Raw genomic sequence first — 274,558 nt, 5'->3', positions numbered from 1 at the left:
TCTGAAACAACTGATTTTGATTAGTCGAAATTTGAAACATAAACCCTATCATTTTATAATGAAAGTATCCGTCGAGAAAATATTTTTGGGCGTAAATATAATGTTTGAGTTTTTGTGAATTTTAAAATGAATATAAAGGTAAGTTTTCTTTGTTTATTACGTTCGAATAACGCGAAAAATTAATAACGTAAACGTGTTAATTCATTTGTACATAAGAGTACGTGTGGTAGGCCTTTGCCGTCAGGTATGTGTCTCATCAGATATTCTACCGACAAACAACAATATGCGTGTTTCTTGCCGTTTCATCTTGCTATTTAGGCTGCTTTCTGTAACGCGGCGATAGTGTTGAAATATAGACCACATTAAAATGCTTTATTGTAAAATTTTACTGAAATGCAATACATTTCACTTTAATAAATCAAATGACATTTATTGTATTCTATTTGTTTTAGTCTCAGTGCAACAAAACCATGAGGTAAAATCTGAAATTAAATTTCTGTATCATTAAGCTTAACTTGGTACAGGATAAAAAAACGTATTTAAAATAGTATTCACATGTGTTTATTAAATGATTTATTCTTCATATAATATGTGTATAATGTGTGCTGTTCGATGTAATCTTCGTTCTTCACGTGTGTGTATTTTTAATTGCAATTATTAACGTGACGTTAATCTTATACCATAATTACACAACGTTAATACATATATGATCCATAAAACATTGAATTTACTTGAGTCAAGTATAATATTGTTGTTGTTTGTTAAGTTTTCATTAAAAAATCATTTGAAGTAGTAATTTTAATAGTTCTCTTAAATTTTACCTTTATTAAGATTTATTAGCTATCGAAGTCCTAAAGCATTGTGATTTTGGTATTTAGTAAAACTGTAAATATACCTAAAAAGAGTAAGTTACCTGTGTTTTCTAAAAATATCAAAATTAATCAAATATACCACCTTGTTAAAGTAATGTAAACTTAATGTAACATATAAAGTTCACTTATATTGAATTTAAATTGTAATATGTTAACCAGGAAATTTATTAAGAGTGTGTATCCCACGCCTACGGTACACAAGTTTATAATCACAGTCTAAATCTAAATGATATCATACCTGATCCGGGTCGCCTTGATTACTCGCCATTGTTTTCGTGTCGCTTTTAATTATGATGAAAATTTGGCTCTTTAAAGAATAATTACTACTTATATTCTAGTACTTGAAGCTGCGGTTTTACATATGCTAAATTTATAAAAATTACTTACTCTGAACAAATCGTCAATACATTTTACCTACACGAAAAGTTTGATAAAAAAGGCTGGCAAATGTGCTTCCCCGAGACTCAAACCTTACCAATCTAAACGGTTCAGCGATTTGAACGTCAAAACGGTAACATACAGAGTAACCTTTGTAGTTATAATATTCATAGAGATATAAATATATTGTACACGTGTTTATTACATCTCTATACTAATTGGAGTGATTGCTTAGGAAATATGTAATATCATTTATATAAGACATCATTTTGATGCGATGTGGTAGACATATACCCATATCCAAGTTAGGTACACAGGACATTCCGTCTGACGGAATGTAGTTTTTATAATTTGTTACATAGGTATGTTTTAATCGTATATTTCAAATGAAAATGTGACATATCCTTAGGAATCATAATATTATTTTACCTACATCAGTCAAAAGACATTTTTGACGCTAAAAATATGAGAATCCGTGTTAAAGAATCTGTTCATGACACTTCTAGTTCCAGTTTAAAGAAATCGATAATCAATTCATATTTTTATTCAAAATAGATGTTTGGATATGTTTATGTATCGAGAAGTCAGATTTTGGATTAGTTGTAGGAGGGGCTTATAAAATCTTAATTTGAAATTGTCGACCTCGTTTTTCTGTATGTAAAAAAGTTTGAATTTTTTTTTTGCGATAACTGGACTGCGTCGTGATAAAAGAATTATACTTAATGCTTGTGCTCTATGTTCCTTCACTTATGCTTTAAATTTTAGGTCCTATTTATTTTTAACCTAACGTTGATGGGTATTGTGATATCAATTTTGCTCTTTCGTTAATGAAGCGCATTCAGCATGTTACCTACATAATGTCTCGAGTTAGATCGCCGTAGTAAAAAAAAAAACATTCTTCCGCCATCTTCTGTTTTTTGTTAATAATGACCGGACTTTTTGAAAGTTACAAACATGCAATTCGATGTTTATGGTTCTACTTATCAGCTTGAGTAGATGAAAGTAGTAGTGGTGGTAGTTAAATACTATTTATAATATTAAGCATATTATTTTAGTCAAAGAGTAATACTTAATTACATCTACAAGAATTGAACACAATAACAAGTTATTTTTGATAATGTATAATGATAATTTGTTAACTAAATTACCAGACGGAATAATAATGCAAGCTACCAGTTTGACAATTGTTATACAGATTGCACGGGACTATGCAAAGTAGCAAGTGACTAATAACACAGCAATCTATAACCATATAGAGTGAATAGCGAACGTATAACTATACATACATAATATAACATAGATGTAGTGTATATATTGTATCGGCTTTTGTATTTACAGAGGAAAATTTATTTTAAGTGAATAGGAAATCGTTAAGGCTCTTAAATGCTTATTAAAATAAATCATATATATAGCACATAATAAATCATACATATCTTTGTTTCAAAAATAAATTATTTATGTACCTAATACTACTAACTTAAGGGGCACCTCCTTGTAAGAAAAAGGTATTCAACCACGCTGTTCCATGTGGGTTGATTGGTACAAATGATGTTATGTTATCTAATGTATGAAATTTTGCTAACGATGATTTCCTTGATCGGCGAGTGTCAAATGAAAAAACTAATTAGGTATATGGGAAATATGCGGCGTTGGCCACAATCTTCAGTTCAGATTAACGATCTAGTTGTTGCTTTCGACTTCTTTCGTTTTAGCAGTTGGTCGTCAGATGTTAAGCCGTCGTTGGCCTTCCTTAAAGTTCAAACTTGCTTCATAACAAATTTCATTAAATTCGGTTCAGTGATTTAGCCCTGAGACAACAGACAGACAGAATGACTTTGGCATTTATAATATTAATATAGATAAAGTACTTTAAACCGATATAATTGCATTAAGTAATATTAAACGTTTATTCAAACATGTGTGCATACATTACAGTTTAATTCTCATGTAAAATTGTCTTTCTATTTAACATATTCTCGCTAATATGGTTACTATTTAAAAATACACGAGAACGTTATACATGAGTTTTCCATCAGCGGTACATTTACAGCGATGTCGTGGGAAAAATTTACAACTATTGTTTTCTCTGACCTGCAAACAGACGTTTTTGTGCATAATGTTATACCGTAGTTTTGAAGCTTTGAGTTATACCGTTTTGAATTTTCAGCCATATTTAATTTTTTTTACATTCATAATGTTAATTAATTAATAATATTATTTTTATTACATTAATAATAGAATTATATTGTTATGAAATGGCATACAAGATAACAAAATTAAATAGGATTTTTATACCTTAGGGTATAAAGAGTGCATCAGTGGGTGCTCGCATTCATTTGTATTTTAACAGTTCAATTTCAAATTTTGAGAGTTACAGCACGCAGTCTCAAAATTTATAATTAATAACATTGTATCAGTGAGAGAGAATAGCGGTGAATTACAGTGTACAACCTTGCAAATTTCGGCGATTTTGAAATAAGTTGTGACACCAATATCTATAGTTTCTTTTTTGCTCTTTTTACTTAAATAACGTAATTGAATTAACATTATCACGGTCAATCAAACGGTAATTAGACCAATTGTAAACAAAATTGACTCGATTGTAGTTAAAAGCTCAAAATCGAATCTTGGATAATTATAATACATGCGAATGCTCATCTGTCAGTCAGGAGGTCTAGGTCTTTATTACTGATAAAGACCTAGACCTCCTAGCTGGATATAAGGCTGCAGTACATGAAGTCCTAGGTACAAGCCCAAAGCCTCGGGAATAACTTAAGGCTTGTTGGTCCTGCGTTTGAAGTGTTTTTGGTCGTGTTGGATTTGCCTTCGCAACGGATTATAAAAGTTAGGAAATAGATGATGCACTTGTTTACTATAGTACCTATGGTGTACCTGAACTTCTTTGAGTCGTTCACTGTGTCATATTATACACACTGTCAGGCTATACACATAATCTAATCACAGATGGTTTTATTGGGTAATAAAACTTGTCTATATATGACTTATTCTTATAATGATGTAACATTTTGCCTCATAACCTATATTTTATATAAAGTATAAACGTATATGGTATTTGCTATTATTCTATTTTGGGATACTTATTTCTAATTAAAGCTGAAGCCGATTTTATATAGACGAAACGTTTGACGTTGACGTTCATTGAAATTTTGATATTCAAACCTTTTGATCACGGCTTTTGGAATAAAACGCTGTGGCTGATGAATTTTTGAAATTTACTATCAGATTCGGAAAGTAGATTATATCGAGAAAGAACCGGCAAGAAACTCAGCATTCACTCCTTCCTACCATTTTATTACAATTTACTAAAATACGATTTAATTAAAAAACCGACTGCTTTGTTTCGTTTCATTTCAAATTAAAACATTAGCAAAGGGAGGTTTCTACGATTCAATTTACACCTCCTCACCTCTTGATTACAGCGGCGAGAGTCCTTCACAATGGTATACAGTTTCACGATGGGAACGAGGCAGAAGTTCCACTCGAACGAGCGCTATGATGCCTATCGACAAGTGTCATATCACCGTTATAATTACATGTACTTACGTAGCGCCCGCATCCGATTGCTATCGAGACTGTGTGAACGTTTGTTTATAAACGAGGCATTAAAAATTTAAATATCATATTGGGAATATGATCGATAAATTATCTGTATGTCTGTTGCTTATCATGATGTTTAATTCTGGATATATATTCTTATTTAAAATAAATAACCTCTACAATTATTACCATCATTATCATTACATAGTATAAAACAAAGTCGCTTACTTCTGCCTGCTCCTATGTATGTTTAGATCTCTAAAATTATCCAACGGATTTTAATGCGGTTTTTTTTAATATACAGAATGATTTTCTAGGTAGGTTTTTGTATATATTACATGGACATTATACTAAAGAAACAATGATAATTTTAAATGTTTCTAATGTGATGTTGTAAGTAAACAAATTCTGTAGTATGTTGAGTATCACTATTGATCCCGTGCGAAGAGTCGGATTTAAAGGTCTGGAGGCCCCCGGGCCACAAAGCAGTGGGGGCCCTAGACAGACAGAAGCGTGAACAACCTAATAATTATATTATTATGAATTAATTACTTTTTTGTTTCTATTAGTAAGCAATGATATATTTACTTGTATCGGTAACTTTTAAAATATTAAATAATAACGTGATTATAATTTGACTATATATCGGTATTTGTTAACTCGCTGAAAACTGTGGCCCCCACTAATGTGGAGGCCCCAGGGCAGTTGCCCCGGTTGCCCTCCCCTAAATACGGCCCTGCGTGCGAAGCCGGGCGGGTCGCTAGTTATATATAAAATATTAATTTCACACAGGCGAATAAACGTGTAAAACTTAGTTATTGTAGGTTATAACGGCTATTCGCCACGACTTAATTCGCATTAAATTATTTTTTTCCGTAGGACCTGTGTCTCTCCGCAAATCCCGTAATTTATATGCGAATTGCATTACGAACGGTTCAGTGGTTTAGTCGTGTTGGTAACAAACAGACAAGAATTAATTTCGCATGTATAATATTCAGAAGTTATTTTAAGAAATTTGAATTGTCTTTTTATAACAACAACTTATAATACTCGTAACTGTTGATAGATTATGAAAATAATGGCGTGTTTATAAATTCATTCTCAATACTTTATTTCTAACGTAAAAATAAATTCACATTTTCGATTCGAACAGGTATGACCTTGGTTATGCTTCAAGCTTATTTAATGCTGATTTATAGCTTCACGCGGAATTGATTTGAAACAGATTTAAACAACAGCTTGAACATATAGCTGGAAATGAGTATTTTTCTTTCGATCTACAGTTATTTTATCCTATTAAATAAAAATCTATAGGAGTCTACGCGTTCTTCAACCATTTATCTGATTGTGATTTACTTTAGTATGTAGTTCTGATTACGCCTGTCAAGGTGGCCTAAAAAAAGCGAGATTTTTCTGTCTATATTTGTACTATACAAATGTCGTTTGAAGATACTTATTTTATCTCAAACATGGGATAATAGCATGTAATGGATAACAACCAAGAAATCTCTTTATATATATATTTATATAAATTCGTTACAAAGTACATCATATTTAAATAACAGCCAATGTCATATGATATAACTAAATTTTTTCTGACTACAAAAATTTTTTCATCTTCAAAGTCCTGTTAAATATAATTAAATTTTCCAGCCCTAAGGAGCATTGAAATACCAACGCAATTAAGGACCCTTGAAACAATTTACTTCTAATTGTTCTTGTTCATTTTGCCCGCAGACTGTCTGCGATTTCCCTTTGATGTGACGGAAAAAAAAGGAAATTTTACTCCAATTAAAAATCATTTAATATGCATAACAACTTTCCCAAAATTATAAACCGTAGTTGACTTTGTTAGATGTTCTTGTTAAATTGTATACAACGTTTGAAAGATAAACAAAGTAATACAATAAATAGACAATTTATATGTTAAGTCGTTTTGAATGGATCACTGTTTTATAAGTTTTTTGTCTACTAAACTACACCTATATTACATTTATTGATGACTAAAGCCCGTATTCCAAACCAAAGTTATGAGGATTCACTGTGCGTCCGAACGCTTATGGCTCGCAATTTCAATTCATAAAGGGTACTTGAGTGATGGGCAATACTGTGTGTCATTTGAAGGGACGCTTGGATAAAGTTACTCGACAGTTATAAATATTACGCAACGCAAAGTGTCGATCGGTGGTAGGGAAGTTGTCGAGTTGCCGTTTTGTTTTACACTTCAGATTATTTTATACAATAAAACTTGTTCGCAGATATCTGCAAAGATGATAATTGATATTACATAATGAGAATGTTGATGATATTTCATAATAAATCAAATACAGATTACAATGATTTTGACGACCTCCATAGTCGAGTGGTGTGTACTCCGGTTTTCATGGGTACACCTCTGCGGTCCCGGGTTCGATTCCCGGACGAGTCGATGTAGATTACCATTAGTTTTCTATGTTGTCTTGGGTCTGGGTGTTTGTGGTACCTTCGTTACTTCTGATTTCCATAACACAAGTGCTCTAGCCACTTACATTGGAATCAGAGTAATGTATGTGATGTTGTCTCATATTTATAAAATAAATAAATAATAATAATTCGATACTTTTACACTCCTTGTAAAGATCCTTTTTTACTTCAAAGTTTGAGGATCGTAATAAAATATAAAAATTAATATTCTTTTTAGATTAATATTTATTATAATTCAAACAAATAATCTCTATATGTAGTTAATATATAGTTAGTACCCATAGATATGCAAAATCTGATATTGTTGTAGCTGGCTCGTGAGCTTAGTGGCTAGTTTAAGCCTGCAGATCCTGAAGCCTAACCAGAGCGGGCAGGGCATACTTTAGTGACGTACATTCTGATATATTGCTTAATTGTATTATAATTTCATAGGACGTTTATTATGTAATCCCAATCAAAGAATCCGATCTATTACTTACATTAATGTGATCACATCGAAATGACTTAAACTCTTTTTAATTGGTAGTATCACTTGTAATACACTACACCTTGTTAGGTGTGGTGTAGCCCCAAGCAACCCTCATCCAACCCTAGACCCAAGCTCTACCAAAAAGAGCAATACTACTTTTTAGTTAGCCGTGATGACTAATTACTACATTATGATTATTATATTATGAATGAATTTCATTAAACTGTTTCAATAACACTAATATTATCCTTATTAGTGACGCATTTGTCATTGTTTGTAGTTATCATTATTGCGATACACGTTGCGGTCTCAATACGTGTATCGTAATGAACGTATTATAGAACTAGCTACATGCCCGACATTGTTTGGAGTATTTATTTTATACATGTCTGTTTTTTATCTTTAATATAATAAATAAAAAAAAACATTTGCTTGCTTGTACTCAACTAATAAATTGATGGATAAGATGATTAAAGTAAAAGTAGCCCGGGCTTAGGATATAGGAATATATATATACATTTTCAGGATATTATGTAGACTGTAACGTAGTTGCAATACAGTTGCAAATACAGACAGCTTTATGACTTAATACTATAAAAAATATGTGTCACTCCAAATAGGTTTTAATTAACTCATGCTTCTTTGTCTAGTTAAATAATCAATAGTGTTAATAAAAACTGCCTATCGCTCTCAATACACTGAGCTCAATTAATATACCGTTATTCCTTTTTTCTTACGAACTTGTGATGAATTGACAATATTTATAAAGTAGAGTAACAGCTTGTAAATTTCCCACTGCTAGGCTAAGGCTTCCTTCTCCCTTGAGGAAGTTTGGAGCTTATTTCACCACGCTGCGTTTCTTCGCGATGTTTCCATTCACCGCCGATCACGAGATGATTAAAAATAGCGTACACAAAATAGTCACAAGAAAATTCAGTAACGCTTACCTGGCTTTGAATCCACAATCAACAGTTAAGATGCACGCGTGCTAACCACTGGGCCATCTCGGCTCTTTATAAAAATCTGTTGCAAATATTTTACGACACGTTTGCGATGATAGAGTTTAAGGTCTATTCACAAATTAACAAAGTTCAATTATATACAAGCACAACAAACAAACTTTCTGCTTATAATATTAGGATTATATATTACCTATTGTGCGTAGGTAAAACGAATTATTTGTTCAATATGTCTCATGATTTACGTATCATTATCATTATATACTTGCAAATGATGCAATGTATTCATATAGTTTTACCCGATTTTGTATGTAACTAATGAATCTGTTTTTCAATCGAATAGGAAAATGAGAAAATACGATTTGCAAATGCGATTGTAACAATCTAATTGTCGCCTAACCGATTTCTTATTACGAGAAGGTTTTTATTCTATTTATGAATTAATCAAATTGAAGACATTATTCGGATAAAGTCAATGATGTTCTGGTAAACAGATATGTCATTAACACCCAAAAAGTGAAGACTAGAAAACGTCCTAATTGGGACGTTTGCCTTTAGTCGTTTTCATCATAATTATGCCAGTAATACGTTATATAACATCATAATTATGTAGTAATACGTTTTGCGTAATTAAAACATCTAGTTATCCCTTTTACTTATTGTTTTTATCAAGCTATCCTATTTACTTGTAACAAAATGTTAAATAAACGGTCCCCAGCGCGGCACACTTTTTTCTGTTGTTTAGTATGGGTATAACATATCTGTTTATTAGAATATCATTGGACACAGTGTTTTTGCGTATTATCTCCTATTAATAATTTCGAGCAGGACCGGAAAACCGAGGAAACCGATCCTCTATTATAGATAAAAAAAATATTTTCAATCGATACCGTATATCTGCAAAATTCGTATAATCGAAATATTTCGATATAAAATCCATGAAATTCTATAACATGATGGCTCCACGAGCCGCTGTTTGACGTTTAAGGTTGCGTTCAGAATTCTATGTAAAGAATGATTATTGTTCGTTTTCACTATTCATCACTATATAATAATCGTAATATATGATAATCGTAATGAATACCGTAAAAGTAAATGATAAACCGTATTTCTTTAGTGTTATTTATTTCAGCCAAGCGAAGCCTGGTTTTCATCTAGTATAGAATAACATTGTTTGTATATTTTGTCTAATTTAATAAACCAATTGTGGTTTTATATTTATTAAACAATTCCAATATTTCAGTTAGCTATTCATAATGACTTCACAACATTTTGTTATTTATAGCGTGTATTCCGTTTTAAAACAATGTTATTTTTCTTAAATTAAAAATGACTAAGAAAAAATAGGTAACAGTTTTATTCACTTAATTGGTTTGAGTGGTATTCATGTCATAATATATGTCTTTAACAATTTAGTAATTATGGAAGCAGGTAATATGACATTTTAGTATATTTTAGCATCTTTCAACGAATTCTAATAAAGTTTGTACAATCTTAGTATAATAGGTACATATACTATTTAAGATTATAAAGGTTGGGTTAGTATACCTAGATAAAAGTTTATTATCCACCAAACCAAAGTCATCCAATAAAATGGAATTCAAATAGAATTTTAAATCTTAATCTCAAAGTTTTAGTTTGGGGAAGTAGTTAAAAACTCAATTGGCTTGTGGAAGGATAAGAGAGGAAATTAAATCGTCTAATTAAAAGTCTTCGCAAGCATCGAACATCTTAATTACCAAAATAGCTTTCATAGCTGATGACGTGTAAGTGAATCTAGGCCGGACGAAGTTTCTGGACCAGAAAGGACATTACCCAGCCATTGTTCTACCACTTGAGTTGCATGAGGCGACGTTACGTAAATAACAAACCATTCCGCCTTTGTAGTTTATGCGTCTTTTAATGCTTATTTAATGTATCTGTAGCAACAAACATGGCAATAGTTGTTTGTTTTCAAAAGTTTCGTTTTACTAATTGACAATTTTTGAAATTATTTCATTATTCTTTTGTTTTGTCTACTCACATGTCGTTGTGAAAGAATACGACTTAGAAGTTATTATTTTCGATATCTGATTTCGATATTATAGCATAAACGATTATATCTATAAATAACGCTGGAGAAAAACAAACAAAATTAATAAGTTCGATCCTTTAATTTGTAATCCAATTGCGTTTTATGTTCTTTGAATCTTTTGCGTCTCTAACTTCAGCGATAACAACTGTGATCAAATCTTGGAAGTTAGATTGCTGTTCCATAATCCATTACACATTCTTACGAAAGAGGACAAATCTATATTATACATTTACTTATTTTATTAATCTTTTGTATGACTTGCAATCTTATAAAGGCTTTTACAATATTATACTAAATTATGGTAAGTTATTCAATTTGTTATTCTTCTATAAAAGTAGGTGAACTAGCCAAATTGGCAACCATCATCCGAAGATGTATAAAGTCGATACGATCAACTTTATACATCTTGCATTTAAGCTTGCAATTTCTCTGGCTAACTTCCCCTTCAATGCGGAATATTGCAATTAAAAGTATACCTCTCTGACAGAATGATAATAGGTGTGTGAGTGATACCTAGCCAGAGAGGTCTACATCGGTAAAATATATTCAATATATGAAAATTCTTTGTTAAATGAAAATAGCAATTTTTATTAAGGTGTCAGTTTCTTTATGGATAATATGGTTTAAACTTTCTGTGGAATAATATCACGTTGTCTTACCTACATGTGTGTATGAGTCAAACCGACCTCAATGGGATTCTCATCAGAATATTAATGAACTATGACTAATACGGTAGCACCGACAGTTTTTCAGTTGAAAATCTTCATTAATAAACTTACAATACACTTGCTTATTAATTTAAATCCAAAGTTTATTGAAATAATGACATACCTAATATTTAAACACATTTTTTGTGCCTAAAAGTTTTTAAAATAACCAAATGTATTACGTTTAATTATTCACACCAGGGTGAATAAATAAATAGGAAATAAAAAATATATACAATTATTTTTTATTATAATCATTATCAATGCTTTTACAGGTTAAACCGAAATGTTAAACAGCTTAACTCATTAATTTAAATAAAATAATTATATTTAAATTAATAATAAAAACTCTTTTTTATGTATAATTAAATCGGTTACTTAACGCAATTACGAAATAAGACTTCTTTACAATATTAAAACAAAAGAAGTTTTAGTGATGCCATCTTTATTTCGATTACTTTAACTTTAAACGACATAGAGTAGTACTAATCAATTAATACGACTCTACAAACTCAAAGCTGAAACACTTGCATCTAGTTCAGATGTTTTTCCCGAGATGGCGCTGTAACACAAAAATAATAGATGCAACTACGAGCAATGGAACTTTTAGAAAGCTTTACAGAACTTTTGAACATGTTTTGCCGTCATCTTAGTGTCTATATGAAGGTCAAAATCAAACTGATTCCTACTCAGCAGGTACATGTTAGTAAAAATTTGCATAAGTAAATATTGTATTGATTACCATAAGTGATTATGATTTTTGTTTAGGTTAACCTCGATATGTGAGCCCCGAGCTAAGTTGTGAACGCGGGAGCACGGTGGGTTCGCAGCCGCCGGGCCCGCCGGCCGGCAGTGCATACTTGTTCGCCGCGGTGACAGGTGGCACGACGCCCCTCGCACAAGTTACTTGCGTTCGCGTATCTCATTCTTTTGTTTATAACACTTGTTGTGCACCTTACTTTATAACTCTTAAGGAAGCTACTTGAAGATAATTACACATAAAAAAACTTAATAAAATGTTAACTTAAAAGTGTTGTGAAAGTGTACTGAGAATACCGGCTTCACTGTCCGCAAGTACAATTTGAATGCGAAATTGTCATAAACTATGTTCACTATTCTCACATGGATAGAAGTGTGAAACGGAGCTGAGTTTTTGTTCTCAGATTTAGTAAGTACCTAGTTATCATATATCATCTTAAGTTTTTGTAGGCCTGTCATTATGTGTAATCTTTCCGTTCAGCGAAGCGCATAACATAAACAGGGTACTGAGGATTGTTGTGTTGTATACAGTAGTGGCTTTGGCAGCGATCGTGGTCAACTATGGCTGAGTTGAACGCCCGCCACCGTGGCCGATGTCACCGCTCATCCGATCGCGACCACTGTGTTACCTCACCTTAGCAGTAATGATTCTATTAGACTCGATTTATCCACAACTGCACGCACTGTTTATTCTACATATCAAAGATGAAGTCGTAATCATACTCGTCTTTGTGGTTCCGTGAAAGAGCGTTTGTTCTTAGTGTTTTGTTTAAATATTTTTAATTCAACGCGGTCTTGGTGGCCGACAACCTTTATTCAAGAACCCATTTCGAATAACTAAGTAGCTCACCGTCTACTTATTCAAGTGTCATTCAAATTTCGTGATCCTAATTCTAAGACTTCTACGAATTTTAATTGAATAAAAACAAATTTCAATAACTTATGGATTTATTTTGGTTTTTGAAATTATTTAAAGTTGGATATATAGCTTAAACAAATAAACACAACGATTAAAAAACTTAGTACAATAAATCTTCTATATTAATATGATAATGTTACTACAATTCTTAAAAAGCATTGAATATTATTTGACTATATATATCTAAATAATTATTAAGAATTAATTTACTGAAAGTCGAAATTTTCGGTAATGGCTTGTTATTTGTCCTATATTCACAGACGAGTATTTTGTGTATGAACTCTTACACGAAGGCACGATATACACGGAGATTGCCCTTTTATTCTGATGAAGTATCTAAAATTTACTGAAATAAAACATCTTAATACTTTTTTTTACATAAGTATTCATGAAAATTATAATTATTAACAGAACCAGGATATCTTTATAAAAGAATCATTGCACTTAAAATTCAACTACGCAAGGCAATACCATTGCTTTTGTTTTACGACTTAATCTGTTTTTATTACGTTAAAGGAAACATAATTACCCTTTAATCAAATCGTGAACGCCAATAAAAATGTAATTGAATCGTAAATGCGAAATTTAATCGAATAGATACAATTTTTAAATCACACTAAAAATTATGTATTATCTAGTGGCACCCGCCTGACTTCGCACGGGTGCAATGATATGACATCACATTGGTAACTTCTAAAATTATCAGTCTTTGTTAGTAAGCTGTCCAGGTATTATATATAAAAACCTTCTTCGTGACTGATTCGCACTCTATCTATTAAAAAAACAGCATCAAAATCCGTTGCGTAGTTTTAAATATTTAAGCATACACAGGGATATACGGACAGAGAAAGCGACTTTGTTTTATACTATGTAGTGATTAATAAAGTGAATTAGATTTAAAAAAAAACTAATCATAGAACTTGAAAACCACTTAAATTGATCAACATTCGTGTTTTATATGTGACCTCAAAAATTTGAAATTTTTTTGGCAACGTTTATTATTCTGCTATATTTTGTAAGACTTTTGTTGGGATCAAGTGTCTCTTCGCCCGTGACGAGGACAAGAAAATCTCGATCCACTCATCGAAACCCTACACTTGAATATTTCTCGATTCTTTTATCCATATAAATATATATTGAGAGATATCGAGGCAGGCGATTAACGATTCTGTTAGTGAAATTCCGAGTTGATTTCAAAATTTGCATATTTGTTTATTCTTTGCTGTTTCGTTTGCATTGACGTAGATAATAAAATATACAGTTTATTGATTACCGCTCACATTTTACATATTATTTATGCTAGAGAATGTTTGTTATTAAATATCTATTTCTATCTATGGATTTTCTAATTTCATATATTTTGTTTAAAAGATTACACTGCCCCATTACATGGAATTACTGATATTTCTACTTACCCCTCATTTTCAGCTTAAAACTTGTGTTAGGTATGGGGTCCACAATAGTCCAAGGTAGCAGGATCGATCTTGCGAATTTTTACATTGGTAGGCAGCTTTTAAACCATTGACGCTTTTGACGCTTAGTTAAACTAAGCGTCTTAATCAATTCTACGACAATTTTTAAAATAAATTTATACATATAACTTAACATATAATTTAATAAAATCTATTTAGCAAATCCTTATTTTTGAGTTTGATATAGGGATTAAATTGAGAAAACGAGCTTCTCGAGGTAGTCTTTGCTTTTAAACATTTTAATTTAAATGAATTTAAACCACTTTTTACATCGACAATGAACGACTCACAAGCGAATCTATATAATTACAAGTTTAGTGGTTTATAAAATTCTGTCTGAATGAGTGGGTAGTAATGTCACACTTAAATAAACTCATACAAAGGCTTACTTTCAATATATATTAATAAAATAGTTATCACATACACGAGTCTGTGTGGTCTGTATGAACACTGTCTCCAACGATAAAGTATTTCTTTATAAATATTTATAATATACATTTATGTAATTATCCATAAGTACTGGTTTATTTTGAATTGTAAAGACTAAACACATGTATTCCATATTTTATAGAGCATAAAGTAATTAACGCACATAGCGCACAAGTAGATTATGTTCAATGTCAAATAACAGCAGTACAACAGTATCACGAAATAAGTATGACATTTAATACGATTTATGTAGTCGGAGAGCGTTCTCAAAGACAATATTGGACTTACTCAAACATTGATGTTCAATAAGGATTATATTGTTCGATAGAAAACCTTTTTAAAACAACATTGTATTAACTTTACTTTTTATGAGTATTCACATTATATTTATATTCACATATAATCTTGCAGTTGTACTGATTTGCCAGTACATACATATAATTTGAATGATAATATAATAATTTGGTGCATTTAACTGTCAATGGACAAAGCCGGAAGATGAATAACTCTTCTATATGTCTGCTTTAGTAAATTCCTCGTGTTTGAAGTGGTTTCCTTTAGTTTGGCTAATACATATTACACTTGCAAAGCCTGAATTTAATATATTAAAATTTTGTGTAACCTTTCAACTAACTTTCCCAACCAACTTAGTTGACATCTCATCGCATCGAAAAGTGAGATAATAATCACATGAATTAAGAGAAATGTATAAGAATCCCCTGAAACACTTTCATATAAAAGTGTTAATTAGTTCCACGATAACTACGAACAGATCGTACTGTGAGAAGTATATGAGTGAATGATTCGAATATGGACATGAATATTCGCGTCCATTCGGTAGCGCGGGTGCGGTGGGGACGCCGCCGTCGCGGACAATAGAGCCTTTGTTGCACAATGCCCATTTCCGATTACCAGATTGAATCGTGGCCGTCAAAGCGCTCCTGTTCCAATAATCGCAGTATAATATAGAATCTGTGAAATATTTCTGTAGAATTATTATAAGAAAGCGAACAGAATAAAAGAATCATGTAGAAAAATTGATACTTATTTTTTAACAATTATATTAATATATAAGACTTAGAACTATCCGTGAAACGTAGAGTCGATATTGCTGTCGGTGTATTGAAAATTATCGTCGGAAGCTATACAAATCTTGACAAACTTGCACGCAACAGTGGACCCCTGAGTCATTATTTCGTTCCTAGTCGAGAGCCCGTCACGAACAGTTTGCGGTCAGAAACTTCCAATAGGAATCGAACTAATATCACTTCATTCGCTTCACGCTACGCTTCTCAAGTCTTCGTAAATTCTCAAAGTTTAGATGTTATTTAATAGAATCTAATACGGTCGGGCGCATCATTCGTACTCGGTGTAACGATACCCACTGCTTCTGCTCATTGTTGCGAAACTTTAGACGAATTTGCGACGATCGCGTTTCATTAAGAGATGTTTTGGTGTGAAAGGAACGCTTTTATTTCACAAAGGAGTGAATATGGAGCAAAGTTTTAGCGAGTTCTTCGTTAGTTGCTCGTTCACAGGTGAAGCCCTGCGCCATAATATTTTAGCGATTAATTTTATAGCTGAATATTATTTTACGAACTTTCATTTAACTTCAGGCGTATGTGTGGGTCAAATTTATATAACGAATTTTAAACATGTTGTAGGTACTCCATTGAACTCAAGTTTTAGACATATAATACGATAGAGCCCATTATAATTTCAACAGTTTCAAACTAACGTATCAAATTGTATTTAAAAATATTGTTAATTTATAACACCTTTTTATGGAATAAGTTGGCGGACGAGCATTTGGGCTACCTGATGGTAAGTGTAAGAAATATTAAACATTACTTACATCGTCACTGCGCCACCAACCATGGAAACGAAGATGTTATGTCCCTTGTGCCTGTAGTTACACTGGCTCACTCACCCTTCAAACCAAAATACAAAAATACTAAATAATGTTGTTTGGCGGTAGAAAAACTGATAAGTAGGTGGTACCTACCTAGACGGGCTTGCACAAAGTGGTAGGGCCACGTATGAGAAATTTAATATCACTGATAAATTAAACTAGATTTATTTAATTTATTGAACACTTCCTTGAAAAGCATACAATATGTATTTCACAATTGGGCTTATGCATACAGAACGAGGAACTTAATTATAGCAAAGTTGTTATCTAGTAGTTGAGTTACAGATTACAAGAGCTCTAACTTTAAATCAATAACCCTCGTCTGTGTAACATGAAAACCCATTCATAGTTAATAGAAACAATTAATCTTGTACACGGGATTTAAGGGGGCGCTTTAGGTCTCACACTCATGCATCGTTCATATCCTAATGCGCTGTGGGCAAAGCGGTCGTTATTAAAATTCCATTTTGAACTGTCGGCCGTTTTACACGAACTCAACTGAGAATCCTAATTTAATAACTGCAACTTTTTAATTAACGCTCATATTAAAACTAACGAAAAGGCTAAGTACTAAGTATTTTCTCAGTCTCAGAGTTTCTATGTTTTATGCGAAATGTGTCGCATTATGAAATGTAAATGGATTCAGAATATGATTATCCGGAGTCAATGTTTCATAAGGTTTCTTCATCAAATAATAAGGTTTCTAAAGTTTTTAATATTAATTCACCCATCTGAATATTTATAAATACGAAAATATATATTACATAATTATATTTAATAAAATGGCAGAAAGTCCAACAGCTTGAATTTCTGTAATTATTTGTAATGTAAAACCTTCATAATATTTAATTAAATTTAATATTAAAACATACATGAGATTTTTTAAGTATGGAATAACTTCACTGCTCTATAATAAATACGGCAACGGAATAGTGAATTCCCAGACGAGTTGAATTTTTTTAAATAGTGGGCGTGGTACCTACGGAAAAGGTAAGCCTTCACATGGACCGCTCATCTGAGTTCCTCTGATTGTTATGAGAGCGATATCGCCGCGAGCTACCTGAGGTAATTTTAGACTCGAGAAATTACTCTTAATAATAAATGTACCTACTAATTTTAGGGGAACCAAAATGCTTAACCTCTTTGTTGAAACCGTCAGGATCATGTAGTCAGAATACATTATTTCTGACTCATTCGACTGGGTTTCTCTCCGATTTAATGTTCCCAAGTGTCTTTCCATTCCCTTTTTAAAATTCTTTGGCACTTTTCGTAGTTTAACATTGTACGACGTATGTCGCCAACGTTATATCATTTGCAAGCAATTCGCAAGCTCTGCTTTTTGGCTCTCATCCAAGTAAGCACTTGAATCCAAGTCATCTGTTAAGTTTGTTTCAAGGTCTATATTGGTTACTTTTATTACATATCCAATAAATTTTTAACAATTCAGATATGCTTAGAGATTTAAACAGTATTATATTAAATAAACTGTCTAAAAAAAGCTGGCTTTAGTAAAATAAAGGAGAATATGGAAAAAAGATGATTTTAAAAATAACACTGTCGTTTTTTGGACTGGATGTAAAAACGCGCGTCCGGTAACTTACGGCCTCTCGGAACAATTTGTTTTTACCGTTTCAACCTGCATCCCACACTTCGTTTATCTCTGGAACTACACGTGGAAATTCAATAATAACGACTAGCTTTAAAACTCTATGAAGACGCAGACCGTAGAGTTTTAATAAAAGTAATTAATTGTCACAGTTCCGACGAACTACGGAACTAATTAAACGCATATACATTTATTTATTAAGCTCGAAGTCTTGCTCGAGATTACGCTGTGTATATGTGTGTGTATATATACACCTTTTTAACAATGTATATGAAACTCACGAAGTTGCGTGCGACTTATTGCCGTATAAAATTTGAGCTGGGTCATTTGACTTAATAGGAACGTACTTATGGCGCAGTCAGTTCAATTTCGTAATTCAAGACAATAACGGCCCCGAAATTTGGTTTCCTTATCACTTTTGCGTTAAATAAATTATTCATTTTCAGCAATTGTTCTTATTAAATTGCTCAATTTTGACTTACTTCTGAGATGCTCATTGAGATCCAGCTTCGCCTCGAAAGCTGTGTAGATATTAACTCCGTCTTTTGTTCTGCGTGGGGACTTATCTTACGCTTCCGCAAATTATATAACTCTGAAACATCTGCTAAATAATTATATCGAATACACGGACGTAGTTTAAAATAACAGTCAGTAAATGTCCCACTACCGGGCGTGGTTTATATTATTGCTATTCTACCACACTGTTCTAAACCGTGTTGGTGAACGCATGTAGAATTGTGTTTTATAACGAATACACTATTGTACGAGTGTATTTTTTTTTATTGTTCTTTGGCCTTTTGTTAGAACGCTTCGAACTTAAGTTGATAAATTGCCGTAATTAATTGGGTTGCTAAAACGTTCTTAACGGTTTAGGCAAAGTTTTTAAAAATGTTTACGTTCAACGTTATTTATTTAATATACAGTTTTATTTTCTTTTATGTTACAAGTTTATTATTGTTACAATATTAAAACCTTAACAAATGTTCTTACCAAATGATTTAATCATTGTTATTTATTTCTTATATAATTACATTTGAATATTTGTGCCGTACATGATATAGGTACCTACATATTTAATACTATAAAGAGGCAAGATTTATTCATAATCGACAAAATCATAAATGATCCCCAATCTTAATACAGGCACAAGGGACATAACATCTTAGTTCCCAAGGTTGGTGGCACACTGACGATGTAAGGAATAGTTAATATTTCTTACAGCGTCGTTGTCAATGAGTGATGGTGAATACTTACCATCAGGTGTCCCAAATGCTCGTCCGCCAACCTATACTATATATAAATAAAAAAATGTATATATACTAAATTGCAGTAATAATAATATACCAGTTTGAAATAATGGTAACTGTAAAACAAGCAAGAGGAAAAAGCGCTTCCGAGTTTTACACGCTAGCGCTATTATTAGAAAATAATAATACCCAAAACATAAAATGACATGGTGATAAATTTAGAAGAACCCAACACAGAGAATGCAATGCTGGCGTAGTCGCGTTTTTAACTAGTTGTATATACTGTATTCGTTTATTATGGCTTATTCTTACTAGTGTTGTGACGTCAGGATGCGTTGACATTCGTGAACGTATTATCTAGTCATCGTAACGGGTTTTGATTGACAGCCTATATAATCTACATTTAAAGTCTTTGTTATGATTAATTGAACTTTAAGTTATTTGAAATATTATTACTCGTTGTACAGTTTTCTCGTTATTTTCTCTAACTTCATACATATAATTTTAATAATAAGTAATCCTTTCAATATGAAATTAAAATATATTTCAAATGCGTTGTTCTTGATAAAATAACAAAAGAATGCAATAAAAGAGAAATAATCTCGATGGTCCAGTGGTGTGTACACCGGTTTTCAAGGGTACGCCACTCTTGAGGTCCCGGGTTCGATTCCTGGCCTAGTCGATGTAGATTACCGTTAGTTTTCTATGTTGTCTCGGGTCTGGGTGTTTGTGGTACCGTCGTTACTTCTGATTACCATAACACAAGTGCCTCAGCTACTTACATTGGGATCAGAGTAATGTATGTGATGTTGTCTCATATTTATTATTATTTATTATTATTAATTACACGAGCAACGAGACCGCTAGTTAAATTAGCATATGCACTGAACTATCACTCTTGTACAGTGAATGTGAATGTAATGTGAATGTTCACAAGTTTACAATTGTGAGTTTTTGTCGTCTGATATAGAATTGTACATTAGTATGCGAGGTAAGGAGCACGTGACGGCATGCAAAGGCGTCCGCTCGCACCTTCGCCTATACTTAAATATGACTATAAATAACAGCCATACAAAATTGGATAACGCATCAACGTAATTCGTAGGCTGGACAATGTATTAATGTTATTAAATTGATTTGACTTACAACACATATTATAGCTAAATAAGGTGTAACAAAATATTCAAATAATACATGTGATTTCTAGTTAATGATAAAGTTTATTTATTTCAACAGTCCGTAAGCTTCCCACTGCCTCCACTTTTGAAGAGAAGCTTAGGAGAATATGCTATTTCACACTGCTCCAATGAGGATCGGTGGACACACATGTGGCTGAATTTCGTTGAAATTAGACCCATCTATGGTTCCCGATACCTACAAATTAATCACACGAAATATGCTGGGTTTGAACCCGCAATTATGCGTTAAGATGTACGCGTTCTAGCCACTAGGCCATCTCGGCTCTATTTATTAATTATTATACATATTAATAGTGTTGACCTGAAATTGAAAAATGTTAATGATATTTTTTAGGCTAAATGATTTTCAAAATGAAAATGAAGGAGATACTAATGTAGCTTACGTCAGTCAGTTCTCTATGGAACTCATCTGTAGAGCAGACTTATTTACGTACTATCTTTGCACCAACAGCGATATATGCTAAGGGTTTCTGCATGCTGTGAGTGTAATATAATCAATTTAAACTTTTATTACAGATACTCTGTACTGTAGGGCGTCATGGGGTTTGCGCTGTCTAATGATCTGTAGAATAAAATAATAAGTCATTCGCACCAACTGTGTTCTTCAGCTGTTTATGTCTCGTTACATTAAATGGGTTAGTTTAAAGCAGTTCTATCAATCTGTTTAAAATTACGCATAATAATGTACAGATGTTCAATTTGGCGTTGATTCCTATAAACAATTGGGAGATGTATTTGTAAAAACCTATTTAAATAAATTGGAGCTTCTTTTTCTCTTTTGATTATTTTATTTTTCGATAATTGGCAGCTGTTTTATTTTCTCAAGTCGAATAATTGCGAAAGCGGTGTGAGAAAACTATTATTTAAAAACCATTAAGTGCTGTGTTACACCATTAGTTTATATTTTTTCAATTTTAAGGTAAAATTTAAAAGTAATTCCGTTTGTGGTTAAACTATTAAATTATTATATTTAAAACACTGTTCTATATGTATATTTATAATCATGTCTGCATGACATATATCTATAAATGTATAAAAATGTATCGGTTTATATTTAAAAATAGTCTCAATTAAATAAGATATGGTTATACTCATTGCATTTATATGTTTTATAACGTTTTTCTAGTGATTTTTTTTCAAACACCTAATAATATATTATTCAAAAATTGATCGTACAATGGTTTGTTATTTTTAGAAGTTACTTAACGTTTAGTTTAGGTAAAATATTTACAAAAATCAAAGCATTCGCCGTTGTTTCCTTTTTACATCGCGCATGTTCTATTAACAAAGATAAATGTCAAATTATAATGTAATTTCGTAATTATAATACTTTACGTACAGAATAAAATAGATTAAGTCTTACTTGTTCTTAGTATAACTTTTTTTGTCGCATCTATTTATTCTTCTGTCTATTATATGAAAGCATTGGTAAGAAATATTTTTTTTAGTGTAGATTTTAAATTAATATCCGTATCGTAAAAAAAAAAAATAGGCTTAGCGTGTTATTTCAAATTAGCTGAACTCGTGATTCATTCATCCGTGTTAAATTTAGATTATACATGCCTATTCTGTACACATGATGAGGACTTGACTAGAATTTTATTTATGCTTTGTTCGTGTAATGGCTAGCCTACCGAAGCTAGGCCATGAAGACTTAGATTTAAATTCCGAGTGGGCCAATAATAAGTTATTAAATTTTTCCGATAGTTTGATAGTGTTCATACTCTCGTACCGTAAAAAGTACGAAATGCCGATATTGATAATTGATAAAAAAAAGCTGATCTGTATCTTGTTTACATCTTAAAATATTCCAAAGATCTACATACTAAGTGCAATACATGCAATTTAAACTCGTACCATTATATAAACATTAAATAACAAATTTTGTAAACAAACAATCAATTAATACACGCTACACAATAAATGTATTGAGTTATTTATATTGTTACTGTGTAGTTTTTTCAAAACATAATTAGTCTAACAGAACATAAATATGCAATCTTTATTGCTTTCGTTTCACTTAAAAAATAGACAGCACCAGTTCACGTAGAATTAAACTTCAAAAACTTTAGAACGTTATTTTTGGATACTTTATTTTCACAGTAATTAACTTTATTGTACATAAAGCAAATATAGTTTTAACTATTCAGCAGATGTTTTCGATATTTGTGTATTCAAAAATAAATTTTGTCTACAATACTTGTTTAAAGACATTACAATCTTTAAATTTCCCACTGCTGGACTAAGGCCTCCTCTCCCCTTGAGGTGAAGGTTTGGAACATATTCCACCACGATGTTCCAAAGAGGGTTAGCGAATACACATTTGGCAGAATTTTTATAAAATTAGACACATGCCGGTTACTTCATGATATTTTTCTACGCCGCCGCCAAGCACGACTCGAATTATAAACGAAAACTAAGCAGATGAGTATTCAGTGGTGCTTGCCTGCCTGCCAATTATCGATTAAGATGCACGCGTTCTAACCACTGAGCCATCTCGGCGCAATATATAGAAAATAGTGAAACGGAAAAAAATTATGCAATCAGAAAAGTGAAGTGAAGTGAAGCTTAAAATAAATCAGCACGAAAAATCTTACCTTTTAACGATATCGAAAAATTAATTCATCATAAGATTTTTTTATTATCAAACTGAATATATGGAAACGTAAATGTAAATGGATATTTTTACAATAAACAATTCGAAAATAAAGTTATGAAACTGTGTACATAATTTTATCACTCAGATAATACAGTTTGTTTATTCAGGAAACATATTAAAACAGAGCTCGTTTCACCGATACACATTATTTCCCATGAGTATGTACGTGGGAACGTAATGATAATTGTTAAACTGTATTAATGCGATAGTCACAGTTTTTGATGCATTGTTCCGACAGCATAGACTTCTCGCATACATCACTCAAACAAAGGAGTAAAACAATTTTTGCACTATCGCGTCTTTATTTATCTCATTTTCTTTAGGTTTCCACGTCTTTGCGCAACTGATAAAACAATTATATCGATAAAAAAATATTTTCTATTTTCGCTTATTTCTATATGTACAAAGCGTTATGATTATGTATTATTTTTCGTTGCCATGTTGTGGTTTGTAAGCTCTTTGTCACAGAGCCAGTTCGTTAGTTACGAGTATGTATGGGATTTAGAGCCACCTACTCGTACAACCCACTGTGTGATTAAATAGTGATCTCCACTCCGCTGTAGCCACGTTCGGCGCAAAGCTACGTTGTCAATCGCAAATCTTCTTTTTATTTTCCGATCAGACAATGGCGGGAAAATGTTTTCTACGTGTGGGGGTACCGGGGGTCAATAGAGGGAGCACTAATCTCCGTCGGGGTCGTTTGGATTAATTGTTCGTATTGCCGTCTTTGTTTGTTTCGAAGTTTTACTTGTTAGAAGTTTGACCATGCACTAAATTCTTTTTACGGAGATACCGAATGGCTTTCGGCTTCGTCCATTTATCAGACTATCAATTACATTACATTTCTTGTGGAGCTACGAATCACATTAATAGACTTAATCGAGGTTTCATCGAGATCTTAGAACGAGCGTATTCTTGACGCAATATTAAAATTAAAAGTGAAAATATTAAAATGTTGCAGCAGTAAGCATTCATTTAAAAAAATAAGTTTAACTTTGAAAAAGGCAGTTCATGACAATGGACGTCCGTCACTACGGCGCAACATCATAATAGTACACGCGGCAAAAAAATCCGTCAAATCAAATACGCCTATTAGAGAGGGCGCGTAACTAATTAAAATAAAATTGTTAAAACAGTGAACGTAGCGCGTTCGCCCCGGACTAACTTTTAACGAGGATATATTTGGTTTCGACTAACCCTTTGGTGATTTTACTATTGAGTCTCGTTGCAAATAACTCAGTAATTGCCTCCAAACAACTTCTAGCTTTGTGGGGAGAATAGCGATGTTGCGTCTATGATTGAAGTACCAGCTTAATTCCAGTAAAATTTAACCAAAGATTGAGGTTAGGTAGAGTTAATTATTTCTGAAATTCATATTATTATGTAAATAATCAAAGACGGAAACTGACAGTACACAAATATATAAGAGCATCACTATCAACACTAGCTCAAAATAAAATCCTTAGGCGTCAAATAATTGTTTATAAACCCTTTTATGTCTGTCAAGTGCACTTGTTAAATTGTATTTGTTTACAGCGGGTGCTGACAAGCCGACAAGATGATGAAATGCCTCTGTCCCGCGCCGCGCACGCTTGCCTGTCGCGTGGTGCTCCTCGACGAAAGAGAACTGTTGCATGAGATGCAGGTAACCTCATTAATTGCTACAAATTACATTACGTTTCACGGTTTACATGACGCAGATTTTTGATGGGAAGTAAAAATGGATTATATTTATTCATATCCTGCCTCGAACTTTTATTAAAGGGAAAAGTTGAAAGCGAGCTGTAAACAAAAGCTGAGTTTGGTCAAACACCTTTCCTATAAATTCTTTAATACATTTCTATATCAGAAAATGGAAAGCTTATTTCAAAGCCGAGCTTGCTTCGACGGACGTCCCGACGGACGCTGTCGGTATTTTCAATTTCGCCGTATGATGAAACAACGCGTGGATATTTTTTTTCCGTTTCTTTTCCCGCACTTTTGAAGTGCAGCTATTCCGAGACGAATTATTTGAAGTACACCCAGGGGCTCAAGGAAGGTCTTTTATATGCGGGACTCGGGTCCAAGGTGCGGGCGATGAATTCACTGAATCGCACGTCGACTCTATGAATATTAAATTCTATTTGGTTGGCATTGTCGCCGCGTGGTGAATGTGAGAGTGGTTCGCGAACGCCGTACCCCGCGTGTTACTCGAGCTTTCCTCGACGCCATCTGTCCTTACATATATTTCAAATAAGGTTTCTGAAATCATAAAAAAGAAAATATTCTGTCTTTAAAATTATGAGTGAAATAATATTTAATATCTATGATATATAACAGCTACTACCTACAGGAATATTACTTATGAATTCAACATAACATCTTAATCTTTTCGTAACATCTCATGGCTTCAAACTTAGTAATGTTGCCTCAAACTTATATAAAGCCGAAAGTCATATAACTGAAAACAAGGTTAAACTTGGCGAAATACTTTTATTTGCCTTGAAATATTAAGGAAACTTGTTCTTGAAGCGTTCGTAGATATGTCGGGTTGAAATCGTTCAATTCGGCTAAAGTGGATGCGACGACAGTTCGACATTTCTGCTAAATTGTATGGTTATTTTAGATAAATCGGCGTCTTTCCTTCCAGTTTCCCCGTCTACAAAGGGACATTTGTCTCGAGCGGATTCGGTGACAACTTTTCTCCCTCCACATTACCAAATATATAAAGATTTATTTGTTCTAACTAGTGCCATTCCACGCCGGAGCGGGAGAGTGATTACACTCGATAACAAATTGCGTGATTAAACGAACCTTATCAATGTTTGCGAGCCAATTTATTTGAGTGTCCCATCATTGGAGAGATTTTTATATGTTTTCATCGCGTATCGAGGATTAAAAGTGTGCCACATTATCTAACATGCCATCAAATATCGTAGAATGATTAATTAATTATTTTTATTGCCACAGCTATATTGTATTTAATTATTAATACTTACAAATGAATAAGATTTTAGTCGTATATAAATAATTAAAGACCATAACGGAATACGAGATATTAATATTCAAAAGAAGTCGTTTAACGCGTTCAAGATAGAAATGATTAAACACGTGGGTTTGCATATTAATTTACTAATCGTTCATAAAAAAAAACTGTTAGATATGTTCGTTTCTCAGATCGGATAACAAAAACGATGAATACAAGATATAATATTTTTACATACTTGTTAGGTTGCATAAACACTTGAATCGTCGTTGATTTGAAATGTAGATTCCAGAGAGAAAAATCAGCGAGAAACTCAGTATGTACTCTTTTCCATCAATTAAATTACATGGAATATATGTTAATTAAATGCAAATGAATCATTATTTTCCCGCATGGAAATCAACGAATATTAACTCTACGATTTTTAATCATCTGTTAGTCAAGTAATAACCCTATTTTATCAATGTATTTTAATATAATATTTAAAATTGATATACCAAGTTTAAACTAGTGTCCATCCTTTTGTCTGACCCATTTTAAAATGAAATAAAAAATAAAAGAATTGCTCAGCAATTTACGATTGGAGAGTGAGTATTTGTAAAGAGTATTGTCGCAGCAGCAAATTGACTCGACAGCATTTCACGGTCTACTGCGTAGATGCACCTCGTCCTCGTACCTCGTCTCTGCTTTATTGATGTCTTTGTTGCCTGTTGCTCGCGTTGATATTATAGCTGAGAACAATCGTCTACAAAGGTTGCTCGTTTGAACAATACTTCATTAAAGCTTTTTTTTTTACAATGACATAAATAAGTTATGGACCTTATGCTTCCTTAAACGAGTTCTAACATTTAGCCAAACCTCTTCAGGGTTATAAGATAGTACTCACTTTGTAAATAACATTACATTTAAAATAAGACGCCGGTTAAATTTTAGTACAATATAGTTATTCTAAAGTAAACTAAGATTTGTTATAAAAACACAATATATTTTGTTGTAGTCGAATGCACGTAGCTGTACACTAAAATTAATGAACTCTCGCCGTGGGGCTTAATTAACGTGCAATAAGGCACAAAAAGATTGAAAATTAAATACTGCCATCGGTGAACTGTTTGTCGTTCCATACAGGCTGAGAGGCTGGCCCGCGGCTACTATTGCGTGCATGCGTAGGTACCTACTGCTATCGCCGCCAGATTTTCAAATCGTTTGTTGTTTTTTGATCTGAACATGCTCTGTTGGAAGCAAACTGACTCTGTTATTAAATCATTTATTATTCAACTCGACGAACGTTTCACATTTTCCCACAAACCGGCATAGTCTATAATGTTTGTGTTATTGAAACCGTGTCCAGGGCTCGCCTGTGAATGATTATAAATTAACAATAAATAGTTGCGTTGACGATATATCATATTTAACACACGAATGACCGCATAATTGCAATTAGTTTTGTCAAATTGTTATGATTGCAATGAAATGAATATTGAACGAAATTTCAATATATTAACATTATCTGCTTTGGTCCTTTATTAAATAACTGACGCGTTAGAATTTCTGCTTCCTTTTTTTCTATTTTTTAAATATATCGGTAAAGAAATTTACGTGTGTCTTTTCGTATAAAAATAAGAAGATTTCTTTTACCCTCTATTAGTAAATTTTATAGACATTCACTGAAGCAGTTTTTACACTACATTGCGTCTTTATGAACGAAATATTTTAGTTTCTCGACAGATCGTGGTTAAGCGCTAAAAGAAAGTGATTGATGACATTTTATTGCTTGTGTACATTATTAAAAATGCACATTTATTTCATTGTTATATCATTAATTTGTTCATCAAATTCCACAGATACATGATTACGATTACAATCATTTATTATTATTTTTTATTATTTTAGCCCTTATATTTGATTAAGAGATCTTATAACGAAAACGCTCGATATGCATTTAAAATGCACATTGCAATGAAATCGTGTTACATATTTAAAAAAGACAAAAATACACGGATGGTTTTATGGTATTAGGAAATAATAAGAAAAAACGTAATAGGATAATTTTTAAACATCACTTTATTGGCATATTGATAACCGCGAGCACGCATATCCCTCGAATGCGTGAGAGTTCGGATGCGTTCCCCGTCATTATGCTGCCAGCATCATCATTGACTACTGGTCTTACAAGTTGCGTGGAAATAAGCTTAATTGTGGAAAGCCGCCAAGAAATGCTAATTGGAGATAGTTATGTTTGTATCGTGGGAGATCGATTTATATTTCGATGACTTTCTAACTTTGAAACTCTTTCGATATTCTCATTGATTATATTATTGTTTACCGTTACATAATTATCTGCATAAAAATATAGGTCATAGTTAAAAGTGTTGTTTTAAAGGTAATTACTTGATAGAAATTATAATTTGTATGCAAATGATATTTATTACACACACACGTAAAAATAAATTAGTTAACTTCCATTCATACACAAATTTTAAAAATTACATTATGTAATATTTATTATTTTATATTTTACTAAAGTAGTTATTCCGAATTTAAATGCGATATTGTATAAAATAATTCAACGTTATGTGTACTTTTAATCTTGTTAATTTTAATTAGTTAGCAGTTCCGAAATTAACATAAGTTTCTTGTTCGCAGGATAACAGTACGGGCCAAGCTTTGCTAGACGTTGTATTCAGGCACCTAGATCTTCTAGAGACGGCTTACTTTGGTCTGCGCTACGTGGATCAAGATAACCAGACGGTAAGTGCGCGTCTGATTTATTACGAGAGTGAATATTCTTGTTTCGTTCGTGTAAATTAGGCTTGGAGGAAGGCACGATTTGTGTTACTTAGAATTCCTCTTCATAGCAAAGCATATAAAAAAATATAACTTATAAATAAACTAACTGTGTCCGACATTGTACGCCTTGGGATATAAAAACAAAATTGTAACCTAAGTTACTCCCTATCATATCAGTAATCTGCCAGTGAAAGTCCCTTCAAAATCGGTCCAGCCGTTTCAGAGATTAGCCGGAACAAACAGACAGACAGACCGACATAAATTATAAAAAATGTTATTTTGAAATTAATACATATGTATTGAGTAAAAAAGTGCTATTTTAATATTACAAACAGACACTCCAATTTTATTATATGTATAGTATAAATTTTTGGAAGTATTACATTGTAATACTTCCAAAAATTTACATAATCGTCTAAGTATATTTCACCAGCTCATCTATACTCATTTCTTTTCCAATAGTTAGATATTAAATAAATATTTTGAATAATGAACGCGTCGATCATAGCGTATCCTATAATTGTATAGCGTTTTCAAAAGTAAAGGCTTTCATATCCTTCCTAGTTCTCTGGAGGTATATTATTAGGGAGTGTTTATTTTACATTATTTTACAGTATGATTATCTTATTATGGGATGTGTAATTAATTTTTTTAACTTTTTTTTATTAGCACTGGCTCGATGCTGGAAAACGATTACGAAGGCAACTCCGCGGCTCCGATACACACACATTCTACTTCGGTGTTAAGTTTTACGCATCAGACCCGTGCAAATTACTGGAAGAAATAACCAGGTATCTATAAGTACTTACATAATAATAACTTTTATTTTTCTAATCATCACATATTTACAGTGTGGTTTAATTTCAAGCTTAGGTACGTTTTGTCTGTGAACAAATTTATTTTTTAAAATTATGAAAATTCATTAATACATAAATTTCAATTAATTGTCTAAATCTTTCAGAGGCAAAATTCTTGTGAGGCTAATGACAAAATACGAGAGATTCTTTTTCGACATTATAAAAACAAATGCTCACAGATTCATAAAATAAATAAGAATAAAGGGATTATAAATAACCCCCAAAAATTATTAAACACAAAAACGCTTTTATTCGTTCGTTCCTTTCGTTCCTTTTCATTCGCATTTATTTCGAATTGAAATGATTAAGGTCTTTAAAGCATTTGAGATTTACGAATAAATTAAAAAGTAGTTTTGGCGTAAAACAGTTAATTTTAGGATTTACCCGGATTAACCGTGAAACGGGTTACAAAGACTGCTTTCAAAAAAAATCTCAAATACACTTAAATATTCTGGACTTCAGGCCTGGCACAACGTTCTCGTTACTAGTAATTTTCATTCAATTCATGTAAATTAACCATTCAGTCATTCAGAACTTAATTAAATGTATGATAAGAGTGAGACAAAATATATTTAATATTTGTTTAAAAAGCACATTTAATAAAAAATATTTCTATGATATATGAGCGATAAGGCTTTTAATATTTACAGAACAGTTATATACTGCGCTGTTATATCTACAATGCCGTTATCTACCTAAACTCGATTATTACCTTTGAGCAAAACACGGTTAAAATGTAAAATGTATATGATAATAAACACCATAAAATTACTTCCAAAACTAATCAATATATGAAAACATGGCATATGTGTGACGATAAACTTTTTTTTTAATGGAAATCGAACAAATGTCAGTTAATGGCATTTTAGATATACCACGGCAGTATCTATACTGCCATTTTATTGCTATCTAGATCTATCTCTATTAAAAAGCATAACATAAATATAAAAAGGATGTTATTATTTTTTTGTATTAAATACACAAATAAATCTCAGTATAGTAGAGTAGACTTAGTAAGTTGGTTACGATCAGAGTACTTAGCTCACTTCCCTCTTAGCTTTCATAACAGTTACTTATATGCTTTACAATGTTCACAGACTAAAAAAAATTCCTAGGTATTTGGTTAATCGATTTAAACATGCTGAATTCTGTCATCTGTAAAACACCAGTGTAATGATATATAACGAATATTTTAATGAACTAAACGTTTCATTTAAAGCAGTACACATTTAGTAATAAAATATAATGTTATTGCCGTATACAACTGAGATATGGTAATGCAGCGCATTTACCGTTCCATATATGAAATGTGTATATAATATTGAGGTTTTAGTCAAAGAACATGTTTCGAGAATATTCTGTGGACATATTACGAATTTAGTAGAAACATCAAAATTGAAATTATTATTAATACTATATTAAGTTTTCTAAAATACTGGAAAACTAATTTCGAATAAATACATTTTAATTATATGTAATTATTAGCAACATTTAAATAATTGAGTTTATTATATTGGGAGAATAAAATGTCGTATAAGACAATACTAGAATTGTATTACGGACGCTGAGTAATGTGAGAATGTAAGATAATAATAAAAAACATCTGCGCCACAAGCCCGTACATATTCGCATGTCGTGTCATCACCAAGCTGTCCCTAAACTGTTTTCATTTCACTATCCACTCACATTGTCATACTTCAACGCAATATTGAAAAATCTACAATCGCTGCAAATGAAATAAACGTTCTAAATGCAGTCGAATCGTCTTTTTATATGAATAAATTTGATTTAATTACATCAATTGGGAGTTAAAAGCTAATAAAGTGCCGTAGAATAATAATGTTAGATAAGATTATATACCCTCGAGACTCAGACTTCTTTAGTGGAGGAAATGTCTCACAAAACTTGGACACAATCCTGTTCTATCACAAAGGATTTTCCCCTTTTGACGGCATCAAGCCAATTTTTTAAGTTACAGATCCTTATTAAAGTCACAGACTTCATTGTTAAAGTAGGTACACAATTGTACGTCTTTATTCCTTTACATTTATTGAGTAGGGAAATATATTGAGATAGCAGGTGGACAAAGTTTTACTTTAATTAAACGCTGCTTAATACTCTCAACGAGCTATACATGTCTGGTATAGTCGTATTATACTACAAGTATTACGTATGTCTAACGAAAAATTCTAGTTCTGAGCTTAAGCACTGGAATGGAAAATTAATAATATGAATTTTTCCGTTTAAATTATAGTATAACCTATTGTGCTCAATTTTATTTGCAAGAGTCGAGATGGCCCAGTGATTAGAACGCGTGCATCTTAACCGATGATTGCGGGTTCAAATCCAGGCAAGCATCGCTGATTCATGTGCTTAATTTGTCTTTATAATTCATCTCGTGCTCTGCGGTGAAGGAAAACATCGTGAGGAAACCTGCATGTGACAAATTTCATAGAAATTCTGCCACATGTGCATTCCACCAACCCGCATTGGAACAGCGTGGTGGAATATGTTCCAAACCTTCTCCTCAAAGGGAGAGGAGGCCTTTAGCCCAGCAGTGGGAATTTATAGGCTGTTGTTGTTGTTGTTATTTGCAAACCTAAAGATACACATAAGACCTCACCTTATCACAATAAGTCTAAAATGTTATTAAATTGTTCAAATTTGATGTCCTTAAAAGTAAATTTAAGAGTGGGTGAACAAAGAAGGTGTAGTACACTCGCAGTTAACCTGACGAGGCTGTAAACAGGCCTAGCTATGGTGTGAATGAATGCACCACGGCAATAGCATTACAGTACTTAAAGTATAGCTTTGTGTGAAGAAAAAGAGTCGCAGTTGCTTTCATTAAAAATAATTAGATGCACTTTCGTCTTACTACATAAATTAGGTAGCAACTCGATCTTAAAAATGTTTTAAGACTAAGATTACTTTGTATAATATCGTGTTATTTGACAAGGATATTTTGTTCGAGATTAAAACAACGGTGATAATTGAAATTGTTCAAGGAGAATGTTTAAGAAGTTCCCTTACCTTACGACATCATAGCTAGTAAAAGAAATACCAGAATATTTTATTAAATTTCGTTATTACGATGTTGACACGACCCCCCACGTAGCTCGCTGTTTCTTACATCGAACGGTCCTCCCTTTAGGTAAAGCGCCACATTTTAATATTCGTTATATCTTTTAAAATCTTTGTTATGATGCTCTTTTAATATTTAATTTCCTTTTAAGGGCTATGCTCCCCTAACGCTTTTACTGATCCTACAGTATTTTATCGTTTTAGTAAAAATAAAAAATAAAATCGCCGGGAATTGTAAATTATTCAGCAAGCTTTCACGATAGGAAATATGGAAAGAATTCATCGTAGTGATTTATTATTAAATTAAAGCTGTAATTCACATGGTTTTTATTCTGTCTAGGTACCAGTTATTCCTACAGTTAAAACAAGACGTCTTGCGTGGCCGGCTACCGGTTAACTTTGACCTTGCTGCCGAGCTTGCCGCCTACGTGTTACAATGTAAGTTATACTATTACTTTAACTCTTTTAAATACTTTACTGATGAGTTCCTGATAAATACTATTTTCATCTTTTATATTTTTTGCTTATAAGAAATATTAATATTCATAAATACGAAATTGTCTGTCGAAGTCTACATTTAGAGCCGTAAGTAATTCTTAATTTGTTTTTGTCTTGTAACATGACGATTCGATGCCATCTATATAATAATGTTATGAATTTTTGTTTGTTATTCTTAAGAAACATTACGTATGTATAAAGACTTGTTATGCCCGTGACGTACACGTTTGAATTGAAGAAAAAAAAATTGTAGCCTAAGTTACTCCTTATTAAATCAGTTATTTGCCAGTGAACGTCGGAAAGTCAAAATCGGTCCAGCCGTTCCAGAGATTAGCCGGAACAAACAAACAGACAAAAATTTTAAAAATGTTATTTTGGTATATGTACCGTGTATACATACATATACAATGAGTAAAAAAGGGCTTTTTTTAATACTACAAACAGACACTCCAATTTTATTATATGTATAGATTATTTATGTCTTATTATATAGAATTTTAAGAGCGTGTGAGAACATGAATTTAAAGTACAACATCTTCAATTTGCCAGCGCTTTAGTGAGCTTGCACTTGTACGAATTGGAGCGACATCTCCTAAGACTCCTTAGTCCGTGAGATTCGTACAAATTATAAATATGAGTACATTTCCAAGTTTGTTAACACTATCATAAACACAGTTACAATGCTATCTTCATTATTTTTTACTTAATTTTTATCGTAACACTTAATAAATTAAACAAACTTTTATCACGCACCACATATTTAAAAAATTACGCTTAAAATTTTTTTAGCCGTTATAATCATAAATTTTAAAAATGTGTTAATGTTATCTCATTAAAACTAATAGTATATATTAAAGGAGATAATATATTAATGTTAAATAAAACGTGTGAGCGGGTTTTAAAAACAGTTTTAATCATACAAAGCTTTTACCTAAATTAAATTTTTTTTATAAATAATATAGTAAAATCTTGTATTTTTTTATAGAATTAATGAACTAGGTTTAGGTTTGGATTCACATAAAAGTAATCGTTATGTTTGAGATACGATAAACAGTTAGGGCTCTATTGTTATAACCAGATAAGCTCCGAATGGCGTTAGGTTATTAGGCAATTTGGTCATGGCTATCATGCCTACACCGACTAGCGCAGCGATGCGTTTTAGCTAATACATCGGACAATCGCTTTCATCGCTAAGTATGCACTCATATTAATGCAACAGACATACCAATGAAATTGTTAACATTTTTACCTGGAAATATATTAGTAAAGTTACATTTATCGGGTATCGAGTTTGTTTCGGTAGTTTATAAACTTGGAATGTTTTTCCTGTTTGGGTGTTTGTAGAACCAAACGGAAAAGCGGTTTGGTCCGCCGCACCGTGCTTGATTCCACAACTTTAATTTTGTGGTTCTTCAGTTCGGGACCGCCATAAAATGTTCTTACTTTGTGACTTTGAACTAGTTTGAAATATTTATTCGACGCAGTTATCGTTGTACAGAAGTCTTCAGAATTTATGTGTATCATTTTTTAAATATCAGGTGAATATGTGCTATGAACATACACATATAAATATATCATATATACATATATGAACACTTTTGTGTTGTTTGTATATGTTATTTGTTCTATACTTTCTTATAAATAATATTTATTTTACAACCGATTGTAACGATATTTGGGTTTTATTTTATATCTTTATTTTATGTGTTTTGTGCGAATGATATTTGAAATTATCTTATACATATTACCTTAATATACTTTACTGAAATTATATCATTATACATATAATTTTAATTTTACAACCTAAGCAATAAAAACTTAATATACTCGTAACATTACATTATCTTTACCCAAATAAATAATTGTAACAGACAACGTTACAATTGATGATGATGATTGAGTGATGTCATATTTTAATATTATATTATTTTTGTGATAATTTAATTTCCCTGATTCTTCACACATAGAATCTTACTGGCTTAACCTTTCCGAGCGAGGTAATGGTTACAACAATGAGAATTAAAATAAATGGTGATGGACATTAAGTTCTCCACAGAGAAAAATTTCGTTGCTAAGTTCTCTGTATCTTACAAATAAAAACAAAATAGTGTAACAATCTGTTCAACATTCCGTGTCATAATTGTGCCGTGCACGCAACGGAATAACGAATGAAATTGTGGTGCCTCCGGCCGAGTGCGAGGACGTTGACTCATCGCCAGAGGCACTGCTTCCAAATGACCAGTTACCCTGATATTAAAATGTCCAACCTATCTAACAAGCGTATAAAAGAAAATAGATCATATTATTAAAGCGAAACGGTTTGTTTGTTTGTGTGTCTGTAAATTTAATAATAACCTTTTAATAATTGTTTGTAAGAGCATGTTTACACTCTCGTCACGTCAATAGACTAAATGTAAAGCAGATAACGCTGCGTAGCACAGCGATATAACATTACTAAAATCTTATTCGAAACTCGCATTATCTTCCGGTAATAGTTTTTTCATAATGGCTCAGAAGTTTGTACAATACGTCATTTAAAATAAATCAAGTCTTCTAATTTAATAGATCAATTTAGATACTACTATAATTGATTAAATATCACATAATGTAATAAAGAAAGAAACCTTAGAAGTAATTTTAATTTGTTAAACACAAGGGTGATATTCAATTATTGTTCCTATTGCTATTAATTAGCCAACTGACCAAGATACTTCAAATTTGAGAACTGATTCAAACGAGCTAGTTAGATATTTGCAGATAACATACGAAGACCTACAAAATAATTGTAACATAAAATCAGTATGAAATATTAATCACTTTTACATAGTTTTTAATATAGCAATTGTATATACGTTTAGCGAAGTATTGGTATTATTGTTATTTATAGAAACTGCTTTAAAGGAGTATATTATTTATTTATACGATTACCACTGCTTAAATTATTGCATATAATATCAGTTGCAGTTTAAATTGTCTAACTTTTGTATGAAAATATATATGTGTCTAATTTGTGTCTAATTACCAGTGGAAACTTAGCTGATATATATAATTTTGTATATTCATATCCCATAAGTTTATGTTATTGTTTGTCTCCCTAAAATAAAATAAATTAAAATAAAATGACAAATAAATGCTATTGAGATCAGTTCCGTGGAACATGTAAGAGACACAAATATATTACACAAAGTGTTTGTGTAGCTGTTATTGCAAACGGCACGTTCACTTGTAAACCTCCCGGGCTGAAAAACTTCACTCCAACTATTATTATAAAATAAGCTATATCTCAAGAAATATTCAAGTTACAAACGTACAATATAGGCTGCGAACCTTTAAATACTGACATAATATCAAAGTTTCATTTAAATCAGATTGTTCGTAAATCTTTTTATAAATTTAGGAAAATGTTAAGTATCGTAGTATACATATCCATTCTTTTACTTGTCTGGAAATATGTCATAAGTTAAATTACGTAATGGCATTATCATTACATAGTATAAAACAAAGTCGCTTTTTCTGTCCCTATATCCCTATGTATATTCAAATCTTTAAAATATTTTTAATAGATTCACGAAAAAGGTTTTTATATATAATACATGGACAATTTCGTAAAGAAACACTAATAATTTTAGAAGTTTCTACTGTGATATCATATCATTGCACCCGTGCGAAGCCGGGCCGGGTCGCTAGTTTATTATACAAGAAAATAAATTTAATTAATGAACAGCGACGAAATGTCTATGAAATTATGTATGATAATATTTGTATGATATTGTGGCAGAGCCGGTTTCATTATTCAATTATGAAGACAATCGAGGAAACTATGACATTAAGGGGAATACACTATCAGATTTCAAAGTCAAGACCGGCCTTAAATTTAATAAACTCGGAAACACGTAAAATTACTTTCGCAGTAATAAAATTACCAACATTTGCCACATACAGTGATCGTGTAGACTGTGAGTATGTATTTAGAAATCAATACTGTAGTATGTCTTTTTTCAATTCATTCAATTGGCTGTATTATCCAATGGACTATAGAGTCTGGTTCAATTCCGCCAGAGCCAACCGCGGCAGCTATTGTTAAGCTATTTACTCGGGCTGATAACTGCAAAAAATGCGGGACTGTTTAAATTTGAAACCTATTCAGTACAAACATGTTACTATGTTTTTAATAAAAAAAAAACAATCATCCGAACCCTATATGAACTACAATATTTCGATAAAGTATTATAATATCCAAAATTTGTTCGTTTTAAGTACCATGTCTAATTAAATTGTTTTATGATGGTATGTTTTCAAAATTGTATATTTAATTTTGTTATATCTTGTGCCATGTTTGTCTATTTCTGTTTTTTGCTCGTAGAGGAAATTAACGTCTTCCTTACCTTTGAAGATCCACGTCGTCAGTTAATTACCACTCCAATCTACTTCTTGCATCAATATTTATATATTAATTATGTGTCTTTCTGTATAATTAATTAGTCTAAGTAATAACGTCGGACGAAAAGAAAATTTATCTTTGTTGTTCGTATAATTTTAAACAAGTTCGTGTTTACACTGATACACGAAACTAATTTTAAAAATAACGGCATTCCAATGAATGTCATATATAATGTTTTGTTACTTTTTATTTCAATAGGTTGTATATAATTTCTATTCGGTAACAAATTTTAGTAAGTGAATAAGACCCGAGAACTATTTGTTAAATATACTTAATATTGTAAGGTACAGAAGCGTGTCCTATTTGGGTGAATTTTACAAAACCCAGAGATATGAGGGTGAGGTATAATATCAATGCGTTATTCAAGAGGTAAATGAGCCATCAGCGGCAAAGCATCGTTTGCATCTAATCTCGTCTACATCGGCCCCTGAGGCCCGGGGGACACATATCAACGGCGAAACGAGTAGACCTGCCGTACGAAATTACCACACACACTGTCACACAAATGAAACTCATAAGGATAGTCAATACCCTTCGTAAATATTTCATTATTAAGGAAAACTATGACTGGAAAATAATGTTGTAAGTAGAACAATATCATGTCTTTGTTCGTTGTGATTTCCGTTCGCGATACTTGTAATAATACGTTCCTGTCTTAACATAGGCGAGATGTATGACGTAAAATATTTTGGTCCTAAAACAATTTAAGTCTGGGATTATTTTTACTGAATTTTGAGACCAAGACAAACACTTGACAAAATTTGTAACTTGATATAGATATTCAAATAAAAAAAAAGAAAAACAAAATCTAAACATTCTAAATATAATTTAAAAAAAAAGTAAATTCATCGCTTGACTGAAACTGAAAAATGCTTTATCTTAAAAAACTTTAGGTCGAAAAAAGTTGTTCGAAAGAGTGAACAACGATATACTATTTGTCACTGCTTGAGGCTATCTATTTTAGACGGCTCTCGGTAAAGTCGTTTTCTGTTTGGAAGTATCGTGAATGTAGACAATGGTCCGTCGTTGGCAACAAGTTAGTTGGCCTGAGGAACTCCTTACATTAATCAACAGGATGGGCTATCGTCCGGGCGCTTAGTTGAATAAGACTATATATTTGCAAAGTAAGAATGCTCTTCAGACACAATTTTATTCTGTATACATGAACAAATTCACCTAATAAATGTAGATACAAGAAGGCATTCCTTAAGGATGCTTAGTGCCATTTTGTCGCTAACGTTATTCGTTTATTTTTATATAGAAATATTTTATCAAATCTACTAATTTGATAAACCCGATCACGTTAATAAGAATTTGAAATGATTTATAGCTAATTACTTTTTAGTTGTTTCTTTGTAGGTGTAAAATTTAATGCATGTTTATTTTAAAAGACTGCTCTGAATGAGTGTAGCTGCGCGATACGATCGATTTTTATGTTAAACCTCAACACCATAAAGCGCCATATTTTTATTACGACAAAATCATCAGTTTCAGCTTTTTTAGTTTAATTTTTCGTTTTGAATTTCCTCTTCGTAATCGAAATAAACGGCTTCAAAGTGGTATCTTGAATATAAATAAATAATAAGATCTAACGTACATAAACACAATATTTGTTAGCTAGTTTACCGTATGTCAACATCTCGTAGAGTGCTCGATTCACGCTTCCATGCATCATGATCTGTGAGCCTGTCCACACATCGTTTACACTCAAATAGTGACGCAAAGCAGAATTCAAATTACTCACCGTATAATGGAAATGATGAAAACCATACACTTTGATATTCTAAATTTTAATGCCTTCATATATTCATTATTCGACTTTAAAAAAATTGTTACGTAAATGGAACGCTTATGCCGAATGTAAGGTGAATTCATATTGTTATTCGAATCCCGTTTCGTATTGTTCTGTTTTAAAGTGCCCGTAACAGTACAAGTGTCTAAATATAGTCGTTTTAAATTTATCGTTGTCCAACACAACGAACACTAAAGTACAATTACAAGTGATAATATCTTTACAAAATATTAATACATATCTAATATAATGGATATTACTTACATTTGCTTATTAAAATATTCTCACATCACTAACACTCTCACGTGACGTATTTATTATAGCGAATAATAAATAAATATTAATGTGAGTTCTCTCGTATTATATCTATGTTTTCTACGAGTTTACCAGATGTTGCCATTTCCGAGGACAAAAAAAAGACATACGACGGGAAATGAGTGTCAGCTTCGTTCACTACACTTAGTTTTTTCTGTTCCAAACATGGTAGTATATTTTCTTTTCTCTTTGCTAAGTTTCCTTCGATAATTAGCCCAGTGTTCCATTTACCCTGATATAGTAATGAAATCTAACAATCATACTGAATAAACTTAAATATGTTTATGTACGATGACGGGTTTTCTTTAGCCATTAACTTCCTTATTACTACTTGTGTTTACACATCATTCTGCGTATTTATTTAGGACACGTTTCACCCGCTTTAACTAAATTAATTACGATTTGTCAAAAACGAGGTCGGCATTACAATTGGTTTGCTAAATATGATATATGTTTCACCTTCCAAGAAACAATAGTTGTTTTGAATTTGCTCTTTGAATTAAATTTGTATAATGTATTTTATTAAATCACGAATGTTATGTAATAAGTATATAGATATCAATTTAATTGTTTTGTTTATTATGTATTATAGTTTTCATATAACATGTAAAATGAAATTAAAAAGCCGACTAAATATAAAATACATGTTGATATAAATTTTTGTATAACACTGTGATTAAAAGTTTTGAATCTTTGCAACAGCGGAGTTAGGCGACTATGATCATCGGAGACACTTGCCGGGCTACGTATCGGAGTTCAGACTTCTAGCTCATCAATCACCAGAGTTAGAAGCAAGAGCCGCGGAAATTCACCGAACACTTACGTAAGTCTAATTCAAGTATAAGTAAAATGTCTTCATGGAAATTTCTATCGAATCTATAATATCGAAATAAATCACGAAATATCTACAACAAATGAGCAATCCTAAATTAGGAAACTAAAATGAATTTTGTTGTGTTTTAAAAAATTGAAAAGCAGTAACATAAAACAACCAACTGCCACGGAAATGTAACTTTTTCGCGTAATTGAATGAATTTTTAACTATGCAAAGATGCAGTCTGCGGTCCTCGCCGTTGGCACGTCACAAAGCCTCAATTACATGCAAATTATGTGTACCTCCCTTCTTAACTGGAAGTGAGCCGTTGCCTGGGCCGGGCGAGATTATTCACAGTTAGCCTTCTATGATAATTACCAGAATATTAAATAAAGAAAAACAATTAACGTAATAAACGTTGAAAGATTTCTTTGTGTCTTAAGTATTTTATAAATGTTACAGAGGTATATCACCAGCTCAAGCGGAACTCAGTTATTTAGATAAAGTCAAATGGCTCGACATGTACGGTGTCGATCTACATCCTGTTTTGGTAAATTAATTTTTTTGCTAACTTTTGTTTTGTTAACACTCTTTTACTTGGTAAATAACAGCGCCAATTTGTTTAATTCAGGGCGAAGACAGCGTAGAATATTTCTTGGGACTAGCGCCAAGTGGCCTGTTGCTTTTACGTGGAAAACATACTGTCGCTACCTATTATTGGCCGCGTGTCTCAAAGCTATATTATAAGGGACGATATTTTATGATTCGCGTAGCTGATAAAAATGTAAGTATTTATTTTATAAAATATATTTCATACAATATATTTGTAAGCAATGGCAAAAATACGAGTAAGACAAAACGTATGACCCCATTCTCGAAACAGATTGGTTTCAAATGATAAGAGCAACTTTGAATAGTACGGAATGGAGTCCATCTTACGTTGCTTTCTTAAAAGACATTCGCAGGCAGGCAATTTTAGATAAGTCGAGTTGAACTGAGCGCAGTATTTACCGCGCTCTGGACGAATGCTGATAACACGTGCTAACCGCTCGCAGACCCGGAGATACCGACTTACTTCTGCGCCTTTGAAGTGTCTTAAAAAATAGGGAGGGTTTCGAAATTGCCTTAAAATACGTTCTCCTTGCAAAATGAACGTTGATCAAAGGAAACTCCGGAAAATTGCTTTTCTTATTACGTACACGCGAAAAGTTGGTGGAGACAAAAAGTTATTTTCAATATCACGTTTACAATTTCATTCGCTTTTTAAAGTTAATTAAAATAAATATACGTTTTATGAATATATCAAAAAATGATTCAATAATATTTTATTAATACACACACTTTAGCAGACCTTAATACTTCAAAGGGCTTAAGTAATTTCCCACGATTGGATTTAAATGAACAACGAAATGTAACTTTAATTAGTGAAAGCCTTACAAGACGGTAAGTTCGAAACTTAGAATAAAGTTGAGGAGCCAGGGAGTTTCAGTTTTGTGGTTAAATCCCTGATATTTGTTTCAGAACGACACATCTACTTACGGTTTTGAGTCGCCGACCAGGTCTGCGTGCCGTCATTTATGGCGATGCTGTTCTGATCATCACACATTTTTTAGATTACAACAAACATCACCTGCATCTGCAGACATTTTTGCTATAGGTTCAAGACTTAGAAATAGGTACTATCCTGTTTTTACTTGTACACGTGTAAAGTGAAGATATTTCTAAAAATAGCTATTTAAAATAATACATTTTTTTTCAACAGTGGCCGAGGTTCGAGGCCGCGCCCTCCGCCCACGTTTACCCGAACACCCTCGAGACGTATTGCTCGACCACAAAATTCATATTCCTCGCTACACGATGGTACTTTGTCATATATAATCTAACTTAATTGATACACCATGACATACATGATAATTTAAGTGAGAGATTTAGTGATTTGCAATTTTTCATTAACGTTTCAAATATCTATTAATACGTTTTTTTATCAAATATTATATGCATTTATCATAAATGAAAGCGAATAAATACTTTATTTTAACACGTGAAAGAATAATTAAATCATATTTTCATCTGCTTAGACGAATAATCTATGAAAGGCATTGTCTCTGTCACAGATAATAAAGAATTGCTAAAGTATTTAAAAATAAAACTACGGTTTACATTTTTAATAATCATAGCACGACCTTTTTTAAAACATGCTCTTACACTGTTCTTTTATTACAGTACCAAAGTTAGAAGACTTGAGAATAAAAGACTGTCCTGAAATGAAACAACCTACCTCAGTTCACCGGCCTAATTCGTAAGTATGCTTTTATTTTTCGTAATGCTTGTATTTCTTTGCTCCCTCGGGGATTATTCCGTGGTTTCTCGTTTTTATTAAGTAAGATCACAGAAACTTTTTGAACGAAGTTGATTTTAGCAGAATGTTTTATTGATATACATACAAAATTAGCTCTTCAACTTCCCTTTTAAAATTGAAAGTTAGAAAAATCCTTACTTAGAAAGCGACGTCTACGTCCCGAAAGGAGTAAATATATTAAATTCGGAAATCAGAATCGCATTTAATTATATACAATGATTTAGTTATAGACACTAAAAGTTACAACGTATTATAATATATTTAAAATTCTTTTATATTCGCAAATATTAACACGACGATTTAAACGTAAGCTGAGATGCACCATTGAGCAAGTAAGAGCATATGAATCTTAAGCGAAGGATGCGGGTTTGATTCCGAGCAAGTACCATTCAATCTTCATGTGCTTAATTCTGCCGTGTGTATTCGATCTATATTATCATATATGGGCTGCACTTCTATGGCTATCGCCATAGAAGTGTAGCCCTTCTTTTTATTTAAAAAAAAAATTAAGAGCTGTGATGGCCCAGTGGTAGGAACGCGCGCATCTTAACCGATGATTGCGGGTTCAAACCCAGGCAAGCACCACTATATATATATATATATATATATATGTGCTTAATTTTTGTTTATAATTCATCTCGTGCTCGGCGGTGAAGGAAAACATCGTGACGAAACCTGCATGTGTCTAATTTCATCGAAATTCTGCCACATGTGCATTCCACCAACCCGCGTTGGAACAGCGTGGTGGAATTTGTTCCAAAGCCTCTCCTTAATGGAAGAGGAGGCCTTATCCCAGCAGGAAATTTACAGGCTGTTCATTTTATTTGCAGATTGATAATTATTATTTTTGATCATAGGTCATTCATTTATCCTAATAATGAACACTTGGTCTTAGTGGAAGAGCATTATATTTATAGAAAAATATACAGTTCTCTTTATAATTTTCATGTTAGGTTAAGTGGTGAAGTCGCTCCTATCGTGGCCCCTAGCGGTCCTGGAGGATCGCCGCGGTCAACGCGGTCAGCCCCTACTAGGCGCGGGCTCTACTCTGCATCACCAACAGCAAACAGGCCTCCGCCCGTCCCCCGACATCGGTCGGCATCCGTAGACTCCCAGAGCTCAAACGATTCACGGTCGAATCGAAAGTAAGCAAATATAATAAACATAATCATTTAATTCGTGCACTTTAAATGAAAACTAATCAGACAAACCATTTTATTGTTTTGTGAACTACAATCATACATTACTATATGTTAAAAACTAAAATATGCTGAGGCTTCATTAAAATGCATAACAATTGAGCTTATTAGTTATGTTTTTTACAAACAACGTGTTACGTCAGACACAGGCACCGGTCTCGCCGACAACAGTCTGATGCCGAAAGCGAGCTGTCCCGCGGTTCAGGTCGCTCTGGGCGACGACACCGGCGACACCGATCAAGACACAAGCATGAGTCCGGCTCAGAGAGAGACGACTCCCAACCTGACAATAAGTCAGTTTTTATTTATTTTAATAATTATACAGACATTTCATATAAAATTCATTAAAATTCCCTGTAACGTTATCATCACATGTGTTTCATATAAAAACTATAATGTAATTCCAAATGCTATTAGGAAAGGACCTTGTAAAATTGCATAACTCGGAGAGAATGTGTAGTGTCAAAGAGACAATATTTATGTATTATTATATACAAAGATAAGTATATAAAAATAAATACTTTATAGTTTTTTTTAACGAAGCACACAGTCTGAAAATATATTCCTACCAGTTTACTCTACTTAATATTTTCAACACATACGTCTTCAGTACTCATTTTAGTGAAACAAATTTAACATCATAATACAGAAATAAATAATTTTAATATTTTACTAACGGTACCTACAAGTGACATCACGTTTTTTACTATTCTAAATAACCCTTCCTAATAGCATTAGAAAGGTAGATAGAATACACTTCGTGATAACCTAAGTTTTCAAATAACTGTAGACATTACACAGTTCGATTATGTGGTCCATATTTTATAAGATATTCCATATACAAACTTAACGCAGTAGGAGAAAGATTCCGAGCATTTTCGTAGCAAACTCTGGCAAAACTACAACAGATACAATAAAACTTTGTATGAGGAAATCGCAGACTTCAAAATTTTATATCGAAAAGTTCGCCATCACAGTCGTATTTTATGGATAAGCCTGATGAAACTGTTTCTTTACAAAGTCACCTTGGCTTATCCATTATAATAATGAGAAAATAAAAATTACACAAAATGATTTTTAAAATAATTGCATGAAGCATGTGGTACGATCCATTATCCTGTATGTGATGACTGGATAGATGATTGATGGATTATTACGATAGAGTAAAACACATGAAAACATATAGGTACATATATTTGAAAAAAATATTTCGAGCAAATTATTTTCGAAAAAATATTTTACAACTCACGAATCGAAATTATAGTATACTAGTTGTTGCCCGCGGCTCCGCTCGCGTTTTAGGATTTCGTATTATTAAAAATAGCCTATGTCTTTTCTCGGAGTTCAAGTTTGCTTCATACCAAATTTCATCAAATTCGGTTCAGTGGTTTGTTAGTAAAAGAGCGATAGACAGACAGACAGAGTTACTTATACGTTTATAATATTAATATATAAGAAACACTTAATTGAAAAATTATTAGTTGAATTCCTCCTCAAAGTTCTCCTAATAATGGTTACAATATTTCAGGGAATATGAGCTGGTCGATTCTGAGTCCCAATGGAAGGAGGTATTAAGACAAACAACGGCAGGCGGTAGCGTTCAAGTGAGTGGCTCCATCGAGAAAAATAAATACAATGTTTAAATAGAAGTGCACTTTACTCTTTGCCGTTAACTTTATTTTACTTTCTTAACACATATATTTTTAAATACAGGTAGCTAATGTTCGTCGGTCCCAAATGGAACCAGAGACTGGTACGCATCGATCGTCTCATAGACCGCGAAGACATAAGAAGCATAGGTAAATTAAATAATACTTAAAACGTACATTATAGCGTTCATTTTAACGTCCTAATTATGATGTAGGTACTTATGTCATTATGTTTTTATAAGCAAATTTTTCTAGTATGTCTGCTTGTTTATATATTAAATAGAAGTTATGCAATCGATGCAAAACGAATTCCCTGTTCACTAAAGACGAAACTTTAAACGGAGCTCAGATCTGGATGACAATGAAATTAATTACTCGCTTTTTTTATTTGTTTACTTTTTTGATTGTTTGTCGGTTCGGCACAAATATTGCAATCAATTTCAATTAAAATTTGTATTATTCGTATTATTTTTTTTATTTTTATATTGTTGTTGTTTTTAATTAAAACATTTTCACTAGATCACGGTCTCGTTCACCGAACGAAAAGAAGTGGCTACCTAATGAACTGAAGCAACACCTCGAATTCTCTCTAGTCGATACTACAGGAATGACTGAGGCACAACTCAAAGAAATACCGTACACCGTCGTACAAACAAGCCACGCACGGCACACTAAACTACGAACGACATCGAAACACAAACAGTAAGAATTTCGTTATTTATAATAAAATAATTCGACGTTTGATTAAACATTTTTAATTTTTCAAATTAACAGCTTGTTTTCAGCGAGAAATAAATAGAATATTTATTTTTTATTCTATAAAATTGACGACTTGCGCCATGATGTAAAAATCTTATTCAAATCTTATTAAAACGTAGGACTGAACACGGATCACTTGCGAGACGAGAGAAGAGCTCTTCGTCTCACAAAAGTGACCATGACAACCACAATCAAGGATCTCTCAGATCGAGCTCGAGCACTCTCAGTACACACAGAACGAGCAATGAGAAACATGGGAGGTATGATGAGGATAATTAAAATTTTGCTTATTAAAATATTATGTGTATAATTTATGCGCAGTGCTCACATTTAAGTTCATTTGCAATTTTATTAATTACCAGAGTTAGAAGTACGTTTGTGTTACATTATCTAATAGAAAATAATACGAATCATATAAACTCACTTTACGTTTCTTTATTATTTAAACAAAGATATTAAGTTTACTTAGGTTATATTTTTAAAAATATTGATTGAAGCGTAGTTTGTATTATTATTAATATTGAAACGTCTTTTAGGCGTGTTTACCCGACATTCGACGAACCCGTCGGACGATCTGGGGATGATTTCTTAACGAATAACGGGTATAAAGGCAATGTTACGCCAGTTTCACACAACAACAACCCGTACAGTCCAGTTACCAATAGCAATAGCAATAGTTCAAGTGGTGAATTAATATCAGGAAGTGCAAGAGTGTCGCATGAACACACTGATTCTGGATTAGGTGCTGATCAGGACTATGCTTATTCTTCCGAGAGGTAATTAAAACATTGATTAGTAATGTTGAAATAATTTTAAGATTTTTTATTTGTTATTATTATTACATTGCTTGCAATCATCGGTCATTTCAAATGTTATGTCAAATCGACTTAATAAAAATTTAGTTAATATGTGAATTCTGTTTTTATTTAATAATCATTCAATTTCTAAAACTTGGTCTTGAATGTGTATTTTTAAAATTAGTAATGCATTAAACGTTAACGTCTCAAATAGTGTTACTAGGTCTATATTTTATATTAGGATGTATCAAAGCTTAAAAACTATCGCAATCAAAACGTGGGTAATAAATAACCTCAAAAAGATTTGACAACTTTGACTACACGTAGCGGCTGTTTCTTCAATTAACACTGCCGAAAATTAACCTAATTCATGTAATTACTAAACTAAAAAATAATTTCAATTAATCTAGATTATTGTCAGATACTTATACTTTTACTTGTTCTTTATACAAGTTATTTTTTAAGTTCACTATTTGTATGAGCGTTAAATCTTGCAACTGAATTTTACAAAAGATTAACCTAGCCGATTAAACAAAAATGTTGTATTATATTTTGGTCTTGTCTGATTTTTAATGATAAAACTTAAGAAAGAATATAATGCTACAGAAATCGGAATGTAAAAGTAGTTTTGTCACCAGGTCGAGCGACAGCGCGAAGTGTGGCGCGGGCGGGTCTCAAGCGCCTGTGAGTAGGCAGTGGCGGGCGGGCGGCGGCGGGGGCGGGGTCGCGGGGGCCGTGGCGGGGCTGACGCGGCGGCCGCCGGCGGCACCTGGCCGAGCCCGGCTCACCGCGTCAGGCTCGCAGCGCTCGCTACTCTCGGTCGCGAGCGATAGCGCCACAGCCCGGCGCCCGCGCGACCTCGTGCCCCGCTGTTATCCGAGTCCCGCGGATGGTGGCTTTTCACTTTTCGTGAGTGGGCGCTTTGCTTCCTAACATACTTCTGCAATTCGGCTGCCCTCGAAATCCATTCTATGAATAGAAGTAATGAAATTGATCCGGCAAAAAATCTTACTTTTTTAGACTAGATAAGTCATTCTATTCACTTCAATAAACACTGGCGTAAATTCATCATAATGCTAACCTATCGAATCGTTAAATTAAATATTGATACAATTGAGAATGGTAGGTAACTTAATAATTAATTTCTACAGCGAATGGATTTACAGGGACTACTGACATTATTCGCAGCTCCAATTTCTGGGTCGCTAAAGATTTAAAATGTAAATGGCATATTTTAATTTTAAGCGTTATCACACAATTTTCATAATCCAGTATAGTATGAACAACAACAATATAATTCCTATATTTTTTTCTGTGAAAGTAGTATTTTTAGTAGATTAGATATTCTAATTCACTGACGGCATCATTTCTTGTAATCTGTTTAATTCCCCATAAAAATATATTATGGAGAATTTTGCTTTGAATGAAAGTAATAATAACAAAGTTCTACTTCAAAGATATAATGAATAACTTAGCACCTACTTAATACGTAATACGATGGACGCAGATAAATCTAAATTTAAATTACTGAAAATGATGTCTGCGTTCACTCTACTAAACAAGGAGTTAGCAACGCTTATAAACTATGCCGTATTTTTATGGGAGTTAAATATTTTATGTATAAAATGTACAAATATAAATTACAGTATTTTGGTTGATTGAACAGTAAGGTTTGCATCGGTAGCTTGATAAGTGTATATGTAATTGGGATACGCAGAGACATGCTAGCAACAACAACATAATGGTGGGAGAGAGCGGATCGCTGGCACGGCGGTATATGCGGCCATCAAGAGAATCGCGTGACTACAACGCAAACTTGGCGAGGACGCACACGAGACTCGCGCACCACGCGCATCACGCGCACCATGCGCACCACGCGCACCATGCGCACATGCGACACGACAACACTCTCGACATTATCTTAAAACCTCTCATAGAAAGCACGCAGTAAGTAAAGCTCGCACGGAGGTTTCAGCAATTTGTGTCGCAACACGTAGCGGAATGAAGTAGCTGCACGTACATTGGTTTGTCCCCCCCTCCCGGTTGCTCGCGGAGGCATCATTGTTTGTATTTTGTTTGTGCATGTTGTTTTGTTGGGATAGTGGGTTAGAGGGTAACGACTAACATACGTTGACTAACCATTATGTATGTATTATATTCATTTGTTTGTTAATTATTTGTGTGCAATGTTTTGTGAATAATTTTGTGTTGACACGATTGAAATACTTCATTTTTGGAATTTATTAATCAAATACGTAATATTTACATTAATAGTGTTACTTTATGTGTTATTTTTATCAATGCAGGTTACAGAGCAACTGAATACCACGAAACCATCCAGTAACTCGGACATTATGTTTCACAAACCCGGGAATGTAGGAAAGCCTCCAGGGGGGGCCGAGATGAGTACCGAACTATGACCGGAGCATTCAAACTTTAATAATATTATTATGCGTTACTATTGGAAACGTTGGTAATTTTAATGATTGCAACTGTTCGCTATGTTTTTGGAAGTCACCAACAATTATAAAACATCGTTACAATTTGTTGACAACTTTAAGGAAATAAACTTTTCATAAATAATTATATGAGTATTCTGTTTGTGCAATATTATAAAAAAGCACATGTGCAGTGATGTAATACAAACAAGCAGACAAATACCCCAGACAGTGCTTGTAAATAAATGTAAATAGTATTTGTGTTATTGGTAATGTTTCATGTATTATTTTATGAAAATGAAATGAAAAGCGGCATAAAATACGTTTTGCGCCAAAGAAGATCGCTAGGTAGAAAACAGAATCATTGAAATCTAAAAATGATGATAATTAGGCTAAGAAATAAATTATCGTTAAAACTATTTGGTCCCCAGTAAAAATGTTTTTTTCATACTTTCTTTAATTTAATTTAAAAGTTCTCCTTTGCAGCTTGTTATGTATATATTTTAAATATTGCGATTAAACCATGTGCTTAACATCTAATAAACTTTACAATGCAAAGGATGTGCATTTCACTTAATAAAAAAAATTCAGAAAAATGAGAAAATCGCTGAAAATCATATAATAATATATAATCTTTAAAGTATTTGTAATAAATATTATTCCTGCCCAGTACGCACAAAATACATATACATATATTGTTTTAATTTGTAAGCTATATACGTTAGTTAAATGAAAAGTGGGTTGTGTTTCATAAAATTGTACATAAAATGACATTAAACTTGTGCTTTGGATAGAATTCATCATAAATTTAAAGAAACTTCGTAAAAAAATTGCTCTCGCATAAAAATGTAAATTTGCATAAAATTTACTTAATTTCAAAGACGGGTATAATTGTATTTTATCTTTAAGCGACATAAGTTAAGATGTAAATTTGTTATGTAGCTTAGGATAAATAAAATAATACTCAATTTTTTATAATAAGAAAAATGTAATCCAATAGCATTCTTGTTTGTATGATACAAGTAATTTAGGATTCCGACTATTATTTTGTAATCTGATATTTATGATGTTTTTTAATATATTGTATACAATATTTTTAGCATTTTTATCATAAGACAGAGTCGTGTGCTAATAAATAAAATTGTCGGTCAATTTATATTTCAGAAAGACTGATGAATACACTTTTCATGTTCTACAATAACCCGATAATTTGGAACTGTTTGCAACATAATATTTTATTTTTTCAGAACTATTTCCCTTGTTCGTAATAAAGAAAATAATCGAAATATTTCTAAATTTGCTTACTCACCCTTTTCGTCCCATAACAATAGATAATATCTGAGAATAATATTTTCTGATACTTGAAAGTTGTATGATATTATTAAAGTTATACAATTTATTTATAATAACATCATCCCATTTTTGCAAAACAATGATATAGTTGCGACGTACTGTCATGAATAGAACGCGTCTCCGTTATGTAACTGCAAAAATTAAAAACTTAAAGCGCGCTTTTTTTATTTTGACAGTTTTTTAAAAATAGAATACTCAGGTTTTTTTGAAAAAATAATAATAATCAGAATTTTATTTACATTATTTTACAAAATATGCAGTGATGTAGTCACTATCTACAGGTATCGATATCTTATTAATATTATAAGTACGCAACTTTTGGATCGATAGATTTTTATATCTGTTACTCGATCACTACAGAGTAAATATATTATAATAATAACAGCCTGTAAATTTCCCACTGCTGGGCTAAGACCTCCTCTCTCTTTTTAGGAGAAGGTTAAAAGCATATTCCATCACGCTCTATTTTCTTGCGTTTTGCTCCCAGTTACCTTGGATTTTAGATATAGATTAAAATTGTCCGATAGTCTTAAGTATTCGAAAGAATACTTTAGAAGATATAAAAAATTCTAAATTATATTCAATAAAAAAAATGGGTACTTTATCAAATTAATGACTTAAAATTAGTCAAATTATATATAAGCCGTAGACATATTTAAATCTATTTTCGTATTAAAATTATAACTCCAGTGTACACACTTACATATATAAATTAGTAAATAAATATACCTAGTTAACATTTTGTTGTTAAGCAAACTAATATTCTTTATTAATAAATTTCACCCTTGCGAAGCCGGGCGGGGCGCTTTTTTAATAGAAAATATTTTAAAAAACTCCTTGAATATAATCAAAATTGAATCTTTAAATCTTAATATTATTGGAAATAGTCATAGTAATATAAACACAAGGAATGTAAAACATAATTAATTATAATTTATCTTACAACAATTAAAATAGATAACGATAAATATAAAGGATTATAATTTGAGATAAGAATACACTGAATTCATTTCTGGGAGTAAATAATAATATCTGGTGCGATTTACGTCGTTTGAAGAAAGGGAGTTGAAACGCCGGCATTAATTAAGATATTCTGTCTCGAATAACGAATTTGAGCGACCGCTATTATCACTAATGATGTTGGATTGGGATCGGTCCCGAGCCGTCACAAACAAATCTTTTTACCTATAAATATTTTCTGATCGATTACTTTGACTCGGCTACTGTTGAAGCATATCTAAAGCGTTTGTTCAGAGATTCGAAATATTATAATTTTAACAAGTGTGTTTTGTACAGTAGTTTGACTTAACGAAACAAAAAATCTGTCAACAAGTATTTACCTAATTGTAGGCGATATATAAATTTGACAATGACCGATACTGACACATAAATAAAAACAACTTAAAAAATCATTTATAAAGATGAATTGTGAAATTTAATCAACACTTAAAAATCATATACTTTTACCCTAAATGAAAAAGTCGAAGTGAGCCTGATTCATTTCAACAGCACATAAAATGATATCATAAAATTCCATTTCGATCATATTCTCGTATCTAAATAATATCGCAAATTTCACTAGTAGACGTGTTTTTGCACGAACGCTACCCATTAGCAACATGCAAATTGCATGCATGTTACATGCATAATGATAGCGAATAAAACCACTTTTTCAGTATAAACGTCGTTCGAGCCCAGTTTGGCGGCGCCGGCAAAACGACGAAAATGGTGCGGGGTCTGAAACACCGATGTCCACTATTCGACGAAGGGTGAAAACTCATTACCAGTGTTCAATGAAAGGGTCCCCGGCCGTGTATGATTACTCGTTAATTGAAAGGCGTAAAATCAGAGAGCAACGAGACAAAGCTGCCCAGCAAATGGGAAACTGAAATAACATTGATTCATAGCACATATTTTGATATACATTTTGTTGTAACGTGTTTAGGTGAACATATAACCACGATATAAATGTACGCCTCACGACAAATTACACATTTAAAATAAATATATCTGTTCTTCTTTATTAGATAATTCATGTAACAATATTCGTTCCAAATCAAATAACAAATTGAAATTATTTTTTAAATTAAATTGCCTAAAATTATGAACCTATTAAAAACTTTTTTCAAAATCGATGTCATAACAATACCTTAATTTATTTCTCCCTTAAAATAAAAGGTATTTAAAGTATTGTTATAGCCCATATGGCGCAACGGATAAAGTCATATTTCGACCTTAATATGATTTGTGGTCATGATATACGGCAGATAGTGATTAGTAGGACATAGATGTCGAGATAAATAGATACCTTCCACCGTAATCACGCTGAGTGCCTGTCGCCATATATTAAGTTAAGCGGAGCTTAGCCGGCGTAGATATTTAGTATTGTTAGAATTTCTAAATCATACCCTAATGATATTGCTTTTTTTTGAAACAATGCAAACACAATAATGTTAGAAAGTGTGTAATAAAAACTTTAAAACGTAACAAGTAAGTAATGTAAAAAGATAAATGTTTAATTAAATATCGTTTAATGACTTACGTACTTAGTATTATGTACATAAGTACAAATTGTGATGAGTTTCTTGCAATTTACATCATTCAAATAGGATATATTCATAGTGGAGCAATTAGCCTTTGATACAGCTCGTGTCTAAATCATATTTGCTACGTTTCCTCTCATGGAAGCAATTTAGTGAAGCAATAACGAAAAGGAAATGAAGCTCTCTTTGTAAGACTTTTCAATATACTTTATTAAGGATTATTTTTTATTAACTTCTGAACGTGTTACATTCCATAGAAATAAATCTAAAACAACGACTTTACAAGTAAATAAAATACACTTAACACTTTAAAAAATATTTTCATCGCTATCTATCTTTTTAACGGTGCAAATATGTACACGGGGAAATTTTAACAAGTGTTTGAAGTGCAATTTTCCTTAAGTGAAAAGGTAAAACATTTCCCTAAACAAGAAATAAATATACACTGCAAATGATACTAAGCGAAGTATTGCGAGCAAAGGTAAGAGTTGAAAGAATTTAAAGTAATGTAAACACGAAAAGTTTGCTTTCGAGTTGAAGAAACTCAAGCCGGAAGCACATTCGAAGTCAACTGCGTGGAAAAATTAATTCGAAGCTGCCGCAGAGACGAGAGCGACCCTCGCCGAGCCGCGCCTGCCTTACCTTTTCACGATCACTCTTATTCACTCTGAGTGAACGAAATTATCGCACGTTTAAGATATCCCACTGAGACCTTATCTCACTGTAATCAGCTTACCCCCGAAACAAAGCCTTTATTAATCGTAATAAATATAAGTATCACAGATAAACAAAATAATATTATAAATTCGGTAAAAATAATTAAATTTATTAATACCATCATTGTTTCCATTATATTTGCAGTGCACTAATTTGAAATGTAAGTTTTGTTTGAAAGCATGGAGTTCATTAAATTAAGTACATTTATAAATGCAAATGCATGAGGTATAGCGCTTGGGGCGTGCAGTCGCAATTAGCACCCTGACAATGACATTCAAAACATGTGCAAATAAAGCAGGCGAGAATACCTGCCTCCCACACGATCCTCCCGTATCGACAGCTCGATTTACCGTCGCACAGTTTCGGGGAAAATTTTACACTATATTTTACAAAACAGTAAATTCGATTATAAAAGTCCTGGTTTCTCCTAAGCCAAACAAGAAGGTTTTTTTTCACTCAGCCTAATTATTCGGTACGTACTTTGTACGATAATTAATAGATAAACTGTATCTCGTTTTCGCTGAAATTGTTACTGATAATTATGTAGATAAAGAGTTTTATCCAAATAAAAAAATTATATTTATCCGTACCCTGGCCTGTTTCATAAACCTTTAATGTAGCGTTCAGTTCAGCGTTACGACATAAAATGTTTCAATTTTTTCCCCTTATTTTCAAGGTTGTAAGAAGTAATTCAAAAATCAATATAGGCAGCCACAACGAGTGCTAAAATTTTAATCCAATTACCGCGAGCCTTTGCTCCCCTCATAAAATATTTTACTGTCAAAATTAATTCAACAATAAATAATTTCGTTGCCTCAGCTTTATCAATTAAGATTGTTTTCGTCAAGTCTTTTATTATTTTTCACCAAAAAAATTGGGACAGAATTTACTGTGTATTTATTATGAAAATATTTAATTCTTTGCTGAAACTTTTCAAAATATTAATTTTATATATATTTGACATATTGTTATTAACATGATAAACATAACTGCTAGTAAACTTACTTTCAATATTATTAACAATAGCAACAGAATCAATTCTCAGTAATATCAATAATAACATAAATTCGTTTCCTATTATGTATTAAATATGAAAGAATAGATGTATTTTAGTTTCAGAACAAGCGGTCCCTGCCTCTCTAATATCCGTTTTGTTATTAATGTCTTTATACGGATCTCTAATTATCTCGACAGAGGACACCTCGCCCCTGTTTCAATACGAGACAATAAACGCCATTTGTGCTCTGCCACCACGCGCTCTTCAACATACTTGATAAATAACATTGTTGTGTTAAGCTGTTATTAGAATTTACTTTTTGAAATATAAATTATATTCGTATTTTTAAAATACCTAATGGTAAATGTAAAAAAATACTTGTTGAATAAAAATACATATACAGTAATTATCAGTCCTGCCTTCATAAAGGTATATCAAACTCAAACTTGATAAGTAAAAGTAAAAGTAAAGTAACAGCCTGTAAATTACCCACTGCTGGGCTTAGGCCTCCTTTACCATTAAGGAGAGGGTTTGGAACATATTCCACCATGCTGTTCCAATGCGGGTTGGTGGAATGCACAATGCAGAATTTCGATGAAATTAGACATATGCAGGTTTCCTCACGATGTTTTCCTTCACCGCACGAGATGAATTATAAACACAAATTAAGCACATATATATATATATATATATATATATATATATATATATATATATATATATATATATATATATATATATATATATATATATATATAGTGGTGCTTGCCTGGGTTTGAACCCGAAATCATCAGTTAAGATGCACGCGTTCTAACCACTGAGCCACCTCGGCTCGTCAAACTTGATAAAAAGTCAATTAAAATTAAAAATTATATAATTCCTTTATTAGTGAGTGTCTAAATCGCGCAAATTATTCAATTATTATAAAGTTAATTTGGCCTATAGTTTCGGAAATCTCCTGATGAGTAGGTCAGTGGTATTTCGTTATATACTTATATATAGAGAAATGATGTATGATTAATTTTACTATACAACATAAAACTATGAAAACGAATAGAATAAACCTCAATAAACAGACATATCATGTAAATGGTATCGCTATTTATTAACATAATATTTCGTTTATCTAAAGTACTCAAATAGCGCTGTTTCCCTTGATGTAGCATATACATAATTGATACCAAATTGTTTTATACAGAAATATAACATAGATTCAACTGTTATGAGTTTCGGAAGATTGTTTATGTTTATTCGTGATGGTAATCAGTGCCATAGAATCGCATTGTGGTCACTTGAAGCTTAATTAATTGCAAATTGCGATAATTGACTATCTTGTCTGACATAGCATCGTCGTGATTAGCACACTAGCAACACCATATTGTGGTTTCGTTATTTCATTACTTTATAACGAGTTTAACGTTACGAATGGTTACTACGAATGTTATGAACATCTTTACGGTGTCGGACTATATTTACGTACAAATCTTGTATCGTCTCTATACTTTCAGAATGATTCAACGTAAAACGTTAACAGTTTCTAAATTATTTTACTTGGTGGTAGGGCTTTGTGCAAGCCCGTTTGGGTAGGTTGGTACCTACCCACTCATCAGTTATTCTACCGACAAATAACAGTAATCAGTATTGTTGTGTTCCGGTTTGAAGGATGAGTGAGCCAGTGTACTACAGGCACAAGGGACACAACATCTTAGTTCCCAAGGTTGGTGGCGGAGTGACGATGTAAGGAATAGTTAATATTTATTACAGAGAATTGTCTAAAGGCGATGGTGACCATTTTCCACCAGGTGGCCCATATGCTCGTCCGCTAACCTAAAAAAAATCCAACATCTACTATAGCTTATAAAAATTAAACCTGGAGGTGTTAAGGTCTGACGGTAAGTAGAGGACTTCTAAGAGGGTAAAAAAGATTCTAAAAAATAAGATGTAGTAAACATAAGTTTATGTTCATGAACAAATTAATTTAATGACGAAAGCAGTATTGATGTTTTCTTTAATTCCCAGTGTAACACGGCACAAGGGACATGATGTCCCTTGTGCCGTATTACACTGGCTCACTCACCCTTCAAACCGGAACACAACAATACTGCGTACTGTCGTTTCGCTATAAGATAACTGATGAGTGGGTGGTACCTACCCAGACGGGCTTGCACAAAGCCCTACCACCAAGTAAAAATTAATATATGTTATGTTTTCATACGTATTTCATATCTTTTTTCAGTTCATCTATTGCTGTTTGAAGTCCGAAAATACTATTATCGTTAAGATAGTGCTTTAATTATATTGTTTATAAGCTGTTAATCTCTTTAATTAGTTTATTACCACATATCTGATCAAGAGGCTATTATGTAAAAGTTCTTATATTTCTGTCTCAAGAAAAGCATTTAGCTGACGTTTGTTACGTAATTAAGATAACGTCTTATAGTAATAATCATATATTATTGGATGCTTAAAAAGCTAGTAACACTTTTACTCTATTTGATATTGATTGAGATAAATGTTGTGGCAAAAAAAATGTAATCATGTTTGATACGTAGGTAACTTTAAAATAACATGTTGATGAAACTAATTACTCGTTATTGAAAATATAGGCATATCCAATAATTGTTAAATATCGAATGAAATTCTGTTACATACAACAACAACAGCCTGTAAATTCCCACTGCAGGGCTAAAGGCCTCCTCTCCCTTTAAGGAGAAGGTTTGGAAAATATTCACCACGCTGTTCCAATCGGGTTGGTGGAATACACAAGTGGGAGAATTTCTATGAAATTTGTCACATGCAGGTTTCCTCACGATGTTTTTCTACACCGCTGAGCACGAGTGACATTCTGTTACATGATTTACACCGAACCGCATTGGAGTAGGGTGGTGACTCCAAACCCTCTCAAGAGCAATAAGTTCTCAGTTAGGACATGTTCTGGTTGATATTATAAAAAAAGGACAATCTTTTGATACGATTGCACTGTAATTGAAAGTTGAAGCGCTACCCGCTGTCATAGCATACAATAACAAATAGGACAAGCCTCATTAATTGATTAATAAAAATATATGTCAATTTGAGTAACACAATAAAAGTATCGATAACCGATACAATGATACTTACTCAGTCGTATCGATAGAATAAGGTGAAGGAGAATAAGCACAGATAATACAATAAAATTGTACATAGCGAAATATTTGACATACATTCCAATTACATTAGAACTGGAAATATTAGGATTAAGCTTATATGCTATTTGAAACAACGAAGAGACAGAGAGACCTTTGACGACACTAGCCTCAGTCCGCAACAGCTATTAAAATATTATATTCTGTGAATGTGCAATTATTCAGTCTAATGACTGACTGGCAAATTGTAAATAAAAACCGACCAAGTGCGAGTATGAGTCACGCACTAAGAGTTCCGTACCATTATATATAAAAACGGCAGAAAAACATCTATGTTACATGCCCCTTAAATATTTATTTTATTCCGTTTCCTAGTCTGTTGTTTTATGCGGCAACAGATATTCAACGACTGTGAAATCTTCTAGTATCTAGCTATAACGGTTCATGAGACCTACAGCCTTTTTACAGACGGACGGACAGTGGAGCTTTATAAATGGGGCCCTGTACCCTTTGGGTACGGAACCCCAAAATAAGAGACTCATGAGCTAAGCATTTCTATTTATTAAGAGTGATATAAAATATACAGTTAAATTCATCAAGAGATTATCGTCGAAATTGACGAAGTGCAAACACTCCATGCGAGTAGAAGTATAATACAAGTAAAAATATAAGGAATATAACATTTATTTTTGATTCACAGTAAGTGCGAAGCTTCAACGGCTATTGATTTTTATATATCGTGGATTTTAAAGTGAATTTTGTACTGTAATGGAAAGGTATGACGTTGCAGACAACTTTGAACTATACTCGTAACACGAGTTCGTCCTCCCTTTGAGACTCTTTCACGCAACACTGTGTTTGAATAATTCATACGTTTCAATAGATATCTCTAATATCGAATAAGAAAGTATGATATTTAAAAAAGGTTTACATATATAAAATCGCTATGGACCGGTGGCTAGATCGATTTCATCTTAACCGATGATTACGGGTTTAATCCCAGGCAAGAACCACCGAATACACATATGCTTAAATTATGTTTACAATTCACCTCGTGCTCGTTGGTGAAGAAAAATATCTTGAGGACATCTTCATGTGTCTAATTTCATAGAAATTCTGCCACATGCGTATTCCACCAACCCGCATTGGAATAGCGTGGTGGAAAATTTACAAGTTTTTATTATTGTTGTTAAATACATCGAGAGAAAGATAAATTACAAATATTTTGTAGACATATATTCCGTTATAAGGACTGAAAATCGTTTCTTGGTAGATTAATACTTGATTTCTTGGAAAGGCTTCAGCAATACATACCGTTTATAATATAATATTAAACCCTCATTAAAGCTACACACAGCCATTTCCCTGCGGTTGGAAACAATTTCAAATGTTTACAGAAGGAGGTCACCGATAGGTTTATCGTAAAATATTGATAAAAGGTAACCTTAATATAACTAAAAGAATCCCGTGCGAAGCGAAAATGGCCTGATGGCCCGAGGGAAATAATACGAGGGAATATCAGTGATTCTATTATTCTGTTGTACCTGTGCCTTGTATTATGAAAACGAGATCAATATAACCGTGTGATGATAACGTACGCAAACAATGAAACGTAAGATAAATGTGTAACGTATTGCTCATCTGTTTGTGTAACTTAAGAATACTGCCGTATTCACTAAGCTTTACCAATTCCTTTATCGAAACTTTGTCTCTTCCCTCCATAACATTATTTTTGTTTGTAACTGTTTTTATTTTTGCTCTTTTGGTCAATAAAGCATAGGTCTTTGTGGATACCCGCTTGAGTCGGTACCTCGCTCATTATAAGCGTTGTGTGTGTCGTTTATATACATATTTAAAACAATAAGTGATTAACGATTTTGATAATATGGCTTTAAAGATTTAAATGAGGGATTTGGACCAATTAAGTTATAAAAAGAGACAATTAATATTTTCATTTTTTTATTCATTATCTGTAAATATATAGAATAACTAGTAGTCGCCCGTGGCTTCGCTCGCGTTTTAGTTTGTTGGTTGTCATGTTTCACGTAAAAAAAGTAGTCTATGTCCTTTATTGGAATTCAAGTTTGCTTCAGACCAAATATCACCAAATTCCTTTCACATTTATAATATTTATATAGTGTTACGAGAGTAACCTTCAATACGGTGTTATGACATTTGATCAAATATCATAATTTATATCTCATTATTTTTGCTTATTATTAATATAGCAGGAGCTATAGAATTTACTCAATAATTTGTAAAACTGCAATTAATATTATATTGTATATGGATTTAATACTGGCACGTAACACTATTTCTCATTTTAAATATGATTAAGCTGTCATTAGAAAACAATTGGACGATAGCGGGGCATTCTAACAAAAGATAGAGAGATTGGAGCATCATTGTAAAACGATAATATTATTTTGGCCATCCCGAACTACTGAAATTACAAAAGATTGCATTTAACTTACAAAAAAAAGAGTTACTCGCGTATATGAATTATATTTAATCATTTGTGTCTAAAACGTGACTGTAATCGCAGTATAAAGGGGAAGCAAATTAAATGCGTAGCAACTGATAGTACTGGAGCCGGTGAACTGTGGCCTCAAGTGCTGTTCATTTAATGCTATGGCGAAAGCGTCACCGTTCTCCATTTCACATTAAAAATGTAAAGAGTAAAGTAAAATGAATATTGAAATTTTATACGGCCATAATAAAGTAGTGAGCTTTTATGTCGCGACACTATTAATTTGATTATGACGTTATATCAATTACTTTGTAGTGTGTTAATAAATAATGGCTTCATTGATTTTCACTGCAACGTTGGTTTAGTTGCTATTATGTGAGTACTAAGCCCGAGATTCTGGCGTTAAATCCCCGGTCAAACAAATAAAAAAAAATACGAAAATTTGAAGTAGGGTCGAAATTTTTTTTAGCTAATAATGTAAATTCCAATATTGTAATAAACAATATTAATAACTAAAAATGTCTCTAATAGAAAATGATATTACTTTCGTAAATGATATTTTATAATATTATAATTTCGTAATTTAGTATAGTGGCCTTTGAATATGCTTGAAATTATGCTTGAGGGATTCTAATTCTTTTGATTTTCCTTTATATTTAACTAGTTACTCGCGGCTTCGCTGTGGTTTTAGGGTATTGGTTGTCATGTGTTATTCAAAAAAGTGGCCTAACTCCTTTTTTGGAGTTCAATTTTGCTTCATAACAAATTTCTTCAAATTCAGTTGAGTAGTTTGGTCGTAAAAGAGCGACAGACAGCCAGACTAAGATACTTTCACATTCATAATATTAATAAAAATTACATAATATTGGAATAAAACACTTATTTGAGTTAATACAATTAAGAAAGAAAAGAACCAAGCAAAGAAATCCGTCACTTCATTTTCATTTCGACACGCTCAGTGCGTTATAAATACACACATGAACATATCAAAAGCGAGTAACTCCTGTTGTAATAACACATACATAATAAGGCAATGTCAAAAGGGAGAAGCGGAACGAAGTTACAAACGTCTTCGTGTATACCCCAGCGGCAGGCAGTTAAACAACAATCTCACAAAGGACACGTATACAAGCAACATTCTGAAACTGCGCTGAGAAGGCAACCAGCCACGTGAGATTCGAGCTACGAGACGTGCTTCGCATGCTTTCATCTTACTGACCTGCACGCTTTTATGGGATACTCGTATTAGCGAGCTTTCGTTTCCTCTCTTACGCGATATTTAGTTCTATTTTTAAGATACTTTATAATTAATTGACGATCATACACTACACACTAATATGTTCATTTATTTATTTATATACTCTTTATTGCACACCAATATAGACAAATATAATAGGAGTAAAACAAAAACAAAGAAAAGAAAAATGTACAATAGGCGGCCTTATCGCTAAAACAGCGATCTCTTCCAGGCAACCTTTGATAGAGGAGAGAGATAGGATGTTAGGGGTGTACAAATTATTTAATACATAAAAAATAGATACAATATATATATGTATATATACGATACATAAATAAATATTCCATAAATATATAATAATATAATATACATACACATTATAAATATATACATTTACATACTATAGATACTTAAATAATAAATAAAATATTATATTATACTAATATGATATATGATTATACAAATAAAAGCAAATAAGTTAGTGGTTTACCGCGGTTATGCGATAATCATCATCACAATCTATATGTACTCGTATTAAATTCAAATCCATTGCTATCAACTTATCACGTCGATATTTTTCATTACTCTCCCTAAACATATTACCGAATATAAAATGCATGATTCTTTAAATTTTTACTTTAAATATTTAAATGATTGTGATTATGACATTTCTCTTATTAAAACATTTTTTTAACTTTTATTGCAATAATTAATTTAGAATTCAATATACGCAATTTATTATTTTATTTTGCAACTTTATTTTATATATCTAAAAGCGACATTAATATTTCAATCTTATTATTGTTATTTTAATTAAGTTGTAAATTTTTGTGTACATGTTAGAACTGTTTTTTACAAGTAATTTTTTTTAATTTCAAATTACAGTAACTAAAAGACACGCCTACTAAAATAGAATAATAGCATAAGTAATTTATGTGCTTTAGTAATACCTACATACATTTTATAAATACATATTTAAACGTTTTTCAAAATAGTATTAGTCGTTTAAATTTAATGAGAATTTAAAAATCGTAGCTTACTGCTTTTATGCAAATAAAAAATATGTAACATAACTAATAATATCTACGACTTTGCCAAAGCTGGATTTAGTAAACAAATGACCGCAATTATTGCGGTGGGCTTGTGACAACGGCGTAGAGTGCCGAAACCCGCCACGTTGACGAGGCGGCCAGAGCGTGCCGCCAGACAGAGGCAGGCAATTACCACAATTTGCAATTAATTACTTCACAAGTGACCACAGCATACTCCTACAAATAATTTGATTTATATACAAATAAACTGCATATGTTTAAAACTATGCTTGTTTTAATTTTATTAGCTCTTTTCCATAGCTTTGTTAGTATATGTAAAATATACCTATTTTTCTATTCGAACAATCATAGTCTTTTATGTTAGAGGATTATATTTAAAATATGTTTTAAGTTAAATAATAATTGAAACGTATTTGTGTTTATTTAGAAATAGACAAACAAAATAAATCATAATAAAGAAAATAATAATATCACATATTTATTATCTATATTTATAATACAATTTTTTTTTTAATATGCAACATCCTTTGTACTTCTCGTTTAAAATGCAGTAGAGCAAACACCCATAAAATACGGAAGGCATGATTTTTAAATTAAAAGAAAATCATGCAATACCTTTTGAAAACATGTTAATAATATTAATAAAATTAAAAAGAAGTTAGAATAACGTATAACGAGTAAGCGTGGACGTGGATAGGTATAAGGCAACAAGAAATTTTGAATAAAATATCACTATTGTAGAGCCATCTCTATTTGCAAAATAATTATAACTGAGAATGTTTCTGGTAGAGATGAATTATATTACACATCGATTTCGGTGTACATGATATAGGTAAGAATGTAATTAATTAATATAAAATTGCTTGTGAGTTACTCGTATGAAATAAATCATTCTAAACCAATGGTAATTATAAAATCATTTTATTTTATAAAATAACAGTTTTAAAATTTTTATAAGAGTATATTCAAATAAAGTATAATTCTGATTATTTATTTCGACTATAAAAGGAAGCGATGCCTTTTGGGTTCCGTAATTTTAGGAAAAAAGGAAATAATTAAGATCAGATCGTTGTCTGTCTGCCTTCAAGACTCTTCACCTCAGGAATTGATATAAAGTTGAATTAATACATTTAGAGTAATGACAAATAAGTTTACGCAACAAACAAGTAAGGAAAGATATAGCCGCCTATCACATTACATTTATCTTACATTCGCAAAGTGAATCAAAACCTATACATCCCGTTGGCCTTGAATGAAATCTTAGCAAGAATCGATATCTTGTGCAAGTATAGCAAAACAATCCGAAAAACGTTAATCTTTTTGATGTATCAGTGTCTATTTATCTATCTGTCTGACAGTACAGAACGCTCGATGGGCAAACCCGACTCGCACTTTCACCGTTTTCTATTTACATGAACTCGCGTTACTTTACAATACATTAATAGGGAACTTTAAGTTGTGAAAATAAATTATAAAATTTGATAAAAATTTAAATATATAAAGAAAGTTACTTAAATATTCTAATTTTGAGTCATAAAAGCAATTTACAGCATTATTATATTAAAATTAAAAGCCGTAATTTAGTGAGCTATATACCCTTGATCAACTCGAGCCGCCATGGTGTGACGTAATTTAGGCGAAAACTATAAGTTCAAAGTAGGTTCATATCTATCAACTTTCACAGCAATTATCGTTTCAGGTTATGTTACCATCAACTTTATTTATACGTATACAGGAAAAAGGTCAAAATGTTATTAGATTTTAATAAGGGGTTTTTACTAACATTTAAATAATCCTCACATAAATACAATAAACTTTTAGCTGATAAGAATCTCGCTTCGAGAGTTCTAGCGTGATATTCCACATTCCGATATTATCTGGAACTTTAATAAACAACTTTTCTGGAATTTGAAAGCTAGTAGTTGTACAACACAAGACAAACACACCAATGATAGTGCTTGTAGTTCATTTTCCTAAAAAACACCAAATATTTAAAACTGATAACGTAGAATGACTGCCGGTCGTATATACACGACTATTGTTTCCATCAATATGACGTCACCAAAATGACTGACAGCCTTTTGTAGAAATAAAAAAGGTTTAAAATTTAATTTAATGTCATGGCATTAAAGTGTCTATTTTGCCGAAATATATTTTTGTGGCTGTGTATTAGGAAAATCAACATTGTATAAAAAAAATTGTGCACAAATATTAACTTTCTTAACATTGACACGTGTTATGATATATTTATTACAAATATAAAATAATTCTGCGAACAAATTATGTGTGCTGAGTGTATGTACCGAGATAGCCTAGTAATTGGAAGCACGTGAATCTTATCCGATGAAGGCAGTATCAAACGGCCATGCAGCGCCATGTGCTTTGTAATAAAACATCTCGTAATCCACGGTGAAGAAAAACGTCGTCAGGAAACCAGTGTCTGATGTCAAATCACATGTGTGTACCCATATTGGAACAGCGTAATGGAATACCTTCTCCTCAACGGACGAAACTGCATTAGCCTTTCAATTGGGCATTTACAACAGACATGTACTTTTCTTAAGTGTATGGAAGTATATTAATAAAGACAAACACGTCCAATAATCACAAATAAGTTTAAATAAGAACGACATATTATATCTGTGTTGAGACAGTAGTTTCCGTGAAAAGTCGTTCATTACCGCCAACAATAGACAATTCTAAAAACTTGTAGCGCGGAACAATGGTTCGTTCGTTGCGACAAAGCTCTGATCCCGCAATTGTTACTCTTAACATTTCCTAACTATAACGTTAGGATGTGACCCAACTCATAAACTTAGAATGCAGTCGTTAATAATTATTTTATTTATAATATTCCTGAAAATATATTTTAAAGAATATAAAGCAACTGCAGTACGTATCAGCCAAAGGCAAGCCTAATTTAATTAGATACAAAAATGATCATGAATTGCAAATATTATGTTTTTATTTTTTATATACAATACAGATTCCCTTCTAATAACGCGGTTCAAATAAGATGGCGCTATTTAGACAAACAGTTTTTTTTTTAATATTAAGGAACAGTATTCAAATTATAATTCAATAGAATGAGTATCATTCAAGTCAAGTTCCCAATAGGCACAGATAGTTTTTAATACACAAACTACTTAATTGTTATTGAGACCACCTCACTCGCGATATATTTATTCGAATAAGACAATAATTGTCAACACACAAAAAAATAAGAGTTCATTGATATTGTCCTTCTTCTTAAAGTTAGTTTATAACTTATAAATAACGAAACAGTAAAACATATCCATCAGACATTTTTTCCATAAAAACCAGCGACGCACCTGCAAAAACCTGTATTATAGATTTCCACGGACGTGATATTTACATTCTGTCAGACGAAACTCCTACCCGATTACATAAAAAAACTGCACTATCTTCAATGGGGTTCTGGAATAAGCTCCAAAACTTTTTACATACAAAGTCTGCTGTTGTTTTACTTTTATTGAATCTAATACATTTGCATTTTTAATAAATAATTGAGTCATCAAGATCAGAAATTCTGTTCTGTGTAATAAACAAAATGATAAAATCAAAATATACTTAATATAATATACAAATTTTAAAATTAATGTAACGTAATTTATAAAGACTAAAAATGTGGAATAACATCGTGGAATTTTTAATAAAAGCATTTTCTATCGTTAGTAAAATTAAAAGAGAGGGGAACACATTTCAAATCACTCTGAAGTTTAATATTTCGCAAACGAAGCAAAAATTAATCAAATGACAGTTGAGGATAGTGTGCCCGAAATTTATCGATCACCTTCACTTTAAAATATGTAATTTAAAACCAATCACTATTTTAATATTGTTTTATACGGTTTTTTACCTTTAATCGTTACTTAAATGTAAAAACTTGTTTATGTAAAACAAAACGTTACAAATATTTATCTAATTAATTAGCGGGTTACTAAAATTATCTTATTGTTACAAAAAGTATGTAAATAACTGCGGTGACGAGATCGTTACATTTTCAACATCTAATTAGAGATAGATAATTATGTATTAGTATTTAAATTTTATTTCAGAGTTCAATATAAGACTACACTATACAACCTACGTAGGTATAAATATTATTAATGACGTTGTCTTAAATTTTCGCGATTATTACACATTTAAATAAAACTAGGTTAGACTGACGGTTAGACTGACCAGTCTACCCGTGACCACGAACACTGCAAAGTGCTCGAAACGTCGGGATGTTTAAAAATAATTAATATACGCGATTCATCCGTTATAATTAGTTTTATTTAAATATTATTAATGACGTATAAAAAAAACCCTTACATATTCACACGTTATCATAATCACTGTTTATATTTCGTTTCCATTCCTTTATTTTGCAAGTTTTTTATATAATTATATTTAAACACAATCACAATCATTTCCACTAATTTAATTAAAGTATTTAATTTTAAAATCGATAGTGAAACTTTAGTATAAATAACAAACCAATACAATAATATAAAGTAGAGGACATACCGATAATTGACATTGCTTCTTAGCGAGACAACCCCTCAGCCGAAGCCTGGCTACAGGCTTTACAACGACCGACCGTGTCTGATTTCGACACTGCAGGGGTATTTCCTTTGTGACACTAGCGACTCAAAGGCTTTATTGGAAATCTAATTCTTTGCCAAGCACGTATTAAGAAAGATTAAGTATTTCACGCTCCGAGAAATTACAAATTTACATAGTATTTCAAAGTTAATGTAATAAAATGAATTAAAACAGGTAAAACGGGACGCGAGTCTAAGTATGCCTCTTACATTGTCACTGTGTGAGTTAATAGTAAAAACGTATTCGTACGCATAAAGTCGAGTTCATGAATTTTATTTGACGTTGTACGAGTAATAAGCATTTTTCATTCAACAAATAATCCAATTCTGCGGTACATTAAGTAATATCGACATATCGAAGGCAATTTCTTATTTCCGGTAAGCTTATTTTAGACTTTCCGTACGCAAATATTTTCCATATGAAAATAGATTCGATTTGCATTTTAACGTACGTTACGCAAAAGGATTTTCTCGTTTCAACGATATTACTAGGCTATCCAGAGAGATATTTTATAACTGGATTTTATTAGACATTTATCTATTGTAAAAGTATGTTCGACTTATACAGTGTTATACGTCCCCTATTTTTTGGGGTAGACATAAATATTAATAAAATAAAATCCTTTAAGACAAAATAATTTGCCTAAAACAATAAGTAAGGCTTTACTGTAGATTACTGGTATACGATTTACGCGGTGGTGGGGTAAATAAACTCGGAATCCAATCAGCAGACCCTGCGAAATTGAATGTTATAGCAAGAATTATAAGTACTATAGACTGGCTGTGGCGATGAGTATCTACCAAAGAAAGAAAAGCCTGAGGTTTTACCTTCTTGTCACACGGTGGAACGGACCCTGGCTAATGTTTCTCATTACCGACCGTGGCGATAAATACGCTGGTATGAGATAGAAATTGTCTCTTTCTGCGGAATAAGGATGTGGAGTGGGAGCGTGACAAGAAAACCTCTCCTGACCCGCTCCGCCAAAGGAATCATTTTTACTGTTAGTATGTTGGATATTTTTTTTGCTAGTTTTAAAACATTATATTTTCATAGATTTTGTAATTCTCGTTGGTGCATAAAATCTTGTAAAATATTAGTAATAAAATATTTTTAAATGAATATAACTTTCTTCTTGGATAGGTAGGCTAAGAGCTTATTTCATCATGCTTCCCCAAAGCGAGTCAGTAAAATTTATCAGAATCATCATATTTGTCTTCACAAACGAGCACGAGATGAAATAGAAACGCAATTTAAGTACTTACATGAAATCGCAATCACTAACTGGCGGACTGGCTTTATGCATAATATATCAAGGATTTATAATGAATCGATGAACAATAAAAAATACTTCATTTATTTATTTTAATATACGTTAGTGTAAAATAATAAAATTACCATTTTCAAATTAATACGTTTCCTATAATAGAAAATGATTAAACATCGTTTTTGAATTTATTAGAGCAATATGTCACTATAAAAACTGAAATATATGATACTGTGTAATTTACGAGCGTCACCGAGTCGCAGACTAGGGGTGACATCCATCAACCCTGTACATTCGTCACGTAAGCGAACCGTAAATCGTTACTGATGTCAAGGGCACTCGTATTGGTATAAAGATATTGATAGTATTTTTTATGTTTTATTATTATACCATCAATTCGCGCTTGTCACCTCAGTGTTCTAAATTTAAAGCTTAAAGCGCTTGAAACTGCTAAGCGCAGGTATTTATTTAATAATATGATATTCTAAAGCCTTCTCTGGAATACAGTTTATTATATGGTATACGGTTCAAATATATTTCATAGTTTTTTTTTTTAATATGGAAAGAACCTCTGCTCATTTATTGACACATATAAAGATGATAACGTGTATAAGATTTTTACTACATTTTTGATTTTGGAGTTGCAATTTATATCTCAAATATTATTTAATTTAATTTAACAATTATTCATGTCATGAACATATGTAAAACCATCAAACATATCCAATATTCATATTAAAATATTCTAACCTCTGAGTCAAATATCGTATACACCATCGCGTAATTAAAACAACGACGTATTTTACAAGACAGAATTTCAGTTCCGAGTTACTCAAGTAATTCTCAGAAAAGCAATTCAAACTCCTCATTGTCTGTATATTCGTACCTTATAAACAAAGTTTTTACTTTTTCTTATGCACAAACGTCGAACGGATATGTTATATGGAAAATATTGAAAAAGTTTAAGGCAGTATTTTGCTACGTAGATAGCTAATAAGCTCCGTGTTGACGTAGACAAAAGGCAGGGGTTTCGCATCTCGATTATAACATTATGGTATATGTTTCGATGATAATGAGCTTTGTATCGATGTTAATAATACTAGGTATTGTATATTTCTGTTCAATAATAATAATGTTCGTTGCTTTCAATAACAAGTAACCTAACTATTAATATATTACATAATAGGTGATAAGTAGGTATAGCATTTGAATATTAATTTTTGAAATTAGAATACCAGTTTATTATTTTATTTAGAAATAAGAATCAGTTAAGACAGAAAAAGGTTTTAATAAAAACTCTTACAATAGTAACTGTCAGCATCCAGCTTCGCCACTTTTTAGTGTCCATGAAGTGTCATAGATAAGATGGAACTTTTGTTTAAATAACGTCTTGTAACTTCGTCTGACTTATTCTGAGACACCTTAAAATATATGTATTTTATATAATTAAATACATTCGAAGTTTATCACATTTTTTTTGTAATAAATTAACTTATTTGTTAACCATTATTCGTTTCGAACAACAATTATATTTTGAAACAAATAACGTTTGGTAATACCCAAATGTTGCGCCTCAATCGCCTGGAAGATTGTTGCAGCAAATAGTCGGCTAGGTTGGATAGGTAAGCGATGCTCGCAGAGTGCACTCATATTACGTGTCCTAGTGGAGTAGTAATAATAACTGCAAATAACTGCAATTGACAAGTTAAAGTGCTTCCGGAGATACTGTAAATATATAGACTTGAGTATAAATTGTAATAGCTTCCGTGTTAAGAATACATAAAATCTTTTGAAAGACCTTAAATTTTCTATGTCTAAATTTCGTTTTCTTCGATTAGTTTCTATTAGTATATATTTAAATATTGTCTATATTTTGGACAACCAGATTATTTATGAGTAGTATCTATACCTATGCATTACGTTATAGTAATTGCGTATTGTCACAAGGAGGATAACAAAAACCTTTTGCTTAACCAAGTCTACTTCATTACCATAAAAGTTAAATAAAAAAACAATTAAATATTCAAATATTGTAATCAACAAAAATCATAGGGTGGGCCGTTGGTGGTCGTATTCTTCACTTAAGTCTACCGATCAATATTAAATTGTTTTGTAATTTAAATTTTAAATTATAAAAAAGCACTCCCCGTGAACTAAACAACTTGTTACCTATCTTACGTAAACACTAAGAATGTCTCAAAAGGGTCCTAGATACAGGCACAAGCAAAAATATCTTATTAAAACTGAACTAAAATTTGACGTTCATAATGCAAAAATATTTGGAATTATTGCTTAATTAGCAAAAAATACTATGTTTATTTTAACGAAAACAGGCCGTTAAAACATTCAAGTCACATTAGGATTCGACTTAAGCCATATCGTACATGGACTAAGTCTATGTTCAGATTTTAAGTAAAATATTAATAAAATAAATGCAATTGTAGAAAATATAACTCATCAACTCACATTTTGAGTGTTTAATAAATCAAAATTGGGTAACACTTACCAGATATTGCACGGAGCCCGTCTTGTTTAAAGACTGGAAACTGGAAACTCTCAAAAATGGAAAATACAAGTGGATGGCGTAGAATATATGTATTGTATGTACATATTTTGTATGTAATATGAAACGAATGTAAAAACCAATTTACAAACAATATATTAAAAGCCAATAATTTGAAAATAAATATACTCACGAATATATAATATAATTATTTTATTTTTTAAATTGTTTAGTGTCGGTAGGTGACCGGACCTACACAACGATAAAATGAACGACAACGCCAGTGCGACCAACAACGAAACTAACAGATAATAAATTTTTAGACAATAACGATACTCGAATAATCGAAATTTTTGTTAATGTACCGATAAATTTATGTAAAGCTAAAAACAATAGTTTAATTAAATTTAATAAATTGGAATAATTAAAGGTTGCAGTATAAAGCGTAATTAGTAAATAAACAAGACAAATAATTTGATAATTATAATAATATATAACTGAATATAAAGCTATGCATTATATTTCTCTCATGTAAGTCTCTACGCTGTTGTCAGTAAGAAATCGCTATTAAATGACGAGGATGTCTCGTTATAAGCACTTTTGTGATTATTTATTCGTTTCGTATACCAGGAAAGAGTTACTCCTTCTCTGCATTAATTTAATTGATACTTTTTGTTAGTATGCCGTTAGTGACAGTTGACATGCAACTGCTAATCAAACTAAGTGTCATTAGTATTTTTAAATGATTTTAAAAAACCATTAACTTGTAGCAAGTTATACTCATATAAAAAAGCATACCTTTGTGAATGATAAAAATAATAATACGTTACACCTTTATCTGTAATTAATTAAACTATTACAGCATAATTAAAAAACAAATATCAGTGTTCGTGTTTTATATTCAGCCCTGACTTCGCAGAGGTAGAGTATTTATAGTGTCATTGACTTTACTTAAATGGTAGTTACGTTTTCATTAGATCCTTACATAACTTTCATTTAATTTTATCGATAAACGCAATTTCACAATCATGAAAGCCCTAAAGATACACGCTTTTATTGACAAATAATAAACGGCATTAAACTATTTAAATAAAATATTAATATGCTATAAAATAACTTTTTCCCTTAATCAACCTTTATAACTCTATAATTAAGTATTTATTTGTTCATATTTACTCGTATATAACTCCAGAAGAGTTATATACAAACAGACATTCATACATACAACATACTCACTTAAATTTGTAGAGCACTTTAATTTGCTATAATTATGGATGGATTTAATTGTGATTTATTTTCTTCGTCTTAAACTTGTCTGATATCTACCAGAATTCAGTCGTTGAATCGCAACTCCGATCCTGTTCCCTAAAAATGAACCAACCCTTCTGTCACCAGTGGCGGCAATAAGTCAAGGTATTTTCTTTTAATAAAGAATTGGCACTATTTTTTTTATTGTAAGTAAAGTAGTATAGTAAGTAACAGCCTGTAAATTTTCCACTGCTTGGATAAGGCCTCCTCTTCCATTAAGGAGAGGGCTTGGAATATATTCCACCACGCTGTTCCAATACGGGTTGGTGGAATGCACACGTGGCAGACAACAACAACAACAACGACAGCCTGTAAATTTCCACTGCTGGGCTAAAGGCCTCCTCTCCCTTGGAGAAGGTTTGGAACATATTCCACCACGCTGTTCCAATGCGGGTTAGTGGAATACACATGTGGCAGAATTTCTATGAAATTTGTCACATACAGGTTTCGTCACGATTTTTTCCTTCATCGCCGAGCACGATATGAATTATAAATACAAATTAAGAACATATACAGCGGTGCTTTTCTGGGTTTGAACCCGCAATAATCGGTTAGGATGCACGCATTCTAACCACTGAGCCGTCTCAGCTCATTTTCTTAAGTCTCATTTTCTATGTATAATAAAGAAATATAAATTCTTATTTTTACCTGTATGAATATCTACCAACCTACCTTCATCTACTCATTCAAATATCATCACGAAATTAATTTACATTTAAATTCAACAACGTAGTCATTGAAATTATATAAAAAAAATATACAATTAAAACTTTTCGACGTTGCAAAATTTTAAGATTAATCCTTGGAAAAGAACCCTCTGTTTCTATCAAGGAAACTTTCCACGTAATAACTTCTAATGATGTCTGAAGTTTAGAAGGATGACAACCTGCATGCAAATAATGGCTTCTCATTTCTGTGTAACCGAATACCTACAGTATTTGACAAATTTTAACAATTTGCAAATAACATAATACTAAAGATTTATCGCAAAGGCCTGTTATAAATTTAACTACAGTACATATTTTATAAGCGTAGTATTTATTTAAGCAATGAAATAAAACTGTAATATTTTTATTTAATCATGAAAATCTACACTATTATATTTGTATACTATATGAAATCAAAAACGAATATTTTATCTAGTCCTTTATTGTTCACGTTGAATATCGCTGCTACAAAATATATTTTCTTTTTATATGCCCAAAAAACTTGCTTTCGATACATCAATAAATAATGACCAAGCCTCTCGTGTTCCCGATCGAAATGTTTCCAAGTTTTTTATAATTTATCTTTACATGTTTATGCTCTTTAGAGGCAACAAAATATATTATATATGAAAGTCTAATACAAATGGCACGACACAATGATATTTTATTCAATAGTAGGTACTCTTTAAGGGAGCATCCACATTTCTTCGTCTGAGTCCTTAGTTTCTCCCAGGAGTTTTGAAACTGGATATCCTAATAAATAAGTATTGACTGTAGTATACTAAACTAGGTACTTGTTTTAAATTATATGTGTTGTATTAGTCAGTATGGATATATAAATTTGTCATGCAACTGGATTTAAAAATTACATATATAGTAGTAAATTACAGCTAAGTTTACTAACTTCTTAGCGATAATTTATCTTCAATATAATCAACAAAAAAGATTGTTTGTTTAATATAATATACTAGCAAACCCTGGCACATTTTAGACAGTCACGCAGTATGTCTATATGTACATGTACTACTTGTTATGTCGATCGATTGAACAGTAAAAAGATGAAATACTGAAGCGCCACTAATGGCAAACAAACTGCAAATAAAATATAAAATCAACAAACGACGTCAAAGTCTATTCATCTTAAAAAGAAAATAAAATCCATTTATTAACATGAGATTGCCTTGAATTCTAGTAATTTCAAAACAGGTAAATTCAATACAGCATATTATATGACTTACAATACCAAAAGGGAAACATTAGTTATTTTCAAGAAGACAAAATAAAAACCCATTATTTCATGTTATAAACATATGTAACTAAATAATATAATGTAATGAAAATAAATTTTCCGTTTATATAAATATGCACTAATAATTATAATAAGATATAAAGCAAATGGCGCCAGATTTAAGAAGCGTTTTAGTTAGAAATTACTCTTTAAACTACATAATTTGGCTTCAGATATTTTTGACTCATTACAAATAAATTTAACGCGTTTTATGGCATGTAGCTATACTTTAAGTTACAACTTTAAAAATAAACTTTTAGCGTAAGACTTATTTGTAATGCTAAACACGTTTATAAGTTTATTTCTATCTTGTTGTCCAAAGTAGCTTACTATGAACGAGTTGAATAAACAAAGCTAAATAGTCAGATATTTATTTATCACTGATATTTTTACATCAGTACATTTCTGTAAATTGAAATTTCAAAAGTCTACTCAATAAAGTATATTTTGGTTTTGATAGACAGCAAAACTTGAAACTTAAAAAAATTCTGCTTTTATTTTTAAAATGCTATATCACAAGTACGTATCCTTGCCCTCAGTGAAGAGTCACCCCCATACAGTGAAAATCATTTAAACGAAGAATAGTCCATTGTGTGAGGCATATCTCTACCCGAGGGTAGATAACTTTCTGTAATAAAAACACAAAACTCGTAACCGGCTTTTTGTGTCACTTCATATGAAAAAGGGCGAGGTAATTACGTTTTTTCCAACTCTAAGCATACGAGTACATTACAATAAAGGGTATATGTGTGTGCGTGTTTGTTCATGTATGTAACACTAAAAGATATTATTTCAAACCTTTTAAAATATTTCAATGGATACGTAACTAGTGTTACCCACCTACACGTAGTCTCCAACACGGTGCTTTTATAGAATAGCATAATTAATCATATCACATTATTATAAGCGAAACTAAAAAATATTGCTTAATTAAATGTATAATCATTTGCTAAGCTTTAAGTATATTATTCTACGTGGCAGAATAGTTATGACTGGCAGGATAACGATACCTTTATTATTAAAAAAAAAGCTTGTTCTGTCACGAGATTTAATTAGATGATTGCAAGGTATCGAGAAATATTCTTGTTTTTTAGATTTATTACCAAGCTTGAATTTACTTTGTCATCCTGATCTTCTGTATTTACACTGACCGCCAGTCCCAGCTTTGCACAGATGGATTAAAAGTCTACATAAAACGTATATATATTATAATAAATACTTCTATTTCTCGTCATATTTTATTTTTAACAATTTGCACAAAACCGTAATGAATTTTATAAAACTAGACCGTCCTCATTAATCACTCCGTACATGAGTGAAAACTGGTCTAAAATCCGTTTGGTAGTTTTGAGTTCTCAAACGTGGCAGGTGGACACTTTCTTTATTGTATGTAGTGATATAAATAGATTTTTAATGTATTATATTGCCACAATAATTAAAACACTTATATGAAGATCATAATACTAACTTCTAAATTTCGTCTCATAATAATTAGTAAGGAAAGTAATTTAAAATATATGAACAATTATGTAATAGATTAACATTTCTTTCTATAATATTTTTAAAAAGGTTACCTCGTCTCATTCAGCATCATTGTCGTCAAATCAAATCAAATATATTACTAATCTCTTGAAGATACATTAAAACAATGTGCCAAAGAAAAGGCCTACGGATTCGTTCGTAGCATCTTTTGAGTGTCACTCTTAACTAGTATATGTTATATTAATTTGCAGTTAAAACAAAATCCATATTTCGAATCTACATTTTGATTTTTGATTCATAATAAATTTTATGTTCCATAATTATAGACAAATAAAACTAAAATAAATATACATATAAAATATTCTTGCTAAGCGCTATTTTTATTTTCTTTAATAATAAAATGTACTCTTGCGAAGCTGGGCGAGTTAACTTATTAATAAATTAGATATGAAAATATAAAATCTTTTTTTTAACTGTAATATTTGTTAGATTACAAAAGAGTTCATTTAATTTCACGGTAATTGAAAGCATAACCTTCAAATCCCTGATAAAGGGCAAAAATTAGAAGAATGTTTTTTTCAGAACTCCAAATTTCATTCCATCCTTTGCCCAAGCGTGACATTTTAATGAATGCTTCAATTTTGATATAATGTCAGCTTGATACATATGTACCCCCATACCTAAATGGAAAAAGAGGTTATTTTTATTTGGAAGCGTATTGCTGTTGTGTTGTTTACAAATCCGGAATATACCCGGAAAATAACACAAACAGGTTAGTAGTGAGCATAATATGTAAAGTATTTTAATTAAAAAAACGATCGAGTTAAATTTTACATTCCAGTGCACGGTATTTGATTACGATTTAACTTATTTCAAATAATAATAATACTAATTAATATTATAAATATAATGGCGAATAGCGTTATGGATTGCGATACCTTTACAAGAAATTTAGAAAATACCCGAAAATATCTTTTGCTCAATTTAAGGAATTTTCTTAATAATATTCGTCATTATGAAAATCATCAAATTAGGGAAAACACAAGCGGCAAATGGTTTTTTTTATATCAATCATTGCTTCTTAGTATTGGGCAAAGAAAATTGCACTCAGCCTAATATTTATTTCAGTGATAATAAATTCATTTTATATTTTCGTCATTTGGGTATAAAATGAAACAAGAAATATTTTTTGTTACAAAAGTTGATGCAGTTGTTACTTTTCCCATGTGAATAATTTATATTTCCACGCCGAATTACATATTCCACTTTTGTTTGTGCTACGCTTGAATAAACTTTAAAAAATACGAACAGTATACGAAGTTTTATGTGAAAATATGCACAGGCATTAAGAGTCTGGAAAAAAATAACAAAAAAATCGTAAAATAATTATATCTTCAAAATTATTCCTAAAATTTAAAAACATGGAAAACACGGAAGACAAAAGATATTCACTCAAGAACCTATATAGCAATTTAATTCTGGCAACTCTGAAATAAAGAAAAAAAAAACTAGTTTTGTTTCTGGTTTTATTTCTCGAACAACCTTCCTTTAATAATTCTACACGTTTGAAGTGCGAAGAATTTAGTACCCAATATATATCAATAATATCGAGTTTGTAAATTTATGACGTAGTTTAATAATCGACATTTTACTGACAAAAATAAATAGAATAATTTTTCAAATAATCATTTGAAAAGAGCGTTCCCAGTTATTGCACTCAGATTATTATCGTTCAAAATTCCGCACACGCTATTGTAAGATCTATTAATATATTTGATCAGAAAATGTTCCTCTTTATGTAATAATTTAAAGTCCCATATATTTTATTTTTATTACGTTTGCCTTTTAAGTCACAGACTGAAAAATAAAAGTCTAAGTTTGGATTAATAAATGAAAAATGTGTAGATCCTGTAGATTGTCTGCTAGTCTATTGGATACGGTTTCGTGTTATCAGAATATTTGTGATCGCCTGCGGCAATGTCCGTCGCAATTTCGGAGTCTACGTTACGAATAGAAAAAAATCCTCGTCCAAATATGAACTACGAACCCTTACATTCTATTTTCATATAACCTACAATGTTAGTCTTACGTTTATGAAATTTGCTCTGTATGGACCAAAAGACCTTTTTTATATTAAGTAAAGACAATATTCAAAATATATTGGAATGGGTAAAGAAATTCCATTCCAACATGTGTATTAAAAATAAAAGGTTTCGAAACCTATTGTCCTAATAGATTAAAAGAACTATAAAATTTTAATAAACAATTGCAAATGTGCTCAAACAAATAACTTTAAAAAGCTACGAGTGTGCCAAGTTGTTCTTCGAATGCGGTGCAATCTTGAAAGTAGGTTATCGTTTTTATATATGGAACATTTATGTGTATTATTGTTTATTAGTTTTTAATATTTAACAGGAACTTAGTTAAACACCAATAAAAAATGATTTTCCTCTTATATGCATTATAATTACGTTCAGTCTCCACCCGGTCAAATTAAGGTGAATCTTGATAAAATTTTATAAGCAGCATCGAGTTAAGTGCTTTTTTTCCTTCACTTTATTATAATAAAACATAATATGGGTAATAATATTGCCTTCATGACAAATTTTAATAACGGCCGCTGCTTCCAAAGTCATGCCTTTCGCACAGGAGACTTCTTTATAGTGCAGCAAAACTGCGCGTATAGACAGACTATCTAAGCTCTCATTTTCAGAGTCCAAAGGCGGTTACCCAAATAAAAGAGAAGAGTCTCAGCTAAAGAGATCAATCGACACCACTGCTTTGGGCACTTTCAAAGGCACAGGCGTGTAGCACGGCCAACTTCCTGATTCTTAAATGACACTAAAAATTCCTTGACAGAAAAAAGACTTGATTACTTTTAATTACCGACCCGGATTTTAACCTGGCGTCTCTGAAACTGCAGCCATATAAACTAGCCGCTAGACTGTCAGATTCGTTTATCGAATTATATGCAATTAAACATTATTTTACTATTTTTATTTTGAAATAATATCATAAAATTCTAAAGTGGCCTTTATTGAATTTCACATTTGTTCACGTTACAAATTTTACATTTGAAAAGTTGGGAGCGGTGCCGCTTCACTCACCGTGTTGATTTGAATAAGAGTTACGTGCTTTGAATGTGGATTCCAGTCATTGTGCAAAGTGACAGATTGCAGCCCCGTAACATATACATTACGGAGGCGCGATACCGACGACGACGCGACGGTTTGAATTTTATACCTAACTAGCGGAACCCTGCAGACGTTACTATTATTAAAGTTACTTTTCCATATATATTTTAGTCGTACTTTAGCAATTCGTAAGTCAGTCGTAATAAATACATAGTTCAAACTTTTTAGGAGTTTACTTGGTGCAAGCCCGTCTGGGTAGGTACCACCCGCTCATCAGTTATTCTACCGCGAAATAACAGTACTCAGTATTGTTGTGTTCCGGTTTGAAGAGTGAGTGAGCCAGTGTAACTACAGGCACAAGGGACATAACTTCTTAGTTCTCAAGGTTGGTGGCACATTGATGATGTAAGGAATAGTCAATATTTCTTACAGCTTCATTGTCTATGGGTAATAGTGACCACTTACTATCAGGTGGGCCATACGCTCGTCCGCCAACCTATACCATAAATAACTAAAAAATCAATAATAAATAAATAGAAGTATTATGAAGATCTACGTCTGTTCACGCTGTTTCAAGAGCTTGACGAGAAGTGCACGTATAACATTGAATTATGAGACATTAGTTCAGATCACTAAAATCACATACAATCAAAAGTTTTTGTTTGACGTAATATGATTTATATTACGTCACACAAAAACCTTTATTTATAGGGAGCATTCATATATCTCCGGCAACTTTCGACTTAAGTTGCAAAATTGGCCTCTTCGTCAGAAAGGTTTGTTCGTTATTGGTTAAAGATTTATAACGTAATTTCGTATATTACCTCCTACGTCCAAACTCACAAACAAACTTCATCTCTTTTTAGTGTACATTTTGTATATTGCATATGTATATGCAAAATTTTCATAACACTTTTTATAGCAATCGTGAAAATATTCATCTCAAGTTTCAGGTACAGAATTGTATAATATTTGCATAACTTATTGAATCCCCTCGAAAACAACTTAAAAATAAACTAGCATAACTTTAAAATTGTAAATTTTAAAAAGCCAGCGATATTTATTTTTGAGTAAATACTATTTTATTAATATTTTTACCTCGCAAAAGAATTTTAAACTTATCAGCTGAAATTTTACACAAACTTTTAATTATTGTGAAAATACAACCTAGTATGTTAAATTGTGTTAGTTTTAGTACACGAATATCAAATAACCTTGTTTTATTTTTTAAACAAATTTTCGCTTCGACTATGCAATATTGCAGTTATATTTTATAGCTAAATATTTTTTTCATAACTACATTACAAATAAATATTATAAACTGAGTAATGGATCATTCGTTCAAATACAGTGAGCATATTAATTTTGATAATGAACGATTATCTGGTTAACGAGTTTGATACCAAAATATGTGCTTTTACTTTTATATAATTTTAAATACATATTTCGTTTTTCATAGCTTATAATTATATGATAAATATATTTTTATTAATGTGGTCGCAAAAAGTCTAAGTCAACTTTAAATATATATTTTAAACAAAGTATTTATGTGTGTACTGTATGTATATCTGTTAATTTGCCAGCATTTGAGAAAAAAACTGACGATTATTAATAAGATTTTCTATAAATACAATTATTTAGTATATATACATTTTAGTAATGTCTCCGAAATACAAAAACATATTCGTCGTTACGCTTTATTAAACTTATCTATTCTGTAACAATAAACTAACATAACATTAAGGTTCCATTACAATCGAAGTACGAAGTAGCTTTAACCAACTTACTTTCTTCTTTTTTTATCTCGCTGGAAACCCACTCTAATGCATTTCCTCCACTTGAAGCGGGGCGTTATTTGGGAGACACCGGTATCTGAAACGCATTGTACGTCCTTGCACACCAGAGTCCCTACTAAGCCAGCGGACTTGGGGGAGAATATCTTGCGCATGTTACCGTGCGACCGCAACGGTTGTCCTCATCATAGCGAAACTCTAGCCTCCTACTTATTCTTGCTAGAGATCTAGACTCTAGTGAGTAGGAAGCTAGAGGGGATGCTGGGTAGGAACCAACCTTCTCCTGCTGAAACTAACAGTCTACTCCGCCTGGGCGTGTCAACTAAGGCGTTGTTCATCTCCAACTTCCTTCCAGCTTCCTGCGCCATGTCACAATTGCTGCTGCATCAATGCTTTTATTGGCGCGTCCGATTTGGCGCCACATTTACAGTTATCGGAATATCACCTCTCGTCTCCGAAGCAACTTCCTGCATCCAGCCTAAATTTGAGTGTACTTACGGAGGTCCGGCAAATCTATTACTGACTATAATTTCGCAAATTTATACATATTTAATCATTCGATTTCCTGAAAATTTAATTAAATGTCAAAAGTATTTACGGGTCATATTCCTACTATGATTGGAATTGACTAAAAAATACATTAATATTTTAAACAGTAATTATCAAGCTTGGTGGCATAATTTATTTATTTCAACGCGTAAATGACATTTTTATATGTGGATTTGTAATAAAGTTAAAAGGGTAGAGGTAAGAACAGAAACAAACAAACAATACAAAGGCTGCTGACTCAGGAAGACCATCAATCTTAATAAGGGATGACACAAGGGTACACTTTGGAAACTCTTTTCAACAAACTTTTGTAACAATCGCTTGATAAATTGTCTGTGGGTTTAAATGATAATATTATTAATTGTGAAATGTAATTTAGTTACATTTGTTACGAATATTTACTCGCAAAGGTACAAAAATAATGTCACAACATCCAACACATTTTACTAACTAAAAGTCATTCATAGAAGTTATTAGTTTCGCAGTCGTCATTGTATATGATACATACAAGAAATCAAATATTCCATTTATACGAATAGTAGGCCACGTGGTTTCAGCAGAATAGCATTAGATAGGATAGCCTAGATTTTCAACATAAAATTGAAGGTTTCAATTCATTATGTTTGTTTCCTCCACTGCATAAAACATTTGATGATTAAGTGGTGCTCGTCCGGTTTTAAGCCTACAATATTCCTTTTAAATTGACGTATTCTAACCAACGGTCAGAATGAAAAATAGAATAAATGATTTATATTCTATAATTATAACCTTAGATATGTCCCTTTTACCTTTTCTGAAGTTGTGACTGATTGGTAATTCGGCCCTTATTATGCTATTGATGTGACTGTGGCTGCTTTACATATACAGTGGCAGCAGTTGTATTATCCACATCCACCACCCATATCACATCGATTTATTAATAGATTCATTGGCCTAGTGGATAGCTTATAAAGCTACAGATCTAGTAGTCCTGGGTTCAATCCTTGACTTAGATAGAATTTAGGTTTGGGTCAAAAATTCTGTATAGCAGGCCAAAAAGTTACTAGTGTTTGCATTCCCCTGGCTAGAAATGCACTTTAAGTCAGTTGTCCTGCACCTAAGAATGAATACTGATGTTGTGAATTATTATCCGTTCCATCAAAATTTGAGAATTTGCTTGTTTGTGTACGATTTGGCTAGTTTCTCTTGAGAACAGTTAGCGGCCAGCGGTGTGGCCAAAATTGGTCGGACTATTTTTAACGATAGATATAAATTGCTTCTTCATCCAGAATTTAACCAAAAATCAAAGATGGTCCAGTTCTGATTTGATTTTTTTTTTACTATTTCTTCATTTAAACCTGCAATGATCTTTGCCACTGAAATTCCATGTAATTATCATCATCGATCATCTCGCATGCTTTTCTGTTAATAAAATACTTTGCAAGAAACCTTTTAGGACATCTAGTACTATATAGATATGCCGAAAAATATGTTTTGACAAAATAATAATTCCAATTCAAAAAGATTTTATCTTCAATTCAGGTATGAGAATCTGAATTTAAACTGTAAGTATTACATTTTGTGTAAGGTACTTTGCTTGTACTCGAAGTGACTTCAATATAATATCTTCATATCACATAACATTACAAGAGCATGAAACTTATCTTCGACAAAAAGCTTTCTATCTTCAGCTAAAAGTTTTATGTATACTAGTAAAGTAATTTTATAAGTTGGGTATTACAAAAGAACTTTAGTCTTTTTAGTAGAAATAATTACTTACCTTACGTACCTTACTTTACTAATAATAAACATATGTAATTACATATAATTATAATTATTTACGAGAATGTTGTTTTTATTCAACGATTTAATTAATTTCAAATGAATTACAATGCTGTTTCCTGTTTCGAAGCGTATGCTCCCCCAATAAACTTTTTGTAGGCGCGAAGTTTTGTCAAAGAATGTTTTATTTATGTTTTTCTATTCATTTCAACCAATTTAAATAGGAATAGGCTCCATTAACTTTCGTATTCCATTTCTCGTCTTATCCGATGCATAAACCAATTCTCTGATCCGCTTACAGTCGTCACGAGCTTAGCTAATGGCCTGCCACCGACTTGTAAATAAAAATAATAACAAGAAAAATACACAAAATCATATGACATTTTATGCTTGTTATTCGCCTTCAATTTATAGAATACTTTTATAGCTAGTAGTACAAAATGATGTAGCACGCTGTCACACTTCATTTAGTATCATGAAAGTAGGTATAAAAAATATAAATATAAAAAATTATGCATTCTGTAATGAATTTGACTCCGTCTCTTCTACTGAAGTTTATAATAAATAAGGATAAAATTATTAAATACCAGTGACCAGTCCGGCTTCGCGCGGGTACTTAATATGTATCGTTACATTATGACCAATTTACATAAAATCAATATAAATTGTATCTGTGTTATTGTATTATTCTGTATAATGTGTTAATCTGATGTACAATCTTTATAACTGTAAAATTTTATCTAAATCCGAAATTAGTATTTTTTTCGTGAAAGAGTAACAAACATACATATATCCATCCTCATGAACTTTCGCATTTATAATATTAATAGGAATCAATTCGGATTTAAGTACTAGCTATAATTATATATCTATTAATAACCGACAAGAAAAATAATTGGTAAATTTATATACGTAACGTAATAACTTCCAGCCAGTGTTTATCATATAACCTTTTTTTTTTTACGCTGGAAAAACGCTTTACGCGCTTCCCCCACGTGATGGAAAGGGGGGGGGGGGGTGTGGGACTCCCCGGTTTCCTGAATGCCTAGTGCGCCCAGGTCCACCGGGTTTACCCACTAAAAAACCAGCGGTACCCTCTCCGTCTTTGGGCGCCACGGGATCGCTTACGCATGCCACCGTGACGCCCTGACGGTCGGCCCGCCTATGGTGCCCTCCAATACCTAGAGGGGGTTCACAGGGTACTGAGACCCCCCTGGTCCCTGCGGCGCCTATTGAAGCGGGAGGAGAAGGTGCGCGTAGCGCCTTTTCCTCCTCCCCGGTCTTCTACGGCGGAGCGGGTCTGCAGCGGCGTCCTCTTCCCGCTCCCGCTCCGCAGCTTCCTTCTGCGACATCACGCTTTCGCAGAAGGAGCGCATCTCCGACCAACACGTCTCGCTGCCGAGCATTTCGTTGACGATGCTCGACAGCGAGAGACATAGACGCCGCCAAGGAGTGCCTCTGGGGCCCCCACGCGGCACACTCACTCAGGGTGTGGTGCGCCGTATCTACTGGCGCACCACACTCGTGGCAGGAGGGTGACACCTCCCGCCGCGCTATTCCGTGCAGGTACTTACCGAAGCATCCGTGCCCGGTAAATACCTGCGTCATCCTGAAGGTGAGCGTGCCCTTCTTCCTCGCGACCCAACGACTCAAGTGGGGACGGATCGCCTCCACTGTCGCCAGGCCCGCCGTGGGTGACCCCAGGTCCTCCTGCCATCGGGCGATCAGGGCTGCTGGGCTAGAGCCCTGATCCGCCCGATCTCCGCCGACCCTGGACGGTCGCCGCGGTTTCTCGCCTCAACCCGGAACCGGTACACCTCCGCGAGCACCTCTGCCTGGAGCTCCCAGGGCGGATCGCCCGCGAGAAGTGTCGCCGCAGTCCACGACACCGTACGGTACCCTCTGATGCCTCTCACCGCTATGACCCTCTGCGGCTTCCGCAGAAGGGCCCGATTGTCAGCGGTGAGGGCGTCGATCCAGGTCGGGGCACCGTACAGCGCCATCGACCTCACTACACCGGAGTACAGACGCCGGCATAGCGATCCCGGCCCCCCCACATTCGGAAGGAGGCGGCCGAGAGCGGCGGCGGCGTTGATGAGCCTTTGGCCGAGATGCACAAAGTGCTGCCCAAAGCTCCATCGACCGTCCAGGATGAGGCCCAGATACTTCATCTGGGCCTGCACCTTGATCACCGTCCCCCGGACGGTGATGCTCGCCCCTCGTGGGGGTCCCTTCCGAGGACCGTGGAATAGGAGGGCCTCCGTTTTAGATATGGAGACCCTCAGGCCCAGCATTCCCATGCGGTCCACGGTGAGGGCCGTTCCGACCTCCGCAAGGCGAGTCGCCTCCCGAAAGTCCCGCCCAGTCGCCGTGACGAGGGTGTCGTCGGCGTAGCACAACACCCCCATCCCGGGTAGGACGGGAGCTCGTAGGAGCCAGTCGAAACCGACGATCCACAGAATTGGCCCGAGAACCGACCCCTGTGGAACGCCGCAGCCTATCGATGCCAGACCAACCTCCCGTCGACCCCCACCCAGAGGACCTCCCTGTCCTGGAGGTACGACTCCAGCAGCCTCCTCAGATAGGTCGGCACCCCATGGTATCGGAGTGCCTCCCGTATCGTCTCGAAAGGGAGACTGTTGAAGGCGTTCGCCACGTCAAGCGAAACCGCCAGGACGACCTGCCCCCGGGCCACCGCTTCCATCGTCCGAGTCTTCAGAGCATCCAGGGCGTCGACCGTCGACCGGCCCGCCCTGAACCCGAACTGAGCCTCTGAAAGATCCGGACCGAGGATCCTCGAGGTGCTGAACGAGACGGGCTGCGAGGATCTTCTCGAAAAGTTTTCCCGTCTCGTTCAGCAGTACTATTGGCCTGTATGCCGAAGGAGAATCTAACGGCCGACCTTCCTTCGGCAACAGGACCAATTTCCCTTCTTTCCAAGGCTTCGGAAACTGCCCGCTGCACAGACACTCGTCGAACAGCTCCCGAAGCCTTGCACCTAGGAATTCCAGGGCGTCGCACAGAACACGCCCTGGAACCCCGTCCGGACCCGGCGCCGTGTTCTTGGCCCTCAGACGACTGAGAGCCATCTCCATCTCCCGCTCCGTGATCAGTGGTGGAGCCACTGCGTCTTCGATCACGGAGCGGGGAGCCATCTGCGGAGGGACATGCTCGCCTGGATGGGGAAAGAGTTCCCCAACCAGGCGTAGGAGGAGTTCCGGTGACATCGTCTCGGTGACGGGGGCGCCTTGATTGCGGAATTTCCCACGTACACCGCGGTACGGGCGCCCCCACGGATCTCGATTGAGACCCGCTAGAAGCTCCTCCCTGGCCTTTTCCTTGGCCTTGCTTATCGCCAGCTGCAGATCTTTTTTCAACTGACGATAAACGTCCAGCATCCGTCCCTCCAGTTCCATGTCGAGACCGTTGCGCCTTCGACATCGGACGTAGGCCCTTCGCGCCCGGCAGCACGTCGCCCGCAGGTCGGCGATTTCGGGCGACCACCAATAGACGTGCCGGCGCGGAACCCTGCGCCGGGTCCGAGGCATGGCCGCATCGCTGGCGCCCTCACTCCTCCCCGCGGAACCCCATCGTTGCACAATGGCGGCCTCCTTGACCAGCTCTCGATTGACCTGGCCGAGAGACCACCTCGGCAGCGTGGTCGGTACCCTCTGGGGTTCCGCCGGCCTGCGAGAGGTGGAGATCTCGAATCGGATGTATCGGTGATCCGATAGGGTCTCCACCTCCTCCTCCACTCTCCAATCGACCACTCTGCGTGCTATTGCAGGGGTGGCGAACGAGACGTCCACCACGGAACCCCCCTGATGGCGCACGCAGGTCTGAACCCCTGTTGAGAAGGGACAGGTCGGAGAGCAGGGCCCACACCTGGACGGCGCTCCCTCGCGGATTCGTGACGGGGTTGCCCCAGGCACGCGACTTCACGTTGAGGTCTCCGAGAACCACTATCGGTTTCGGCGACTGCCTGGCCACTGCAGCTCTGACTAAGCCGAGATATGTCTCGAACTCAACCAGGTTGCGGTTAGGGGAGAAGTACGTAGCGACGACGACGTATGCCCTGTTCCGCTTCTCGTGAGGACCACCACGGTGTCGTCCGAGTCCCCAAGCCAATGAGGCAGGGGAGGGACGAAGTAGGGCTCACAGGCCACCGCCAGGTCTACCTGCCACTCCGCCATCGACTGCAGCAGCAGGTCCTGCGCTCCGGCGGCGTGGTTTACATTCGCTTGGAGGAAACTCAGTTGTCCGTGCATTTTTTGATTCGTTGAGCTTCCTCCGATGCCTGACGGCTACATTCGCTTGCGGCGGTCCTGGTTCCTTGGACCGCCTTGCCTTTCGTGTGGGGAGGGTTGCAATCCTTTCCACCCATCGAATGCCCTGAGGGCCTTCCAGCCTCTGCACAAACTGCGCAATGAGCTGCTGCAAAGCACGTCGGTGCCAGGTGTCCTGCACCTCCACACCTGTAGAACAGCGAACTCCTGTCGACTTTTGACGGGCAGAGGGCTCTCGTGTGCCCGAGACCAAAGCACCGAAAACAGCGAAGAGGTTGCTGCTCCAGTACCCTGACCCTAGCAGAGCTCCATCCCACTAGGAGCCTTCCGTTGGTGGCCAGGGTCTTAGCCGCCACCGTTGGGCACTTCACAGTAGCCATGCCCACTCCCGCAGGACCAATGCCGACAGTCCCGACCCTGACAGAGTCAACGGGGCAATTACCAACCCTGGCTATGGCTGCGGCCAGCTTGGTCTTTGTGACGGAGTCGTCCAGCCCCGTGATCCTCAACTCAGTCAACCTCACTGGTAGAACAACGTTGGCCACTCCATCCAAGGCGACGCGGAGCTTATCGGCCAGACGCCCAGCCTGCTGGTTTTGCGACTTGGGCAGCTCCAGGACCCTAGCGCCGGTGGCAGCGCGGCGAATTTTTATGCCCTCCCCAATGCCTAGATGCGCCAGGTCAACGCTTTGCTCGGCCTTTTCCAGCACCTGAGCGTACGTCACTCCCTTCACCTTTGCCTCAGGCTGCAGCGAGATGATTACGGCCGCGGTGCGGGGCATGGATATTTTGCCCTTCTTCGGAGCTACCGTCGGAGTGGTTGTGGGTTTGCTTGCGACTGGTGGGGAAGGTTTCTTCTTTTTCCCTTTTCGGACAACAGTGGCCCAACTTTCTTCCTGTCCCGTACCAGCCTGGGCTGAAGGGGCGGGCGTTCTAGCTGGTGGTGGTACCGTTGCAGCTGAAGTTGTCCTGCTACTTTTGGCCTGCTTCTGCTTTTTAGGAGCAGAAGCCGTGGGTGGCGACGAGGGCCTCGGTGCGTCCAGCTCTTCAGTTGCAGCTGGTGGGCTGCTTACTCTAGGGGGAGGGAGTCTGGCGTCCAGCATCGCACCGATCGAGATCGTGATGAACTCTCTCAGTTCATCAATAATTTCAACGCTGGATGGCGTGGCCGTAGAAGGCCCACTCAAAGCCGTCATGGTCGTCCTCATGTCGGCGAACTCCCTCCTGTGAGCCTTCAGTTCCTCTTTGAGGTTTTCGACCTCCCGGCGAAGGCGACTATTGTCCGCCTGCAGACGCCGTGTCTCTTCTGCCTCGGTGCGAGAAGAGAGGACCTCGACTATCGCCTGTATAGCCGAACTTGAGGTTGCCCGACTTTTTAGCAACTGTGAGGATAGCGGCTACGTTGCACGCCGCCTCCGCCTGCAATTCAACCGCTCCGAGCGTCGCCGGGTCCGCCATGTTGTTTGTCACCGACGATGACGGCACTACTGCGTCCTTCCCTTCCGTTGGTGCCTTTTTAAAGGCACAGCTACGGAGGGCCCTCTCGAAGGCAACTTCCCGTTCCTCCTCCTCCTTTCGCTTTAATTCGGCCCGAGCCCGGGTGAGGCCGTTATCTTTATTTTTGCCACGGCGGTGGGCAACGGGTCTTGCCGTCTTACCTTCTTCGCTTCCGGTGTCGGAGTCGTCGGTCTCCAGCGGTCGATGTTTTTCGACAGAGGCCTCTGATGCGGTCTCCATCTCCGAATCCATCCAAATCTACCAAATCTGGTCAGACAAGATTATCCCACACGACAGGTACGATCCATAGGTTCTGATAATGTTATGTCATCTTTGTGTGAGATTCATCCGCGTGAGAAGAGAATGACTCTATTAAAAAATCAAAGTTAGCCTAATGTGCAACCGAAACGAACGTTAAATTTGGGAAAATTGGAACAAAATTTTATAAATCTCTGTACAAGGTCATCTGAATTGATATACCAAATGACAACTGGGAGGGTGTGGGGGGCTTTTTTTCCGATTTCCCGAGTGGAAATCGAGAAAACGAGTACGGGGCGATGATCTGGGGGTGGATCCGAGTAGTATTCACGAAAAAAAGCGGTCAAAATGGAACAAAATTTTTATATGAAAATATTTAATACTACGTAACGGGTAGGACTTAGCGAAATTATTATAGAAAATTTTAAAAGTAAAAAAGTGAAAAAAATATTAAATTAAACGATGAAATTAGTTAATATAAACAAAAATAAGACGAAAATGTGTAGTGAGAAAATGCGATATCTCTAATATTTTAGAAAATAGCAAGCCTGTCGTTTATCATATAACCTAACCTAACTGATATACCTGTTAGGTATTTTATTTTTATACATTTAATGAAAATATTACATTTACATATTAAATAATTACCGCGTAGACACAATCCGATACTAAGGTATTGATTTTGAATAGTATCGTGTGTACAAAGCTAAATTAAAAGCGCTATTCATAGCTCCGAAACCGATGAACCGAATATTTAGACGCGCTGTTCGTCATTTATTGAAGTGCAAAGCACTGAGCGCCACTGTTCTACTTTCAGATACAAAATATTGAACTCAAATGAGTGTTGAACGCTCACGCTCTGGTGACAAAATATAATATGTCTATGTTATATTGAATATATACCTTATAATGTGATCATTGCACGACTTGGAACATACCTATGAAGTTTATGAGCGACAAAATGTGCATGGCATTTACAAAGATAAAAAACAATGAAACATTTCAATCGAACATATAAATTCGAGTTCAGTAAAATTAAGTTTCGAAAAAGTAGTAAAGTAAAGTAACAGCCTGTAAATTACCCACTGCTAGGCTAAGGCCTCCTCTTCCATTAAGAAGAGGGTTTGGAACATATTCCACCACGCTGTTCCAATGCGGGTTGGTGGAATGCACATGTGGCAGAATTTCGATGAAATTAGACACATACATGATTCCTCACGATGTTTTCCTTCACCGCCGAGCACGAGATGAATTATAAACACAAATTAAGCACATATGTATATAGTGGTGCTTGCCTGGGTTTGAACCCGAAATCATCGATTAAGATGCACGCGTTCTAACCACTGGGCCATCTCATTTAAAAATTTCGACGGCTACGCCAAATCGACAACATCGCGCTATTAAAACATATGAGCGGATATTTGATGGAACCAAAAAAAAGACTGTAAAAAGACTATAAAACTATATAAATTTATACTTGGATTGTTTGACATTTAACATACTTCAACCACCTGCATGTATAAAGTATGCATGCATAAAGTAAATATCAGGTGTTTTTCTTAAATAAATCTACATTTTTTTCTTGATGGTAGGGTTTTGTACAAGCCTACCTGAGTAGGTAGCACCCACTCATCAGATATTCTAAAGCCAAGCATCAAAACTCAGTATTCTTGATTCCGGTTTGAAGGGTGAGTGAGCCAGCGCAACTACAGGCACAAGGGACATAATATCTTAGTTCCCAAGGTTTATGGCACATTACGATATAATTAATTAATATTTTTTACAGTGCCATCGTCAATGGGCGGAGGTGATCATTTCCCATCAAGTGGCATATTTGCTCGTCTGCCAATGTTTGCCATAAAAATAAAAAGGTGCACTATTATGTCTACATATTACAAAAATAGCAGTTGCTTTCGATAAGTATTCCTTCACAGACAGCCAGACTCACGCATTTTCTTTTATGCACTGCACTAATGGGAACAATTCTACAATCATTTTCTACAAGGAAACCGAAATCCTAAAACTCAACATGAGTTTTATTACATGGCTATTAGCAATTATTACTTTAAGTTAACTTTTTTAAAAGTAAATAAAATGTTGGGACGTGTTTTTAATAACTGTTATATTAGGTACTTCGTGGGACAATAACAATTGCATACTATTACTATATGAACAGCAGTCCAAAGTGTTAAAATATGTGTAAGTTTTATATACCAACCGTAAAAATCCCAGGTAATAAATAGGCTATTCTTATTTAAAAACTTTTTCGATAATATTTGCTCTTCGTCGTTAAAATGAAACAATAAAAAAATGGAACTCATATAAAAGTAAAATAAAACTTCAATGGCTAGGGCATATGATACTGTCCTCCAAAGCTTTAAATATGTGCAAGTTTCTCAAGAGTTCACTTACATAAAGTAACGCTAAACAAATTATACTGACGTATTGTAGTCATCTTACAGATTAAATAAAAATAATTTATTTAAATAATATTAAATTAATATTGATAATTATTAATTTCAGATTTTTTAATTTATAGTTGGAGGTCGATAGGAGGCGTTTGCATGCGGTGCTGCTTAATCGAATAGACAAAAAGAGAAACCGGTGACCTAATTAATGACTTAATTATTGATTGGGACTACATAGTTACATATTAATTTAATATAATATAAATTTAGTCAAAACATTTTCAAAAACCCTATTAGATGAATATTGAAAATCTATAATATAATTTACACACACTCGACAGTAAGAAAACTTAAGAGCTATTCGTAACATAGTAAAAGATTTTTTTTATGCTTCAGTTAGTTATTATACAGGAGTGTTCAATTGAAGAAATTAAGGAAAAATACGATGTCGTAATTGTAAGTCGTATTAGGTCTAAGAATCAACATGTCTATATGTTCGTACAATAAAAAAAAATCCACAACAGTGAAAGTTATGACAGTGTTTTTTTTTTTATGTATAACTGAGTCACAGGAATTACTTCTAAAACATTTTCAATGACAAATATAAACTATATATGCGATATAAAATATAAATGCGATAATAACTATCATCTATACTAACTATCAACACCACAAAATATATTACGATAAACGTAGTCTAAGCATCGGGCTTGTTATTAATAAATGGAAAATAAATATGCTGGAATAACGTTATGTAATACTTAAAACTCGCAAACATAAAATAAATTCGCAAGCTTAAGTATATTTTAAGGTTTTGTATATTTTAGATAGCGGCGAATTGAATGTTGTCCGTTTGGAGGCTTATCCTAGACTATCGGATAGTCGGCTATTTTATGAGAATTTCTTTGGAACGGAGCCTGCATTTTCTTCGAGATTTATTTTGAGACTTAGTTTATTTTTATGTAATGATATAATATGTTGTAAAAATGTTGGTCGATTTTATTATTTTTAGTCACACAAATACTTTCGTACTCTTAAATCCGGGGTAAACTCTTCTACTCGAATAAAAGAAAAGATTTGGATTCCATTGATGAACTAGTATATGGCGGAATATTGTATATCAAATGCTCTATATTATACTATGCAGACGCAAGCATCCTCCCGATAATATCGTTTTCCACCGAGAATAAAGTAATTTATAACAAATTAAACACAAGAAAACTTGCAAATTTGATATATATTTTCATTAAAGCGAAGCTATTGTATTACAAGATATTTTTATTCGTTGTAAGCTTATGCTAATAAATTAGTATTGCGTTAATACTGGGATAAAAGTTCACGAAGGCGGAAAAAACAGTGTTGTGTTTTTTTCTCTTTTATATTAAGACGCATACGATATACGTGACATTGCAAAAACTGCTTCCATTCATGATATATTTACCAGATATGTAAAATTAGAATAATATGTATACTGTATAGATAGTATAAATACATATATGAAGTCCCCCATATAGGTAATACTTTTTTTTGTAAGCTAACTTTCAAAACTTTTATCTTTATTCACATCAGAGTATTAAGTAGCTATTTAGTAGTTATTAGTTTACTTGGTGGTAGGGCTTTGTGCAAGCCCGTCTGGGTAGGTACCACCCACTCACCAGTTATTCTACCGCCAAATAACAGTTCTCAGTATTGTTGTGTTCCGGTTGAAGGGTTAGTGAACCAGTGTAACTACAGGCACAAGGGACATAACATCTTAGTTCCCAAGGCTGGTGGCACATTGACAATGTAAGGCATAGTTAATATTTCTTACAACGTCATTGTCTATGGGTGATGGTGACCACTTCCCATCAGGTGGCCCATATGCTCGTCCGCCAACCTAAACCAAAACTGCCAAAAAAAAAACAATACCAAGGGAGCCTTCGGGTTATTTTTGAAGAACTTCTTTTATTGATTTTTATCACTTTTATATGTAGATGATACGCGCTAATTGCTATAAAACCCCTCTGTAGCCTAATAAATCATTGCAGAACGAGACGTTGTATGAAACGGACCTTTGAAACTTTTCTCTGCAGTTACGGGGTGTGAGGCACATTCACGGATAAAGTCCAGACGAACAAGATCCACGACGTATATCCACCACTTAATGTTAAAAAGACAAGTATAAATAAATAACCTATTTGTGAAGAATCATTTGCAATCATTGGCACTGGCTCTACTAAAAATAAATGTCAATGCTAAATAAATACCGTTGACCATTAAATCTAACGTGATGTATCCCTTATGATATGATGGCACTGGCTCACAAAACTTTAAACTGAAACCCTTAAAAATATATTTATGGTTACAAAAATCCAGAGGCGCAATTACAAAGGTTTACGAGTTAGTGACATTACGATTGGAGATTATTATTTATGTATATTCAAAAGTGTACATTGTATTCGTAAGGTAAATATACTCGTTGCAAATAAAAATTTATTAACCTTATTATTAAAATAAATATAACAATAACTATAACTACGTTATATAATCGTAAATCGACTTTTAAGTAGTCTAATATTTTTCATTTCATTTAACTTAGGAGGACTCTACAAAATATGTTGAATACGCAATTATTTTTATTACTTTTTAGTGCATATTCATTTGTTTTAAAATAGTGTTTTGTTTGAAGTCGGTTTTTCTTTTTGTTAAAATTTTTATTTATTCTCTCCCTTTTCTAAATTCAAAGTTAATGTATATACTATCTACATTTAACAGTACATACCTAATACAGTACATTCTTTATCGTTATTATTTTTAAATGTTACTTATACTAGAACTACCGACGATGATTAAAATATCAGCTTCATAATTATGTCCAAAGATAATTACATCAATTTTAATGAAAATGGATGGAACCAAATAATTTTACTTAAATACGATTACATATTTTAAGCAAAAATAATAAACAGTAGCTTATTAAAAGTTAATAAACTTATAAGTACGTACAATAAACTAAGTTAAACAGAACACTTCTTTAGACGATGTTATTTGATTTACAAAGTTTCTATGTAAAACTTTTAATTTGGTTTTTCATTTAATATGATATCGAAAAAAAATATATTTATTAATAATAGACCTGTTTTACATATTTTTTTATGATTTTACATACTAATGAAGCCAAGCATTGTTTTAATAACATAATTATATTTTTTTTTATGTTAATTATATAAAACCTTATTTATAAGTACCGCTTTATAAGATATTCTACCGCGAAACAGCAGTACTTAGTATAGTTGAGAGTGAGTAAGCTACCTGATGATAAATGACTCGACACTCATAGACATTGACCTTATAAGAGATATTGACCATGCCTTACATTGCCAATGCGCCATCAACTGTGGGAAGTTAAGATATGACATCTCTACATCAATTACTTTTCAGTCCGGAACAGTAACAGTAACAGCCTGTAAATATCCTACAGCTGGAATAAGGCCTCCTCATCCATTAAGGAGAGGGTTCAGATCATATTCTACTACGCTATTCCAATGCGGATTGATGGAATGCACATGTGGCAGAATTTCGTTGAAATAAGATACATGCAGGTTTCCTTAGAAAGTTTTCCTTCACCATCGGTTGAGATGCACGCGTTCTAACCACTGGTCCATCTCAGCTCCAATCCGGAACACAACAACAACACTAAGCAATGTTTGGCAATGAAATTGGTGGTACCAAGCCGGATTGCCGGTGGAGTCCTACTACCTAGTAGAATAAACAATACATCGTGAACAACTTCGTAATCGAGACGCGATAACATTAATATAAGTTACTCATATTCACATAAGTTATTCAACTTCCAGAAGTTTCCAGGTAGTCATTCATCACGGAGTTTTAAAATGCAATTATCCTTCAAGCGTAACATATAATTTTAGAAAATAAATAGAAAACTTCGTTACATTATTAAGTTCTCTGTTCATTAATAAGCATACAAGTTGGTAAGTCGCGGCGTTTTCGAAGTAGTATTCCCTAAGAAAAACTCTTTAACTTCAGACGCTCTTTCAACTTTCCTCGATATTTAGAGCAAAAACTCTGGTTCACTTTATAAGCTATTTTATTAGTTTGAAAACACGCTAATGTCACCATATTAAGAGTATGCTCGTGGTATGAATAATATTATTACTTTGGACATTTCTTTTTTGTGCATGTTAATAATATTTTCATCACAGTAGAAATAATAACAACGGTTTTGTTTATTAAATAAACAAAACCGTTGTTATTATTTCTACTGTTTAGTCCTTGTACATGTGTATTACATTTTTAGTAGTTTTTTTTTAAATATTTATGTTGTAATTCAAATCAGCTGTCGAATCTATTTCTTTCTCAGGCTCCTAGGTTAAGGCACATTTCTCTCCTATTCAGAAGACAGTTTGAATGTTATTGAAATGCACTCTGACAGGTTTTACATTTCAATTTTTTATTCTTCATATGTAGGTTTCCTTACGACCCCTGAGCACGAAATAAATAATTAATATAAATTATGCATGCAACAATTAACTGGTGCTTGCTTGGATTTGAACCCGAAGTCTACACCGAAGTTACCCGATTGAACCCGAAGATTAAGCTATACATGTTAAATCATCGGGTAATCTGGACTATTTGAGATCTCCATATGTAATTATATCGATAGTATCGTGAAATTCAAAAGATTTAACTAAATTTTGTCAATTTTACTGCAAGGAATCGAGACTCTGGCTGAATACAAAGGACTGGAATGCAAACTCAAGATCTTTAACAACCGCTGACTACACCAAATTTGCAAGAATATTCTGCATGGAGACAATTACCTGCTTGAATCTGTGGCATTTACATCAAAAATACCCAATTAACCTCCAGATCCGATGTGGAAAATGAACGAAAATACCTCGAAATATATTCCGTTATCTCAGTATGTATAATTATGTGTGCTGTGTCTTTGTATTTGTGTGAATAGGCAAGTGGGAGTGTGTGAATTTAGAGTCGAGATGCCCCAGTGGTTAGAACGCGTGCATCTTAACCGATGATTGCGGGTGCAAACCCAGGCAAGCACCGCTGATTAATGTGCTTAATTTGTCTTTATAATTCATCTCGTGCTCAGCGGTGTAGGAAAACATCGTGAGGAAACCTGCATGTGACAAATTTAATAGAAATTCTGTCACATGTGTATTCCACCAACCCGCATTGGAACAGCGTGGTGGAATATGTTCCAAACCTTTTCCTCAAAGGGAGAGGAGGCCTTTAGCCCAGTATTGGGAATTTACAGGCTGTTATTGAGTGTGTGAATTTACCGGCTTACTAAACCTGCTACTATGTCAAAATAACCTCAAATTTATTTCCGAAACTAATAAAAATCGTTTGAGAATATCGTGAACAAAAAGAACAGTTAGTCAGCGTGATATGTAATAAATGGAAATTATATGTATAGAAAGCGTTGCTAATGTTTTCGAATGAAGTCGTCTGTGAAGTTGTTAGATGTTACAGAACAAAGGTTGCAAAGATGTCGAGTAAACAAGTTGTAATAAGTTTCAGCGAAGACTGATGTCTGTTGCACTTTTGTACCTCTAGTTCGTTAAATGCCATTATCCCGGCAACTTGCCGCCATTGTGCCATTAACTTAAATAATATACTTATCCTCCTAAAAGTTACAGTCAGTATAATTATGCAAGTACTGTTTCAAATAATTTAGAATTATTTATTAGTTAAATTAGTATAACATAGTATAAAAAAGTCAATGTCAATGCAGACTGTCCCTATGTATGCTTATATCTTTAAAATTATGCAAAAGATTTTGAAACGGTTGTTTTTAATAGGTAGAGTGATTCGAGAGGCAGGTTTTTGTATAATAATAATATGTTGACAACATAGTAAGGAAACAAGAAAAAAATGTAGTATGTTTATTTGTAACATTGCACACGTGCGAAACTGTGTCGGGATTTACAAGAGACCCAGAAAGTTATAAGATATTTAATTGAAATTAAATTAATTAATTTATAGGTAGGAAGACCCGTGTCGTATTAATTTGTCTATTTTGAGCATAAAGCAATATAATGAGTTTATGTGTCATAAGGACGAATTAAATTTGATTTCAACTGAGCCACTTAATCACCCTCTACCTTTTGGTAAACTGAACCCGACGTGCGCGTCACGAATACGTAATAAGCAATCCTCACACACGAGTAAGTTCGTACACAGGCTCACCACATCGTGAGACTGTATATACATTTTAATTTAGAATCATTCTTACATAAAAGATTATTAATATCAATATTTATAAATTTGACGCATGTTTTAAGTAGACCTTCTTCAATAATAAATACCACAATTACACTTATTGTCACGGCTTCACTCGCTGTGCAAATATGGTTTTATTCGAATTATGTCACGTGGACGCATTGATTACATGATCGTAGTTCGCATAGCCTTTAGTAATCTTTTATCACATTCGCAAGTGTCATTGAACTTTACAAAGTTTCAAATTAACTGAATGAACGATGCGTGAACGCATAGAATGCGAACAAACACAAGCACTAACTTGTATGTATAAAATAGCGTTGGTGATACTCGGCATGCGTTGCAATGACTGTTTCATATATATTTTTAATATTTCGATACGACTCTCGCTCCACCTATTGTGCGTAGATGTCAGAAACCTCTGTACACGTATCAACATAATTGTACAAACTTTCAACCCAATCGGATGAATAATACACGAGCTACTAGTATACGAACAAAAATAGCAATAATTTTAACTCACTCTGTACCACGATTTTAAGTATGTTTATTTTTATCTTACATGCAATTAACAAAAGTTCCAAACCTAACAGTAGCATGTTTTTTTATCTCCAATATCTATCGGGATGAATGTTTAATACATTTAATTACGTTACAATTATTATCGTATCATCATCATCATCATTTCTTATTGTAACCCATGTTAAAGATTAAACCACAAAAAGCAACAGTCATAGTCATAGTCACAGACAAAAATAAAAAATAACTATCTTTTTAGGTTTTGGTAATTTTCGAATAAGGGTCGTATGATTTCCTTCAAAAATGCATTTATTTTACCTATTTAATAATAATGTACAGATACTGGTATTTTATTTATTTGTATAAATATACAGATAATAAGAAATGGAATATAAAGCTCTTTATAAAGTTTTATACTTCATATGTATATTTTAGGAATTTACGATATAAGTACAGTTGTGGCGTGAGGTTGGAATAGCAAATTATAATATTGATAGAAGCGCTATTCTAGCAAACAGGGTGCCTGGCGCCGAACTCATCTCAGTCGAGTATCAAATATTTTCCAAATAGGATCGCTTCGGTTATGATAATGCCTTATTACGATGCATGAATTTAAGAATATTTTATTCTTGAGAATATTTTCTTGCAATGGGTTAGACGACTTATTTTAATATTTACTTCAGATAAGAACTTTTGTTAAAGTTCTTAGAATTTATATTCTTAAAGATTTAAAACAATTTAACAAATGCATTAAAAATTATACAATATTTGTATGAATGTTATGTAATTGCCTAAAATAATTTATTTGCTAAAACAAGATATCACGAATTTTGGTACAAGGCTCGAATTCATAATAAGCTTCTTCGTTATTTATCGGCAATTTATTATTCAATGAACAACTTAGATTGGGCGCCTTGTTAGTTAATTGACCCGTTAATAATCAGTATTACGAACTATATGTTGTCTAGTTAAGAATGTATGTAGGTACACATTTATATGGTAATAAAAATATTTGGAACAGTTATATTCATGTAAACCTGCTGAGTAAACTAGGTCTTTGTATCTCACGAGTGAAATGATGAATATTTAATGAAAATCGCGAAGGTGGTTTGGCTCCGACTTCAAACAGTTTTTAGTACGTATAAAACATTTTAACTAAAAGTCCAATTGAGTTACGTAGATCTTTTAAACAGTTTCTGGTATTTTTTTTAAATCAGTTTTTAATATTCGGTTTTTGTGTAGTCATAGAAGTGATTAATACCCACAGTAAGTCAAGATAGTTTTGACCCATAATATGACCAAAGTATTTATAAAAGCTATTTTAGTAGATTCGGTAAGATTATCGTTTCTTTATGTTCTCACATAGAAAATTTTATATTTTAATGTATATAAAATAGTAGTAAATCCTGATGTTTCTACGAATTGCAAAGTCTAAATGATGAGTTATTAAATACATATATATAGTTATTAATAGATATAACCAGTTTTCACGTTTAGTGTGATAATAATAAAAGTAATGGTAGTGGTCTTCACTAAGACATACACATAAAATCCCAATTAACTCACACAATCATGACTAACACAAATATGACTTAATTATAAAAAAATATATATTGTATACAAAATGCAATAATAGATTACATTGACCACAATCTAATAAAACTGTTTCACTCCATTTTCTATAATAAATATATGGATCCAACTGGGAACGTAAATTAATACAATGACGTTCACATCATCTTAATACATCTAGCCGATTTTAAGCAATTGAATGATAGAAATTATATAACATATGTTTTAAACGAACTTAAATATAATTTAATATATAAAAGTATATACTATAATGCATTAATGTTTTAAATGGTAGAATTAATTCTTAAGACATTGGAACAGAGTGGTGGAATATGCTCCTAAACTTCTCCTCAAAGGGAGAGGAGAAGTTTAGGAGTTAAGTTTACATTTTATTTCATTATTCATAAATTTTATTTAATTTATCTTTACGTTTTTCGTATTTTCGGCTATCCTATTTAAGGTTTGTTTTGCAGGCACGATAGTTCGAACAGTTGAATATATAATTTCGAGGGAAAACGAGAACAACGTCAACAATGTTTCCAAAGTTTATTGGAATCCTTGAGCCGAAACAATTTTCACTCGAATGTCTAGTGTTACTTTGTATACAAAAAAATCTTTATTAAATGTTTACAATAAATAATGGACAATAATAATATTGATTTCGTTAAGATTCGGCCATTTTGAATGTCAAATTAAGAAGGTGTATTCCAGTTGTTTTAGAATGAATATTGTGGTATTTTACTTGTAACTTTGCATATTCAGAAAGCACAATGGGTAAGAGGTTTCTAGCTTAAATCTAATAATATGTATAATTTTTTACATGCAATACTTTTTACTATTTTAGTTTTCATTTAACTTGCTAGCTGTTAATTTGTTTAGATCAAATGTTGCAAACTGAATTAGAAACATTCCCTCTAATCTATGGAGTTAAAACTTTACATTTTGTATTTAAATAAAAATGCATTTTCATGCTTCATAGACCTCAAACGAAGAAACTGCACATCAATCAACAACAACAGTAATAGTTTGTTTTGAAATATATTTTAAGTATTAATTTATTTAATAACAAAAATAATACATGAATAAATTCACGCAGAATAGTTTTCAAAATTCAAAATTATTTATGCTCGAGGTCAGGTCATATGAGGACGTGTGATGCTCCTAGTTTCAACACCGTTGTTACCAGAACATTTCTCGTAAAGTTACTTGGTTGGAAAATTTATTAGCAATTCAAATACGTAACCAACGCATTACCTAGGGGGATTCGCGTTTACATAGCTGCTTTTCTAAATTGTCTATTGTTGTTGACCAACTTCTCTTAAATTTTGTTGTCTATTAATAGGTGGGTCTTTATACTTTGTTAATATTCATAACTTTCAGACTTTTGTTAAATTATTTATTAATAGTTAGATTATTTTGTGTTTAGGTAAAGAGATAAGATACCTCATTAGGATCATATATACCTCATTACAGTTGATTTTTCTATATATTGAACAATATATTGGATAACATCAAATTAACTACTTTGATCCCAATGTAAGTAGCTAAAGCAAAATGTTATGGAGAATCAGAAGTAACAACGCTACCAGAAATACCCAGACCCAAGATAACATAGAAAACTAATGAACTTTTTCTACATCCACTAACACGTGAACACGGGACTTCGGAGTGGGGTACCCATGAATCATTTCTCGAACAAGGAGGTTGTCAAATGGATGCACACTGCATATTTTCATAAAAAAAACAACGAGAAAGATCTAAATTCCTCATGTCAACACTGTCTGTCAATGTGTCTGTCTAAACGCGATAAACTCAAGCATGGATTTTCATACGATTTTCAACAATAGACGGAACGACTCATGGGGAAGGTTTATGTGTATCAAGCTTTCGTGATTATTGGCTGAAATATGAACATGATTGTTGAAGATGTCGGAAAAAACAGACCAGCTAGAATCTTTCTTGATGTGCGTTACGTTTAGTCAATAGTTATATGTTTTACGATACATAAATATCGTTATTTTATTAAAGAATAAAAGCAATGCCCCAAATTAATTAATTAGGCTTTTAAGCTGATCACTTGTCTTAGGAGTGGGGATGACATTAGCTCAAGGAGTTAAGATCGATCCTGAGACTTTTTACATCGTTAAGCGGCCCGTAAATTCTCTATAGAACATCTTCTACCCGAACTGGTATTATATTTTTACCGACTCTAAATAGTTCAATGCTTTAATAAAACAAAAATATTTTAAGTATTAAATCACAAAATTATTTCCAACAAATATTTAAGTATTTCAATTGACTGTTTCCGTTTAGATAAATAATATGAGTTTTGTTTTGACTCGAAATTGACTTATATTAAAAGTCGGATAAGCCATTCGTTTACTAGATACTGAGCATGAATGGTGTGCTGGCAACTACGCAATTATTACACAAAATTACTTTGTCCTTAATTATAAATCAAAACCTAACGTTCTTGGAGTATATCCAAATAAAAAATTCTGTTATGTCGTGTGATTAAGCTAATAAGAGAAGGACGTAACAATATATTGAATTTTATAACTACTCTCGTTAACAAAAGTCTATAGCTCTATAGTCAAATAAACGGTATAATTATGACATTATTACATGTTACCTGGTGTACGAACATAGTTATAATTGTATAAGCATATAAACAGCAACGTTTAAAATGTCGCATTATATTATTAAGATGCAAAGAAAAGCGTTCGCCCTCTTCACGGTAGTGTTACTACGTTAGCGAAACAAATTACAGTCTACGTAGCTAAATGACAAAACAGCTGGTGTTTCCTATTTCCCGTCTTATATTTCTCTTTTATAAGCACACGTATTATGCTTAAATAACAAAAAAATAAAAAAGGGATTATCCTAATGGATTTTTCCTTGACGACTCGGGCTTATGCTATTGTAGACGGTATCATGACTGTACTGGTATAAGAAATTGATAGAATCGTGGATGATTTTTACGGGTAGTCGTTCTACTTGGTAGGATTAGGCTCGAACTGTCTCTATTCGATCTGCAATGGCATAGGATATCGATGATATTATAGCAAATAGACTAAGAGAAACTCACAGCTGGTAAAGGCTTAGATATGTTTCAAATTACAAACTCATTTAGATATAAAGGGAAATAAGAAAATACAATTCTATAGCCACACAGTACACACTGAACAGAAGTAAACATAAATGACAGTTTAAATTTCACGTATAATATTGAGTTCACGTATAATGAGTATTCATATATCAACATATATTATGTATAAATTTTGTGTATGTGTTTATGTAACTGAACGGCTGTAACTTTAGGTATGTTGACAGTTTAGATTGGACCAAGTAGGTAGTACAAGATTTTATTTTATGATATAGGTAAGGGATCAGCTAATTGATGGTAATAGGTCATCACCGCCAATAGACAAGAAATATTAACCAACACCCAACTTTGGAAAAAAGATGTTATGTCTTTTAGGCCTGTTATAAATATCTGGTTTCATCCAGTTTCATCATATAAACAAATGCATATATACCGGTAGTCATGCATTAGGTATAACCGTAATAGATATTTACGTTCCCAGTAAATGATATATATAAAGATTCAACACAAATTATTCGCTTCAAAACTTTCCATGATTTTAACAGGATATTTAGAGTTAATAAGAGGGATAAGCGAGTGACTTAAAAACATATGGCACTCGCTCCAATTCCGAAGTTCTTATAACTTAACGCGTCTTCCACATGTGTAGATATATATGTTTATATTTTGATAAGACGCCACGTTCCCCTCGCAACTTTGGTTTTCACAGAAGTTTTCCATGAAAATATACATATTTTTTTCTATATTAAATATTCGATCATTATAAAGTTACAATATAATGATCGAATATAAAATATGATAAGATTTTTATATTACATATGATACAAAAATAACTAACAGAATATCGAGTAATCTCAAAGAATAGATAATGTACAAAGTTGTTCACAAGTGTGTACGAAAGTGTAGACGCTCTATCATTTATGGGACGAAAAAATCCAATAACGCCTGAAAATATCAGGCATTCAAATAGAGAAATTATTTGCAGTCTATTTGCCAAACCTCAATTCGAAACAGGATCCTCTAGATTTGCAGCCATACTATCTAGCCATTGAACCAATTTGATAGTGCAACAAAAGCCATTCCTTAGGTATAATACATATAAATTATACTTTCGTGGAGTAATGTGATGTAAATATTTTTGTTATTGCTGAAATAAGTAAAATATTGTACTCAAAGATAATTGGGTATTACATAAACGTACCCGAAGCGATCTTTCAATTATATTTGTTACAGACGCCAACGATCGTCCTACGGATATAACGTCGAGGAAAAATTACAATCCCTATAAGATACAGGTGACTTCCTCAATTATGTCTCACAAAATATTCTAAATGAAAATATTTCACAGCAGCGTCTTGTTAAAAAAAATTGATATTCGTATTATTCGACAAAATAAATTCAACCGCAATCCGCAATGAAAATTGCTAAGTAGTGGGATTTTCTAAATGTGAATTGTAGTAATAAAGTAGACACTACAATAACCAGAACGATCCTATTTGAGAAGCTCGGTATAGGAATAAGTTCGCCGCCAGGCAGGCGTCCCGGCTCCTCGGGACCGTTTGAGATATCAACTATATCCTATCATTGAGGTTTGAATCGGCCTATTTGAACGTGATCCTGCATAATATACTATTCGTATAAATGTTTCTGCCTATTTTATTTTCTCATCCTGTTAAGATACAAAGTTAAATTTATATAAAATAATTCACCGCAATTTCAGAGGCACGGGTATGTGTCATATAAAATATGACGTCATACATAATTCATATTCAATTGTAATTTTACAAGAAGATGAAATTTACGCTTGTCACGTCTGCGCGATGCATCTTCTTGTATAAATTTTATGTATATTCTTAGTTTCATTCGGGCATTACATAAAAGTCACGTCATTAATAAAGATTTAGAAATCGTATCAACGTTATTCTAGTGTTGCTTGATACGGGTAAATTTCGAGCTAAAAATCAACATTTTCGTTTTCTATATTTATCGGAATAGAGCAAACCATTAAAAATACCGAGTTCTAGTTTTGAAATTCCTATCCACGAAGATATATTTATTTACATGGTTTGCAGATATAGGAAACGAAAATTTAATAGTGTTTTTATAGTCTGATATCTTTGTAGATATTTTCAAGAGTTCTTGCAATGTTATATAGTATTTTAAGAAGGTATTAAATAATGCTAATTTATCATTATTTTACATAATAATACTCTCATAGTATGTATATGGACTGTCTTTATTTATTCACGATGCAGAATAATTAAATCGTAGTGTCGCGGGGACAAAAAAAAACTTTTGTTGGTTAAGCAAATTTAATTGAGAAAAAAAAAAATATTTTATAAAATAATCTGATAAACAAAATGATTTTAATTTACATAAAAAATAATCATCAGGGGGTGAGGTCGTTGACGGTATCTGGTCATGAACATCAACAATTTAAAACTAATATTAATGAGTTGGCATCTTTGAATTAAGAACGGATAAAGCAAGCTCAAACCCACGAATGGAATGCATCAATAAAAGCCGTGCAACCAAAATAGCGGCAGCAGCAGAAGCAGCAGCAGCAGCACTGGACATGCAGCAATTCCTCCGACGAAGCAGATGCTCGAACTCAGCAACAATTCTCAGCTGAGTCCGTCCAGCAACACCGTAGTACTTCAGAATATACTTTATTTAAAATTATATATGTATTTAAATACATATAAAAAAAAAACACTCCCTCAGGAGTGTTTAAATAAATAAATATTCGGCAACGCCTGTCAAATAATGCACGTGGCCGGTATTATACGACGAGGTTTAGTAGCCTAAACCTCTTAAATATATATAATATAATAGCTTGACGACGTAGGTAACCCTCCGTTTACGTAAGTATATAATTCGTGTATAATGAGAAAAAATGATTATATCGTTTTAAAACACACAAGTGTCGGTATGCGACCGGCGCCTGCACAACGATAGAATGACGACGCAGAAAACGCAGTGTTGCCGTTCCACGAAATTGACAGATAATAAAGACAACGACGGTTACGGTTCAAAAAACGAAGTTTTGTTATAAAACCGATAAATGTTTATAAAAATAAATACTATAATTTTAGTAGAAATAAATTATAGAAATAAAAAATTTTTTTAGGGTTACAGTACCCCCTTCCCCTATTAAAGAATTCACGCAGGGAATTCGTCGGATGCCCTCATCCGCTTCATCACCACAGAGTAAACTGAAAAAAGAGGAATAAAACTCAACATCTTCGAACATCAACATGGAATTGATAATTCCACAAAATCTTCAAACATCAACATGGAATTAATAATTCCACAACATCAACCAACTGAAACAAGTATAAATTCGAACTTTGCTATGGACTGCGTAACAAAATGAATTCAACTTAGCCTAAGCACGAGAATAAGCATAAGACCTGAAAACAACAATCATGTTTGCAGTCTTAAGCAAAACACCAATGATGTCACTTTGAAACTGTGAACAAGTCTATACATGTAAACAGTTCAAAAGCAAAACTTACACTACAGACAGATACAACCTAAATTAAAAAAAAAACAAATTAGAATATGCTAGTCTTCTATACTACAGCAATTTACTTATAAATCTAACAGTTCTACTGATGGTTCCATAACTCACTGCTAGTGAACCATAATCACTTAATTCAGAATTACCTAATTAAACAAAGAAAAACTTACTGCACTATATTCAAAGTAACAAAACCTAAACACAATTCAAACCATTCCAAAGAAACCATTCATCAGGGCAAATCTTACACACTAAAATAATCTTTACAACCCGGATTTATTTTATAGTAACTAATCCTAAAGACAATTCAAACCATTCCAAGGAACCAATCGTCAGGGCAGATGTTACACACCTAAATAAAACTCAGCGGCCCGGACTAATTTACACTAACGAAACCTAAAGACATTTCAAACCATTCGTAAGAAACCAATCGTCAGGGCAGATGTTACACACCATATTAAACTCTGCGGCCCAGACTATTTTACACTAACGAAACCTAATGACAATTCAAACCATTCTTAAGACACCAATCGTCAGGGCAGATGTTACACTCTGAATAAAACTCTGCGGCCCGGACTATTTTATACTAACGAAACCTAAAGACAATTCAAACCATTCTAAAGAAACCAAACGTCAGGGCAGATGTTACACACCATATTAAACTCTGCGGCCCGGACTATTCTATAGATCAATTACTTAAAATAATAAAAAAACGAAACAACTATTCAACTACATCAGCACACTTAAAATCTTTTATATGCCACTTTCCAAGGTATTTTCCCTTATCATCTTCTAGCTCATACACTAAAGGAGATAATTTACGAATAACTTTACATCGTTCATACTTAGGAGCTAGCTTAGCGGAAAAATATTTCGGAGCTGAACTTTGTTTGTATGTTCGTTTCCAAACAAAGTCACCAACCTTAAAACTAATATCCCTACGACGCTTATTATAATATTTAACGTTTTTATCATGAGCTTTCTTCAACTCATTTTTAACATTAGCAAAAACATCTTTCAAACTACACAACTTATCAACATAATCGTTACGCGAACCAAACGTCAAACTGTCTAGTTCAGAAAAATCTGAATAAACTTGACCATCAACAATAGCTTCACGACCGTGAACTAACATAAATGGAGTAAACGAAGTAACATCGTTCACTGAAGTATTAATCGAAAATTGAATTTTCGGTATATTGACATCCCATGTACGATGATCAGAACCCACCAAAGAAGAAACAGCAGTCATAACTGTACGGTTATAACGCTCAACAGTATTGTACTGTGGACAATACACAGGACCTAAATGAATTTGCGGAATATTATATTTATTAAGTAACGATTGTAATTCATTACCAACAAACTGCGAACCATTATCAGCAATAACTGTTTGGGGAATACCATGAACCAGGAAAACATGATCTTCAAGCCTTTGTGCTATAACTTTGCCCGAAGCTCGCCTCAAGGGGAAAAGTAAACAATATTTAGTAAAACAACAGACCACAACAAACAGAAAAGTATTTTGTTGTCGAGACATAGGCAGTGGACCAACTAAATCCATGCTGATACACTGAAAAGGACGACAACAAACCTTAGGGCTACCAAGCAAACCCGGAGTAGCTTGATTGGAATATTTATAAGCTTTACAAATACTACAACGTGACACATAATCAGACACGTCCTGATACATACCAGGCCAATAAAAACGAAGTTTAACTTTTTTATAAGTTTTTTCTATGCCAGGATGAGCAGCTAAAGTGGAATCATGGTTAGAACGAATGACATCTTCTCTTAATTCTTTCGGTACTACCTCCTTCCAATTAAAATCACCACTAAGAGAAGTTTTACCTTTAGTGTAACGATAAAGTTTGTTACTATTAATTTGAAAATTTGGACAAGTCTGAGGACGCTCCTTGCAACGAATAAAAATATTATTATACCAAGAATCATTCGTGGAAACAGAAATAACACTAGAAACAGGAACAGAACGTGATAAAGCATCTGGTACAATATTTTCAGAACCACGACGGTGCTCAATTGAAAAATTATATGGAGATAAACGACATCCCCAACGCTCCAAACGACCAGTAGGATTCTTCAAATTTAAAAACCATTTTAAACTAGCATGATCTGTAATAATTTTAAAAGGTTTACTGCCTTCCAAATAAGGTCTAAAATGTTCCACAACATGAACGACTGCCAAAGCTTCACGTTCAGTAGCTGAATAATTTCGCTCTTGACTATTCAAAGACCGACTACAATATGCAATTGGATGTTCTTCGCCGTCAATATTTTGAGTTAACATGCCACCTATACCAAATTCAGAAGCATCCGTATGAACGATAAAAGGTTGAGAAAAATTAGGACAAGCTAAAACAGGTGCAGTTGTTAAAGCATTTTTTAACGCATTAAACGACTCTTCAGCTTTAGGCGACCAAGAAAAAGGTAATGCATCCTTACGAGTGGATGGTAAAGCATAAAGTGGACCTGCAATATTGCTAAAATTTCTTATAAACCGTCTATAATACGAAGCTGTTCCCAGAAATCTCTTAACATCTTTACGACAAGTAGGAGTTGGAAAATCTATAATTGACTTAATCTTGTCGGGATCAGTTCTTAAACCTTGATCGTCAACAACATAACCTAAATACTTTAATTTCTTACGAAAGAAACAACACTTGTTTAAATTTATGGTTAAATTACCAGATTTTAAACGATCAAAAACCTTTTTTAAAAGACTGATGTGTTCCTCAAACGTCCGACTAATAACAATAATATCATCTAAATAAATGAAAAGTTTACCATGAAATTCTGGACCAAACAAACGATCCATTAATCTTTGCTGAGTAGCAGGAGCAGAAGTTAAACCAAAACACATAACTTTAAATTGAAACAATCCACGATTCGGGACAGTAAAAGCCGTTTTTTCTTTTGAGGCTAAATCTAGAGGAATCTGCCAGAAACTCGATTTTAAATCAATAGACGAAAGATAACGAGAATCGCGTAAATTATCTAAAATATATGTTATATAAGGAAGAGGATATGCATCATGCTTAGAAACTGCGTTCAACTTTCTACTGTCTAAACAAAAGCGTAATGTTCCATCAGATTTAGGAGCCATTGTAATTGGATTATTACAAGGACTGTTACTCCTTTCTACCACAACCATAGCTAGCATTTCATCTAATTGACGATTCAACTCGGCAAGCTTCTCCTGTGACATCATATAATATCGTTGCTTGATGGGCGCAGCGTCTCCTGTATCAATCTTATGAGTTATAAGATGTGTTCTACCTAAACCCTTCTTCTCCGACGAAATATCTTCAAACATTTTATAAACCATATTGGCGTCATGCTTCTGTTCTTCAGACAAGGACTCAAACGGGTGTAAACAATTAACTGCAGACACAGCAAAATCCTTTGCAGCACAAAAAGAAACAAGACAGTCCTTCTCCAACAAAGCTAATACATCCGGTGCTATATTAAATACTTTCCAAAAATTAATTCCAAATATTAAAGAAGATGATACTTCGGGTATCACATAAAATTTAACAATACGTGTCACATTGTTAACGGTAACGGGCAAAAACATATAACCGGCAACATCTGAATTGGAACCATTTGCCGTAACAATACTCTGCAAATCATCTGAAGGATGTAAAGTACCTAAACTAGAAAAATAATCAACCGCACTGCCTCCTATTATAGAAATTTCAGAACCTGAATCCAACAAACCAGAAACAGATAAGTCATAAATTTTAACTTTAAGATAAGGTCTAACGCTAGAATCATTGGGTAATGCATTAAGGACTGCCGACACTTTAGTTCGATAAGAATTGAAAAATAATTTTACTACACTACACCAATCTTTCCAATCCCTTTCATCGAAATTAGGACGACAGCCCTTCCTTACAAGTTTTTTGAATTGTTAGAATTACATTTGGGACATGTCTTAATCGTCTTCCCGTTCTCTCCGCAACGAAAACAAACAACCTTAGGTTGAGATTTACAATTGTTTTTGACAATTTCTAATTTTTCTACTTCAGTGAGCGGCTTTCTTAATCGTGAAAAATAATTTTGGATTATACTAAGGTATACAACAATCCCCTCATCAATTCCCTGAGTCCTAGAACGAATCTCATCCAACACTTTTCTATCAAAATCAGGTGGTAAAAAATCCTCCAGTAGCAAGTCTTTCAACTCTGACCACGAAGTAACAGTGCCACAAATTCCTCTAAACCAAGACAAACCACTATCTTCAAACAAATCAACAGCTGAATTAAAAAGTTGATCAAAAGATATACCACGAGCCTTACATAACTCCTCCACGCGTTGTATAAAAGCAACAACACACGACTTACCATTAAATTTTAAATTGAGTGAATTAACATTTACGGAACGACTACAAGAAAGATTTACTTGAGGTGTAATCGTATTTTCGGTATGACCAGCTACATTTTCAGAATCAAAATATTTTGCATGGTCTTCTTCAGATGGAAAATACTTATTTTCTACTTCTTGACTACTTTTGAAAATGGTGTATAATTTGTCAAATTTAAGTGTTATATTTTTTAACATAGAACTACATTCAATTTTAGCCAACTCATCCTTCCCATTAACTGGAGTTAATCTACCTAACCGATGATAAATATGATTACCCAAAGCGTTAATTCTATTCAAGGTCTTAAGTTGTAAAGGCGACTTTGAAGTGGTAAGACTAAACAATTCTTTTAATTTTAAAGAAATGATTTGTAACTCCGAAGAGACATCACCGTCATAATCAATAATTTCGTCAGTTAGAACTTCCTTAGAAAGCTTGCGAATTTGTGAACGCAATTCATCTACAGTATCAGCTGGAGTACCACCACGTATTTCAATCTCATAAACTAATTCGTCCTTGTGTAATAAATTAAAATTAATGGGGCGATCTTCCATGGTAAAGCAGTATTATATAAATGCAATGTATAATGCAATAAGCCAAAAGCAAGATTAAATGTAAAATAATAAATGTTTAAATTAAATTATTATGACCAGAAACCGCAACACTTATGAACAATGTTCAGTTAGACTTAAAATAAACTTATAAGCTTATCTTAAAATTAACTTAAATTAACATAGATACAAAAATAAATAAATATCTTATATTATAACAAAAGCAATATTATTCAAGAAAGAATGTAAAGAATAAGATTGTTGTATGCAATTAAGTTATAAAAGCCAACTCAAATAAGTTTAGAAAAAAAATTCAAAATAAATTTCTAAGTTCATGTGTGTGTTCAGGAGTGTTTAAATAAATAAATATTCGGCAACGCCTGTCAAATAATGCACGTGGCCGGTATTATACGACGAGGTTTAGTAGCCTAAACCTCTTAAATATATATAATATAATAGCTTGACGACGTAGGTAACCCTCCGTTTACGTAAGTATATAATTCGTGTATAATGAGAAAAAATGATTATATCGTTTTAAAACACACAAGTGTCGGTATGCGACCGGCGCCTGCACAACGATAGAATGACGACGCAGAAAACGCAGTGTTGCCGTTCCACGAAATTGACAGATAATAAAGACAACGACGGTTACGGTTCAAAAAACGAAGTTTTGTTATAAAACCGATAAATGTTTATAAAAATAAATACTATAATTTTAGTAGAAATAAATTATAGAAATAAAAAAAAATTTTAGGGTTACAGTAGGTATTATTATAGGTGATATTTCATTCGATATTGAAGCATTACCTATGTACTTATATATTGTAAAATAAAAAACTACTAGTATCTACTACAAGGACAAGGAAATATGAATATAATAAAGATGTTATTTTGAAATGTCCACTATGCGTTCTTGCTCTATCTTCATCTCGCGCATGTGATGAAGCCCAAAATACAAGATCTTGTGTCATTGTATGCTTGTCCTTCAATATAAATGATTTATGTAGAATTTCATTCTACTAATTCGAAGCCGGGACGAGTTGATAATTATAAAAAACATCATATTTTGTTTATGTTTAACGTACCTAACAGTTGAAATACCAAATTATTCTAAATTTCTTCTATATAGATACGTAAACTCCTAAATAGATATATAAACAAGGTACTACGGCCGTAAGTAGAAGCTTGACACTCGAGACGAGTCTCTTTCATAAGTCCGAAGATCTCACTAACACGTCTAGGTTCTTGAATAGAACTTGAATTACACGTTAATACTAAGTTCAAAACCTAAGACTAAAATCAAAGACTTCCCTTCCCTAATAAGACTCCGACTTTGGAACTAAGAGCTATATTCATCACGAATTCTTAAAAACAACTCTTGTATTTTTACAATAGTTTAAATAAACCTTAATAAACAATAATAATATCACATGAATTGAAAAACCAAGATTTATTCCTTAAATATTAATATTTTTAAATCTCAGTTCAAACGAAAATTCTCATTGACATATTTCTCATTGATATATTATTGATTGATTGAATTATCGCCAAACTCTCAATTACGCAGAAAATCATTGCAAGATATGCGAAATGGAATTTAAATATAAAGTATTCATCATTGGCGACAAATAAGTCGCCTTGTATATGTATTTATGTAGTATATATAAATAATATACGTAGTATATGTATTTTGTGTATTGTATTTTTATGTATGTTTATGTATTATATTTTTATTTATGTAAGTATTTATATTTTCATATTTCTCTATATATTTTCTATACTGAAGTCTGCACTATTTTGCCCGCTACATCACTCTGTCACTCACCTCCATGGGTTAACTGGAAGAAATCTCTTTTAGAGATAAGTCCACCTGTACATATATTACTGTACCATAATTATAACATATTTTAGTGCAATAAAGAATATAATAAATAAGATCGACGAATGAAGAAATGACAACCCTACACAAAGCCCTACCAACGAAGTAAATGCCCTGGCATTAACAATTCAGATCGTCTCGAGTCACGATTGGCGTCGTAAGTCAAAAAGATATTATAAGCCCAGTTATTATATTCAAAAAACATTACTGATAGTAGAATTGTCTTACCACCTTTTGTATATTTGGAACATAATTATCTATCATCTGCGTGTATGTACTTACTTTCCGTTATTCGAAACGATAATATAATCAGGTCTATACCTAAGGCACTCGTCGTCGTCGTCCACACTCATGGATTTTTCAATAAATATTTATATACTTGGCAATTGATCTAGTAATATTGAGAAGGTTTTATTTGTTAAATCAGGACATTTTGCACCTTTTTTTTTGCTTTGGATAAAACTTTCAACCGTTCATTATAAATTAATTAGTATCATATGATAAAATAGTTGTTTTGCATGTTATAATTTTATGAATGTGTTACCAAAAAGTTCTTATAATTAGAACAATAAACAATTCATGCTTTTGCAACAATTTATTATATTTGAATATCGACTCCCGTAGAATTACAGTTATTAAATATATTTTTATACCTAAATATATATACTGAAACAGAATGAATATTGTGTCTGTATTTTTATAATAATCTCATATATTATTGACATCGTGTATTACAATTACAAACTAAATTCTGTATTGTTTCATGTTAACATCTATATATTTTGTTAACAAATTATTTGTTAATTAATGTCGGTGCTTTTTTATAGAGAAAATAGATAGAGTTACCAAATGATGGTAATCAAACTTTTGTGAAGTTTTATATCAAAGAGGAAAGTTACGACGGCTTGGTTACACGATTTCAAAAGCATATTATATTTAAAACTCCAAAAAAAATAAATCTGAATTTGGATATCTAAGCTAAATTTACGCAATCAATTCGCTTACAAATAATTAAATAACTTTTTCCGGTAACTGGATCTGTAAGCGAGCAGACACAAAAGGCTATCCAAACTGGAGCGTTCATTAAAAAGTTCTGCTTCGCTAAAAGTATATAATACAACACACGAATCAATTTTCAAATATTTCGTATCCTTTATTACAGATCCTTTTTCGTAATAATTAATTTCAATTAAAGATTATTTTTATGTAGACATGTTATATGGTTTAATAATTAATTCTTACATTAAAAAAACATGAATCGAAGTTTCTTTTGCTGGTTTGAGTTACCAACGACAATCGTGTTGATACAAGATACAAGAGTAAAGCATATCTATTAAATATTTTAACTTTGAGCTTGATGAACGTTGTTACTAACTTTTTAAATATATATATAAATAGAGCTTTAAACAATTTTTGAAGAGATACCTACTTATGGAAGGGAAAAGCGCTTCGTTACGTAACGCGTTATGACGCCACTCTGTCTGTCCCTTTCTCTTATGCCTACGACATATCTCTCTCACTCTAACCCACAGATAGCCGAATTTTGGACAGACTTTTTTTTAGTTTTCTATTCTATCCCTTTTATAGGACGTACCGGGACGTATAAGATTTGTTTGTTTTAGTTACATGACTAGTTGGATCGCATGATAATTGGGAACTTTTTATTTGTTTGTTTTATTATTTATCTGTTTGTCGAAACGAAGTAGTTATTATAAAACAAAAGACAAACATATGTTCCAATGTGAAGCTTTATTCCCATATAACAAGGGCTGTTATTGAGATTACAGTGGTTTCATTCATTACTCGTATAATCGGGCTTCAATTAGACAAAGTCAATATTTAGCGAAGCCAAGCGGACTTTATGCATTTGACTAAGTGAACAGTCTACAAATATTTGCTTGGTTATGATGAAAATCTTAGTGTAGTTATCACTTTGCGATTAAAATAAAATGAATTAATGCAGAATTAAAAACTTAATTTTTAAAAAATAATCTTATAGAACTAAACTGTTGCTACAGAAAAATTAAATATACTTTCCATGGTAAATAATAATAAGCTTTAGGCATGTGTATACTCATTTTGATATTTCATTTGATTAATTGGAATTCCACGTTGGTACTACAGGGAAACAAAAAGATTACTTACTGCTTACGTTACATGAATTATACCATAAAAATATCAATAAATTCAAATTTATGATCTTATATATGTATATAAAATACATAACGTTGGAATACAGTTCCAAAAATACATTTCGTAAAACATTTTGGTATTTAAGAGATAAGTTGTCGAAAGGTGCGGAAGATGTCAGGCAACTCTAGAATTCGTATTTCGAGGCAGAACTTACAGCAATTTGTTTACCCGTCTTTGCACGCTTTGTTCTGTAACTTCACAGACGGCTGCGGACACTAGGTGCGCCTGTATAAATATAATTTGCATTCGTTACTCGAACGCTAAAAGTTGATTAAACTACCTAGCGTGCTAGACTGTAGTACTTCAACAGAATACTAATAATATCAAACTATTATATATTTATGATAAAACTTCGAGAAACATTGTGTTCAGCATAATTTGAAAAAATAATTAGATATTGAATTTTCAATTTATATCTATCTACTTTCATAAATCGAATAAGTTTTTTAAATATTTTTTTTTTGAGTTAGTCATAATTTTTGTTACTCTCATCATCATCAGCCTGTATTTGTAGACTTCTGGAATTCCATGGATAGGGTACGCCCCAGAGCCCAATTTTTAATTGCCTATTGCCTTAAGCTATTTTTCATATAATTCGTAGAAAATATAAATAAAAATATTTTTTCTAATAATACCGACCTGTCTATAACTTAAATAGATTGCACGGAACATTTCGACACTCAAGAACCTAGGTGCCTTACTTTCAGGGTTCTCTCAATCAAGTACACCCCGAGGCCGCCCCATTACCTTAACATATTGCTTCTGGGCCGAACACTCGCCCGACCTCTTCAGCTCCACTACGTAGACAGTTTTATACGACTTTTCAGCGACATTTTCGGAATAGGATACCTACTTCATATAGTACCTCTACGATCTGCATGAGAACTTTTAAGGTTTATATTTTCGTATAGATGAAATATTGCTATCCATATATTAAAGATTTCTTGCTTAGAATCTTAAACGACGATAAATAACGAAATAAATAAGATTTTCTCGTCTTGTTTGCACGTAAATGGACACTATTTATTGCAAGAAGATAAGCCTCAAAATAGTCCACATTCAATTCGCCGATACCATCTCTGGCATGTGTAAAAGATTACGTTAAGCCTGAGATATTGTGTGTATGTATGTGTATCACGTATCTGAAAAGAATCACATTTACGGAGCCTGTAAGATTCGGTTGAATTCTTATTATTTCCTCTTTACTGTGTTTGTAACATTCTCTCCGTATTGTTACAATTAAAATACGTCTGTCTTATGGCATGTCCTAATGGGTGCTTACTTCAGCTGCAGTGACTTCCAGTGCTAATGAATACATAGCTTTTCTAGTGCACTTAACTTTTGATATTTTTGTTTAGAAAATAAATGATAATTTTTATTATTTCCTGAAAGAAAATTATCATAATATCTTATGACTTTAAAGACTTCGGGTAGAATATTAAATGTGCTATACATCAAAACTTGTTTTTATTTTGTTATGAAAGTTGAAACAAAAAAAAACACTAGCTCCAACACACAAAGTAACTGCAGAAAATGTAATTAAAAGTTATTTATATTACAAGCCTTTGTAAAGTATATGTCATGCCACGGCGCGATTAATATTTCTTACAGCGATGTCTATAGGCGACGGAACAATCAACATCAGGTGGCCCGTTTACTATTTCAAATCTATAATAAAACTAATCATCTTTCCTTTTCTTCCTTTTCTTTCCTTAAAATAAATTTACTCAAAGAAAAATACAGAATTAAGTCAGAACTATGTAACTCATCAACAACAACAACAACAGCCTGTAAATTCCCACTGCTGGGCTAAAGGCCTCCTCTCCCTTTGAGGAGAAGGTTTTGGAACATATTTAACCACGCTGTTCCAATGCGGGTTGGTGTAATGTACATGCAGGTTTCCTTCACCGCTGAGCACGAGATTAATTATTAAGACAAATTAAGCACATGAAACAGCGGTCCTTGCCTGGGTTTGAACCCGCAATCATCGGTTAAGATGCACGCGTTCTAACCACTGCGCCATCTCGACTCATGTTACTCATTGAACGTAAAACTTACACATACTTCATTACATTCATTACAAAGAATCTCTTCTTTACATAGATCAAACGGCGTTCTTGTCTCTGTGTGACAGTTTTTTTTTTTCTTTTATGAAGATATAGGTTTTGACCATCCCGTGGGAGTTGTCCGGTGTAAAAAGTGTCCTACATGGTAAGCACCTATCATCCTCTTTCGTTTCTTTAAAATACGTTCAATTGTTCCATCATATTACTACGCCAATTCATCTAAAATTATTTTAGTCATACATATAGTTAATCTTAGAAATAAAAAATGCGAAACAAGTAAAATAAAGTATATTTTTTATCCAATACAGAAGAATTACACTTATTCATTATCAAATCAAACACTACCACCGACTTGATAAAAAACACCTAAGAGCCGGCAAAAGAAAATCAACTGGTTCAATAATTTTACAACAAAATGAAATAATCTGATAGTGTTAGTATATGTCTAGTTATATCCTATTTATGTAACAGAAAGATACACCAAAATGACTTTACGCACATTATTATTATTTCGTAAACATAAATACTTAGAAACACAGGCAATTGTGGTAACGTTAGGTCGAAACTCATCTTAATCCTGTAAGATAAAAAATGTATTAATGTGAGTGAAAATATGAATATATGAGAATCAAAGAAATTCTCTCACGTGATTTCCCACGAGCCATCAAGCCATCTCAGCGCTTGGCTTCTTTGCGTGTAATATTGCGAGATAAAAGATTCAGTACCTCACACGATTCTGAATTTATTATCTGCCTTTCAATAAACTTTATAAATTGGAAAATTAATAATAACTAATGAAGACATTTTCGACATTACGTGAAATTTACATAAATATGTTTATAATGAGAAGGTACCAAGTCTACTTAAAAGCAAAATAATAAGATTTCCTGATGTTCTCAGAGTTTGAAGTAAAAATCTTTTATAAAATACTCTCCATTTAACGAAGTAAATTTATTGGTAAATATTTAATAAAATAGCACTCGAATGATTAGAAAATCCGAGTAAGAATATTGAATGTAAGTCGAGCGGAGACGATCGCGAGCAAGCCACGCGTTGCTCACATTGAAAGTTATTTCAAAGCGTTCTATGGCGACCTCACGCCGCAAAAGGCTTCATGTTATTTATAAGTTCCCTCTTAAAAGTTTCTACGTATTAGTCGTGCCGGTGGATTTTAGTTTATTTTTTAATTTTGCTATAAATTTCAATTAGTTCAAAACAGCGAATTCTGGCATACCTAATTTTTCAGAACTGCCTTTAAAATATACTTAAAATATGTATTTATAGTTTAAAACAGGATTTATGAGTAAAGCAGCTTTCTTTATTTATCATAAATCGTTTATCACTTTTAGTATTTCCAACCATTTCTACTTTGTTAATAGACTGCTTATAAGAAACGAATGCCCTTGTTGTAGAATGAACACACGTTTTCTCAATAAATCCTTGTTCGTACTCTGTATGCCGCAGACTGAACTCAACCGAATTACAAACAAAGTACTTAGAATGGTTATACTTGCTTTGGAAATACTTATATAAGAAATAGTGATACTCATTTCAAATGAAAAAAATAACTATGATCTAATTATTTTATTTTTATAATTTAGAATGTTTCAAAAAGACCTTTTTATTCTACAACTTGTATCAAAATCAAATTGCTTTTGATTTATGGATACTAAAATTTGTAACATATTATCAGAGTTTGGGGTTATCAAACTATATGCTCTATCACTAGATATGTACGTCTTCTGTGTGAAAAATACTGGCAAGTACCACGCACCCAGTTATATTATTGTTGAATAACAATTATGGTCCTTCGTCTGTAATAATACAGCACAATTAAAAATATGTATATTGATGTCTTGTTCCACAACACGTATAATGAAAAAATATGATTGATTTCAATAATTTCGTCCCCAGAGCTAAAGTAACAGTACGGATAGAAGTGCAATCGATAACCCTGTGTAATATTATATCTACAATGAGAACCTTATCTTGGTTTTGTTGAAGTGGATAGCCTTAGCCTTATTTTATTAAGAAGATAGCATCAATCTTGCAGTAAAAACGGAATTGGATGTGGAATAGTAACACATTAGTGCTACTTTGCACAAATTGTTTGTTTGTTGTTTTTTTGTACTACTGGAAGTGGAATGACAAATAGCCTACCCGATGGTAAGGGAATCACTAAGCACCCATATCCTACTAACTTTAAGATAAGATATTATCTTCCTTGTGTCTGTAGTAACAATGTTACACTTACCCTTAAAACCGGGACAAAACAACACAAGTATAGTGGTATGGTACGTGTAATGTTACTTTTGTTACCAACTTCAAATGAAACGTGCTACACAGACATAATTTGCAACGTGTTATAACAACAGCCTTTAAATTTCCCATGTTGGGCTAAGACCTACTCTCAAGGAAAAGGTTTGGAACTTATTCCACCACGTTGTTCCAATGCTGGTTGGTGGAATAAACATGTGGCAGAATTTCTATGAAATTAGTCACGTGCAGGTTTCCTCACCATGTGATGTGTTATAAATAAACGTATATCAAATTACGTAAGAAAATTTAATATATGTATTTTATGACATATACATATATTTATTAACCCGGAATAAAATAGCGTAGCGGAATGACCTTAGATCGTTTTTAACAGATGTGAGGTAATTACTAGCTAGTAGCATAAAAAGTATAACAAGGTTCACACTATTTATCTAACAATGCGGTGGCTATCTGGAAGAGCTTTAACGTCCGAGGCTCTACTTGACTTTTATTAAGATTGATGGTTTGAGCCGACACACTGATGTTCTCCTATGTTCTACGTTACAAATACTTTTGTACGAACAATTCTTCACTTTTGAATACTTTGTAAGTTATCTTCAATATTACCTTACGACTTAAATCCATGAGAAATAAAGAAGAAAAATATTAGTTATATTTTTCCAAATTTTTTTTTAATTTTGTGAGTATGTGTTTTGTCCAATTTATCATTCAATATAAATAGATTCTCAGCTGTCAAAAAGATGTCGAACTTTATCTATAATTCATTTATAATAATGGTCAGATAGGTAATTCCATATTAATTATGTCAAATTATTACATATTCTAATCTCATATTAATATATCTTATTGTACTGTATTATATATCTCCTATATCTAAGTACGCTTTGTGGTTATCACTTTGTAGTTCGCAGAGATTAGACGTTGCAGTTGAGAAGATCTATTGATTTAGTAAATTAGAAGCAGCAACAGTTACGCGGTAAAAGCTGACTGGTGGCAGGCCATTAGTGTTCTCGCTAATTAAGACTAAACAGGCAAAATCCTAGCTACGTCGCTATTTGCTCGCCAAAATCGAGCCCTTCTACTAACAATATCGTTAGTAATTTACTTTACGTTCAGTAATTGTGGAATAGCCAGATTTTGTTAAACAACTGTACTAACTTACTAATTATTATTTAACTTATTCCAATTGATACAATTTTCCTTTTAATCATTCAACATCTAAATATAATAATAATGTTCATCCTATTATTTACTTAATAATTGATTTTTGTTTATTTAAAATGGAACAAGGAAAGATATTGGTATTAAAAAAATCTCTATAAATATAAAAAAATAACTTTGTCTTTATTTCTGTCTGTTTGACTGTAACGCTTTCACAGATAAACAACTAAACCGATCTTGTTAAAATTTTGTATAAGCTACATACCAAATTTCAACAATCTTAACTTGCAGCCCAAAGAAAGAATATATACGCTACGGCGGATGATGAAATCTATTAATGTGAGGGCTACTCTCTTATAAAGTAACAATGCCACCACGTATTTTATTATTGTATCAATAATAATAATATGATACCCGTCTTATTTACTTTTTATCACTTTCAGTTACATGAAATCATCTTGTACCCACTGTAACTAAATTACTGCAAATTAGATTCTCTACATTATGAAACGTTCCAAATATTAGTAACAATCTATCGATCATATTGATTCACTTTTTACACCGGCTACCCAAAAAAGGAGTGTATTTTTTTCAGAGTTCATGTATGTATATGTTCATATGTGAGGTTCAGTGGAATAGCCATCATAACTTTTAAACGCCTGAACGATACCCCTCGTTAGAATCCATACATAATCCTGAGTGTCACTGGCTAATTAATTTATTCAGGACGGCCGTGTTTTTTAATTGTAAAAAAAGTTTATTTTAAATCCAGCTTCCTCATTGCTTTCAGTTATAAAAAATATCATATTAAACTTAAACTTACTTTGTAATTTTTTGAAACCAGAGTTATTTAAAAATTCGTCTTCACTTTGTCACGTTCTTCGTATCTTGATGTTCGATTTCATAGCTATCTGTAGAACTGTATGAATAATTCAAACAAAGTGTTGCGTGAAAGAGTCTCAAAGGGAAGACGGGCTCCTATTAGAGTTTAAAATTGCCAGCTCGGGGTTCTTGTTCCACGGCGACGTGCGATTCACTTTAAAATGATATTTGAGGTAAGTAAATATTCTAAATATCTTATAAAATATTTTCTTGCGTGTGCTTTATATTTATTTTCTATATGCTTATTTAATTTTCTGTAGTCGTTAGTATTTAAAAAGCAAATAGATGAAGAGAAAAATTGAAAATAGCCGTTTACACGATGGAATATTCCATCAATATACTATACTGCTTATAAAAAATACACCAACTATGCCTGTGGACCAAATTCCATATCTTTAATTTAAAAAAATACAAATGTACAACCGACCGACCATATAAGTTGTACAAACTTTCCTACCCCTTAGGATAAGCATAATTGCTGATATGGCTGTCTTTATCTCACCAATAAATACCAAAAGATCAATTTGTGAACTTCTGTGGAAAATTTTGATCCCTATCTAGTGACTCATAAATAGAACCAAAAAAGATTTAAACTTCTATAAAAACTTCAAGTACCAATTTCATCATCTTGGGTGAGAAGATGAAAATAAAATGCATTATATCTGTGATTACCTCGAAAACACAAGCGTCATTCAAGCCATTAGTATTTTCAAAAATCGGTTCCTTTCGACAAGATTTTCAAATGCAAAATTTATAGATCCAAACGCATATAGTGTGCGTTGTCTGTCATTCAGAAATTTCAAAAATTACATTAGGTCGATTTACTATAAAAACATTATTAATAAATGTGAGTTTCGTTCACTTTTTTTTAGATTAAATGTATCTTTACATTAATTTAAAAATGTTCAATACGTTAATGATATTTATTACTTCTTCAAATTGTTATGCGGAATTTTAAATCATGCTTTCTTAATAAAATGACAATAATTTACGTTCAGATTAAAAAATATTACTTCATAAATCATAACCTCATTTCCACGCGATCCATTGGATATAAATACAGTAATTTCATCACCTATATATCTTTATTTAATATTCAATTCTGTATTAGTTTTTGAATACATTCAGATACATATCACCTGTTAAACCTTACCAAAGTTTATTATAATAAGTATTTCTAGTAAAATCCGAATTATTCAAATGGAATTAATGTGTCAAAAATATTTACGACATCAACTATGACCCGCATTTTGCAATTAAAAACACACATAAACTAGTATTATAAATAAATATCTTAACAAAATATAATTTCATTAATAATATTTTAGTATAGTTATTTGTCGCTAATCCATACATTTAATAACATTGAAATGTCTTTTCACTAAAATAACCTTAGTCGAATTCCGGATGTCTATACCGGTCTAGATGGTATTCGTCCAGTCTTTTCATGATAGGATAATCTTTAATATAGAACCTTAATAATCGCCGTTTTTGTCCTATTCAACATTTTCCCCGCCGCTTCACTTTTGTCTGTGTAATATACAAAGTTCTTCCTGAGACGCTTCTGTTCATAGTTCATTTTATCTCCAAATTACCCAATCTCGAATATTATACCAACAATATGGTCATCGTCACTACGACGAAAACTAATTGAATTATGTAAAAAGTATGCTCTATTATGGTTTCCCACAGGGCATTACGGAAAAGGACAGCTAAATAATAATGCTCTACCGACCCACTAACAAATTACTGGGAAAACCATTTGCGTACCTGTAGGCGTATGTGACTGTTAAATTAATCAAGCCGCCGCATTTGTTACGTTTCCAGATTGTAACACTATTATGTAAAGTGAATTGCTTTTATAATTACTTGATTTCGACTTAATTACTGTTTTCAACATACATTATACAATAAAAGACACATTTATTACCGTTTGGGTGTAACACTCTAATATTAAATTTTCTCGTAATTTAGACTTCATTATTATAAGAACAAGAAAAACAGACTTGTGCAAACTCAAATGCTTATATAACAATATCATACATAGTATAAAACACAGTCGCTTACCGCTTTCTGCCCCTATGTATACATAGATCTTTAAAATTACGCAACGAATTTTGATGCGTTTTTTTAAATAGATAGAATTATTTGAGATTAAGATTTTTTATAGTACATGGAATATAGTAAAAAAAAAAAAGAAAATTTTTGAAGAATATTTAGTAGGTATATGCGAAGCCGGGGCGGGTCGCTAATTATATACGTTTTCATAAATGCACTGTAATTTCCGATATAAGTCTTACGTATATTTGTTCGGATATTCTGATATCCGAACAGAATAAGTTTTAGCAAAAACACGTCTCCTCATATATTAGTACAGTTTAAAATTAGATATTGTGAATTTGAATGTAAGTCAAAATATATTTGGTTAATTTTAAGTACGTTAAAGAAAATTAAGTATTCCGTTTGATGGTCACTTAAGCCGCAGTGAGCGCATTAATGGGCCAGACAATATGACAACGCTATCGCTCCTTACATCTCGTTAGTTTTGCGCAGCTGCTACGTATAATCCTGAACAAACTACGAAACTCGAATATCTTTTATTTATCTTTCTGTTTCACCGATATTGCGCTCTGTTTTATTTGCAATATTCTGGATTTAATGTCAATATTGAAGTTAAAACTGAAAAAGCTATATTTAATAATTTAATATTCTACATATCGTATTTATTTCAGTAAAATTTTCAGACTATCAATAAATCATGCATATGCGTATTAACAAAGTATATCGAAAATAATTACAATTCGTGGAAAAGATTGAAGTAAATATAATAATCTGAAAGAAAAATCATGTAATTATTATTAAAAGACGATATGGCTCACTGTTTAAAATATGCATCTTGACCGACTATTGCGGGCTTAAATCACTCAATTTTGGTATACTCGTGCGCGATAAATGTGTCACATGTGTCACCAACCCATATTGAAGCAGTGTGGTGGAATAAACTCCAATAATTGTCCTCCAAAAGAGATGATGCTTTAACTTTAGAAAAAAATTGCTTTACTTTTATTCAATAATACCTACATATTCCATTTCTCGAAATACAAAACACTATATAATATATTTTCATTATTTAAGCAAAATCAATGCATTTCGTGAGTTTGACTCTAGATATAATTTCGATAAACCTTCCTTTCATGATTGCGTACTAAATAATTTACTGCTTGAATTAAAAGGCTTTGCATATCATATTTAATACCAAATACAGCATTAACAGGGATGAAAGTTTAAATTAAACTCGTAAAATTTAATTATAATACTCGCTTGAATTAAATATGGCTTACCTTTAGATACGAGCTTCAGAAAGAATCTTCTGATTTTTAGACAAGATTTGTATATTGCCCAGGGTGGTCCTGTACCCTAGGGCTACCGTTTGAAGTACTTTGTGCAGGACCACCCAGGAAAATACCACTTTAATCCACCTTGTAACATCTATACTTAAAATTGAGGTATTCCAGTTTGAAGACCTAATGAATCATCGTAATTATGTACATTTTAGAACAGATGGTGTGATGTCACAAGTCATTTATACTTTATCTGTGCCTGTGTATGGCCACTTTTATATTTGCCTTCTTAACATGATTTAAAAAAAGAATGAGAAACCTTGTAATATCCTTTACATGAACTTAACAAAGTCGTTATGTAAACGTAATCTGGGAAGTCGATTTTTACGGCGACACTTTTAAAAAATTGTAGACAATTCAACTATTCGTTACAATTCATAACCTAAACTGGGTATAAATAAATATAACTGTCATTATTTTTATTTAATAGAAATATCTTAAAGTAAAACAGTAGATACGTATTTCTTGCGAAGCATAATTTTTCTATTACTTATGTAATAATTTACCATTAACAAACACATAAGACGTAAAATTTACTAAGTCGAGTGTTGTAGGAAGCCAATTTAAGTTTCAACTGTAATAAATGTAAATTTCATTTTCGCAAGACGTACTTAGTGTCCGCAGACTGTGAAGTTACTCAGAACAAAGGCGAAGACGTCGAGTAAGCAAGTTGTGACGTCTAGTTGCGGTGCTTGACGTGTGTTGCGTCTTTTACAGCTAGATCGTTAGATGTTGTCCCTTTATATAATACTAGTAGTCGTTCGCTGCTTCACTCAAAAAAAAGGAAAAAGTAACCTATGCTTTCCTTTTCCTTTCTTGGATTTTAAATTTGCTTCATACCAAATTTCATCTATTTGCGACAGATATTAATATAGACTAGCGACCCGCTCCAGCTTCGCACATCTCACAACTTTTACAGTTTTTCAGTCGTCGGACAATACAAGTCACTATGACCCTGCATGTATTAAACATATAAATCTTCCTCATGACTCGCTTTCTATTAAAAAAAACCGCATCAAAATCCGTTAAGTAATTTTATAGATCTAAGCATACATAGGGACAGACAACGTTAAGCGACTTTGTTTTATACTATGTAATGATGATAATGATATCATGATTTATGTTAATCTTATCTATTGCCATCGTTCAAAGTTTCAGTGCTTGGTGTGAGCATTGAGCTTAAGAGAAAGAATATAAAATTAAAAGAAGAATATTTTATTTTGAAAACATTTTTTAAAAATCGGATGTTCCATTATTAGTATAATCAAATACAATTTTATCGGTCTATCTTGGGTACAATAAATTAATTTAAAAGCGGTTTTTCAAACATATCAATATAGTGTTGAATTAAGAAGGTGTAAAGAACTATTAGTAGGCTTAGCAAGTATTTATGTCATTTTGATAATGAATTCAATAATCATTCAGTATCGCGCCCTTAGAAGCATATGTGCCAGAAATTTTACAACCCCGCCTTATTAAAACAAATCTGCTTGTGAAGTCCTTATTGAAACTTTAGCTTGCGAATCGATGTATAGAGTTGGACCAGAAATCCCAAAGTTTCTTTTTTAACTCAAAGGAAGCAGAATGAGGTTTTATTGAAATTATATAATTGTCATTTTAATTAGACGTTATCTGTAAAAAAAAAAAACAATTTTAAAAAGGAAATTCCCAAATATTTAACGAATAAATTTAAATTCTCAGAATATAAAATTCAATTAATTTTAAATTAAATTAAAATCAAGATGCCATCCAATTATTTGTCGTGTCGGATCCAAGTTTAGTGTCTGGCACTGCAATTGAATTCTTACTCTGTAGAAGGTTAAAAATCTTTCGCATAACCTTTGATAAAACATTCCTTCCCTTATATAATATTACAATTCAAAGCAGTCTCACTTCAGTTCTCTAATAGCACGAAGGCTTGTTTATTTGTACAAGCAACAATGCGGCCGAGATCAAAGAACTTCTACGGAATTAATTCGCGAAGGCTCCCTTTACCCCACGCTGTTTAACGGCTCCTGGACCTTAAGAGATTTTCTAAATATTTCCTTCATCTTACAACGTTTTAATAACGTTGATGTCAAGTAACGATAAATACAGGTACGTTATTGCTCGAGCATCATTATAGTAAATAAATAAATATTAATATTTAATTTACGGACGGTAAAGTAAACGAGAGAAACATATTTACATAATTTAACTTCATATTAATTGGAATGGTGGTAAACGATAAATATTTCATAACGGAATAAGTAAGGCTAAGTACATTTTCATTTTTAAAAATAAACACTCTAGCTTATATATTGAAATGTTAGTAAGTATTCAGTTGAAAATGTTTTTATGTAAATGTAAGTTAATATGAAATCTAAATGAAATTGTTTCCAAACCAATTTGAAAGAATTGGCCCTTTTTTGTATAAATCCGAGTGGATTGAACTAAACCAAAAACATAACTGTAACGCTAGCAATCTCTTAGCTAGTAGATCAATATTAGGTTTCAGAACAAAAAACAAGTACGTAAATAGTTTATTGTATCTTCATTTATACAAAGGCAATTTTTTCGTGTACGCTTTCTGAATATATATTATACTAGTTGTCGCCCGTGAATTATCTCGTTTTAGGGATCGATCGTCACATGTTTTAGATCTAACCTATGATGATCCTTGAGGTTCAAGCTGGCTTGTCAAATTTCATCAGAGTTAATTTAGCGTTTACAATATTGATATATATAAATTCAGTTTTATATAATTTGGTTTTACTTTGTGCAAATTAAGAGAAAATAATGTAATTTATAAAACTCAATCAAAACGACGTAACTAACAAAGAACACACCCAACACGGCTTAACGGACTTTATATAATATTAACTGCCTGCACGACTTCGCACCCTTGTAATTATGGCTTAAAATTATAATGGCACAAATATCGCGTCAAGCTTTCTCTCTTTTATTCTGTAAGTCTCAGTCTCTCCCACACTATAGTATTACAATACAAATAATAATACATAAGATTTCTCTAAAAATAATAGGCAAAATTACAAAGTGTAAAATGTTGTGATAGACTGTGTAAAAATATATTTAGATTAAGAACAAATAGGTCATACGTATTTTAATTATTACATTATTAAAAAAATCTGTATTTGTTAGAAGGTTAATTAAGTATATTTGAATATATGTATATATCTGAAATAGGATCTGTACATAGTATATAAACGACTATACTACGCTTGTTGTCGCTTAAGGTAATAAGAAAAAACAAATAATTTCCGAACGGAGGATGATCAATCACTTGTATATTATTTGAAATAATTGCTAGTTCGCCAGCAGCAACTCAAATAGAATAATTCTATTAACACCATTTCAAGTCAACGTGAAATAGTGGTATTGTAACATGCACATTTAACATTATTATTAGCAGCGTTCTCGAGAAGTCGCTGTATTCACAGCTGACCGATTGAAGTCGATTAAGATCCCCTTTTGCTTTAATGCGATTAATTTAGTTTTATAGCTTGCAATAAATTTACCCTTCAGTCACAAGCTGTATAGGCACTTACTCGTATATGTTTGTATTTCTTAAATAGAGCAATGGTACCGCTTTATTCGCTACTTCACAAAAGTCTTTATGGAGTTGGGTGAAACGAATTACGAAAATTGCAAACGTCACAAATCGTTCAGTGGCATGAAAATAGTTTTTCCTTCATCTTTCTCATGATATACCTAGCAAATAAGCAAATTTTACTACTTGGCGTATTAAGGTTCTAGGTTATTGTTATGAAGTTCGGCGATCCATAGGATAGCTTGGATTTTTGATGCCATGAATTTGAATACGAAAAAGGCAATCTTACATATGTTTTTCAGCCAAACTTTCTCCTTAGGTCTATCGCTCACTATCTTGGATGATGATAATGATGATGGTGACGGGAAAAAAAATAATTAAAATAACTACGAAATTAATATTAATCGGATAAACCTTTTTTTGTAATGAATAGGCTCAAAAGCTACTGGACCGATTTTAAAAAATATTTCACTATTTTAAACCTATATTATTCACGAGTAGAAGAATCTATTTTGGAAAAAATAGGCTTTCATAAGATATTAGAGATTTTCGGACAAAAGTTGTGAGAAGAAGAATAAGAAAGAAGAAGATGATTCTGGTTGATTACCAGAATCATCTTCTTACTTACTTTATTTATTTAATTTTTTTTTAATTTTGTATTGTATTTGATTCGACCCTGTCACTTATCCAAAATCTATGCGGACGAAGTCGCGGGCAGAATTTTAGATATTGTATCAAGGTAGTCAGAAAAATCAATACAATACCGGTAATTCATACGTGATATCTTAGTCTGAGTGATTCATAAATTTCTAAAACGGATAAGAAATCACCGCCGAAGCATACATCGCCGAAGATTACATATAATCGATCAAAAACTGATTTATAGTTACTTATCAATTTTAGGAAAGGCCTTTTTTAATTTGGCCTTTTTTCATAAATGTTAAAACATGCTTAAGAAATTCATAAGGAAAATGTTGAAGAAGATATGTTAGCACAGGACAGGCCGATAGATGTATCTTTGCTCGATACTGACTGTAATAATATTTTTCTACATAAAAAATGGTTTAATGGGGTAAATAATAATATTACCCGTACCATGTTTGTTGCTTTTATAAATAATAATAATAATAATAATTTATATTCTCTGCTTTCCGTCAAACAACAGAATATTATTTGAACCAAAATATTCAAAGTATTATTTATTAAATTAAAAGTCCTTATAGGAATGTTGTGTAGTGTAAGTTATAATTCAGAAACGAATTTTCTGAAAACATTAATACAAGTATATATTACTAATTTACAGGCTGTTGTGCTATGAATACTCTACTGTAATTTCTTAAGTATATTTTTATACATTTTATATTTTTTATTAATAACGCCGACACTTGTTCGCTCAACATTTTCATAATGTAAATCTAGCGCATCACTCTGCCCCAGTAAACCGGAACACGCGTTCATTCCCTGAGGCGTTTTATTCATAACTAGCTTCTCCTACGTTTTGTTTACACTACAAGTTCAAACTTCATTTGAATACATTGATCAATTCAGTCGCCAACTTGTTAGCGCATTTTTGCTGGATAAATTAAAAAAAAGTTTACTTGGGCATTTTAGTCTATCTATGTTTTTTAGTCCACAGATAATATAAAAAATATATATTATCGGTGGACTAAAAAACAAAATTAAATGGACCCGATGATTAGCGATCATCGCCACCCCTAAAACCATTAGCACTAAAAAAATATTTTAATATTTCTCATATCGTCAATGCGCCACAAAACTTGGGGACGAAGATGTTATACACTTTGTGCCTACAGTTACATTAACTCTGTCACACTTCAAACTAGATAAAAAGAATACTACGTATTTCTGTTTATCAGTAGAATGTTTGTTGGTCAGCCAGCCAGACTTACTTGTACGAAACTCTACCACCAAATAAGTAAAAACGAAACATAAGTAAATTATACATCATCATCCTCCTGCCCTTATCCCAATCTTATATGGGATCGGCGCAGCATGTCTTCTCCTTCTAAACTTCTCTGTCAGACGTCATCTCACAAATAAATTCTTACTAGCCGTATCTTCTTTCACACAATCCATCCATCGTTTCTTGAGTCGTCCTCTACCTTTATATCCATCCACATCCATGCTCAAGGCCTTCCTCACAATATGTTCCTCATTCCTCCGCATTACATGCCCATACCATGATCGCCGCTTTCCACGTAAGTTCTCGGCTATCGGTGTCACTTTCGAACTTCCTCTTATGTACTCACTCCTTACTCTATCCATTCGCGTAGCACCACACATTCCTCTCAGCATTCTCATCTCCGCAACATGCAATTGTTTTTCAGTCATTCCTTTTGTAGCCCAACACTCTGATCCATATAGAACAGCAGGTCTGATCATGGTTTTATAGATCTTCCCCAAAGTTTAAGGGGAATACGGGGATCACAGATTGCTATTCCTAATTCCTAGCCTGCCGCCGTTTCATCCACGCTGTGTTAATCCTTTGTGTCATTGAAATTATACATTATTTGAAATAAACTTTACTAATAACTTTTACTTTTATTATATACTGTAACTACCCCACCACTAGGCAAATGCGTTCTCTCCTTCTCAAAATATCGTTTGTAAATTTTCCTGTTCTCTAGTAAGGAGTAATAAACGTACGTGTAACATAAAATCTTACGACACACATAAGTTTCCGCATGAGTTCACCGCAGAATTCGATTTGAAAGACAAATTAAGCATATGAAAAATTAAAGATGGTTCCGGTTTGAGCCCACGACCTTCGCTTAAAATCCTATTCTATGTACTAGGGCATCTGGACTCTTAATAAATATTTATTTATACAATTGTTGATTATATTAATGGAATCGTTATGATTTTAGTTTAATTTAATATATTTTAAATACAGTTGTTCAAAGGTTTTCGCTTATAAATATTATTATTGAAAACTGAATTTCAATTCAGATTTATATTCATAGTTGATTTCATACAACAACAATTTAAATAATTTAATTAGTGGCTTACGTTTCGTTCATATTATAGACCAAAAACATTTATACATATACAGTAATCATCAAAATACTAAATAAATTTTAAATACAAAATGTTAATCTCAGGATCTACTAATCCGATTCAAGAAATTATGTATGCATTAGACATTTCAATTATTGAGAAAGATGATTAACTGTACATCCTCACTATACGATACTGAGAATGAGATGGCCCAGTGGTTTGAACGCGTGCATCTTAACCGATGATTGCGGGTTCAAACCCAGGCAAGCACCACTATATGTGCTTAATTTGTGTTTATAATTAATCTCGTGCTCGGTGGTGAACGAAAACGTCGTGAGGAAACCTGCATGTGTCTAATTTCATCGAAATTCTGCCACATGTGCATTCCACCAACCCGCATTGGAACAGCATGGTGGAATATGTTCCAAAACCCTCTCCTTCATGGAAGAGGAGGCCTTATCCCAGCTGTGGGAAATTTACAGGCTGTTACTTTACTTTATTACTTTATACGATACTTATAAGGCGGGCAGAACCGTACAAAGCAGTTTATTTAAGGTAAAATGAAACAGTTTTGCTAGTTTTTAATATCAATAACTAACAAACATTTTTTTACAGTTATTGATCTCTTATATAAAAAAAAGTTATATATACACAATTATCTACTATTTGTGAATTGAATAATTTAAAAGCATAGGTTATATTCGTTGGATAAGCTGACTTGAGTCGGGTAACAAGCTTGGCCTGACAAAGGGCACACGCTGATTATGAACCACGCTGGGTCTGACGTTTGATTTACTTTGTAAAATTGAAGTTCAAAACAAATGCTTGGCGAAGGTAAGTCATTTCAATTCGTATGGTTTTTTCTCAATTCAATGTCTTATCGGTTTCTTCCAAAAACCTCAAATGAACATAATGGCTTCCAAGTTGTTAGCAGTAGACAGGTAAGAAAACGTAATCGGCCTAATGCAGCTCGTGGTCTCGAGTCACTTTTTCAATTTCCCCTAGAAATCCAGACGGTTTTTTTAATTTACCATGGTGATTTTTATATACAGTACAACATTTGTAACGAATGATTTCTAAACGCACGCAAATTGGTAAGTCATTCAGTATAATTTTTTGTTTCGATTTAAAGACATAAATATGAATTTACTAGCTGTAACTTGCATGAAAGTAATAAATAATAGTTATTTATTTATTGTACTATAAGTCAGTGGCTAAGAGATGTATTGTTACAACTATCGCAAGGTGATTAATTGCAGATTGCGGTTGTGTTTGCGTCTGGCGGCGCACCTTTACTATTCTAGCGTCATGGAATTATTGATATAATTTCTGTAAATTGTATCACAGTAATAACAGGTAAATAAAACAAATAGTAAAGTAAATAACTTTAAAAATGATGATATTTCTTTATGTTTGTAGTCTAAATTAAAATTCCTTTCGTTTTCCCACAATCGAAATATGTATATAATATACAATAGGTATATATTTTTTTCAAAGAACATAACGAAATATTCCATATAGTAAGTCGAAATTATATGATTACGGTTACTTATTGGTTAGAAGAATGTACATAAGAATGTACATTCATTAATTAATTTACATAGAATCCAACTATAGTACAAATATTTGGTGTAATTATCTGTTGCAGTTTTGCGAACGATCATTGGAAAACACCTAGATCGACTAAATTTTCCCGAACACAGACAACACTACTTTTTTCCTTAAATCCAGAAAAACAAATCACCTTCACATAATAAGTACATAAAAGAATAACATAGGATAACTTAATTACAAAACTAGTCAAAATAATTCATCAATTAACACACGGTGGAAAAAGTTGATACTAATTTAAATTTATTACCCTATTGCAGTCTCGATTCAATTAGACAGAGTCAACAGCACTCGTATAGAGTTTATGGATTTGATTAAATTACGCTTCACAAATATTAGCTACCATTGAAAATGTATGTTCTCTTATAATCAACATATGTTAAATAAACTATCAGCCCGTAAATGTCCTAGTACTGGACACAGTGTATCTATTATTTATACGGTTTTGTGGATACGTATTGCAGAATTTCCTACAAGTTGCGAGTCACACTGGTTTTCTCAGGATATTTTCCACCAATCTTGTAGCAAGAGATTTATTATAAACACATATTAAGCGCAGAAAATTGAAATTTGATTCATTGAATTGAAACGAAAAAAGTAGGTTACGTTTGACTTATAGATATTTAAATTCAGGTAGGCAAGGGATATCGTTTAAAGATAAATTCGATATTAATAATAGCTTGTATATTACTTCTGAAATAATCCTGTAGACCTAAAATAAAAAAAATCTTGATCTTAATGTGTGATCAAATTATCGGTTAAAAAAAATGATAATTGAAGGATTTTTAAAGTAAAAAGGTTCTAATCAGTAATTTTAACGGTAGAAAACTTTTGCTGTTACGCTAGTCTTGATAGAGCTGGCATGCTGACTCATTATACTCGACAGTCGGAGTTATGATCCGATGAAATATAATGAACAACTTCTGCTTTTAAAGCTTCATACTAAAACGTGGATTTTTCTACAAGATTATAATTAGATACGATAAAAATGTAGTTTTAACGATTTTTATCAAATATACTTATTGCAAAGTTGTGCAAAGTATAATCGACACTCATAAAGAACATAGAAAATCAATAAGTATCGTAGCATCGTCTCTAAAATTCCTCAATATCATTACTTTAATATAATAATAACTTCCTCAAATCACATATTTCAAATTTTATTCCAGCCATTATAAAAATCGATTTATTTTAATATAAATGGAGCGTCATGGCGTTTTAAATACCTATTCGCAAAGCAATGATTGGCGTCGGCTATGCCTTTGATGTAACACGTATAAACCACGAACATATCAGCTTTATTGTAAAGGCATTCGTAATACGAGGCAACTCCGTACGAGTGACCACCCCCGCATGAATGTTTTAATCGTATATTTATATTGACGTAGAACATAATCATTTTTTGTTATTGAAAGTGTAAGAACCATTATATTATTATTTGTATTATTAAGTTGTAATTATCATGACACTTATTAGTAAATAATAATAATATTTGTTGTTTCTTTGTTGTAATTTGAGTAACTAATACATATTACGTTGTATTGTTGTGTTTCGGCTTTAAACATGAGTTAGTAGCCAGTAACGGATACAATACCAGAACATCTTAAATACGAATTAAGATTTTTAATTGTGGTTCATTAATAATGTTTTTCTAAGTTGCGTTATTTTAACAGCTTGTGTACATAAAATAACCATTTAGTAACGTTAGTATTAATTTATCTAATTTGAAAAAAGAAAAAAGTATAATAATTGCAGCGATACTGTTTAATTAATTTTCTTGTCTTAATTATTTTCATTTAACAAGAAAATTCATAAAATTAAATTTCTACTAAATACACAAGTATTCAATTGTATATAACCTACTTACCTATAATATGAAACTAATTTGTATACATATTTAGAATCAAAAATATTACTAATGAAATATTTGTTCATCAAAGAAAGTTCAAATCGTTTCGTACGCCCCGACTTCGTTTCAAATTAAAGTTTTATGCGATTGTTCCACGATATGATATCAATTTGAATGTAACTTTAAACTCGTATGTGTATAATTGCTTTCATGATTGAGATTTTAAGAGAAAGACAATGAAATTGTCTGAAAATGAAATTTGGAATCCAATTTGATTTAGGAACATTGGATAGCGAAATACATTTTAGAATGGAGCCCATTCCATGGCTGTTGTTGGTGTAGCGTAAAATTAAATCGTAACCTATACCTCACTGATTATTTGGGCAAGGATTTGACGGCCCTTCGCGTTTGATACAAATGGAATAATTAAGTAATCTGCATTCATAATTTCAAACATTCTGGCGCAGATTTTTTTAATTAACGTTTTAATTTAAATTAATTGCAATGTATTTGGTTTTGTAACAATATTTATGTATTCTAAATGTAATAAAATTTCAAATAATAAATTTATAATTAATATAATTGCCGCCGACAAATTAGTAAAGTTAGGCATATCTTGTATAAATTTGTTATGCCAATGTAATTACAGGCGCAAATAAGACAAATTGCTTATTTTTCTCGAGTATATCTCTGTAGAGTCACACTTGACTTCTGGTCACACATGCTATTAAATCATGGAATTTGGGACCCTTTTCAATTTTTGTGGCACAGTTAACGGCAAATGCATAATTTGTTGGTAAGTGGTCACCATAGACAGTGGTGCTGTAAGAAATACATCTACTCCTTGCATCGCCAATACGCCAGTTACCCTGGCATACCCTAAAATATCCGATGAGAGGGTGATACTTGCCAGACAGGCTAGCACAAAACCAACCGCTAATTTAAAAAAAAATTATCATAATATAAATACACTTTTATATGTATATTTTTTTAATATGAAAAAATATATATTAATATTACATCTTGTTATGCAAAGTAAAAACGTGCCACAGTATCCTGTTATTAAAATAAATAATAAAAAAGTGGTACAGTGCATAGAAGTATATCCGTAATGAAGAAATATTGGTTTCATTAAGCAGTGCTTCCTTTTAATAGAAGTACCAGCTTTTAACTTTTAATTTCATCTTTCGTAAGATATCTTTTGAGAACAATTTTTTTATAAAGTATATGAAATTTAAAGTATATAAATTATAAAGTATATGAAACTGAACCGACAATTTGAACTTTCGTTATTTTAATGGCCAGTCCAATAAAAACATCAAGTAAGTGTTTTAAAACAATATATATATATGAACTGTTTCAAAGACAAAGAAAATCAGAACATCAGGAAAACGTGCGAATTGAGTACACGAATTGTTATAATAAAGATAAGAATTAATTTTGTCCAATATCTTTTTTTTAAATAATATATATATATATAATATAGGACGAAATAAATAAAAAAAAACAAGAATTAAATATACAACATATCTTTTGAAATAAATTGTTCACAACCTCTTAAGGTTATTTACTACATTACCATCAACTTACAAATGACATTTCCTAACTTCTTTCCAGAAATAATTTCACTGTATTCTTGTAGTCTTACAATTAAAACACCTGTTTAGCATAAAACATGAATAAAAAATAAAAATAAAATATGGAAACATTGAAATATAATTGAAACGATATGCTCGTAAATGAACGTGATCTTGAATGTCTATCACAGCCGCAGCCAATGTATGCTAATTAACATATTTTATTAAACAATTATTATTGGTTATTGTGCGCTCCCGTGCATCAGCAAACAATTTATGCAGTGTGGAAAATGGAAATATCATTACAGTATTAATTTTGATTTTCGTAAAATTGATTTCGAAATTTAAAAGTGTATCTTATTCTGTTTGAGCTGTCTTGCTAACTTGACAGTGTCAATACCGTCTTCAATATTAGAGGTCGATATATTCGCTCATACTGTTCTTTTTAAGTGCAGTAGTTATTATTTTTTATAGCGGTACGGCGCACCTAAGGTAAGGGACGAAAATAAATTTTAAGACTTATTTACTCTTTAAGAAAACGTAAAAAAATATTATACACGAATCCTACTTATACCTACCGGACTTATGGTCAATTTTCAACCAGGACCCAATATTCTAGTGACTCACACAACACTGGCAGGTTGGCAACACTAGAGAATCCACTAGCTGTCTTTCGTGCAGTTAAATTGGACTGATAAAATTGATTAGACCAGTCTGTGAGACGACTAAAACGTCATCATTTCCTAGAACTAGAACATCCGGCAGTAGCTCTAAACGGATGAGTGATACTTCCCATGGACAGCATGTGACAGTATCACACGTGCACGATTATAGATTTAGGGCAGATAGAAAATAAATGTCAAAATATTTAATACTATTCTGTTAGATGTTCTTTGAAACAATTACCGTATAGATTTTTCGGGGCAAACGCAAATACATAATTTTATAACTTTGCTAGACCATGCTTTGACTGTGCCAATTTGTATAAAAAAAAATTTTAATAAGTTTTATACACCATCCATTTAAACACTGTGGAATTCGATTATTGTTTCATAATAACATATATCTCATGAAACACATAATGTATTCAATTAACCCAACATGGTCGTAAATGAAATAAAAAGTTATACATCAAGTACTTTCACGTCAAACCGGAAAAAACAGCGATGAAATAACAAACGAACAACTCTCTATCAGTGTGATTGCTGTTAGATCGTAATAGTTCTTTTGGACATTTCTATGTACAATATTTATCATAATGTTCTTATTATCGCAAAATTTATTTAATTTCAACAATGAAAAATATAATATAACATTTTAATAAAGCTACATAATCTGTTCTAATATTATAAATTCGAAAGTAACTCTGTCTATCGGATGCTATTTTATGGTCGAACCTCCGAAACAAAACCTCCGTCCACGGAAGGTGATAGGCTAAGCCTTTTTTTATTTCTAATATTTGACTCTCAACCACTAAAAGACGAACGAAATTGCTAGCAACAATTAGTAATCAATAAATGAATTTGAATGATTACAAAAAAGAAAATCAATTGCGTATTTTGTATTATAAATGTAAAAGTAGCTGCGTTTTTGCTGTCTGTTCAGTCCACGGGTAAAGCGCTGAACTGATTCTGATAAACTAAACTTTGTACAGAACTATGAACTGCATTACGGACATGTAAGTGTTTTTATTGTTTTTTTTTTTTTCGTTATTAAGTTGTACGAAAGCAAAGCTGTAGGTTAATCTAGTATTTTATAAAATTTCACAAATAATGTACGTATTATTACCAAAACAATTTTCAGTATTCATTCTGCATCAATAGATACACGTTACGTGTAAAAATAAAAGCCCATTTTGGCGTTTTCCTGGTATAAAGTTCAGTTCGTTAAAGTTTATGGTTCAATGATTCAATATCAGACACGAGGTTTAATTTACTTTACATCAACATATCTTTCACAATTACCATATTCGAATAATTCATTGGTCATGTTTTAAAAAGGAAAATTCAACAGAAGTGTCATGACTCTTTTTATATTGCAGTAATCGTCATAAAGATCAATTAACTCCGTTAAAGGTCCTAAAGTCTTCTTTTCAAGTTTGCTTTTAAAACAGTGGCGTAGCTATGGTAGGGTCAGGAGGTGCAGTGCAGCAGGGCCCCGGAGCTCAGGGGGCCCCCTGAGCCCTTAAGGTTATGTACCTAGAAAATCATGACCCTGCGCACAATATTTCTTATTTGATATCTATAATTTTAAAGGGTAATTATTAGTTAAAGAGGGATGGGAAAGAGGGGGTGAGGGCCCGATTCTTTTTCTATGCACCGACGGCCCCCCTAACCCAGCTACGCACTGTTTTGAAACATCATATAAGGATTGATTTACTAACATTATTACGTCAAATCTTTAAACCATTTCTCAATTAATCTAACTTATATTAGCTTAGTTCGACAGTTTCGGGAAACTTTGTAGTACTGATTGAATTTGAAATGATATATTTGGTTTGATAATTAATATTGAGTAGAAGTGTAGATCGTACGTGAAGCTTTAAAAAATTGACTTGGTTATCTAATTCTAATCAAGTAATATAAAATGTATATTTGTAAAAATACGGACTAAATTTATTACCTTATAAACTGTGAAAATCACCTGATAGTATTCATGTCCACAGTCATTTTGATTTTCTTCACTAAAGTATTCTTACACATTTTATTACGTAAGAAGCATGTACGGATTGCCTAGCAGTTGTAATAACAATCGATATCGGCATGGTATAATGAGGTCTGACGATGAGACTAGACTCGCAATGAGCCGCACACCAAGAACTTAATATTTGTTCAGCTATAAATATTGTTAAGAGGATTATCGTCACTAATTTATTTATCAAAATTGTCAGCTTCAATAAACGTATTATCCTAACAACTCATGAATAAGCTTTAACTTAATTATCTGCTATAGGTTCCTCATATTCTGAAGCGGTAACTATACCGACATATAATTATGTACTAGGATTGGATGCATTTTTTTTCTTCCGATAGTTTTCTTTCGCCTCTAAGTGTAACAACAACAACAGTTTGTTATTTCCCACAGCTGGACTAAGGCCTCATCTCCCTCTGAAGAAAAGGTTTGGAACATATTTCACCATGCTGTTGCAATACAGATTGGTTGAATACACATGTCGCAGAATTTCTATGAAATTTGACCTGCACGAGATGAACTATAAATACAAATTAATCACAGTAATATTCAGAGGTGCTTGCCTGGGTTTGAACCCGTAATCATGGATTAAGATGCACGCGTTCTAACCACTGGGCCATCTCAGCTCTCAGCATAATATAGATTGTAAACACGAACATATTATCTGAGATAAAATCAACAGTAACCTATAAGATCAATAAATGGACATTCGCGCCTTTATAATTCACGTTCAAAATTAAAAAATGGAGGCAATCAAAGGCTTCTATATAAAGAAATCAGTGCAACCCAAGCCCGGAACGCCGCGGAAAGTTTTTATAAAAGCGAAATCCATAACCTTCAATGATACAACACCAATAACGATGTAACGAAGTTATTTCATTTTCGAAATGCGCTCGGAAAAAGAACTCGGAAATAGAAGTGTTTGAATACAACAAATTGGCGGATTTGAAAGTAAAAATATTTAATTTGGGGCCTAATGACATCTTTCTTAGTCGGACTTTCTTGTCCGTAGAAATATTGAAGTGCATTTTAGAATGAAACCTGGATTTTTACTTGAGATCTATAGAACATGATGTTCGGATATTCATATTACTTTCAGATCAGATATTATAACGAAGGATTATGACTTATTCATTGTCTACGAACTGATGCAGTAAGCTGGCGATTCTTAAGCCATTAGTCTTCGAATAATAAATAAAACGATAACGAAGGTTCTATAAGATGCAGATATATTTGTATTGTAATAAATATTTCGTTTCATTTTTAGGCAATATTTTTTTCTTTTGATCTATAAAGAAACTAAACAGACTTTAGAGTAGGTATGTTTGTATGTAATACACGTGGACTTGAGATAGGGTAGTGAAGAAAATTGACCGCAGCAGCCTTCGAAACATATAAGCATATACGATATAAGATATAGAGGGAAGCCAACCCTATGAGAGTCAGCAATTTAACATTTTTGAAGTAAAAGGTGTGTCTGTCAGACACACCTTTCGATAATATGAAACGTTCGTATATATTTGTATAAAATTGTAAATACCATTCAATTATAATCTTGAGAGTTTGTAAGCTATCGAAAAATCGTGAACGGTTATGTTTATTTATAATAAAATGTATTAAATGTCAATGGTATAGATTTATATGTATACCATTTTATATTTTTATATCTTTCGATTAGGTTCAATTAACTTAACGGTTACATTAACTAAACTAATTGAGAGATTCTAAATTATATTCGAAATGCATTCATCCAAATTCATGATGCTGATGATGATGACGATTTAATGACGATATTACTTTCGAAACTATTTTTAAAACTTGAATTTTCAAACAAGAAGTAGATTAAATAGTTATCTTCCAAAGGCCGATTTAAAAAGTAACACAAAGTCATAAATGTTACTTAATTAAACAATACCGTGTTCTCTTCTTTAATAAGTTGAACCAATGATGACAAAAACAAATAAATCGAAAAAATGGACCTCATTGACTTTACCGAAAAGTATGCCAAAAAAAGCTGACTATGTGCCCTGTACTTGGGGTATAAATCTGTCTAGCAAAAGGTCTTGTATCTTCTCTCTTCTTGCGCTTTTAATGTAAAAAATTCTCATCTCGATGTGTACGTATCAATTACGTAAACAATTTTGAAAAAATATTTAAAAGCATGTTCGTGATGATAGGAAATATAAATAAAAAATCTCGGGAAAGATAGCTTAGGAAAAAAATGCTGATAATAACAAATTCAGGAACTTTGTATATTTATTTATATTACTTGTGATTATTTTTAATTATTAAAATAAAAAATGTTAATAAATGTAATATAAGTATTACGGAGAAAAGGGAATCAACGTTATATAAATTAAGTTATTTCACCTATGTCCGATCGACATTTTTAGCTAAATCCACTAAACAATCTTTACAGATACGATTATATTCGATTAAAAATCTTTCCCATGGTGTCCACATACTCCCAATATGCGTCTCTTTATTCGCAAGTCACTGCATCCTATAACAATCTTTCGCACATACATGGGATTTTGCCCTCTCATGGAGTTATATAGAGACGAAATTTCAATTATTTTTTTATGTTAGATGGCATACAGCTAGATAATTTAATAATCTGTTTGTTTTTTTTAATAATTATGCAGATCAGTCAAAATAAAATATGTTGGAACAACATTTTTTAAAATAATTCTGAGATAATAGGTAAGCTTTGCAAAATTGATTTCTTACTTTAAATATCTACACGTATCACGTAGTTCCAGGGAAGAAAGGGAGCTTACAGCATGTATTTTTATTGTTTGTACTAGAGACATTACGTATTTTTCGGCCTATGATATGACAACGTGAAATACTTTACCGTATCCAGACACGAAACTCGCATTCAAGTCGTCATAGATGCTTCCCGGGCATGGCTCCAACGTAAGTACCTTACCTGTATCAGGGAGCAAGACGGGTGGCATCAACCCTACCCTACCGGAAGTATGCCGCTTGTTGTTCTCGGTACCCTGAAACACTCTCAAGGCGTGGCGTCCCGCTATAACAGAGAAGGATCCTGGATATAGTATGGCAGTCAACCAATACATACCTATGTTTATTGACAAAACTACTTTATTACTGTAAATTCAGATTACACTCCTTTAAATTTATTTAAAGAGTCATCTAAAAAAGGGTATTTTTCTTTTATTCCTTTTAAGAATTTTACCCCCTACAAACTCAAACACTAAAATTTATTACTTAGCTTGATTATTGTATTGATTGACTATAGTAAAAACATTTTTTTTATATGCAAAAAATACGAAAAAATCTCAAAAACCGTAATAAATAAAAATCATCCATTATCATTTCTATTTAATATATATATATTTAAGAAATCTAAACTTAAATTAAGAATAACGTTATAAAGTTATAAAACAAAGTTTATAAATAGACAATTCAAACGCCGTACAAGTAATTTCTTGCTTGTAAAACATTTTAATTAGCAATAGGAATGTATATTTGCCAGATATTGCTTGGCAATTCCTTTCCATATACATCTAAGCTTGTTTTCATCAAAGGCGCACAAAGCTGAAATTAATTATACATTTTTTCTTATATCTTACTATAGTATATTATAAATGACAACGAATTATATAATTAAGTTTACTTTTCCATGAAATCCCATTGCCCAGCAGCCAATGTTAATACCTAAGTTCACATTAGTGGCACAGTGATTGATTATGATGTCCGTATTTACCTGAAATGAGGAAACGGAAAGTATTTTAATTTCAGAAAATATCTAAGACATTTCTCAATTTTAATGTAATGTACGATTTAGATGTATTAGGTTTATACAAATAGTAATTTCTTTCTTTACACGAACCTTATTATGTATTCTAAAGCGACGTATACACATGCTAATTTTATTAGGTTGATTTAGTATAAAACAATATTATAAATTCTTACCAAGACCTTTTTCAAAATCTGATTGGTAAGAAAAGAGCTACCTACATTTTTATCGTTATTATGAAATGGTTTCATAACATAGTAATTAATAATGCAAGGTTGTGCTTTATTCTATATTATTATTCCTATATTATCTGTAATCTCACTTGCACTGGTTTCCCCTCTTGCTCAAATCTAGTAATATTTGGTCCCTGAATAGGCAGGATGCGCCATCTTGTATTAGATACCGGATGTTTGCTAAGGTATAGTGGAAACATTCCGCTGAGGCCAGGTATTGGGTTTGGATCATATCTTACATAAAGGGGCTGTAACAATGTATTTAACATGTATATTTATTTTAAAACATATATGTATACGAAAATCATTTAAAAACAAACTAATTGATTAGTAACCAAACCTACTTATAAACAATTTTTTTTAATTTGCAATGAACTAAAAATTACTCACTTTTAGTGGAGTTTTATGTCAATTCGTTTCTAAAATGGCAAAATAACACAACCAAATCTCAGAGTACTGATAGCGCCATCTAGTATTAAGTTATGATAATACCCTAACAAATTTTAATTAATTCCTTAAATCTATTATACTTTACCTTATTCCTTGCAACGGAAGACGAAACGGTTAGAAGAAATTCCTGATTATATTTAAGAGTTTCTTCTTCACGGTTGCAATAATCAGCGCTGGTTATAATGAAAGTGCTTCTTTCTGCGGGTTGAATATTTGTTAGGCCTACTAAAGTACATCCATCCTCCAGGTCTTGAGAATAATTAATTTCATTTGTCGTTATCCGACCTCCGAGAAGTAAACCTTTTTTATCATCCCTCGGCGGATCTGTTGCTGTATTCAGATGTTATAAGTTTTATTATGTTGTAAAGATCTTTGCTAATAGGTTTATTATTTTTTTATTGTTTGAGAAATAAATATATATTAATTATGCTAATAAAATTGACTTAATTTATCATTCAATATAATATATTGATTAGTCGATTTCATAAATATTTATTGAAAATGGAAACCGTTTAATTTCATAAAATATCGTAAACGAAAAAAATGTTTGACTCACTGTAGTGCTATATTACTATATACATTGAAAAAAAAAATTTAAAACGAAAAAAATATCTTCAAGTCTGAAAATAATTAAAATTTTACAGCAAACAGAATACCTAAATCGTCCAAATACCTTCAATTTCGATCAGTAAAAAAATTTTCACTGAAAGCAATGAATGGTCATTATAAGTCGTTCTCTCAAACGATATTGGAATATTAACGAGATTACGTAGCAACCTGAGCCTTACTTATTTTATTGCTAACCTGGCACGTGGGGCGCGAGGAGGGAAATTTTAGCGCCAAAGCCAATAGTGCCCGACGATTGAGTCAACACTGTTGGCTTATTAAGGTTTTCAGACATTTTTCTATATTTAGCCAACATCAAATCACCTCTTTTCATTTGCTCGAGGAATTTGTTTAGTTTGTACTACGGATTAAATTAAATTAATATTATTTGACTTGCTATAAGTAATTTGTTTTACAAAGGCGAGATTACCTCTTCTAATTTGGAAGCTTCGTACCAATTACCGAGAAGAACGCGATTGCAATAAACAATGCCTTTATCTTCCTCCACCTTCAGCATGTTATATAAAGACTAAAATAACCCTGAACATTGCGAAATAAGTAAACAGAATGACATAAATATAATTATGACAATTTTTTTTTGTTTTTATAAATTTAATATTTTTCAATTCAATAAGACCAGTCCTATTGGGACTGTAGTGGTGGACAATGTACAGATTAAATATAAACTAGCGACCCGCCCCGTCTTCGCACGGATGCAACACTAATACTAAATATATTACAGAAAAAACCGCTTAAAAATCCGTTGCATAATTTGACAGATTTATAGGGATAGGTAGACACATCGGTAAAAGCATTTCAGAACAAGAACAACCTTCAGTAATGAAGCATACGAAAGAGAAGAAGAAGGGATATAAGGACAGCGAAAGGGACTTTGTTTCATACTATCTAGTAGTAAGTTTAAGATTTTAGCCTGTAATTCAATAAAACACTTATCCGTATGAGTTTTATATCCCAATGAAGAATTAGTTTTTTTTTTAATTTTTATCAAATTTAGCTTCGAGGCTCGTTTCGCCTTGTTTTGATTCCTTTTATTTATTTAATTTGAAAAGTATTTGGTAAGTGTATGTTCGTACAAAAAAAATATAGAAAACGAAAATGAAATACCAACGATTCATTTAATCATTTTATTAGGTTAATTAATTGTACATTAGAAATTATAAATTTACTAATGAAAAGGTCGAGATAACGTATTCAATTTTCTTCTATGGTTTCAAAATGTATACTTTTGTGTGAAGGACGCTTTAAAGAAAATTTGTGTTATTATCATTAATCCTTTGTCTTGGTCTCTACATCGCTGACTAAGGTAAATATATTCTCTGCTGTATGCCTTCCGTGAATATCAACGTAATTACGACACGTCACTCCACATTCCTGAAATTATAAGAGATGATTACCTCTCTAGGCCCATGTGTATAATTATCTCTTATATACTATACTGTTAGTACATTGTTCTATTTAACAAAGAGAAATACATCGGAGCGAAAATTACATAACATATGAAAAAATAGCAATGAGTAAACACAACACCAATTATTTGGATGATACAATTGAAACAACAAAAATGAAAATGAATTTTATGTAATTTTAATTATCTACTCACGGGTCCGAAAAAGGTTTGCATCCAATTTTGATTCATTATACATAAACTCTTGTCCGCTACGCAATTTTTTATGACGAGTCTTGCGCTGGTCTAATATTACAATATTATTGCTTATTTATATTAAGCCTTAACTTAAAATAAAAATAAAAATACTCATATAACGTATCTATTTTATATTAGTCAAAATAAAGGCGGCACTACACATTTGGTCTAAACCTTCATTTCAACACGATGAGAAATATGGGTGCATAATCATTCCCAACCAATTACCATTATTTACCACGAAAAGTTCCACAACCATGGTGACATTTTATTATAGATAAAATAAGTCTGTATTGGCTGTACTTGTTAAGTGTTAGGCTTGAGAGAGTAGTCAAATAAGCTTTCTTGGTGTTCAAGTCTGCTTCATACCAAATTCAAATTTGGATCAGTAGTTTGACCATGAAAGCGCAGTAGAGACAAACAGGGTTACTTTTTTATTTAAAATATAAGTACAGATGAACTGTTATATGATGTTAATGTTAATTTTTATTTTATGTTATAGGCTGGCGTACGAGCATTTGGGCACCATCACCAATAGACAATGACGCTGTAAGAAATAATAACTATTCCTTACATCGTCAATGTGCCACCAACCTTGGGAACTAAGATGGTATGTCCCTTGTGCCTGTAGTTACACTGGCTCATTCACCCTTCAAACCGAAACACAACAATAATGAGTACTGTTATTTGGCGGTAGAATAACTGATGAGTGGGTGGTACCTACCCAGACGGGCTAGCACAAAGCCCTACCACCAAGTAATTATGTTTGTCTAAAATAAATACCTTTATGGGACTACCGAGACCTTCAAGGCGATCTCGAGGAAGAAGAGGCATTGTTGTCCAACGACAACTGCTATCTTTTGTAGTACTTAAGCTAATAGGCATTCTGTCTGCAGGCCCCGGCACACCCTCTACTGAGTATCGTACATACAAAGGCGGGGCCTAAGTAAAACATTAAATTAATCAATACCTATTTTAAGAATCAATGAAGTCAATTATAATTTAAAACATGTTTAGATATTTTTGAAATGTTTATGTCACTAAATTACACAGAAAATATAAGATACAGATTTCGCACGTCACATCATAAAAATAATTTGTATAATTTATATTTCAACGGTAGGGGGGCAAGTGGTGTGTCTAATGGTACGTGGTTATGTCTGCCTATATAACTGTATGAAATATCAAACATTCTTTATTCTGTAAATAATGTCCAATAGATTATCTGTCCAAACACGCTGCCAAGTGAAATTTATAATTTCAATTAATTAACTTTTGTTCGTATATATTTAATCGTATAAATTGTTCAGTTCTCGGAAAGGGTTTTCGTATTTCAATTTCGTAATACAAAGTAAATAAATGATTGTCGGTCGAATCTAGATAAATAAATATTGTAATGAAGCTTGAATCCATAAAATGTAAAGTATATTAATAGTAGTATTTTTGGAAAATTAAAATGTTCTGGACAACATATTATTAAAAATTTGTATGTCATTAAATTTTATACTCGCTTATATTATTTTACCTGAGGATCACCGTAATTTTCCGCCTTTAATATAAACTCGTCCCCATAATTCACTTTCTCGCCATAGACATTCTGATCTTTAGTGCTAAAAATACATTGATTTTAAAAATTATATACAGATATCAGAACGAAATAATAAGGTCATCTTTTTATAGATTGATGATCTAGATTGATGTCAAAATATACAATAATATTTAACAAAATGATTGTTATGTTTTAGATTAAATACTAAAGTAAAATACGAGCTCGGTTTAAGTTAACCGACCAATCTTTAATCTTATCATTTTTTTATACTAATGAGATACCTACGTGGGTGCGAATTTGACACTACATTTTTTTAAGACAACTATATAAGGATAATAGTAGTATTCCATATAATATAACAACACTCAAAACCAAAAAAATACAAGCAAATAAAACCTTAGTACAACGAAGGTATTTCTACAACAGGGTGTTGTGATTGGCGACAATGTCATCAAGCAGCCGTCATTAATATTTTGCATGTAATCCACTTGCCTTTCGTTAACCAGACTCGATAAAGCCAATCCTGTCTTACCTCGAGTTGCACTGTTTTTTACTAAGTAAAATAAGAATTATTGTTATTATTTTATCCGTATCATTGATACAATTCACTAATGTTTTAAAAAAGTTATATTACCTGGCATATCCGAGGCCACAACCTGAACGTTAAAACCATATAGGACAAACGTCCCACTAATAGCTAACGGTCTCTGTAAGAATGGGTAAGATTTCAAAACTTCGAATATAATAATTCTGATAAGATTAATGAATAAAGAATAGAAATATTTTATTAGAAATATTCATATAGTAGATAATCTTTATATTTTTATATTTTTTATTTATTTATTGGTACAAAAAAATATTACAAAAATAAACTTATATATACATACATATATGAGTATACAAAAAAAGTATGACTAGTTTTAAATATGACTATTTGCTAAGTACTTTATTTACATGTGGTTTGGCACTTTAAAAACACTAAAACAGTGAAACTTATTATCCTTTATGGGTTATTAACATAACCTGTGTTAAGGATAATTAGCCCAACCTCTACTGGAAAATTAAAATTAACATTAAGTACATGCATGGCAGAGTCCTTTGAAGAAGTAAAAACAAATTTAAGAAATAAATATAACAAAACAAAAACAAAAAATACGTTTATATGATGGAGAAAGTAAAAAAAAAAGCGCCACAGTTGAAAGCAGGAATGAGTATGTGTGTGTGTTGAGTGTTTCTGTGTGTGATGTGATGTATGTATGTGAACGTTTGTGAGGATGTGATAAGATAATGTAATTTGTAGATCATCAGACACAATTTAGAATGTTGTACTAAAATATTTTTCAGTTTTTTTTTTTTTTTGTTTTTTATTATATAAGAGTTATCATTTAAAATAAGTACCTCTTTAAGTAAATTACTGAATAAAGTTCTTGAACGTTGTAGCAAAAGTTCACGCCTATCTCGTTTGCGCAGAAACAGCTTAAACTCGTACTGTAACACATGGAATTCATTACAATTTGATAAATTCCTTCAAATACCTATTAAAAAGTGTAAAAGACAATAAATGTTTGTATTGTTTCGTGTCTGTGTTGTAATACATTTGGATAAAAGATAACTTTACTAACAAAATAAACTTGAATTAAATCATTAGAACAAAATATATTTCACCTCATTTTTAAGCCTTTCTTCACTCCAATTTCCAACTAAAACAGCATTATTATAACTCATACTTCAATTTAAAAATCTTTCAAAAAGACAAATAAAGTAATAAAGTAATCAAAACAAATATCACAGATCATATAACAAATGTATATTTTCATGTCACTTAAGTCAAAAAATACTCTTTGTCTTAATTTAACCTATTTGTATGATTACTTTTTTGTAACGTGGGAGGCATTAAACTTCTGCACCCTGCCTGCTTCGATGTGACTATATAACATGACATGATGTGTTATGCCATGCTCATCTCTTTGCCAACAGCCATGAAAGGTTCTATGAAGATAGTACCTACTTTTTAGTAAGTTAGATGAAACTTGGAGTACAATACCGCTTACGTGAGTAAAGCATAAGCAGCGTAAGAATAAAATATGGTGACAGTGGCTGAATAGAAACACTTGATGATTTGAATTTATGGCACCTTTTACTAGGATGTGTAGTCCTCGTCCTACTTCCCGAGGTAGAGGCTGTGTATACATATGTTACAATGTTTTGTTTTTATAAGAGAACACTAGTTCATACATTTAGTGCTACCGACAGGGGTATCGAAATAAGCTTCTTATAATGTTTAAAAAATTATCATTAAATTTGGACCATGTCTGGCCATGCTTAAAATACTTTATAATTATAACTACATAACTTCACAACAATTTGAACATTACTCAACTTTTTTTATCTTTTGCATTTTAGATGCTATGCATGCAAAAAGTAAGAAAAGTTAAGTAATGTTAAGTCAAGTATGTTTCGGCATTACCGCTATGGGACCTTCAAATGCACGAATAGATTTGCGGATAATTATTGCAGTCCGCGCGTATCTAGATAAAGGACAGGTTCCACCTTTCAAGGCGCCAAGAGCAGTGATCATCTATGATGTGAAAGTACACCCCACGCCGTGGAACAAGAGAATGTTCTATTTTGTACCCCTTGTAAGAGTAAAAACATCCGGTATCAGCCGGAGACGATTTCTAGGTCTCGGTAAACTCAAATTCCCATTAGTTAAGGAGGTGATTTTTGTCGGATTACATGATGTCTCTTGTCAAAGGATTTCAATTACACTTTTCCGCCAAGGTTATTTTAATGATACACTAAAAAGGATTCTTGCCACCATTTATTTTTCCGTTCTCATTGATCTCGTAAAAGCAGCCGTCATTGTAGATGATCTCAAGAGCTTTAATTGAGTGACATTGGTTTCCTAAGAATATACTGTCGGACGGTACATGCGGTTACAAGCTGACATCCATCTCATATTACAGATACAAAGTTTTGTGTTAAATTGTCTCCTGGCATTGAAGTAGTATTGTAAAAAGTTTCATTAATGATAAAACACTTCCACTAGTGAGAGGGGTTGCTGATTCATTTTTTACCGAGATGATTGGAATTACGATTCAACGGGAAATAATTCTAGCATACTTGCCACATTCCCATATGGTCATAATTAGTACAGTAACTATTTTTAATTTTTACTTGTTTTTAGGTAACTCCTTAACGTGTTAGGCTGAATATGGAAGAACGTTTTCTAGGAGAAAAGAAACAAAACAAGCAAGTATACTTGTCAAGTGTCATTTGTCAATGTCAATGAAGCGCGGTAAAATATAAACGTTAAAAAAACTTTTTGTAATGTTACGGTGTAGAGTTTCAACACGTATAATATTACAAATATAATTTATACTAATGTTGTCGTGTTATTTAATAAGATAGCCAGTAGAAATATACTTTTACGATACTTAACGCTATTGCTAATCTACGAGAATTGTCACGCACACATCAATTTTACAAATGTTAGATAAATTATTATCATATAAACTTATACATATTCACGTACATAAAACATGATGCACACTATAACATTTTTTCACGAAACCAATCTAATAATCGTTCCATAGCATTTGGTAAACTGATTCAATGTAGGTCATAAGTTCGTTGTTACTCACTGAGGTCATACATGTTGATACTAATAATAGTTTTAACAGCATACACTATCAATTTGTGAACGTTATTTTTTTCTCATGTGAATATAATTATTCCAACTTCTTTTCACAATTAAAATATGATCATCATGTATAACAAACTAGCTAAGCTTATAATATTTATAAGTATTATTGTGCATTGTGAGTGTCTTAAATTTTCATCACTAGATACAGTTTACAAAAAAGCGGTAGATGCGTTTTCAAAAGAAAGATGGTCTGAGTGTATATTACAATTTGAAGGATCATTACATTTATACAAAGTTTACAAAACAATAAATGTTAACTGTAGGCTAAAATGCAAATCAGAAAATCATAACACATTCACTGGAAATATAGATGATCTTAAGATATTTGAATATTTCCTTACTCTAAAAGATTGTTTATCTCAATGCCAGAAAGAAGAGTTTGAAAGTGTTCATATGTATAATAATGTATCTGATGCAATATTATACAACATGCAATCAAAAAAGCCATATGAATATTTACATTTATGTTACTTTGAAATGAATGCCTTACCGAAAGCAGCTTCAGCTGCATACACTTATCTTGTAGCTAACTCTGATGATATAGCAATGAAAAGAAATGTGGAGTACTACATACAGCAACCTGAAGTTGATGTTAAGGAAGTAACAGATCTAGAAAGTGAAGACTATCAAATCTTATATAAATTAGGCATACAAGCTTACAAAAGTAACAACTGGGGTAATACAATCGCCAACATGGAGGAAACTCTAACAGATTATCTAACATGGGAGAATTCATGTCGTGCAGAATGTGAACATCAATCGGAGCAAGAAGTGTCTCCTGAATTTATAATAACTGTTGCCAATAATATATTACCTCTCCTTATATGCAGGCAAAAGTGCCAGGAAAATCTAAAACCATTGTATGATTCTGGTGCTGAGTTATTAGCTGATGTATTGAATTATTTGCAAATTTCTTATTATCACTCAGACAGATTTGATGATGCTGCTAAAGCAGTTGCTAGCTATTTAACAATATTTCCTAGCGATGAAGATATGTTGGAAAATAAACGGATGTATGAAACACTTGTTCAGCAAAAAAGTTTTACAGAAAGAACAGATATTGTTCACTATTTAAAGCGGGATAAATATGAAAAACATTTGTTAAATTTTTTTCTTAAACAAGATAATAGTGATCTTAATGCCAATTCAATATAGGCTATAAATTATGATTATTGCTTTGAACTATTTACTACATAATTATTATTTTTAAAAGATATATTAATTTTTCTTTTTTAAATATAATTTTCTTTGTGAATGTATTAAAGTGTGGAAATAATAAAGAAAAGTACATATATACTTTATTAATGGCTGTTTTTTTTTTGAAGAGATAGAAATTGATAATGATATTAAAAATTATGATAAAAATAGGAGGAAAAATACAGGCTGTTTTTGGGAGCAACAAGAAATCTCATTTTATTTATGTAATTGATTAAATAAGGATTGAATTTGAATACCTTGAAGACTCAAATATGTGCTGCTGTTTACTTTGACAAATAAATACATATTTTCAAATTAAAGAAGGAACTTCTTATGTCATTGTTAAAATCTATATTTATACTAATTATTAAGCTTTTTAAAGAACTTGGATAGTCAAGGCTTATCTTTAATACTTATAACAAAAAAATATTATTTAACTCTAAAAACCTAATTTTAGACTAATTTTTTTTAAATTATTTAGATTATATTATCACCATGGAAGCTCAGATTATCATCGACATCAATTATGAACAAATCATTATCAAAAATTATGTTTTTTTGGTCTTTGGAAAAGACACTGCACACATACCCTCTCTCTCTCTCTCTCTTTCTGTCTTAAATAGATTACGTAAGGAATATTTGTAAAATTATAGTCACTAAAACCCAAAAAACAAATATAGCAATGAATTTGTCTTTAAAGACTTTGACGTCACAAATTAATGTAAATTAAAATAAATAGCGTTTTGCTTCTTCATAATTCATACAATACATAATGGCTGTACATTTTCTCCTTACCTAAAATGTATATAAATAGAATTTTACGTGGGAAATTTAGCCTATTTCCTTCTAAAGTACTGCCGAAATTCATAATAAAAATAGATTTTTATATAATTTATTATATAAAAATCTGACTTGAATCATTTACTTTCAAAATAAAATAAAACTAGTAACTATCACAGCCCGCATAATAATTTACAAAAACATACGGTACTCACTGGTAATGGTAACCCTAATGGCTTTTTTCGTATTGGCGAAACTATTGGTTTGGCTGTCATATGTATATGGAAAATTAGAGGTGTTGATATAAAATATAATATAAAACTATTGTTAAGATTTAGGGAAAAAGTGAATTTTATAAATACATCATCACATTTTTTATTTGCACAGACTTACAAAAAAGTTAATCTTTCTTTTGTTGGATATTAATTACCATTAATGTAAAGGAGGGAAAGAGACAACATAATAATGACTTTTTAAACTCAAAAAAAAAAATATATGTTAGAAAATGTTTAAAAAAATCTAAATTTTATATACTACTATAAGTGCAATGTGAAATTAAATATCACAAATAGTTTATATGAATATAAAATAAGTTACTGCTACACTTTTATAGCAAAAGAATGCTATTAAAGTGTTAATAAAGTGTATCTCAGAACTTTTAAAGGTGCAGATATGAGTTCAGATATTAATTGTGACAGACTGACTATTAAAAATATTTTATTTACCAAAGCTTTACCAAACTACACAATTCCTGTAACAACAGATGGCTATAAAATCTTCCCTTGTACTGATTGTGGAGATAAGTAAGTTGCATTAAAATTTTTATATTTTAATATAATTAAAATACACATATTCTATTGAAGACCAAAAATTATGTTACAGGTTTCTCTTTGAATCCAGCTATAATGATCATATAAACCGGAAGTCTTTGAAGATCACATATTTTTGTCGATACTGCAGTAAAATTATAATAAACAAGAATCGATGCAGGTTGTTATCTCATATCAGATCCCATGCATTTAAGACAGCTACGATAAATGTCAGTGACATTAAAATTGAACCCCTGCCAATTCAAGATATTAATTGGACTTTACCACACAACTCTCAAGTTGAAGTTCAGACAACAATTGAAGACAACTGTAACACATGTTATGAATGCAGAGAAAGTATAAACAGAACAAATAAAATTCATGAAGACAGAGCTGCACATTATATGAAATATACAAATATGGTATATTCATGTCCGGTCTGTATGTTTTCATTACCAAGTATATGTGCAATAACGGCACATTTACGTATTCATTTAAGAATTCCTCCTTATTACTGCCCAGAATGCGGCATTCATTTGTCTACCAAAAGTATTTCCTACCCATATAATCATGATTGTGAAGGTTTTAATATGATCAGAGCTACTACAAGAATTAAGTGTCCCAACAAACTTTGTAACAAAATTATTCACCCTAATGATTTCAGGATGCATGTTAAAAGTCACATGAAAAAAGTTTACAAATGCCTCTTGTGTTCAGTGATGTGGTTTAATGCACCACCTAAAATTCAACATTATCCATGTAAGACCAATGATAAGCTTTTAAGTTGTTTTTCATGTCAAATATGTCCAAATCAACTATTGGTCAAAAATGAAGTTAACAAACATTTGAACTTTCATTATAAACATTTAACAGAACAAAACCTTAATCATGTATATCCATGCATGTCTTGTAATTACATATGCTATGAATTACATAATTTAATCAACCATTTTATAAATAAACATGCATCCAATGAAATGAAAAAAATGTTAATAAAAATATTTCATGATAACAGTACTAAAGCTAACAAGGGTTATTATCGCGTAGTTAAAAAATGTGACAAATGTTTGAGAAGTTTCATATACAGGTGTGAGTATGAAAGTATAAAAATTTTACCAAATGAGTGCCCTTATAAATGTTCTCCAAATAAGATTACATACACACAGAAGGAGACAAATGAAAATCTTCAAATTGTGTGCTATTTATGTAAGAATAAGATTAGTGAAAATTGGGATGATATTAAAAAACATTTTGCTATTTTTCATAAGAACCATAAATGCTTAGATCTAAAAGTGATGTTAACCAAAATCGATACAGATATTACTCGTCCGAAAAATAAGAGTTTAAACCTTAAAAGCAAAAGAAATATAAAGCAAAGATTAAAAAATAAGTTCAGAAAAATAAATAACGATACCAAAAGAAAAATTAATATACCATTACAGTCGCCAATTGAACATGGGCCAATCAATGAAAATGTATGTCACATATGCAATTACCAGTGTGAAGATAAGCAAATGCTTGAAACTCATATAATTACTCACAGAGACCCATGTATGGCATATCAATGTCTTGAATGTGGGCAGTGCTTTGTTGTTAAACCTTCTTTTTCAACACACTTACTGTTACAACATAACATAGCAGACGTTAACGAATATATCAATAAAAAACAATGCTATAATGAATCTGCTTTGTTAAAACAACCTAATAATACGAATTCCGAAGATGAACCAATTCAAGAAAATCAATGTAAAATTTGTAGAGATCAATTTGAAAATCCTATCGATTTAGAAAAGCACTTCAGAGTTCATGGCATGGCATTTCTTATGAAAAATACAAATAAAAATAATAGTCCATAACATCAGAGTTTTTTCTTTCGATCTTAGAATCAAATGTCAAGATAGGTGTTCTAGCAATATTTGTACTATAATTAGAACTCTAATTTGTCTAGAAATTAAGAAAATGTTATCCTGAATATTTTACGGGCCACAAAATCTATCACATAATAGCTGACATACTACATATTAGGAACCTATATTTAAATTTTTAATTCTAACAAAAGTCCAATTAAATTTAAATATTTTTCTTTTACATATTACTAGTTGTCCGCGGCTTCGCTTACGTTTTAAGGGTATTCAGGGCTAGGCAAAAAATTAGCCTATAGTCTTTCTAGAGATCTAAGCCGACTTCATTACAAATTTCGTCAAATTCGGTTTAGTGTTTAGCTGTGAAAGAAATACAGACAGCCAGAGTTACTTTCGCGTTTATAATATATATTTTTTAAATGATAACATGATAATAGATTATATATGCGATTTGTAGTCATTACAATGATTTATACTTTTTTTTATTCATATTAAAATTATTATTTGAATAATAAATACTATGTAAGGAGTTAGCCACATGCATATTACTGTAGTCCATAATTGTTATACTTTATTGTAAAAATAAAATACTTATGCTATAATCTCACTTGCTTTATTTTCTATAACATTCTTAATTAAATTGTTTTACCAAAAATACTTTATTTATAACTACACAGATTAATTTTATATATTACAAAAATCCTATTTATTTATTCTAAATAATATAAAAAAATATGAACCTAGACATAAGTAAATACCAACAACACAAACAAATCAATTGTTATTTTTTAATAAGATATACAATAATTATTATATTCTTATGGATATATCATAAATAGTTGAATTGCAAAATACATACATTAATTAGTGTTTGTGCAAAATACACTTCAATTTAAAAACTATATCCAGCATGAGAAGCTAGTCTGTCAATATAATATGTCAATTAAAAATTATGAAGTCCATTCATCAATGCAATCCTTTTGTAACAAAATTATACATTCTAATATCATAAATAATGAGAATTATGTCAATCACTTAACAATTTCGATAAGGTAAATCTTATGAGGTCTGAAAATTGTAGTCATTAATATAAATATTTAATAGATTATTAACACAGTAGAATCTGCTTATTGTACTATTTATTACAAGAATATAATGAAGTCATACTAAGTCATAAAGTACATTGTGCCAAGCAGTTTTAAAAAATAAACTTTTACCTTTATTAGGTATTAAGTTTAATAAAAACTGCAATTTGCAATTAATGGATAACTATTTATAACAAAAACAGACATGAACTGACACAAAGTAAATATATTAAAAGCATAGAATAAAAATTGGACTATATAAGACTTTATTACAAATTTTATTTAAAAAAATATATAATATACAAAAACAAGATAACATCCTCACAAGTCAAAGATTGGAAAGGTCATGATAAAGAGCAAGGTTGTTAGTTCAAATCATGTTGGTTAAATAATTGATTTCTTAAAATAGGGATAGATCAGTATAAAAATAAATCTTTTCAGAATTTTGTTATATGGATTGTTGGTGGTGGGGCAATGTATGAAGTCAAAATAAACTGATTCCACTGTATTATTGAGAATTGTTAGTTCTTTGGCAGCTTAATGTTAAAAATACAAGAGTATGCCTGGAAGCCATAATCCAAAGCACAATTTTTTTTTCAAAAAAATAATGGCAATAGAATTGCTCCTTACGTACATTTTAAATTCTTGTTAATTTCTTAAAAAATTAATCACTACTTAAGTATAAAGGATGATATGCAAATTTTCCTTTAAGATGCTTTCGACAAGTAGGACATCGTTTTTCAATTTTTAGTGATTGTTCCAAGCAGTTACTGCAGAATACGTGCCCACAATTTGTAGAAGACATTGGGCACTTTCCAAGCTCATCCATACAAATAGGACAATCACCAATTTTTTTTTTTTTTTTTATATTTCCTGCTTTATCTTTCTTTTGTGATCCACTCGAATTCTGAAACATATTGACAAAATATTTAGGTTCTTTAAATGTTTTTACTAACAAATAATCAATATAGTATACAAAATCAATCTGATTTCTGTGAAACTCAGCTTTGTCGAAAGTTCTAGATATTGTTACTATTACTACTACTTCACTATATACATATATATATATATTTTTTTTTTTTGGGTTAAGGCATTAATCACAAATCGATTTATATTTAATATATTGTATGCATAATTACTGTCAGTGTATTTACCTTTTCGATAGAACGTGTTAAAGCTTTTGAATGTTTCTTAGCAACACATACAGTCTGCCAAGATGAATTGAAAGATTCTTCACAGTCGAGGACAATTATAACGTTCGCTAAAGCGCGTTGATCAACTAATGTAAAAGAAGATGTAAGATCAATCACATCATCTTCGCTATTATTACCCATTTTTTGTAAAACTTACGTATTCTACAGTATATAGAATGAAAGTTCACAACTTAATCATGAAGTAGAAGTATCGTTTTTTTTTTATCAATACAATATATTATTATAGTATTTGGAGCAATAACATTAATACCCTCAAATCAACTACCTGTTTCAAACAATAAACAACGTTATCTTTGATCAAAAATCACAATATCTAAAACTAAAGGCCGTTGTGATTGTATCAAAAATATAGTGTTGCCGGTTGCGTGCTTAAAAATAAAATAAATAGAAATTTCAAATTACGAATTTACGACAGACTTCTAAATAAAAATATGGTAATAAATTAAAATAAATAGTATGGTAACTTTTTGTATTTGGCGAAACAATGTTCGAGAAATACCAACCATTTTAAATCAAAAAAAAATTTCATAATCGTATTTTTGATTAATTAAGAGTATTAAACAAAAATACACCAATATATTTATACATTGGTTACATACTGTTCCTTATTATTAATTAAATGTACGAAATTGCCTGTTTCAAAAAAAGAACAAAAAAGCTATATATAAGCCCCTATTGAAGAAAATTAAATACCCCACCCGGTGACGCTGTAGAGGCCAATAGGGCCAACAGCAATACACATTTCGAAAAAAAAAAAAAAAGTAAATAATATTAAATTATACTACAAGTTACGTATGTAGGATTAAGCTTTGTTTTTTTTTATTAATAACTAATCAGAAAGTATTCAATAAATATAAAATGTAAAAAAACTTGTTGCTACTTAGGGGTTATACTTTTTTAAGTGATAATTTCTAATGGAAGGAAAAAGGTTCGTTCATGGAAGTAATATATACTACGTATAACTGGAAGGCTCACTGCCAACCAAACGCGAGCCGAGAGAGAACGACTAGTAAGGCGTTCTGTCTCTCTCTAAAACTGTACCCATGATTTCAGAGTTCCTGATACTTTTTGAAAATATTCACTTCTCATACGATAGGTTCTGGGTTTACCAAATAACATTTTCAAGTCCCTATAAGTTAATTACCTATCATTAATTTCATAATAAAAATTGCCACCATCTTTATGACGAAGAAAATGAAAGGCATCGTGAGGAAACCAGCAAATCCAAGAAACTAGTATGTTTGAGGACTTGTGATATCCAACAAGTAGAAGTGGGCAATAATTTGATGTGTATTGTGTAGACAAAATAAAGCACGATGAATAAAAAACATGTTAAATACGTAACAATTTATTTATTATACTGAATACTTAAAAATTACTAAACAATATTGTTTTGTGTAATTTCTGCCTTAATGTTGCGCGATTCCACAATAAATTCAAGGTCTTATTTTTGCCATTATATGTATATTATAATTTTCCAGATATATTCAATACCTCAGTCCACCTTTTTTCAAAAAAATGATTACTAGGAAATCTGAAATCCACAGAATAAAACAGATATGAATAATGTCCTAGAAATCGAATGGATACACTATCTAGTATTTTAAAACAAAATATCGTTACATGTGAAAGGACAGCCCACAACCGGGATATGCCACCTTTTTACATCCGTTCACAATGCAAGTTTGAACCATTTAGTATTAGATTATTGGACTTAGGAGATTTCGATTACAAATGAATAAAATACTCCACACTTTCCGCAATCACAAAAGATTCGCCATATTTGTTTGTATCGTAGACAGGAAGTGTTACCAAAAAATTGCCGCTAAATAATTATTATCTGTATTAAAATTATATACTGGCAACTGTGCGACAGAGACACCACGCCTTAAAAGTAGGTCTCTCTCTAGACCGTTCTTAAAGTTTAAAAGAAAGTAGACCTTAAGTAGGTCGAATAAGGTTTAGTTTATTTCTTCATTAAACTTGCAGTGAACCTTCCAGTTATACTTATAGTATATATTACTTCCATGGGTTCGTGTAGTGTTTTAAGCGCCAGTCAGTTTCCCTTTCTGTTACGCAAACGACAGTGATTAGTTTAAGTTATCACTGTGTCACGAGAAGCAATAATCTTTTTAAACTTAAATAGATTAAAAAATGTTTTAATGGAACAAATACAAACAATGCAAATAGAAACAGTTGAAAATGTAAAAAAATTTTAAACCTCCGCAAAGCGATATCACTTGTTTAGCGAGCAACTTCATTATTTAATGAAATGCATCAGGATATTTAGAGCCTTTAAGTAACAACATTTATACAGTAAGTCTAATGTCCTTATGATGTATCTGGAATGAAATATACCATATATACCGTATGGTAATAATAGGCAAGGATTAATAAAATGAACGCTTGAAGCTGTATAGTACAATATCTTTGAATTTAAATAAATGTCAGATGCAGAACGTCATTCTCAATTCCCAAGTCAAAGTCCAGTGATTGAAAGAATCTGCAATCTGTCAATTGTCAAAAAAATCAAATTCAACTTGTCTAAGATATTTATTAATTAAATATTTTGGTTTCATGTTTCATTAATATAAGTAAATTAATGTGATTTGTTCTGTGAAGCATTTCAAGGCTCTTCTAATAAATAGAAGGTTCATTTGTGTGTCTTTTAAATCTTTGGTATTTGTAATATTTTTATCGTTTCACAAATCTTATCATAAATATTTTTTTTAGAAATCGCTATAATGCATCTTGGAGTGAATATATCAAATGCTCTTCAGCAATTAGAAAGTGTAAAAGCTGTCGTTGATCAGAGTGATGATCCGAAGTTGAAGGTAACCTGAACATGAAAAAAAAAAAATAATATTTAGCAATTTATTTACTTTTATTACAATGTCATAATATATTCTTATAATATAATTTCTTATTTTAATAAGTAAATACTGTTTTCACTTGCTATTACGATTTTAAACTCCTCTATATTTGTGATGGTTGATCATGATACTTAAAAATGTAGATTTCTTTAAGATTGTTTTTCCACATCCAATATTAATAGTTCAAACCAAGTGTATGTGTACTGTGTCAACCTAGCCATATTTTAAACTGATTAATTCTACAAACAATGAAACTAGAAAAAAATACAAACCTTAGAATAACATACTTCTTAATACATTTTTTCAAAATCCATAGATTAATCAAGCTCTCTGACAATGATACTATTATTTACTGTCAAATGTTGTTTTGTTGATATTTTTCCTGTTATGTTTGGAACAGAGTATACTTAATTTATTATATTTTTAATAGTGACATTTATGATATTTATTTATTATTCACATTTAGTACACACATATAATAAGGAAAGTAATTTGTGTTCTCATTTACTTTTAGGCTGCAACAAATGATGACTTAAACCTACTTATAAATCTTTTGGAAAGTCCTATATTAAAAAGTATTGCTACACTTCATGACTCAGTTGGATTGCTTGCGACTCAAGTAGCTCATCATCCATCCATATTGCCAGGAGATTTTGACATCACTCCAGCTGGTATTATCTGAAGAATCTTTATATTTTATTTTACTCTTAGTAAAAACATTTATATTATATTATTAAAATAGTTTACTTTTCTACTATGAATGCAAAGAAGTATTTTCTGTACATACCATAACTAATGGTTTTCAATTTTTAGGTGACTTAGCTTTACAAACAAAAAATCTTTATGGTAATCATGAGGGTGAAGAAGAACAAAGAGTTCCTCAAGTGTCACCTCCACACAGTTTGGAATTTGGTTCTGACAATGAGCGTATACTTGGCCTAGATTCTGCTTCTGTAGACTCCAATATGTCTCCTAAACAGGTAAATATTTAATACACAACATTGCAACTCACAAATAAAAGGATTTATCCAAATCTTAGATGCATTGGTAAACTGGGTAATAACCCAATCTGGGCAAGTACCACCCCCTCATTAGATATTCTTCTGCCAAACACCAGTGCTATAATATTAATGTGTTCTGGTTTGAAATAATAGTAATCCATTATAACTACAGGTATAAGGGATACAACGTCTTGGTTCCCAAGATTGGTAGTGCATTAGCTATGTAATGAATGGATAATATTGGTTATTAAAAGGATTGATATTAACTAAGTTGGATTGAGTAATTGACATATATGAATTATAAGAAACAGAAATAGGTATAATAATCCATCCTATTGAAATTTCAGAATCGAGGCTTACTGGATATGTCCCGAAATGATGATTCTTTGATATCAGCTTCAACTAATATTGTTGCTGGGGATTGGGCTCAGGTTGAAATTATCAATTTAGTAAATGATGGGACTGGTCTTGGATTTGGTAAATATTATGTACTTATTAATTTAAAAATAATAATAATCATTTTTGTGTAAAGGTATTCCTTGTTAGTAAAAAAACTAAAAACTACTCCAAAATAATTTTGTATAAGATTTGATGTTTATTTCCACTTGCTAACTTGCTAATTATCGGCACTAAATCAGACAATATATAAAATTTAAATTCGAAAAAATAATTATTGTATGAAAGTAACATACAATAATTAATGTATTAATGCAATACATTAATTATAAAATATACCATAAACATAGAAAAAATATATAGAAACCGATATGGTACAAAACAAACAGTAACATCGACAAATATAATACATCTACTTGTTTGCGATGTGTTACAGGTATAATTGGGGCTCGAACTAGTGGTGTAATAGTAAAAACTATCCTCGCGGGCGGTGTGGCTGATCGCGATGGGCGTCTCAAATCTGGCGACCACATTTTACAAATCGGCGACGTAAGAAAGCTTCTAAATATGTGGATTTATTTATTTGTAATACTGTTAAATTGATAAATTTCATTTTTCATCATCATGCATAATTGTCCATTAAAGGAAAGTTACTTCGCCCTATGCTTTTATTGTAAATAGTATATTAAATTACAAATTCAAACGATAGCTCAGGATCTATTCATTATTAAGGTTTTCCATCAATAAACAGAGTGGTTTAAGAGGAAAAGTAATATGTTTAAGAGGCGAGAGGACCCAGTGGTAAAAACGCGCGCATCTTAACCGATGATTGATGATGATTTATGTGCTTAATTTGTCTTTGTAATTTTTTCGTGCTCAGCGGTGAAGGAAAACATCGTGAGGAAACCCGCATGTGCAAATTTCATAGAAATTCTGCCACATGTGTATTCCAACAATTGGAACAGCGTGGTGGAATATTTTCCAAACCTTCTCTTCAAAGGGAGAGCCTTTAGCCCAGCAATTGGAATTTACGGGCTGTTGTTGTTGTTGTTGTAATACGTTTAGGTTTTGTTGTGTGTTATCCGATTGCTGAGGTGTGAGTGTGGTGTGGCTTGCAGGTGAGCCTGGTGGAGATGGGGTCGGAGCAGGTGGCGGGCGTGCTGCGCGCGTCGGGCTCGCGCGTGCGGCTGGTGGTGGCGCGCGCCGTGGACCCCGCCGCGCCCGCCGCGCCGCCCTCGCACGCGCCCGTCGTGCCCGCCAGGTGCTCCCATTGCCTCCTCCCTCGATACAACTATCACTTACAGAATCATACCTTCTCTTTTAGTACATAGTATATTGCAGTAATAATATATAAGAACCCCGCACGCGCCCGTCGTGCCCGCCAGGTGCTCCCATTGCCTCCTCCCTCGATACAACTATCACTTACAGAATCATACCTTCTCTTTTAGTACATAGTATATTGCAGTAATAATATATAAGAACCCCGCACGCGCCCGTCGTGCCTGCCAGGTGCTCCTATTGCCTCCTTCCTCGATACAACTTACACTTATTATGAATCATACCTTTTCTTTTAGTACATAGTATATTGCAGTAATAATATATAAGAACCCCGCACGCGCCCGTCGTGCCCGCCAGGTGCTCCTATTGCCTCCTCCGTCGATACAAATTACACTTACTCAGAATAATTCCTTTTCATCTAGTACATAGTATATTGCAGTGATAATATATAAGAACCCTATATAAGATATCTTGTAAGCTTGAACATCACTCACTCATAATAATGCTGCTTATACTATTTTTTAAAAATATTTAAACATGCAGTGGTCCGCTTCTTCTTGAGTGAATGGATCAATATTTGAAAGAGCTTTTAAACAATTTGTAATATTTTGTAAAATTGAGTTTTTATAACCATTTTTTTAGTAACTTATATAAAGCATTCATAGATGACAATTCGATGAATTACTGAGTCATAAAATTATTAATTAACAAAAAATAAATAGAGTAATAGAAAAAAAGTACTAATACTATGTTTATTTAGTTTACACCGCTAATTTTGTTTTTTTTTTTATTGCCAGATTACTATCGAGTCCTGAAGCTCTAGACCGCTACCTCATGGAAGCTGGTTTCGAACAAGTGTTCCACACGCAGCCCACTCCGATCACGTTGAACACTAACGTGTCGAGATTCGTTTTCGATGCGTCTATCACGCCCCCGCCAGAATCAGGTATTTAGCTATTTGTCGTTGCATTCATAGTTTTATTGTACGTAAATGGTATCTTTATTTTGAGCTTCAGATTATAATTATTGAATTGGTCAGTATTTTCGTTTTCTTTACTATATTTTGTATATTGTATAATATTTCTATTCAAAATATTTTGCAGATGCAGAGTCACCTGAGGTCGATCGATTTACCGTACAATTGAAGAAAGACGAAAATGGCTTGGGAATCACAATAGCAGGTACAATGTTCAAAAGCTTAAATTTGTTTGAAACTATTTATCCCTTTGTTTGAGTTGGTCGACCTTAAAAATTTCACCAAATTCGGTTTAGTGGTTTGGCCGTGCAAGAGCAGCAGACAGGCTGAGTTACTTTCGCATTTATATTATCAGTATAGATGACGCGTATTCATTTGTTTTAACTAAACATTATTTTTATGTGTATAGTACGACACAACTTAGATGTCGCATCGGCAAAATTCGTAAAACCGATCACATCCGAATTGATTACGCTATACCAAATTATCAATATTTATTTCTCATGCGAATATGATCTTTGCACAAACGTAATAACTTGTAATATCATATGACCTTATATATTCGACACTTTGACACGTCGATTTACGTGCACTTGCTTTCTCTGACGCGTGAATCTATAGCGATGAATAGCGTCGAATGGCGCGATAGGGAGCTATTTCTATTGGTTGTATAAATCGACAGTAATCGGTTTTAATTTCATTCCATTGCATTTTCCGATGCTACATCTAATTTGTGTCCTAATATAAGTATTTTCGTCGTGAAAAGTATACGATTGTAGTCGTACATGGGTGTTGTTATTGTTTGAAGGTTACGTGTGCGAGAAGGAGGAGCTGTCTGGTATATTCGTGAAGTCCGTGACGCCGGGCAGCGCGGCCGCGCTCAGCGGGAAGGTGCGGGTCAACGACCGCATCGTGGCCGTGGACGGCGTGTCGCTCGCCGGCAAGTCCAACCAGCGCGCCGTCGACGCGCTCAAGCAGAGCGGCAACGTCGTCACCTTGGAACTTGAGAGGTGGGTACTGCACGGGCTGAGTGCCGGTGTAAACAAAATCTTTATCAAAACGAGTTACATATTGAATGGATGTATGATTTAATGATAAGCCTATTCCATTCGATGAGCATTTTGTGCTTAATATTGTACTAAAGTATAATACAATACTCCTTACAACGATATACAATAACAGCCTGTAAATTCCCACTGCTGGGCTAAAGGCCTCCTCTCCGTTTGAGGAGAAGGTTTGGAACATATTCCACTACGCTGTTCCAATGCGGGTTGGTGGAATACACATGTGGCAGAATTTCTATGAAATTTGTCACATGCAGGTTTCCTCACGTTGTTTTCTTTCACCGCAGAGCACGAGATGAATTATAAAGACAAATTAAGCACACGAATCAGCGGTGCTTGCCTGGGTTTGAATCTGCAATCATCGGTTAAGATGCACGCGTTCTAACCACTGGGCCATCTCGACTCGGCCAATACTCCTTAAGTTTTGTAAACTACTTTGCCCAATCGTTCCATACGTCACTTTACATACCATTCGAGATAATGATATGTCAATTGAATTTAATGGTACATACATAAACTGCTATAGAATTCGTAAATGATATATAAATAAAGATGGTAATTTTTTCCCAGATATCTCCGCGGGCCGAAGTTCGAGCAGCTTCAGCAGGCGATAGCGGCGGGCGAGACGGCGGCTGCGCCCGCGCACAACCCGTTCCTGCACATGCACCGCCCCGAGCCCGCGCCGGCCGACCACGACATACAGATGACGCACCTGCCCACCACGTGAGTGCCCTGGCCTACGGCTCTATTGGGGGGTTGGCCTCAATTATTTGGTTTCGAAACTAAAAAAAAAAAAAAATTAATATTATTCTTTAATTACACTTTATTATTTATTTTATGTTAAAAGGTCTGTGTTTTTTAAATATATGATAATTTTTTTTTTTATATTTAATTCTAAAACTATTCTGATGTAGGCGCTGTCAGTCTAGCGACGGATTTTAATCACGGTGTCCAATTTCAAAGGAAAATGCTCCGGTCATATTATAGTTGTTAACGCAAATGCTCCCCTTATTTCGCAGTCTCATATTTCAATCATACGGCAAAATCGTCATGTAATTCGAGTGATCGGAAAAATTAAGCCGCAAGTCTAACGGCGCCATCTGCTTCTCGAGATACTTAAAATGTTTATACTAATAATTCTTAACCCACAACACAGTGGATTGAACCCTCTTAAAGTTGGCCAAGGTCAACGAGGCAGTTAATCAAACAAACGATTTTAACCAATGATGTTCTAGTAAACAGATATGTTATTAACGCGCAAAAAGTGAAGACTAGAAAACGTCCCAATTGGGACGTTTGCCTGAAGTCGTTTTACGTAGTAATGCTTTATAATACAGCATAATTACTTAGTAATACGTTTTGCGTAATTAAAACATCTAGTTATCCCTTTTACTTATTGTTTTTATCAAGCTATCCTTTTTACTTGTAACGAAATGTGAAATAAACAGTCCCCGGCGCGGCACACTTTTTTCTGTTGTTTAGTATGGATATTACATATCTGTTTATTAGAATATCATTGATTTTAACCAATGAATGATGAATGAAAAATGAATGAAATTAATGTCGTAGACTGGAAACAAATGTGGAGGAGAGCGAGCCCTCCCCCCCGCGCAGCCCCGCGCCGCCGCCGCCCGCGCCGCGACAGGCGCCCGCCTTCGAGATGCCGCGCACTAACGAACAGAAGGACGCCATCAAGAGGAAGTGGCAAGCTATACTCGGTATTGGATTTTATTCATGTTTCAATGTCTTAAGTTAAAGTAAAGTAAAGTAAAGTAACAGCCTGTACATTTCCCACTGCTGAGATAAGGCCTCCTCTTCCATTAAGGAGAGGGTTTGGAACATATTCCACCACGCTGTTCCAATGCGGGTTGGTGGAATGCACATGTGGCAGAATTTCGATGAAATCAGACACATGCAGGTTTCCTCACGATGTTTTCCTTCACCGCCGAGCACGAGATGAATTATAAATACAAATTAAGCACATGAATCAGCGGTGCTTGCCTGGGTTTGAACCCGCAACCATCGGTTAAGATGCATGCGTTCTAACCACTGGGCCATCTCGACTCCGTCTTAAGTTGTCTTAAGTTGATTATTATAAAACTACATCTAAATCTTACACGAGGACGAAACCAACTATGCTGTTTGTTGAACGTATTTTGAGGTTTAAGAATTGATTTTCAAAAAGACAGATTCACTTACATGAGAACAGTATGATAAATGTAACAATAACAAAAAATATATTCGCCTTATAGATACTTAGTTAACGGAATAGAATTTAGTAAAATAGCCGTGTGTATTTTAATCGCTACAAAAGTGGGTATGCTCTAAAATATATTTTGAGAGACATGAACCCGTTTACAGAGCTTACATTTTTTATATATGATGGTAATTTGTTACACAGTTGTGCTCTCATTTTAAGAGTTTTTTGTTTTTTTTTGTTTTTATGGAATAGGTTGGCGGACGAGCATATGGGCCACCTGGTGGTAACCGGTCACCATCACCCATAGACAATGACACTGTAAGAAATATCAACTATTCCTTACATCGTCAATGTGCCACCAACTTTGGGAACTAAGATGTTATGTCCCTTGTGCCTGTAGTTACACTGGCTCACTCACCCTTCAAACCGGAACACAACAATACTGAGTACTATTATTTGGCGGTAGAATAACTGATGAGTTGGTGGTACCTACCCAGACGGGCATGCACAAAGCCCTACCACCAATTACATACATAAACTGCGAATGAATTCGTAAATGATATATAAAAGTATTTGTATTACATAATATATTTTAAGGATATTTACAAGAAGGTCGTTTGCAGGCGATGAAGTGGAGATAGTGGTGGGCGTGGTGGTGCGCGGTGGCGGCGGGTTGGGCATCTCGCTGGAGGGCACCGTGGATGTGGAGGGGGGGCGGGAGGTGCGCCCGCACCATTATGTGCGCTCCGTGCTGCCCGAGGGGCCCGTGGGTCGCGCCAACGTGCACCGCCCGGGCGACGAGCTGCTAGGTATGGCTACCACTTTCACTCTTCTTATCTTATGGGATGAAAATAAAATTATTATGGTATATGATACGCACATTTATGTAAATTCAAATATGAGGGAGAACTATTTATATTCAATATGTATTATATGCTAGCTGTGCCCGAGACCTTGTACGCCTTTGAATATAACAAAAAAAAATATTATTGTAGCCTAGGTTACTCCCTAGTTATCGTTCTAGAGATTAGCCGAAACAAACAGACAGACAGGCAGATAGACCGACAAAAATTGTAAAAATGTTATTTTGGTATATGTACCGTGTATATATACATATTCATTGAGGAAAAACAGCTATTTTAATATTACAAACAGACACTCGACATCGTGTGGCATGGTGCTAATGACAAAATTTGCCGTGACACTTATTTAAATTATAATTTTAATTAAACTAATAACGTACCGTTGGTGTCTTTGCAGAGGTGAACGGTCACCGGCTTCTGGGCATGAACCACCTGGAAGTGGTGTCGATCCTGAAGGAGCTGTCCAGCGAGGTGTGCATGGTGTGTGCGCGCCCGAGACCCGCGCCGCCCCTCGACCTCGCGCCGCCCGCCGCCACACTCGTCAAGGTAACCATTCCACCACCACACTACACTGCCATTATGTACACAACACACACACACACACACACACACACACACACACACACACACATACAAGCGAACCACACCAATGTATCACTCATAGCTACACCAACTTATTGTAAGATTATATATGGAAACAATAACGATTGAAATATATCATTTTACAACAATCACTAGAACTAGGACACAAGTATATGAGAGATGAACAAATAAACACTTAATGCGTTGAGGTCACCTCTGCACATAGGATGATAATAGTAATATGACATTTAATAAATAATATATATAATATGACATCTATATATGACATTTAATAAAATGCCTAGTTTCTTTAACCCTAATTGAGTCATTATTGAAAATAACTAAAATATGAAAATTAATTTGTACTCAAATTTACTATATAAAGTTTCGTTTTCTTATATCTATCTTCACTGCCATACATGATTAATTTTATCACAGAAGGACATTATAGAACAATCTAGAAGAGTGGGATACACAGCTTGACTTATATACTTTAAGTTTAAGCTGTATTAAAGATTAAGTTTTAATATAATGCCACTCAGTTCTTGAGGTGTCGGTTTAAATTATTAATCACTGTGTCAATTTATGTGTTAACTTTTCAGTGATCTTCAAAATGAAGATTTTTATCATCTTTATAATTTGACAAGGTACAGATTTCTAGTGTTAGAAGTAAAAGCTCGATAGCATGAATTAGTGTTGCGACATGCATCTATCAAATAATATAGCATGTGGAAATAATATGAATGAATGAACGACTTTTATTCCATCCGTACAAGTTGTTTCGTTAAATTTTAAATAATTGTCTTCTTAGTCAGCAATGAATTTATTTATTTCATTTAAAATTACATTTAGAACATGGCGTTTGCTGTCATCTTAGATAACACTGAATGAGATAACAAAACTAGCATTTTCTGTTTTTATTTCATTAATTTATATGATTGATTTACCTGCTACTAATACTACATTAACGTAATTCTTCCTGAATTTTTCGAGTGTTCTAAGTATACGTTTAATGTGATATTTAATAACCTATTCCAATCAGAAGATGAGTAAAGACGATGAAACTAATTTGACATCGAATTAAAACAATACGTATTAATTTATTTATGACGTCGAGATCGTATATTATACAGGGTTATTGGTAACTCGACGTATATCCCTTAGGAGGTGATAGGGGAGACTATTTGCAATAATTTTAACCCCCATATGCATAATCCAAAAGTAAACCATTTTTGAGTTGTAACGTTTTTTAGTTTTTTCAAAATTTGTCAAAAATGCAACTTCAAAAGTTTATTTAAAAAAAGGTCAATTAAAATCTATTTTTTCTTTTGTTTTATGAAAACGAAAAAAAAAACTAAAAAACGCGATAACTCAAAAATGGTTTACTTTTGGATTACGCATATGGGGGTTAAAATTATTACAAATAGTCTCCCCTATCACCTCCTAACGGATATACGTCGAGTTACCAATAACCCTGTATATCCTAGGTATACCATATGGTACATAAAAAAATGGCGTTTCAACTCGATTTAATATTTATATATTTATTATGTGTATGTTTTGTGTACCCCTAGTCTTACTTCGATTGGAATAGGCTATAATCGTTATAATATTCCCGTGGTGGCAGGCGAAGTCGGACGGCAGCCTGGCGGGCGCGGGCGCGGACGAGGGCGGCGCGCTGGGCGCGGGCGGGAAGGTGCGCTCGCGCAGCCTCGAGCCGCTCACCGGCCTCGCCATGTGGGCCTCCGAGCCGCAGATCATTGGTGAGACCCTCCAAGTACCTACATGATTGGAAAATAGGCCTCATGGAAACCCTCCAAGTACCTACATGATTGCTTATCGACTGAAAATTAGGCGTCATGGAAAAATTATCACAAATACAAATATTAATGTCAGAGTAACACCATACCAAAAAATGTGCAGATCATTGGTGAGACCCTCCAAGTACCTACATGATTGCTTATCGATTGAAAAATAGACTACATGGAAAAATTATCACAAATACAAGAATTAAAGTCACAGTAACACCATACCAAAAAATATATAACCATAGAATTTTTTAATATAATTTTAAAGTAATGCAATATATTTCGAATAATGTTATGTATGTTTACAGTAATCTTGATCACTTTGATAAAATCAGTGATAATCATTGTATGTGCACTAGGAGTAGGGATAAGCTTATAACGCCAAGTTTCCGACTGCGCAAAGTCAATAAATCTTTCTCGGGGAAAGGTATCCGTTTCTAAAATCAAATTCCGCAGACATTTTTAGCTTTGCCATTCGATTGTAAAAAATCAAATCGTTTGTAAAAAATACATTGGTAAAAAAGGCATATTATTCGATACAAGATTTAGTAGATGATAAAAAAGCGTGGAATTATTACTTGTTGAATTCCAGGCAGGATACATTACATACATATGTATTTAACTAATATGACTGTATTTTTTAAATGTTAAAAAAGAGTAACTACTGAGTTTCTCGCCGATTCTTCTCGGTAGAATCTACTTTCCGAACCGGTGATAGCTTCTCTTAATTGTTAAATGACGATTCAAAAGTGCTTGAAAGAGCCTACATGAATAAAATTTATTTTGATTTTGAAAGTCAACTCTTTTATTGATATAAACTTTTCAATTTCTTTTATCTTTAATTATAAATAAAGATAAGAAATGAAAATTCTAATTAATTACGAAGATTAAAGATTGGAATTTATGAATCAGTTGGTGTATGAGTCAGTTAATGGTATTTTGCTTGTACATATTATAGAATGACTCATCATCAAATGTTCGAAACTACAGTTCAGATTGTTGCTGATTTCGTAACAGAGAAATGTTTTTTTTTTTTAATTTTTATTAACGATTGGGAATCGGAAACATAATGTCATAAATTTTCGCGATTATTACACATTGAAATAAATCGCGTGTATTAATTATTTTTAACATCCAGCGTTCGTGGTCACGGGTAGACCACTAAAGTGCTCGAAACGTCGGGATGTTAAAAATAACTAATATACGCGATTCAAATCCGTTAAAACCAGCTTTATTTCAATCAGAAACATTATACGAATTTGACAGAAACGAAATTGTCAATTTAATTAATCTTACAGTTTCGTTTTATGTGTATATTAATGATTATAATTTTATAACAGTTCAGAGGAAATATGAAATGGTGGAAAATAATATTTGTTATTATGACGTCAATCAATAATCTCACTAGACTTAGTAGACTTTGAATTGCAATAAATTACTTTGAATCCCATATCGCCTCAATTCTAATCAGAAATAATAATAAAGTTAATATTATTTACGTTAGTGTAATTTATTATGTCTGCGATATAACTAGCGAGATAAATTTTATGAGCGCGATTAAGAAGGATAACACTGTTTTTAAGTCTGACATTAGTTTAAAGAGAATTATCAGGAATATTCATAGATCGGTCATTGTTTAAAAATAGTTTTAATTAATACTATACATTTATGAATCATATTCTATTGTAATCAAATCATTTATGATACGATTATGTATTATCAGTGATAAGAATTATAATTTTGATGCATGGTGAAAAATAATGATACGGTATTAATTCTTAATCTACAAAATTATTTATCTAAATACAATAACCCCACCTATATCTTAATGATTTCGCAGAATTAGTGAAAGGGGAACGCGGCCTTGGATTCTCTATCTTGGATTACCAAGACCCCCTGCGGCCCTCTCACACATTGGTGGTGATCCGATCGCTGGTTCCCGGCGGAGTCGCTCAGCAAGATGGTCGGCTCATACCCGGCGACAGACTACTCTTTGTAAACGATCAGGTGAGTTTATTATAAACTCATCGACTTCATGCTCATTTCAATAGCCGCTTCTCAGTTTCTGACTATTTTTAACCTTGTGTGCGTGTGCGTGTGCGTGTGCGTGTGCGTGTGCGTGTGCGTGTGCGTGTGCGTGTGCGTGTGCATGTGCGTGTGCGTGTGCGTGTGCGTATGCGTATGCGTGTGCGGGTGCGTGTGTGTAACTGCGTGTGTATATTGTGTATAAGGACAACTACTAACTTTAGTCAATACAATCGATAGAAAGCATTGTTACTGCAAATATTTTCTATGTGTTTTATTTAAGAATAAAATAACATACATATTAAAGTTTAGATCGAAATTTAGAAATATTTATTTAGGATTTTTCTATAATTTTTTTTAAGTGCCTAAATTTTCGTGCAGTATTTTTTTAAAGTAACTGATAAATATTTGGCATCCCTTCAATAAACATATAATCCCTTTAAAAAGTCTCGTGAAAAAGGCTATGTACAGTCAGAGTAAGAAAACCTTCGTCAGTTTTTAAACTCATTCCTTTATTAAGTCTTAAGCGCCTTTTGAATTTAAACAGGAAATAATTGCGACGCAATGTGTCATTTTCAGTCAGCAAAGTAGATTATCGTTCATACTGTAAAGTAAGTAAAAAGTAAAGTAAAAGCCCGTAAATTTCCCACTGCTAGGATAAGGCCTTCTTTTCCGTTAAGGAGAGGGTTTGGAACATTTTCCACCACGCTGTTCCAATGCGGGTTGGTGGAATGTACATGTGGCTGAATTTCGATGAAATTAGAAACATGCAGGTTTTCTCACGATGTTTTCCTTCACCGCCGAGCACGAGATGAATTATAAACACAAATTAAGCACATATATATAGTGGTTATTGCTTGGGTTTGAACTCGCGATCATCGGTTAAGATGCACGCGTTCTAATCACTGGGCAAACTTTTGTTCACGAAAATAGATGTTAAGGTGGCGAATCTTTTCTTACGTCGACTGTACTGTATACGTGTGTCTCCAGAACCTGGAGAACGCAAGCCTGGAGCAGGCTGTGGCGGCTCTGAAGGGCGCGCCGCGCGGCGTCGTTCGCATCGGCGTGGCCAAGCCGCTGCCGCTCGCCGACGCGCCGCCGCCGCTGCCCGCCAGCGCGCCCCCCGCGCCCCACGCCCCCGCGCCCGCCGACTGAGCGCCATCTTGATCACGTGATAGGTGACTAACGAGCCTTTATCTGTACCTTTTTAGTTATATCTCGTTTGACATATTCAAAGTATTTTACCTAATTTTACTTTTAGATTTTATCAAAAAACTACTTTTACATATTGATGTATCCCTAATCGCTATTAAATTTTACTCTTAGGTTATTGAAAATATTATTCTATTAGTTTTAATGATGACGAATAGTAGTTAAATTTTAAGTATCTCGTGTTAGATTTGAATACTTTTATTATGTAATATGTTAACTACTTGACTAAGACTTAGATGTATGTACTTCAATTTGACTATATAAAATTGTTAATGTCACAGATCATATTTTATTTTATACAGATTAAATACACGTATATGTAAGCATAGATAAAATAAAATCGACAATTACATTTTAATCGGAAATAAAGGGTTATAGAGAATTAAAAGTCTTTCCTTTCAAAACTAGGTATATATTTAGTAACAAAAATATGTACACCACTTCAAATACCAATCACAACAGCTTTGGACTATTATATCTATTTGAGCAACAACATCATTGTATAAGTTTATTCGCTTCATCCCACTTCTTAGTAAAATTAGGTTGATTCTATAATTTATTCCTTGTAGAATCCTTCTATGATGTCCTTGTACTTTTCGTATACAACATTTCTTTTGATCTTTAACGTTGGTCCTGAAATTATACGTTAAGATTAATAAGTAGAATATATGAATACAGTTAAACAAAACAGTTGAATACAACAACAGCCTGTAAATTCCCACTGCTGGGATAATGGCCTCCTCTCCCTTTGAGGAGAAGGTTTGCAACATATTCCACCACGCTGTTCCAATGCGGGTTGGTGGAATACACATGTGGCAGAATTTAAATGAAATTTGTCACATGCAGGTTTCCTCACGATGTTTTCCTTCACCGCTGAGCACGAGATGAATTATAAAGACAAATTTAGCACATGAATCAACGGTGCTTGCCTGGGTTTGAACCCGCAATCATCGGTTGAGATGCACGCGTTCTAACCACTGGGCCATCTCGACTCAAACAGATTTAACAATAAACAATATTAGGTCTAATATTTCAGCGGAAAATTCTAGATAAGACCCGAACTAGATAAAAAATCTATGTACTCTATACTTAATAATAATTACAGATTTTTATCAATAGTGAAACGAAATAGAACTATAAGTGATTAATGATTTATAGATAATAACGTTTATTTGTTGTTTCGTGTATATATTATCACTTCCTGTTTGAAACATATTCATGTAATGTTGCTAGTGAATCATTGTTTGTTTTAAATAATAGTTTTATTACTCTATAGCCAAAAGTTCGTCTAGCAACTTTCACATTGATATACGAAATTGGACGTACAACGTCCAATTTCGTATATTTACGATCTAGTGATTTTGTTAGGAATAATCACTAGTAGACTATCTTATTCTTTCTCTTTAAAATAAATAAGTGAAGTGAAACAAAAATAATAATTAAAAGTGAATTAGACAATAGCTGAATTTAAAGTCATTTTGGAAATATTAGTAATGAAATGAGAGCTGAGATGGCCCAGTGGTTAGAATGCGTGCATCTTACGCGGTGATTGCGGGTTCAAACTCAGACAAGCACCACTGTATATATGTGCTTAATTTGTGTTTATAATTCATTTCGTGCTCGGCGGTGAAGGAAAACATCGTGAGGAAACCTGCATTTGTCTAATTTCATCGAATTCTGCCACATGTGCATTCCATCAACCCTCATTGGAATAGCGTGGTGGAATATGTTCCAAACCTTCTCCTTTATGGAATTTTACAGGCTGTTCCTTTTTTTTTTACTTTACTAGTAATGAAATGATATAATTATAATCTGTCATGTTACGAGAGTTAAACTCACCCAACTCTCCGGAATTCAAAGAGAAATCGGCGGGGAGGATAGCAAACTTCTGGATCTTTTGCGCATTCGAAATAGCATGCTTGTTTGCGCGTGCAATACCGTCTTCTATAGCCTTATATACCTGTTGTTAAAAAATACACAACTCAATTTAATATATAATTCATTTCTATTCGATTGATTTAAAATAATATTCTAATTATTTGTTTATAAATTCTAAAGTATGTATTGAAGTGAAAAAATAGTGGATGTAAGTAGGTTCGAATATATTTAGCAAGTGCTATTGATATTTTCCATGAATATGCAAGTATTTGTTTAATTTACAAAACATATAAGTTTCTACCCAAAAACTCATACATATATAGATGACAATCAGTAGTGAAGAGTATATTATGTTTATACCGTAATAAGTATTTATATGATACGTATATTATGGAATGTTTCTTTAGCAATTTTCCAATACTTACAAGTGGATCTTTGGTACGGACAATCTCGCTAATTGTGGTGGCCTTGCTGCCGAGATTCGCCACCCATTTTCTTGTCTCTGTGTCCAATTCATCGAGTGCGTCGCCGGTGTTACTGTTCACTTTCGCCTTTAATCAAACAGTTTCATTTATTTATAAATATTTATGACACGAGTTATCATCCGATATAAAACGCATACCTAAATACACTTAATAAAAATATTACTTATGTTGTTTTTGCATTATTTTCTTTTTTGGTAGTACTGTTTACTATACAGTACTACAAAAAAGTAAAACTAAATAAAAAATATAGTGTATAGTACGACACAACTTAGACGTGGCATCGGCAAAATTCGTAAAACCGATCACATCCGATATGAGTACACTCCAAATTATCAATATTTATTTCTCTTTACACGAACGTAATAACTTGTAATATCATATGACCTTATATATTCGTCAATTTGACACGTCGATTTACATGCACTTGCTTTCTCTGACGTGAGAATCTATAACGACGAATAGCGTCGAATGGCGCGATAGGGAGTTATTTCTATTGGTCGTGTAAATCGGCAGTTATCGATTTTATTTTCATTTCATTGCATTTTCCGATGCTACATCTAATTTGTGTCGTACTATATTATTATATCGCTTTATTGGAATCGGAATATTTATTTAATTTTTATATGTAACTTGTCTGGGCTAACCTTTAGTGTCAGTAAAATGGAGAGGAATTTTCGTTTGTCTCCGATAAGGACAGCGTATCCGACGTGTAAGAGTTCGGATTGTACGGTTTGCTCAATCAGAACCGGTGCGATGTTCTCACCTCCCGCTGTTATCAATAATTCCTGTAATAAAAGTATATCTCAATTAGCCTAAACCTCGAAATTACTTTAAGCCTCCTCTTATCACCTCGGGATAATGTAGTATTTAGATAATGGATGTTATTGTAATTAACTACATTTTTTTGCTATATAAACAACTTGGTTCAAGGATAAACAAATACTGTGTAATGCACGCACATATTTCAGTGTTATTTTTATCATAATAATTGTTTATTGAATGTCGTTTTCTAAACAATACAAGAAATATATCGTAATTAATGAGATTTTTTCTAATTGCAAAGCTGGGAATGAGAAACTACTAAGATTCTTATCGGTTGTTCTAATTCAAATAATACTACATTTCAAACTAATGTTTTTCAATACAATCGGATGTATGGATGTATTATTATACAAGTATAATGGTTTTGATCTTTTAATATTTCATAAAAAATTACTATTGAGTGTTAGTATCCAGATTTTACTTGTTGATAGGGCTTTGTGCAAGCCCGTCTGGGTAGGTACCACCCACTCATCAGTTATTCTACTGCCAAATAATAGTTACTCAGTATTGTTGTGTTCCGGTTTGAAGGGTGAGTGAGCCAGTGTAACTACAGGCACAAGGAACATAGCATCTTAGTTCCCAAAGTTGGTGGCGAATTGACGATGTAAGGAATAGTTAATATTTCTTACAGCTTCATTGTCTATGGGTGATGGTGACCACTTACCATCAGGTGGCCCATATGCTCGTCCGCCAACCTTTTTTTTTTACGCTGGAAAAACGATTTACGCGCTTCCCCCACGTGATGGAAAGTGGGGGGGGGATGGCACTCCCCGGTTTCCTGAACGCCTAGTGCGCCCAAGTCCACCGGGTTTACCCACTTAAACCAGCGGTACCCTCTCCGTCTTTCGGCGGGCGCCACGGGATCGCTTACGCATGCTACCGTGACGCCCTGACGCTCGTCCGCCAACCTATAGGTATCATAAAAGAAAAACAAAAGAGGTTTCATACCTTTATCCTGCCAGTGATGTATAGCAAGTTATTGCTGTCTAGTCTGCCCACGTCTCCCGAGTGCAGCCAGCCCTCGTCGTCGATGGTGGCGCGAGTCTTCTCCTCGTCGTTGAGGTAGCCCATGAACACGTGCCGGCCGCGCATGAAGATTTCGCCGGGACCGTTGATGCTCGTCGAACCGTCGAATTTAGTTTCGGTGCCTTCGAGGATTTCTCCCGACGAGTCCAGTTTAAATCTGATAAAATATATTAAGTTTTAATTTTTTGATGACTATAATCATATATTTATTTTACATATATTGTTATTTTATATCATATATGTATATATAATTATAAATGTGTATTCTTATGCATATATATAATATTTTATCTATGTTCTTGTTTTATTAATGTTACTATCGTATTCATTATAAAATTTATTGTTAGCCCCTTCATGACTTTCTGTTTGGCCTATAGGTTGACTGGTAGAGAATGCCTTCAGGCATTAAGTCCGCCTTTTGTCACAACTTATGTTGTTGGTCAATAAAGTATTTTAAATAAATAAATAAATATCCTTCGAATATCAATATTATATATAGTAATTGGATTACGTACGTAAATTTATAAGTAAACCGTGTTTATGATATTGTATGTAGCGGAAGTCCAAATAAATTAATGTTATATAAGAAACAAACAAAACTACACTTATTTTTACCCACGTAGGAAAACTTTAGACAAACTCAAATATAATTTATTTTTAACAACACAAAATGTTTCTCCAGTTAACAACTTATTTCTCTTGATAATTACTATTTTATGATATATAGCAGTACGTATTATGTATGTGTATAGTTTGAATATCAGCTTACTCACTTGGGGTATATGCTGAGGGTATGGGCACCAGCGGCTTCACTCATGCCGAATGCATCCATGATCGGTATATCCAGAGACAAGAAGAACTTTTTGATTTCGGGAGAAAGGGGCGCGGCTGCCGTCACGAAGGTGGTACAGCGGTCCAGTCCGAGGTTATCGCGCACTTTGCTGAACACCAATGACTTTGCCATTTTGTATCCGCACGAGCTGCCGTCTTGCCTGTTACAATAACATCAGATTAGAATGGTTACTTTAATGATTTGTGTAACATACTTTCGAGGAACTGAGATTCAAAAGGCATAAGTAAATATCATTTACTAGATTTTTTTCAATCTTCTTGAAATACATATCCGTAAACAGCCAATAGTATTTTGTAATTACATTTTGGCGCATATTTCAATGTTAGACTGTAGAGTGGTCCAAAAAAGGAACAATTGTGTTTTTACTTCTCTAGTAATATGACATAATTATATTTTTATAAATTACCAACGTTTAAAACTATAGTTACCTTAAAAATATAAAATAATCATACTAGCAAGCGATAAAGAAGGGTCACACAATGTGCAATATTTTTCTATTAAAAATGCTACAAAGTCTAAAATACTAAGTCACTAAATACAGAGGGATACAATTAAGCTAATGTGTAATTAACAAATTGCTTCTACGCATCACGCTAGGTATAAAAATATGTAGTTGTGTACCTATGTAATAGGTATTCATGCAGCACACCATTGTAAAATGCAACGTAATTATTAAAACTACCAGTCATGGCTTAGTATTTAAAATGAGAATCTAATTGACCAATCAAATTATAGAGTTCGAATTGTCAATCAAATATATATAATGGAAAGTTTGTCCCAGTGATAATGGGATAAAAATAAATGATGCAGAAAAATAAAAAGGATTCTTGTTTGCAATTTATTAAATTGTTACGACTTAGCAAAAGTTACTGACCGGTTAGAGAGCGGTACTACAGCTGTATAAGAAAAAAAAGTAAATTGTTATCGATAAACCCCAATTCTAACTGAACTAACGTATACGTTTCGATATTCAAAATTTCATCTAAAAAAGTTTACTTCATTTTAGCATAATATGTAGTATTGAAACCTGAAACATCATTTCGCGTCTGTTTCGAAAAAGTTGAAATTAAAGGCAATGTCTATAACAAGTATGAAGGAAATATAAACAATAAAAACTAGCGATAAATATAAATTAACATTCCTCATAATATATTATTTTTGTTTTTTAAGGTAATAACATAAGCGCATTAAATATCGATATAATAAAAAAAAATATTTCAATAATCTTTTAATGATTTAGATATTTGAAAATTAATCTAAAAATTTATAATACTCATAAAGATTACTGGAATCCGCGTGTCAATTGCGTACGTTAAATAATTGTTTGAATTGTTTAACATATTTTTTTTACGCAATTGTTTAATGAGGTAACTACAAAACCAATATACGCAACGAAAGATGCAGCGCTTTCCGGAGAAAGTTTTAGTTTATATTAAAACAAATAGCTAGGCTTCTCTATTGACAAGACAAGCGTGAAGTTTTGCTCTTGAATGCTCTATATTAAATTGTAGTTTTACAAACTTCATTTCGATCGTTAAATTATGACAAAGTTGCTGGATAGTCGGTGCTATCGCCATCATACGAGATGGCTCGAGATACTTGAAGCTTTAAGTGACGGATATAGGCGGGCCGATAAATTAATTATCTACTACAGTACTTTTCGGCCTCCGGCTTTATACAATTTAACTTTTTTTTTCAAAATATGGGCTATTTAAAGCAGAAAAAAATTTCAAACCGAATAAGAAACTCTTCAGATAAAGATATATGTACATGTACATCTCATTATTATTATAATATTCTAAATAATAAACAAACAAAAAAATGTTTGAACTTTGTCCAATCGAAATAAAAAATATTTCACGGTAGGTACTTTATAAGTGTAGAGAATATTTAAAAGTAAAAATAAATCGCTATAAAGCTCTCAAAAATTTTGATATGGTATATATTGTGATCGCTAAATATATGATTTAGGAATAATGTGAGGTAGAGGTTGGTGTGCAAGGTGCTACGTTCACTACTGTGTCTATCAAAAACGGGGCAACATCACGCCACATACCAATACTTAATCATTTCGGCGAGACTGAAGTCTATCGGCAGACCTGACATCCCAGCTGATAGGGCGCTAGTAGAATGTATGGAAGCATATAAGCAAGTAAAATATTTATTCACCAATACTTCTATTGGAAGAGAACGCCTTGGCGAGAGGGTTGGGATCTTTTAAGATCTTATATAAAAACTTGTTTGGTACATAGTTTTATAGATATATACAAAGTATTTTTATTTACAATATTGCCTTATAAGATTGATCGCCGTGTTAAATCTGCATTAATATGCCCAAAGTTTAATAAATAACAGTTTAGGTTTTATATACATACCCGTTGATTCTCGCTAAATGATGTTGAGTTCCTTTGTCTTTGGCCCAGGTGGCAATGTAACGCTTCATGGCGCCGCTGGATGCTCCCACTGCCATAATCTTCTCGTGCATTTTTTCCCATACTCTCGGCACCGCTAAGAATCTGATAATTATAACATGTTAAAGTAGAATTTATGTAACGAAATTATTTTGGGGTTTTCTTTTTCTTTTATTTTTGTTGCTGGACTTATTTTAAGTAGAGACGGAGAGAGAGATATAATATAATATAATAAGCAAATTAAACATTGAGAAAAATTGATGTAAGTTTTTATTGAGTGAAAACAGACTTAATAGATAATATTTTTGTGTCGAAGTCAATTTCCAATTAATTATAATGAAATGTGGTCAAATGTCATACATTATAACGTATGACAGACGTAAATCTGCCCATCACGGCTCTTGGGCTATTGGGAATATTAAATCCAATATAAGCATACTAGAATAAGTGGAAAGGAATTATGTTTGAAATATCTTATCATATCCAATAAAAAAAAATCATTTAATTTTTTCAATGATAAATATTCACCTATTAAGGTTTGATAACTTACCTCGTCGGCCGAACTTCTTTCAACGTCTCAACGAGACTTCCCTTCAAGGCATCTGGTTGTGCGAAATACACAGTCACCGCATTTGTCAGTGTCGTATAGATGTCCACCACCTGGTATTAAAAAGAATATTTATTAGTAAAATTACTAGGTATATTAGTTGCTGCAACAGTTTTTTTTTTAATTTTCTAGATTAAACCACCCAAAAATTTTGACAACTATTTTATCGAATCTCATCCGATATAACTTTTTTGTCTTTGCCTGACCTCTGGATACTACTAATCTTGTCAATTAAAAAAAAAAAAACAATTTCCTCATATCATCGTATGACACGGGTTTACTAATGTTTAATTGTATGTAGATAGGTAAATACTTAAATAATGTGTGAGTTATATGACTTTTCACATGTAATTTCATAAGGTCATTAAAAAAATACACTGTGTCATGTGTGATACAGCGAAATAAATTGTAATATGTATTTGAAAACGTAAACTATAATTTATTGGTGTTAAACGTTTTCGCAATTATAATGTAAAACACACAAGCAAACATGTATTAACAAGGTATTTTTTGTAACTACGAATTATTTAGACTTAACGTGCACTAATAATATGTTAATAATAAATCCTTGGCTAGAATAACAATACACATTGAGTTCCGTGAGAAACTATCTGTATTTCGTTTTTGTATACAAAATCCTCATTAATCAAAAATACGTTCTCTTTCGGGTCTAATTTTATAATAAACAATACACTAAATACATGTTAATACGTAACGTATAAAATGTTACAAGAAATTTTAGTTTACGACTGCAATATTATAAACTAGCTGTGCCCGGGGCTTTGTACGCGTTTGAATTAAAAAAAAATAGCCTAAGCTACACTCCTTATTATATCAGTTATCTGCCAGTGAAATACCCGTCAAAATCGATCCCGCCGTTCCAGAAATTAGCCGGAACAAACAGACAAAAATTGTAAAAAATATTATTTTGGTATATGTACCGTGTATACATACATATGCTTTGAGTAAAATAAGGGCTATTTTAATATTACAAACAGACACTCCAATTATATTATATGTAGTGGCGTTTCATAGTTTTTTTCGCTTTAAATTGACAAAAACCTATTGACGTCACGAGCGTACATGTTCTTACTTCGCAATCGAAATAAAAAAAATCGGATCGGATGTGAATTGTAGATGTTAATTACGAACGTTTGAGATATTATAATATCATGTTTAAATATTATTGATGTATCAACAGAATACTAATATCTATACAGCTTGTGGTAAATAAAGTTATATAAAGTTATCGTTATAACGAAAGATCCACAATAATCTTTAATACTGTAATCATGATTAATGACATTCATATTACAGGAGGTGCATGCTAAGGTCAAGGCATTGCTATCGCAACACGATAATTATTTATCTTTATTTCTGCGTGTACTTAAACATTATCGAAAATAATCATGAGACAGATTAATGAAAGTATTAACGATCAATTGTTTCTCAAAATAATTCCGGCACATTCAAGGTTGAAACCACTCATATCTAAATTTATTTTTGAATTAAATACAAAACGAAAAACCTAAAGCAACGTTTACATTTAGGAAATCAAACTTTTATTTTACTGATATATATTTAATAAAAACAAATTTGTAAGGGTTACAAGCAAAAAAAACTGATAAATATCTTACTCCAAACGAGGAAAGAACGAAAATTTAATATAAAATAGATGTAGAATAGATAATAGCCGATAATTTATGAGTAACATGAGTTACTCAGTAAAGTGAGTTACTTTTATCTAGAATACTATATAGAAAGTCATATTATCACAATATCGGAAATCAGATAGAATTCGATGAGCAGAATTAAGCAATATTGCAAGTCAAATAAATTAATTATGACTCATTATTTTTCAGCAACTTTTTATCAGATTTCTGTTTTTAATTAGTCATTTACAATGTTATAATATTATATACCTTAATATGTATTCATTTATGATGAGAACTAATTGTGTTTCTGGAAAATAACTTTTTTGTACTATTTTTATTTTAGTGTGATGTATATTTTTTACCTGTGCAGCGACGTGACTGAGAGGTAAGAAGGAAACAAGACAGTCGTAAGTCGGCCTCAAGTCGCCAACTCTTTCCGATATTGTGTACGCGTCCCACGTGAGGTTGTCGTGAGAGAGCATTACGGCCTTTGGTTGACCCACTGTTCCAGACTGGAAATAAATCATGTAAATTGTGATTAAAAATACATACACAATTAATTAAAAAAGAACATTGTTCGAGTCTAATATAAATAATGCAGTCATATTTATGTAATTTATCATAAGTGATGTATTTACAAGCGAATAATTGTTATCAGTAATTAATTTCAAGACTTAAAAAGTTTAACCACTTATCCAAAGATTTTGTATTAAAAGTCATATTCCTAATCAATAATTTTATTATCATTTTTTTCTTAATACACTGCGTTATTAAGTAACATTCCATCGATATCGGAAACCAGCAGATACTCGATTATGAGAATACTATCTCTTAAGATAAAAAGAAAGATAATTTAAAATGTATTAAAATTTATCGTAAAATAAAAATATGAATCATTGTTCTAAGTTTAGGTACATAATTGTTAAGCATGTTAAACGAAAACCTTGAAAGAATGGAGTTTGAACAAACGCAACGCTCGAACGAATGTAGGTATTTAAACCACAGATTATACACACAGTTAACAATTACTTTATCCTCTTTTTTAATTACAAAATTATTACTTCTTGAAATGCAAACACAGTTACATGGTAAAGTTGAATTTATACTTGTTTATATTTGTTTCAAATTGTGTAAATGGCAATAAAAAATAATTTTGAGTCATTCATAACTGACCATTATTTTAATCTGACATGGTGTTGCTTGTATGATATATTTTTAAAAAAATCGGTTGATAATTAACAGTTTAAAACTGTTATATAGATCCCTTCACTTGCGAATACGTATATAATAACAAAATATAAGGTATTTTGTATTTTTTGCTGTTTATTTTACACGTCTTACACACACAAAGACATTTTGTAAGCACGAGCGTCACTCACTCATGCTAATGCATCCTGATAATAATTGGTGATTTTTTATATTAATTTTAGTCATCATGGTTATAGTAAATATGTAACATGCACATAATCAGATTTTTCGTTGATGACAATCTAATTTTACATCTTATCGGCGTTATTATCACTTAATTGAGATAAATAGTACTAATGCGACCGATTCATATATTATTTATTTCACTATTTATAGAATAAAACTATAAAATCGATGACCGTAAATCTGCTTCAAATATTTCTAATTTAATTATAATTGAATTTAAGGTATTGCTTTGAATAAGTCAAATTATTTTTAAAAAGTAAGATTTGCCGCCAGATTTTGATATGTTAATTTTTAACAAATGAAAAGTAAAATGTTTTGTTTTTTATTAATATCCTTTAATTAAAAAAGACAAAAATATACTTACAGTGTAAACGAGTGTGCAGCATTCGTTTACAGAAATAGATTTCAATATATTGTTGAGTTGCGTGTCCGGCTCTTTAGAACCCATTTCCATTACTTGTTCCCACTGAAAATGTAAATAGACTTGTAGGCACCCAAATTTTATAGGTTAAGTTTTGTGTAGTACTAAAACATCCTTTACTGATCATAATTTATTGTATTTGTCACAATATCATTCAACTGTTTAACAATAGATTATTTTAATTAATCGATGGTTGAAACAATGCGACTTGTTCAAAAGTGCCTATAATGATAATGAAGAGTCAAGTCTTTCATTATCTTGCCACAGGGACAGGCATTGTAAGATGCATCAAGCATTAATAATAACGTATTTCAACCATATTCGTATATATTTAACGAGTATACACGAATAGCGTAAACCACACACATCACACACACGAATAATTATTCGTAAGCAATTATAATTGCTTTTCAGCAGTAAATTAATTGGGGTCTGATGCTTCTTCAATGTGTGATTTGCATATAATGGATTACTCTGTTACAAATACTTAGTAATAAGCAATTATTGTGTTATCTCTCTATGGCTTTTAAATCGTGTAAAGACCTTAGTTCCATGCCTGACTTGTGCCTGATTATACCCAATATACCATCGTGCTAAAATTATGTATTGACGTAGATGGTATTTGCACAAAAATACTCATAGACTATCAGTGGCTTCATTGGCCCAAATTCGCTCAGGAGATAATTGGTGGTAATTATTATCACAAATTGTGTTGTGGTTATTATCACAACATTTTAGCGCAGCGGAGTGGTTTTCTTTTATCGCCACAAAATGAAATTCACAAAATTTTACGTACGCTGTAAACTCCAGGAATAGATGTGTCCACTGGCCCTTCCCATTGCACGATCGCTTTAAGATGTTTCAAACGACTTTGTATTGATAATATTTTATCCAACTGCTTCTTATCCTGTACCGCGCAGATGTTCGCCCGTGATGTTTCCAAGCAATGGAAACAAGCTTCAGCGGAATTTGTCGTATAAATACCAGCGGCATATCCTCTGAAATAAAAACATAATGTTAGTTAAATATTCAAATATCGAAAACTAATTATAGTACGTAAGTTTATCTTCTGAGAATTATGGTACGAAATTAGCTTTATTTTTTTAAATAATGAATATTTTTACTAAAATACTTGTATAAAACACGTAATCAGGAAAATAATCTTATCTAATATTTCTAAATTACTTTTGTTATTTTAAACATGTGTTATAATTATTATACGCAAGAATTTACTTAAAATATCATTTACTGTAAGCAAATCTATAATCAGTTTAAATATAGGGTCATTGATCGAACAAGATAAAGTACACGATAAGATATTAAATAGTATTATTTATCAAATATCAAAGATTTACTAAAATTATATCAGATTGGTGAAACGGCATACTTTGTAAGTGATTCCCCTTGTTCTAATACAAAATTAAAAATAAAGAATCGAATAAACGTAATAAATATAATGATGATGTTGTCTGACCGATTTCGACCAATCTCAAAGGAGATCAGCCAACTACCCGGCACATATTATAGTGCACAAAAATTGGCGCAAACAATGCTTGGTCGTTTACTATATACAATTGGCCCATATGTATAAATATTTTTCTGCGGAAAAACTATACAGTCCTTTTTAATCGTCTCAAGATTTCTGTATCTCTTATAAGTTTATTTACGATTAAATTGATGACCAAAACTATATTGTTAAGCTAAGCTATTTGTACATAATAATGACAGCGTCTTTATGGTTTTGCTAGTGTATGTGTGTCATATCTCCTAATGGTCTTGGGAAATAAAAAATTATCAAGCGGTCAAGTCCCAAACTGACCGATACGTTCCACGCTCATGCAAACGATGACTGATACTTACATAAACGCGTGAATATTTTTTTTTAAATTAGACATATAATTTTCATAAGCTAAGAGTCAATCATAATGATCATTAACAATTGCAATGTAAATCTTAATTTAACAAATCAACAAGGCATCTCGTTTGGGTGTCAAGAAGTAAATACTTATATTTATTGAATGACTCTATCATTCATAGAAAGAAGCGCGATAAAAGTCAATTAAATTTTATTGTCCTGAACAGAAACTTTAATATGGAACATTGAACTTTCTAACGTTTTAATCTAAAGCCACAAGAATGAGGACTTTATGTATACTTGAATTATCTAATAGAGTCATTAGACCTTTATACCTATGCGTTTTAGAATGACTATTTACAACAAAAAAAAAGCTATCGTATATGTTATTTATATTATTCCACAACATAATATCTTTGCAATTTTTTGTTTGTCCAATCATACACAACTCTTATTATATTAATGTCTTACTGAGATTATTAAAATAGTATGTAGATATGAAATAGCTATTCAACTAAAATGATTTATTGTATCTTAAAAGTACCAAGTATAGTCAATCAGTGACTTTTAAATAAAGAATAAGTTCATAGAGGATGTTCAATAAGCAGCCTTATCTATAAGACAGCAATCTCTTCCAAGCCACCTTAAGGTTACGTAGTAATTCGATAAGATTAAGTTGCGATATAAAATCTATATTAAACATTAAAACTATTTTTAAAAAAACGAGGAATTTTTTTGGTTACTCCTAATATTGAAGAAATTAGACAAAAAACTAATACTACTTAACTTAAGATGAGAGATTCCCTCACAATAATAAATACGGATAAAAGATAATAAAACCTAAAAATAGTTTTGTACTCACCCTGCGTGTATGGCAGCAAGATCAGCGATATACCACTGCTCCGAGTTAAAGCCTAAAATGCAGACTGAGTGAAATCTTTCTAGACCCAATTTCAAGAAGCCCTTTGCAATCGTACGGACGCGCTCCTGATATTGCCTGAAAACAAATGTTATGATAGAATTATCTCAGAAGTGATGTCATAAGTGTTCCTTCCACTCCTGAGGTGAAAATCGGTTTCTCTTGCTAAGAAGATGGTATTTAAATCTCATTCCATCTATAAGATCCTAAGTTCAATTTAATGCACTCGTTATCGTCATGTTTTTATTCTATGATCGACGGATATAAGATGAATTATAAACTAAAAAAGAAAGATTTGGTTCACAATTATGATTAGGTAAATGTACCTATTTATATTTATGTATTATTAGGTCACCTTCAAGGTTATCTAGAAAAGTTAATTTTAAAATAAAAGCTAAAATATAATACGACTTGTTAAAATTCAAATTTTACAGTTCTTATTAAATAATATGTTATTAATTGAAACATTCATTGTAAACTTATACTCACTTGTAAGTGGTTTTATGCCATTTTCCATCTCTTTTAGTAGCTAAGGCAGTGTCGTTAGGGTACCGAGCGACGATTCTGTTTAGGAGACCAGGAACTGAAACTGGAGGTTCTGCAGCCGGTCCACGTGATCCCATGCGGATTTTAACATATCCTCCGGGTGTGCAGCTTATGTAATTATCACATGGTATGATCTGGTCTGGTCCTAAATATAAGAATATTATGTTTAAATTACGATGTTCCTATCTAACAAGGTACACAATACATTTGTAAATGTAGTCCAATTCAATAAGTCTGTAAATCGAAATATTAAACTATTAAATCTTTTGACGACCTCTGTGGTCGAGTGGTGTGTACACCGGTTTTCAAGGATACGCTACTCCGAGGTCCCGGGTTCGATTCCCGGCCGAGTCGATATAGATTATCATTAGTTTTCTATGTTGTCTTGGGTCTGGGTGTTTGTGGTATCGTTACTTCTGATCTTCCATAACACAAGTGCGTAAGCTACTTACATTGGGACCAGAGTAATGTATGTGATGTTGTCTCATATTTATTTATTTATTTATTGATATAATTTGGTTGGAGCTACTGAAAAGATATGACAATAAAATTAATCACGGTGAAGCGTTGCAACAGTGGCGGATTTACCAATAGGCTAAGTAGGCTGGAGCCTAGGGCGGCAGATTTAGATGGGCGGCAATTTTGGCCCAAATTTGTCATTATCTTACAGAAATTAAAAAAAAAACTTATAATTATATGTATAGGTACACATTACGTCCGTAATCCGTATACTCGTCACTATATAGCGGGTTGGAAAAAATAATCTAGTAACTGACAGAAATATCACCTAGTTTATAATCATACTAATAACGGGAAAAAACAAATGCAAATGTCACCATTGCATTTATTTTTTGCGATAGAACACAAATCATAAATGTTGCAATAAAAAGCAGGGTCGGCAAAAATTTAATAGCCACCTAGCCTACTAGCGGCAGATTTGTAAATCCGTCAGTGGGTTGAAAAAATAATATACTTCCACTACTACTCTACAAATTAATATTCTAAAACATAATGCATTAATCGAAATAAGTGCATAAAAATGTATAGCAAAAGATTTTTGAAGTATATTTATTCATTCAATAATAATATATTAAATATTCAAAGTTAGTATACGTTAGTTTTACATTTCAAGTTATGCATGTCGAAGGATGCACTTCATATTTGTCTTTGTACACTGAGTTGACAGAGACCTTATCTAAGCTAAATAGTGATTTGTTCCAGTACATAGACACAATTACTTAACATTTTACCTAAAGAATACGACTATAAATACTTTAAGACACTTTTAAAAAGTTCTTTCAGAAGATTGTCCTCGCACTGGGGAACTTTTCTCCGTATGACGGGAGGGTTTGAATATATGTTATGGCATATTTCATCATGCTGCTTCAATGAGGGATCGTTCACAATGACTAATTTTACGAACAAAATGTCACATTATCTCAATCTAATAAAAACATAACCGTTACCGATTAGTTTTTCCTATTCTACTGTCCTAACGATACAATTGCAGTTTAGTAGTTGAATCTGAATAGCATCAGGTACAAAACCTCATAAATTAACAAAATTGTGACCCCGGATTTAGATTCACAACAGCACCAAAAGTTTAAGTGTACTTGTGTCTTTTAGTATTTGAGCTTCAGACTTACCATTTAAATATTTTTGATGATCGATTCCGTTCTGCATATTGCTCACTTTAACAATGTCTTCGCCGTTTTCAACACAGATCTCAGTTGGTGCGACCTGAATAGAAACTTTTTATAAATGATATGCTTAATCAGAAAATGCAATATTTATTTCTACAAATTTGATTAACCTTATCAAGGCTTTGTGTTGTCTCCTGCTGCGCTTTATCGTTGCAAACATTGAGGCTTAAAAGATATGTGCATCATACTTTAGGTATTAAATAATGCACTTATTAAATTAATATCAGTGATAATATAAATATTAAGATAGACTCGTATACGACGTAAGTTGATTGTGCAATTATGATAATCGATTTATTATTTCATTTCAAGCCGGTCCGAGTGTTCTGGAATTACTTAAATAACTACAGGAAATTAAAACACATCTCATAATGATTAGGTTAGTTTAGGTTTGGGGTTTGATTGTATAATTAAACGACATATTTAATTACAAAATATTCAAGATTCTATTCTGGCTTTCCTTCTTGTTTTTTTTTTAAATTATAAATACAGTGATATTTATGACGAGTTGCTAGTCGGCTGTATATCATCACGTCTTAGTATTGTTTTAAAGAAGTAATGGCGTAAGAAATCTAATTTCCTGCATACGAAGTCTTACAATTAGCGAAGCGTTAATTTTATTTATTATACATTTGCATTAAACACAATTGTATTTTATAATGATTAGAGTAGGTAATATAAGTTTTCCCACGGTAATTACATTGTTTTATTGTCAGCGATTATTATTACTTACCTTTGTAAAATACAAACCAAGATTTTGGGATTTTATAGCCATTTCAAATGTTATCTATATATTAATATTGTAAAATTATTACTTTATTATTTATTTACTTATTGTGCAAAAAGGAAATTTATATTATTTAAAGGTCAAAAGAAAAATTTACCTTAGGTTAGAAATAGCCAAATTGTATAATATTTTATTAAGGTATGTGTTTATATGTACATAGCATTAAATAATTTTATACCACGAATATTAAAAATATATATATAAAAAAGTCTAATATACTAATGTTCTATTCGTAAATATATCGGTCAAGGTCAATGACATAAATGTGGTGGAAAACAAAAGGTAAGTGCATTTTGTTTTTCACCACCTACAAAAATTACAAATGACAAAATGCTTTTAATTACTAGAAAGTCAGTTAATATCCCTTATATTGTAAGTTAATTAATTAAATTTGTACTAACTTTTTACTGTCTTATTTTGAGTGTTTCAAATAACCGATTATTTTACTGGCTGTCATTTTAGAATCTATTTATTTGAAATAGATATATAATATTTTTTATAATTTATAATAATAATAACAAAAACTCCAAAACAAATATTTTTCTAGTAGCTCGGGCTGGCTTGACCTGATAGTCTACTACTACTTAGGTTATTCGTTCATACTTCAAAAGTATTTTCAAAAAAGGGAAAACATGAAGAAAACTTGTACTCGTAGTATCTTCTACTACTTTATGAAAAAAATTAAAGTCGGTGCAGCGTTTTTTTTGTGGTAGGCACTGTGTATACAAAATATTTATTTGATATCATTAGTAAATTATACATATATGTATATATTTTTTGTGTTTTACCGTAATGCACAAAAAATATTTTGTATAATTTATTGATTAGATTATAATTTATATTTAGATTTGGGTAACCTTCATTATTTATTTGTCTATATAGAGTCCGAATGCATAAATATATTATGAAATCGAAAAATTATCGGTCAATAATCCGGCTCATAAGGTCGACACGGTCGCTCTGTACCAAAAATTCATTTTAAAGTAATCGCCTTCTTTGATGGAATTTGGCTGACTAAAAATAACGACTTGGCTATAAAAGTGTGCAGGAAAAACAAAGGACGTTTGAAAATAATTACTGGCAACACTCAGCACGTGCACATTGATCAACGCGTGATGCAGTTTGTATGTAAAACAAAAGAAGAAGACACTTGTATGTGTTTACGCACACAAGCAGTTTAAATATGGCTTGAAACATTCGTTGCATTAGAAGCGCAACGTTTGATTTAGAAAATGAAATAATTATATTAGGTAACTCACAAGGATTCGTCTGGAACGACCGAAAACGAACAATCGAATACTATCTAATTATATTATGCTCTTTTTGATGGAAAAAGTTTAAAAGTGTCAATTCACAGATACTGCATAATATATCAGTTGCATTTCTCATGAAGCGTCATTATTATTGTTTTGACTTCTTAATCTTTTTTTGACTACATGTGGTGTCTATTTTAAGTTGCAACGCAAAATATCCCTGCACTCCTACATCTACATATTGTTTTTATATAGGTATTAAATACATCGCGATAAGGCAAACACAGTGGTATGATGATAATTTCGTTATATTACTATAAAATATTTTTTATCTTAATCAATTATTATATCTGATATGACGTCAATTAAAGATATTGACGTAAATGCAAAATAATTAAAACCACCAGCTTAACCCAAGTTAAATTATAAATTAAAAAAAAATAATTTCAGTTAAAATTTAATAGGACAATTGTTAGATATTTCAGTTTAATTGAATTTAAATTGTTTGTTTTAATTCAGTTTAAAGTAAAGAAATAAATAAAAAATTATCATTAAATAATTATCTGTGACATAATTTAAATTTGTAGCATAATTACGTAAACAGATTTTTGTCGTCAAGTCTTAGTTGTTATCTGTGATTGATAGCAATCATGAAAATATGATTACTGTGTAATGTAGTAAAATGGTTTGATATTTTGCTTCATTAAACGTGTTTTATAAACATTAACTATACTAGGTATACTTACTTCAGACTTTCTCGCCTATACGTTAAATATAACAATATGTTTTTTTGGAAGCAATTCTATTTTTTGCCATTGTTATAATTTATCTTTATAGAGTGTAATTCAACCGATAAGTAGATAAATAAAAAATACCTTTGAAATATTTATATATACATATATGTCGCTTTATCGTCTGTCTGTAGAAATACGCACGTAATTAATATTGTATTTAGGATATTGCGTATAAAATATAAATAGTTATATATTATAGCACTGAGCAACTTGAAGGATATTTCTCTATCAATAGAAATACAAAATATTAAATAATGGTCATTCAATATCACAAATTATTTTTGATTTTAAAATGAAGTCCGAGCTTAGCATTTTATATTATAATGTAAGCTTATAATAATTAAGTTTAAAACAAAAAATATAATGAATTCAATGTATACGTTATTAAGTAAATATATTTCACATTTGAATTTATTATAAATTAATTAATTTTTTGATTGAAATAATCCCTCATTACTATCATCAATCAATCATTGCTGTGATGGAATTAGATTGATTTGACAAATGCTTTCATATTAAGTTGTAAATGTTTCATATTTCAAATGTTTTATTTTACTTCATTTGCTGTCATTTTGTTTTAAGGTGTGATAAGCGGCCACAATATGCTTTATCAAGTATGACTAACCAAAAGGAAATAAAAGAATCTAGTTTTAACAAATCTTCGGAATTCGACATTTTTCCGTCCAGTTCGATTAATTTACCTGCAGTCAATGATGTTCTAGTAAACAGATATATCATTAACGCGCAAAAAGTGAAGACTAGAAAACGTCGTAATTGGGACGTTTGTCTTTAGTCGTTTTCATCATAATTATGCCAGTAATACATTATAATACATCATAATTATGTAGCAATAAATTTTGCGTAATTAAAATATCTAGTTATCCCTTTTACTTGTTGTATTTTATCAAGCTATCCTTTTTACTTGTAACGAAATGTAAAATAAACGGTCCCCGGCGCGGCACACATTTTTCTGTTGTTTAGTATGGGTATAACATATCTGTTTATTAGAATATCATTGCCTGTAGTCTGTACATACACTTGACATCCGGCGCTATAACATTTTTTCTGTTAATTAATTACCTAATTCGCCCCCTGAAGTGTTGCCCTACTTAAATACTAAGTCGATTACTGCAACTAGGGCGGGTTGCCCTACTTGTTAGTGTATTTTCTGTCTCCAGTTCCAAGCCTACGACGTTATCGACCGTTAATTAGAAGAATCATAAATTACGATACCTACTTGATTTGATAGAATATATATCATTGATTTCCGGATTGTAAATTATCGAGTGGCTTATGTAAAGGAATTACTTCTATCATTTAAGTATTTAATCTTTTAATGGCTATTATAATAATAAAATTGTAAATATGAACTAGAGTTGACTTTTTTTAACATTATTTATTAAGACACGAACTTGTAGCTATAGCAATTAATGTAATCGTTTTGCTATTGCGGGTTTTAAAACAATAATAATTATATGCTAAAACCTAGAATATGTTAAATCGGAGATCGAAAGTAAGTCACAAGGGCCGCGTCTATCTAAACATCAAGGAATTGGTAATTTTTGTTACATTTAAACTAGAAACAAAACAACAGCCAGAGAGCTTAAATGGGTATCTCTTGATCAACATAAATCATTGGTCGTTAATGATTAGCGCGCCCCTCTCGAACACCATTACTTCAAGGAACTCCCGGACATTGACCAGACTAGGTCTAGAACAGCTTACATAATATAGATCTGGGCGATGATGAAATCATTATGATTATTCTGATAGGTCGAGTGTAAAAAAATCTAAAAATCTAAAACGGGAATAAGTTGGTGCTATTCTTCAAGTAATGTAATGAATATAAATCATCTTAAAAAAACTATAAACATAAATCAATAAAGGCTTGATTATTCTCGCTTGCCACCTTAACTTCAAAAATAGCAGACTGAAATGACAGTTAACATCAAACTCACAGCGTCTAGTCCATTAATTAAAGATCGCTCAGAAAGGTTGCTCAAAAACACTCAGAAGAAGTGAATTCCAAATGTGGCAAACCTCCAACAGAAAACCAAAAATAAGCTGAAAATTAAGTTCAGTGGTCTGTCAGCGAAGAGGCCTATCTAGAGGCCAGCAGTAGACGAATATAGGAAGATAACAATAAGACCTGACTGTTTGCGAAAGGCGAAGGAACTAATAATAAATTATTGGACTTCGATTAACGGAATGATATTTTATGTAAATGTGTTTTAGTAATATAAATACGCTTATTGTATTTTTAGAATATTAACATATGCGTAGACTATTTTAATTTATGAAATGCATACTACATTATATTTTTATAAAGGAAAAATATTATTTGTAGGTCAGCAAAACTATTTTATGGGAAGTCAATTTGTCACTCGGCTTCATGTCGATCGTTCAATGTTGAAAGTCTACAGACTTCAAATACTGTTATTGTTGTTGTTGTTAATGACATTTACTTTTTGTTTTCCAAATCTATGTATGATTTTAAATAACAGACCCCACATAGTAGAGCCGTATCAGAGTCTACTGGAGTCAAGAATAGTTGTATCCTGTATCTCGTGCTCTGTTTTGATAAATTGTTTGTAATCCTGTTTTGTAAAAGCAATATATTTTCATATATATTTTATAGTCAATATTTTAAAGTAAAGCCTGAAAATGGCCCAATGCTGGGCTTCCGTCCTGGGTATTAATATCCCTTTTTGAAGAGATTGATTAGAACGTTATTTCTATGCCATACGCGGAATATTTTAATTCACGCGAGCCTTTTTCCGTGAAACGAAATGTAAATTATAAGCATGACATAACATGAAAATGTAGAGGTCCTTGTCAAGGTCCAAAACCGTTAAGTAAGTCATCAGTTGAAAGAAATTTATTAGTTAAAAAAACTATTAAAATATTTTGCAAAAACGTATTTGTCTTATTATTGTAACACTACACAACTTTTTTTGTGTCTTTTTTTGTTATGTACAGTGAGTATAGGTAAGCACACGTAATAATTTTTTTTTTTAAAAATACAAGTATTTTGTAGTTGATACCTAATTATAAAATAATTTTTTTTTTATCATTAAAAAGTGAATAGTACGTATGACAATTTTATATTAAATTCTCCGAAAAATTCATATAAAATAGCACAGAAAAAATCCATACAATCATTATACGTACAATTTCATTTATCGCGATAAGATATTTCATTTGTAAAGATATTTTCGTTGGCTTGTATTAAATTTATTATTATATTATAGAGCAAAGACAACAAAATGTAATAAGAATTTTTAGATTATACAATATAAACAACCGTGTTGTGTAAATTTCGGCAAAAGCGGTCAGATAACGGGCGTAACGGGTTTATCAGAGGTATCGTTCGACTGACTAACTAGTGACGTAAGTATCTAGCCGCGTGCGCTTTGGACGACCAAAATAGTATGGAAAACATACAACTCAATTACAGCTAAGTAAATCCAATATAAAGCTCCACTGCTTTAATTAATTATAATTATATACCTTAAAATAAAAACAATATCTTTATATTATAATGGATAAACATACAACGTACAAATTAGAATGTGCCTAATTTGTTCGGCATTTGTAACAAATTCTACACATTTTTTTAATAATAATAATATAACGTATAAACCGCAATACGTAATGTTACGTTTTAATATTGCTTATATATAAGTGTTTCAGGAAAATTGTCTTACCGGTAAATGGCTAGAAAATCCTCAGTGTTTTTTTTTATTTACAACACTTTAATAGCACTTTACGATTCACATAATTAAATAACGATATAGATTTCAATGATTTTAGTGTAGAATATATTAGTATAAGCTTTAAACCGAAATCGCGGTATAATACGTAAGGCGAAGACGAGTAGAAAAAGTATGGATTATAAATTTACGGCGACCGCGACGATACAAGTGCGCCAGCCAACTGGCGATTTGCCCTATCACACCACACGACGGTGTAAAGTTCACCATTGGCAGAGAGCTGTGCATGAACAAATTCGAACATCTGTTTTATATCTACTTTAGTCTATTTGACTTTTACACATCACTATTAACAATATTTATAACGGAATTTGCATACCGGGATCGTGTCGTTTTTCTGTTCACTGTCCGCATCCATGGAGGTGTAGTTTTACGGTCAGTACAGACAGACGACCGTGCAGAAGACAAAATGTACGTCGTCTATTCGAGCAACTTGTTTTTCTCCCACTGAAACGCTGATAAACAACTAACTGCCTATGGCTATCAGTGTTTGATAATTGATACGTATTGCTTGAAAATTACTGTGTAATATAGTTAATGCATAATCTTATCTTACAAATTTATTAATGCAATATAAGTCGCTTTTTTACATACTTAAAAAATAAGATAGTGACATATAACGGCTCAGTGTGGATAAACTAATACACACATCACTTATTTTTATTTAATTTTTGTTCAGATAGGATATTATTTAATGTTTTAACTTGTGTGAAAATGTAGAGACATACATTTAATTCAATTCGATGCTAGATAACAATATGGTTCGATACATGTTTGCATGAGTAATGTCGCAAGCAAATTATAACTTAGTTGCAAATAAACAGTTATAAAAACAGCGCACAATTCCTTGGCAACCACTCATCTTTTGTTTTACACTATGTATTTCCCGAGTAACAAATGCTGGAATCGTATTATTGAGTTTTATATTTCGCATATTTAACTGAAAAACTGAAACTTCATCAAAAATTATTTAACAATACTCACTAAACATTTTAATTTGTACTTAATAGGAACCAATATCAAAATATGGTTTATGTTTATTATTACTTTTTATTTGTTATTTGATATTTCATAATATAACGTTTACTTATTATGTATAGATAAATTACTTTCTGTGAAATGTAATCAACGCCTGGAAAAAATTTAAATAATAATTATTTTTTGAGATATTGCTTCTTAAATATTTTTTTAATACGATCTGCATGTAATCGCACGGTTCTGATCGTTCACAATAGTGGTTTCGATATATTCATATGGCGACCGTAAAGAATTTCTGAATTATGAAAATTCGTTCTGCACTAAAAGCCACTCCGTTATTGCAGAAAAGTAAAATAACATATTCAATAGTTTCGCAGGATTATTCAAATGATTCGATTTTACCTACATTGACAATATTTCACGGCATTCAAATGCTCTAAATCTAAAGCCACAAACTTTCAATCTGAAACACTTCCACTTATGCGATAGAGCTAAACTTTTTCACAGACTGTTTTTCTCAAAGGCTCTGGTGACAAAATAATTATAGTTCTATTTCCTTTTAACCATCAAAATTCATACCTATTACCCTTACCTATAATGAATCATATCGCATTATAAAATATTCCTACCTGATTATTTTTGTCCCATTTACTGTTAAAACATGTGGATCGTGAAGTAGTTGTGAAAAAAGCTTCGTTAAAAGTGTAAGACCTCGCCTAATTTCTCTACCAATGATGATAATGAACGAAAAATTTAAATGGAAGATGACGAATTTATGAAATGTGGAAGTATTTAAGACCATTTTCGGTTATGGGATTCTTGATTACTTTTTTTATTGTAATTTAAGTTATAATATGTTTGAAATATTTAATAATTAAATATAATTAAACAATAATGCTAACTTTTATTGTTTGTAATAAAATATCGTTGCAAATAACTTAATACTACATATTTCAACTAAATTGCAAATAACGACAGCATCGTAGTTGTTAATCAAGTAAACAGTTTAATATGTATACGTTACATACGAACGTTACATATTACATAAAACAGTTGTAATAAATGAACTACTTATAAAAATATTATAAAATGGGATTTCATAATGAATTAATGTTAAATATTTTGATCTATCTCTCTTTTATAAACGAATATCAATAATCACCTGATCCTACGACTTGGAAATTATTGTGTGTGCTCCAGTGTAGTCTTCTCTGTCGGTCAAAGCCTGGCAACTGGCTTTTATTTTTAATACTCGATTGGTTTTCCTGGATCTGGAAGCATACCAGATATATCATAACCGTGTACACTCTGGTCACTCCTGTCTTATGTGTAGTTCATTAGGATGCTTTTATTGCTTAATGCTTTTATCAGTAAATACATTGGCGAAAGAACACCAATGCAACGGTATTTAATGCAGTACCCTGACCTATTATTTGCTGTGACATTAGTGGTTGAGCTGACGGTTGGTTTCAGGGTTCGATGTCACTTCTGTTTGGGATGCGGAGTCCATGCTACCGTTGGCTCGAAGCAATGACATCCTTCTTCTACTAGCTTCTATTCGATTCTTGAAGAAAGTGACCCTTTTAACGTTGGTTGATTAGTAGGCAGGGAAAGTCAAGTTGACACCTTTCGCCAGCGACCTCACTCAAGTTTGCTAGCTATTGTTCTTAGGGCGTTGTTGTGGCTATCGTGCTTCAAGTCGTCATTTATTGAGCAAATGGCACTTTGGCGGTCTTGGCAATTGCGTGGCACGAGCACTTTTGCCTATCAGACATGTTGGTAAAAAATGTGACCGCTACCTTAGTCATTAACCCAACCATGGGGGACCAAAAATGCTAGTCCAGCTACGAGCCTTAAAATTAAATTCGTACACTGTAAGTAGTAAAAAGGCATAATCAGTTGAAATAACTACTCTTGCAGGAATTTTCTAATATTAATAACATGCAGGATCACAAACGTTCACTATATCAGCGGGAAGAAGACTTCAGGCAACTAATCAGCTCGCATCGAAGGGGAGCGTTGCGGGGCCGGTTACTTCCACAACCGAATAAGGGACGTAGGGGAATTAAACAGGAACACGGTACCATCACGATGAGTACAAGTATACGTGAGAACCTGAGAGCTACGAAAGATGAAGTAAGTATAATATTAACGAGCTGAACATTTTTAGATCGCGCTATATTTTGTTTTATAAAACAGCATTCAAATATAGTATACTTTCTCCTATCGTATTTTCTCTTAAGGAAAATATGCACCTAATGTCTTTGCTACTTACTGACATTTACTTAAAATTTTATTGATAATGAGCGTTAATTAATAAGGCAGACATTCATTACATATTCATTTCGTTGTTAGTATACGTTCTAGAAACTTTCTGCAGTTGTGGTTTATCTTTCAAATGAATATAAAAAATAAACAAACTGATATGTTCTTTTCATCGGTATTAAGAATTATGGAAAGGATTAGGATTATACAGATTGTGTTGTTCTACGACAAAGTAACGTATGTGTCTTAAGATACTTACTTTCTAATAGTTTCAATTATGAAATTAACACGTATTAACGTGAACGAGAATGTATAATAGATTTTAAGCGACTTCAAAAAAAGGAGTGTTCTCAATTCGACCGGATTATTATTATTTTTTTTATGTTTGTTCGCCGATTAGGTACTTAGCCATTTATGAACCGATTATGATGATTTTTTTTTGTTAGAAAGGAGATACTCCTGGAATGGTACCATGATGAGGATATCAGAGTCTATCCTGAGATCCTGGAGAAATCGAGGGGAACCCTCAAATTTTATAGGCACATGTACCGTGTTTTACATATTTTCTGAAGTTATATTGGCATTTTCTTCTGGCAATCATAATATTATACTGCTGATCTGATGATGGAAGGTGTAAGTCCTCAATTACTAGGAGTTAGGAAATAGTTCTTTCAGCATTAATATGTGGAAAATAACACTAAAAATAGTAAAATAAAACATTTTTTTTAAAAAATAGCACCGACTTCAAAGTGATCACTAAAAAAGTAATAAAATAATTTGATTTAAACACGTATTATTGAAGTTGGACGATTTTGAGTGAAAAATAAAATGTAGAAATTTTTACATACGATCGGCCGATTCGATTCGAAGTGGGTGTTATTTTTTAAAAAAAAATGTTTTATTAATTAAGTATGTGATATCTGGATATACTGTGCATTATTTTTACATAGACGTTAATAGTTTCATCTGAGTTATGGAATGAGAATAGTTAAGAATAAAATTCTATGTATTGCAGTTTATAGACTTTCCACTAAAGAAGCTTGAAAAACAATTGAATTATTTCATCCAATCAACTTTCTATTAATAATTAATAATATTATACAAATTAATCTTTGTTAAAACTAAATTCACTACGTGCGTAGTTTAGTGAGATACTTGTCTAACTTCATAAACTATTTATTGAAAAAGTAGAGTTAATTGTGAAATAGTCCCATATTAATGAATTCATTAGACAAAAATTATCTAACACCTTCATGGCTGATATCATTAATGAGGAGTAATATACTTCACATTAACATACACGTTGAACTCAGATAACTTTTGTCATTAAAATTTATTTATTGAACTCAAAATTAAAATTCTACTTTTTTCGTAATGCTAACTTATGCTTGTGCGCGAAACATGGTCATTGACTTCCTCTAAGTTGCCTGAAAGGACGCGTGGGGATTAATATGTTGGCATGTAATTAGCCTTCAGCCTGGTTTTTAGAGATGGTAGTACACATAACTTTTTGCGATTTGTACCGAACCTCTAATGGGTACCCCATTGATTCCGTCAATTGAAATTAAATTTTTTTAAAAAAAAACCTACGGTGTCTAGTTGTCATCGACATTACGGGATCGTTTTGAAAAGTCGATTGTGCTACATTACTTTCGCAAGGAATGCAGCACAATCTGGGTCTGTGTAAGTCCCGCTCATCAGATATTCTACCGCTAAACAGAAGTACACAGTATTGTTAGGTATTATAAAGTTAGCTCGGCAACTTGATGTGCATCATCTCATCTCACCTTTTTCGGACACATCTCTGCAGATATATGATAACATAATTACACGATAAAACATACTCTTATGCTCTAGGAAGAAATGAAATAAATTCATTCAAAAATTTTATTAATAAGTAGGTTGGGTTACTATGTGTATTTGTAAGAAAGATAAACTAAAAGTACATTCAATCCAAATATAAAATTTAATATTATACTATTAATCAGCTTTCTGAAAACTACTTTATAAGTATTTTATTTCTTAATTTCTTTTAAGTAAAAAAATGTGTAGAAAGGAACGTGTTTTGTGATCGTTGATCGGCCATGTTTTTCTCACAACATACGTCGTGTGGCAAACGTCAATGATAAGTTTACTCACTGTTCCTAAAAATCATCTCATCAGCAAACAAAATACAAATTGTTTTTATTTTAGTGCTAATTAAATGCTAAAATGAATCGTACTGAAGGATTGGTACAACGAAGGAACGTTGTAAAGGAAAATAATTCGGACGGAAACAGGGAAAATCACGATGTGGACGATAAGAAAAACGATAAAAATTATGATGACGGCGATTCAAAGGAAACTCGACTAACACTGATGGAAGAAGTATTATTACTAGGATTAAAGGACAAAGAAGTAAGTACTGAACGCCAGTTAGTTGAATGACAATTAGAGGAATACTGTATAATGTTTCATAGACTCGACGTTCAAGATTAATCGGCATGAATTTTAGGGTTACACATCATTTTGGAACGACTGTATTTCGAGTGGTCTAAGAGGATGCATCCTGATCGAATTGGGTTTAAGGGGACGTGTAGAATTGGAAAGAGCAGGCATGAGAAGAAAGGGACTGTTGTCTAGAAAGGTTATTGTAAAATCTGGTAAGATATTGTAATTACATTTGCATACGAAAACATAAACGACCTACTTCTCAGCTTTAAGAAATATTTATTTAAAATTAGATTATGATTAGTAGAAATTTCATTATATACTATTTACCAAGGTAATGGAATTTTTGCATTTTTAATAGTATAAAAAAATCTATTTGACATTTGTTTACAACAATAACACAGTAAATGTTTAAGTTATATATTGTCTGTATTACTGATATGTGACTAAGTATATTAAAGTTTTATAATATAAAATTTTATATCAATTGTGTGTTCCAGATAATCCAACGGGGGATGTATTATTAGACGAAGCCTTGAAACACATGAAGGATACTGATCCCCCTGAGACAGTACAGAGCTGGATAGAATATCTTAGTGGTAAGTTTTATCTTAGTCTTATTAGTGTAACCTAATTATAACTATTGGACCACACTGATAACACCAGGTTGTATTTTAGCAACATTTATTTAAAATTAATTAATTAATTAACCTTACTATAATTTAATATTTGTATATTCATGTGGAATCATTATGAATGCATAATTATTTACTGTTTCTAATTAGTGAAATATTTAAATTTTAAAATAGTATTTTAATGTTCTCTCATAGGTGAAACATGGAATCCAATGAAATTAAAATATCAATTGAAAAATGTCCGTGAAAGACTGGCGAAAAATCTCGTTGAGAAAGGTGTACTAACTACTGAAAAACAGAATTTCCTATTGTTTGATATGACAACTCATCCACTTACCGATAATGTCGTAAAATGTCGCTTAGTGAAAAAGGTATGTACAACCCCAATTATTATAAAAAACACTATTAATGTATTTATGGACATGTTATATCTTAGTTCCCAGTCCATAAATATTAATTTGATTAAATAAATCAATCTTAGATTACCACTACTGAAATATAAGATTCCTTTAACGTATGTTTGATTATCGAATGGGCGACCTGATGCTAAGGGGTCATAACAGTCCATAGAGATTGTCCATGTAATAAAGTTAAACCCTTTTCTTTGGTAATGCACTACCAATTTTGGAGACTGAGATGTTATTTCCTTTGAGTAGTAGTTTCCTGTAGATACATTGGCTGTCTCGTCCTTCAAACTGGATAACATTAATGCAATGTATTATTAAGTATTGCTGCTTGGTGTTAGAATTTATGCTGGGCTTGTGATACCGACCCAGAGTCGCTTGAACTGACTTAGACCTTTACGTACCTGTTTATTTCATTTATTTAAAGTTAAGATAAATAATTGCCCTCATTTACTTTAATCTATTTAGGTGTTATTTTTTAATTCAATATTATCAAATTAAAATACATTCTGACATCTGGAAAAAGTCATAAATTATATTTAATAATTGTCATTAATAATAAATTAACTAAACCCGAATGTAAGTCCCTTAATATATTATAACAGTAACTTGTTTATGTTCAGTATGAATGTTACTGACAAAACAGTTATGAAATTGTTAAATGGTTTGTTATTTAAACATGATATTGAATTGGAATGATAACACTGGCATGTTACATTTTGTTGTACTCTGGTATATAAATTCCTGAAGCATAAATAATCTACTGTTATTTCATATCAATTATTTTTATAACATATCAGGTAATTGTATGATAAAGAAGTAATATTTACTTGCCTAATTATATCTAAATTGGAAACTTAACAAATTTCTATGCGTAAATATTTTATCCATGTTTGATGTGTTTGTGTGTTAATGTGTGTGATTGATTTTGATGTATTTTTTCGAGATTGCCCAGTGGTTAGAACCCGTGCATCTTAACCGATGATTGCGGGTTCAAACCCAGGCAAGCACCGCTGTTTCATGTGCTTAATTTGTCTTTATAATTCATCTCGTGCTCAGCGGTGAAGGAAAACATCGTGAGGAAACTTGCATGTGACAAATTTCATAGAAATTCTGCCACATGTGCATTCCACCAACCCGCATTGGAACAGCGTGGTGGAATATGTTCCGAACCTTCTCCTCAAAGGGAGAGGAGGCCTTTAGCCCAGCAGAGGGAATTTACAGGCTGTTATTGTTATGTGTCGTGATTAGATTGGACCCTATATTAGCAACGGAGATATATTCTTGTCAGTGCCATGAAATAAATTTTATATTTCACCTATATAGTTGTGCATCTAATTGCTTATATTATTGGTATTTTCAAAATAAATTGACAGTGGCCTCAAACGACTCTATAAATAACAAAGGTCAAATAAAACACGCTCTCGTCAAACGCATCGATTTTCTGAAGGCTTTGATGAAATATTACCATAATTGACAATGCAAATTTAGCTTGAAAAGATAAAAGCGAAAATGTAAGTGTTTTCGAATAAAACTAAATATTTTTTCTATATTTAGAAGTTTATCTGTGTGAAAGACGTGTCTAGAGAAATATTTTAATTGTTTTTTAAGTTGTAATTTACTTTGTGGTTAGGCAAGGTTGGCAGGTACCACCTATATTATACCGCGAAGCAGTAATTAGTATTGTTGTTTTCTGGTTTGTACGGAGATTGAGCCAGTGTATCTACAGGCAATAGGGACATTGTAGTTCAATACCATTAACCTAGTAAGAAATTCTTAAAGCGTCAATACCTATGGGCGGTAGTAATCGACGGTACATATTTCTTAAAAAAATAGTTTGTTCGTGAAATGTGTAAAATAAAGAAGTTTCTGAAATAGTAATTACATTTAAACATAGTATGAGAAATATAATCGTATACATCTATGTAAGTTTAATGGATAAAATATGTTAAAACTATTTTTCTTATCTAAGGATACACGGAAGTACTGAAAATCAATCTTTTACTTTGATAAGGAAAGTTTATTAAATGTTTTAAATACATTATTAAAAATAATACTTAGGCAGTGACTTCAAGTGGCTAATTTAAAAATATAGCTATGAAGGGGTTTTTTTTTATATGTGTGTGTGGTTCGCCAAACTCTGTACAAGCTACCTACCCGTCACGGTTTCTAATGAGTAGGATAAGGGTCCACATAAAACATTTATATCGTAATACATATTCAACCGCAGAGGCGCAAACCTGCTCCCTGAGGGCATGATTTTTTTCGACATCCTCAAAAGTCTCAACACATTCTACTCAATTTATTCATAGCCATAGTAAATATTGTACCTAAATCCTCATAGATAATTCCGCCCTTGTGTGAAAATGCTTTCGATAGTTGTTGAGTTATTGTCTTTCAGAAAGACAAATAGATGTGACGGGGTACTTTGTTTTATGAAATACTAGTAAAATTCGCGGCTTCGCTCGCATGCAATTCATTTTGTAACGTAAATACAACAAGAATTTTAATTAAACTCCTTCTCCCAAAATTACCCTTTCAAAGGGTGAAAAAACTAGTCTACGTCCGTCCTTGAAGTTAATTTTCCAAGGTTTTCAAATCAATCAAGATTCAGAGCAGTCAGACAAACACTAAGTTATTTTAAGATTTATAATATTAATACATATAAATACGACTGTACCTACTTCATGAAGTGGTTATCCTTGAGCACCCTGAAATAAAGTTCTCAAAGTAGAAAGCATTGATGTGGTCGATTAAGTAACAATAACAGCCCAATATGTGATTTTACTTTTATGTGATATCAATCTTAAAATTATTATCAATTCATATTTCAATACTGTGTACTCATCAAGACAAAAGTTGAGTGTAATTTCGTTTGGGCGTGTTTTTCGATTATTCTGATGATCTTTCTATCAAGAATGGAAAATCTTAAAATTATATTTATGCATAGTAAATATGTTCATGTAAGTTAATATTGAAATATGCGTAATCCGTGAGTGCTTGCTATTACGCGGCGATTGATTAAAAGTGCGTTTCAATAACCCTCATGAGTCACTAGCGATCGATCAGCATCACTATATCTTATACTCATATTCCCCGTAAATGCTTAACGCGCCTCTTCTAGGTCGTTTGATGTTAGTTGTTAATCTATGGAGCGACCTTTCACTTCATAATTTGACTCTTCGTTAGTGTAAAATTGACCTTGTGAAACACTTTGATATTGCATACTTTTCCACGTGATATATGTTGTACGTAATATTAATTGTTATTATTTACAATAATGACGATTTTCCTAGGAAAATAAGATAATAGAGAGTGCACCTGTGTTTGCTCTCAAAATTATATACATATATTGTTATTTTCTGCGTATTATATATAGCAGTATTATACTCCTTCTATTATATTAAAGTTGGTTGCACATTAAAATGTGTTGCATGAGCATATAATAAACCAGTTCGAACCCGAGGTCCTCCTCAGGCTTTAGGCGCTGGCTATATCGGGTTTTAACTAGGATCTATGTCAGTAGTACTTATTTCCTTTTTAAGATTACTATAGATTAGATTGTGAATTGAATGGATATATCGATTATGGAGTATTTAAATAACACAAAAAGAGCATATGAACAACAACAGCCTTTAAATTCCCACTGCTGGGCTAAAGGCCTCCTCTCCCTTTGAGGAGAAGGTTCGAAACATATTCCACCACGCCGTTCCAATGCGAGTTTGTGAAATGCACATGTGGCAGAATTTCTATGAAATTTGTCACATGCAACCTGCATCCTCACGATGTTTTCCTTCACCGCTGAGCACGAGATGAATTATAAAGACAAATTAAGCATCGGTTAAGATGCACGCGTTCTAACCACTGGCATGAAGCATATGAACAATCTCTCAATATCCGATTACAGGTCCAAGAAGCGGCGCTCCGTCGGTCAATCGTTGACGTCGCCCACGCCGACAAGCGCTCGTTGGCGCTGCTAATGCTCGCTCACTCGGCGGACGTGCTCGAGAACGCGTTCGCGCCGCTGTCCGACGAGGACTACGAGCTGGCGACGAGGCGCGTTCGTTCCCTACTCGATCTCGACTTCGAGGCAGAGGCCATGCGACCCGACGCCTGTGAAATCATGTGGGCTGTGTTCGCGGCATTCACTAAATAGCATCAAATATCCGTCTAAGCCACTGACAGCTGAGAGAATAATTTATAAATTGAAAGGTAATTATTCCAAGTGGCTAGAAATATTGAAATGTGTGAATCGTGTGCAATGAAATAAACATTTTACGGTATATAAATTAGTATAATTAGATACACTTGTACAGAAACTTGATTGACTTTTTGTGATCAGTATTAGGTTTAGATCAGTTGTCCGTTGGAGGATGTCTTCAGATTGATAAATATTGTGTAACGAAAATGGAAATTAACAATAGATGAGAAAAAGGATATAATAATTTAATCTATAAACTGGTTTCGATTTCTTTGTACGGAATTTCTAAACTAAACTTGATAAGCAGGACAAAAACTATTGCTATCTCATTTTTCGCTACTCACATAAGGAATAGAAAAGGATAGAATGAATTTTTAGTTTATTTTAGACATTGCGTACAGAAAGAATGAAACCACAACGGATATCAGTAGATTTAATGAAACTGGCACAAAAGATGAGGAAATTTGACAGAAACAGTCTAGTGTGTGTTCGGTGCATTGACATTTAGCAATAACATATTTGAGATTCAACTTAACTCGGATGTTGCAAATTAATGAATTATGTATTACTAATTATATATACATATATATAGGTGTATCATATATTATACTTAATGTCTAGCATATATATTTTTATATATGTATAAATTATGTATGTAATATTTGTTGTTTAAAATGTCATAAGAATTGTGATTTGTGTTTATTGTGTTATGCAATTATTACATAACGATAAAATTTTATATGTGTATAATATTAGAATAGTTTTAAATTTAGCTAATAATGTCATATTGATTTATTAGAATAAGTATTTCGAACTTCAAAAGTAACCGCTTGAAATTTTACAATGTAGTTAAATTTATTTTGCATAGTGATAATAGTAGTTACGAATAAAATGTCTAGGGTATCTAAGAAGCATGCATATTAGTATATAATCCATTATAATGTCTAAATCGATCCAATTTTTATTACATAACTAAAACCAATTGCATTTCACAGTTGCCGACTGTAAATTTCACGTTTAATTAAACATAAATGTAAATTTACTTTCATAAAAATAAATACAAGAATAAGATTGTAAATGGTTGCCTGTACAGACCGGTCTTAAGGATATCAATAGTCCGGTTGCAAGCAGTATTCTGGTATTTTAACCTCATCAATTTTAAGAGACCTGGGTCCCGCTTCATTCCTGGTTCAAGACTATTGTAGCAGGGATATTGGCGAGGTACCCCTAACGCATCCAGTGGCATCCAGGTTTCTTTTGTACCATTGCTTAAGACAGGCCTGAGCCTGTCAATATAATACATTTTTTTTCCATATAAATCATTGTACGTGCAAATCAGAGCGTGCCATTATATTTAAAAAATATATTTATATATATTTGTACGATTCGGTTTCAAATCCATTTATAAAATCATTTTCTTAATAATTTTAAATTAATATAGAAAACAATTTGGATTATTTTTATTTATGTTAACTTAAATTAAATAGAATTAATTTTTAAACTAAATTATATATACTAGTTTAAGTTCAGTTTCAACTTGCCAGGTATAAGATCACTATTCGAACATTTATCAATAGAGTATCCATTATATCAGTCAATACGTTATAAATAAATCATTGATGAAATATATTCTACAAACAATATTTTGTACACAATTTGTCGGTTCTATACTGTTGACCATGGAGGAGTTCCTTAGCCTGGAAGATACCACCAGGTATTTTCAGCGTAAGTAAAATTCTAAAAGGAAGAGGTCAACAATTCTACTTGCAATATTTCATGCATAGAAACTAACAAACATTTGAAAATTAAATAAAAGCGTTTTTTTTAAACAATGACTAAAGCTGTTTAATATAGGTATTTATTTTCTTAACGAAACTGTAATTGAAAAAGAAGGCAACTATAAAGAAAATAATACATTCTAATATTAAACCTATGTTATAAATTACACAAAATAAAAGCAATTAAAACCAATAAATTCGAGGTGTATTCGTTGCTTTGAGAAATAATTTAATGTATGTATTTTAAAAGATAAATGTCCATAATCGACTTGAAATAATATATTCAAATTCTAAGGCAACGTTGTACCGTTTGCACGAAATGTTTGTATAAATCTCTATACTGCCACAGCTATTATTGTTATTTTATAATACGATAATAACTGGATGGATATCAATTCTTCATTGTGATAGCGTGTCTCTCGTTTAGGATACCTAATTTCTAATTTATTTTAATAATTTTCCAGTGGATTTGTCAATATATTTTTTTTACTCAACACATTCTCAAAATATCTATAGATTTGTAGCCAGTTATAATACTTAAATATAGATTATTTTTATCGGTATACTATCCGTTTTTTTGCAATAGATAATTGATTTTGGATCTATTCACTCTCTAAGGCCCCTATGTGTCAAATTATCGCTGTAATAATATGCTAAAAAAAATAAAATGTTACTTATATTTCTTTGCTGTCTGTACTCTCAGTCGTCTGACGCACACTAAGATAATTTCACACCACATACTCATCTATTGCACGCGATTACACCTTCGTGAGTGAACAGATCTCTTTATATTTGATTATATTTTTATTGTTTTTACAAATCAAACCGATTTCTGTATATCGTACATAGTTTGGTTTATGAATTAACTGTTAATATAAGTATTTATGCGCGCTTTATCAGGCACCTACACTCACACACACACACTATACACACTTACACATACATACAAAATCATACAAACAAATATATATTGTGGAAGTAGATGTATGAGAACATAAAAAAATATTGAATGTTTTATACAAGTTGTTAATTAAATTAATATTTACTTATAAACATTTAATCATGAATTGTACATAAATGCTTTTTAAATGTAACACATGTGAGTATTAAGTAATACACGGTCAGGTAAATTTTGGAAATGTGTGTTTTGTCCATCGATGTTGACCTTTGACGTGTAGAATGATGAATTAGAATATTTGTAGTATTTTATACAAAATTATCTTAACAGAAGCTCTAATTAAGTTAGATGGTATCATATAGTCATATATTTTCTCTTTAAAATAAAATAAGACCTGTAAATCGAAATAGTACTTTAAATGTCATTTTTTTGTACTAGAAATTGCAATAGACATTTTTTTTTTAACATTACAGATACTTAATATTTTTTTTTAAAACATGGTAACATATCTCCTTACCTTAGAGTTATTTGACCTTTTTTGTAAGTACGATTCCAGAAGCAGCCTCACTGTATTTAATTCGTCTTGCATCGATTGGTATAAATTATTTTTTAATAAATTGAATAGTGTTGCTAATGAATGTATAAAGTTAATGTTAAGAAATGTATCATACACTATTGAAAATTACTCAAATATAATATTCCTTAGAAAAATAAACCTATTATTTAATTTCCACTTACCTTCGCTGAGTTACTGACATTGTAACAAAAAAAAAAAACTTTTAATCGCTTAAAACATGTAGCAATTTCCTATAAAAAATAGATCACGAGGTCGCAACTTGAATTGAAATATAAAACTGCAGTTTAAATAAAATTGTTATAGTGACGTAAATTAAAAACAATAAGTATAACAAAATAAATTTAATTGACGATTCAAATCATCAACGAGTTCAATAACTAATCTGACCAATGTATTGAGATTATTTCCTAATATTATTTTTTTATTCCTTTGGTAAAAGTTCTGTCTTTACATGTAGTCGTTTCAAATATTTTCATATTAATTAGACTATTTGTAATAATTAAATAAAAAAAAAAACCGAAACAACATTTTATATGAAATACAAGTTCCAGAATGGGTGTAATTTTTTTTTGTCCTGACTATTTTATAGTATTGACTGGGACAGTTGAATATTTGAAATTAATTTCTTTTCAGAATGCAACAAGTTTTTATGAATATTAAAATGGGCATAATAATGTAAAATAATATATTTTATTATATATTTTCAGAGGTATAAAAAAATTGTTCACACTTACCGGGTTAGTCATATTCCGTGGCTTGTATAAAAAATATATTAACGAGTTTTATCTAAATTAAAGAATAAATTAAACTCAGTAATAATTATAATTATGAACTTTTATTAAAAAAAGTCATTAAGTCTTAACCTCTTTATGAATAATTATAATTTTAATAAATCTAAGTGTGCACAAGAAATTATAATACATTGGCCACAAGTTAATCAACGAGTTGGCCATCCATTACAATCTTATTCAATAATTATAGCTAACGTACATAAAGACAATAATTGGAGCTAGATTTTTAAAAATAAGAGAGACAGTACAAGCTTATTCAGTTTAAATTTAACAAATAATATTTAAAATATATAGTTTTTCCTAGCAAACCGTGAATGAAACATTTTTATTGAGGACACTATGAGATCTTTAGATTATTTCTTATAAGTAAATCGAAGAAGCTTGTATCGAAAAATAATTTAAAAAGTTACATAATTAAATTCGATGTGTCCTCATTTATCTTCAAGTATATCTAATCCTTATTATCTACGCAACACAGGATCGACATCAGTTATATCCAACTACCTACGCCTCTCATACAGTCTCACAGCCCTGTCGACCTTAACAACCTTAAACTAACAATACTTACATTTAAGCGTATTCTTTATAATGCAAATATGACTATAAATTTACTTTATGTCACTTTATAAAATTATTTCCATCTTTGGATCATAATTTCTTAATTAATAAAACTGTTTACTCCTTGCACATTTTCTAACTAAAATTACAAGGTGGGAAAGTTTAAATAATCGTTTCAAAATAATTAAAGATAAATAAATTGCTATCGAAATGTATAAAAAATAAATGCATAACATGTAGAGTACATTACTAATATTATAAATGAAATAATTGTGATTGTAATTCAAGTTAAAGATGAAGACGGCATTACCTATGTTAAGAAATAATTAATTAATAAAACCATTACATTCTTCGTTATTTTTTAAACGATAAGATTTTTTATAGTGTACAATAAATAATTACAAAACTAAGGACAACTAAACGAATAACAAAATCAACTAGACTCGAAGCGTGAGTATTTCCGGAGAGACTTAAATTAGTTTTATGAGTATAAATATGCAAAAAGACATTATGAAGTGTTATGATCCCACCTATTATTATAATGTCAACATTTTATTATATTATCTCCATATTTCAGCATCCGGTTTGACTTATTGCTCATATAAATATGCACATTCAAGGTGACGACATAACAAATAAATAACACATGGAAAGGTACAATAATCCTACATGCAATTCTTATTGCAAATTATTAATACATAGTTATGCACCGTTTATTAACAATAATTCCTATTTCTATTTCCTTATATTTCCTTCTTAAATGGTATTCTATTTTATGGTTTTTGAAATATAAAACAATATGATAATAATTACTTTCTATTTGGTTTTAGGCTTACTATGTACGATTTGATTGTAGGTACTTATTATACAATGTAGATATTACATATTTGATAAAGATTGATGAATCTTTATAACATACATGTATGAAATAATCCTAGTATTGAGAGCACATTATAATATATTAAATTGTTATTGAAAACTATTAAATGGATTAAACTTATGCCTTATCTTGAACAAGTAGGAGTTTGTTTGAAACAATAGAGATAACATTTGTAAAGACGGTTATTATTGTTTGTTTTAGATTGAATGCGTAAGTTAAATAGAACGAAGATATGACTAGGTGTTGTAATGTTTATGGATTTCACGTTTTGTATTGTGCTTAATAATTCTTAAAAATAATTCTTAAAAAATTTAGAAAATACGCGAGAGGAGATTGTATGTACTCTTAGATTCATTGTACATATATATTTAACACAATTATTAATTATGTAAATCGGCCAGCGAATTTACGTTCCGAGGTCCCAGTTGTTTTATATCAGGGTATCCGGGAAGGACATGGACCGGCACGTCGGAGCTCGCTGTCACCACGCCTCCGTGTACCGGATGTCGTACTCCTGCAGTTGCGGCAACCTTTGTCGTAATATTTCAAACGCTTCCGCTGACAGCTTCGTGCTGTTCAAATTTAATCGCCTTAAACTTGATAGCCCTAAAACGTCAAAAAAATGTATTAAGAGGATATTTATTTTAGTTCAAATATACTTATATATTTTAAGAGCATTAAATATTTAAAATTACCTGACAATGCTTCGATTCCCTTGTCTGAAACTGGAGTTTCGCAAAGATTAAGAACTTGCAGACGTGGCAGATGTTCAGCTATGAGTTGTACGCCGCTATCGCCGAACTTCGTAGCCCATAAATTTAAATAGCGCAGTGATGGTAACTAAAATATTAAAACAAAAAACTTAATTTATTCAACCGAGATTTAGGTCAACTTTTATATAATAAATTCACTATGAATACAGAAGACAGAAGTGTACGCAAAATGAACTTTAATTATTTATTATTAAAATTCAATCAATTGAGAATTATTATTACATAGTGTTGCTACTACACGAAGCTTGAAAAAAGATAATTAATTTTCCACCTTTATCAAATGATGAGCACAGGCGCTGGTGACGCTGGTGAAGGCCAGGCTGAGGCACTCGAGGTTGCCGAGCGCGCCGGCGTCCAGCAGCGCTGCCACGTCCGCATCCGTGGCGCGCACCGGCAGCGCCAACCGACGCGGCCCGCCCTGAGCCTGCTGTTCACATTCTATTTATTAATTTCAAAATAAAAGCGAATCGGTGCCTGCAACGGGTAACCTTAGATTATTACTAGAAAAGCTTTTATTTTAGCAATTATTCAACAAGTATTTCTACGAAATACCCGTTGAAATTTCACGCCTTCATAATATTAGTACAGAGTCCATACTCTAAAAGTAAGTCCGTCTGTATGTTAAGCCTTCAGTTAATGTTAACCTTTGGACCGATTTTAATTTTTGGTTGATGTAAATATGCAAGTTCTTAGAATTTGCGGCATATAGGTTTCCTTTGACACGAGGAGAAACCGCAGCCATAAAAATAGCCTTAAATTAATTATCATTTAATGAAATTAATTGTAGGAAAAGCTAAACATTTATTCTTATATGGAGTTTCCTTTAAGAATAATTAAGAAATCAAGGTACTTTTCATCACAATAGCAGTTTATTAAAAACAAGAGAGAAAACTAAAAAATTAAAAAAAATTAATTAATGCTACGTCTAACTTTTATGTTATATATAGATTTTTATGCGGTTATATCAAAATATGGTGTTGGTTTGTGCAAGCTCGTCTGTCATTCTAATGTAAAGGGTGGGTGACGCAGATTAACTACAGGTACAAGGGACATGACATCTTACTTTCTAAGGCGCATTGGCGATGTAAGAAATAGTTAATATTTCTTACAGCGTGTCTATGGGCGGCAGTGACCTCTAATCATCAGTTGATGATACATATATCTTAAAACAAAAATAAATAAGTTAAAATAAGTGATATACGAGTTCATCAATTATGAAATTTGCCGTATTTTGTAATTTTGTAAGTAAGTAGATAATGTTCTTACCAATCTTTGTAGCGTTTGTTGACGTTCACACAGATCTTTGTAATACCGTTGGCCCAGTTCAGTGCCTTGCAATGCGGCGATTATTTCGAGCTGCGTTTGTTCACCACTAGCAACTTCCCATTCTAGCATTAGACATAATGCTTCTAGTGCTGCCGGCTAAAAATACAAATATATGTAAAGATTTATTATAATAAATGTTTTGTTATTGTATGTGTTGTGTGATGTATTGTACTTACGTGTTCAGTGAGAGCCACTATTACGAAATCGGGTAGATGTTTGCTCATGCTTTGAAGAAAACTTTTTCGCTTACAGCAACAGGCGAGAAGAGATTTCAACTGAAAGCAAAACAAGTGTCTGTTTGGTATTGTGCTTTAGATATATAAACAATAATTCGTCATTGTATGAGCCTTAATGCTATTACATACATTAATAATAAATATTTTTCATCAAGCACGAGGTGAATTATAAACACAAATTTTACTTATACACACAAAAACTTAGAGCTTTTATTACAATCTAAAAGAACTAACTAATAACATCATATTTTTTTAGTCCATTCAATAGACTATTGAGCATAGCTCTGCCTTAAATCAGCTCTTGTTAGTCTCAAAAATATTTACAATAATATTGTTTCGTGGAATAACTACTGTTTCTAATATTACGTTGTAAAAGTATTGATAAACTTTTGAATATAATTTACCATATCTCCCCAAAGTTGGCACAGTTGTTTGTGTGGCAGTGACAGCGAAGGATCCGAAGGTGCCGCGACCCGCAGCCACGAAGGCGGAGAGGGGCGCGCGGCGCGGGCGGGCGCCACGCACGTGTGCGCCGCGCAGCGCGGGTCGCTCGCCAGCCGCTCCAGTACGCTCCCGAGACGCGCTGCCACTCGCGGACATCTCAAGGCGCCGGCGCTAAAGGGCACAGGCTGCAGTACCCCACCGACTACTATTAGCCAGTCGTCGTATTCACACCTGAAAATTATTTTATTTGTTTTTGATGTTCGAAAAAGGAGAGAACGGGAAAATAATTTATTGAGTTTGTGAACGATAGCACACCTTGGGAATGATACGATCGCCTCCTGGCTATTTCATCTCATATTAAACTGTTTATTTATATAATACATAAGACAAACAAAATAAAAAAACCCGCTGAGTTTCTTTCGCCGGTTCTTCTCAGGTCAGGGTATTTTCTTTCCGAACCGGTGGTAGTGTTTCAATTGACCATCAATAAGAAAGTGTAATGCTTCTATATTGAATAAAGATATTTGAGTTTTGAGTTTGAATTGATGTTTGAAGACAAAAATATAAGTCGTGTGAGTGTGGATCCAACTATAATAATCTTTTGCGAACTCACATATGCTCTAGAATATCTGCAAAACAGAGCACTTCCAGCTCGCTGTCGTCGCAACGATGGGGAGCGCAGTCTTCGCGATAGCGGTCGTCAATCGCAGCGAGCGCGACGGACGCGAGGTTAGGCGCAGCACGCGGGTGCGGGCACGCGGCGCCGCTTCCGTGCGTCACTTGCACGAACCGCCGCACGAGGTTCTTGCCGGAGTTGTGCGCGCTGAGAGCACTGTAAAAAATCGATAGCCATTGAAAGAACGTCTAATTAAATGTGATTAATGAACATTTTATCATTTAATATTTGCTAAGTTTTATATTTAAAGGCGATGGTATTTTAAGAACATATTAAACATTTTTTTTATCATCCTTATAATGAAAATATAAAAGCCGCCGATTTGCATAAAGGCATCATTTAACGTAATTTTTTATGTTTTATTTTCAAGAAATCAAAGGTAAAATTATACTTGCTTGATTGATAAACATTCTTGTTTGGAAATTTTGAGTGATTTAGCAATTTGAATTTAATAGACAGAAATTACTGTAATTATTACGGATAAGTAAATCGAACTTAATAGAGCCAAGATTTATAAGAAATCAACTTCATCTTAGCTCTTTTTTTGCTTATTTTAAAATAAAAAAAAAACTTTACAATATTTTGCACATATAAAACCATGTAAGTTTTACATGGTTACACGATGCTCATACACCACGTAGCTTAGTGCATCATTAGTAGGTACGAAGGTAAATAATGCCTCGTAACTATTATAAAATATAAATAATGCAATTAGCTAACGATCTTTGCCTTGACACTGTCCCTAATTATTGTTAAGAATTAAATTGTTCTGTCTTGTCTTTGAAATAAGATGGATAAGTTGGTGTTGAAGGTTACCTTATGTAATCTCTGACGAATTGGCGAGCGGTAGGTGCTTTACCGAAGTCTACATTCCTAGTTAGCACACGTCGGACTGGCGGTGCCAGCGCAGGTAGCGGGGCCGAACGCGGCCTCCGGCGACACAGCCGCGCTAGCAGTGCGCAAAGCTCGCCGTTCACACAGCGCTCCGCCAACAACGGCGCAGCGACGCTGGTTACATTCTCCGCCCATTCTTCCCAATCTTGACCATCCTTATTCTAAAATTAATTACACACATTCTTTACATTACGCAAAATAATAAAATCACAATTTTATGGAGGTTTTATCTTACCCACTGTTACTTATTTCTGAAACATGTTATACACAAAAGAACATGTTTTATGGTTTTTGTTTATTCTATAATTTATATCTTAGGCCGAACATATATTTATTTTGCACAATTTTATCATAACCTTGCTTATGATTATTTTATCGCGTAGTTTGACGTCACGACATACATTATTTTGTATATTTGTTCCTCAATTACTGCAGTAGTTAACGCTTATACTAATTAAAGTCGTATTTGTTAACGAGTTGATAATGATGCCTGTAGATAAATATGTTAACTACGTCAATGCCCCTCCAATGACTGCCGGCTTACAACAGAAGTAATGGATGAGAGATGTTTCAAGAGAGAAAAGTAGGAAGCAGTTTTATAAGGACAAATACGAGACATCCGCACGTCTCGTAAATACTTAGATAAAAAATATTAAGCATACATTGACGTAAAGTAATTATCGATTTAAATAAAGGCGAATGGTATTTTTTCATCTCAATGCAATTCATATTGTCGGTTTAATATTATTTACGATCTATTACAATTTTATTCATCTTTCTAAACGTGGCACAAGCTTGGAATAGTTAGCACCGGAGTGGTGCAAATGTTTATTATCCAATATTAAATATTTACAATTGTGAGATAGATAATATATATGATAGTGGCTCGGAGAAGAGTCTGCTGTAGGGATGCATATATAAGACGAGTTAATGAAGATCTATTCCTTTCAATTGTGTATACAATCCAGCAATTTATGGACACGATTCATTTCAAAACGTAAATCGATTCAAAAGTATGAATCGGATCATCCAGATCGTATTCATAATGTAAAAAATCTCGTGCTATTAATTTTTTTAAAGTCAATAAACATATTTGATAGTTGTTTATCACGAAGAAGCAAGGTTAGATACAGACAAATGCCGACCCACACAGTTTAACTTTGTTTATGTAACTAAGCAAAAAATTAATTACAATGCGGGTAGTTTAATAAGTACTCAATACTATTAATCATTGCTGTATTTTATTTATCTTTCGCAGTGTGATATTGTGTGTTACTTTAGCATATTTTAACATTAGTGGCCCTAATTGTATGAATCTAATTAAGGGTAAAATTATAAAAAAACTACATAATGCTAATTTTGAATCTATATTTAGGACATCGTTTAAAAGCACACGATTCGATCCGAGGATCGACTAAAAAGCATATCGATCGATAAAATCGATTCAGATAATACCGTCGTGCATCCCTAGTCTACTATCTGAGATAATAATATCCGTTAAATAATTAATGTTTATATTATTATATAATTATTTACAGCCACACATGTATACGCCACTATCAGAAAAATGTAAGTATTATTAATAAGACTATATTGTAATGTCGATACCGAAATGGTAAAAAGAGATCAAACTATTATGTTGATTTTATTAAACTCACCTCTGACAGTAAGTCAGTAAGAATTTGTAGAGGTGCACGCGTTACGCTCTCGTCTTGCAGAGGAGTTGTCATCACAAAATCCACCATGTTCTAAAAAAATAAACATGCTATATAAATGCAATAACATTCATTTCTTATAATTATATTGCTTTTAGTTATTAGCTGTGCGATGCGAATGCTTTATTTGTATGTTTTTGTATAATTACGAACTCATGCGCAAATGGAGATTTCCTTTGCTTTGCATAAGTGTAAAGTCTATTACGAACTTATCTATTATCAACTAATAAGAATAAGTTAGGAAGGTCAAATGTTCTCGAACTGGACTTTCCCGCTTAACAATCTCAGTGTTCGAGGAAATTATATAAGATAGTCTGTTAATTCTACTGATCAGTACAGTATTTAAATGCAAATACACAACATATGAGCTCTACAGTTCGTTAATTAATGATCAAGCCAATATATTTTAAAATTAATTATTATTTTTGATATCCTTTTCAGATATCCTTTTCTCTTCCTTCCTCTTTAGTGCTAACTTACTAATTTCTTTATTGAAAAAAGGCTTTTAATTTGATTTGACTTGTACCTCTGATGTGTAGCGTGTATATGCAAAATCTACTATTATAGGTTTACTTAACCTATAATTGTAGATTTTGCATTTATTAAACTAATTTTACTTGTTATACTTGAAAGTGTAGGCTCATTTTAGCATATAATTTTTATATAATAAAACATATAATAATAAACGAGTGAATGCAATTAAAATAATAAAGTAACCTTGTACACAGACTGTTATGTTTGAATAGGCTTTAATTGCTAACACTAACCTTAAGCTCTTTCAACACTACTTCTTTCCTGACAGATTTTGTTAAGAAATTGCGATATCTTATCATGTTTCTCTGCAAATAAAAATATTTAAATAAGATATATGTATGCACATTAAATGAATAAGACATTTCATATATTTTTTACTTACTCGCCACACAATTGAGTAGTACCATTGGTCCCGTGTATAAGCGTCATTTGCCTAAAAATATATTCTTATTATTTATTGGTTGGAAAAATAAATAAACATACTTATATATTTTATCAACACATTCGTTCATCGATCGAAATTCGATCATAATTATGAGAAAATTCACCATGAATTAACTTTAAGTAATTTTTTATTGGTAACACAAAAATCAAACAAAAAAAAAATCTAATTATTAGCATATTTAGATATAGATTTATAAGAAACTTTACTTGCCTGTAATAGAAGTGAACCATGAGGCATTACGATCCGTAGGCAGTATTTCCTAGCTGGATCCCATCGGGAAATACAGTAAACCTCTTGCATGCAGCTATAGGATAGGGGACGTTCGAGCAATCCCGAAGGCTAAAAGATAATTATAACACAAATTAATTTAAATAAAGTTTATAAGACAAAAAATGTTTACGTCATATTTATATTGCAAAGGTCATATTTTTTTTCGAACCAAATGTCATTAATCTCTTTAATTAAACTAGTCCGATATGGAATTTCCCATCAGAACACTGCAATTGGACTTTTCCTTACAATACGTAAGAAACCGCCGTTTTCTGGCGACGAATTGGCAGCAATGATATGGAGGATTCATTTAACCTCCTTGATGGTAAAATTAATTGTCTTTTAGTGCTCACTTATACTCCATGAGCAATTCCCGTGTAATTTTTCTCCTTTCGGCCCGAATTAAGAAGGTGCTGTATGTCACATAGTTATTTAGATATTTTAATAAATATTGTTTCGTAGAAATTACAAATTAAATTTAAGCTTGAAAGGCAGTGAAACTACAAATCAGTTACTCATATAATAATATTATATACTTAGAACTTTTCAAGACGAATTTATACTGCTAGTATTTAGTGGGGCGTTACAAAATGTTTCTTAAGAAATACTGAGTTTTAGCGCGGAGTTTGAAAACTGGCAGTGCTTACAATCCCTTTGACCCGACCTCTTGTCGGTAGTCTACGATTTGCTGCCTCATTGGATCATGAAATATGAAGGAATAGTCCTGCGCTTTTAATATGTCTTACTCTGTCTTATATCGCCAAATTTTCTTGTACGATGTTGGTCGAGCGGTCGCCATAATGATTTATAAATCCATAATAGTAACGAAATTCATAAAATGGAGAAAATTTTACGTGACCTCTATTTATTTTGCACTTTATTAAAATAAATGCAACAAACAGTGTTATCGTCAAAGTTTTGGCGTTTCGGAAATGATAAAAACATTTTGAACTTGACATGCACGCGCGTGCGCGTGACTGCGCGTGTCTAGATAAGGATTGCATAATATTTGTTTTCATCTTTGATTCTGATTCAAGTCCAAACAGAAAACTAATCAAACTAGTTTAGTATGAAATAAAAAAATGCCATTATTTGTTAAGTAAAATCAAAATTGATCTCGACTTCCTCGTAGTTTGATTATTATTCAAGCCTTTGCGTACCCGACCACCAGATAAATTTGATTTAAATTGAATTTGCAAATGCAATGCGAATCATCGAAGAATCATGTTTATATTTATCCGTCTGTATCAATAATGTAATATAGCTAAACCGTCCGTCTATATTCATTGAGGCCATCAGTCAACCTATTTAAACGATCGTTGCCCATTCATTATTGTACGAATGAAGATTAACAAAAAGATGATGATGAATGAGTAATCAATTTATAAATCCAATACAAAGATGTATTCACACATCGGAATTAGTTACTATAATAATAATAATTACGTCATCTATATGTATACAAAGATTTTGAATGCGAGTCGTGAAATAGGGCGCCTCAATAATGAGTATTGGGGCAGGCGAGGTCGCGGGTACGTTATTTGTCTGACGTTGCAGAGCAACGGCCGCCGGGGCGCGGGCCCAAGACACGAGGTTGTCCATGACGTCAGACTCATGCTCATCATATTCGGTGGACTTTCGTTGGCCGGCATTCTGATCAGCGCGGTTGGCCTTTAATACCCTGTCTACGTAGTTCACCTTCAACTGATTATTTCTACCGAACCATGACTTTTGTAATAATTTATTCGACTATATTATCTAAAATATTAAAAAAATATAATTTCTTATTAATAAACATTTCATATCGATGTCAAGGATCTGATATACAGTGTGACGTTGGGTAGAGTTAAAAGAACACAAAGACAATCATAAATAAAAAAGCTATCGAATATATATGTTTCTAATTATATAATAGGCGGACAGGCAAATTGACCACCTTTACTTGGATACTTTAGATATATTATACATATATATGTATATTTTATACATACACAGCCTTATTTAAAAAAAATAATGGATTTCTATGGTCATTTTACAACTCGAATACTAAATGGAAAATTAAAGCCAGGGCCGACTGGTAAAAATATACCAACACAAGCTTAGAAATATATAAATAAATAATTATTTATTTAATTTATGTTATGTCTGCAAATGTTATCGCATTTGGCAGTGATTGATATGCTGTACATAATATAATCAATAGAACTGTACACAGCTGTATATTACATCGCATACGATCAAGCAATTTGTATTTAAACTAGACATTGCCCATAGGACACGACGACGCACGAGCGTTTCGTTATCTGCTCGTTGACCTCATTGAATTCACGATAAAAAAACAATTGTTTAATTTAAATATCAAACGTCATTCACAACATACATGTACCTAATAATAATTTTAACATAAATTTAGATTTTCACGGCAATAACTTTAAAATGTTACAATGAAAACAAATACGCCAAGTGCCGTAACTGCAATTGAGCCGAGCTGTAGGTACTCACTGCTCAGCTCTACTTGCAGATAAGAGTTAATAAAGTGCTTCTAGTAATTGACGAGATTTATTCAAGGCTGCATACAAATAAATTCCTTGAGAATTTAACATAACATTCAACGTTACACATAGTGTTTCGAAACTATGAACCGAAAACATCTAAATTAAATGTATTTAACTCGAAAAAAAAAAACACGCAACGATGAATAATGCGATAGATTGACGTTTGTTTAAATTGATACAGCTGGGACATATGCATACATACATATCAGAAGTTATTTAAATATTAAATTCCAGGTGATAAGTTATTTATTCTTCGAACGTCTCATTTCATTATCCATAATAAAAAAACGGGCTGCTGTTTTTGACGGACGAAATATGCGAAAGGCTATATTTAGAAACACGTGAGGATATTGTTTGGTTCATTCAGAAAAGCTAAACGAATACTTTCTCAATTTACTTACAGTTTTCGACACAACGTGATCTTCTAGGAGTGAGAGAATATGGGTTTCCCATCTTCTGAAAAATTTAGCACCCAGTATCTTGTCTACAACAGTTCTAGTGTGCTGGAAACAGCAGACCCTGAGCGCTCCTTCCGTCGCCAGCTTGTACCGTGGTCCGGGCGGCGGTAACGGCACTCCTGCGGTATTGTTACTTTTCAGGCCGCTGCTATCGGCGCAACATTCAGGACTGGAGCCCTGTTTGCGAAAAAAAATTATTAACATACGTATAATCGGTAAATATATTAGTCGTTGATATATTTCATATTAAATAATAGTTATAGTTTAAAGAAATAATAATCCCTTTTTTCTCAGTCTAATGCATTGCTTTAAAAATTAATGTGTAGTCGTCAAAAGTCAAAAGAATAATAATTTACAATTTTTAAATCATATACATTTGCTAGTTAATTAGGCAATTATAAGAAGGTTAAATTAGACTATTTTACATTAGTTTACAAATTGAGTGTTAGTTCTTTAAAATTTAACATGATTGATTAAATATAATTAACGATTTCGACATTCATGTAAAAAATTGTGTAATTTATTGCTTTGACGAAAATCAAAACAAATATCTCTAGTTGACAATTTCATTACTTAAGCCCTTCTTATAATGACTCTATGTAAGATCTATAAAATAGTCAAAAATGAAAATGAAACAAATTGGACTAAATGTATGCAGACAAAAATCATTAACACATACCTAATCCACAACAACATTTGAATATTTAATTTACGTTCCAGAACAACCGCGCGCACGCACGAACGCACGTACGCACAAAATCGTGTAAAAATAAGTTCCCTCGCATTGTGTCATTGTAATGAAACACTGTTTAGGAAGGCTAACACACTTTCCTAGCTTAGGGAATCAGGTTTCCATTTCATTTTTCATATAAAGTACGAAAAAGACAATTTTAAATAAAAGTAGCTCATTTATTTCGTTAGTTGACTTGCTTAGTAATGTCCAGAATATAGCCGTGGTCGCATCGAACCTTGCCCAGAGCTCTAGAACCTTTAAAATTTTTAAATTTATTTTCGTATGCGCGCATTTGTGTATGTTTACCCAATAGTCAGGGGCCATCTGAAAATCAGTGCTGTGCATTAGCACAGCTTATACTGAGATGAACCCCTTACTACACTGTATTCTTTAAATTTAATTATTTTCTTCTGTATAATCTATTTAATGTATGTGTGTAGCAAAATAAATGGTTTAAATGGTTTAATAAAATATATATATATATATATATATATATATATATATTTTATTAAACCATTTAAATATATATATATATATATATATATATATAATGTATATATATATATATATATATATATATATATATATATATATATATACACTTAATTTAAAGGTATTGTTACAGTAAAGGTTCTAGAGGGAAAACACGACACGTGCTGAAAGGACATTAAAGTAGTTAAAAGTAGAATATTATTGAGCAGTAAATTAAAGTCGACATTTTATTTGGAATAAATATATTTTTTTCCTTATTGTTAATGTTGATAATATTGAAGATAGAAACGATAAAAACTTGATGTAAATTGCAAACATACTTTCTATATCGGTTTATAGGTCGCATTGTAAAAGAAAATATGAGATAAATGATCTACTTTTTATGAACAATGCAGTGTTTCAAAATAAAGTGAAAAATGTATACATCTAAACGTGACGGAGATTACTCGGTTGTTTGCGTTAAGATTAGTAATGACAATGAAATATTAAGAAAGCAATCTTAATGTTGCTTAATATACAAATATAGATATACTATGTATATATAAATATGCTATTAAGTAAAACGTTTTTGAATACAATAAAGTCGCCATTAACTCAATTGTGAAGTTTTAAATTTTCATTCATAAAGCGAACATAGTCTAAATTTCAAATTGAGACAAAACAGAAAATTTTGTCGACATATTGGAAACAGACGGATTCAATGTAAGTTCTTAAAAAATAAATATTGTTTGGAATATAATTTATTAAAAATCTTTATTTTGTCTTCTCTTTTTCGAGCATTCTTTTATATTTACCATTGAATAAACTGAATTACTTGAAAATAAAAACGTACAAACCCAAAGCTGTATCAATATTTTTACATTGTAATTAAAGATTAGTTATAAGTACACGTAAAATATTTCAAAAAAGGAATTTGCCTCCAAATATTCCTCCTCTCTATATAGCACGATATGGACCCGGGTAATAGTTTAGAGGTTTGAAACAACATTTTTCTCAACTCAACCATAAGTTTACCATTTACCATTTCTTCTTTTGGGTGTTAATATTAGCTAATTAATGTTATAATGCTAAATAAACGTATGAAGTATATGTTAAGTTAAAAAGTAGCTGTATTTTAATTTAAGAAATTTCAAAATTAGAATCCTCAATTATTCAATAAGCAAGATAAATAAATTCTTTTATAATACAATAGTAATTAATGAATTTCATTTTACGTCATTTACATAAATGCTCTAAATATTAGGAGGCATATAAACCTAATTAACATTGTCATCTTGTATTTGATAAATTTTCAACTAATATTCTAAAGTCATGGAAGAAACCAAAATGTAATTAAAAATTAATCAATGAATGCACGTTTAATAATTAACAGTATTATGAATACGTTTTTAGAATAGTAGGAAGTGGTTTCTTAATATATTATTTTATGTAGGTGTAAATTTTATATTCGAAAGATTTTAAACGTGATTTATATTTCTCACTTCCGCATAAAGATTGCCAGACATGTAACCAGCTTGTATTGGAGCTGTCTGAATAAGCTCCAAGATTTTGTTCAAGATTGGGACATTGATAGGCCTTTACTTTACATTTTATTTTGATTAGTTTTTAAGCATACGTTATCAAAAACTATGCGTTAACGTTATTATCAACATTATATGTCAGTAAATAACAGCTCGCAGATTTGTCAATTTCAATCATTAGCAATATACGAATTGAATGTTGTGTGTTAAATCTTATGAAGATTTTTTTTTAATGTCCAAATTTACTGACACCATATAATAATATTCTAACCACTCCCACTAGGGGTTCTATGAGCGAAATGTTATTTCTGTTGATCGCTCAGGCTATATCTGTTACTTTGGTTCATCTACAGATTCATCATATACGATTTGATATCGTGGGGATACTCCATGTATAGCCCTCTTTGTGGTTCAGTTGACCTTGAGGTAAAATAAAGAAATATTCAATGGAATTATACTTATATTGAAAATCTATAAATAGAATCACGCAAAACAGTTGGCCTGCTATCGTTACAGACTAAATAATAATATTGCCAGTACTTGATATTATTAAACGGAATTGTTATTTTTAGTTACCAAACCATAAAAACAGAAAGCTGCCTCATTAAATACAATATTCGAATTAATAATATGTAAGTAATATCCGTAAAAGTATATTGTGCACTATTAAGAATTTATAATTAATATATCTTTATTTATAACACAATACTTTACTACTTATTTTCACTTTACTTTTACTTTCAAAATTCCGTTAAGGTTCGTCATTCAAAACGCCATTTTTTTTTCAAATCCATATTGAATATCACAGATTAATCAAGCTCTCGACTTGATGCTGTTTATTCTGCTTTTTTCCTCTTATGATTTTTCTCCTCTTTGTCATTAGATTCGGAATAAGAAATGTGTTATACTATGTTTTTAATAAAGCTGAAATAGTACTTATATTTTATACGAGTGAAACTTATCTCGATGAGCTTATAGCACGGTTTGTTTTTTAAATAATGTTTGTTTTCACGAGCGCGTGTTAATGTGTTTACGTTTGTTCTTCGGTCTCGCCAGCTAACTAATTTCATCTGACCTGTAATTATGGACTGAACCTGTTTAGATTTTCATTATATTCACTTTTCATAACAGTTTTCTTGTTTTTTTCCTGAGTTCCTATAATTAGTGAATTGTAAAGGGTTTTAAATTTGTTTTTTTTTGTATTGGGTGAATGAAAAAGAAAATTTTAAATGTATTTATCGATAATCCTAATAGGTGTTCCGAAAGCTCGTTTTACTATCGATATTCGATGTACTCTATATATGATTGAATATCCGGCTAAAATAAAGAATGTATTGACCAATTATTTCCATTAAAAATGATTCCACACGGGTCTGAATTTTATAATAGTATTGACTTTCGATGGGAGCATTTCAGGTTGTTAATCTATAATAAAACAAGCGACCCGCGCCGGCTACGCATGCAGTGCCGATACTTAATTAATACTACAGTTTTTTTTATTTACGATATCACATTAGAAACTTCTAAAATTATTAATATTTCTTTACTTTATTGGGTCTATGTATAATCTTGTATAATATAAAAAAAAAACCTTTTTCTCGAATCACTCTATATATTGAAAAAAATCGCAATAAAATCCCTTGTGTAATTTTAAAGATCTGCTCATACATAGTGACAGACTAGGGACTAGGGACTTTGTTTTATACGATGTAATGATAATGATTGCTAATTAATAGTGCTAGTAGTTAGGTACTTTTGTATTGTTGTAATCCAGTTTAAAAGGTCAGTGAACCAGTGTGACTACTGGCACAAGGAACGTAATATTTTAGTTCCCAATGTTGGTGGTTCATTGGATGTCTATTGGGGACCAATTACATTAATAGCACGTGCCAAAAAAAATAAGGTGAGCGGAAGCAGTGAATGAAAAATCGAGATAGCTCCTTGATTTGTTTATGTGTGCTGTCTATTCGTAGACGGAAAGAATTTCGGTAAAGTCGTTATAAATAATTAATGTTTAATTGTTTATTTTTTGATGTTAGATTGGTGTCGGGTTTTAATTACAGTTACATTCCCGCAGTAAAGAAAGGAAGCCTTGGGTAAAGAGATGGATAAGACCGCCCGTTGTACAACTCATCAAATATTTTTTTATATATTTTTTGTATTATTTCTATCATGTTTTTTGAGTTTCATCCTTAGTTTTCTGTATACTATGTTTGTGATGTACAATTGTACAATAAAGTATTCAATATACGATTAATAAGCCTTTTCCCAGCGCTGGGATATTAAGTCTCTTATTTTACTTTACTTTATATAAATATTTATACAAATCAAGATTAGAATTAACGAAAAATTGTTTATCCAAATTCGATCCATCTATATACTTATGATTTTGTAATATTGAATTATTATCTATTTAAAATTGGCACATTATGAAATGTCAGTCTAAATCCAGAACACATGATCACGTATGTATTGTAACGTATAAAAGCAAAACTGGATCTTCCAATGACGTTAGTAGTTGCTACTGAGAACTGAAAATATAATAGCCATTCACTTGTATTTAGTCATAAAACATAATTTTTATGATAAAGTTTTATCGTGTATAATTTATATGCAGTACGTATTCATTTTTTATTAATACTTTACTACTTTACATATTTAATGATATATGTTACGTAAATATAATTTTATTTCAAGTTACTATTTCTATTTATTACTAAGTATAAATTTGTATCATTTTGTACGCGACTACGGCTCAAAGAAAGTTTACGACTTTGACTGTTATGTATGCATTTAAGAAGGCATTGTCGTACTGTTAAAATTATAACGAAAGATCAGTATCTTTCTTTACTATTTTAACAAAATAATCAACGTGTTATATCTGTTTATAAAATGTTTATTATTGTTTGAAGCTATCGGCGTAAATATCTGTCTGATACGCATCGTACTGGATCATTTTTAATATATTATGTATGAATGACTAGGGTTGTATATGAATATTTCAATCTCTACAAGAATGTAATCGAACATTATACCTACCGCTATTAAAAAACAATTTGTGACCTTTTCCTCCTCCTTTTTTTTACCGGACTTTCCCGGCGATTATGGGATTTACCGAATACTAAAAGAATTCAGTATGACGTTGTATTAAGGTATTTAGAATTCTCATGTTGATTAACCATTAAAATGTAATGTGTTACTTACTGTACGTATAATGAATTTTGCCACACGTTATCCGCGGTAAGGTACATTAAATACTAATGCGCAACAAAAGAATCGTTTTACTACCTACTTGAAGCATGCTTAGTACCCAGTGTTCAATCGCATTTGATTTTTCATCTTAAAAGGTTACAAAGGCTATGAATAAACGAACGAAACAAAACGAGATGATACATTTTCAGTGATAGATGAAGTGAACTTTTGTTAAATATAATAGTCGTGCAATTAGTTAATGTACTTGAGAAGGTGTGGCCGTGTTTACCCAAAATGAAATTGACATAAATGCTACACACAACCACACGCAAACAAAACGTCTGTGTTGACGTCAGTAGCGACCTTGTGATTCAAACTTACAGGAAGATATTATTAAATAGAAAATTAATTAATTAAATTATGATATTGAGGTATAATTCATTTCTTTATCTCTCTCGACATCGTGTATGGAAAGGGATTGGTGACTTTTTGCGTTGGTTGTCGACGTATTATCGACATATAATAAGCGAATGAACGCATGTCTGTCTGCTGTTTGTATTGCTTGCGCGTGTACTACTACGTACAACGTATTGAACGGATTCGGATTTTCATGATAATAAGTATAGGAATATTTTTAAAATCCAATACTATTTTAAACATCGCTATATTGTATTTTGTGATGATTTGATTTTAAACCGACTTTGAATTATTAGGACCTAATAGTTCAAAGTATATTAACAAACCCCTCTAGCGATTTATGTAGATTATATTTTTTGTATAAAGTAATGTATATGTAAATATTTTTTATGGTTTATTTTTTATTGTTTTTTGTAAAGTAACTAAAAACATGGTCGTCTTAAATAAATAACTAAAACTATGTACGTATGTTGTATGAGGATTTCTTTAAATAAGACTAATATAAAGCACACAATAATCTCTATATGTATATATTATAATAAATATGCGATTAGTTGAGTTTTAATAATTAAGAAGACACATATAATTTCAAGTGAGTTTGGAAAATAATTTGTACAACTTATGTATTCATGATCCATTATGATCATAATTAAAAGCAAAAATGAACTCTGTAGTATTTGACATAAAGTAGGAAGTCTCTTACCTATAGATACCTACCTTAAATAGTTCAAAAACCTTACAACTTAAATAATTATTTATATAGTCTTCACTGCTAATTTATATATTAATGCCTTGTTTCGAGTATGTTTAGAAAAAGCTTTATATTTATCTGTTTCTGACCGAGATGGTCCAGTGGTTAGAACGCGTGCATCGTAACCGATGATTGCGGGTTCATTCACAGGTAAGCACTGCTTAATTGTCATGTGCTTAATTTGGGTTTACCTTAAGGAAAACATGAGGAAACCTGCATGTGAAAAATATCAACGAAATTCTGCCACATGTGTATGTACTAATCAGCATTGGAGCAGCGTAGTATAATAAGCTCCAAACCTTTTTCTCAAAGGCCTTAGCCAAGCAGTGGGAAATTTACAAGCTGTTACTTAAAACAGTATAATTACAATATATTATAATTTTGATATAAGAACAATAAATATATTTTGATTTGATTTGATGTCTCTGTGTGGTATTTAAGCATAATATAATTGTAAGAAAAATAAATGACTTATTTTTAGTATAAAGATGCACAAGAGCCAGACCAAAATAAAAATATTTAGATTGTGATAAAATAACTTTTAAAATTATCAATCTATAAAAATGCTGATGGACAGTCTAAGATCTATTTGGACAACTCTCTGATCAGTTCCTAAAGAGGCTGTACAGTAGACTAAAGTTTACATATAAAACTAATATAAAATTAGATGCAACTCTTAACCACATTATATATATTATACTTTATGAAGCAAATGGCGAAATAGCCATTGTGATGCAGAAATATTACAAAGATATGACATAATGTCATATAATACTCAAAGGGAACAATTAACTCGTAAATATCATGTATAATACACATCATCAACAGCCTATTTTTGTCCACTGTTGGACATAGGCCTCTCCCAGTGCACGCCACTGTGGTCTTTCTCCGGCTACTCGCATCCAGCTCCTGCCTGCCGCCTTGCGTATATCGTCACTCCACCGTGCCTGAGGACGTCCTACACTACGTTTGCCGAGACGCGGTCTCCACTCTAGAACACGTTTTCCCCAACGGTTGTCGGTTCTACGACAAATATGACCAGCCCACTGCCACTTCAGCTTACTAATCCGGTGGGCTATGTCGATGACTTTGGTTCTTTGACGGATCACCTCATTTCTGATGCGATCCCTCAAAGAAACGCCGAGCATAGCCCTTTCCATAGCACGCTGAGTGACTTTAAGTTGGTGGACCAGCCTTGTCGTGAGTGTCCACGTTTCGGCTCCGTATGTCATGACGGGTAGGACGCACTGATTGAAGACTTTCGTCTTAAGGCACTGTGGGATCGACGATGTTAGGATTCGACGTAACTTCCCAAACGCTGTCCAACCCAGCTGAATTCTTCTATTCACCTCGTCCTCAAGGTTGTTTCTACCTAATCGCAGAGTCTGCCCGAGGTAGACATATTTTTGAACAACTTCGAGAACGGTACCGTGTATCGTAGTCGGTTCCGGTAGAACATGTTCATTGAACATGACCTTGGTTTTATCCAAGTTCATCCGTAGGCCGATACGCATAGAAGAATCAGCCAGCTCGTTCAGCATTTGTTGTAGGTCCTGCAGCGTTTCTGCCACGATGACGATGTCGTCTGCGAATCTCAAGTGAGAGATGTATTCGCCATTGATGTTAATGCCACGTCCTTTCCAGTTCAGCGTCTTGAACATATCCTCCATTGCATTAGTGAACAATTTGGGGGAAATAACGTCCCCTTGTCTCACTCCTCGATGCAATGGTATGGGATTTGTTTGCTGATTCTGTACTCGGACGGACATGGTGGCAGCTTCGTAGAGACATCTCATCACTTGGATGTATCGCCAATCAACTTGGCAACGCTGCAGGGACTCCAGAACAGCCCAGATTTCAACCGAGTCAAAGGCCTTCTCATAGTCCACGAATGCAAGACACAGGGGCCGATTATACTCATGGGACTTCTGTATAATCTGCCGCACTGTATGGATGTGGTCTATGGTGCCGTATCCGGTCCGAAACCCGGCCTGCTCCGGGGGTTGGAATTCGTCGAATCTTCGCGCAAGACGGTTCGTGATCACTCTTGAAAACAGCTTATAGACATGGCTCAGTAGGGATATGGGACGATAGTTTTTCAGCAGGGTTTTGTCTCCCTTTTTGAAGAACAGGACGACCACACTCCTACTCCACGCCTCCGGAGTTCTCCCTTCGAAGAGGACAGAGTTAAAAAGCGTCTGAAGTTCCCTAAGTACCGGTTTACCTCCCGCTTTTAATAGCTCTGTGGTAACGCCGTCCTCTCCAGGGGCTTTTCCATTTTTAAGCTGTCTAAGAGCAGTCTCGATTTCGCCAATACTGACTTCAGGCAGGTCTTCGGAGAAATGGCGTGTTAATGTAGCTCTAGGATCCTCATTTTCGGGATCAGGTCGAGATGCATGCGATGCGTATAACCGGCCGTAGAAGTCCTCTACTTCCGAAAGTACTGCCGGCTTAGAAGAAACGACTTCTCCACTTGCTGTGGTCAACTTCGTCAGGTGGCTCCTTCCAAGAGATTGTACGAACACCTTAGACCCCCGATTCTGCTCAATAGCTCTTTTTATTGCAAGAGTATTGGAGCACCGGAGGTCGTGTCGTACGCGCCTGCTGATCTCTTGGTTTAATTGCCGTTTCTCTGACGAAGTGACAGGTGGGTTTTCACGTCGTTTCTTCATGAGCCCCAAAGTCTCTTCCGAAAGGTTCGACTTCCTGCCCTTACGCTGCATGCCACAATATCTCGTGCCTTCTTCCCTGAGAATTCGAACTACATTTTCGAGGTTCTGGTTTACGTCCGTTGTGGTTTCCACGGCAGCGAATCGGTTCTCCAGGATTGACTGGAATGTTTCAGATCCCGCAATGGTTTGGAGCAGCTTTGGTCGGAGCGTGGACTTCATCAGACGGGCGCGCTCGGCCTTAAAATTGATATTCAGAGAGCCTCGGAGGAGTCGGTGATCACTACCGGTATTGAACCTGTTAATCACTGAGACGTCTCTGAATATATGCCTCTTGTCCGTCATTATGAAGTCGATCTCGTTTTTCGTCATAGTGTCGGGGCTTTGCCACGTCCACTTCCTTTGCGGCTGCTTCTTGAAGAAGGAGTTCATCAAGAAGAGCCCCTCCCGTTCAAGGAAGTTGACAAGCATTTGCCCCCTATGATTCCTGCTTCCAAGTCCATGGGGTCCTACTACCGATTCGCTGCAGTTCTGTACTCCCACTTTAGCGTTGAAGTCCCCCATGACAACGTTGTAGTGGGTTTTCGTGGTGAAGTGGAGGGCCCTCGATATGTCATCGAATAATTCTTCCACTTCATCGTCCGAGTGTGTCGAGGTCGGTGCGTACGCTTGCACCACCTTGAGGCTGTACCTCTCGGTGAGCTTTATAATGAGGTACGCTACCCTGTTCGACACACTGGAGATTTCCACCACGTTGTCAACTAGGGACTTATTTACCAGAAACCCAACGCCACCTTGGGATTGTTGGTCACCCTCTCGGAAGTACATTAGGTGGCCTGATTCGAGGGTTACGGTGTCCTCTCCCTCTCTACGGACTTCACATAGCCCTAATATGTGCCACCTAATTTTCCCAAGTTCTACCTCAAGTTGCGCTAGATGCGAGTCAAGCCGTAGCGTGCGTCCGTTGTACGTCGCAAGGGTCAGTCGGTTGTGGTGGCCTCCCGTAGCCCGGTGATTCTTAGCACCCCCCGTCCCGCCGTTACCATCGTCGCCACCATGACGAGGAATAGCGGGGCTGCCGGGAACTGGGGGCCGTGGCTTGCGTGTGTGCTGTATGTGGAGGTTGTGCCCATAATCGCCACGCTGGGCAGGCGGGTTGGCGATCGCAGGGCGTAGCTTCTCGCACCGGTGACGCTGCTGCCCGTCACCGGCCTGTGGTATTTAGCTACGCCTATTATGTTGATGGTTATACCGCCATCGGTCGGTCGCCAGAGCCTCGTTTGCTGGTCGGCAGGATGCACCACGGGCAGGTGAGGTTGGCTTGGGGCACTAAGGTGTAGTTTGCGCCCCCTTACATCCCCTATATTTGTATACACTATTTATGTATAATACACTAATCGATACGAAATGGCGATTCAATAATAAACTAAAGTATAGTTAAGTGTTGCTTTGGTAAAGCTGTTGACATAACGTTATTTAATTCACTAAAGTACCTTATCAAATTAAGAAGTACTCTCCGTGTAGAAATCTTTCTTTATTTGTATATGTAAGCTTAATGTTGCTTACACCTATAAAGATGTATCACCTTGAATGTTACCTATATTAAATACTATTTTAAAGTGTTTAGTGATAAGTCTATGGTGTAACTTTAACAACAAAAAAAAAATAAACAAAAAAAATATAAGCGACAGTTCTTTCTAATTTTAGGTGTGAACCTTTGCTTTCAAATTACCTTTTATTTTAATAACATTTTTGTAACTCGTCATGCATTGATTCATTGTATATAAATTATTATTCACCGTTTGCAAACATAAATAGTATCCATAAATAAAATACAGATACACAATATATTTGCTAATAGCGATTTCAACCTTTCAGTTTTTGGTCAAGATGATTTGAAGGATACTAGTGAGCAGCATCGTGCGTAACAAAAATAAATACCGTACGCAATAATATCGTATAAGATTATACTGTAATATAGTAGAGAAAATCATAATCGAATAATCATGACGTTTAAAGTTTAAAGTTAAGTAAACGATGAGTAATAAAAACAAAATTATATATAAATAGTAATTGTATGTACGACAAAGTGTATTACGTCGGAGGCAGTAAGTTTTGTTTATTATATGTATATAATCATTAAATAGAGGTTCTGTCAAAACAAACACGAAAGACTATGTTATAACTATCAAAATAAATTAGAAATGCTTATGTATAACAACTAAAACAAATTACAGCCATAAGTCGTTCAAAATCATCACCGGTAAGAACGGAGTGGTTTCTTAAATCTTACTAATAGCACTGTTGATGAAGATCAGGGTGAAAACAAAGATAGATTCTTTTAGATAGATATGTTTGAGGCAGAGGAGTGATGACATATGTAAAATTACGACGTAACCTAATTGGAAGCCATCCAAATCTAACTCGGAAATCTGATAGGTTCAGAATACATAGACAAGTCATTCACCTACGAAGGGTTTATAGTAAACATCTCTCAACAAAATAATACAACGAGACCGTAATAAAAAAAGGCTAATAAATTATAGTCTCGCCTTCAGGTATTGCTGAAAAGAAAACTAATACTGATTTTTGGGTAACCATAATAATTATTTTAACCGACGGGGTCGAACACGTTCATTGACACTGGAGTGAAGTGTGTTGACCGTTGCGCCAGAATGTATTCTATAAAGTATCAATTAATACACATTTAAAATTTGTTATTTTATCATGGTTTAATAAAATTATAAATAAATGATATAAATCAACTTATTTGTCAATCTATATTAATATTATAAATTTGACAATGTTACTCTGTCTGTAGTTCTTTCACGATCAAACCACTGAAGCGACTTTGATGAAATTTGGTATGAAGCAAACTTGAACTCCCAAGAAACGACATAGGCTACTTTTTTGTCTAACACTTGACAACGAACACCCAAGCGAAGCCACGGGCGACTGCTAGCATAAAAATATAGCTTTGTTTGTTCTATAAAATTATGAACATAGATTTAATGTACAATTTTAATCGGACGATATTATAGTATCAAATATATTGATGAACATTCGACAATATGCTTTAAAGGTTATTCCATGGTATGTATGTCTGTTTGTAGTCTATATAATAGATTTTAATATACGATATATCGTTAGTTATAGTTGATGTAACGTCTAAAAGCCATCAGAGATTCTCGTTAAATGATTTCGCATAGCGATTGTTTATTAAATCTCTTATTATTCTCGTATTTAATATTATTTAAAGTGTAATGTAAACTGGCTTAACGGCGGAAATAAAACAAATTAAAACGTAAATGGAAAGTGAAACTAAAAATAAATTATATCTAGTTAAGGAGAAATTAAATGCATTACGCTAAACACTTTTATATCCAAAGATTTAAATCGTATCCATAATTTAAATTTGGACTTTAGTTTTCTCGCTGCCAGTTATAAAAGTATTATTTTTATTTACATTAGTGCAAGAAAAATAACTAATTTTCTGAGCTTATTCCCCATAATTTTAACATTGATTATAAAGATGTGTATACAGAAATAAATTCTTTGTCGTATGTAACGTATGTACCTATTTATTAAAGGCTTAAGTCTTTAATACGTATGCTTTTTATGGTATAGGTTGGCGGACGAGCATATGGGCCAACTGATGGTAAGTGGTCACCATCACCCATGGACAATGAAGCTGTAAAAATATTAACTATTCATTACTTCGTTCCTTATTACAAATTATTTTATAACCTAGCGAGGAGTATAGTACTACACCCAACTGATTGAATTAAGATACAATTGTACAAAACAATTATAAAACTAAAGCGCTTTGTTCAATCTCTTTTTAATGAATAAAGATTTATGATTATTATTAAAAAAAGAATAAAAATGTGCCACCAACTTTGGGAACTAAGATGTTTTGTCACTCACCCTTCAAACCGGAACACAACAATACTGAGTACTGTTATTTGGCGGTAGAATAACTGATGAGTGGGTGGTACCTACCCAGACGGGTTTGCACAACCACCCTACCACCATGTTTTATATTATTACGACTATTTCATTTTATTCCAATATAATTGGTATGTCTCATGAATAAAAAAATAACAATAGGTTTGAGCTGTCTAAGAATCAATAAGCTGGTTCAATACGAGCAGGAAAGACGTAAGATCTACGTCCTTGCGTAACGAGTGAAAAAGAAACTCAAATTAATGTCAGGGGTGCTGAGCACCGTTGACGTAAGTATGTAGTCAGATTTACGTAATAGAGTAAAAGCAGACGTACTGTATCCTCACTTTCCGCCAGCGTTAACATTATTTATTGAGAAAGTCTTGCTCTAAACATAAGTCTAAGTATGTACGTCAAAAAAGTAGTTAATTCAAAGCAATACATAACTTAAACAGGATAAAATTGTATTGTATTTTAAAACATACATAAAATATATTTTATAATACTTATAAAACAACAAATTGGCCTAGTGATTAGCAATTTAGAGCACTGAAATCTACGATTACGAGTTATTCAGGCAAACACCACCGGTTTTTTTGGACTTAATCTGATGCGAAGAAAACATCGCGAGAAAACCTGCATGTGTGAGATAAAATTCTGTCATATGAATTTGTAGTCACCCACACTAACGCAGCGAGTTAAACTTTATTAAAATAAAACGACAAAAAAAAACCATTGTAAATTAAAAAAAAGTGCTATATTAAGAATTATCAGGTCAATAAATGTTAAGGGTCGATGAGTTAGCGACTGTTTAATTTTTTTTTAGTTTCGAACGCAATTACAAAAATAATCTTTATGCGCGAGTAAACATACCTGAAACATTTCTTCGGTGATTTTTTTTTATATAGGTAGTTAGGGCTTGTACCTACTTTGGAAATACCAGAACATTTTCTTTTTTGAAGACAACTTTTGGCAGGTGACATTTTTATCGATTTGTTTTTTAACAGTAACAGTGACAGCCTGTAAATTTCTCACTGCTGGGCTAAGGCCTCCTCTCCCACTAAGGAGAAGGTTTGGAACATATTCACGCTGTTCCAATGCGGGTTGGTGGAATGCACATGTGGCAGAATTTCGATGAGCATGAGATGAATTATAAACACAATCAAGCACATATATACAGCGGTGTTTGTCTGGGCTTGAACCCGCAATCATCGGTTAATATACTACTGAGCCATCTCAGCTCTATTTTTTAACGTCGCTGTAATATTTATGTTTAATGCGTCAAATAAAGAGAATAACAATAAACAAAATAATTCCTTCCAATCTCTCAAAAGAGGTTTTGTGAATTCCAAATAAAATACTAATATAAATAATGAGACATAGTTAATAGAAAGTTCGGTAATGAAAGTTTGAAGACCTTTTAAATCTGATTTATAAATACCAAACTGTACCAAATCTTTGGACGTAATAGCCACAAATCGTGGATTACTTAATACATATAATTCAATGAATTTGCTCAAAATACGTATGGAATTGGCCTTAACCCAGCAGTGGGAAATTTACAGGCTGATGTTGTTGTTTTGTTTACGCATGAAATTAATTTGTTGCATTATGACTGAAGGCTGAAGCCACGAGATGTACAACAATACTTTATCTTAAGAGAAAAGTTTTAGCCGCTATTGGTATTCTGATTGTGCTAAAGAAACTCGCATTGTAGTATTAATATTCACTAAATCCAGGTACTCTAGAATTTGATGTCTGACTCGCGTTTGTAATAATTAGTATCATGAATAACATTATTTCGAAAATAACATTAAATAAATCTATAATTATAAATTACCTGTTTACGTAACTTCGATAGATTTTAATTACTTTTTCTAAAAAGGAAATTAAATAATAAAACTTTTATTACTTAACAGAAAAGGTTAGCTTTAACATTTTTAAAGTTACAAATTGACAAAGAAACGAAAAATAAAAAACCTATAAATTCGTTTAAAACTTTGAAGTTTTCAAATTCGTAACTTATAAGGATTCTTTATAGCTTCACCTCTGCTTTCTGAAACAACGGTCTTTGTTTTCAAGAAAACCGAACGATACAATGCTATCGTCACTTTCGAATTACCTATATGTGTGGAATATTCTTATGTTTCAAAAATAATTCACGATAATTGGAAACTAAAAGTATACGAGCGTAATGTGTATAAAAGTAGTTTCTATTCAAAGATATATTACGTAATATTTGCATTTTCGATTCAACGTTTGTAGTACAGAGATGCGGTCAGAAGGGGTCGCTGTACTGACGACCCACAAATGTCTTCCTGTTGATGACGTCAGTCCTAAAATTTGGGTCATGAGGGCGTGAGGTACGAGTCTCGCTTCAATCGACCCGAATAGCTTATCGAACCATAACGGAGCCCTCTTTCAGAAAATAGAAACTCGCTGACGTTAACTGCAGATAAAAATCTTACATGAAGTATTACGATAACATTTACTTGTAATAAGAAGCTACATACAATATGATAATAATACAAAATAATGTTTTCATTCAATGCACTTGATTTCATAGCCACTCTTAATGAACTCCGTATTGACACGCTTATGTTGTAACTTTTATAAAACAAAAATTAATAAAAACATTCACATTGCATCTTAGAAAATGCAGCAAATTGTGTCGCAGTTGTGTGTCTGCCTGCTCATACTTTCCAGATGTCGCTTGGACATCTCATTCGCACTTTACCATTAATTAGATACTATATTATACATACAATTACTTGAATCGAGTTCGGGTCGGTTTAAGAGCAGTCGTTGTTTCGTTTTATAAAATATGACTTTAATAGATTACTTGCTTTTGTTGCTATTTCGATAATGCTAATTAATTTAATTTATAAATTAATTTTTATTTCGTTAGTTTTAACATTATGTATTTTATGTCATATGACATAAGGGTATGAGTATATTTATTTAATTTTTCGAGTATATATTTGTCACTGTCTGTAAGTTATATGTTACGTATAGTTTATTATTTTTTGTGCTAGACTAAGTATGCCAAACTTTCTACAAGTGAATTGTAAGTGTTATTAGATGACTCGTTCTGTCTTGTTGTCTGTCTTTTTACACTGTGTCACTTAGCTGTCATAAAATACCGACAGATGACTCACTGACCTATGTGTCACAACAAAAAAATTAAAAACAGTTTACCAAGGTGGACTTAATCATACATAATTAGTTAGTAATATTAATAATGTTATCCTAACGGTATTTCGGCCACGAATGCTAGTCTCAAGACTAGGGCATTATGCTATAATGCGGATTAAAATTGTTTCATTATGTTACGTTGTCTAATAAAATAGAATAGTAAGCGGGATGTATTATGCACAAGAAGACGAATTAGGGTCTCGATTTATTCTTAAAGTCCGTCGAATAGGATGAAACATCTGATACGAGATTCGCCGCAGGACCAAATTTCCGAGGCACGGAATTACCAACAGGCCAATTTCGTGTTGCGACCGAGATATTCTCGATAGAAAAACCCAATAAGTATTTATGGCGCATTTGGGATTCGGACCAGGGAAAACCTAACAATATTATTTTTATTTTATTATTCATATCAAATTAACTTTGAGTTATTAATTTGATAATTTTTAGCTTATACATTAACTTGTCGTCAACTGCGGCGTCGTTGCGTTTTTGGAGTCGGTTGTCAGCTGTTAGGAATAAAAAGGCTTCATACCAAATTTCATTAAATTTGGTTCGTTGACTGGGCCGTAAAAGTGCAACAGACATATAGAATTACTTTCTCATTTATAATATTAGTATTGGTAAGTAACTGAACAAGAAAGTCACACTAATTAAGAGGGGTCTGAACTTAACAAGAGGTATTTCATTTATAACTTGTGGAGGGAAAGAACTTATTGTAATCGCTAACTTTATGATAAGATCTAGATTATAGAAATACAGTTAGTAACAAAAAATGCGTAAAAAAAGGAGATACGGTATAGAACCAATTACTGATTAATTGCAATTATTAGTATTACCATGCATGCAGACTAAAAGGTATGTACGAAAAAAAAAGTTTATCGTGATTCCAATGGAACGAATCAATGAACATGACTTCATAAATGGTCCCCACGAAGTGAGCGCGTGTTGTCTTAATGAAACTCAACTACGGGCGACATCGTTATCTGCATGCATTAATATATTGTATTTATATTATACGGTATATAGCGGTATATTACATAAAAAATAGAACTGAAATAACACTCACACCCAGAGGTATAGACATCGAAGATACCTTCAGGATGAAAAAAGAAAAGTGAATGAACTCAAACTGAAGTCTAAAACTAAATTGCAAAGTCGTGATGTATTGATTATCCTGACAGAAATAGGGACATAACATTGTATAAAATAGCGAGAAGTAATAAAATAAACTTATAACACCGTATCGATATGCAAAATCCATCCTTTATACGGTTTCGAAATTATTTTTTTTATGAATTTCAAGTTTCATCCCTCGTCCATCATAATAAAATCGAAAGTAAGGTTATTTGTTGTTTATGATTTAAGGTTTTAAACTGCTAAGCCAATCAAAATGATTGGGTACAAAGAAGAAATTAGACTATTTACTCCTCCATTCCTTTTAACTAGCGGGTGAAACTGTGACAGACAAGTATCAGACATTGTCTGTTACCATTACAGAAGTACAATTGATTTCATAAACAAAATAAGTTTATTTATGCTTGTCTACGGTAAACGGTGGTTTATAGAAATTTAGTAAATTCATTGCAAACAATTCTCAGATTTCATCCCATCGTAAACATTTTCAAATTTCGAACATAAAAAATTGTAAATTTCCTTACAAACCTTCATAACAAATTTCACTCAGGTACCGGCGAATTTAAAACATAAACTACCGGTGCCGAATATCTTTTACTCATACATAGATACCTATACACTGATTTCCAAATTCCACTGATTTGTATCTGTCAATAACGAATTTCTATACAAAATATCATCCTCAGTTTCACCCTCATAGGAAAATAAATTTTCAAAAAACTTTAACAAATACCTGTATCTTATTAATATAAGCCTAAAAACCCTATCTCAAAATTTTTAATATCAGATATAACGAATTTCCGTACAAATTAATTATTTCTTTCCAAAATTTCATCTTATTAGATCCACGGGCTTAGGCTTTGGTTTAATTTTACTAAGTATGTTTCATCCTACTTGAAAGTATACTTGCTTTATAAATTTAGATATGTTAGAGAGATTTCTCAGGTGTATTTTTGTGTTAATATACGTATACATGTACGTTTATTCGTGACTTTTTCTTTAACCTCGCACATCAGGCTTTAAATAACTTAAATCTTTATACTTCTTTGAAACAAAATTTAATAAAAAATGCGTAAAAATTGTTACCGATATTTTAAATATTACTGAATGGCCATACTTATATTATACAGAATAGGACGGTGTCGATTTAAAAAAAATATTAGTAAAATCAAATTAACAAGATTGTTATGAATAGCGATGGGCGACAAAAAATAAATTGTGTATGTTTACATAAAAATTTAGCATTAGATAATTGCTAAAGTTAATAAATATGAACATCGTATGATAATTCGGTTGTTATCGAACAAAATATATAATATAATGTACAAACGTATGTATGTTTCTACATATTATTGCAATAAAAATATTTAAGAAATTAAATGCTAGTTATATTTTTGTCTCTTATAATCGAATATTGTGTACATAGAGACATAATTACACGAACATTTTGGCCTAACTGAATTCAAATCGAAATACTTATGTATTCAACAACATTGAAGATTTATTTTAACCGACGACCAGCAGCGCTGATGACGTCAAGGAACTTGATTTATTTGATAAATATTCTGAGCCTCTTCAACTGTGAATAAAACTGTCGAAATCGAATAAACTTATCAAAATGTACTGCTGAGAAAAGTCTATGTATTAACGACACTTATCGCCCATGGAAAATTACATTATCCAATGCATTAGTTCCTGCAATTGTTATCGGTGACGCAAAGAAAGCAGAAATTATTAGCGTTAAAGGAAAATGCGAACCAAATTTGTAGTCATTGATTTGTGTTTTGTTTGATTAATGATTGTAAAATACTGAGAAATTTTACACTTTACTGTAATTGGATTTCGTCGGTAACGAATACGTGTAGTAAACAAGTGTCTAAAGTATCTTGTGTTGTATCTTGTGCACACATTAATAATTATAAATTACACATTCGTAATATTAACAATAACCCATACGTTATTACAGAAATTTTATTACTATGCTTTAACTATAGTGTGTTTATTGATGCAAAGTATCTCGTTATAGTAATAAAAGGGAAAATAAATAAACAATTTTAAATCTTATCAAACAAAGAATGCAAACGTAATAAATGTAAAATGTTTGTGAAAGTTTTTGCCGACGCATATCGTTTTTGACGTCAAAGAGAACTATCGCAATATGATGTTCATGCAGACGAGCATTCTGGACGATTAATAAAGTGAATATTTATTTACGTTTATTTTATCACAATAGCTCACAGCGAAGCAAAAATATATGAACCTAACCAAAAAGTAAAATATATATACCTAATCGTAATCAGAATATGTGTATCCATTGGGCTGGTAGATTAAAATGATCAATATTTATTGAGGCCTGAGGGTTACCTAAAATGAGACGAAATTGATAGCTACATGAAATATATATATACTATGATGCTCGATGTGCCTCGGAGTAACAGCAAATTTCGACTTCAGTCGTTCACAGTACGAGCTCCGCTACTATGGAACAAACTTCCTAAATACATACAGGACAGTACTACTATCGATATGTTTAAAAAACGATTAAGACAGCATTTCCTGACACAAGTTTACCCTTCATCATAAACTTTGATATTAATACGTGTATATCTATGTATATTATATATATCTATATATGTATATATATATTATATATATGTGTATGAATGTGTATTTATATAAATATTTTTTTATAAGTAATTATGTGTGTAATAAATAGAAGTATATTTTTATTTGCTAACCATTATATATAAATATATCAAATCTATCTTATTTTAGTCTGCACTACATTGCCCGCTGATTGACTCTTATCACTCACCTCCATAGGTTGACTGGAAGAGATCTCTTTTAGAGATAAGTCCGCCTTTGCTCATGTTTTTTCTATTTTATTATTTTCTGTAATGTCTTTTTAGTGCAATAAAGAATATATATATATATATAGTACGCCTTATCTATTAATGTTGTTGCAGTCATTATATCATAAATATACGTTAAATATATTTTTTTATTCACTTACAAAATATTCTGCACAACTTTGATCAGCTAACGAAGGTGTAAGTAAACATCCAGGAGAGGGCGGTGCAGTGGCGGCGGCAGGTGGCGGCGCCAATGAGAGCAACTCGCCAGCTGATGCAGACATGTTGCTGGCCGCGGCTAAGCTTCGCAAGCGGTCTGCAAGATCCGTATGTCCACCATTAAACGTTTTCACAACACCATTACACTCATCTTCTGCACTTAAATTGTTGATAATGCGAGGTCGCCGAAGTTTCCTAGATGCCGCCCGCCACCTCCTCAGTCGGCAGGCTGCATTGTTTAAAACCTCGTCAGTTTCATGATTCTGGGGCGGTTCCTCTTCCGACTGCATAGGATCTTCCGTATCCACATTTTCGTCGATAAAAGGCATTGGCTGTTCTATACTAGAGGGAGATGGGCCGTCGTCGGTTAAAACCATGTTCGCAGGTCCCAAAAAATCCCTCAATGCAAAAGCCAGCCTTTGATCGGCGTTGAGGCCTTCTGGGGCTCCGTTGTTGGCTACGTCCGTAGCTATATATTTAACTTGATCATTTTTGTTTTCATTTATTTTTGCCTTGAAGGCATTATCATCATTCGAATTTACATCCACGTTAATTTCTTGACTATAGGAAGGCATCTCGAGATATATTAATGACAAAATAAATAGTTGATCATGACTGCTCCACTTTACAAATAAATTGTTGCACTCTAGTAATCACTCCTAACCCGATTATTGATTAAATCAATAAAAACCGTTAAAAGGTTTTCACATTTTATCAGCATATGATAAATACTATCCATAGACAGGGAAGCTGATGAAATTAATCTAAAACCCTAATGTGATCGATGTCATTGACAGCACTATCATACGATATTCACAATGCTATTTCACTGTACTTATGGTAAAATTAAACGTTTGTGAAAATAAATTACGCGAATCGATCATTACCCGCATAAAGTGTACGGATTTTATGCGTCAAAACGTAACACAATCGGCCTCGAATAACTCAAGCAGTGTGCGCAAGCTGAGCACTACTGGCTGGCGCTGTTATCAAGCTATACATATATGTAGCAGACTCGATTGTAGACTTCTCTCTTGTTTATATTGACGTTGACTCAACATGCGCAAATGTGAAAATCGAGTCGCAGCGCCCTCGCGCGGTAGCCGTTCAAGCGACTACTAGCTCCATCTGTATATAGATATATCAACTAGATATATTATATTCTTAACGATAATGAATGGTTCTCAGTAGCACGATAGCTTAGCGTTAGATGGCATTCTTAGACTATAAATTTGTTATTAAGTTTATACATCGATTGGATATCTCCAATACTTATGAAGTACGAGTACATTGTGTATAATAATATGTTAACGCGAGCAGATATTTGGTGTAATTTAGTTATATAGCTTTTTATTTATTCATATTATTCAAATAACTATTGAAGTCGGTCATAATACCTATCCAGCTTCAAGATAAGAAACTCATTAAGAATTTTATCATGGCGAGTATCATTATTGACGTAGGCGTCTGACGGTAGGAAGTTCCGGTTCAGTTGCGGGTCGACAAATCTGTGTGGTATCCATATCGATAGGGGTCGATAATGGAAAATAAAGTCATTTTGAATTTCTATTTTTAGATATTAGATAATATGACGCGGTGAAATTAATTCCATATACATATATGTCACCGTAATATTACAAATATCGTTAGATTACAATCTATCTCGGTAGATTATAAACTCTCGAAATATTGCGAACCGTGAAATATGTTTGCAATTTAACGCATGATTTTTCGCGATATTGTAATCTATCGGAGTTAAACTGTTAGATTACAAACTGACCCGCGGCCGCGTCAAATTGTCAACTGTCGAAAGACCTTTCTGATCAGCCGATCTTATTGTAAGAGCGACGAATCATATGTCACCGTTATAATTATGTTATTACTTGGTTCGGCAACTGGGCTACGTGATGTTAGTTGTCAATACCTCTCGAGTAAAGTTTAACCATTCCTTACATGGCCAATGCACAAGCAAACGTATTGAAAAAAGTAAAGTAAACGTATTCTAAAAGTATTACTATTTGGCGGTAGAATATAATAGGCTACCCGGGATAGCAAAGCCTATCAGCAAGTAAATATAAATTTTATCAATTTTATACATTATAGATAAATATTATATTTACTTGCTGTTAAGGTTTGCTAGCTCGGGCACCATCCTATTTTTTACAATTTTTGTCTGTTTGTCTTTTTGTTCGTATTCTTTGGAACAGCTTGACCGATTTTAACAGGACTTTCGCCGGCAGATAGCTGATGAAATAAGTATTCAATTTTATTTTAAAATTTTATGTAAGTAATAATAAAGTCACGCTGCAATGCTATCTATATCTATCTCACGTTAGATGCCTCTTAATAACAACTAAATATCTCAAAAGCTGCCTGATACAGAATAAATAAGCTATAGTAAAATCTGTGAAATGAACAATATATTTTTTGTTAAATTACACAGCTAGTATTAATGTATATTTCATTGTTCTACGTGTAGGTAATATGTCAAATTAATTGGATAGTTGGCTGTGTCTAAATCTTATTGTCATTGGTTAGTTGAGCTGTCTATTAAACAGCCATACTATGAATAGGGGTCTCTGCCGTTACTATAAAACCATTAAATACAATCCTTATTCCATAATATGACAAATCGTAACATTTGATATCATTGTAATCTTTGTGATATGATTCAAAAGTTTTTGTAAATAATTAGTAGGCGTTTCATAGAGTTCAGTTATAAGGTCATTTTAATTGTATCTTATATTATTGACTCACCATTCTTAAAGATTTAGATACTTATTTGATATCACGTTACATCATTTGTTTTACTCCAAATAAATGAATTACAAATAAAATGACGTAAATGGTAGTTCAGTAACGGTTCACATAATGATTTAATACACTTGCTGATAACACGGATTATTAAACTTTATAGAAGTAATTTTTTAATTGAGTTTAATCAATTTATATTCGATTTTATTAAGTTTTATTCGAATGGTATTTTGTTAAGCTGAAAACATTTATGTACACTGGAAATAAAATATGTATAATAATAAGTATTACAAGAATTGACAGCAAAATGCAGCACCTGTTGGCTATTGTTATCGAACAATACTTTATTATTCTATAATTATTTCAGCTATTACCAAATAATTGTGGTTTTTGTATTTTACGCTTCCATGATTTGCTTGTGAAATAAAAATACGAATAACATAACTCTGACCAAAAATAAGTAAGATAATTGTTATAGATCTATATTAATACTATAAATGTGAAAGTAACTTTGTCTGCTGTCGCTATTTCGCGAAAAAACCGCTGAACCGAATTTGATGAAGTTTGGTATGAAGCAAAATCGAACTCCAGGAAAGGACATATGGTACTTTTTTGCCTGATATATGACAACCAACACCCTAATTCGCGAGCTAAGCCGCGGGCTATTCATAGTATTCAAATAACTATCGTCTGTGAGTATTAAGTAAACTAAGTATTATACTTAGTTACATTTTTGAGGTAAATTATTTTGTAATGAACTGTTGAATAGTAAATATATAATATTTGTAATGACACTGGTTGTAATTTTATAATTATATTATACGAATGTTTAAAACAATGTTACTTCTGTTCTGTGGGATTCATAAAAAAATACATGTAGGTACTACTAGCAAAGTACATTCTTGTTAAAAAATACATATACAAATACCTATTTGTAACGCTCTGTACCTATATTACTGTATAATATTCTTAATTATTTTCATTTGTTTGTTGCCATTTTTGTTACGCACTTTAAATTTAGTATTAGATAATATTCGAATTATTTAGAAAACTACCTGATAGCTATTAAATAACTTTTTATTTCTTAATTATCAATGAATAACTCAAATTCTAAAGAATATTTGTCGAAAATATCGAACATTAGATCGATATTAATCATATAATATCATCATAAAGATATAATCATCGATAATAACTATAAGTTATATTATACGTGTATAGTTTCAAATCGATACGACATTTAGAATTAAGTTATAAGTTAATGAAATTCAAATTTGCTTATTACCTTGTTGGTGAAGTAACTATCAAAAAACCATAAATATTTAACAAACATGCTTTAATATTTTAAGGCGATTGTTTACTCCGTGGTTTTTACAAGTAAATATTCCAGTGTAACTACAGGCACAAGGGACATAACATCTTAGATCCCAAGGTTGGTGGCACATTGACGATGTAAAGAATAGTTGATATTTCTTAGAGCGTCATTGTCTATGGGTGATGGTGACCACTTACCATCAGGTGGCCCATATGCTTGTCCGCCAACCAATTCCAAAAAAAAAATTACTAGGTCACTAAGAGTATAGGTAAGAATCAACAAAAAATGTAGGATATTCGATTCTTATATTTTAGTATGTTTGATTATTCTTTTTAGTCAAAATAATAAATCAAAATAGTCTAATTGATTTCGTGTGAAGTCAGGGCGACACTTTAGTATTTATTATACATAAATGCTACTTACATTATTGTCGCAGACAGCTATGGGATTTATAAACTACAGTAAATGACGAAGAGATTGCAATGGATTAGTGATTCACATTTTGTTGATTGCGTCAATTTATCGCTTTGTAAAGCAACGTTCAAAATACCATGAAGGCTACAATTGTTAGGGGAATACCACCAATTGTAATACTAAGGACATATTTAATACTGGCTCGTCTGAATTTATGACTATATCGCCGAATGAGCTCAGTAGAATATCAACCGTTTCATGATTAGCTAGACCGTTGTTGAGAAACATTACACATGTGTCTGTGGCTTCTAACTGCATGTTTGGGCTTATTGCCTACAAACACCGTACCACCCGCCACAATTGTAGTAGTGCAAGGTGTACCAGCACCGATTCTTCAACCTACAACAGCGGCAACTACCGCAGCCGCAACGACTGCAGCTCCGACAACTGTACCACCTGCAACCACAGCAGCCCCAACGACAATGGCTCCAACTATGCCACCTACTATGCCACCAACAACTACAGCTGCTCCAACAACAACAGCGGCACCAACAACTACAGCTGCGCCAACAACCACAACAGCTCGACCTACTATGAGTGGTAACACCTCTTCGCCTTTACCACCACCAGGAAATAGTTCAAATCCTCCGTCAACGACCTCAATACTAACATCAGTAACAACTGCCATGTCTACTTCCTCTAGTTCAGTTACTAACATGTCGTCTACGACAGCAACTAACATTTCGATAGCAGGTGGAGACATTTTGCCTGTATTACTTTGTAACAATCCTGACGTGATTTGTTTTTTTAATCCCGATGAAAACGCTACAGGCCCGATCCAGATTGACCCACGTCTTGGCACTACCCCCGCGCCGTCAGCAGCGTTGCAGAGTCCACAAATTACAGGCTACAGTGCACAAATTCCATCGTATGATTCGGCTGTCAAATTTCCCAGAGAACGTAGAAGTTTAAATTTTAAACGTGAAGATAATTATCCATTTTTTTTCAATAACAACAAACATATAATACGCAAAAGGCAAAGCTGTCGATGTGTTCCTACCGGCACATGTGTTTCGACTTCATCTGGAGCGGGTATGATCGATTTCAGAATCGTCACCCCCGTAAGTAATTTTAATAAGAAATGCATAAAAGTGATTTGTTTACCCAAATAAATTACGTTTCTTCGTGTTATTTCAGACAGTTGCCCCATGTCCCGCTGGACAGGAATACTGCTGTGGAAGCACAACAGCTTTGGTCGCATGTGGCATTATGCAATCAGTGCCGGCTCCAGCTATTATGCCTGCTGCAGGACAAGCTAGTTTTGGAGAATATCCATGGCAGGTAAAAGGAAGTCGAATGTTATGAATATTGTAAAAAATCGGTGTACCTCACTCATATTAACACTTGCATCACTTTAATGTGATGTATTATTATTTATTTCAAGATTTTCATTCAAACATTATTTGAATTATATACAAAAATTAAATTATGAGCCGAGATGGCCCAGTGGTTAGAACGCGTGCATCATAACCGATGATTGTGGGAACCTAGGCAAGCACCACTGAATATTTATGTGCTTAATTTGTATTTATAATTCATCTCGTGCTCGGCGGTGAAGGAAATGTGTCACGTGTCTCACTTCGTAGAAATTCTGCCACCTTTTCCAAACCTTTTCCTTAAAGGGAGAGAAGGCCTTAGCGTGATTGTTGTTGTTGTTTTTGTTGTTGTTGTTATTTTTGTTGTTTATATAAAAAAAAACAAATACCCGTTTTATATCATCTGACATAAAGGCGTAGCGTAAATTAAAAAAAAGAACATGCTAATATATTTATCTTGACGTATGAGAAGAATGGACCGTCTCGTTTATTGTGAACCCTTTTCCAATCGAAGACGGAGTAAAGATAAACAATCCTTGGATTTACATATTCCATACTATTGGGTATAATTATGTTCTACAGAAAGTTCTTGGCTATTATATTTATATTGAGATAAAATACAACACTTTTAAATACTTAAATTTTACTAATAATGTTCCGACAACAACTTCGCCGCCATTCTGTACGTAGTATCTTTACGAAACCATAGCATAGTATCATAGATTATTCAAAATTACGCAGAGACAACTACAACAGCTGTTGTGTATAAGTTTTGTATTGTAAGGCATGTAACTGATGATCATTATTCAGCCAGAGCCGACCTGCTTCGATACCGCAGGAATATCTGTATAAACGCGACGAGTAAAATCTGCCACCACGCTCAGGACGCACCACCACCATTCCGAGGCCGCACCGCCACCGCGCCGCTTACTTTACCTTTTGCTATTTTTTTACCGGCAATCGACGAACGTGGATTTACGTTAACTTTGCCATTTTCTATACATTCATTGTCATCGGAAATTGTCACCTATCACTAGTATGTTTCCAAAAAATCAATCAATTTATATAAATCTTTCGCTAAGACAGCGAAAATACAATGGATTGAGTGCCGAGATAATAACAACGATGTACGTGGCTGTTATAGAGCCGATAATATGTGCTATTCCGCCGCTAGTGCATACACTCTGCCAGTGTGTGGGCACCAGCGGCGGAAAAAATCTCAACGCAAAAACATCTAAATAGCGTCCAGAGGGGTTTCGCCCAAAAAGTCTGCAAGTCTTAAGAACGGTTTCGCTGAACACCGCGTTAACCCTCTCTGGCCTTATCCCGCAAGCTACAAGAGGTGCTCAAGGGAAGGGAAGTGGAAAGAAGAGCGAGTTACCTCGAAACACCGCATCCGGCAAAGGAACTAAAAATCGTCTTCTCACACTTCGGCGAAAATGAAACGGGTGATGCTGATGGCGAGGAACTGATGATCTTCACGGATGGCAGCAAAATTGAGGGGCGGGTAGGAGCAGCGCTGACGTCGTGGTGCGGAGGTAGGGAGGTAGCAGCGAGAAAATTCGCACTGGCTCCGTACTGCTCAGTGTACCAGGCGGAATTGTACGCGTTCTACCAGGCAACGAACCTCACGGCCAAACAAGGAAAAAAGTCTGTGAGGATCATTAGCGACTCGAGATCAGCCCTAGAAACGTTAGCAGGTCATACAACCACCAACAAGATCGCAGTGGTAATAAAGAGGAACATTAAGGACCTAGCTGCTAGCGAAAAAACAACCAGATTCTCCTGGGTAAGGGCCCATGCCGGAGTGTGGGGAAACGAGAGAGCGGACGAACTGGCGAAGGAGGCGGCACTGAAATCAAAAACAATTGCCAACTATGACGAATGCCCTCTATCATTCATAAAATGGAATGTTAGACGAGAGACGATAAAGAAATGGAACGAAAGATATCTAAAATCGGACAAAGCAGAAGTGACGAAAATATTTTTACCAAATTTAGAAAAGGCTTACAAAATTTACAGAACATTAAAAGCAAGTCACATAGCACAAATAATGACAGGACACGGTGGTTACCGGCAATATCTCCACCGTTTTAAATGTAAAGACAACCCAACATGCTCCTGCGATGACGAATCTCCAGAAAGTATAATACATTTACTAATTGAATGCCCGAAATATAATATTGTAAGATATGACACTGAACGACAAATAAATAGTATAATTAACGAAAATACAATAAGCAAAATAATAGACGACAAACCAGCGAGACAAAAATTTCTAGAATACTGTACATACATTACAAAAAAAGACGAACTAATTTAACAGCACCAATAGATGATAAAGAAAGAACAATTAAGACAAAAAATTGACAATATAAGCAACAAGGTATAATGTTGTCTTAAATTTTCACAATTATTACACATTTGAATAAAACTAGTTATAACGGATTTTAATCGCGTATATTAATTATTTTGGAAATCCCGACGTTTCGAGCACTTTACAGCGTTCGTGGTCACGGGTAGACTCAGAGTAGAGTAGAGTCCAAAATAATTAATATACGCGATTAAAATCCGTTATAACTGAGTAGACTGAGACTACCCGTTACCACGAACGCTGTAAAGTGCTCGAAACGTCGGGATGTCCAAAATAATTAATATACACGATTCAAATCCGTTATAACTAGTTTTATTTCAATGTGTAATAATCGCGAAAATTTAAGACAACATTATGTGCACCCAGACTTAGATTCACATAGAATTTCGGAATAATTATGCATGTTACTATCATCAATGAGTGTATGCTTGTGAACGTATATTGCGGTTCACGTACCTTGACATGAAATAATGATGTCGAATGTAAACCAATATTTATACATATATATAGGAGAATAAAAAGGCCCTGACATACTATTATGGTTAAATTTTATATCTAGTGGAACTAAATTATCTGGTTGAGCAGTATTTCTGTGAAAGTAAACGTACCCAATTGTGTTTAATTTTTATCATTTCAGAGTTTAATTCTGACGAAGCAAAATGATTATATCGCTGGAGGTGTTCTTATAGATCAGCTAAACGTCTTAACCGTTACACATAGGTTGACACCCTATATGTAAGTAGATAAGAGAATTTAAGAGAGAAAATTTAAGAATGTTAAAAAACAAGAAACATACTTAAGTGCAATTTATTCTTTAAAGTTTTATTAAATGAATGTAAAGCGAAGTAGAATATAAATATAACATTTTTTTATTTTAGTGTTTCGGGAACAGCACCTAACGTGAAAGTAAGATTGGGCGAGTGGGACGCAGCCGGGACATACGAACCTGTGCCTTTTCAAGAATACAACGTGGCGAAAGTGTTTACCCATCCTTCTTACAACCCGAATACTTTACAGTACGATATTACCGTTTTACGACTCTCAAGTTCAGTACCCTTGACACCTCAGAGTGGCTCAGTAACTACTATCAACAGAGCATGTCTGCCTCCAATGTCAACGTCGACTTACACTGGTCAAAGGTACGTATAACATTTAAATATGATTATATAATATTCTGCCTACTGATTTTAAACACGACAGAAATTCTCAAATAAAACTGCCTCTGCTAATAGCGTAGAATACATTATAAGGCACGATAGAAGATAAGTTGTAGGACCAACTGCTTTGCGTGTTTTCCAAGTTACGAGAGTGTAATACTGCCAACTTTCTAACTCAGGATTGCTACTGATAATTAATTTCTTAATAAAAGTTTCGGACTAGAGATTTTAATCCAAGTAGTGTTCTCGAAATTTAAACTATACAATTCGAAATTTATTTCTACTACTTGTTACAGTAAATGTTAAATAAAAGAATAAAATCTTGATCGGAATATTATGTGAAGAAGACTTGTGGGCAACAACTAAAGCTCTTGTATATCCTCTTATATTTAGATATAATGTGTAGTATTTCTACTGATGAGGGTCTTTTAAAAAAAAACATGCTGCAGGTGAAATTAGTTTGTTAAAGGAAGGTCGAGTTAATAATATTAATTGACCTGACACAGAGTTTGAACTTAGAAACTCAAAATAACATAGCTCCCTTATAATCATTCAATCAACGGGACAATAAAAGAAATGTTACTATAAATAACACGGAATTATAAAAACACTTGTTTATTTTGTAGGTGCTGGGTATCGGGTTGGGGCAAGGATATGTTTGGCCTTCAGGGTCAATATCAACAGATTTTAAAGGAAGTGGATGTCCCTATTGTAGCTCCCGCGACCTGTCAGACTCAGATGCAGACTGCTCGCCTGGGGTCCACTTTCGTACTTGATACTACTTCATTCATATGTGCTGGAGGGGAGGCGAGCAAAGATTCTTGTACGGTGAGTGAAAGAAACTGCACGACTTTGAATTAAATTGCTACTTTTTCAGTTTAAGCATACATCATCTCAATGTTTTGTTTTAGATAAACTTATAAAAGTAATGTTTTATTTTCGGTTGTTTATTTTATTAACGTAATAAAATATTCCAATAAGCTTTTAGACGACTTCATACACATAAAATTACAATGTATTAAAACCAGATAAATTCTATAAATACTGCTTTGCAAAATGTATGATTATGTACTGGTTTATTTTTAAATCACTTAATTGTGTCCTCGCAGTGCAAAGGGTATCACGCCCGAAATTTGAAAAAGTACAACATAACATTGGAATCAGAGTACTGGAAGAAAAAAAAAACAAGGGCCTCACAAATTGTATCTTGCCCACATTAAGATTCAATCATGCGCCGCTACTGCATATACAGCCGTAAACAAATATGAAGTCATTTTTAATTGCATTTCTAGGGTGACGGTGGCTCCGGTTTGGTGTGTCAAGTTAACGGGCAGTGGGTGGTAGTCGGGCTGGTGTCTTGGGGCCTCGGTTGTGCAAACGCCAACGTTCCTGCAGCATACGTGAATATTGCTGCCCTACTACCCTGGATACAACAACAAGTTGCCACTGCCTAGTCTTCATAAATATATTAAATTGTTCACTTTGTATAATATTACGATATTCTATTAAAGTTTTAAAATAAAAAAGTAATTCAAGTGAATCTTAACACAATTATTTATTGAGTTAACAAATTTATACAAATAGGCGTGTAAATATTATAAAACATACGAGGCCTAACCGACATAAAAGATAGTTGCATTCTATCTATGTATTGTTACATACCTCAGCGTTCTAAACGCTCAATTTTAACAGATATAACTTTAACAAAACTAACTAGTGCAAAGTTTGAAAGGACGTAATCTAGTATTGCAGTAGGAGCGGATCCCACACCGGACGATAGCGTTCATTAAAACTCCCCGTTCAGTCTTCATTATTTTTTTCCTGTTTTATTATCGGAGGTGGAGATGACGTAGTCTCTGGTTGCTGTGTTACAGGTGGAGGGGGAGATGACACTTCTATATATTCATCATTTCGTTCTTCCTTTACTTCTGGTTCCTGTTTTATGGGTACATCATTCACAGGAGCTGGAGTCGATGCAGAAGACTGAAGCGCTAGATCAGTAGGTTGTAAAGCCGCCCACGCTGACGCAGCCCCGCGGGCATACGCTTCGTAAAATGCTCTTTGTGCTATTTCTGCTTCTTCAAGATGAACAAACGCGTGATTATCTAGTTCAGCTCTAAAGAAAAACTTTAAACCACATCGACCACAATCGTATGGTCTCGGTGCCGCAGCATGTTCTGGTAAATGCCTTTGTAATCCCGCAGCACTTGTAAACATTGCAGAACATAAGTAACATGTAAATGCTCCAATACCTGCAAAGGTGTGCTCGATTAAATGGGCTTGTAATCGTGTTGGTGATCCTAAAGTTCGACGGCATAGTCGACAATCGTGTTCGGACGACGGCGTCGGTCTCGGAGCAGCGTGACGAGCGTAACAGGCGCTGCAAGCTCGCGCACCTTCACCTGCCTCAGTTTCAGATAGAGGTCTTAGGCAAATGGCGCATCTTTGTTCATCTTCAGTTGGCCTTAAATGAAATCTTGCATGTAATCGCGCTTCTGCTTCCGATGCCAAAGTTTGCCGACACACGACGCAAGGCGCTGGAAGAGCAGGGTGATGCCGTGCCATATGATTCAGGAAAGCTTCTTCCGTAGGTAGTCGTGAACGACATCGAGAGCATGTGTCACCCGCAATAACCTTCAATGAGACATAAGTTTAATTTAGATATATCCATAAATGATAATAATAATATAATAACATATACAAAATTACAACACAGGGAATAATTAATAGCAGTTTACTTATTGTAAAACTTTAGAATGTACCTTGCAATGGGTTAATTTATGCTCAGCTAGAACTGCAGCCGAAGGAAGCACTTCATCACAAATGAGACACTTATGTCGTGCAGCACCGGTTCCTGAATGTGCTCGCGTGTGGGCTTCAAGTTCAGCTCTACTGCGAGTACGCTCACCGCAGTATGCGCACTGCAAAGCAACTGCTCCATTTTTACGGCGACGATCATCACTAGCTGTAGCCAAAGGCCCATTTGTATCAGCGCTAGGAATACACGGAGAACATGCATCATCACCTTCTATTGCATTGTTATTTTCTGTTCGCTTGGGCCTTGTCATATCACCGTTTATACTCTGAAATATTCGAAATCATGTAATATTTCATAATTTATCTTAAACAGCTTTGTACAAACATATATATCAACTTTCAATGTACCTGATGAGTAACGGTATGATGTACTTGCATATGGCGTTCAAGTAAATACTGTACAGCGAAAGTATCGGTACAAGTTGGTACAGGGCAACGATAGGCATGATGGGATGCAGTGTGTGCTCGTAGAGCCCGCGACCCAGCTAAAATAGCACCACATGCACATCGTGCAGCCGCGTGACGTGCACGAACATGGGCGGCGCCTTCAGCTTCGGTGCGTAATGGACCACCAGCAGTGCCGCATGACCGACACACCCAAACTTTATTTTCCCCGGTATGAGCAACCGCAAAATGTGCCTAAAATCAAAATCAAAAATGAATTACCCTAATTTTAGACTCTGACTTTTATTAATTGCAATTACAGAAAATCATTACCTGAATAGCAACTTTTGAATCAAATATTTCCTTACAAAGAGTGCAACGATATAAATGATGAGCATGAAGGTCGAGTAAATGTTTCTGCAAATCTTCAGAGGTAGAAAAACTTCGCACACAGCTGTGGCAAGAATATTCACAGGACACAGCAAGGTAATGAGCAGCCAGGTGACGTTCAGATGCTGCTGCATCAGCAAATGTAGCTCCACAATGAAGACAAGGTGCTGGACTTGATCTACCTATATCTCCTCCTTCGTCAATGTGACCTTTTAAATGTGCTCGAAATGCCTCAAAATCCGGTAGTGCCGCATCACATTGATTGCATAAAAGAGTGCTCGGAGAAAGTGCTATTTTTGGAGTAGAAGAACCCGAACCTAATCTTGGACGTTTTGCTGGTGATGATACTTCTTCGGGACTTCTTCTACTTAAGTCAGTGGGTATAGGTTGCTCTAATGTATAATGTATAGGTGATTCTCCGTTTAACAGAGCCGAGTGTGCGGCGCGTACATGTAATTGTAATTGTTCCATGCTCGTAAAAGTATCACGAGTGCAATAAATGCATGCAAGTAATGTAGGTGGAGGTTGAGATGCAACCCGGCGCGGTGGTGTCACAGAAGTTGCCTCCATGCCATGAGCACTAGCCATATGCGCCTGAAATATATAAAATTAAATGAAAAATACTTAACTTTTGGTAAATGGACCATATATATATTTTTAAATAGGACATTAATTACTTGAAGCATTTCAGGACGTCTAAATGCATCTCCACATCGCAAACATCGTAGAGCTCGCTTCCGATCAGTTTCTCGGCCCTCGCGATCTCGCTTGTGCCCCTGCATATGTGCTGTGAGTGCAGCGGCTGTATTGTATCCCCGATTGCATACCGTACATTGAAACGGCTTTTGATTGTCGTGAGTTTTCATATGAATTTTTAAGTGATCACTGAAATTGAAAGAAATGAAAATTATGAGAAACATATACCTAAAATAATGTTTTTTAAATAACATTTTTATACTTTTTGAATAATTGTAGCTAAATATTTTAATTTAAGTCGACCATGAGGAATTGAATAAGATAAATTGTCTTTAAGCAACAGCAGAATGCAATTTGTCATCCGAGTCATAAGTATCTACATAAAGCATGGACGAAACAGAACTAACAAAGCGGCTTTTCACGCAAACTACAGAATAGAGACGCTCGCCCAAACACCTCTACTAATGGCTGTGCTCTCCGCGCCGGTTTAGGTACGGGTGATTATTTCATTTTTGTAAGACCCTCGACGCCATTTGTCAGCGCATCAACTCTTTTCACTTGTCGGTGGTTCGTTGGGTCGACAAATTGCGTAGAATTAGTCACGTGGCCGAGATGAGGTGACGAAAAAGGTGACGTGTTGCCTCGTGGCCAAGTAAAGCTTTGTGCCGCGGCTTATGGTAATCAATCTTAGTCCTCGCCTATTGTCATGCGAGCACCTCTTAAGCGCTATACTGGTAAATACTTACTGCCTAATGGCTTCTAATGTTCTTTTTACCATATACAATATTTTACTATAAGCGATACTTATATGTATGAAACATATTTTTTATAAATATTTCTGGCATGTTTTAAATGAGTTCAAGTTTTATACCTTCTAGAGAAAGCGGATTCGCAGTGCGCGCAGCGGTACTTTCGGTCGCCGGTGTGCAATTTTACGTGGCGATCCCGAGATCTCTTGTGCTTGAACAGTCGTGAACAGAATTCACATCGAAAAGGCATCTGATCGGAGTGTGTCTGTAAAATGACGTAAATTATTCATTAATAGTTATACAGGACTTATTTTAAACGATATTACTCAGTATTTATTATGAAAGACGAAAATTAAACCTATATCCATCAAAAGTCACTTTTGCCTTAGTTAAAATAAATTCTAAAATGCTAACTAACCATTTATTAATTCCTCTAGTATTAATTAATATCAAAACCTTTAATTCTCATTAATTACGTATAGTGATATTACCCTACTAATTTTTACTTACTAGGTAGTTAAATAGAAATATACTTTTGCTTCAAGATGAATCGATTTAATTCCCATACCTGACGTTATTGTAACTGGCAGTAATTCTATAACGATAGATATCATTTCTGAAGAGTCGCTACAATGGAATGTAACCGATTTCTCGATTAATAAAGAGATCAACTTTGTATTTAATGTGCTGGTAATCAATCGAAGTAGTTATTCTCGTCATCATGACTGCAGATTTTAGTTTAAAACCAGTCATTAATCAATAAAAGACTGACTAGAATAGAAGAATTGTATATATTATTGTATGAGTAATTCATAACTGTTTCTCGTACAAGTATATTAGGTACGAAAATATTATGTACGTTTATGATGATTTATGATCACGATTTATACTTTTATGATATTCAGTATTTATGATTGGTGGCATTTTTCATAGAAGCTGTCGTCTTAAATAGTAAATAATTAATATTTTAACACACACGAGTTGGTTAAAGCTTGATATACAACAAAAAAGGATACTACACATAGATTTACTTTAAATATAATTTCGGATTTTTTTCTTTTAACTAAAAACATAACTTTATGTTTTTGCAAATGTCTGTTATGAACGGATTTGAATTATTTTTGTTGTTAAAACTTGGTATTTACTAAATTTAAAGATTGAAAAGTAATAAATATAACTTTATGTATCAGTAAAAAAACTAAAAGTGCGCAGCAATGGATACGTGGCAGAATTTCGTTGAAATTAGACACAAACACATATTAATAATTAAGCACATGGAAATTCAGTGCTTGCTTTGCTTTGAGTAAGTTAAGATGTCCGCAATCAAAGTAACAACTGGGCTATCTCGGTTCAATTTATGTATTATGGTGAATAAATTCGTTTCTGGCAATAGTATTGTAAAATGTATCTTGTGTAACCAATTTTATTACTAAGGCATTTAAACAAGAGAACATTCAAGTGCCTACTTTAATCGTATTTCAAAATACTAAAAGAATGCATTATACTTGAAACAAAATGTTCATTCCAATTAACTGCATGTCACGTCCTAGTAAAAATGACTATTACCTAGTATCACCACGTCACACGTTCAAAAGATTATTCATAAGTTTATTATGAAAATGCTAATGATGCTTCGCTGGCAGTCAAATAATAGGGGAACCGTCGGCCTTCGCGACCCGTAAAACGCAGACGAGCTAATCCAGTACACACAATCCGGTACACTCTAAAACTGACAGCAACTTCACGCTTTTACTAATAGACCACCTCGCAGATTGTGCCCTACTATTATGCTAAATAGACTTCCCACATGATTGACTGCACCTTTATTATACATTGAGAAATATGTCAAACTTTTTTTCCATTCACAGAAACCATGTTCAAAGTGATAGATACATTCCTTAACGATTTCGGAAATGAAAGAAAAAATTATCGATGAGATTCTGAGTAAGAAATAACGTGTTTGCTCAGTCGAGGGTTTGTATGCTCGTGTTCCCCCAATTACCATGTAGATAGTTTAGGCCATTAGCGCGGAATATCAATTTGTTAGCGCCACGGTATGCCGCATCAGCCCACTTGGGGTAAGTTATTAGATGCAATCATTGCCGTAAGATCAACATCGTAAATGTTTGTTCAAAGACTTTTTTATTATAATTGCGAGTATTTACACTTATTTTAATGTACATAAAACAGTAAACAGATTTTTGTAATGCTGTAATTTTTAAGTCAATCTAAATGAAGATAGTTTAATATTCAGCTTTTTTTTATGGAATAGGTTGGCGGACGACCGTGTGGGCCACGTGATGGTAAGTGGTCACCATCACCCATAGACAATGACGCTGTAAGAAATATTAACTATTCCTTACATCGTTAATGCGCCACCAACCTTAAATATACCAGCTTTAAATATATATCATACATCTTTATAATTATAAGGATACCATAACGTTTTTTAATATAAATGTAGTAAGCTGGTTGCACTATATTGGTTTATGCGCATCACATAAACATATTGCAGGCTTACTTACAGTTCCTCGTTAATTAGAGAAATCGCCCTACGGCAGGCTAAATGAAATTATATTAATAAATAATTAAATGTATAAAACAAGTTTTAGTGAACTTATAGTATGTAATTAACATATGTTTATTTAAATTAATTTTATCAGGTTACTAGGATTTATCTCTATAAAATAGACTAAATAATCCAAGCCTGTGGGATGTAGCCTGAGGATACTAGCTATTAAAGAGATTTACTTGGAAATTTCAATTAGACATCGAATCGACTTAATATTTTCTTTATATACGTAGTAATGAATTACATATTGTAAAAAAAGGTGGTCCGTGCAAAGATTGATTTGTACTCTATTGACCTTAGTAAATACTACATTTTTAACTTTGCCGTCTCGTAAATTCAAATCGTTTATAAAAAATACATTGGTAAAAAAGGCGTGGAATTAATACCTGTTGACTTCTAGGCAGGATATATTAATATCAATAATTGTATTAACTAACATGACTGTATTTTTTTAAATGTTGAAAAAGAGTAACTTCTAGGTTTCTTGCCGGTTCTTCTCGGTAGAATCTACTTTCCGAAAGGGTGGTAGCTTCACTTAATTGTTAAATGACGATTCAAAAGTGCTTGTAAAAGCCCACTTGAATAAAGTTTATTTTGATTTTATTTTTTTGATTTTTTACAAATTTAAAATTCAATCATCCTACTTAAATTAAAATTTATTTTAGTACTAGTTGTCACCCGTGGCTTCGCTTGCGTTTAAGTCGGTTGGTTGTCATGTGTTAGGCAAAAAAAGCTAAGTCCTTCCTTGGACTTCTTACCAAATTTCATCAAATTCGCTTAATTGGTTTGATCGTGATAGAGCGACAGAAACATTTATAATATTAAGTATAGAAGTATAGATTCATTTTCAAAATAACACAATGGTTTCTTCAAAATCCCAATGTGACACATAATGTTCTTATTAAAGTTAAATATTCTTTGTAAATTTTATTGACTTAATAATTTTTGCGTTCTTCGTGTAAAAGTCACATCAGTAAAGCGAACGTCGTGCTCAGCAGGGTCCGGCCCCTGGGTGCGTACTGCGTAAAGGAGCCTTGCTACTCCCCTCGCAGCTCAACACGACTCCGTAGACCAAGCTCTCGCTTATAGCGAAAAGACACGCGAATGACGATATCTTTATTATTATTCACTAACAACAAACAGCGTGAGAGCGTTCGCCATAACGCGGTCAGCTACTGTCAAATTTCCGCGTAAAACGCACCAAAAGACATTTCAAACTAGTTGTAAGTAGTTTAAGGCGAGCGTGATAGCCAATAAAGCTTTTAAATGGGCAGTGGACGGCTACCGAGCGACTTTCCCAGGTACAATAAATGCGATGTCATCGGCGGTGAACAGTCACCCGTTCTGTCGGGGTCAGATCGGAGGAATGTACATTTGTATTACAGACCATTTGTACAAGCACCCGAAAAATATTTATCAACTCAAGCGATCATTCTACGAATTTTATAACTTTATGTGTAATTTATAAATAAAAAAATATAAAGTAACATTGCTACTTTTTGGCGTCTCATAGTGATAGCGATCCGTCATAATGCGAAAAAATGAAAATGGGTTATGATCTAAATAAGATATTTAGAATTCTCTGAAACGAATAGCTACTGTATGAAATGTTTGTTTTACGATTTATAAAGTAAAGACATCTGGGAAAACAACTTCGTGTTATAAAATATTTAACAATATCACACGAACTTTGTGAGGAGAATATTGAATGCGATATAATTAGTTTATGAAGTCTTGTTTAAATAAAACTTGCTTGTAAACAATTGTACATCATTACAGAATAACGCGATATCTCATTATTGTTTCTAGGAATCTTAAAATAATAGATTGCCTATTCTGAACGCGATCGATCTTAGGCTGATATCTAGCGATGCAGTGTCTGCAATTGATTTATTTTTATAATCATTACTTTTCCGAGCGGTGCGATGATAAAAGAGTGGCGCGCCAGGCTAGGGAGTTCTTATCGGGAGCCTATTTCCGGCCGTCACCGCCATGTCGCGGCGCGCGCGCAACCCGATCTTTGCGATACATTTGTCGGCACAACACCAACCAACGAAAAGATCGATATCACTAAAACGCAACGCTGACGGCAATTGCATACCGATAATCTAATGTAATCCCTTTACGATTCTACAAGGCAATTGCGAAAATAAGTAATTATTGAATTATTTATACATTCAGAGATGAGCAAGCTACATATAACTTGCTCGCTTGCGCAAATTTGGATCTGAATATTATTTAGCGTGGGCGGAATGCGCCAGCCGCCATGGGTTATGCAAAGTGACGTTTCTATTTACCCTATCGCAGCTAGATCAGTCGCGGCCAGCGTCACACGACGCAATCGTAACGCGGTAAGATCGGCGCGACACAAAGGAGTCAAGATGTACAGGTAGTGTAATAGGCTGCATGTCACTATTTCACAGACCAAAGTGTTTTAGAGTGCAAGGCTACCGAGATGCATATCTGAACACGCTCTGCGTCCGCAAATGGACCATTTTGGGTATCTAGTTGCTAATGAAGCTGAGAGCTGCATGACGAAATTGGACTAGAAACGTATAAACATACCTACGTATGTAATATGTACCTTAGTTATCTTGTTGTAGTTATATTACACAAGCAATTTCATGTTAAAAAACAAGTTATTACTTAAATGTGTTGATCGTTAAAATCTTTAGAATTCTGTCATTGTAAGTCGCTGATCCTAATCTATGAACATTTGACTTGATGATACGGCTACTAAAGTTTAATTTAAAGGCTCAACTTAACTCAGTGAGTGAATAACTTACCTGTTCATGTTTTTTAAGATACGATAGCCTAGGAAACGCCTTTTCACAGAATTGGCATTTGTAAGGCGTGTGCTCAGTGGCCCCGAGGGTGAACGGTGGGTCTGCGTCCGCTTCAGCGTCTACGGCATCCGCTGACGTGGGTGTAGAGGCAGGGGACGGAGATGGCTCTGGCGTCGACGACGGCCACGAGCTCCCCGCCGTACTGCCAACGCTCCCCAGGGCCTCTGTTGGATAAGAAAAAAGAAACTTAATTAAAAATATTTTTAACGACGACAGTAATTTAAGTTACATTGTTACACCTTAGATTATAACTTATCATACTTTATTTCATACCTAGTAGTCGCCCGCGGTTTTTGGTTGTCATTTGTAGGCAAGAAAATAATGTCCTATGTCCTTTCTTGGAGTTTAAGTTTGCTTCATACCAAATTTCATCAAATTCGGTTCAGCGGTTCAGTTTGGTAGTGAAAGAGCGACACACAGCAGAGCTACTTTCATATTTATAATATTAAATATAGATATATGAATTTTTGTAAGTATTTTTACAGAGCATTTACGAATAGGAATAACTTAGTGGTAGGGTTTAATGCAAGCCAGTCTGGTTACATACTACACCGCCCTCATCGCATATTTTCTCGTTAAGCAGCAATACTTAGGGTTTTTGTGACCACGTTTGCAGGGTACGAAATAAAATATTTTTACACAAATGTTATAAAATAATTATAAATTGCTAATTTCAGAACAATTATCATTAACATTTGAATAAAGTTCAGACCGATCTTCACTTGTCTTTAAAAAAAAAATTTAGTAAAATATTCTATGTATCTTCGCTATACATATATAAATAAACTTAAAAATCAAAACCTTAATCAAATTTCAAAAACACGCTCATTTAATATTATATTTCATTTATTTGCTTTATAATATATAATTGTAACCTCAGCATTATATTCAAATCTTCTTTTTCCTGCCCGTATCCCAATATCAAAATATCTTGTCAAATCCATTACACAACATGAATATTATCACGTATAAAAATATTGTATCATGACGTAAGTAGCTGAAGATAACCATCAACCAATATAAGTAACGATTTGGAGATTTTTAAAGAGCTATAAATTCCGATTTCGGGTGCAAAGGATACTCATAATTTCTAAAGCTCCCGTTGATACAGCGAGGCTCCATATTTCGACGTTAAGGGCTAATATATCTCAGAGCACCTCGGAGTGGCGTGAAATATAAACAAATTGAATAGCCTACAATGACGGTATCATTGCCACCAACGCAAATGATGACTAATGTCGGAAGCCAAGCGAAAATCATATAGGGATGAGAATAGAGGAATGAAATAAGTTTTTATATTTTTATTTTTTTATCGTAAGAGTTTTTGCTGTTAGTCATTGTTAAGAACATATATTTTTTTAATGTTATATGGTGAGGACTGAAGCCATTTCGACTAACGTCTGTACGGTACTGGCACAAAATAACAAGAATGAAGCATATTTGATTACAACAAAAAAAAAACTCTGCCAATATTCGTGATGTTGAAATAGAACTCGAAATGATTTTCACGTAAGTAGTTTATTTTATAATATCAAAAATATAATAAATTCAGATAATTCCTACCTTTTACAAATACGAACATTTAAATTAAATATTCTTCAATAAACCTTTAAATCCGATAATGTCTTAAGGTACATGCGCGCATATAGTCTGGTCGTTGAGCTTACTTGTGATATTTTAAGTCTAAAATACATAAGTTTATTTATTTAATTAAGAAATTGTTTGTCTCTCTAAAGTATCCGAAGCTGAATTTTGAGTTTGTTTTCTTTTGATTTATCAAATCTTCATCGTGTTGAATTTTTCATTCAAAATCTTCACGGACGTATAAAAAGGTCTTCGTAAATTATTATACAAACATTAAACAAACTAAGGACTTCTAAGTACCGGCTATTAAACATTATTAATAGTCATTCATGTTTATGGGTACATATTACACATTAGTATGTATGTGTAATACCTACCTCTTTATTTGTTTATTTAGTAATATTCCTCCTATAGCCTTAGGTTGTTTTCTAGAAATTGTTTTTAAACGAATAGGACGGCCTATTTGTGAAGCTCTTCAAAGTAGAGATATTTTTTATTTCATTTGGTTCATTAAATAAGTGGGAACTATTTGTTTCACTCAAGAGTCAAGATCCCTCACGCCCCAGTCGCACGACATCGTTAATGGATAAAAAGTAAACGTTCTATCAAAAAGGAGATAACCGTATTTGCAACCTCATCTCTCTTTCTTACGAAAATTTTTTAAAGTATATTTCTGCAGCATATGTAACAATCGGAACATTATTTGTTCATGTGATTAAATGTGAATTTGAAATATAGAATGTATATATTGTATATACTTACATCATTAAACTTGGCCTTTTAAAAAATTTAAAACATTTGTTAAAAACATCTATAAATAAGTTATATTACACATTACCATTATTTTAATGATAAAATTACGATTTGTTGATTTCTAGGCATGATATGTAAAATTATTATTGTTCTTTATTTATTAAGATGATTAAAATTATGAAAAAGAGTAACTATTGAGTGACTTGCCGACTCTTCTCGTTTGAATCTACTTTCCAAATCGGTGGTAGCTTTATACCAAATTTATATATAATTAATATATTTACTTCAATACTATAACATGATGCTTCAAAAGTGCTTTTATGAGTCTACTTGAATAAAGACCAAGTACCAAGGTAATAGGAACATATACAATTAATTCATTAAATTTTCCGTTCAGTTCAAACAGAAACCCCATAAATAAATGTTTTCATTTGATAGATTATGGTACTGATATTATATGTATTATCTCTTTTATAAATCATTAATATATATTGACCGGAATACATTCCGATTTGAAACTTTTAATTTATATTATTATATATTTTTTTATAAATGATTGATTTTCTGTTAAATTGAAATTGTTATTCGAAACCTATGTTTTAGAAAGTTATTCAGTGGTCTGGTGCATTTAAACATGGTACATTTGCTTGAAGGATCAAGGATCGAGAAGTAGGTGTTACGTCGGCGATAGGACGCGCGTAATTAGCTGCGATTGCGGCAATTCAGGGGCGATTGGCGCCGCGGCGCGGCCGGTGGGCGGCGGAAGCTCATTTCCTAATTGCGGCGTCTGAGACACCTCGGCCGGCGCCTCGCCAATCAACGACAATCGCCAAACGTTAGATACATTAAAGGAGCCACAAGTTATCAGTTACACAGCGACTCGTTAAAATTTTAAAATTACTCTGTGGTCTTCACGCCTTATTTCTACATTCTTAATTTTAAATCAAGTTTTATAAAAACTGTAAACGACACTCATGATGTTTAAACAATCTTTGTTTGTGATACATATACTAAGTAATGAATCGTTTTTCATTATAAATGATTTTAATATTCTTTTGTTGCTAAATTTTGTAATTGTACTGATACTAGATTCTCTAAAAAACAGTGTCTTACTAACACTATATAGGCTAGTTCTGAAATAAAAAGAAGTTTTATTTTACACAGGTTACGATAAGTCACAAGATCACGATGTAAAAATTAAACTAAGAGAAGATTTAATCAGCTTCGACCTTTCGACACACAATTAAACCTTAACAACTCAGTGCTCTGAATGGATTCATGTAAATTAAGTCTGTTAATTAACTTTATGCTTAATAATCCGTGATAATTGAAGGACGAATCAATCGCTATTAGTTTACCGCTAATTGTGTACGTACTCATCTTTATTTATTTTTCAGTATTCATACAAATAACTTTAACGATCAGTGTCATTTTCATGCAGTAGTCATTTTCCCTTTTTATTATTCGGCGCTTAAATAAATAACAGCATTAAGACAAACAAGCGTCATAATTTATGTTATAGTATTAACTAGAGAATTTGATGTATACTAGTTGCCACCCGTGGCTTTGCTTTCGTTTTAGGGGTTAGTCGTATCAAATTTAATAAAATGGTTTGTCCGTTACAACGGATAGACAGATACTGGTATATATAGGTATAGATTAAATAATTTATGTAAAAACATTAAGAAATCTTTCAGATTATGACAGCTACGTAAACGGCTACTATATAATATTTTAGTATAATTATTTTATAATCTGTGTGCTTGAACGTTGTCAGTTTGAGTGTTTTGTGATGGACGCTGATAAAAATACCAAAACTTTATATAGACGATTTTTGGTATTAAAAAATATTTATTGCCATGATTGCTTTTTTTTAATTAGTATATTTAGTCATTATGTATAGTTTATTCTTAAAAGAAACCAAAACAATTTCTTTTTATTTGCAGAATAATTAAGTGTTTGAAATAATTATCCTAATTTTAAAATAAAAACAGCATTCCAAACTTTGAAAACACATTTAACTCTTTTTAGAGTTGAGTTTTAAAAAGCCTTCATTACGTGCTACTTATTCGAAAAGAAGACAGAGGTTAAAATCATTATTATAACGATTACGAGTAAGCATTTTTCAAAACTAGCGGTATTTTCACACTAACACCCATGTTTTTCACAAAAATTATTATTCAACACAATAATAGCGGTCTAGTCTCGATGTGATACATATTATTATATATCTAAAATATATAATTATATCAAATCTAAAAAAAATAAAAAAAATAAAAGATGTAAAAAAGTATGCCTTTATTGTATTAATCAAATTACTTAAACATTCAAATTGTCAGGCTATAGTCTCCTCGAGAAAAGAAGCATATTCCACCATTCATTCATTTCAATCCTGGTTTGTTTTACACACACACATTCATTTCGGTTACTTGCGATGTTGTCCATCCCTATCAATCATAAAAAGAATAAAAAAAACCATGTGCTTGTTATATGGAATCTCAGTTGTTTGTGTATTATCAAATGATGATATCACGTAGATAATATTGATAGCATGATAAATGATTAATTTTACTAATAAAGAATAATGCAATCGGCGTGCTGGACAGTTGTCTCCTTCTGCGAACGTAATGATCCAGAAGGAGGCAGAAGAGGTGGGAAAGGGTCGATCTTTTTTGAAAGACATGATGAAGGCATCAGTCCTGACTCCCCTGGCTTAAAAGAGTTACCAGAGTTTCTACTGCTGGGAACAGCTTCGTACCACCTAGGTGCGCGGGGGCCGGGGAGGCGAGTATGCCTATCGTCCCCTAGGAGAGCTTTGCTGCGCACATAAGCGTTATATGAATACGATTGATCAACTACTCCGACGATTTTGTACAAGCGTCTAAATATGTGCCATCCCCAGATTTAGCCATTATGCAGCGATACTATGTAATGTTGCATTTCGGTTTTAAGGGTAGAAGGTACACTATCTTAGCTAAGGTCACAGGGATTATCTTAATTCCCAAAGTTGGTAGCGCATTGGCGATGTAAAGATCTATTAGTGTTACTTACAGTGCCAATAATTAATGTGGTGACCACTTACAATAAGGTGACGACTCATTTGCCAGTTCATGTATTTATTTTAAATCAAAAAGGTAAGAAAGGGATTGGTATAAAAACGTTTCGTAAGTTTTGAAATGGAGTATATTTGACGTTAGAATTTGTTTTTTATTTTTTTGTAGAATTCGTTTAACTCAACCACTCGTCACCCGTAACTCAAAAGGGATCGGTCATAATGATTCGTTAATTATATTATAAGAGCCGGGATGAGTAACATTTTAAGCAATTTTATTATTTATATATAGACCTACATTAGTAGGCTGTGTTGTTGTAGTATACCTACATGTATTTGACTATTAGTTTCCCTGATAAAAGTAAATTCAATATTTAATAATAATTCGTTCGATAACTTGCCGATGAAAATTATTAATGAATATATTATAAGTTGCAGTTAACACTTACTACGAACTTAGTTTCTTAGTTGGTAATCTCCTATTAAATGATAGAACTGTTTTATTTACTATACATTAAAATATTTCGTGATTTTGTATTTTGACATAATAAGTTTACCTTATATTTTATCCGTTATAATTTTCGACTACGTAATGATGACGATTTTAATTTAAAGAATATTTCGAATAAAGCTGGTATGGTTTTTGTTAGTGAAATTATTTTTTTTTAAAAAAAGCTAAGGTTTGCGGGTCTTTGCAAAAATAAAATTAAAAACGTCAACATACATATTTTTTATGTAATGTTTACTTAAAAGAGCTTCTTCTTAAGAAGCTATTTCAGTAGTTTCAGTACAAATACGTCTCCTCACTTATCAATACAGATGAGATCAGTTTCAGTAAATAATTTGGACTCCAAATAAGTTTCGTAAAGAATAATGCTAAGTATGCTAGTTTTTATTCATTAAATACTTGATTTATTTTGTCATAAGGTTAAATATTTAAATTACTTAGACATTTAAACAAACATAAAAATAATAATTTATAAAATATAATTTTCCTTTACATACAAAAACCGATTACACTTTTTATGTTATTTCGACTACTTGAAGGTTAAATAATAAATTATAGTTATATTAAAAATAAGTTGATAAATAAATAAAACCAAAACTCACGTTTTAAATCCTCCGAGGTAACGTCGTGGTTTTCCTTATTGGCTTGTATCTTCTCTATGAGATGCTCCAACCTGCTGCTATTTCCTTTAAATAGCATGATCATAGCGCTAACAGACTTTGCTTCGTAAGAGATCCAATTTAATGGTGCAGCTGATTACTGATTTACCGCACTGCGGCTACTGAAGATTGACGCAGGTGCATCGATACCAGTTTATTTTGGTGTTTTTTGTAAACGAATTTATAGCGAGTGCGAATTAATTCGCGGCGCGTGTTCGACAGGTGGCACTAATTGAAGGGGCGCTTGCTGACCGACTCACGGTTTCTTCACGGTAATTATTTTGGGTGGCCGCTATCGAGTTAATTAGCGACAATCCTTTATGCGTACACCTTTGCGTTCCAGTGTCAGGTGGTGCTGAGGATCGAGCTACGAGCGAGCGAATGTTTCATGGCGATATTATCGCGGTGGTCACAGTGGGACTTCAAGCGTGGTGACCGAGCGCGCGATGAGACTGGCGAGTGCGGCGCGACTGCGAGCACGGGTGGGCGAGTCCGAGGCGCCCGAGCGCACCTCAGCACCCTGCGCCCCGCCTTGTGACCCGCCCACCGCCTCCCCCCTTAATGCACCCACCATTTACTACTTTAAGTTTCTTTCTTTTGCTATAGTCAGTCACGATCCCCGAATAGTGATAGATCAAAATCAAATTATAGACTTATCTGAATAGAACCTTAACTTCATTTATATTTTTCTTAAACAAATAAAATTTATCTCCAAAACATAAATCTATACAATAAAAATAATATTATAAAATTATAAATGAAATGTTTTAAATTAGAATTATTTTTCCTACCATATATACAAATAATACTTTCATTTTGAAAGGTTCATTAAGTCCCCAGTGTAATCCATCGTATCTGTTTGACGTATTTTAAAACAAATGAAACATACGTGAATGTAGCGCTTAAATCGAATAATCAAAGTGACAGCGGGATGACGCTAAAAGCTTTTCAAATTTAGACTAGGAGGAAAATCGGAGAAATGTTTTCCCGTTCCAATGCGGGTGGGCGCGACCAATGGGCGCTCGCTTGCCGCCCCGCGCTACATCCAGGCCCAGCACTATTC

General features: G+C 32.8%; 11 protein-coding genes across 20 annotated transcripts; 6 read left to right on the top strand and 5 right to left on the bottom strand.

Moving 5' to 3' along the window:
- The first annotated feature begins 12,315 nt into the window (after positions 1 to 12,315).
- LOC124532212 (band 4.1-like protein 4) lies at positions 12,316 to 51,721 on the top strand. Of its 3 annotated transcripts, none has more exons than XM_047106971.1 (21): positions 12,316 to 12,648; positions 25,219 to 25,327; positions 29,291 to 29,395; positions 30,104 to 30,225; positions 33,713 to 33,810; positions 41,121 to 41,241; positions 41,695 to 41,782; positions 41,864 to 42,016; positions 42,754 to 42,908; positions 42,995 to 43,092; positions 43,456 to 43,531; positions 44,545 to 44,736; positions 44,934 to 45,083; positions 46,319 to 46,394; positions 46,504 to 46,589; positions 46,959 to 47,141; positions 47,318 to 47,458; positions 47,735 to 47,974; positions 48,634 to 48,904; positions 49,713 to 49,942; positions 50,302 to 51,721. In XM_047106971.1, the coding sequence occupies exons 2-21, from the start codon at positions 25,241 to 25,243 to the stop codon at positions 50,315 to 50,317; spliced, it is 2,688 nt and encodes an 895-aa protein (XP_046962927.1). In that variant the 5' UTR covers positions 12,316 to 12,648; positions 25,219 to 25,240; the 3' UTR covers positions 50,318 to 51,721. The 3 variants fall into 3 exon arrangements, with proteins under 3 accessions (XP_046962927.1, XP_046962936.1, XP_046962946.1); XM_047106980.1 differs by having other exon boundaries at positions 12,320 to 12,648; positions 48,634 to 48,679; XM_047106990.1 differs by lacking the exon at positions 49,713 to 49,942 and having other exon boundaries at positions 12,320 to 12,648; positions 48,634 to 48,679.
- A 92,516-nt stretch (positions 51,722 to 144,237) lies between these two features.
- Positions 144,238 to 152,359, bottom strand: LOC124533644. The gene is made up of 12 exons (XM_047109092.1): positions 150,765 to 152,359; positions 150,498 to 150,587; positions 149,734 to 149,806; positions 149,496 to 149,652; positions 149,076 to 149,160; positions 148,334 to 148,492; positions 147,509 to 147,598; positions 146,086 to 146,248; positions 145,367 to 145,611; positions 144,921 to 145,079; positions 144,476 to 144,565; positions 144,238 to 144,396 (listed from the first exon to the last, which is right to left on the bottom strand). The coding sequence occupies exons 1-12, from the start codon at positions 150,822 to 150,824 to the stop codon at positions 144,304 to 144,306; spliced, it is 1,464 nt and encodes a 487-aa protein (XP_046965048.1). The 5' UTR covers positions 150,825 to 152,359; the 3' UTR covers positions 144,238 to 144,303.
- A 131-nt stretch (positions 152,360 to 152,490) lies between these two features.
- Positions 152,491 to 154,017, top strand: LOC124533562 (cartilage-associated protein-like). The gene has a single exon (XM_047108971.1). The coding sequence runs from the start codon at positions 152,860 to 152,862 to the stop codon at positions 153,958 to 153,960; it is 1,101 nt and encodes a 366-aa protein (XP_046964927.1). The 5' UTR covers positions 152,491 to 152,859; the 3' UTR covers positions 153,961 to 154,017.
- A 948-nt stretch (positions 154,018 to 154,965) lies between these two features.
- LOC124533486 (zinc finger protein 687-like) lies at positions 154,966 to 158,005 on the top strand. Its single transcript, XM_047108847.1, has 2 exons — positions 154,966 to 155,585; positions 155,665 to 158,005. Exons 1-2 carry the CDS (start codon positions 155,455 to 155,457, stop codon positions 157,445 to 157,447), a joined length of 1,914 nt encoding a protein of 637 aa, XP_046964803.1. The 5' UTR covers positions 154,966 to 155,454; the 3' UTR covers positions 157,448 to 158,005.
- Positions 158,006 to 158,797: 792 nt separating this feature from the next.
- LOC124533723 (E3 ubiquitin-protein ligase RNF4-like) lies at positions 158,798 to 160,328 on the bottom strand. The gene is made up of 2 exons (XM_047109219.1): positions 159,693 to 160,328; positions 158,798 to 159,445 (listed from the first exon to the last, which is right to left on the bottom strand). The coding sequence occupies exons 1-2, from the start codon at positions 159,870 to 159,872 to the stop codon at positions 159,203 to 159,205; spliced, it is 423 nt and encodes a 140-aa protein (XP_046965175.1). The 5' UTR covers positions 159,873 to 160,328; the 3' UTR covers positions 158,798 to 159,202.
- Positions 160,329 to 161,766: 1,438 nt separating this feature from the next.
- Positions 161,767 to 176,403, top strand: LOC124533111 (patj homolog). Of its 3 annotated transcripts, none has more exons than XM_047108384.1 (17): positions 161,767 to 162,068; positions 162,486 to 162,586; positions 163,140 to 163,296; positions 163,439 to 163,605; positions 163,974 to 164,103; positions 164,459 to 164,571; positions 165,141 to 165,283; positions 166,098 to 166,246; positions 166,404 to 166,481; positions 167,085 to 167,286; positions 167,911 to 168,063; positions 168,910 to 169,058; positions 170,164 to 170,349; positions 170,801 to 170,949; positions 172,613 to 172,748; positions 174,634 to 174,800; positions 175,809 to 176,403. In XM_047108384.1, the coding sequence occupies exons 2-17, from the start codon at positions 162,497 to 162,499 to the stop codon at positions 175,971 to 175,973; spliced, it is 2,334 nt and encodes a 777-aa protein (XP_046964340.1). In that variant the 5' UTR covers positions 161,767 to 162,068; positions 162,486 to 162,496; the 3' UTR covers positions 175,974 to 176,403. The 3 variants fall into 3 exon arrangements, with proteins under 3 accessions (XP_046964340.1, XP_046964260.1, XP_046964418.1); XM_047108304.1 differs by lacking the exon at positions 161,767 to 162,068 and adding an exon at positions 162,218 to 162,403; XM_047108462.1 differs by lacking the exon at positions 161,767 to 162,068 and adding an exon at positions 162,219 to 162,411.
- A 23-nt stretch (positions 176,404 to 176,426) lies between these two features.
- On the bottom strand, positions 176,427 to 199,747 carry LOC124533317 (long-chain-fatty-acid--CoA ligase ACSBG2). 3 transcript variants are annotated; one of them, XM_047108557.1, is made up of 16 exons: positions 199,572 to 199,747; positions 192,589 to 192,682; positions 190,886 to 191,087; positions 190,340 to 190,474; positions 188,419 to 188,620; positions 187,566 to 187,667; positions 186,130 to 186,279; positions 184,056 to 184,165; positions 183,470 to 183,610; positions 183,151 to 183,216; positions 181,015 to 181,233; positions 180,164 to 180,398; positions 179,038 to 179,178; positions 178,334 to 178,459; positions 177,870 to 177,990; positions 176,427 to 176,663 (listed from the first exon to the last, which is right to left on the bottom strand). In XM_047108557.1, the coding sequence occupies exons 1-16, from the start codon at positions 199,608 to 199,610 to the stop codon at positions 176,587 to 176,589; spliced, it is 2,160 nt and encodes a 719-aa protein (XP_046964513.1). In that variant the 5' UTR covers positions 199,611 to 199,747; the 3' UTR covers positions 176,427 to 176,586. The 3 variants fall into 3 exon arrangements, with proteins under 3 accessions (XP_046964513.1, XP_046964668.1, XP_046964587.1); XM_047108712.1 differs by lacking the exon at positions 199,572 to 199,747 and adding an exon at positions 199,187 to 199,469; XM_047108631.1 differs by lacking the exon at positions 183,151 to 183,216 and having other exon boundaries at positions 199,572 to 199,746.
- A 4,840-nt stretch (positions 199,748 to 204,587) lies between these two features.
- LOC124543872 (Golgi phosphoprotein 3 homolog sauron) lies at positions 204,588 to 213,232 on the top strand. Its single transcript, XM_047122196.1, has 5 exons — positions 204,588 to 204,892; positions 204,990 to 205,137; positions 205,426 to 205,524; positions 205,756 to 205,931; positions 209,872 to 213,232. The coding sequence occupies exons 1-5, from the start codon at positions 204,707 to 204,709 to the stop codon at positions 210,118 to 210,120; spliced, it is 858 nt and encodes a 285-aa protein (XP_046978152.1). The 5' UTR covers positions 204,588 to 204,706; the 3' UTR covers positions 210,121 to 213,232.
- Positions 213,233 to 215,496: 2,264 nt separating this feature from the next.
- On the bottom strand, positions 215,497 to 248,116 carry LOC124544307 (C-Maf-inducing protein-like). 2 transcript variants are annotated; one of them, XM_047122804.1, is made up of 14 exons: positions 247,038 to 248,116; positions 225,917 to 226,150; positions 222,901 to 223,029; positions 222,628 to 222,678; positions 222,479 to 222,550; positions 221,655 to 221,744; positions 219,919 to 220,157; positions 219,040 to 219,258; positions 218,387 to 218,657; positions 217,923 to 218,021; positions 217,687 to 217,842; positions 216,692 to 216,847; positions 216,343 to 216,487; positions 215,497 to 216,253 (listed from the first exon to the last, which is right to left on the bottom strand). In XM_047122804.1, the coding sequence occupies exons 1-14, from the start codon at positions 247,668 to 247,670 to the stop codon at positions 216,129 to 216,131; spliced, it is 2,619 nt and encodes an 872-aa protein (XP_046978760.1). In that variant the 5' UTR covers positions 247,671 to 248,116; the 3' UTR covers positions 215,497 to 216,128. The 2 variants fall into 2 exon arrangements, with proteins under 2 accessions (XP_046978760.1, XP_046978768.1); XM_047122812.1 differs by having other exon boundaries at positions 216,692 to 216,844.
- A 3,555-nt stretch (positions 248,117 to 251,671) lies between these two features.
- Positions 251,672 to 257,974, top strand: LOC124532839 (phenoloxidase-activating factor 2-like). Of its 3 annotated transcripts, none has more exons than XM_047107952.1 (7): positions 251,672 to 252,331; positions 252,410 to 252,699; positions 252,776 to 252,919; positions 255,966 to 256,063; positions 256,207 to 256,467; positions 257,112 to 257,313; positions 257,778 to 257,974. In XM_047107952.1, the coding sequence occupies exons 1-7, from the start codon at positions 251,872 to 251,874 to the stop codon at positions 257,937 to 257,939; spliced, it is 1,617 nt and encodes a 538-aa protein (XP_046963908.1). In that variant the 5' UTR covers positions 251,672 to 251,871; the 3' UTR covers positions 257,940 to 257,974. The 3 variants fall into 3 exon arrangements, with proteins under 3 accessions (XP_046963908.1, XP_046963900.1, XP_046963916.1); XM_047107960.1 differs by having other exon boundaries at positions 251,673 to 252,178; XM_047107944.1 differs by having other exon boundaries at positions 251,672 to 252,699.
- A 52-nt stretch (positions 257,975 to 258,026) lies between these two features.
- Positions 258,027 to 273,964, bottom strand: LOC124532830 (zinc finger protein 423-like). Its single transcript, XM_047107932.1, has 8 exons — positions 273,439 to 273,964; positions 266,880 to 267,103; positions 261,644 to 261,786; positions 260,754 to 260,961; positions 260,020 to 260,670; positions 259,651 to 259,941; positions 259,248 to 259,568; positions 258,027 to 259,119 (listed from the first exon to the last, which is right to left on the bottom strand). Exons 1-8 carry the CDS (start codon positions 273,539 to 273,541, stop codon positions 258,286 to 258,288), a joined length of 2,775 nt encoding a protein of 924 aa, XP_046963888.1. The 5' UTR covers positions 273,542 to 273,964; the 3' UTR covers positions 258,027 to 258,285.
- Positions 273,965 to 274,558: the final 594 nt, after the last annotated feature.

This window comes from Vanessa cardui, chromosome 1 (assembly GCF_905220365.1).
Source record: "Vanessa cardui chromosome 1, ilVanCard2.1, whole genome shotgun sequence".
NCBI classification, from domain to species: domain Eukaryota; kingdom Metazoa; phylum Arthropoda; class Insecta; order Lepidoptera; family Nymphalidae; genus Vanessa; species Vanessa cardui.
This window is presented reverse-complemented; position numbering and strand designations above follow the sequence as displayed.

Excerpts from the sequence above, each read along its gene's own strand:
- LOC124544307 (XM_047122804.1), bottom strand. The coding sequence starts at position 247,670 with ATGCCTTCCTATAGTCAAGAAATTAACGTGGATGTAAATTCGAATGAT. Across the intron at positions 219,259-219,918 it reads TTCGTCAGAGATTACATAAG|TGCTCTCAGCGCGCACAACT; the intron begins GTAACCTTCAAC and ends GATTTTTTACAG. Across the intron at positions 216,488-216,691 it reads GTGCTCATCATTTGATAAAG|TTACCATCACTGCGCTATTT; the intron begins GTGGAAAATTAA and ends TTAATATTTTAG.
- LOC124533486 (XM_047108847.1), top strand. The coding sequence starts at position 155,455 with ATGAGTTCAGATATTAATTGTGACAGACTGACTATTAAAAATATTTTA. Across the intron at positions 155,586-155,664 it reads TGTACTGATTGTGGAGATAA|GTTTCTCTTTGAATCCAGCT; the intron begins GTAAGTTGCATT and ends ATTATGTTACAG.
- LOC124533111 (XM_047108384.1), top strand. The coding sequence starts at position 162,497 with ATGCATCTTGGAGTGAATATATCAAATGCTCTTCAGCAATTAGAAAGT. Across the intron at positions 164,104-164,458 it reads TGGGACTGGTCTTGGATTTG|GTATAATTGGGGCTCGAACT; the intron begins GTAAATATTATG and ends GATGTGTTACAG. Across the intron at positions 174,801-175,808 it reads TACTCTTTGTAAACGATCAG|AACCTGGAGAACGCAAGCCT; the intron begins GTGAGTTTATTA and ends GTGTGTCTCCAG.
- LOC124533644 (XM_047109092.1), bottom strand. The coding sequence starts at position 150,824 with ATGAGTTATAATAATGCTGTTTTAGTTGGAAATTGGAGTGAAGAAAGG. Across the intron at positions 149,161-149,495 it reads AATACCTTCGTTGTACTAAG|CACTAAAGATCAGAATGTCT; the intron begins GTTTTATTTGCT and ends ATGTATTTTTAG. Across the intron at positions 144,566-144,920 it reads AAGAGGGGAAACCAGTGCAA|GTAAATACGGACATCATAAT; the intron begins GTGAGATTACAG and ends TCCTCATTTCAG.
- LOC124543872 (XM_047122196.1), top strand. The coding sequence starts at position 204,707 with ATGAATCGTACTGAAGGATTGGTACAACGAAGGAACGTTGTAAAGGAA. Across the intron at positions 204,893-204,989 it reads TAGGATTAAAGGACAAAGAA|GGTTACACATCATTTTGGAA; the intron begins GTAAGTACTGAA and ends CATGAATTTTAG. Across the intron at positions 205,932-209,871 it reads AATGTCGCTTAGTGAAAAAG|GTCCAAGAAGCGGCGCTCCG; the intron begins GTATGTACAACC and ends ATCCGATTACAG.
- LOC124532830 (XM_047107932.1), bottom strand. The coding sequence starts at position 273,541 with ATGATCATGCTATTTAAAGGAAATAGCAGCAGGTTGGAGCATCTCATA. Across the intron at positions 261,787-266,879 it reads ATCTTAAAAAACATGAACAG|ACACACTCCGATCAGATGCC; the intron begins GTAAGTTATTCA and ends GTCATTTTACAG. Across the intron at positions 259,942-260,019 it reads ATTCAAAAGTTGCTATTCAG|GCACATTTTGCGGTTGCTCA; the intron begins GTAATGATTTTC and ends TTTTGATTTTAG.
- LOC124533723 (XM_047109219.1), bottom strand. The coding sequence starts at position 159,872 with ATGGGTAATAATAGCGAAGATGATGTGATTGATCTTACATCTTCTTTT. Across the intron at positions 159,446-159,692 it reads TAACACGTTCTATCGAAAAG|AATTCGAGTGGATCACAAAA; the intron begins GTAAATACACTG and ends AATATGTTTCAG.
- LOC124533562 (XM_047108971.1), top strand. The coding sequence starts at position 152,860 with ATGATCATCATGTATAACAAACTAGCTAAGCTTATAATATTTATAAGT.
- LOC124533317 (XM_047108557.1), bottom strand. The coding sequence starts at position 199,610 with ATGGATGCGGACAGTGAACAGAAAAACGACACGATCCCG. Across the intron at positions 183,611-184,055 it reads AAAGAAGTTCGGCCGACGAG|ATTCTTAGCGGTGCCGAGAG; the intron begins GTAAGTTATCAA and ends TATAATTATCAG. Across the intron at positions 179,179-180,163 it reads ACATCACTGGCAGGATAAAG|GAATTATTGATAACAGCGGG; the intron begins GTATGAAACCTC and ends CTTTTATTACAG.
- LOC124532212 (XM_047106971.1), top strand. The coding sequence starts at position 25,241 with ATGATGAAATGCCTCTGTCCCGCGCCGCGCACGCTTGCCTGTCGCGTG. Across the intron at positions 29,396-30,103 it reads TGGATCAAGATAACCAGACG|CACTGGCTCGATGCTGGAAA; the intron begins GTAAGTGCGCGT and ends TTTTTTTATTAG. Across the intron at positions 30,226-33,712 it reads TTACTGGAAGAAATAACCAG|GTACCAGTTATTCCTACAGT; the intron begins GTATCTATAAGT and ends TATTCTGTCTAG.
- LOC124532839 (XM_047107944.1), top strand. The coding sequence starts at position 251,872 with ATGTGTCTGTGGCTTCTAACTGCATGTTTGGGCTTATTGCCTACAAAC. Across the intron at positions 252,920-255,965 it reads TTGGAGAATATCCATGGCAG|AGTTTAATTCTGACGAAGCA; the intron begins GTAAAAGGAAGT and ends TTATCATTTCAG. Across the intron at positions 256,064-256,206 it reads CATAGGTTGACACCCTATAT|TGTTTCGGGAACAGCACCTA; the intron begins GTAAGTAGATAA and ends TTTTTATTTTAG.